Source organism: Ambystoma mexicanum, chromosome 1q (assembly GCF_040938575.1).
Source record: "Ambystoma mexicanum isolate Mex_15411 chromosome 1q, UKY_AmexF1_1, whole genome shotgun sequence".
Taxonomy (NCBI): domain Eukaryota; kingdom Metazoa; phylum Chordata; class Amphibia; order Caudata; family Ambystomatidae; genus Ambystoma; species Ambystoma mexicanum.
The window spans coordinates 314,255,319-314,543,676 of record NC_090922.1 but is presented as its reverse complement, the minus strand read 5'-3'; positions in this window follow the sequence as shown (position 1 = coordinate 314,543,676).

Genomic DNA, 288,358 nt, shown 5'->3' with positions numbered 1-288,358 from the left:
GGCGAGCTCCCTCGTCTTGGCGCGGATGAGCCAGTCGTCTAGGTAGGGGTAGACGTGGATCCCCTCGCGGCGCAGCTGCGCCGCCACCGGTGCGAGGCACTTGGTGAATACCCTGGGTGCCGACCGTAGTCCGAAGGGGAGGGCTTTGAACTGGTAGTGACGCCCTTGGACCACGAACCTGAGGAATTTTCGGTGCCCCTTTAGGATGGGAATGTGGAAGTAGGCATCCTCCAAGTCCAACGACGATAGGAAGTCTCCTTCCTCCAGCTGACCCAGGACGTGCTGGAGGGTGACCATCCGGAACTTCTGCGCCTTGATGAACTTGTTCAGACGTCGCAGGTCTAGGATGGGGCGCCATCCTCCCGTCTTCTTCCTCACAAGGAAGTATCTCGAGTAAACTCCGGAGCACCGAAGCCTCTTTGGGACGAGTTCGATGGCGCCCTTCCTGAGCATCGCCTTTACCTCCAGAAGAAGTTGAGGGACGTGAAGTTCTTTCCTGGCCACGGGGGGGACGCGCGGGCATCTTCTCTGAAACTCGAGTGCGTGTCCCCGGGCCAGAGCGTCCAGCACCCAACGGTCGGTGGAGATGGACTCCCACACGCTGACGAAGCTCGCCAGCCGGCCTCCCACCGGGGTGCTTCGGTGGGGGCCCGACCCTACGGCCGGTTCAATCCTGCTTGGACGCGGCCTTGCCGCCTTGACCTCCTTGGCGACGACGGCGGGGTCCGCTAGACTTGCCTCGTCCTCTGTAGGCCTCTTGCGACGACGAGCGGGCCGCTTGACGGTAGGAAGCGAAACCGCCGCCGGAACTTTTGGAGGCGCCCTTGCCTCCGCTGCTCCGAAAGGGCGTCCGTCGTTGCTGCAGAACTCCAAGGGCCCGGGCCGTCTCAGTATCCGCCTTAATGGCCTGAAGGGAATCGTCCACTGTCTTCCCAAACAGGTTGTTCCCATCGAAGGGCATGTCCAGGACTCTGGTCTGGACGTCTTGCCGGAAGTCCGTAGCCTTGAGCCATCCACGACGTCGAAGGCAAACGCCGTTGCCCAACTGCCGGAACCCAGTGTCGGCGATGTCCGTCGCCACGGTGATGGCGTGGTCCGAGGCCACCTCACCTTCCTGCAGGATCTCCAAGGCCTCCGCCCTCTTGTCGTCCGGCAGAAAATCCAGCAGGGGAGCTATTTTGAACCAGAGCTCCCTGTCGTAGCGGGCCACGATAGCCAAGGCGTTGGCCGCTTTAATCGTCGTCGCCGCCGACGAGATGACTCTACGTCCCATTGCATCCAATTTCTTTCCCTCGCCGTCCGGCGGGGAAGTCGATGTGGAGGCCGCACCCCCCCCGCTTTCTTCCTGGCCGCCGCGGAGACGACGGAATCCGGGGTAGGCTGCGCCCGGAGGCACAGGGGGGCCGTGTCCGGGACCCAGTACTTTTTCTCGTACCGGTCTCTTCTAGCTGGTGTCGTGGAAGGGTTCTTGAGGAGGGTAAGGCCCTCATCCCAAATGTCGTCCAACAGGGGCACTGCGAGGACCGTCTTCCTCTTGGCCTCGCACCGCTGATAAAGGAAGCCTTCCTTTTTCTTCTCCTCAGGGCAGAGTTGGAAAAGCTCGGAAGCCCTGGAGATCATGGAGTGGAAAGATCCGATCTCGTCGGGCGGAGAAGCCCTGGCGGGAGGCGACGACGGAATATCCTCGTCGTATGCCTCGTCGTCCGTACCCGTCGCTGCCGTGTCAGTCCCCGTATCATCCCCTCGGGTGGACGGGGAGGAGGGCTGGACGGGGCGCGACGGCTGAAAAGGAGGTGGTGGGTGGATCCTTCTTTTCTTGGTAGGGGGAACACCAGAAGGCCCCGGTTCTGGATCCCCCGACGGGAGAGGTTCCTCCGTCGGCAACGGTAGCCTCGTCCTTATCTCGGAGCATAAGGACTGTATGGCCAACAAAATGGCCGCCGAGTTGTCTTGCGGCGCTGGCAGAGGGGAATCCGACGGGCGAGCAGGGGCCCCGTCGGTATCCTCGACGATGTCGTCCTCACCTGCGTCGGGGTCCATTCCGACGGGCTGGCCTTCTTCCACGCCTAGGCCGTGGCTTAAGACCTCGATCAGCTCCTCTTCTGAGGTTGAGGCCGAATCTACGACGACGCCCTGCCCCCCCTTCTTCTTCCCCACGGGGGGTTTCACGGGGGTCCCATCGATGGGCACAAAAGAAGACTCCCTCCGAGGAGGCAGGGAGATTCTGGGCCCCGAGGTCGCCACCACTGGTGTAGCCTCCACAGGCTGAGCCAGGGCCGCCGCGACCGTTTCAATAGAGGGCTTGGCCGGATGGATCAAGGCCTTCACCATATCAGGTGCGCTCGCCGCCTTATCCTTGAGGGAGGGGGCACTGCCACGCTCCTCCTCTGCCTTAGAGCTCGACCGGGGCCTCTCCAGGAGCTTCGCCGGGTGCTCAGCCTTCCTCTTACCCGACCCAGAGCGTTGGCTCGTGGTTGATGGTGCCGGGGAGGGTGCGCCCTGCCTGACGCCCGTAGAGCCCGGCCGTTCGGCGCTCCCGGTGCCAGCAGACTCGCGGTGCTTGGCCTTATGTTGGGCCCCCGTTGCCGGGGCGCCCTCAAAGGTCTTAGAAGACCGCTCGGATTTCCTCTTCTTCTCGCCGGACGGGCTCTTACCCTCCAGCCAGTTGGCGAGACGTTGATGGCGGTCCTTCATGGTCCGTTCCGACATGTTGCCGCAAAACGCACAGTCCTTCTCCACGTGCGTCTTGTCCTCATGAAGGCAGTAAAGGCAGAAAGAGTGTTCGTCCTCCTTAAAGACGTTCTGCAGCTGGTATCCAGGGCAGACCCTGAACAGCTTTCCGGGCGTCGAGCTTCCCTTCTCCTGGGCCATCTCCGAGACCGGGCCTGAGAAGCTTCTGGAGTCCTCCCAAGTGTAGCTCGACAAAATCTTCACCCTTGAGGGGCGCAGACGAATCCGACACGGGTCCCCGTTGATCGGATGTAGGATCGGTGGAGCTTGAGGCTCTTTTGACCGAAAAAAATCGAAGTTTTCTGTGAAAAAGCGCGAAAAAATAGCACTAACACCCGAGAGCAATAGCACGAGGATCCCAACACATGAACGTGCGGTAAAAATCTGAAGATGGCTGCCAGAGGCGGGGCTTAGGTAGAGGGCAGTCATTGGCTGTGGTCAGTATGACGCAGAGACCAGTGATTGGTTACTACTACGAAAGACAGATCAGAAACGAAACTGATACTGGTTTTTTCTTTACCGAGGATTCCCAGCCTGACGACGGGGAATATTCATGAGCATGTGAATCCATGCCAGACCCCATGCTGGAGAACAAGAGAAACTACAGTGATTGCATCAGGTAGAAAAGGCTTCGGGCCAAAGTCAATGGGTCAAAAGGTATTTTGCTCAAGATCACACAGTTCAGGGTAGTTCGCGGTAAATTCGTGCCATGGGTGCTGGACGAGGTTGGTTGGTAGAAAAGTTAGTTCGAAGAGAAGGACAAGCCCTCAGATTGGAGAAAGAATTCACACACTTTCACCACGGCTGAACGAAACGAACAACCGGATTTGCACAGTACCTTAAAACGGAGAGGGAGCTCTCACTGCAGCGGACGTTCCTGGTAGTTCCTGCAGGCTCATGGTTCCTGAAGCGACTGTCGGACTGACACGAAGTAGGAAGCTGGAGGGTCCTGCGCTACCCAGGGTAGAAACCAGCAGGGGAGTAAAACAACAAATAAAAGGTGCGCTCCTTAAAACCCAAGCAGGGTCCGACCTTCCTGGCTATCCGGCCCACTGTAGCTCTGTACAGCGAATTCGACCAGAGGAGGGATCCTGGCTTGAAGTTTGGGCAAACTGGTTGGTTCCACTAGCTCAAGGGAAGAAGTTTGCTGGAGGATCTCTGTCGTTAGAGTTCGAGGATTGGGACTTGCAACAGGGCTTCACCGGGCGGTTCAGTCGTGGTAGGGGTCCTCTTCCATCAGCTCCTTGTTGGTTCTTTCGTTCCAGTGGCGACTCTGCTCTTCCAGTCCCAGAGACCTGCTTTTTATGCAGTTTTCCCCCATTCACATAGCCAGGCTGTCAATCACACAGCAGGGGTGACTGTCCTGGCCAGACAGTCCCCTGACCAATCAAACAGGAGTGCGACTTGGGTTACCAAGGGAACCCATGGCAGGGGTCCGAAGACCCCTCCCTCACATCCTGCCTACCCAGACTTTCAGGCGCCCAAAGGAGGGCTTCTGTGCACAAGCCTGCAAAAAGACGGTGAACAAAGGGACCAAACCTGGTTTGGTACTACACAAGAAAGACTTTACCAAAAAGAAATGGGGACTAAACCCAGCCGGAACAATATTACAATCAATATGGTCAAGCGGGTTTAAGTTTGAGGCTAATATAATAGCCTAAAACAATACCATGGTTATATAACATACCCGCGGTAGAAAAAATAGGGTAGTTACCACTGCCACCAGCCAAGTCTTAATGGAAAGGGAGCGAAACAGTGCTCCAAGAGGGACAGACAAAAAGGGGTAAGAATTAACCATTTGCAATACTCCATGGAAGATGGGGTGTACTGGGTCTGTGGTTTAATGAGACTAAGTAAAGTTAATGGCAACTTTACCCGTTTCTGGGAGACAGTAGTCAGTCCCAGAAACTGGAGTCCGGGGGAAGTCTGAAAGTGTCACTACACTGAGGGTGCTGTGTAATACACACAAGAAAGTGGTGTCTATGGAGTAGGTGAGGCTCCATAGCCCAAGATCAAACAAAATGTCAAAACACACATAGCAAAACACATGTAAGAGTGGGGAAAAAGGCTCACACTCTCACCAGGTGAAAAAATAAACCCTAGAAATCCAGCAAAGCTGCTGAGGGACTAATTAGGTAAGGGAAATCAGCCATTTATGAGAATGCTCCCTAACAGCGCCGGTGGGCGAAGTCAGGGTAGCGCATGCTCCCAGGGCCTCACCCCAGCGTGCCACTAAATTTAAAGGGGAAGGTTCCGTCTCTCGTTCCCTGGAAGGGACACCCATGCAGTATGGAGGAAAGGGGACGGGACGCAAGAGTACTGGTTTCCTTGAGCATCCCATCCTGTAAGTGAGGCATCCAGGATTAGGGCTACCTGGAATGGGGGATCCCTGAACTGGACTCCTTTTGGTGATGTAGGCTGGTGTGAGCCACCACTGCAAGCTGTCTGTGACTGACCTTGTTATTGTTATCTTGTCGCTCCACGTTCCCGTTAGTTGGGACCACCGATCCGCTAGGAATTCTTATAGCGGTCTCATTTGCAATCTGCAGTGCTGGATTAGGGGAATGCAGGAAGACATGGTGCCTAAGAGTTGCATGACAGTTTTGACCGTTAACCTGGCTCCCGGGATTAATTTCATGACTAGACAGGGTATGGATGCTGCCCTTGCCACGGAGGGGTGCACACGGCCCTTGGTAGTGTTGAACCGTGCCCCTAGGAACACTAGCTTTTTTCGATGGCCTGAAGCAGGATTCGCTGGAATTTATTACGAAGCCGAGGCGCACAAGGATGTCGGACACCTGCTGGATCTCTGTTTCTGCTGCTAACGTGATGGAGCTCAGGCTAACCAATCGTCGTGATATGGATACACGATATCCTTTTCTTCTGAACCCGCCATTATTGTGGCTAGGCATTTTGTGAATGTTCTTGGGGCTAAGCAAAGACCAAACGGGAGGACTTTGAATTGATAGTGATTTGTGCCCACGACAAATCTTAGACATTTTCTGTAGCTTTTGTGAATTCGAATGTGAAAATATGAGTCTGAGGTCCAGTGACGCCCGGAAGCTGCCCTCCTTTATTTACTTTATGACCTCTGCCAGGGTGATCATTTTGAATTTTTGCTTCTTGACAGATTTGTTCAGACTTCTGAGGTCCAGAATTGGTCTCCCTGAGTCGTCTGTTTTTTTTACTACAAAGAATCTTGAGTAGGTACCCTTGCCCCTCTGATGCTTCGGAACCTTTTCAATTGCATTTTATGTGAAATGTTTTTCTACTTCGCACTTTAAGATGTTTAAGTGCCGTTGGTATTGTTATATTGGGGGCGCCTGAGGAGGAGTTAATTGACGTGCCCACTTTGTATGATGTCCAACACCCATTTGTCTGTGGTTACTAGTTGCCAATGTAGATGATATTGTACGTTGCCCCCACTTGCTGCAGTTCGGCCGTGGGAACAACTGGTTGATGGAAGTCAGGCTTGCTTGTGTTGCCTGCCCTAAAGGCGGATGTGGTCTGTCGGCCCCTTGGACCTTGCTTGTAGTCTTTTTTTTTTTTTAATGGGTACGCCCGACGATACCCCTGTTAGTATGTTTGCGAATGAGGTTCTCCTCTGGCCCTTTGCCGCCCTGTTTGTTGCCGTGGAATGACCTGAGACTTCGCTGAAGGAGCGAAAACAGTGCATCTCACTGTTAACGTGGTAAGCAATCTTGCTGTTTTCATATTCGCTTTTATGGCTTCATGAGCATCGTCAAAAGGGAGGAAAGGAGGCGGAGGGTGAACTCTGCTCTTCTTGGGTGGTGGTTCCTCCGATGGTCCCGGTGCCGTGGGCGGGGCTGCCGGCGCAAGAGGCATCCTTCCTCGTCTGAATCTCCAAGCATAGGGTATGCAGAGCAGTGAGAATGTCCACCGAGATGTCACCAGGTGGTTGCTGAGGTGGCAGCAGCAAGGGAGGCGAGGGCATTTGCGGCTTAGGCTGGCTCTCAACGCCCTGTTGCTCCTCGTCGGTCTGGTCGTTGTCATCCTCGTCGGGATCCTTCCCGTAGGGCCTTCTCTCGACGCACCGTTCCTCCTGGAGGGTACGGAGGTTGGTAAACTCCTCTTAAGAGGAGATATCCGAGCCCTGAAGGGCCACCATGCCCCCCCCCCTTCTCTGCGACCAATGGAGACTGTTTCGGGGGAAATGATGGGCATCATCTTCTCCGGTGTCTTCTCGATGGGTTAAAAAGAGTACTCCCTCCTGGCAGGCAGGGATACTCTTACCTTCGGGCCGTGCCCTGCGGATCCGCCTTGTCGGCCTTCGTGAGGGACGCTGCCACTCCTTCGATGGAAGGGGCCTTCGTCAGATGAACCTGGGCCTTCACGACCTTGGTCGAGCCTGAGGCCTTCACCTTAGGGCGAGGGTCTGCACCCAGCTCCCCCATGGCCTTCTCGGTTGGGCCTGTCCGTGTCTTCTCCAAGAGCTTGCCCGGGTGATCAGATTTCCTCTTCTTGTAAGAACTTGAGCTTTGGCTCGTGGTCGAAGCTGCTGGAGACGCTGTGCTCGCCCTAGCTGCCATGGAGCCCGTCGCAACAGCGCTCCCGGTGGTAGCAGACTCGCAGTGCTTAGCCTTATGTTGGGCCCCTGCTTGAGGAGCGCCCTCAAAGGTCTTAGAAGACGGCTCAACTTTTTTCTTCTGGGCAGGGGAGGCATGCTGCCGGGAATCTCCCAGAGCAGGGGCCTTGGCCTGCAGACACTCGTTGAGACGCCTACATCAGTCGTTCAGCGTGCTGGGCACCATCTCCTGACAAGACGTACAGTCCTCCTCCACGTGCGTCAGGTCCGAGTCCAGGCAGTAAAGGCACAGGGAATGTCCGTCATCCGAAAAGACATTCCGTAGGTTGCAGCCGGGGCAAACCTTGAAGAGAGGTGCCGAGTGCTTATCCACCATGTCCACGCAGTGTAGGCCTTGAAGCTTCTGAAATCCTCCAAGAAGAAACTTGACGAATTTCACCCTTGAGGGGTGCTGAAGTATCCGAAAACGGGTCCCCGTTAGTCGGAAGTTGGATCGATGGAGCTTGAGGCTCGATGGACTGCAAAAATAGAGCATAACTCTTTAGAAAAATAGCAAAACGCAGTAAAAGCTGGAGAGCTATAGCACGAGGACTCCCAACACTTGAACGTGTGGTAAAAATCTGAAGATAGCTGCCAGAGGAGGGTTTTAGATAGAGGGCAGTCATTGCCTGGGGGCAGTATGACCCAGAGACCAGTGATTGGTAGTTAGGAGAAAGACAGTTCAGAAGTGAAACTGAAACTGATTTGTTCTTTACCGAGGATTCCCAGCCTGACGACAGGGAATATTCATGAGCATGTGAATCCATGCCAGACCCCATGCTGGAGAATAACACCCAATATAATTGAATCAAACAGTACTAAATAGAAGGGCAAAATGGACAAAATCATGGCCTCCTCACGTTGTCCAGGATTGGAAGACAAGGCCTATTCATAAAGTTCCAGGTGAAGATGCAATGTACCTTCACTCCCTTTAAAGTTCAGAGGAAGAGAACAGTCAGCAAGGTCAACTACAAAGAAGATGCCTTGGCTTAGTGAGTAACTGATGAGAGATGGTAGGCTAATTAGCTAAGAAAGGCAGTTGTAGGAGGTTGTTCTCTTGCACCTGGTTTCATTGCTTACATGCTGCTAACGAGCCGAATGTTCAAGGTTGGTAAGAGAGTGGCAACGAATCCTGAGAGCCTATGAAATGGTGGACGATACTTTGTGGCAGAAGCCTATCCTGCTGCTGCTGTTATGCTACTGTCAGTATTTTACGTAGCTGGAGGTTCAAAATGCCTACCAGATAAGGGGCATCCAACGATGATACTAACACTCAAACTATAGGTATATACGTCTCCCTTTACCAATCCGTCCACCCAGTAGATTGTTACTGTTAGCCACGTAGAATGTATTTTTTATTGGGCATTAATTAGGCACTTATACAACAAATAAATTGCGTTTCAAAGCGCCCACAGGGCAACAGGGAGGGAACATGGGATAGAAAACAATGAATACACTAGAAGATAAAGACGAACCTACTAGGCCTTGAGAGCATTCAGGTGTGCAAGTGGAGAGAGAGTGCCTGCTAGGGAGAATTCTCATTCTATGGCTAATTTCCTTTACCTATAGAGTCCCCCAGCAGCTTTGCTGGATTTGAAGGGTTTGTTTCTTTTTACTCACTAAGAGTGAGACTCTTTTTCCCACTCTTAGGCATTTTTGCTATGTGTGTTCTAGGCTATTTTTGTGGTTAATGCCTATGGGATCTTTCTCAACCCCATAGGAACCATCTTTACTCACATGTGTTACACAGCACCCTCAGTGCAGTGACACAGGGGTGTCGTAAAAACCCCCAAAGATAGACTCCATACCCTGAGACTGACTACTGTCTCCCAGGGCATGTAAAGTCCCCATTGACTTTACTAGTCAAATCCTATGAACTAAACCAGTACAACCCATCTTACTATGGAGGTACTGGAAGGGGTTAACAGTTTTTCCCCTATGTTCATTTTCGAGAAGGGTACCCTACAGTCCCTCTCTCAAATGTTTCTGGCTGGTGGCAGTGGTTACTACCATAAATATTCGACCGCAAATATTTCCCTATGGGATTTTCCCATTGTTCGACGCTACCACTTTTTCTGACAGCCTCTAACATACCGCCAGTGCATTTTAATATTAACTTTGCTCCGGTAGGTTTTATTTGCCAGAACTTTAATGTAACTTCTTTCTCATGTCATTCTCTATAATCCTAACCCAGGTCGGGGATCCTTTGTTTGTCCGTTTGACGGGCTTCTGCCCAGAAGCCCTCCTTCCGGCGCCACTGAGTCTGGGGTGGGTCCATTGTGTGGCAGGGGGAGTAGGACACCTGGACAGGGTTGCCCCAGCAACCCATGTCGCACTCTATCCTGATAGGCTGGAGGGTCTCCTGCCAAGATGACCACTCCACTGTGTGAGCGACAGCTAGGCTGTATGAATGGGGATCTTTTTGCATAAAAGCAGGGTCCTGAGGACTGGAAGAGCAAGACGTCGCCACTGGAACTAAGAAGCCGAAGAGGAGAGAAGCCAAAGACATCTGCAACGACTGAACCACCGGTGAAGCCCTGCTGCAGCGTCTCACCACTTTTCTCCACACGACGAGAGAAGATCTTCATCTGCAAGAGCCTTCTTCCCTTGAGCTGGTGGGGTCAACCAGTTTGCCAATCGCATTGCCGGACTTGCCTTGGTCGAATCTCCCGTACCCTGTTCACGGAGGCCGGATAGCCAGGCACCAGTCCATCCGGACCGCGATTTAAAGGAGCGTACCTTGTATTCGTCGGGCACCACCGTGGCTGGTTTCATCCATGGGTAGTGCAGTGACTCGAACCTTCCTCCACAACGAGAGCCTCTCTTCCTCTGCTGGATCACCCGAACTGCAGGAACTACCATGAACAACCGCCACCGCAGGAGCCACTTCTTCATTTAAAGGTACATTGTTCCGCCAGGCCACTCTTTCTTCGCGGTAGCACTAAAGGTGTTTTAAACCCTTTACCTACCTGTTGGGTCGGCCACCCCTCTCTCTTAACATTGTCTTTCACCCTCTGCATCCACCTTTTCAATATCGTTAACCAAAGACTTGACTGCAGCTACAAGAACATTTTGCTCCTGGGCCCTTGCCCTGTACCACTAACTTCTGCACAGGCCTACTGAATCTGGTCACATTTGTTAGATATGCTTTCTCAAGATTGATTCTCCATTCCAACTGTGTGGTGCAACCCTTTCTTATAACTACTCTTCCTTCCCACTGCATAATCATTGTGAAATTCCATTTTAAGTATTGCCTGCCTGCATCTCTTGACTCTTAACTCTCCAGCTGTCCTCATTATACTCGATCTCTGGTCTGCCTTTGACACGGTCAACCACTTCATCCTCATAAAACGGGTCCATGATACTCAGGGTATCTCAGAGCGGGCACTGGATTGGCTGACGACCTTCCTTACTGACTGTTCGTCCCAGGTTATTCTGGGCACCTTCTCACCCACCTCTTTCTCCACCTGTGGGATCCCCAGGGCTCCAACATCTCCCCCTGGCTCTTGAACACTTACCTTGCTCAGCTTGCACTCCTCATTTTCACCTTCTCCCCCAACTTCCCGTGTTACGCAAACTTCCTGCAGACCCTCTCGCATCTTCCATCGTCCCGGACTGCCTATCTGCCATTCAGTTCTGGTGCACTTCCAGCAATCTCTGCCTCAATGCCAGCAAGACTGATATCCTTCTAATTGGGTGCCCTGTTCCCGCTTTCTTCCCCTCGCTCTGGCCATCCTCTATGGGAACTCCCCATTCTCCTTCATCTGAAGCCAGAAACATTGGAGTCCTCTGCGACTCCTCTCTTTTCTTCCTCCCTCACATTCAGGACATTGCCAAGAAGTCCAACTTTCAACTCTTCCTTCTCCAAGGAATTCTCCCTTTTCTCACTTTCACCCAGAAGCTCAATGTTATCAGAGCTCGGGTTCTCTCTAGGCTAGACTACTGCAATAACCTTCTCTTGAATCTGCCTTCTTCCTCTCTTTGACCCCTCCAGCTAATCCAAAATAGAGAAGCAAGACTTATCCTTGGCCTCAAGCCCCGGGACTGCATCTCTACTGCCCTAAAATCTCTCCACTGGCTCGCAGTTGCTGCAAGGATCAAGTTCAAATCCCTCTGCATCATCCACACGGCTGTCTTGGGCCAGGGAACACCCTATCTGCAACTTGATCTTACTTACTAAATGCTCTTCCTCTAGACCGCTACATTCCTCTGGTACCAGCTCTCTGTGTGTCAAGCGTTTCTCTAAACTGAGGGCCGAAGGCCGATCTCTTTCCTCAGCTGGCTCCCTCCTATTGAACAGCCTCCCCCTTCCTCTTCGTCTTGAACCGGACCTCCTCAAATTCCAGAAGCTCCTCAAGACTTTACTTTTCACCCCCTTCTTCACTCCCATGTTAATCTCACAGTCACAGTGATTGGTGACCAGGGCCCTTATGTGTCCTTCGGGTCCCTGGCTTCCCACACCCAATCGCCTCCAGCTGCTGGCTACACACAGCACTTGCCTTGGCACTGACCGGCCTTCGTCACTGTAGGCCTGCACTTAACCATTTATTTATTTTTATTTTACAGATGATAGTTCCCTTGCACTTCCTACTCTGGGCACTGTTAGGCAGAATCCTGGGCGGTTCCGTTAGGGAGCACTACACAAGATTAGGACTACAAGTGAGAGCAATAAATCCCGTTTTGGTATCAGTCTGTACCACAAAGATTTTGTTGGTAGCTGTGGCTGAGCAGTCAGACTTATCTCAAGCGGGAGATGAGCAGTATTCAGGGTTTACACAATAGGCCCATAGTACTATGGTACCAGAAAACACTGACCAAAGCTTTGTAGTTAAAAAGTAGATATATATTTATGTTATACACTTCTAAGCAAACACATGTATCACAAGTATCTAGCAAGTTAAATTAAGCCAATAGAAAAAATATACACCCCCCCTATATAAATTGTAGACCAAGTGAACCAGAGTGAAAACTGAGCAAAACGGCACAGTGACAACTGCACACAAGTGATCCTCTAGCAATTTCTCACAAGGGAGGGAAAACACAAGTTATCTAGAAATAGAACCTTATACACCCTAGCAACCCTTCCCATCAGTTGTGAACCAGTTCAGCAAGACAGTACATCAGTATAGGCAATACTTTAAATGAAAACTGAGCAAAATGCCATTTCACAATGATAATGCAGTGGGAAGGAAAGGGTAGTTATAAGAAAGGGTTGCACCACACAGTTCGAATGGAGAATCAATCTCGAGAAAGCAGGTCTAACAAATGTGACCAGAGTCAGTAGGCTTGTGCCAGAGTTAGTGGCACAAGGCAAGGGCCCGGGAGAAAAAATGTTCTTGTAGCTGCAGTCAAGACTTTGGTTAACAATGTTGAAAAGGTAAATGCAGAAGCGAAAGACAATGTTAAGAGAGAGGCGCGGCCAACCCAACAGGCAGAAAAAGGATTTAAAACACCTTTAGCATTACCGCGAAGAAAGGGCGGCCTGGCGGAACAATGTACCTTTAAAAGTGAAGAAGTGGCTCCTGCGGTGGCGGTTGTTCCTGGTAGTTCCTGCAGTTCGGGTGATCCAGCAGAGGAAGAGAGGCTCTCGTCGTGGAGGAAGGTTTGAGGTACTGCACTACCTAGGGATGAAACCAGCCACGGTGCTGCCAAACGAAGTTTAAAAGGTACGCTCCTTTTAATCGCGGTCCAGGTCGATAGCTGCTTGGCTATCCGGTTCCCAAGTGCAGGGCACTGGCAATTCCACCACAGCAGGTTTGGGAAGACGATTGGCAAACAGATTGGCCCCACCAGCTCAAGGGAAGAAGGCTCTTTCAGATGAAGATCTCCTCTCGTCGGGTGGAGAAAAGTGGTGATACGCTGCAGCAGGGCTTCACCGGTGGTGGTAGTCGTTGCAGGTGTCTTTGGCTTCTCTCATCTTCGGTTCCGTAGTTCCAGTGGCGACGTCTTGCTCTTCCAGTCCTCAGGACCCTGCTTCTATGCAGAAAGAGATCCATTCATACAGCCTAGCTGGTTCCATGTGATAATATCGCCGCAAAAATGTCGCCATACAAAAGTTTCGCAATATTTTTGCGGCAATATTACCCCATGGAACCTGCGGGGGACACCCCCGCAACCCCAATATATTTTAAAAGGGAGCGGGCGACACCCCTGCAACCCCCCCATCCATTTACCCCATAAATTATCCCCACCAAAAATATCGCCTATGACTGTTCCCGACGACCATATGTACGGCGATATTTTTGGTGGCGATATTACCTGATACTGCCTAGCTGTCACTCACACAGTGGAGTGGTCTTCTTGGCGGGAGACCCTCCAGCCTATCAGGTTAGAGTGCGACCTGAGTTGCTGCGGCAACTCTGTCCAGGGGTCCTACTCCCCCTCCCACACAATGGACCCACACCAGACTCAGTGGCGCCAGAAGGAGGGCTTCTGGGCAGAAGCCTGCCAAACGGATGAACAAAGGATCCCCGACCTGGGTTAGGATCGTAGAGAAAGACACGAAAAAGAAGTTATATTAAAGTTCTCGCAAATAAAACCTAGCGGAGCAAACTTAATATTAAAATGCACCGGCGGTATGTTAGAGGCCGTCAGAAAAAGTGGTAGCGTCGAACAATGGGAAAATCCCATGGGGAAATATTTGCGGTCGAATATTTACAGTAGTAACCACTGCCACCAGCCAGAAACTTTAGAGAGGGACTTTAAGGTACCCCCTCGAAAATTAACATAGTTTTTCCCCTATTAACCCCTTCCAGTACCTCCATAGTAAGATGGGTTGTACTGGTTAAGTTCATAGAAATTGACTAGTAAAGTCATTGGGGACTTTACATGCCCTGGGAGACAGTAGTCAGTTCCAGGGTATGGAGTCCATCTTTGGGGGTCGCTACGACACCACTGTGTCACTGCACTGAAGGTGCTGTGTAACACATGTGAATAGAGATGGTTCCTATGGGGGAGAGAAAATCCCATAGGCATTAAACACAAAAATAGCCTAGAACACACATAGCAGAAATGCCTAAGAGTGGGAAAAAGAGTCTCACTCTTAGCAGGTAAAAAGAAACAAACCCTTCAAATCCAGTAAAGCTGCTGGGGGACTCTATAGGTAAGGGAAATTAGCCATAGTATGAGAATTCTCCCTAACAAGGGGGAACTACGTGGGGCGGGCGGGAGCCGGAGCCCCCGTCCACCTGGCTGCCGTGCTCGAGGACCTAACCGATGTGACCACCGGGCCGGTCGGCAACGCCGCCCAGGATAACAAGACGACCAGCATCACCACCAGGGTCCTGCAGCCTGGTGGGCGGACTAGGCGGAGCAGGAGCCCCTGTCCATCTGGCTGCCGCGCTCGAGTACCTGCCTGCTGAGACCCTCGGGCCGGTCGGCAATGCCAACCGGGACAACAAGAAGATCAGCATCATCCCCAGTCACGGGCCAGCACAACTCGGCCTAAGACATCCCTGGGGCCCGAAGGCCCCCTTTGTCGTCACATGGAGCCCCCCCCGGCCCACCAAGCGGTCCTGTTGGTACACCCCAACGACTCCGGGGAGTGGAACCTGCCCCAGATTGGTTCCTCACATCGTGCCCCAGACTAGATCCTATGGACAGAGCTTAAAGCCTGCTTATTCTCACCAGATTCCTGGGGCGCCCCCTGCCCAACCCATGGAGCTCGGCGGACGACAAGACTTACAGGAACTGCATCAGCTATATGGGAACATCTCGCCGAAAGGTAGGCTAGCTCCACTTGTCCACCGACGCCCCTATTACAAGGCCTGCCTTGACATACAACCAGCAGCACAGCCCTAAATAGGAGTTCCCACTCCCCTTTTCTCTTCCTGGGTCACACCGGCCCACCTAACTATCCACTCCCCCGCTCCCCACGGCTAACGGACTCCTGGTGGGCTCTGGCTACCTTCGCAGCACTGGGCCATCCGCTCCCGGAAAGAAAACCTCCCGCAGCTGCACTCTTCCCAACAAGAGCAACAAACGAAGACACAAAGCATTCACCAACCTGAGGAACTGCTGGGGGCAACCCCAGTGACACCCACCTGGCTACTCCTGTTAGCCAAAAATAAACTCCTTCACACCTGCCCTCCCCTTTGTCAACAGGAACCCACCATGACTAAACAATCAAAAGCCAATAAAAATGCAGACATCTCCACAATGCTACTGGCAACCGACAAGGCCAAAAAAGCTGGTACTCCCCTTAAAATGGCTCCACAAAAGTCGGCAGATGACAAAGAATCCCTAGCAACCAAGGATGACATCCAGGCTTTCATGGCAGACATCAATACAGAATTCAGATCATGCATGACGAAACTCACCACAAAGCTTGAACATACCATCCAAAGAGTTACGGAAGTGGAACAGCGTATAGGGGACATTGAAGATCGTTCTCAGGACCAGTTAACAACAATGGGGAAGATCCATGGCGCGATCCGGTCCCTAGAAGATAGGTGTGAGATCCTAGAGTTCAAGCAGGAGGACTTGGAAAATAGGGCCCACCGCAACAATCTCCGAATTCGGGGCATTCCAGCCGCTATCCTGGACAAAGATCTCCCAGAATACGTGGGGAACTTTTCAGGCCCTTCTCTCCCACTTAGACAAACTGCTGCTCTTACTAGACCGCCACCACAGACTGCGCCCCAACGGGGGGTACCAACAGATTCCCCTCCGGATGTGATAACCAGAGTGCACTTCTTTACAACTAAGGAAGCCATCTCAGAGATAAGCCGCACCCGAGATGAACTATCCTTCCAAGGGTCCCCTCTTCAAATCTACCAGGACCTCTCACCACTCACCTTACAGTAAAGGAAAGCCCCCCGCCCTCTCACCCTTGTCCTTCAAATCCGCCAGATTCGATACAGGTGGCTCTTCCCCACGGCTCTTCAGTTCACCCTCAATGGATCACTCCGTAGAATCACCCATCGGGGAGACGCTGAGAATATCCTACACTCAAGACTCCCCGGAGGGGGCCACAGCACGCACAACAACCGACAACAATGGTGAAGCTCCAGCCTCCCCAGGCAAATCCAAGGGGACTTCCTGGTCCAGAGTCCTGTGATACGGTAAAAGGAAATGACCACCTGCATGCGCCCCACATACGTATGGGGAACTTGCGCCATCCTCGGGCCCTCAGGAACCCCCGGATTCCCCTCCCAAATATGCCAATTCCTCACCATTTTAAGATAAGCCTATCAGCGGGCACCACACGGCTCATGCCCATTTCCAAGGCACAGACCATTAATGAGTCCTTGGAATGACCTTTTCAGGCAGTTGCCAGACCCCGCCACTTTGGCGGAGTGCATGGCCATGGCCACATTGGCCAAGGGGGTGGGGGGGGTCTGTTCCTAAAACCCCAGGCCCCCCACGTTGTATAAATTGGGGCTCTCCCGCTGGAGGCCCCGGTTATAAATTCAGAGACAGAGTGATCAGCAGTCGCAATTCCTCTATAAGGGCGGCTAGCTCTCCTCCCTCGCCAGTGAGGGACCCCCGGGCTCTCATACGCTCTGATTTATCTCCCTCAACCTCAAGGGCCTGAACTCCCCAGATAAACGTAAATCAATCATCCAGCGACTCCTAGACGAAGACACAGGTGTGGCCTTGCTACAGGAGACTCATCTGCTCCTGGGAGATTTCGGCGGCCTCAGATCTAAAGACTTCCCACTGCAGTTCCTGGCCTTGGATGGCAAGGAGGGACGGCGATCTTCTTTAGAAAGGGCCTGGACCCGCAGATCCTAAGTACCAAAAGAGATCCAGGGGGCCACTATGTGGCAATCAAATGCCTCCTATTGGGCCAACTTTACACGCTGGTCTCAGCCTACGCACCTAACGTGGGCCAGACGGCCTTCTACGACTCCTTGGGTGCAACCCTCTCAGCCTTCTCAGAAGGGTTGAAGGTAATTGATGGTGACTTTAACAGAGTCCCGGACCCTACGAAAGATAAGTCAAACTCCCCCTCCTCCAAAGATCTTAACACAGCCCTGGGAATCCTAAGCCTCTTCAGGACCCTGGAGGTGGTGGGCGCCTGGAGGGTGCTCCATCGTACAGAAAGAGACTTTTCATTTTACTAATACGTCCACAGGACCTTCTCGAGAATTGACCTCTTCCTGACCTCGCAAATTCTGGCTTACACCAATGAAATCTCAATCGGAACACGCACCGTCAAAGACCATGCACCAGTAACCCTGGAACTCCGAGCCCACCAGGCTACACCCCCTCTGCCGCACCATTGGGCTCTATTCAGCCCAATCCTCAACGATATGCCCCTGAGAGATGTAATCGCCTCCACGATCCGTAACTTCAAGGAAAACCGCAATGAAGACACCTCTCCGGCAAACACATGGGATGCTATGAAAGCGGTGGTCGGGGGAAACTCATCTCCCAAGGAGCGGCATACCACAAAGCTAGGCGCCAAACCCGCCTCTCCCTGGAGAAGGAACTCAAGAAGCAGAAAAAACCCATAAACTGAAGGGATGGTCCCCGAAGACACAACGGGCGTGTTAGGGAGAATTCTCTTATAAGGCTAATTTCCCAAAACTAGTGAGTCCCCCAGCAGCTTTGCTGGATTTTTGGGGTTTGTTTTTTTCTCCTGCTAAGAGTGAGACTCTTTTTCTCCCACTCTTAGGCATGATTTGAGGTATTTCTTTGACATGTTATGTGCTTGTGGGCTATGGGTTTTTTTTTTACTCCATAGGGTATCATCTGTTTTTCTGTATGTGTGGTACACAGCACCCTCAGTGCAGTACCACAGGGGTGTCACAGTGACCCCCAAACAGACTCCACACACCATTGGCTTTACTAGTCCAAAATTGTGAACATAACCAGTACAAACCATCATATTATGGAAGTACTGGTAAGCGGTAATTCGATTGCCCCTGGGTCTGTTTTCGAGGGGGCACTGTCCCGTGCCCCCTCGTCGAGTTTCTGGCTGGTGGCAGTGGTTACCACGCGAAATATTCCACCGGAATATTCTCTATGGAATTTTCCCATTCATTTTAAACGCACCACTTTTTGGTGCAATGTTAAAGATACCGCTAGTTTATTTATTTATTATATCATATCACCGGTTGGGTCTTTTTGCCAGAACTCGATTCTAAAATGGCGTTTATGTCTGTCTCAGTAACTCTGACCAAGGTCGAGCCCTTTGTTCCACTATTTTGGCGGGCTTCTCCACAGAAGCCCTCACAGTGGTGCCACTCTGTCTGGGTTCCACAGGAAGGGTGGAGGGGGGAATTGGCACCCTGGACTGCGTTGCCTTAGCAACCCAAGTCGCACTCTACTCTGATTGGCCCAGTGGTGAGCCGCCCGGCTCACCACTTAGCATGTGTGATTGACAGCTAGGCTGATGAATGGGGGTTTTTCTGCATAAAAGCAGGGCCTTTGGGACTGGAACTTCAGAAGTCGCCACAGGACCTAAGAATCCGAAGAGGGACAAAGCTAAGCCATCTGCAACGACGACACCACCGGTGAAGCCCTGCTGCAGCTACCTCACCACTTTCCCGACGGCAAGAGAAGATCTTCTGCTGGACGAGTCTTCTTCCTCTGAGCTGGTGGGACCAACCAGTTCACCCTTTTTGCCTTCCAAAGACCACCCTTGGTCGAATCGGCCGTGCCAAGCAGCCCGGCGGCCGGATAGCCAAGCTCACCACTTTTGACCGGGAATAAAAGGACTGCACCTTTTAAATCGGGAAATCCGCGGCTGGTTTCATCCCTGTGCAGTGCAACGGCTCCAAGTTTCCTCCTCAACGAGATCCTCTCTTCCCCTGGTCGGAACAACGAACTGCAATCACTGCCAGGAACAACTGCCCCCGCTGGAGCTTCCTTTCTCTTTAAGGTACTGTGTCCTGCCTGGCCTCCCTTTCTACAGATTGCTAAAGGTGACCCTTAAATCCTTGGCTTCGAAACTGGGTTGGCCTCAGGCCTTCTAACTATATCTTTTGAATCAACCCAACCTCTTTTGAGCACTCTGCAAAGACTTTAAGTGCACTTTAAACCGTGTGATCCTGGGCACATTTCGCTTTGCTCCATTTAAAGTGGGCCTGGCCTATGAACTTTGGCTATACAGTATAACCTGCCTTTCTCCCCTTGCTCTGAACTCTTAAGTGTTGGGAACTGTTTTATTTTATGCTCTGCCTTTTCTCTCCCTTTTTAACCTAAACTATTGGAGTGCCATCTAGGTTAAGCGCTCACTTCTGTCTTAACAAATAGTTGTGCTTTAACCCTGACTTGTCTGATAGTTATCAAGGGAGGTGTATGTACTTACCTGACTGTGTTTTAGATTATTTTTTCATTGAGAGTGCTAGTGTATTACCTAAAGTGTGTTTTAAATAAATAACTATATACTTTTTATACAAAGCTCTGGTCAGTGTTTGTTTGCTCTACTGTGTTTTGACCCTATTGTGTATACTCTGCATACTCTGCATACTGCCCTACTCTTCTTGAGAGAAGTCTGAATGCTCAGCCACAGCTACCAGGTAAATCTGGGTGGTGCAGACTGCTACCAATTGGGTTTACTGCTCTTTTTGCAGTGTTCCCCAAGGGAACTGCACAGGATTCTGCCTAACAGGGCAATCCGCATGGCCCGAAACAAAACCGAAGCACTTTACAACGAACACGCAGCCCATCTCCTGGCTAAGGTAAAGCAATTTTATTATGCCAAAGACAACAAAGCGAATAAACTGTTGGTGAGCAAACTAGCCAAGGCAAGACAGACCAACACTATCACCGGACTACGGATTTGGGGAGAATTCTCATTCTATGGCTAATTTCTCTCACCTAGTGAGTCCCCCAGCAGCTTTGCTGGATTTCTGGAGTTATTTTTCCACTTGGTAAGAGCGTGAGCCTTTTTTTCCCACTCTTACATGTGTTTTGCCATGTGCATTTCTACTGTTTGTGTGATTGTGGGCTCTGGAGTACACCACTTCAACAGCCCCACTTTGTATGTGTGTTACACAGCACCTTCACTGCAGTGACACAGGGTTGTCTTTTAGACTTCCCACCGATTCCATTTTCTGGGGCTGACTACTGTCCCCCTGAAAAGGTAAAGTTGCCATTAACTTTATAGTCACTTTAACCACAGATCCAGTACACCCCATCTTACTTGGAGTATTGGAAAGGGTTAATTCCAAGCCCTTTTTTTCTGTGCCTCCTGGAGCTTTGTTTCGCTCCCTTAACATTAAGACTTGGCTGGTTGCAGTAGTATCTACCCTAACATTTCTACCACGTTTATGTTATATAACGTGGCAATGTTTAGGCTATTTTAGTAGCCTTTAACGTTAAACCCGCTTGACCAAATACTTTTTATTTCGGCTCTGGTTGGGTTTAATGGGTTTTTAGTTAAGATCCTTCTTGTGTATTCCTTTGCACTGCAAACCAGGTTTGCCTTCTTTGTTCACCGTCTTTTGGCGGGCTTCTCTCAAGAAGCCCCCCTCTTTGCGCCTGGGTTTCTAGGTGGGCTAAATGTGAGGGAGGGGTGTAGTCACCCCCTGCACACGGTATACTTGGAAACCCAAGTCGCACTTTGTCATCATTGGCTAAGGTGGTTGTCCAGGCCGGACAACCCCCCTGCGGGGTGATTGACAGCCAGGCTGTGTGAATGGGGGATTTTCGCATAAAAGGCAGGACTCATGGGCTGGAAGTCAGAGTCGCCACTGGAACTGCAAGGAACCGAAGAGAAGAGGAGAAGAAGATGGCTGCTGCAACTACCAAGTCCTGGTGGAGCCCTGCTGCAGTCCTGAGCTATCTACCCTTCATCGACGGAAGAAGATCCAGTCCGAAGTCTTCTTCCTTTGAGCTTGGTGGGATTAACCAGCTCGTCTTCCACAGGCAGAGGATCCTCTTCTTGGTCGAAGTCGCTGCACACAGCTGTAGTGGTCCCGATAGCCATCTGAAGAGCCTCTCCTGTTTTAAAGGAGCACACCTTTTATTCACTGTTGCTTTTGCTGCTGCTGGCCTCATCCCTGGGTAGCGCAGATCGCTCCAGACGTCCCCCTTCTTGTCCCCATGACTGAAGGCACCGGAACCGTGAGTCTGCAGGAACTACCAGGAACAACTGCTGTGGCACCAGCTCTTCGTCACTTGAAGAAAGGTACTGTTTCCGACCTCAAGGAACTAGGTTGAACCCTTTTCTCCTCACCAAAGGCTTGTCCTTATCTTCCTTCCCTCTTATAACGTTTGCTTCCTCTGGTGACAATATCCAAGTACTCCTGGCAACCTTGAATCTTTAACTATCTGACTGTGTGATCCTCGACAAATTAACAAGGGGGTCCTGGGAGTCCCTCTGCCAGACATTAGTCCTGGTTACGAGAGACTTACCCAGAGTCTTTAGCTCACTATCTTTCACAGAGAAGAAATATCCCAAACATATCAGTCTTTGTCCTGCCCTGGGGCAGTCCAGCACCGAAATGCTAGGCAATTCTCCTCTGAACAAGAGTACCAACAGAAACCCCAGACACGTGTTTCGGTCTGGTTGAACCTCATCAGTAGGGTGGATCTGTGCCTCTCTAAGAATAGTGAGCAAGGGGTCCACGTCTGGATTCCCCTAGTAACTTAGGGTGAGACCCAAAGTTACTTAAATATGCAAATTAACAAGGGGGTCCTGGGAGTCCCGCTGCCAGACATTAGTCCTGGTTACGAGAGACTTACCCAGAGACTTTAGCTCACTATCTTTCACGGAGAAGAAATATCCCAAACATATCAGTCTTTGTCCTGCCCTGGGGCAGTCCAGCACCGAAATGCTAGGCAATTCTCCTCTGAACAAGAGTACTAACAGAAACCCCAGACACGTGTTTCGGTCTGGTTGGACCTCATCAGTAGGGTGGATTTGTGCCTCTCTAAGAATAGTGAGCAAGGGGTCCACGTCTGGATTCCCCTAGTAACTTAGGGTGACACCCAAAGTTATTTAAATATGCAAATTAACAAGGGGGTCCTAGGAGTCCTCGACAACAGGAACCCGGTTCCACTTGACACTGGCGCAGACCTATTGACTTTTATCTTCTTGTCAGAAAGTGTTCTCTGATTTGACAAAAGTATTGGCTATGATTTTTGCCCCCAACTCTCTTCTGTTAACTCAGTTGCTAAGTGTGTTTTAACTCCGGTAACATTTATTCCCGCGGGTAGGCGTATCTTTAGTAAGACCGAACTGTCATTATTGTCAAAAAGTGATCGCATATGTATTCCCAGTAACGCTGTTTGTTTCAGAACACTGGTACGTCAAATCATAAGGTACTTACCTTGAGTTGTTCTGCACAAAGAGAATTGGTTGTGTGTAGTGTATTTTACGTGTGGTTTTAATAGAAGTGAACAGATGGTTTAAAATAAATGTACTTTTACTTTTTAACCAAAAACCTTGAGACAAAAACCTTGAGACAGTGTTTGATTGAGTCACAGTAATTGTGGTCCTTTGTGTAATCTCTACTACTGTTCATTTGCTCTTGAGATAAGTATGGCTAATCTGCTACTGCTAGCACTTTAACAGTGTAGTACAGGCTTGTACCAAAGGTGAACTTGTATTACCACTTGTAGTCTTAATTGTGTGTAGTGGTCCCTAAGGGGACTGCACATGATTCTGCCTAACATGCGGGATGCTCAGGGTAGCGTCCACTACGCAGAATGGGAAAAACAACAACTGGCGGCGAACCACCTGACTCAGGTGATGTCCCCCACTCCCATAGACCAAAGCAAACAAAGGGAGTACCTACAAAAAGCGACGCTACCCCACCTGAAGGAGTCAGCTCAAATAAACCTTGACGCTCCAATTACGAACAAGGAAGTTGAGGAAGTTATTAAAACCCTCAGAGCAAAGGCCCCGGGGCCCAACGGGTTCTCCGCAAAATTCTATAAAATCATCCGACTGCAAATGGTGGTCCCTATGGTAGCCCTCTAACTCCTTCAGGGACTCGGGCGCGGTTACTCCCTCAATGGCAGAGTCCATCACAATCCTGTTGCCCAAGCCGGGAAAGACCCGGCCTCATACAGACCAATTGCCTTGATGAACATTGATGCCAACATTTATTCTAAAATCATGGCTAACCGCCTTGCAGCCATCCTGCCCGAAATAATCCACCCAGATCAATCGTGCTTCATCGTCAACAGATCCACAGGAGATAACATCCGCAGAGCCTTGAACTTGATTGATCTGGCAACCTGGAAATCGCAGAAACTAGTCCTGGTGGCCCTGGATGCGGTCAAAGCATTTGACAGGGTTGGCTGGTGTTCATGAGCCGAACCATGGAAGCCTTTCACATCGGACCCATGTTCCGGAAGATGGTCCTAGAGAACTATCAAGCTACGACAACCCTCCTCCGAGTCAATGGTGCGCTTTCTACCCCGATATCGCTAAGCTGCGCGACCAGGGATGGATGCCCGCTATCCCCATTACTCTTTGCTACGGTAATTGAGCCATTCACCAGGAGTATCAGAGCCAACCCCAACATCAAAGGCCCTCAGACTGGCCTCACCCAACACAAAATAACCCTCTACGCGGATGACGTCTTGCTCACCGTCACGGAACCTGCTCACTCTCTACACCACGCCTTGACAGAAATAGACAATTATGGGAAAGTCACAGACTTCTCTATCAACTACCGTAAGTCAGAAGCCTTGGGGTCTGGCTTGTCACCGAACAACCGAGAGGCCCTCTCCTCGCTAACCCCCGCACAATGGAGTGAAAACATCATCCCCTACCTGGGAGTCCAAATCCCAGCGGACCCCAAAGCAGTTTATCAAGCTAACTTCCCACCACTCTTCCGCGAACTAGAAAAAGACCTGAAGAGATGGGAGAAGCAGGAAAGCAAGATGAATCTTCTTCCTAGATTTCTATATGCATGCTCCGCTCTCCCTGTGACAATTCCGCCAGCCGCCCTCCAGGGACTCCAGAGAAAACTGCTCCAATTCATCTGGAACGGCAGAAAGGCCTGGATCCCCCTAAGAACTATGCTGGGAAACGCTCGCCTGGGAGGACTGGGAGTCTTCGACCTTCAGAACTATCAAATAGCGTCCCAATTGGCCCACATTCAGGCTTGGACACTGTCCTCGGGGCGCCCCCGATGGGCGGAAATAGAACAATCCCGACTGCCTCTTCCTTTACGTTTCCTTCCACACACGCCATCCCATCTCCGACAAAACAGAGACGAACTTCTACTTTCCAAACACACGCTAAAAGCATGGGACTGGGCGCGGCAGCGACAAAAGATGCCGAAGGTCTTCAGCCCCTACTCCCTGGTCTTTATGAACCCCTCTTTTGCCCCCGGAACCAATCCCCAGAGCTTTAAAAACTGGCTAAGGGGAGGTTTAGAGTCACTGGGCCAACTTTATTTGGAAGGTCACCCGCGAACATTCGAATAATGTAAAGAGACATTTCGATTGAAAGAAACAGACAGATTTACCTACATTCAGCTGCGACACTGGTGCTCCCACCCACAAACCCGCGAAGCGGCAACACGCACGCCAATGCCACTTGAATTACCGTTGCAAGACCTCCCGACCCATGGAAGAATCTCTGCCATACATAAACGCTTTTCAGGGGACTTTCTCAGCTCCAAAACACGAGCAATGGCCTAATGGGAGGCAGACCTAGGGCACCCGTTAACTGACCAGAACTGGGTGGATATTTGGACACGAACCCACTTAGCGTCCTCCTGCATCACAAACCGAGAATGTGCGTACAAACTCCTATTACGGTGGTATTACCCCCCCTAAGATTTCACCACATAAATCAGGCCCCAAGTCCCGCCTGCTGGAGACAATGTGGCCACCCAGGTTCCTTTTATCACATGTGGTGGTCGTGCCCAAAGGTGCAACTTTACTGGTCCCAATGTGTAACCACGTTCGCAGACATCACCCAGAAACCAATCCCACTGGAAACTGAAACCATCCTCCTGGGGGCCCCAGTCCCGGGATGCTACCCAAGATCGGGTAGAAAGTCCACACTCTTGACTCAATGCCTCCTGGCAGCGCGGATTGTGGTGGCTCTACTTGGAAGACTGTTGAAGGACCACTGATGGCGTTGTGGTGGGGAAAGATGTGGGACATTCTAATCGCAGAAAAGATAACTGCGGCTAGGGCCGGGACTCTGCACCGCTACCGGGACACCTGGGCCCCGTTTTAAGACTATAACCAAAAGTTCCCAGCCATAACTTGCCTACCCCGGAACACCGCGAGAGTACTGAAGCGAAGAGGGCTGAGGGAGAAGAAGAATAGGGGGGCCGGGCGGGGGACGGAGCGGGAGGGGTTGGGGGCCGTCTGCCATGTGCTCATTTTGCCTGTAATGTTTTCACTCTGCTCTGTTGCAAAAATAAACACAGTTTAAAATGCAATGCAGCAGTGGGGTGCCAAACACACCCGCAAGTTCGGAATTCAAAAAGAGGGCATACAATGCAATGCAGCAGTGGGGTGCAAGATGGTACAAACACACACTCCCACAAGCGAAATTCAAAAAGAGGGCACAGAATGAAATGCAGCAGTAGGGTGCAGGATCGTACAAACACAGACACCTACATTCGAAATTCAAAAGGAGGGCCCTGAAGCAATGCAGCAGTGGGGTGCAAGATGGTACAAAAACACATTCCCAAATTCGAAATTCAAAAGGAGGGCACAGAACGCAATGCAGCAGTGGGGTGCAAGATGGTACAAACACAGCCACGTTTCCGATGACCCAAAAGAGACCCAGAATGTGATGAAGACGGAAGTCAGGTTATTTAGGCATGCAAGGTAGGAAGGTGTCGGCACACAAATAGTTAAAAGATAGAGTTAGTGGAGAGGCAGTGATAATGTCCAGGCATCACTCAACGGTGTTAAGCAGATTGCAAAGAGAATGCTAAGGTCCGACTTTGTGAGAAAGCAGGATGCCAGCACAGGGACTGCTCCATGGTATGCTGATAAGTGAGAACGAGGCGGGGGGACCCTCTGAGCCTTCCTAGGCCTGGACAGGCTCAGACAGGGCCTTAGGGGTGGGCCTTAGGGGTGGGGGAGGTTTAGCCTGCCGGCTAATCGGATTGGGCCTATGAAGGGAGCAGGGCCCAATCAGTGCTGAAAGCTGCAATCGGTCGGTCACTCCAATGCCTGCACATCAGACGGCAACCAAGTATTCAGACCAAGTTGAGAACAAACACCCCCCACATGGCTGTGCAAAGCTGCTAGTGAGCGGATTACCACTTGGCATATACTTTCTTTTTATTTAGGTTTCAAATTTTCAGAAAAAAACACTCAGCGCTTCACTCGCAACCAGGTCTTGTAAATCCCCCAAAAAAGCCCTTTAGGGCTTACCTGGTGGTCTTCTGATGGTGACTCTTCCTGATACTTGTTGCAGAAGGAGTTTCATAGATGACGTATGTCATGGTATAAAACATTTTGAGTAACCGAAACGTATTGAGTGTGTGAGTTGCAATTTGTTTGTTCACCAGGGTTCCCTACTTTATTGAATTGATAATGAAGTAGTATTTTGCCATATTCCTGGAGACTGTCCAGTTATTTGGGCCTGAGATAATTTATTATGGTAATCCCATTCGGCACTTGGAACGGTCCAGGAGCTACTGCACATTATTTGGTAGCAGTGCGGATCATTTAAGATCCAGACTCTCGGATTCTTGACGTCTTCCACCATCAGCCATGAGACCACAGTTTCCTGTGAAGAGAGGAAGAATCACGGATGTAAATCGAGACGGTCGGCAGGTGCCTCTTTGAAGAAATGTGTGTTCGAACCGCAGGGATGCCCTCGGACTAAAGGCGAAGTATTCGATTGGGCATAAGTCGATACCAAAGGGCTCAAACTGAGCAACAGACATAAGTAGAACATCAAAAGTGGCACATAAAAGGGGAGGAATTGCATTGCATCTGTAAATATAGATAGTGGGAAAACGTAACAGGATTGATTTAAGAGGAGCTACCTCGATACCTAATCTCAAGGAGATAGGAGAAAACACATCACACTCTGGAACAGACTATTAAGATTAGAGATTCCAGTGGCAAGGCCTATGAAGGATGTGTTTTAAACTCCAAAACAGGGTAAAGTGTAGATGTGATACTTTTTACTAGGCACATAAGGAAAGATGATCATAGAATGTGTTGTGCACATTTGTTTGGGGTCATGAATATGTTCGTGTTAGAAATGGATTGGTTTTGAAAATAGACACATGGTTTTTATTAATTGTTATAATTTAGGATGTAAACTTGAAAACATAGAACAATAATAATAACTCTGCTGATTTGCAGACCCTAAAAAACAAGCGATTGGCACCAATCATAGGAGGGTAACAGTTGAGAAAAAATATAGCAAGATAAGATTCTTAGATTGTCAATAATAAAACAACATGACAGTGAGAATCGATAGAGTTGTAATGAAGAAGAAAAGAGAATATTATTGTGTAGGTTTGAAAAGGTTTTTGGAAAATATTTTGAATAAATGGGCGGCGATAGATGGTGCTTGCCCAAATTGATTATTGTGATATAAATAATTAAGGTAATAACAAAATAAAAGATCCGGTAAGTATTGACAGTTAAAAACAACTTAACATTATGGGGGACAATCCCCTTCTACACTTGTGCAAAACATTACCAAGGTATACACCTAAGATTAGGAACTATCATGCTGAATGGGTAAATGGCACGGTTGACAAAATGTTTATGCCTTGGCCTTAAGAGGGATCCCTATCAAGAACAGTATTACAACACCTGACAATATACGTACATGCTGGGCACACAGGGAATAAGTTACAAAGAAGGTTAGCAATTTAGAAAATGTATCAGAGCAAGAATGAAGACCCGCCCAAGAAGGAATGGATGCTTAATCAGCATGTAGGGGAGAGCCCAACGCCTCCTTCTTTCGACACTAGTATGAGCAATGAGAAACCAGAATTTTATTCCCTAAAGGATTTAAAATCAGCAGTGGGGTATAGTAATCCGACATATCCACCCGCAGCTTATAGTATTGAAGATAGTACAGAAGAACGTAAAATTAAAGAACGCAAACATATGTCTGTACGTTAAGAACATAAGGAGCTTAACGAAAGAGGGCACAGATTGATAGAGCTAGAAGGAGACCAGGAGACAAAAAGGAGAGAAAGATAAAGCCAGCGAAGTGACAATTGTACAGAATTAGTGGATGGGGGGACAGATATTACTCAAATTAGATGATAATGGCATTGATGAGGTTAGGTTAAAGAAAGAAGAAAGAGGAGTGGGAAAGAAAGGAAAAAGAATGAGAAAGATCAAACAAAGATAAGAAGGAAAGAGGAAACAAAAGGAAGAACAAAGAAAGTATGAAGAACAGAAAAGAGAAAATATGGTGAGAATAAACGTGAGGAAATAGAAGCACAAAGATTGAAAGAAAGAAGGTTGCAGAGAAGGCGAGAAAAGGGATGAGAAGACAGGAAGAGCAAGAGCAAAAGGAAATGAGAAGGAGCAGAGACGAAATAGATAATTTTGTTAATAAATATGTAATACCAGTTGAAGACCGAGAACAGTGGGAAGGAGAGAGAAGGTCACAACTGGCCGCAGGGAGCTGCACAAGACATGGGCTGATGCGGCAGAAGGCATAGGGAAAAGGATTGGGGAATTACATAGGCAACTGAGGGGAAAAAGCTGGTTATGTGAGTCTAGAAATTACCCTCCCATAACATAGGCGGTATATTTTGTTGGCTGAAAACCAACCGCATCATATGTTCAGCATTATTGGTACAGACTCATGAGCATTACCAGAGAGCGTCCATTTTGTAGGAATAGAATTCGCCATTTTAGTATTTTTTGCTTTCTTGCTTTTCTGTTCAAACTGCTTTGCTGTAACTGAATTCTATTTCGTTCCTGCTCGTGCATAGAGCAAGGCCACCAGTTACAAGTTGAAACGCAGCCCAGACAACCCAGACAGCAATGCCCCAGTCTCCTCCCTCACAAGTCTTTGGAACTAAGCAACAAGGCATTTAATCACTACGCAGATGCAAGCTAGTCTCACTGGTGTGGCAGAAACGGTAGAGAGGAACAGTTAATGGCTTGAATTATGCTCTCTTTTGCGGCCCCCCTTCACTGAGCCCCTGTAGATTGAGCTGACCTCTAGCTAACGAATAGAAACTAGAAGATAGTGAGGCCTGGAATGTGTCTCTCCCCTGCATGCAGCTTGCTTGTAAGAACAAGAGCATTATGTTCCCTAAAACAAAGAATGGTGTCTGCACCTTCGCAAATTGCAAACTGTTGCTGAATAAATGTCTGAAGGGTGTCATATTCGTCATAATTGTCAATCATCGAAACCATTGCAAAGAAAGATACATGATGGGCGGTTTTCAATGTGTCACAACTGATAATAAGATGATCATATTTTATATATGTGACTGATGTAGAATGCTCGTTCTCTTGCGTCCCACGAGGTCTGGGTGACACACGTTACGGGACGTGAGACCCAGTTGGCCGACTGAGACTATTTGCTTTGCAATAAACCCTAGATTTTGGGAATTGAACCTCGTATCTGGCGTATCAGTTCGTGTGTGGTTATTGTGCCTTGTTTCCATACGTGAGGGACACCTATGTGCCCCATCAAAATGGCGCCCGAATAGGGACCCTCTCCCACTTGCTCCATCGTATACGTTGTAATTTAAGGCAGGCGAGAGGAAAAAAAAAAACAAAGCGAGAACGAGACGGTCGAGACAGGATCGAGAGGTGTTCGGGGCGCCCATGTCAAAGTGATGAGGCTCCTTCGCAGATCTGTACACAACTGATCCCTGATAGACGTGTCCGGCCAGCGAGCAAGAAGGCGAGGGTCCCGAAACGAGGCAGAGTGAGCCAAAATACGCAGACACAACGATTCTTGGTTGCGTCAGTATACGGACGAATTGCGTCTTAAATGACGACTTGGTTGATCAGGTGAGTCATGCCCCGATTCTAAATAACCCTGATATTGTTTGAGTGTTGCTTTTGCAAGATTAAACGCCCAGGGTAAGGTTAAAACATGCCTGAGATATTGTCTTCCTGTTTAGTGTGATTTTTCCACTGCGGTAGACAATCTTTGAAACTGGCCAGGCTGCGCCACACGTAGGGTCGCCAGCATATGAGATGTATGTGAAGTATGGTATAGGGGCAATAATGTTTTGTGAAATTTGGCATAGGCAAACCAGACACGAAGAAGATTTACAATGGCCGAAACATGGGAGTTATGAGATTACACGGATAGATTATTTGGAATCGGTACTGCTGAAGAAGAAAGCGCGCCCAGCGGCATTTGACATCATTAGAGACTGGAAGAAGGAAGCTATGCTCCGCCTGAGAAGCAGAGAGAAAAAGCGTGCAGGCACAAGTCTAGAATAGAGAGTGAAGGAACAGGACGAAAAGGAGTGGGATGAGAATATAAGAAAGACAGATAGATGTGTCCAGATGGGGGTAGACAAAATATATCAACAAGAATTGCATTCATCAGATGAGCTAATCAATAAAATATTAACTGAGAAGAGACAAGAGCGCCCCAAAAGGAAGGCTGATAAAATTGCATTAGCGCCCATTGCTCAACCTATCCCTGTTGCCCAGTCTCCATTACAGGTGCAGATTGTACAGCCGCAGCAACCGCTCCCGCTTCCAGTTGTTCCATCTGCACCGGCCCCTGCCCTCCAAAACATCCCCCTTCCCCCACCGCCTATTGAACTTGAATTCACTGTAACAAGAGAAGACGGTATAGGAAGAGAGGGGACGGCACAACGTGAGTGTACTAGAATAACCCGTAGTGCAGTCAGCAAGGAGAGAAAAAAAGGAGTTAAAAGAACAGGCAGAAATGTACATAGATGGAAACGATGAGACATCGATGCTGGATTCGATGTAGGATTTCAGGAAGACCAGTGAAAAGCAGGTATTGTTGGAATGCATGGGAGAATATTTAATGGAGAGATGGAAGCAGTTGATTGGAATGGTACCGCCGCAGAAGTTGCGGGATCTGAATGCATTTGCACGGTTGAGAGAAAGATGTAGAAATAAAGCAACATGTGGACAGGCTTTTGGAGTTTAAAAATGAACTTGATGAAGCATATGCTGAAATGTTCTCTATGCCAGGATATAGGAACAAAGACATAATAAAGGAAAGGCAAGAGGCGGTACCATATGTGCAGCAGCGATTTCTTCACCATCACGACAGGCTAGTGAGAAAATGAAAATATGTACACAAGAGGCGCTTAAATGGATTACAGATGCTAGTATTCCCATGACGGAAGTGCAGGAAATATTTGATCAATATACATTACCTATGAATAAAAAAACACTGCAGGTGATGGTTGAATATTTGCAGGATAAAGATATAGAAAATAAGCAACTTAGCCCCCCCGAATTAATGGCAGTGTATAAGAAAGCTTTTGTACGCGATACAGGAGAAACAGCTTTATCCATTGATTTAGCAATATTGTTGCATTTTAGGGAGGGAGGAAGAAAAGCAAGTGCGATATTTCCCATGAGGGAAGTTCCACCCACTTTTGTGCCCAAAGTAGAAAGCCCTGCAACAGGTGATCAACCAGCACAGGTGACAGAAGCGCATTATACAGCACAATACGTACATGTTCCTTTCTCCAGACAAGCGGTGAATAATATAAAACAGACGATCCCTGATTTGAGAAAAAATCAGGCGGGATTCTATAAAGAAATAGAGTCCTATTTGAAATCGGCCATTTTCACTACGAACGATATTGATCTAATATTCCCAATAATTTTACCAGCAGGTATATGGAAGCAGATAAGAAAAGTAGATGATCAGGATAGTTTCGGTGATACATGGGAGCATCTAGCAAAAGAAGATGCGGATAGGAAAGCAGGTGAGAAACCATCGCCAAATATGGCAGCATTACCAGGACGAATAATACAAAAATTGAAGGAGATTGTCCCATACAATTCTTCTGGGACAAACTAACTGCATGTGTTCAAGGCAAAGATGAGCTTGCAACAGATTATTTCAATACATCTGAGGAAGTATTTACAGATTTCAGTGGGCAAGATGTAAGCACTGAGGCGGGGAAAAGACTATTTGTTGATAAATATGTGAGGGGATTAATAACTCCAATTCAAAACTTAATAATGACATCCGAAAGTGCATGGCAAGCAAAATCATTGAGTGCGGTATTACACATGGCACAGTATTATGAGAATAGAGTGAATACTGAGAAAGAGGTGAAAGAAAGAGTAAATATGAAAAAAGGGTATTACTCCAGCAGGTAGCGGGTCACAATAGAGGAAGAGGAAATGCGCAAGGGAGAGGAAGTAATTCCAACATGCATGGAGGTCCTCTGGGACTAAATCAGTGTGCATATTGTAAGGGAGAGGGTGATTGGTGAGCACAATGTCCACACTTGCAAAATAGAAATGGGTATGGTCAGAGAAGACAGCACAGAGGTCGCCCGGGAACAAATGGGCAGAATAGAAATAATAATATGCAGCAAAACCAGAATAATCAAGGAAATCAGAATCAGAAGCAAGATCAGAGTCAGACTCCTTACTACCAAAATCAAAGTGAGCGCAATAGAGGTGGGGGCGGAAATATTTTTGATACTCCACCAAATACATACTATTCTGGTGACTATCCATCGGATGATCTATTGTTTCCCCAATAAGACAGCCCAAGACAGGGGTTGGAACCAGTGTCTATTCACGTAAATCAAAAAGGACCCTACGTAGAAATGAAAGTCGGGAATAGAGAGCACAGATTTCTCGTAGACACAGATGCGCAAAAGTGCTCAATAGACCACCACTTGGTTCTGGAAATACTGCTGTCAGGGCAAAAGAATGTTTCAGTAGGGTTTGCAGGCACTCCAGTAATTAATCCCGTGGCCCAATCTGTACCAGTAACATTAGGGCCATTTACCGAATATTGTCCATTTTTGTTGACACAGAATTGTGGGGAAAACTTATTAGGATTGAACTTATTGAAGAAGTTAAGTGCAATTATCCATTGTACTCCTGATGGAGTGTTTTTGACAATATCACCACAGAATATACCAGTGTCCAAGTTCCTGTCCAAACCTCTGCCAGGGGAGTTAAGTGAAGTACCAGCTTGTGTGCGGGCAATGAATGACAATGATGTGGGATGTTTGAAGATAGAACCAGTGAAAATTGTTTTAAAAGAAGGAGTAACATTACCATGTATATCTCAGTATAAGATTTCTATGGAGGGCGAGAAAGCATTGTCTCAGATTTGGTAAAAAGGAATGTAATTGAAGAGATTACAGGTAGCACTTGTAACAGCCCCATTCTCACGGTGTATAAGAGAGGTGGTAATGAGATACCGTATTGTTTCATAATTGATTTACGCACGTTGAACAAAGTGGTTGATCCTCAATTCCTCTTAGTCTCAGACGTAACCACAATCCTGACAATGATACCTGCCTCGGCAGCATATTTTAGTGTGATTGACCTTAAGAATGCATTTTTTAGCATTCCAATACACCAGGATAGCAGATATGTATTTGCTTTCACGCTAGGGGGGCGGTCATATACATTCACACGTATTCCACAAGGCTATACAGAGAGTCCAAATATTTACAGCAGAGCATTGAAAGAACTTTTGGATATGCTAGAACTACCGGCGGGTTGTGTATTATTGCATTACATAGACGACTTGTTGATTGATGCTGATACAGAGGAGATTTGTAAAAAGAGTACAGTTTTGTTATTGTCACACTTAGCAGCACATGGCCATAAAGCTGGTTTGAAAAAATTCCAATATTGTTGAAAGGAGGTGGCTTATTTGGGCTACCTACTTTCGAGAGAGGGCAGAAGACTGACACCAGAAAGGATAGAAAGTATCTCTGGTATGCCTATTCCAAAACGTAGAAAGGAGTAAGAGCCATAATAGGCATGGCTTCCTATTGCCGTCAATGGATAGCAAACTTCGGGATGATTTTGAAACCGATGGTGGCATTGACGAAAAAGGATGTTGGGATTCCTTTGCAATGGAATGAAGAATGCCAGAGAGCATTTGATCTGATAAAAACTGCGTTGTGCTCCGCCCCAGTTTTGGGCACACCAAATTATGAAACATTTTTCAGATTGTTTGTGCATGAGAAGGAGGGCTGCGCGTTGGCTGTTTTAACGCAGGAACAAGGTGGAAGAAATGGACCATGCAGTTCCTTTTCTTCCGCGCTGGACCCTGTAGCATGCGCTTTACAACGTTGTTTGCGAGCTGTCATAGCGGCTGCTGCGTCAGTGAAACAAACTGAAGGAATGGTGTTGGGGCACACCTTAATTTTGATGGTGCCACATGCCATAGACGTTCTATTATATAGAACGCAGACGCAACATCTCACATCTGCAGGATTGGCTAGATATGAAATTGTCCTATTTGCACCAAACATTCAAATTTTGAGGTGTAGCGCTTTGAATCCTGCAGAATTAATGCCACTGCGCACGGGAGAAATAGGGGAGAATGAATCACCTCCCCATGATTGTTTAATGGTTACTGAAGAGGAAACGAAAGGAAGAGTTGATTTAACAGACACCCCACAGAAAGAGGCAGATGGAGAACTGTTTTGTGACGGCTCCTGTTTTAAATTACCCGATGGCACATCAACTGCTGCCTATGGTATTACAACAAAAAAAATATTGTAGAAAGCAAAAGAATCCCCTACAACTTCGCACAAGCCGCAGAGATAATACCGTTAACCAGAGCATGTGAAATTTCTGAAAACCTGAATGTGAACATATATACTGACAGTCAGTATGCCTTTGGGGTGGTACATCATTTTGGACGACTCTGGGATGAGGGGGGTTTCTTGACATCACATGTAACAAGGATTTAACATGGCCCTTTGATAGTACGATTGCTGTCTGCACTTACGTGTCCGAAGCGCCTAACAATAATAAAATGCGAGGCGCATAAAAAAGTAACATGTAAAGTGGGAGAGGGGAACGCATTTGCAGACAGGATTGCGAAACAAACTGCCCCTGATTTGAGCACCAGAATGTTAACAGTACAGTCAGAGGAAGTGCCCTGCATGATAGAGAATGGGATTGCTACAGTCAAAGAGATGCAGGTGGAAGCAACTGCTGTGATGAAATACAAGAATGAGCTAAGGGCTCTGCAGAATTAGATCTGGAAGGTTGCTGGGTGGACAAGAAGAGTAGAAATTGGATGTTGCCCAACTCCTATGTAACTACAATGGTCACTATGGCCCACAGCCCCACGCACATTTGTGCAAGGAAGATGATTCAGCATTTGGCTACAGTGTGGCAGAACACGCAGATAAGAAAAAATGCGGAAAGGCTTGTACAAAATTGCTAACGTGTTTGCAACACAATGTTGGAAAAGGAACAGCTACTCCAACGGGTAGTTTTGCCCCCACCCCTCCTGTATGCCATTTGAGGTGATCCATTTTGATTTTATAGAAATGGAAAGGTGTCAGAACTTAAAATATGTACTGGTGGTAGTGTGTGCATTCAGTAAATGGGTTGAAGCATATCCACTGAAGGATTGCACCGCCATGAGCACTGCTAAAGTGATGTTAAAAGAGTACTTTTTGCGGTTTGGTTTACCCCGAGTCATATGGTCAGACAACGGCCCGCACTTTGTTGGCGCAGTAATATTACAGATTTGCGCAGGTCTTCAGATTGATAAAAGATTTAATTGTGCCAGACATCTGATGAGCGCCGGGATTGTTGAGCGCCAGAACGGTATACTAAAGAGCAAGATCAGTAAAATTTGTGCAGGAAACAAGTTAAGATGGACGGATGCATTGCCCCTAGTTTTGTTGTGCATGCGCACATCTGTGCAAGCTAGGACTGGGCTCTCCCCCTATGAAATAGTGATGGGGAGGCCTGCTAATGTCTGGTATGCACTGCAGCCAAGGCGGTTAAATGAAGTAGAATATCCTGTGCTTAGTACATATTGTAACCTTTTAATGCAGAAATTGTGTTTGATTCATCAGCAGGTGCAGGAGGCTCTTCCCATCAGATATACTGGTACAGGGCATTCTCTGCAACCAGGCAACTAGATCCTGGTGAAGAATTTCGAGAGAAAGTCATTGCTTGCACCTAGATGGCGTGGACCCTACCAAGCCCTTCTGGCAACACAGACAGCAGTCCGTGTGGACGGTAGGAAGGCATGGATACATGCCACGCACACAAAAAGAATTCCATCGCCATTGAAAGACCTGCCTGATCCAGACGATAAGGAAGGGACAGCTGCCTCTGAATTGAAGTAAAGTGTTGCCAGCTCTCTGCCACAAAATTTGTCTGATCCTGAAACAAAGCCTGGAAAGATTGCTACAAAGGAGAAAGGGCTAAAAGTGCTCCAACGTTGCCCAGCAGGATCTGCATCGCTGCTGGTTGACACGAAACCTGCATCATCATTTTGGCGCCCATCACCTCTCGTTGCGCCGCAGGCTGACTCTAAGCCTGAATCTGGAAGTGCAACTGCACTATTCATCCATCCATCACTCAGTACCTGGAGCAATACGGTACAATCTACGTTCTCGAGATAAGAAGTGATCAGATCTTCGTTACATTTTCTTTGTTGCCTCTATTTGCCATTACGGATGAAGTGGGAACCGGAGGCCTAGGGGAGAGACGCGTGGGAGTTGTGAAATCCGACAGCTCAGGAACGCGGCTCCCCGGTGCTATTTTTGAAAAAAATAAAAAATAATCCATGTGTTGATCACCCCACACAGACAAGTGGGGCTCATATGGTACAAAGGCAATTGATGACTGCTCCGGAGTTCTTTGAGCAATGTGCAGAAGCAGGATAATCTTGCCTAACGTTTAGCAAACCAGGCTGCTGAGAACTGGCTAAAACACTATCAACTCTTGTTGACACTTCAGAACTTACTGATATTCGGACGAATGCAGCGGTAAGAGGTATTCACGGCGAACATTGTGGGTGAAGAAGAATCAAGAAAAAAAAAATGCCTGCACCAGCTTCTGCCACCTCCTGCACCAATGCTGACAATGTAGTGAACATAGAGACTGTAAGATTGAGAAAAAAAAACTGCCGGAAAAATTGTATGCTGATTTTAACAATAGTCATGTGTGTTATGAGTAAACTAGCACCGATAATGACAGTAGTGGTATTATGGTATCTAGAAGAGATACATCCATTAGAAGTGTTCTTGCCCATTAGAAATATTTCCACCACTGAAAGCCCGGTCCATGTAATTTCCTATACTTTGTCCCCAATGGAAGAAAGACATAGAGAAGGTTATGGAAACAATACATTACTCTTGATAATGAATATGACACACTCAATTCTGAGAAAAAACAATTGTTGGTTGTGTACCCATATACCACAACATGTGGAAAGGGAATAGGTTGGTATGTGCAGCCATTGCCATTGAGTTCTGCATGTTACGCGTCCGTAAGTGCATTATATTATGGGAAATGGAATAAGAGTGAAACGGATCAACTAGATAAAACAAACATGGACGAATTTGGTAATAATGAAACCTGTAGGTTGATCTATATTTCGCAAAGCAAGACCAATAACACCAGTAGTAATGCCACAAGATAGATTATATGTGCCATATATATCATCTGTAATCACGTTTCACATGACCCTAGAAGGGAATAAAGATACAGTGCCCCCCTCCTATACAATAAATTACAGTCCTCGCTCTGTTGCATTTTGCTTGAGAAAGAAAGGTTACTGTTCAGTAGGAACATTCACTAGATTTATGAACATAGCGTTCCGAGAGAGAGAGAGAGAGAGAGAGAGAGAGAGAGAGAGAGAGAGAGAGAGAGAGAGAGAGAGAGAGAGAGAGGAAGAACCAGTATATATAGGTGATCCTGTCCATTTCATATGTGGAGAAAAAGCTTATCCCTGGTTGCCAAGAAACTGGGGAGGCACTTGTTATTTAGGAATTCTGTTCCTAGGGGTATTTCTTTCAAAAACATCCGATATAGCTGTAAAGACGCTGTCTCCAGACTGATCAGGATTACTTCAAGCAGGTTTATTACAGCTTCTTTAGTTACAGTTACAGTTCCTCACATAAGACATACTGGATAGTTACAAGGACATCAGCTAAAACAAACACCGGCTCCCATCACCCAGGCAGGCCAAGCTGTAACTGCCTTCACCTAAAACTCTCACACCACAACACTCCACTACTCAATCATCAACATTCCACGTGACATCACTAGCTGCACATCATCAGATGGGCACAACACAACACATCTCCCTCCTTTATCCAAACACACCACACAGAGCATATTACATACAAGCACGACACAACACACCTTCCTCCTTTACCGAACAACAGTATACACACACCACACGCAGACACCACCTCCACGAGGGCTAACCACCTTCAAAACAGCCAACCAAACAACCTACAGTCCGATGCCACCTAAACACATCTGCACCACCTTCCACCCGCCCCCACCTCCAACAACTGCGGGGTCCAGGCTGCCACCCTGGAATTCCAACGGGCCTGTAGACTGCCACTCTAGAGCACAATGGGCCTCAAAGCCCTCCAAATGCCAACCACATCTTAACACCCGAAGATCACACACGGCGAACAAAAACATCACTGCCACTCACAGAAAATGGAACCTTGACTCATCACTGAGCACCCACAACCCGACCCTGCTGTGAAAACCTACCGAACCTACCGAGAAAGCTGGCCACACCCTCCCGGTCCTATCAACTAAAACTGGTAGACCAAACACGCCAGTAGCTCTGGTGACCACCTCACGGGAGTCAACATTGAACCCATAGTAACCAAAACGTAAACTATATAAGGGTCCACAAACAACACCACAAGAAACATAGAAACATAGAAAACAATTCTCTCATCATCACAGGACACAGCACCTCCATTCCAACGGTTCATAACCAGGCGTCCTCAGCTACCCCTTTGCCACCAGCTACCCACTGTCCTCCGTGATGAGAAGGTTAACAAACCTTAGAGAAGGCGCTACCTCCCCTTAAAACAACCACAGCGTTGTTCAACCTTTACCCAAACTGAGGTAAACTCCATAAACCAAACCCATCTCCAAACTTAAAAGAAAAACAATCTCATGTACTGAAAGAGCATGGGCGCTACCCAGCTCTAGAACTAACATCATGCCAGTTCAACTTTTAACAAATAAGGTAGACTCCATACCAGACCAATAACCTAACATGAGTACACACAACTTCATCCCACATACAACATTGTCCAAACCACACCAAGCATGCATTACCCATGGATTAAATCACATGTCTAAGAAAGAAACAACACGCAAAATCCACGCTAACTGTGAGTTCAATCCGTTACCAAGCTCTCACTGACTCTCTCCCCATCCAGATAAAGGAATTGCATATTATATACAATATTATCCGAGTCAGATTGATAACATGCATTCCAAAACAATGAAATGCATTAACCATATTTTGCTATAAATAAAGCAAAACACCAAACCCAAAACTTGAATGAACCTAAAGGTGCATAGCCATTACTAGGCTCCATCACAACCTAAATGTCCATAGCCATTTGGGCTCTAAAGAAACCCCTACCAGTCCATGTTGCTTCATGCAACTCTTAAATGCTGCAAATCCTAAAAGAAAACGTTAGTTTTAGCCATCACATACAAACATATTCATATGTGCATGCTTTGCACCAACAGAGTAACACATTGCGCGAGCGGAAGTCCATGTGCCATGAGCAAGACACACCAAACCTGAAAATCCTCAAAACGAATTATATTTTTTTTCTTTACTTTGGGCTCTAAAATATGCAAAGTGACATGCAGTAAAATCCATCCATGCAATTAATTCTATCACAAGCATACACTAATGCAATGCTCTTAAATGTCACAGTATCCGCGTGCCAGGGTGCCTGACACTCCAAACCTGCAATTCCTCAAGAGGTTATTCTAAGTATCACATATTATGCAATTAACATACGGCGTAAATCGCAGTACACCATACCTATACCTTTATCCTTCCCCCACTAGGTCCATAAATAACCCACTATTACTAAATAACCAAAGCCCTTGCCTACGCCAATGTAGGTCAAATTCAATCTTGCAAAGTGCCTATGGGTAACGACAAAAGTTATTGGGTAACAGCAAACCCAAAAGAAAGATTCAGTTTCCAACCCATAGTCCACTAAACACAATTGTACCCTATAAAAAACACCTCAAACGTTGGCCGCTTACCAAACGCTTCACTATTTGAAGCGGAGCGGCTTCGTTACATGCGACATCCTCCAAATGTCACCATCCACCTTGGCATCACTGCGGGTACCTCACCATCTGTGGAAGCCGCTGCTTCCCCTTACAGTGTGATGCAGACAGCCTTCCTTGTATGCACGTGACGTAGTTACGCTGCGTGGATAGAACTAGGTCCTTTACTCTATGCACCTTGCGCCATCGCACTTCATAATTGTTCGTCCGACGATTCTCCGAACACTGTAAAGACAGAGTTCCAGAGCTTCGCCAACACCCTCACTTGGCGAAGTGACGTCATCATTAGATCTCAGGCCACAGCAGCGCTCACATCCAACGGCCGCTCGCGTGCCACTCGAGCCAGACATCTCCTAAGTACCCCATACTGAAAACAGCTTGTGCACCTTCCATTACAGTCTTGGGAGCCTTCCCTTCAATAGGATACCGCTCCATCTCCAGTGCAGGGGGGGCACAGCTCTTATTCCGACTCATTAGGATGCCGATTCCACCAGCTACAGGGCCTCTTCCCAACATGTGCTGTATTCCGCTCTTCCCTTAAGCCCTAGAACCGAGCATTATTACTGCTGTGGGCTACTATTAAAGGGCACTCTTGGTTTTACACTGCAGGGTCTGACTTCCCTTCAGAACCCCTGGGACACAGCCCTCCTTCCTGCTGCTGGTGCTGATATCTCTGCAATGGGACCCAATTCCTGTGCCTGCCCCTGCGCCCTGGGTGATGGGACTTACTTGATCTGGGGGGTGGTGTTGTCCTCCTTCTTGCTGACTGACTCTGTCCTCCTGTACCCCCCCCGCAGCAGTTGCTTTCCAGTTTAGTTTTGCTTTTCCAGTAGGTTCACCTTCTAAAGACCGCCTCGTCGCCAATTTAACGACGCTGTCTCCAGACTTATCAAGATTACTTCAAGCAGGTTTATTACAGCTTCTTTAGTTACAGTTCCTCACATAAGACATACTGGATAGTTACAAGGACAGGACATGAGCTATGACAAACACCGGCTCCCATCACCCAGGCAGGCCAAGCTGTAACTGCCTTCACCTAGAACTCTCACACCACAACACTCCACCACTCAATCATCAACATTCCACGTGACATCACTAGCTGCACATCATCAGACAGGCACAACACAACAATAGCCAAACTAACTAGATCACGACTGCAACGAAATGAGGAAGTAGGATTAATAGCAAAGACATAGCAAAATCATTTATACCATTTTGGGGTCAAGCAATAAACTCCTATAATATAAGACAAATGTCCAGAATATTAGAAAAAACAATAAATTGGACAACGGATATATTATATAAAACATGACTTTCGAGGAAAAAGCGATTGGATTAATGACACTTCAAAATAGGATGGCTCTTGACATAGTTTTGGCTGATCGTGGGGGAGTTTGCAAGATCGTGGGGTCATCGTGTTGCGTATTTGTAAGTGACTCCTCCCCTACGATATTTGAAGCGATAAAAAAGTTGCACATTCTGAGCTCCGATCTCCATAACCCAGAGGGTAGTTGGGAATTAGACATAAGCTCCTGGTTCTGGGAAGTATTACGGTCATGGGGATGGAAATTAGTTGTAATTCTAGTGACAGTGCTCGGAATATTCATAACATGTTGTTGTTGCATACACCGTTTACCAATAATTTGCACCAAGATAAGTGATGAATGCTTACACATGGTAACACAGAAAAGAACCCCCAGATTGGATACAAAAATGAATCATGAAATGAAGACAGTAAAAGAAATCATGTCTATTAATATCGATGACAATGATGACGATTATAGTAGTATACAAAGTTCGGAATCAGATACATGGTCAGAGGAAGATGTTTTGTGCCTGTCTGATGTGAGGTAGCTTGTGATGTCATGTGGAATGTTTATGAGTGGATGATAGAATGTTCTGAGTGAGTGCTCTGTGTACTGGCAGTTACAGCTGGCCTACCCTGGGTGATGGGAGCCAGTGTTGTCACAGCTAATGTCCTTTATGTCTTCATGTGGATTTGTAACTAAGAACCTGGAAATAAACTTACTTGAAGTGAACTTAATGTGCCTGGAACCTACTTCATAACAGAAGACGCAATGTTTGGATGATGCGTTTGGCTTAAGGCCAAGATGAGGGTTTGTGAGTTTAGAAATTACCCTCCCATAACATAGGCGATATATTTTGTTGGCCGAAAACCAACCTCCTCATATGTTCAGCATTACTGGTACAGACAGCATAACCAGAGAGCGTCCATTTTGTAGGAATAGAATTCGCCATTTTAGTATTTTTTGCTTTCTTGCTTTTCTGTTCAAACTGCTTTGCTGTAAGTGAATTCTATTTCGTTCCTGCTCGTGCATAGAGCAAGGCCACCAGTTACATGTTGAAACGCCGCCCAGACAACCCAGACAGCAATGCCCCAGTCTCCTCCCTCACAAGTCCTTGGAACTAAGCAACAAGGCATTTAATCACTACGCAGATGCAAGCTAGTCTCACTGGTGCGGCATAAACGGTAGAGAGGAACAGTTAATGGCTTGGATTATGCTCTCTTTTGCGGCCCCCCTTCACTGAGCCCCTGTAGATTGAGCTGACCTCTAGCTAACGAATAGAAACTAGAAGATAGTGAGGCCTGGAATGCGTCTCTCCCCTGCATGCAGCTTGCTTGTAAGAACAAGAGCATTATGTTTCCTAAAACAAAGAATGGTGTCTGCACCTTTGCAAATTGCAAACTGTTGCTGAATAAATGTCTGAAGGGTGTCATATTCGTCATAATTGTCAATCATCGAAACCATTGCAAAGAAAGATACATGATGGGCGGTTTTCAATGTATCACAACTGATAATAAAATGATCATTTTGTATATATGTGACTGATGTAGAATGCTCATTCTCTTGCGTCCCACGAGGTCTGGGTGACACACGTTACGGGACGTGAGACCCAGTTGGCCGACTGAGACTACCAGCACATGAGTAAGATGGGGAGAGGAACGCCACATGAGAGCTGCTATGTACACTCTCTCATGCCTTATGCCATAAGCACAGCTAGAATATTTCTAGCAAGAAATATTTAGACACAATGCAAAGTGCCTCAGCCATGTATCAGCATTTATGACAAGAGGACAATTTGAATAAAAGTGGACCTATGATGGATGTCAAAAAGAACATTCCAAATAGGAAGATGCTTACATAAAAACACAGACGATGATAAAAGACCCAAGCTCAAAGAGCAACATGATCCTGTACTATGGTCTAAGTAGAGGAGAGATCAAGATTGTTGAACAACAGAGACTGGATTGTGCAGATACACGGGAAACATCAGGATTGCCAGAATGCTGGGAGAGACCTCAGCTATTGGTACATGGCCACCAGTATAGTATGGTAGAAACAATGTTAGAATGCAGTGCACACTTATTGATGACAGCACCAGTACAGATAGTGCAAGTAGTGAATGATGGATGCCTTAAGGAATGGGCCAAGTATTCAAAGTTATTAACATGGGTTGAAGACGAAGCAGGACCCGTATCTATATTGCCAATGAAGAATGCAACAATGTTTCAGAAACAGTGGTCAGTACAAAGTTGGAGAAAATAAAGGATGCTGACACATAATATATGTGCCAGGAATGTAAGGAGGAACTGCCATGCTTATGGACCACTATTGGACATGTGGAGCCAAAGCTTATATGAAGCTACCTGTACATTGGGGAGGAATATGTTCTATGGTGGTAATACATAGTCCTGCGATGGTGATCCATAAAAGTACCCACCACATAGACAGCTTTCCGGAAATGGATGTACATCAAAGGAAGAACAGGTTGCTTAACCTCATCAGGCAGAAGTGAGAGAAGTATTTTTCGGCTACCTCAACAGAGGCTTATGACCACATTGCAGATGAGCATAAATTGTTCACAAGGACAGCAGTAATATTTGCAGCCATATTCATGCCAGGAATTCACGCTGCAGCAAACGCCAAATGTTTACAAACAATAAGGTGGGAGCTGCCATTGACAATTAACACAACAATAAAAGGATTGTGCAATTTCCGTGAGGAGAGGACACTTTCTTGCTGCTTGCTGCATTTTGATAACGTGCGCTGGGAGTTCTAAGAACTCGCGCATTTCGCATTTCCCAACTCGCCAGCTCGCTCGCTTCCAGGAGGAGGCGGAGCTCTGTGCCTGTCACGTGACTGCTCACGTGACCTACCCAGGCCCACAAAACAGAGCTCAGCACAGCCGAGCGGCGTGTGCAATTTCCGTGAGGAGAGGACACTTTCTTGCTGCTTGCTGCATTTTGATAACGTGCGCTGGGAGTTCTAAGAACTCGCGCATTTCGCATTTCCCAACTCGCCAGCTCGCTCGCTTCCAGGAGGAGGCGTAGCTCTGTGCCTGTCACGTGACTGCTCACGTGACCTACCCAGGCCCACAAAACAGAGCTCAGCACACCCTTGCGGCGTTAAGCCCGGCCGCGTAAAGGGCGTCTGCTGTGATTCCTGCTGTTTGCTGCTTTACTGCTGTCTGCAACTGTGAGATAAACAATGACCTTGCTATCAGACAGCCCCCAAACCCAGAAAAAATCATCACAGCAACGTCGCGTGACTAACCCTTGGGCCAGGATGAAAGCCATTGCTGGGGCTAAGGTAAGCAAAACCACTGGCCGTGCGCTAATGGCTGCAAATAATTCATCAACACTAAAAAGCCCAATAATTACTGGGGAAATTAAACCTTTAACATGTCCCCCATCATCGACTCTTGATGAACGATGCACCCCCGATGACGGCTCCAACGTATTGCTTCAGCCTTGCGTTCTTTTAGAAGCGCCAGCATTCCAACCTGACAACCAATATTCATCAGGCACTTGTGTTACCAATCTCGAATGCAATCCAACTCCCAATGGCGATCCCTGTGCAAGAGCGTTAGCCAGCGAATCTGACTCAGCTGCATTTCAAGCAGCTAGCGCCGACCGGCCGAATTTACCTAGCCTCTCTGTTGCCCTTCGGGTGTCTCAGCCTGATGCGAGAGCTCCTCCAACTGAGCGATCAATGAATTCAGTCTTGTTGGCTCCTGTGCCTTTCAGGACTGATAACTTCACAAATGGTGTTGACCTCTGGAAAGAAAAAGGTCTTCTTTCAAATGTAGTGACTGACGAAGAACTGCTTAAAATTTCTAATTTAGACTTGGGAAATCCTCTGTTGAATAATTTGAATACCAAACATACTTTGCACATTAATCGACCACTAATGCCCACAAAGGTGCCGACTTTACTTCTTAATGCCAGAAACACTCTGTCACAGGAGAATTTCTCTAGTTACTCTCTGGCCAAGTCAAGTGGCTTACAGACTGGCACGATCAACGCCAAACACGTCTTGAAGCCCCCTGTTTATATTCCATGTCCATCATCTACAACAAATTTAAGTGGCTCTCTAATCGACCCTATTACACTAAAACCAGCAGGTCGAGCTACTTCAGAAGTCGTACTTGAATGCACCGAACCTGAGAACGACAGTGCCTTAGCTTGCCAAGCACCTGATGTTAGGCATCCTTCCATGTCAAGCATAAACGATAAATCCATCGATCTTAATATTCCAAGTATTTCCCAACTCCCAGTACAAAATGGAACAAGTTACTTACCTGTAACTGTTGTTCTCCAGCATGGGTCTGGCATGGATTCACATGCTCATGAATATTCCCCGTTGTCAGGCTGGGAATCCTCGGTAAAGAAAAAACCAGTATCAGTTTCGTTTCTGATCTGTCTTTCGTAGTAGTAACCAATCACTGATCTCTGCGTCATACTGACCACAGCCAATGACTGCCCTCTACCTAAGCCCCGCCTCTGGCAGCCATCTTCAGATTTGGAAGCACGTGAAGTGGCAGTATGACCAAGTGAAGAGCCGCAGAGGGGTAGGCGGGAGGGTTCGCATGTGAATCCATGCCAGACCCATGCTGGAGAACAACAGTTACAGGTAAGTAACTTGTTCCTTCTCCAGCATGGGGTCTGGCATGGATTCACATGCTCATGAATAAAGAATACATAGCAGTACACACATGCACAACCACGGGAGGTGGCAAAGGCTCAACATTAAGCATTCCATCAAACTCAACATTAAGCATCTTACCTCCTCACCAGGCTCACCTCAGGCGAACAGGTTGCGCAGCACTGCTTGGCCGACCCTGGACTCCTCCCTGGAATCCCGATCGACGCAGTAGAATTTTGTGAAGGTGTGCGTCGACCTCCACGTAGCAGCCCTGCATATGTCCAGCAGGGGCACACCAGATAGGAACGCCGTGGTAGCTGCGATCGCTCTGGAGGAATGTGCTCTCGGACGGCCAGACAGCGGTCGGTTTGCCAACCGGTGACAGTACATGATACAGCCGGAGAGCCATCTGGAAATGGAAGCCTTCGAGAGAGCCTTCCCCTGATTGACAGGTCCAAAATTCACAAAAAGTTGTGACGTCTTCCGAAAACACTTCGTGCGGTCCCCGTAGAACTTCAGCGCTCTAGCCACATCCAGCGAGTGCAAAGTCCTCTCAGCCGGCGACGAAGGTGACGGGAAGAACACAGGCAACACCAAGGGTTCGTTGAGGTGGAAGTCCGACGGCACCTTGGGCATGAAGGAGGGGTGCGTCCTGAGCACTACCCTTGTGTCGTGAAAAGTCAAGTACGGGGCCTTTCAGGAAAGGGCCTGGATCTCTCCCACCCGTCGTGCGGAGGTGATGGCCACAAGAAACGCTGTTTTCCACGACAGAAACTTCAACGGGGCCGAGTGCAGAGGCTCGAACGGAGGTCCCATGAGCTTGGTCAGCACCACGTTGAGCTCCCACGCCGGGGCCGGAGCCTTCACCGGCGGGAACGATCTGAACAGTCCCTTCATGAACTCTTTCACCAGACGATGAGACCACAAGGACGTCCGCCCCGTGGTTCTGGTGTATCGGGAGATCGCAGCAAGATGAATCTTGATGGACGCGTGTGCCAGTCCAGCTTTGGCCAGCGTCAGCAGGTACGGCAGTACTTGGGGAGCCGTAATCCGTAGAGGGTTAATCTTCTGTGCGTGGCACCAGACAGAGAACCTCTTCCATTTGTGTCCGTAGCATTTAAGAGTCGTGGACGCCCTGGCCTTTGCAAGAACCTCTCTGCAGTCGGCCGGTATGTCGTATCCTCCAAACTCTAGCGCTGCAGGAGCCAGGCCTGCAAGTTCAGCGATTTCGGGTCGTGGTGGAGGATGGCGCCTCCTTCCCTGGAGAGTAGATCCGCGTCCACCGGCAGCTTGATTGACGGGGACGCTGACAAGTCCAGAAGGTCCGGGAACCATATCTGCCTCGGCCACACAGATGCGACGAGGATCATCCTGCACCGTGACCTCTTGAGCTGGTTGATGAGCCGGATTAGCAGTGGCAATGGAGGAAACGCGTAAAGGAACAGGCCCTCCCAGGGGAACGAGAAAGCATCGCCCACGCTCCTCGCCTGGGGAAACCTGCTGGCGAACCTCCGGCACTTGGAGTTCGTCGCCGTCGCGAACAGGTCGATCTGGGGTGTGCCCCACCGTTGGAAGAGGCGATCCACTAGATCCTGCCCTAGTTCCCACTCGTGGCACGAGCGCAGCTCCCTGCTGAGTGAGTCGGCGATGGTGTTTTTTATCCCTGCCAGATGAAACGGCACCAGAAATATCCTTTGGGCGACGGCCCAATGCCACAGGTCCTGCGCCTCCTTGGACAGTGCTGGGGACCTGGTTCCGCCCTGTTTTCTGATGTAGAACATGGTGGTGGTGTTGTCGGTGAAGATCCTCACCACCTTGCCCTTGAGGGACAGAAGGAAGGACCCGAGGGCCCAAAACACTGCACGGAGCTCCAGGACGTTGATATGTAGGGATTTCTCCGTCGGGAGCCAAAGGCCTCTTGCGTGCAGATTTTCGGTGTGCGCTCCCCACCCTTCCAGGGAGGCATCCGTGGTCACTGTCTCCTGGTGGGCTGGGGTCTGGAAGTCCATGCCCGCCGTCAGATGCGCGCGGGTGCCCCACCACCGGATCGCTCGTCGGAAACTCTCGTCGAGTGTGATCCTTTCCTCGAAGCTGCCCGTCGTTTGGATCCAGCGCGCGTCCAGGAACTCCTGCAACGGGCGCATCCGGAGCCTGCACAGGGGAATGAGGTAGATGCAGGAAAACATCATTCCGAGGAGGGACTTGATGGACCTCACCTTGGCCGCGTCGGCCACCAACATCCGCTGCACCTTGCTCAGGATGGCCCTGGCCCTTTCCTCCGACGGGGAGGCCAGAAGGGACACTGTGTCGAGCCTCGCTCCCAGAAACAGTGCGTCTTGCGCGGGTACCATGTGGGATTTGGCGTAGTTCACGGAGAATCCCAGGTCCGTGAGAAGTTGGACAGTCCTTGCCGTGTGCTCTACGGCGAGCTCCCTCGTCTTGGCTCGGATGAGCCAGTCGTCCAGGTAGGGGTAGACGTGGATCCCCTCTCGGCGCAGCTGCGCCGCCACTGGTGCAAGGCACTTGGTGAATACCCTGGGTGCCGACCGTAGTCCGAAGTGGAGGGCTTTGAACTGATAGTGACGCCCTTGGACCACGAACCTGAGAAATTTTCGGTGCCCCTTTAGGATGGGAATATGGAAGTAGGCATCCTCCAAATCCAACGACGACAGGAAGTCGCCTTCCTCCAGCTGACCCAGGACGTGCTGGAGGGTGACCATCCGGAACTTCTGTGCCTTGATGAACTTGTTCAGTCGTCGTAGGTCTAGGATGGGGCGCCATCCTCCCGTCTTCTTCTTCACGAGGAAGTATCTTGAGTAAACTCCGGAGCCCCGAAGCCTCTTTGGGACGAGTTCGATGGCGCCCTTCCTGAGCATCGCCTTTACCTCCAGGAGAAGCTGAGGGACGTGAAGCTCTTTCCTGGCCACAGGGGGGACGCGCGGGTACCTTCTTTGAAACTCGAGCGCGTGGCCCCGGGCTAAGGCGTCCAGCACCCAACGGTCGGTGGAGATGGACTCCCACACGCTGACAAAGCCTGCCAGCCGGCCTCCCACCGGGGTGCTTCGGTGGGGGCCCGACCCCACGGCCGGTTCAATCCTGTTTCGACGAGGCTTTGCCGCCTTGACCTCCTTGGCGACGACGGCGGGGTCCGCCTGACTTTCCTCGTCCCCTGTAGGCCTCTTGAGACGACGAGCGGGCCGCTTGATGGTAGGTGGAGAAACCGCCGCCGGAACCTTTGGAGGCGCCCTTGCCTCCGCTGCTCCGAAAGGGTGGCCGCCGTTGCTGCAGAACCCCGAGGGCCCGGGCCGTCTCTGTGTCCGCTTTAATGGCCTGAAGGGAATCGTCCACTGTTTTCCCAAACAGGTTGTTCCCATCGAACGGCATGTCCAGGACTCTGGTCTGTACGTCTTGACGGAAGTCCGTAGTCTTGAGCCATCCACGCCGCCTAAGGCACACGCCGTTGCCCAACTGGCGAAATCCAGTGTCGGCGATGTCCGTCGCAATAGTGATGGCGTGGTCCGACGCCACCTCACCTTCCTGCAGGATCTCCAGGGCCTCCGCCCTCTTGTCGTCCGGTAGGAAGTCCAGCAGGGGAGCCAGTTTGTACCATAGCTCCCTGTCGTAGCGGGCCACGATAGCCAAGGCGTTGGCCGCCTTAATCGTCGTCGCTGCAGACGAGATGACCCTGCGTCCCATAGTGTCCAATTTCTTTCCCTCGCCGTCCGGCGGGGAAGTCGACGTGGAGGCCGCACCCCCCCCCGCTTTCTTCCTGGCCGCCGCGGAGACGACGGAGTCCGGGGTAGGCTGTGCCCGGAGGCACAGGGGGGCCGCGTCCGGGACCCGGTACTTCTTTTCGTACCGTCTCTTCTAGCTGGCGTCGTGGAAGGGTTCTTGAAGAGGGTGAGGCCCTCATCCCAAATGTCGTCCAGTAGAGGCACCGCGAGGACCGTCTTCATCTTGGCCTTGCGCCGTTGATAAAGGAATCCTTCCTTTTTCTTCTCCTCAGGGCAGAGTTGGAAAAGCTCGGATGCCCTGGCGATCATGGAGTGGAACGATCCAATCTCGTCGGGCGGGGAAGCCCTGGTGGGAGGTGACGACGGCAGATCCTCGTCGTAGACCTCGTCGTCCGTACCCGTCGCGGCCGTGTCAGTCCCCGTATCATCCCCTCGGGTCGTGGACGGGGAGGAGGGCTGGACGGGGCGCGACGGCTGAAAAGGAGGTGGAGGGTGGATCCTTCTTTTCTTGGGGGGAGGAACACCAGAAGGTCCCGGTTCTGGGTCCCCCGACGGGAGTGGTTCCTCCGCTGGCAACGGTAGTCTCGTCCTTATCTCCGAGCATAAGGACTGTATAGTCAACAAAATGGCCGCCGAGTTGTCTTGCGGCGCTGGCAGAGGGGAATCCGACGGGCGATCAGGGGCCCCGTCGGCACCCTCGACGATGTCGTCGTCACCTGCGTCGGGATCCATCCCGACGGGCTGGTCTTCTTCCACGCCGAGGCCGTGGCTTAAGACCTCGATCAGCTCCTCCTCCGAGGTTGAAGCCGAATCTACGACGACCTCCTGCCCCCCCTCTTTCTTCTCCGCCGGAGGTTTCACGGGGGTCCTGTCGATGGGCATAAAAGAGGACTCCCTCCGAGGTGGCAGGGAGACTGAGCCCCGAGGTCGCCACCACTGGCGTAGCCTCCACAGGCTGAGCCAGGGCCGCCGCGACAGTCTCGATAGAGGCCTTGGCCGGATGGAGTAAGGCCTTCACCACCTTAGGTGCGCTCACCGCCTTATCCTTGAGGGGGGGGGACACTGCCTCGCTCCCCCTTCGATGGGGCCTCAGAGCTCGACCAGGGCCTCTCCAGGAGCTTCGCCGGGTGCTCGGCCTTCCTCTTACCCGACCCAGAGCGTTGGCTCGTGGTTGATGGCGCCGGGGAGGGTGCGCCCTGCCTGGCGCCCGTAGAGCCCGACCGTTCGGCGCTCCCGGTGCCAGCGGACTCGCGGTGCTTGGCCTTGTGTTGGACCCCCGTCGCCGGGTCGTCCTCAAAGGTCTTAGAAGACCGCTCGGATTTCTTCCTCTTCTTCTCGCCGGACGGGTTCTTGCCTTCCAGCCAGTTGGCGAGACGTTGATGGCGGTCCTTCATGGTCCGCTCCGACATGTTGCCGCAAAACGCACAGTCCTTCTCCACGTGCGTCTTGTCCTCATGTAGGCAGTAAAGACAAAAGGAGTGTTCGTCTTCCTTAAAGACATTCTGTAGCTGGCATCCAGGGCAGACCCTGAACAGCTTTCCGGGCGTCGAGCTTCCCTTCTCCTGGGCCATGTCCAAGATGGGCCTGAGAAACTTCTGGAGCCCTCCAAAAGCGTAGCTCGACGAAATCTTCACCCTTGAGGGGCGTAGACGAATCCGACACGGGTCCCCGTTGGTCGGATGGAGAGTCAGTGGAGCTTGAGGCTCTTTTGACCGAAAAAACGAAGTTTTTGAGAAAAAACGTGAAAAAATAGCACTAACGCTCGAGTGCAATTGCACGAGGATCCCAACACATGAACGTGCAGTAAAAATCTGAAGATGGCTGCCAGAGGCGGGGCTTAGGTAGAGGGCAGTCATTGGCTGTGGTCAGTATGACGCAGAGATCAGTGATTGGTTACTACTACGAAAGACAGATCAGAAACGAAACTGATACTGGTTTTTTCTTTACCGAGGATTCCCAGCCTGACGACGGGGAATATTCATGAGCATGTGAATCCATGCCAGACCCCATGCTGGAGAACTTAATCTATTGCCTATACTTCTTGATCGGAGCGCGATCGCTCGTGCTAGTCGCCTGCAAAGAGTCACTGAGCTTAAAAGAAAAAGCATATCCACCATACCTCCTCGACATGGAAATCCAACACTGAATGCGAGTACTCCGCATCATATGCAATCTCAATCAAGCGACGAGGTTCATTCAACGAACTTTGTAAAGAAATGTTCCACATTTAATCCGCAGTACAATCTGGATAATTCAACTTGCTCCTTATCACTTCAGGAACTTGAGCCACAACTGCTCGGTATTTAATCTGAAGCACTTTCGCAGATCCATAACAATGTGTTGGCCGCCTCGGCGGTTGCTCTAGCACCATTTACAAAAATCTTGAGTCTCTGATTGGCACGATAAGTGATCAAGGTGCTGCAATATCCAATCTAACGACAAAAATTGACAAGTTAGAACATTTCTCGAGCTTTCTACAGGATCAAATGACAACTAATGCAGAAATTGCAACGAGATGGCAGGACAGGCTGAGTGATCTAGCCGCTCGGCATCATTGCCAAAATGATGCTTTAATGGAAGGCCTCTTGGACTCTGTAAAATGGATGCGAAAGAATACATCCATTCAAGTATGTGGAGCCCCGGTGTCTCGAGACACATCTTCTGGTTCTAGTCATTCTCCATCGAGAAGCGATTTGGTGACAGTTCCTAATGAATCTTCACAGTCTGGTTTACCAACAAGCTATTTGGCTTTCATGCAGGACGCTCAAGATCCAACTCAGACTGCACAAGGCTCTGTTCCGCAAGTGAGCACCCTTGTACCACACATGATTCCGCTAAAAGGAACTGTATCATTGCAAATCTTAACGACAGTAAATTCTTTCAATATTTTTAAAGGCTCTGCAAAAACAATTGCTACAACGACAGAAAGCAATCAAAAAAAGATATCTGCGAAACAAGCCCAGCAATCCAAAAAAAAAAGTATTCCACCAAAACAAATACAACAAAAGGTCAAAAAATTCATAAGAAATATAACAACTCCGAAGAAGACAAGTCTGTTCACCAGACCAGCTCACACAATAACTACTAAGAGAACTGTTGGAAATCCTCCAACAAGTTCAATAGGCACTGTCTTGAGCTTTTCAAAGATTTCGGCAAAACGGCGGCGCTTAGCATCTAGCGCTTCTTCTTCTGAACACGGCTCCTCAGACTCTTCAACTGATTTATGCAATTTATCAACCTATTCAGCTGATCCTGAGAATTCCACCATTGTCTCTGTCGAAGACCAAGTCGTTAGAACTATCGAACCCCCTTTGATGAAAATCCAAGAGGCAAACAATCTTTCGAGGTTACCGCAGGCTAGACCAATCAGTAGTCAACTCTCCTTTGTGACAAAAAAGGCTCCACAGAAAGCACTAAGTTCGAGGTTAAATCCAAAAGAAACATTGAATCAGCTGAAAACGCGTTTGCCTCCAACTCAGCGAGCCCCCGGATTCGGAAATTCGGAAACACAAAAATACAAGTGGAAACTTCGCCTCCAAAATATTCACTCAGATGGCAACGAAGTTAATTTAAACAGAGGAAATATTCTAAAATTGCTTGCTTGCATTCCACCTTTGCGAGCTATCACATCAGACGACATCAAAATTGTGGAATATGTCTCTGAAATGTCCTCTGATCATGTTCTTCTTCATATAGCTTCTGCAGCAGTAAAAAATATGCTACTTCAAGCAAACGAAGATCTTTTGGTATATGGCTTTGACCTCACCCTCGAGCCATTGGCCTCGAATTCCATTTCATCGACTAAAACAAATTTTGATCACGAGGCAAACCTTGGAGCTGCCAAGCGATCAGCCCTGCGTCAGTCTATGGTCTCATCCCCTGACATCTTAGATGCTGCCACGCATCAGTCTTTCGAAAGAAGAGCTAATAACCTGAAAAGATTTCCACATGGGCCACGCAAATAACAACGATCACAAACTAAACAACAAGAGCTAATTCTATTGTCATGGAATACAGGGGGTTTCACACATTTATTCAACACATTCCAGGAATCTCTGGAGAATGTATTCATCATATGTTTACAAGAAACGTGGCTACGAGATCCTCCCACACATGATGGTTTTTCCATATTAATAAATCCAGCTGGAAAGAACCCCAAAGACCGGCCTTTTGCAGGATTAATAACTCTCTTGAAAATCTGGAATTGGTGGACGTTGGTAACGTCTACGAACCCTAATCCATTCGTGCAAAGCACTTTGATTAGACTATCATTGAGAGCTACGGTTTCTAATCTCTTAATTATCAATGGATATTGGAATCCCGCCATGATTTCATCCTCATCTTTCATTCAGTCAGTATTGAATGGAATTGATCTTACCTTTCTAAAATACGAAAACGTCTCTGTACTCATCTGTGGAGACTTAAACTGCAGCTGGTTTAAGTTTGATCTACTCTCTAAATCAAATGTTCGGCTGGCGGATTCTAAGGTTACTCCGAGAGGCCAACTTTGGGCCAAAGATCTTCTAGATCGCAACTGTCACATGCTGAATGGAGCAATTCAGGGCGACTCTCCCGCAAATCCAACATGGCATAGCATGACTCGGATGAATACACTTGATTATATTTGGGCCTCGTCTGACTTTTTTGAAAAATCCATCTTTCTAAACGTGCAGCCGATGACATCTAGTGATCATGACTTATTGCGATTCGTTTGGTGCGAAGAGCATTGTGGCATGCCAGAAAAACACTTAGATCGACTTCAAATAAATGCTCCAGGAAATCGACTGAGAACCAACGGCTCTACGATCGCCCATTTAAGTCATAGCTTAAATGTACTTCAGACAGTAGAGTACACACCGCTTCTGACAGACCAAACTCAGATAACCCTTAATTCAAGAGCCCTTGGGACAATCCCGAAACACTTATATAGTTTAGAAATAGCAGAGGAAAAAAAATCATTAAGGAGGGACCTCATACAAATCAAAAGAACACAGTGTGATCAGAATTGTAAGGCTTTGGAAGTGAAGAAGCGGCGGCAATCATATAGAAACTGGTTAAGATCACATCTTGTCATAATCTATCAAGGACGAGCAGAATCCATGTTAAAACTTCTGGTACAGAAAAACACACGTGAAATCTGGGCCATTTAAATGGAGGTCGCTCGAAATCCAATCCTTCAATTTCTAATTAAATTCCGAGCGAGAAATGGCGTGAATATTTCACTTTATTATACGAAAACTCTGCATTGGAAGTTTCTCTCCCGCCGAGTGTGTCAAATTCCAGTTGGGACCTTATACCTTTGTGCGAAGAGATTGAATTTGCAATCGCTAAGCTAAAAAATTCAAGAGCTGCCGGCCCCGATCAAATATCAAATCTGATGCTTAAAAAGCACAAATCACATTGGGCCAAATTCATCCACGAACTATTTCTTCAGATTGCTACTAGCAAGAAGCTGCCCTCTTCCTAGTCCAAGGCAATAGTGGTCCCGATATATAAGAAGGGTTGTCGGGCTGATCCTGCGAACTATCGCCCGATCACCCTTCTCGACACTATTGGCAAGATTTTTGGATCCTTCTTGCGCCAACAGCTGGTTAATTGGGCCCTCTCATCTGGTAAATTTGACTCCAGACAATCAGGCTTCACAAAAAATGTTGGCACCGATACGAACCTTATACTCTTGTCATTTCTAAAATTGTCAGCACTGGAAGCGAAAAAAAAAATCTTTTTTGCATTTGTCGACCTTCGACAAGCTTTTGACGCCATCAATCGGACCAAATTATGGGCAAAATTACGCTTGTGGGAGTGCCCAGATCATCTGTTAGATCCCATCATCGCCCTGCACTCTGACACCTCGATCCAAATCAGAGTCAATTCACAAGGCGACCTCAAAGATCCAATAAGAACGTTCAAAGGCGTCAAACAAGGCTGTCCACTCGCAGCAGACCTCTTTAAACTCTTTATAGCTGACCTACCAGAGTGGCTAAAGTCTGTCCATTGCTTTCCTCCCAAGCTTAATGGTCACACTGTAAATCATCTGTTCTATGCTGACGACATTGCTGGTCGACCAGACTCAAATCGGCCTCCAACATCTTCTCTCCCGCTTGCAAGAGTTTCTATCCGCCAATGAACTCTGTTTGAATGCAGAGAAAACAAAAATTATCTGCATTGGACGATCCATGTCAAAGAAAGATAAATCTTTCCGTTGGCATATAGAGCAAAAAGCCCTAGATGTCGTTAAGTCGATCCGCTATCTAGGTGCAATGGTCAATGACTCGCTATGTGAAGCTGCCTGGATAGATGACTTGATAGCTAAAACAAAGATCTTGAGTCTTCAAGCGGCCAAAATCAACTTTGACTATGGGAAATTTTCCATCACGCCCGTTATCATGTTCTACCTCCAAAAAGTAATACCAACAATAACCTTTGGCGGTGAAGCTGCCTTGAACATCGATCATAATGTCTGGAGCCGTCTGGAAGGAAAATTTTGGAGACGTGTCTTGAATCTTCGGAATTACATCTCAATATCAGCACTGAGATATGAGTTAGCTCTGAACTCAATCTACATGACAATCGTCTGGAAATCTTTATCAACTCTACGTAAGATACTACTTGGTTCCTCTATTCCCGCATATAACATTCTCAAGCCAAGTAAAGATTCCACGGATAGCGTACTGATTCATGCATGGAAGCTTAAACTAAACTTGATTATGGCTGAAGCAGGCATACTTGAAGAAGAGTTAATCCAGCTCCCACAACACGCGAAGAAGAAGCTAGCAACATGGGATTGGATTACAACGTACAACAGCCGCTCAGCCTTCAAGTCCACCCTTCCTTCCTCCAGAAGTATGGTTAAATTACACTCTCAACCAAAATTTCTCACAGACTGCCCTTTCCGCCATCATAGGGCACAATTTTCGAGGTTACGATTGAATGCTCTAAACACTAATGAGATGCTCTGGATGCGTAAGAACAAAGATACAGTCAACAACAAATGCCGCTTCTGCAAAACATCAGCAGTCGAGTCTCTAAAACATCTGGCAGCAGCATGTCCCATGTTGACTAAACTACGTGAAGTACATTTAAAGGAATTCAAACCACTATCCAATGAGTCAGACGATTGGTGGGACTATGCTGTGGCAGGGCATAACATCAAGCTGTCCTGTCACTTAATTAACTTTTTTGATGAAGCTTTAAAGTCAGTTCCTATCTGAATGGCATAACTGCGTAATCGGAAACAACCCATTTATATCGGATAGTACTGCGTGAGACCGACTCTCCCAATAGTCTAGCTTGAACTGTTAAATAAGATCTGAGTAATACGAAGGAAGAGTTGGAAAGAAGGAAAGGAAGAAATACTTAACTTTTTTTCTCTCTTTTAGATGAAATGTAACAAAAACGTGATATAATTTTATCAAGTTGAAGTTTTACAATAAAATTTTTAAAAAAAAAAGGATTTGATGCAATTAAAGAAGAATTTAGGGCCATCACACTCATGACCCTGCAAAACAGTTGTGTCCTGGACTTAATTACATCAATGGAAGGAGGAGTGTGTGCCAAGATCGGACCTTCTTGCTGTACATACATGCCTGCCCACGAAGGAGAAAATGGAACCCTGACAGAAACTATAACTCTGTTGTCAACTTTGCACATGAAAATGGTAGAAGAAGTAGATAAAACCAAAGACTGTTTTTTTTCTCTGTCATCATGGGTTCCAACATGGCTGGCGAATGCCTTCAAAATGTGAGGAGCAATACTAGTGTTAATGTTGCTAGGAAAGAAATTAGGATAAAGATAATGTTCGATGTAAATGCTGTAAATGACGAACACACCAGGCGGAGAACACCACCTGTGAGCAACTGAAAGAAATCCCTATGGCACCCCCAGGAATAAAGTTTTATTATCCCAAGGATCATAAGAACTTGTCATGTCTCCTTATTTCCGGACTCGCCGGTGCTCTGTGTGGCACCTGGCAACAGTACAGTGGACTCCTCTCAAGATGGCCGCCCTTTCTGACAGCAACGTTGCAGATGTTGTCTAGGGCCTTAGGGGTCGGACTCCGCCCACAATCGTGGACTGTGTTAATCAGGAGAGAGCAACGGAGCAGCTTCGCTGTGCTACTCCATTTGTAGCTTTGTTTTGAAAGTTCAAAATCTTTCTATCTAGTTAATACTTCCTGGCATCTACATTCAGACTCACACTTTCATTTCCCTTCTATTCTACCTCAAAATCCCTGCTATGCTAGTCGCAAACTGTTCATTCCATGCTCTGGTCCTACACGGGTTACTTCCCTTCCAAGAATCCCTTGACTCCTGGTACGTTTCATTCCCATTCCACAAAAATTCCACGATCGGATAGAGTTCCATTTTGTTATTTCTGTTTTTCCCCCGACTCAGACACACTCCTACTGCAGACCGCAGCAGGGATCAGTTGCAATGAACATGCTTCAAGGCTTGCAGCCTCCCTCTCTCTTGTTCACCGCAGCGTACCTCTCCACACAGCACGGTGCTTTACCCACTGTAGGACCAAGCTCTCATTCAGTTGTCTCTCTTCTTCCTCTCTGTGGAAATTGCGCATTCACCATCTAACATTTCTATACTCCAGCCTTCTCTACAAGTACGGACCCTCTGGCCCTCGTGAAACCCATTTGCAGCAGACATCAGCCTCTTTCCACAACCGCCATTCAGAGAGTAAATCTAGTTCCATTACATTGGGGGAATAGAAGTCTCCTGAGCAATCTCTGACATATCCATTTACATTACAGGGTCGCCCTTAGAACATGTCACAGCACTGCAGCGTAAGGTTGATACCAAAACCAGCACATCGCAAACCGTCTCCTCTGAAATAGGGTTTTCTTTCCCTCAAGGGTTTCCCTGGAAACTCTGTTCTTCCCTGCTTATCGTAAGGGAGGAGAGCAGGGTGATTAAGTAGATTCTCCTATCATCTAGACTGATGTGCCTGCTACAGGTCGGTGCCAGTGTGTTATGGTTATTGATACAGTCTTGGTTGCATAGTCTATCACACTTATCAACGCCCGTAATTACGCCAAAATGGATTAGGTACAGCAGTTGGTAGCCGAGGTCCAGTCATTAATGGCTGAGGTCCAACACCTTAAACAGGAGAATGCTATCCTGCGCCAGCAAATGGTGCGGTCCCCCCAAAGCTCAGAGTTACCTCGGGGTCCATTGCCTGGTGGCAGTTTTGATGGGAACCTGCATAAACTTAACGAGTTTCTGGAAGCTTGCACTGTGCAGTTTACATTTAAGGCAGCATTCTTCCCGACAAATAGGGATAGGATTGGGCACATGATTTCTCACATGACGGGAGCAGCATTGGCATGGGTTACTCCTTTCATTACCACGAATAACCCTATACTGGATTCTTATCCAGCTTTTTGTAATAGACTCAAAAGCATGTCCGGCAGTCAAGAGATCACCATTGCTTCGCAGGAGCATCTCTTAGACTTCAAGCAAGTTAGTCAAGATATCGTAACCTAAATCACCTGCTTTAAACAACTGGCGGCTGATACCACATGGCCTGACAATGCCCTAATAACCATCTTTCGTAGAGGGTTGTCAGAGGAACTCAAGGGCGAGGTTTTTTGCATTCCCAGACCACCCACCCTTGCTGAATTGATAGCCATTGTGATGCAACTAGACCATAGTCTCCAGTACAGACACTCTGAAAAGAGAAGTGGAAGGCCTTCACAGAACCTTTGTGACTTTACTCAATCCCCTAATAAGAGTCAACCCCCAGAGGAATCTATGCAATTAGGGGTCGCCCGTGGCCCTTTGTCCGCTGAAGAAAGAAATCGCTGACGCAGTCAAGGTCTTTGCATGTATTGCAGGGCAAATGATCACTTGGTAAATAAGTTTACGGTTGCTCCTCCCGTAGACAGGGAAACGCAACCTCCCAACCGTAGGGGGAACCATGGTTTGGGATGTCTGCAATGGTTCCCCAGTTATATCTCAGCCCTTACCTCACACAAACACTTCAGATTCTCCCATGTTGGTTCTACTTGTTTCTTTCACGTGGGGTAACACTCCGGTGAAGAACATCCCGGCCTTGATTGACAGTGGAGCAGCGGGAAACTTTATTGATGACCAATGGTATTCCGAACATGGCATCCTGTGCTCCACCAAAGATATCTCCATCCCTGTAGAAAGTGTGGACGGCAGCCCTCTCGTTTCAGGGCCCATTAAAGAACAGACCAGCCCTCTCCTGATGGAAATTTCTACACATAAAGAGGTAATTGTCCTAGATATCATCAATGCCGCCCATTATCAGGTGATTCTTGGACTGCCATGGCTCTGGGTTCACAATCCTTATGTAAACTGATCCACTGGAACCCTTGTTCTAGGCTCAGAACATGGTTTACCTCCAGGAATGGGAGGATCACTATCCTCCGAGTCTCCTCATTCTAGTCCGGCGGAAACCGCAATGTTAAACCATGTTCAAGGTATTCCGGAGCCGTATCGCTAGTATCACGAGGTGTTCTCTACCTCAGGCTATTCTGATTTACCAGCGCATAGAAGAGATGATTGGGCGATTAATCTTATTCCGGACAGCACTTTGCCAGTCAGAAGGATGTATATTCTGTCATCGAAAAAGAAAAAGAGATGCTCAAGAAGTATCTACAGACTAACCTGAAGAATGGCTTGATCACGGAATCCACTTCTCCCGCTGCAGCTTCTCTCTTCTTCATCCTGAAGAAGATTACTTCCGAACTCTGTCCCTGCATTGACTTTCGGGGTCTGAACAAGATCACCATACCCAACCACAATTAGATGCCTCTCATTCCCGATATCCTTGAGGCAGTGAAAGGAGCATGCCTTTATACTAAGCTGGATCTCAGGGGTGCATACCATCTTATTCGGATTAGACAAGGGGATGAATGGAAGACAGCCTTCCGTACACCCTTTGGCACTTTCAATATCAGGTTATGCCGTTTGGTTTATCCAATGCCCCAGCCGTCTTTCAGTGGTTTATGGACCATCTTTTTGCGGATATGCGGTTACACTACGTCATCGTCTATTTGGACGACATATTGGTTTTCTCGTCATCAGCCTCAGAACATTTGTTACATGTCCAAGAAGTACTACGCCGATTGCAACAAAACAATCTGTTTTGCAAACCAGAGAAATGCAAGTTTGAACAAAGTTAGTAGTGTATCTAGGGTATATCCTCTCTGCAGAAGGAATCGCCAGGGACCCAGAGAAGGTATCCACTGTCCTGAATTGGCCACCTCCCACCTTGGTAAAGGAGATTCAACGCTTTCTCGGGTTTGCAAAATTTTATAGGTGCTCCATTCCCAGCTTTTTGGCCAGGATTCGTCCTCTTACCAATATCTGTTGGTCGGTGGAAGCTCAAGAGGCCTTCGATAGGCTGAAGGAATGTTTCACAACTGCCCCCATTTTAGTCATGCCAGACCAAATGAAAAAGTTGTGGTAGAGTTGGACGCTTCCCATCATGCATTGGGCGCAGCCCTCCCTCAGGAAAATTCACAGGGCCAAGAATGTCTGGAGGCAAATATCGGTCTAAAACTCTGTCTCCTACTGAACTCAATTACACTGTTCTGGAAAAAGAACTTCTGTCCATTCAGAGAGCCTTTGAAGAATGGTGACATCTGTTACTTGGTACTCTCTTCCCTGTGGAGATACGGACAGACCATCACAACCTCTGAGCTCTACAGTATGCACAAATCCGTAACAGTCATCAGGCCCGGTGGGCCCATTTCTTCTCTCCCTATAGTATTGTTTTCACATTCAATCCAGATAAAACCAATCTACAGGCTGCCGCCTTGTCACAAGGAGCCAGTCCAGTACTCTGTTTCACTCCAAACCCATCTTCCATAGGGCCATGTTTATTCACGTGGTATCAGACTTTCTACGAAAGGTGGCACTGCAGTCCTCTCATCTTGAAAAGCAATGTCCGCATCTCTTAGCCAAGTATCAGCTAACAAAGGGTAAAGGATGTTTCTTTTACGATCAAAAGGTATTCATCCCCACAAGCGCCCTTTCAGGTGGAGGTGCTTTGAATTTGTCATGGCACACACGCAGCCGGCCATCGCAGAGTTGCCAATACTTTGTATCTGGTCCTCAGTCATTTCTGGTGGCCCTCGGTTCGGAAGAACGTTCAAGACTATGTATCTTCTTCCGTAGTCTGTTTCCAAGCCAAAGTCCTTTGGAATCCACCACTAGGTCAGCTGGAGCGGATGCCTCTACCAGTCCATCTGTGGCAAACCATCTCCACAGACTTTATAGTGGATCTCCCATCCTGTGAAGGTTTCACAGCCGTCGTGGTAACCATTGACTCTTCCACCAAACTGGCACATTTTGTCTCGATTCCAGGTTTGCCGACTGCCACTCAGATGGCAAGGATCTTTATTGATCGGATCTTCGGACCTTCTCCTCCATGGTCTCCCAGAATCTATCATCTCAGATAGGGGCTAGCTGTATACTTCTCGGTACTGGAAACAAGTATGTTTTGCTTTGGGCATTGACCATGCTTTGACTTCTGGATTTCATCCACAGACGAATGGGCAGATGGAACGGCTTAATCAGACCCTGGAAGGGTACTTGAGGTGTTATATCTCTGCTTCTCAGGATAACTGGAAAGAGTTTCTCCCGTTTGCTGAATTCGCTTACAATAAAGCTAATCATGCAGCCCTTAAAGTTAGTCCGTTCTATTGCACCTATGGATATCACGCAGCGGTCTTTCCTTCGTTGGTACCTCCAGCTACCTCGTTTCCAGACATTGATGGTTTGATAGGGGACATTCATCAAGGCCATACACTGGCAAGCACTGCTTTACAGAAAGCGCAGGACATGGTCAATCTATTTGCAGATCGTCGTAGGACCCCGGCGCCCCCGACTGCTGTGGGTGAAAACTTGGGGTTGGCTTCCAGGTTCCGCCCACGACATTTGGTTCCATCTAAGTTGTCGCCTTGGTACTTTGGCCCTGTTGTGGTCTCAGGTCTTCAGGAATCTGCTGCCTATCATCTGCAATTGCCCCTTCCCGGCCTCGAATCCACCCTGTCTTTCATGTGTCACAACTAAAGCTGGACGTTCGTAACCGGTTTCACCGGACAGAGTCTGCCAGGCCCCCACCAGTTGCTATGGCTTCGGGTCCAGAGTTTGAGGTGGCTGGTATTTTTTATTCCTGTTATCGTCGGGGGCGTTGCAGTATCTGGTGGATTGGAAGGGGTACTCCCCTGCTGAGCGTACCTGGGAGCCTGCTTCTGCTGTGCATTCCCCCAGGTTGGTGCAGAATTTCCACCATCGGAACCCGGGTAAGCCGAGTACCTCTACCCTTCGGAGTGGGCATACTGTGATTTCTCCTTATTTCCGGACTCGCCGGTGCTCTGTGTGGCGCCTTGCAACAGTACAGTGGACTCCTCTCAAGATGGCCAGCCCTTCTGATAGCAACATTGCAGACGTTGTCCAGGGCCCTAGGGGTTGGACTCGGCCCACAATCGTGGATTGTGTTCATCAGGAGAAAGCAACGGAGCAGCTTCGCATTGCTACTCCATTCGTAGCTTTGTTTCGTAAGATCGAAATCTTTCTATCTAGTTAATACTTATCTACATTCAGACTAACGCTTTCATTTTCCTTCTATTGTAAGTCATAATCCTCGCTATGCTACTCGCAAACAGTTCATTCCATGCTCCGGTCCTACACGGGTTACTTCCCCTCCAAGAATCTCTTGACTCCTGGTACGTTTCATTCCCAATCCTCAAAAATTACACGATCGGATAGAGTTCCATTTTGTTATTTCTGTTTTTCCCCGACTCAGACACACTCCTACTGCAGACCGCAGCAGGGATCAGTTGCAATGAACATGCTTCAAGGCTTGCAGCCTCCCTCTCTCTTGTTCTCTGCAGTGTGCCTCTCCACACAGCATGGCGCTTTACCCACGGTAGGACCGAGCTCCGATTGTTGTCTCGCTTCTTCCTCTCTGTGGAAATTGCACAATCACCATCTAGCATTTCTGTACTCTAGCCTTCTCTACAAGTACGGACCCTCTGGCCCTTGTGAAATCCATTTGCAGCAGACATCAGCCTATTTCCATAACCGCCATTCAGAGAGTAAATCTAGTTACATTACTTTGGGGGAACAGAAGTCTCCTGAGCAATCTGACATCCATTTATATTACAGGGTCCCCCTTAGAACATGTTGCAGCACTGCAGCAGAGGGTTGATAACAAATCCAGCAAATCGCAAACCGTCTCATCTGGAACAGGGTTTTCTTCCCCTCGAGGGTTTCCCTGGAAACTCTGCTCTTCTCTGCTTATCACAGGGGGGAGAGCAGAGTGACTAGGTGCATTCTCCTATCATCTAGACTACTGTGGCTGCTACAGGTTGGTGCCAGTGTGTTATGGTTATTGATACAGTGTCGGTTGCATAGTCTATCATAGAACAATAAAGGATATATGCCGACTGCGGAGTACTGCTATATGACCTAGACTGTGGATGAACACTGTTAGGCAGAAACCTGTGCAGTTCCCTTAGGGACCACTGCAAAAAGTTTAAGACTACAGGTGTTAGCAGTAAACCCAATTGGTAGCAGTCTGTACTACCCAGATTTTCCCGGTAGCTGTGGCTGAGCAGTCAGACTTCTCTCAAGAAGAGTTAGGCAGTATATAGAGTATACACAATAGGGCTCAAAATACAGTAGCACAAGCAAACACTAACCAGAGCTTTGGTACAGAAGTATATAATTATTTATTTAAAAAACACACTTGTAAAAATACACTGGCACTAATATGTCAAGCAAGTTCAAACACAGTCACTAGAAATATATACACCTCCCTAATTAATTATTTGACAAGTCTAGGTTAAGACACCACTTATTTAGCAAAACAGAGGTGAGCGCGTAACCCTAGATGGCACTCCAATAGTTTGTTTAAAAAGGAAGAGAAAAGGCAGAATAGGAAAATCACACAGTACCAACACTTTTTAAAGAACCACAGCAAGTCAAGAAAGGCAGGGTCTACTGTAGAGCAAAAAGTTAATAGGCCAGGCCCACTCTTGGAGAAAGCAAGGCGGAATGTGCCCAAGATCACACAGTGGAGATGCACTCAAAGTCTTTGCAGTAAAGTCAAAAAGAGGTTGGATCAAGTTAGAAAGGTAATGTTAACGGGTCCGAATTCACCCAGGATAGAGAGACAAGGATTTACGGAACACCTTAGACAGTCTGGTGCAAGTGAGACCAGGTGCTACACAGTACCTGAAATGGTGAGAAAGCTCCAGCGGGGGCAGTTGTTCCTGGCAGCGGATGCAAGTCGGGGCTTCATCCAGGGGAAGAGAAGATCTCGACGTGGAGGAAAGCTGGAGGTCGTTGCACTGCCAGGGAAGAAACCAGCCGCAGAGTTTCCCAGTTAAAAGGTACTACCTGTCATGATGCCTGCCCCCGGGAAACCAGACCAGGCCCAGCAGCCCCGGAAGCAGGCATCACGCCATTTGGAGCATGCCCAAAAGCCCCAGTTAGGGGCTGTTTGGGTGCAGTCCTGGCGCCTTTGGCGCCAGGCTCATAACAACAAAGTCAGTCCTGGCGCCATAGGTGCCAGGCTCATTAATGATAACTTACCTAAAGCAGACCATGCTGCTTACTCACCTGATGCAGACCATGCTGCATGAAGACCTAAGCCAAATGAGGCTTAGGAGGGACTATTTTAATGCAGGGACTATTTTCTTACCTGGGTGGGGCAGTGGAAGAATACTTACCTGGGACTTCTTCTAAAGCCATTTAAGCCACGCCCGGACTGCCACACGTGCTTCGCGTTATTCTGCAGTAGCAGCGTAACGCTCACCGTGCCTGCAGCAGCTTCCAGTCTTCAGCCACGCCCCTCTACACTCCGGAGATCCTGAACCCTGCAAGGAAAGCAGAAGGAAAGGTTAGAGCAAGAGTTTTATTCATACTCACCTGAATCCTGCATCTTCCCGACTTGGACCTGGAAGAAAGAATCCATTAGACGCTCTTGCCGCGCCTCCTGCAACGCCGCGCTGAACTCACCTGTTGCCATTTTTTAGCATTGCATCACGCGCATCTTCAGTTCGCGGCCGCTCTTCATCACCTATGGACATAATAACAATAAGGTGAGCAACAGAGAGTTATCTAAGACAACAAAGGCAAATATTAAGACTTTCTTGAGATCACCGGGGATACTCACCTAATCTCGGGTCGGCGCGACCTCCTCCGCATCTCCGCCGCACCCCGGCCCCTATGGGGAAACATTCCGCTACAGACTTACCCGGTTGCGGTAAACGCTTCAATCCACGGATCTTGCTCCGTATGGATGCCTGAAAAGGAAAAGACTACAGGTTAGAGCAAGCGTCCCTATTTATTCCGAAACAGCTTTTATAAACACTTACCTGCGCATCTCTGGTTGCCACGTGAACTCTTTCCAGATCCATAAGGGTAACCTAGGGGAATTGGACAGAGTGAATTCCAGACGTTTTGAACTCTTTATAACTATTACCTCTACGGAGTCAACACCGTCTGCAACTCGCCAACTTCCCACACCAGTGAGGCAACTGGTCATCTACGCGCCCCTGCACTTGAGGCAGGATGGAGAGTTCATCTTTCCAGATTATCAGGTGAGAATCTAAAGGAGTCCCAAAGTAATTCATGGGGAGAAGGTGGGGTTAAGCTTAAACCTCACAGGTGGTTAATTCCCCCTTTCTGCATTACAGAAGAGTATTCATACGAGCCACACACACCAAGCTGGGTGGCCCGGTCCACTCCGTCATCTCGGCGCTCCGTGTATCACTGGAAGAAGTAACATCAGGCCGGTTCAGATCAATGCCCCCGTGGACACCAGGTGAGCGTAACACTACCCTTTTATTCGCGGTAGTGGTGAAGCGTGGCTATCCGGGCCGCCGGGGTGCTTGGCACGGGCGATTCGACCACGAGACGATCCAGGAAGGCGAAAAAGGCGAACTGGTTGGTCCCATCAGCTCAAAGGGAAGAAGACTCTCCTGGAAGAAGATCTTCTCTGTCGTCGGGAAAGTGGCGAGTTTCGTACAGCAGGGGTCCACCGGTGGGGTCGTCGTTGTAGATGGCTCAGCTTCTCCCCTATTCGGATTCTTTAGGTCCTGTGGCGACTTCTGCTGTTCCAGTCCCCAAAGCCCTGCTTTTATGCAGAAAACCCCCATTCATCAGCCTAGCTGTCAATCAAACATACCAAGTGGTGAGGCCAATCACACAAGCGTGCGACTTGAGTTGCCAAGGCAACTTAGTCCAGGGTGCCTATTCCCCCCTCCCACACATCCTGTAAACCCAGACAGAGTGGCACCACGTTTGGAGGCTTCTGTGCAGAAGCCCGCCAAAAGTGGACCAAAGGGCTCGACTTGGGTTAGGGTTTCAGAGGCGAAACACAAACGCCATTTTAAAACCGAGTCCTGGCAAAAAGACCCAACCGGGGAATAAATATTAAATAAATAACCCGGCGGTATCTTTAACATTGCACCAAAAAGTGGTGCGTTTAAAATGAAAGGGAAAATCCCATAGGAAATATTCCGGTAGAATATTTTGCGTGGTATCCACTGCCACCAGCCAGAAACTCGACAAGGGGGGACTGGACAGTGCCCCCTTGGAAAACAGACCCAGGGGCAATCAAATTACCCCTACCAGTACTTCTACAATATGATGGTTTGTACTGGTTCTGTTCACAATTTAAGACTAGTAAAGCCAATGGTGACTTTACATGCCCTGGGAGACAGTAGTCAGTCTCAGGGTATGGTGTCTATGTTTGGGTGTCACTATGACACCCCTGTGTTACTGCACTGAGGGTGCTGTAACACATATACCAAAAACACATGAAGCCCTATGGAGTAAAAGACCCCATAGCCCATAAAACAAATTACATAGTCAAAGGACATTCTCAAATCATGCCTAAGAGTTGGAGAAAAAGAGTTTCACTCTTAGCAGGAGAACAAAAATAAACCCCAAAAAATCCAGCAAAGTTGCTAGGGGACTCACTAGGTTTGGGAAATTAGCCTTTACAGGGAATTCTCCCCAACACTCACAAAGAATTCAGGTGACCTGAGGGGGAAGGTGAAAAAGATATGGATCCTGAGGAAACCACAGAGTGAAGAAAAGGTGAAGAAAATTGAGCAGATGGTCGAGGTCTCCACCAGAGGGGGGAATGTAGAGAGGCAGATGTCTATGTCATTTAATGGGCCTAACCCCCTCACCTCCGTCATACTGGATGAACAGCAAGAAATTATATGTTACTCACCGTAGTGACTAACATACTCCTAGTCCATAGTCCCCTTTCCTCCATACTGTATGGATGTCCCTCGCTAGGGACGGGAAACAAACTTATTCACCAGAAAAATGGTGTTGTCCTTTACATTTAGATGCGCCGGGGTGTGGCCCCAGAAGCATGCGCTCCCCTGACTCTGCCCACCGGCGCCACTCCTCAGTCCCCTTTGATGCGTCAGCTATATTACAATTGCCTAATGACACAGGTTTATTAAGGGGGAGGATGGTGAGACGTATGGAGGAAAGGGGACTATGGACTAGGAGTACTTTAGTCACTATGGTGAGCAACATATAATTACTCCTATGTCAGTCCCCTTTCCTCCGTACTGTATGGCTGATTACAACTGAATGCAGCCCTGGGGAAGAGAGTTTCCCCTCCATGAAAACAAGTTCCTCACGACCGCCTGGCCAAATGGTGCATCAGATCTGGTGCTGGCATCCAAGCAGTAGTGTTTGCAAAAGGCTGATGGTGAAGTCCAAGTAGCTGCCTTGCTGTTTGTCTGCCATTGAATGTGTCTTTGTATGGCCACAGTCGTGGCCTTGTGTAAACGCTGACCTTGTCTCTACAGGAGCGTAAGTTGCCTGAAAACTCTTTGGGCTTCTATTGCTGGTCAAAGGTTCCCCCTGTTTAAAATGAGAGATAAAAGAAATAAGAATGATTCTAATGTGGACTCTAACTCTAAGGGTGGCTCCCATTACCCCTGCTGTTAGCTCTTACAATTTGTTTGGAGTGCCTGCTTCCCTTCTCACCTGTGATTTGGATTTGGGGGGGCTCTCCGTCCTGCCATCATGCCGGGGTGCTTTAGTATAGAGGCAAGACTTCTCCAGAATGAAGATTTTCTGAGGAGCTTCTGAAGTGTTAAGTATCTTGACAATTCTGGATTTGCTGTCATTTTGCTTGTGTGGTAGTCTCTGGGGACAACTGTGTTCAGAGGGGGGTTTTCTTTTAACAAAGTCTAATCTTTTTCTGTCTCTCTTATTTTTGCAGGTTTTGTAGAGAAATAATTCTCACGCGAGGATTTGCAGACTTTTTGAATGAACACCACGAAGTTCAGCAGTGCCGAGGTAATGTTGCGCGCGTAGTGAGCGAAGGCGCGAGGTAATGATGGGCATTGCGGCCTGCTGCAGGACTTCGCTGTGTGGCTGAGTCTCTGAGAACTTGGAAGCTGCTTTCTTCAGGAATGCGGTAAGTGAGCGCGTGATTTGTATCTGCGTGCGTTCTGGGATTAATGTCTCTTATAACCAAAAATACCTTTCATTGCAGGTTACGGCAAGTCAGAGGTCGAAGAAGAAACGTAGTTGTCTGCGACACAGAGTTCGGAGAAAAGCTCCTCTTACTTGGAGAACTGCTGTGGTGAAAACCTCTAGTTAGGTACGTAGGGTCTTTGGAACTTCCTGGTACTTCGATAAGTTAATAACATGCCTTTTCTTTTGTTTTGATAGGACTGGGAACAGAGCGCCGGTAAGCGTTGCACCGCTGTCAGCGGAACCAACGCGAAGCGTGAGCCAAGCACAGGCGGGACTTATGTAGTCCTCCAATCCCAGCTACTAGTTCCTTCAAGCTATTGTGTCCGAAACACACTAGGCGTCCATATTGGGGGAAACCCTCTATCATTAAGCTCTATGGGGCCCACTGTGGATTCTAACAAGAATGAGAGGAATGTCTGATTCGTCATGCTGCTAACCATCTGGTCCCTGCATGTCTGCACAATGAACCCTTGATTCTCGAGGTGATCATGACAGTTCACCCCCTCCCCCAAAGGCCCCTCCTAAGGATGGGCCATCTAAGCCCTGGCTTAGTCGGATGGTTTTGATGAAACATTTTAAGTAGTTGGGGAGCATGAACATTTTTGCTGGGTTCCCACGTTCTGTCTTGCGGGCCAAACCCCTTCCAATCTACTAGGTAAAACAACTTCCTCCTGACTATCTTTGAATCTAAAATATCTTTTACTTCAAACTCAGGCTCCCCCTCTACAATCACTGGGTCTGGGGATTCTTGCACTCTGGTCCCAGGGCACAGAGGTTTCAATAGGGAGACATGGAACACAGGATGTATCCTCATATGAGGTGGGAGAGTCAACTTCATCGCTGAAGGGTTGATGATTGCTTCCAATGGAAACGGGCCCAAACATCTAGGTTGGAACTTTCGCGGCCCCTTGAGAGCGATATTCCTGGAGGCTAACCACACCATATCCCCCACCTGATAACTTGGAGTATCTCTCCTGTGTTTGTCATCAAATTTCTTCTGACTCTCTTCTGCTGCCAGATGTGCCATTGCTTCCTCTTTTGCTCGAGTGATGTTTTCATGTAGATTCTGTACCGCTGGCATCTCTAAAGGCTCTGGTGGATCGGAAGCTGAGGTTCTTGGATGGCAACCATTCAGGAGGTAAAAGGGGGTACAACCGGTAGAGGCGTGCTCAGAATGGTTATAAACGTACTCAGCAATCCAAAGCAGATCCACCCAAGTGTTGTCCGTTTGATGGAGGAGACATCGGAGATATTGCTTTGGGGTCTGATTTGTCCGTTCCCTCTGACCATCGGTTTGTGGATGATGACTGGTGGACAAGCGCACCTCCATCTTTGCCATCTCACAGCATTGCTTCCAAAACTGGGGTACAAATTGGCTGCCTCTATCAGAAACCACTAGTGACGGAAAAGCATGTAAACGTACAATGAGTTCGAAAAAAACTTTAGCCAAAACCGATGCTGACGGAATTACCTTCAGGGGTACAAAGTGGGCTATTATGGAAAACATATCTACTACCACGAAAATCGGGTTGTAACCAGAACAAGGTGGCAACTCTGTAATGAAATCCATTGAGATGGTGGCCATGGAGCAGGCGGAAAAGCTAAAGGTTGAAGAAGTCCTGCAGGTTTTTGCTTAGAACCTTTATTCTGAGCGCATGTCACACATTTGAACAAACGCGATGATATCCTTACGCCACGTAGGCCACCAGAACAACCTCTTAATCTTGGCTGCAGCCTTGGCAATGCCTGGATGAACTTCCAACATGGCACCATGGTAGTCTGCTAAGACCTGTTCTTGCAGGGCATGCGTCGGCAGATAGAGACGCCCCTGAAAATACAGTAGGTTCTCCTGGGTTGAACATCGAGGCACTTTGGACCACCAAGCCTCCAACTCCGTGGCTGTCATACAGAGCCAGATCTTTGTCTTCAAGTCTTCGAAGGAGCAATCGGTAACACTCACTGCTCCCAACATTTTATCTTCAGGAATGATATTCATCGGACGTGGAGCAACAAAAACATTTTCACCTTCCCCTATGCGTGATAAGGCAACCGCCTTGCCGTTGCGCACCTCGGTGCGGTACGTGATGACAAAGTCATATTCTGCAAAAAACAGAGCCCAACGGAGTTGCCACGATGACTGGGCCTTGGCTTATCACAGATACTGCAGATTTCGATGATCTGTAAGGACAGTGATAGTATGCCAGGCTCCTAACAAGTGATGCCTCCATTCTTTGAATGCATTCTTAATAGCCAGTAATTCTTTGTCTGCGATTGTCATGAGGGACCATTTTCGCTGGTCATTATGGCATAGATGGCGTCTCATTTCTGCTGTATCTTATTCTAGTCCCAAGATGATGCCCGTTCTCTCCTGTGTGATTCCAGACTCTCTGGAGCCTCCGGGCTGGTGACTCAGCCACCTGCATCGCAGACACCTCTTGTATCGGTGTGTCAGGAACCACTCTGCGTAGCTACTCTCTACAGCCAACGCCGGTACGTTCGCATCCTTACTGTCTCTGTGTTATTCTATCCCTTGCCTCCTCCTTTCATAGTTAATCTCTTCTTGTCGTTTCGTAGGCATAGAGACCCATTCCAGTTACAGACACAGACTCTCGGCTATGATCGGCATGGCCGTAAAAGTACTTCCACGTATCACATGCTAGGCTTCCATATATAGACAAGAACAATTCCTTCCCGGTCAGACTCTCTGTCACCGGCATTGCTTACTATCATTCTTTACAGTCTTCATGCAGACTTCAAAGAAATCGCCAAACAGTACCCGAATGCCAGGGTCTAATACGGATTTCTGCGTCCTTCCGGTTAAGGACGCATTAGGTTCCCATAGCAACCTGCATTCGGCTCGTACGAATTACAGAATAGTAAACGTTCTGTTTGTGGTTTTCCAGAATTTAAACAGAAACCCTGACCCCTCCAACTACAGAATACATCCTGGCATAGTTGCAAAGGTACTTAAACAATTTCTGTGTACATGTATTATATGATTGACTCTTCCGCGTCTCTGAGTGTTTCTACAGTAACAGGGAACGCCACGGAGCTGCTTACCTACGGTTCCTTCTCTGTCTATTCTCAATCATTCTCCCTGTTTTCCAGCGTTCTCTTGCAGCGGTGCTCTCTCTGCAAATTGCTGACAGTCAAACCTCGAAACCTGTAGCTTGTACGATTTAGGTATCACTCTCTTGAATATTCATAGGACCAGTACTCAGTCCGTTTTTCACAACTTGAACTTGGTCCTTTTTGTACCTCACCACAGCTACGGACGAAGGGGTCACAGCCAGCTTCATGTAGCTACCCAAAGTAAACCATCCAAGTCCAGATTGGTAACCGAAGATAGTCAACCTGAGAAGACATCCCAGGTTTTCTTCCCCACAGGGTTTCCTGGGAAATTCTGCCCCCCTCTGCTCATTTACTGAGTCGGGGGAGGGTAACTCGGGGAGCTTTCACTACCTCAGATCGATGCCTGGGAAACAAGGTTAGTGGAATTATTTTTTGGAAAATATTGAATGGTGTTAACCATTTGGCGCATGACAGATAGCAACGCCCATAGACATTAGACATTCCACTAACCAAGGAACCTATGCAACAATTGATGACTGCAGTGCAGAACCTTAAACAGGAGAATGCTGCCTTACGGCAGATGTGTTCCCCTCAAAGCTCAGAGATACTCCCTGGTCCATTACCAGGTGGTAGATTCGATGGAAATCCTCACAAACTAAAGGAATTTTTAGATGCATGTACGGTACAATTCTCCTTTAAAGCTGCTTTTTTCCCACAGAACGTGACAGAGTTGGGCATATGATATAACGGGTCCGGCTTTGGCATGTGCAACTCCCTTAGTGGTAGCCAATAATCAGATTTTGGACTCATTTTCCGCTTTCAGCAATAGTTTAGAATCAATGTTTGGTAGGAAAGAGATTACAGTTGCTTCACAAGAAAGGTTAATTGACTACAAACAGGATAGACAAGATATTCTCACATACATCACAAAATGTAAACAGATGGCTAGTGACACCTAATGGCCAGGCAACACTCCGTTTACTCTGTTTTACAGGGGATTAAACGAGGAACTCAAGGATGAGGTTTCACCAGTACCTCGTCCTCCCAACCTTGCAGAAATGATAGTATTGGTAATGCAGCTTGATTACCGACTTCAGGAATGCTCCAAGAAAAGAAAGAAGCATAGATATAGCTGCACACCCATAGAGCCCTCCTATAGCTTGGACAAGACGGTTTTGTCAAACCAAGCACCGGCCTCAGAGGAACCCATGCAGCTGGGTGATGCTAGGGGTCCATTGTCATCCAAGGAGCGAGCACGTCGGCGGTCACAAGGCCTATGCATGTATTGTGGAGATAACACCCACCTACTTCGGGACTGTTCAGTTGCACCTCCCCGGTGAAACGCCATGACCCACCCGTGAAGGGAACCACGGAAGGAAGTCTTTCTACAAGTTTCCTGGTCACTAAGATTACCCCTTCCACCTTTGGTGGTACTGACCTTGTGATGATGGTAGTCATGGTCTCTCTTTCCTGGGATGACAAACATTACCCAAGTACCTGCGTTAATTGATAGCGGAGCAGCTGGTTGTTTCATGGATAATCAATGGGCACCTAGATCAACTAAACAAGTAGCCGTACCCGTAGTAAGCGTGGATGGGGGTCCTTTAACCTCCGGACCCAATCGGGAACAGACACAAACAATTTGCATGTCTATGTCGTCCCATCAGGAAGAGAATGTGCTAGATTTAATAAAGATGGCTCATTAACAGTGATTTTAGGTTTACCCTGGTTGAGGGTACATAATCCCTATATGAATTGGTCTGCAGGAACCTTTTTTTCTGGGATCAGAACGCTGTGTCTCACATTATCTGTCTGGAGCCGCTACAGGATTCCATATCCCCTCTAAAAACATTACAGAACCAACCAAAGCTTCTATCCTCAACCATGTTCAAGAAATTCCAGAACCTTATCTACTATTTCAGGAAGTGTTCTCCACTGCTGAATTCTCTGAACTCCCACCACATAGAAGGGATGAATGTGCCATAGTCTTGATTCCTGACCTACCCTTGCCATTCAGTCGAATGTATATATTGTCAGCCAAGGAGAGAAAGGTGCTTCTAGAGTACCTACAAACCAATTTGCGGAATGGATTGATTGCCGAATCGACATCACCAGCAGCAGCCTTGTTATTCTTCATTCCAAAAAAGAATACTACAGAGCTCTGCCCATGTATTGATTACAGGTGTCTTAATAAAATTACGGTTCCATACAAATCCCATGCCATTAATACCCGACACTTTGGAAGCAGTCAAGAATCCTACCATTTACACTAAACTTGATTTATGTGGAGCTTATCATCTTATTCGAATACGGTCTGGGGATGAATGGAAGACTGCATTTCGTACTCCCTTTGGACATTTTGAATATCGAGTGATGGCTTTTGGTTTATCTAATGCCGCGGCCGTATTCCAACGATTTATGCATCATATTTTCACGGATATCCTGGTTCATTATGTCATTGTATACCTAGATGACATTTTAAATTTCTCATCTTCCTCATCAGATCATGTTCGACACGTACAATAGGTTCTCTCTAGGCTACAGAATAATCATCTTCTCTGCAAGTTGGAAAAATGTGAATTTGATCATTTGGGATATATATTATCTACAGATGGGATTTCCATGGATCCAGCAAAGGTGCAAGCAGTATTAGAATGGCATGCCCCCAAAACCGTGAAAGACATGCAACGGTTTTTGGAATTGACTAATTTTTACAGACGCTTTTTTCTGGGTTTTTCATTTATCATTCGACCTCTCACACAACTATTGAAAAAGAGTGTGCCCTTTCAGTGGTCTGAAGCTCAAGCCGCTTTTGAGACCCTCCAGGTCACCTTCACTATAGCCCCCACCTTGATTTCACCTGATCAAATGAGACAATTTATAGTGAAATCTGATGCATCACAATATGCTCTCTGAGCGGTCTTGTTACAAAACAACAACCAAGGCATTGAATGCCCAGTGGCATATTTATCCAAAACTTTATCTCCAGCAGAACTAAACTACACAGTTTTAGAGAAAGAACTATTAGCCATGAAGCGTGCATTCGAAGAATGGATACATCTATTACTAGGAGCCAAGAATCACATCAAAGTCCAGACGGATCACCATAATCTTAGGGCTCTTCAGTATGCTCAAACTTGCAACAGCAGACAAGCACAGTGGGCTCACTTCTTTACTCCTTATCAAATTGAATATGCATTTATCCCTGGGAAAACTAGTCTACGGGCTGATGCTCTGTCCAGGAAGGATTTGGCTACTCTTGTAGTTTCCACTCTGAACCAATATTCCCGAAAGCCCATTTTGTGAACCTGCTACAGACATTTTTTATAGATGTAGCCACGAAGACGGTACCGTTTGAGATCCAACACCCCCAAATCAGAATGGAACATTCGATCGTCCATGATCAAGGGTGTTTGTTCCATGAGAGTGCCGTCTTTTTGCCCTCTCCTGGTCTTCGAAAGGATGCTTTACGATTGTGTCATGATTCCCCCAAAGCAGGACATGATTGTGGTGTGTCCAACACTACTGAATTACTTCTTAGGTATTTCTAGTGCCCTACTTTGTTCTCCGATACCAAGAACCATGTTAATTCATGTTCCATCTACCAACAGTCCAAACCTCCAGGAGACCCCCCTTGGGCGATTTGGTTCGAATGCCCCTGCCTGATAAACCCTGGGGGCAGATAATCTCCACAGATTTTATAGTGGACATACCTGTGTCCAGTCGTTACACAGTGTTAGGGAGAATTCTCATAAATTGCTAATTTCCCTTAACTAATGAGTCCCTCAGCAGCTTTGCTGGATTTCTAAGATTTATTTTTTCACCCTGGTAAGAGTGTGAGCTTTTTTTCCCACTCTTACATGCGTTTTGCTGTGTGTGTTTTCACTTTTTGTGTGATCTTGAGCACTGGAGCCTCACCTACTCCATGGCCTCATATTTTCATGTGTGTTACACAGCACCTTCAGTGCAGTGACACAGGGTTGTCTTTGAGACTTCCCACTGACTCAATTTTCTGGGGCGGACTACTGTCCCTCAGAAAAGGTAAAGTTACCATTAACTTTACTTTAGTCACTTTAAACCACAGACCCAGTACACCCCATCTTACATGGAGTATTGGAAAGGGTTAACTCTTATCCCTTTTCGTCTGTGCCTCTTGGAGCATTGTTTCGTTCCCTTTACATCAAAACTGCTGGTGGCAGTGGTATCTACCGTAACTTTTCTATCGCGAATATCTTATATAAATGTGGTAATGTTTTAGGCTATTATATTAGCTTCGAATATAATCCCGCTTGACCAAATACATTTTATTTTGGCTCCAGCTGGGTTTATTCGCCATTTCTTTTTGTTAAAGTCTTTCTCATGTTTTTCTCTGCGCGCCAAACTGGGGATGATTCCTTTGTTCGCTGTCTTTTCGCGGGCTTCTGCATAAAAGCCCTCCTTAAGGCGCCTGAAAGTCTAGGTAGGCAGGATGTGAGGGAGGGATCTTCAGTCCCCTTCCATGGGTTCCCTTGGTAGCCCAAGTCACACTCCGGTTTGATTGACTAAGGGGACTGCCCTTGCCAGGACAGCCACCCTGTTGTGTGATTGACAGCCAAGTTGTATCAATGTCTCTGGGACTGGAAAGGAAGAGTTGCCACTGGAACGAAAGAACCAACGAGGAACTGGCAGAAGAGGACCCCTACAATGACTGAACCGCCCAGTGAAGCCCTGCTGCCAGTCCAAAAATCCAGAATCCGCCGACAGAGAAGATCCTCCAGGAAACGTCTTCCCTTGAGCTGGTGGGACCAACCAGTTCGCCCAAACTGCAAGCCAGGACCCCTCCTCTGGTTGAATTCGCTGTGCAGAGCTACAGTGGGCCGGATAGCCAGGAAGGTCGAACCCTGCTTGGCCTTTAAGGAGCACACCTTTTATTTGTTGCTTTGCTTGGCTGCTGGTTTCTTCCCTGGGTAGTGCAGGACCCTCCAGTCTTCCTGCTTCTCGTCAGTCCGACAGTCGCTTCAGGAACCCTGAGCCTGCAGGAACTACCAGGAAAGTCCGCCTCAGCTATAGCTCCCTCACCGTTTTAAAGAACTGTGCAAATCCGGTTGTCCGTTTCGTTCAACCGCGGTGAAAGTGTTTGAAATCTTTCTCCAATCCGAGGGCTTGTCCTTCTCTTCTCTTTGAACTCACTTTTGATTCAACCAACCTCGTCCAGAAACCGTGCCACAAATTTTACCGCAAACTACCCTGAACTGTGTGATCTTGAGCAAAAGACTTTTGACCCATTGACTTTGGCCCTAAGCCTTTTCTATCTGATCTCCTCACTGACGTTCCTCTTGTTCAACTGCCCTGAGTACTTACCTGTTGGTTTCATCTATTTCTAATAACTTTTGTTTTTCCCTCCCTTTTAAATTACTGGAGTGCCATTTTGCTCCCACTTCATTTTGTGAGCTTAACTTGTCTGGAACTTAAGGGAAGTGGTGTGGTGTATTAAGATTGTGATTTTTGACTTGCTTATAATATTGTAATGTTATACAACTGAAGAGTGAAATAAATGTATATGTTTTTACTTGAAAACCTTGAGTCAGTGTTTGCCTGAATCATATTAATTGCTGTCCTTTGTGCAACTATCTTGTACTGCTCACTTACTCTTGAGATAAGTCTGGCTGCTCCGCTACTGCTACCACTTTAACAATGTAATACAGGCTTGTACCAAAGGTGAATTTGTACTGTCATTTGCAGTCTTAATTGTGTGTGGTGTTCCCAAAGGGTACTGCATATAATTCTGCCTAACACACTACCATTATGGTTACGATCGACACCCTTACTGAGTTTGCCGTTTTGGCTCCTTTGCCTGAAGTACCCACTGCCGCTCAGATGGCTCGGGTTTTCATTGAGCACATCTTTTCTAGACATGGACTTCCTGATACCATCACTTCAGATCGCACGGAGAGGTGAGGCAGCATTTTTATTGAAATGACCTTCGTCTTGGTCCCGTATTCATCCGGTCTTTCATGTTTTGCAATTTAAGCTGGTGGTACCAGGCAGGTTTGGTCGTGGGTCTGCCTGCAATCCTCCCCCAGTCTCTACTGATGATGGCCCTGAATACAAAGTGGCTAGTATCTGCGATTCCAGGTATCATTGTGGCAAGTTACAGTATCTAATCGATTATAAGGGGTATACTCCGGCTGATCGGTCTTGGGAACCAGCTGAAGTGGTTCATGCCCCCCCCCCGGTTGGTCCGTCGCTTTCATTTGTTTTACCCTGGCAAGCCTGGTGGTACTTCCCATCGGAGGGGGCATACTGTCACGATGGACCATTTTCGCTGGTCGTAGGGCATCACATTTCTGCTGTGTCTTATTCTACTCCCAAGATGGCACCCCTTCTCTCCTGTGAGATTCCAGACTCTCTGGAGCCTCTGGGTCTGATGACTCCGCCCCCTGCACCACAGACACCTCTTCTATCAGTGTGTCAGGAACCACTCTGCGTTGCTACCAGGGGTCGAAGTGTATGAAAAGAAGTAGTGGAACTATGTTCCCTTCTGGCCTGCACCTACTCCCGGCAAACACCATCACCACGTCCCCTCCCACACACAATACACACCCCAAAACACTTGCATCTGCTGTTTAAGGGACTGTTCAGTGCATTGCACTGAAAGTGCACGTTTCAACTTCTTCCTACACATTTATTTTAAAACTAAAGCACTCCGGAAAGGTTTCTTTTTAAAATAAAAGTATAGGAGCTATGAGCACAGCTCCTGACCGCTCCCGCTCACTTCGACCACTGGTTGCTACTCTCTACAGCCAACGCTCGTAAGTTTGCATCCTTACTGTCTGTTATTCTATCCCTTGCCTCCTCCTTTCATAGTTAATCTCTCCTTGTCGTTTCGTAGGCCTAGATACCCGTTCCAGTTACAGACACATACTCTCGGCTATGATCGGCATTGCTGTAAAAGTACTTCCGTGTATCACGGGGTAGGCGTCCATTTATAGACGAGAACAATTCCTTCCCGATCGGACTCTCCGTCACCTGCATTGCTTAATATTTTTTACAGTCTTCACGCAGACTTCAAAGAAATCGACAAACAGTACCTTAACGCCACGGTCTAATACGGATTTCCACATCCTTCTGGGTAAGGACGCATTAGGTTCCCATAGCAAACTGCATTCGTAAACGTTCTGTTTGTGGTTTTCCAGAATTTAAACACAAACCCCGACACTTCCAACTACAGAATACATCCTGGCATAGTTGCAAAGGTACTTAAATGATGTCTGTACACACGTATTATATGATTGACTCTTGCGCATCTCTTGGTGTTTCCACAGTAACAGGGAACGCCACAGAGCTGCTTACCTAAGGTTCCTTCTCCGTCTATTCTCAATCATTCTCCCTGTTTTCCAGCGTTCTCTCGCAGCGGTGCTCTCTCCGCAAACTGCTGACAGTCAAACCTTGAAATCAACACTCTCTTGAATATTCATAGGACCAGTACTCCGTCCTTTTTTCACGACTTAAATCAGTCCTTTTTATAGATCACCACAGCTACGGACAAAGGGGTCACAGCCAGCTTCAGGCATCTACCCAAAGGAAACCATCCAAGTTCAGATTGGTAACCGAAGATCGCCAACCTGAGAAGACATCCCGGGTTTTCTTCCCCAGAGGGTTTCCGAGGATATTCTGCCACCATCTGCTCATTTACTGAGTCGGGGGAGCAGGGTAACTCGGCGAGCTTTCACTACCGCACATCGTTGCCTGGGAAACAAGGTTAGTGGAATTATTTTTCGGAATATATCGAGTGGTGTTAAACATTTGACGCATGACAGTGATAGCATAATTTAATTCAGCTTCAGAAATTTATTTAGACCCGAAAGCTACTGGGTGCAACTGTCCAGTTTCGGAATCCTTTTGGGACAGTACTGCTCCCATAGCAGCACCTGAAGCATCGGTCTCCACCACAAACGGCAGATCTGGTTGAGGATGCCGTAACACTCGGGTTGTAGTGAACTTATTTTTTAATGCCTGGAACGTTTCTTCTGCCTCGACTGTCCAATCGGATTTTTTGTGTTTCCGAAGCAATGACTTAATAGGATGGACCAGTTGAGAAAAACCTGGTACAAAACGCATTTAAAAGTTGGCGAATACCAGGAAACTTTGAACTCCTTTTACTTTTGTGGGAGATGGCCAGGTTAAAATTGCTTCCACCTTCCGGTTATCCATTTGAATGCCCTGTGGTGATAAAACAAATCCCAGGAATTCCACAGTGGTCACATGAAAAGAGCACTTCTCAAGTTTAACGTACAGTTGATGTTGCTGCAACTTGGTAAGTACAGCTCGAACTTGGGCAATGTGTTCCTGAACTGAGACTGAGTAGATCCATATATCTTCAATGTACAAGACAGCACACACATCTAGCAACTCCCAGAACACGTTGTTCATGAAATTTTGGAAGGCTGCAGGGGCATTTCACAGGCCAAAGAGCATCACTTGATACTCGTACAATCCATAACGTGTGCGGAAGGCGGTTTTCCATTTGTCACCTTTCTTAACCAGCACCAGATGGTAAGCTCCTTGAAGTTCTAACTTGGTGAAATTCTTAGCATGCTTAACATGGTCCAACAACACCGGAATGAGTGGCAGAGGGTATCTGTTCTTGCTGAGATCTGATTGTGCGCACGATAATTGATGCAGGTGCCAAGGTCCCCTTCCTTCTTCGGTACGAAGTATAGGGGAGAGCATGTAGGTGATTTCGAAAGTCGAATGAATCCATTAACGAGATACTTATCGAGGTATGCCTTCAAATGTGTGTTTTCTGGTTCAGTCAGGGCATAGATCCGACTGCATGGGGCTTGGGATCCAGGTAGCAGATCAATCTGGCAATCATATGGTCGATGAGGTAGCAAAACGTTGGCTTGTTCTTTTTCAAAAATGTCCAGGAAATCTTGATAATCCGGGGGTAGGACGCCCAACAATCCCAATATTGGGCCTTCTCCTCATATAGCCTGCGCCTGGTTTCTTGAGTCTTCCTCTTTTCTATAGAAGAACAAATTACTCTCTTACCTGGTAACGTTCTTTCGATGGGAGGGTCCGACAACGTATTCCATATCTATGACAATAATCACCACAGCTGTGCTGCTTCGGAAAATCTTTCGGCGTCTGTGTCCTGTGTCGATGACGTCGATACTCTGTCCTCGAGGGCCTCAGTCGAGCCGACGTCACCGGATGTTATAAGTAGGACGCCCGTAGCTTCAGTTGTAGTTTTTTCCCAGAACGTGTGGCACCAATCTTCTGCCAGTATGACCACAGAAAGCCCTGCGGAAACGTAAGCTGCAATCGCATCAGAAATTCTGTAGTGGGGAAGGCAGGGAGGGAGCGATATGGAATATGTCGTCGGACCATCCCATCGAAAGAACGTTAACAGGTAAGAGTAACTTATTCTTCAAGGGGATTGGGTCCTCCGACGTATTCCAAATCTATGACAGACTCCCAAAGCAGTACCAACGTAAGGAGGTGGGAAAAGAATTTAGAATATACAAATTTAGAATGCCCAATCAAATTGCAGAGTAGAGGACCGCCTTGCCAAAGGCCTGATGCTGCCCATGGATAGAATCAAGGGAGTAGTGACGTACAAAAGTATAGACCGAAGCCCAAGTGGCTGCATCACAGATGTTGCGAATAGGAACACCCCTCTGCAGGGCAGTAGAGGCAGCGATACCCCTAGTCGAATGGGCCCGTAAGCCTACCAGAGGGTCCTTACCCGTCAAGCGGTAACATTCAGAGATTGCCAAGATAATCCATCTAGATAAAGTCTGCTTAGTAACAGCTTGTCCCAAACGCCTTCAAACATAACCAATAAAGAGCTGATCGTCCACTCTGACCCGGGACATGCGAGAAATGTAGAAGCTCAAAGCTCTCCTAGGATCCAGCCTATGGGGCCTTTCCTCTTCCTTACCAGGATGTGGAGGATAAAATGCCGGAAGAATAACCTTCTGGCTTAAATGAAATTCCGACACCACCTTCGGAAGAAAGGAAGGACGAACTCTAAGGACAACCCTGTCCTTATGAAACACAGTGAAGGGTGGCTTAACTGAAAGTGCCTGTAACTCACTCACTCTGCGAGCGGAAGTGACCGCAACTAAAAATACAGTTTTAAGGGTTAACAGTCTCAAAGGACAAGAATGTAAAGGCTCAAATGGAGCACCCATTGGAAACTGGAGAATAAGGTTCAAATCCCAACCGGGCACCTGGAAAGGTGACAGAGGGAACACATTAGTGAGCCCTTTCAGAAACTGAGAAATTAAAGGATTTTTAAAATAAGAACACTCCTCCTGTGGGCTAAAGAAAGCAAAAAAGACAGAACCACATGAATGTCACATGAAAAAGGATTCACATTCTTAACCCTGCACAAGTCGCAGAACTTTCTCCAACGGCAACGGTACAGGCACTTTGTTGCGGGCCTTCTGGCCGAAAGCAACACCTCCATCATGTCTTCAGGGAGGTCCCAATCCTTATACCTCAACCTTTCAGAAGCCAAGCGTGAGAAGCCAAGCGTGAAGGTTGAGGGATCTGACCTCTGGATGGAGAACCTGACCCCACCCTCCCGTGAGAGCAGATCGTCTCGGTAGGGAAGACGACGTGGAGGGCAGATGGACAAGTCGAGAAGGTCCGGGTACCACGCCCTCTGGGCCCATGCCGGAGCAATCAGGATCATCTGGGTACCGAACGTCTGTAACCTCTGCAGCACTTGCGGGATGACAGGGACTGGAGGAAACGCGTACAGCAGTGGGAAGGACCACTCCTCCATGAATGCATCTCCTAAGGCTCCTCTTGGAGGAAATTCCCAAGAGCAGAACCTTTCGCATTTCCGGTTGACACTGGAGGCGAAGAGATCCACTTGAGGGGTCCCCCAAAGGGCGAAGATCTCCAGGAGAACCTCCTAAGCCAACTCCCACTTGTGAGAGATTGCACTCTGCCTGCTCAGAGTGTCCGCTGTCTCGTTTTCTTCTCCGGCCAGATGAACTGCTAAGATCGAAACTTCCTGCTGGATGGCCTAGAACTAGAGCTGCATCGCCTCCCGGCACAGAGGAAGTGACCCTGCCCCCCCCTTTTTGTAGAGGTAGTGCATGGCCACTATGTTGTCCGGCAGAATCAGGACATTCCTTCCTCGCACAGTCGGCAGAAAAGCCTTAGAGCAAGCCTGACGGCCCCCAGCTCCAACAGATTGATATGGAGTCCGGACTCCGACAGAGACCAACGACCGCTGACTGTCAGCTCGTTGGCATGAGCTCCCCATCCCGTGAGGAACGCGTCCGTCACGATCGTCACCTCTGGCCAGGGCAGCCAAAACAGAGCCCCCCTCATCAGATTGCCTTCGACGGCCCACCACAGAAGGTCCTGGGCGACCGAGGGTGGCACCTGAACGGGGTCCGACATCTTGCCGGAGGACTGTGATCACTGGAGCTTGAGAGCCCATTGCAAAGATCTCATCCGCAACCTGGCCTCTGGCACCAGAAGAATGCAGGATGCCATGAGGCCGAGCAACCTCAAGAACTTGAATGCTGGGAGACTCCGGGCCTGTTGAAATTTGTGCACCATCTGCTGAATGTTGTGAGCCCTCACTTGGGGAGGAAAACACTGCCCCAGGGACGTGTCGAGCACCGCTCCAATGTACTGGAGCCCCTGTGTTGGCGTCAAGTGGGACTTCTTTAAGTTGAGGGAGAAGCCCAGCTTGTGGAGGGAGAGGCAGGTGACGGACAGATGATGCAGGATTTGCCCTTTGGTATCAGTCTGTACCACAAAGATTTAGTTGGTAGCTGTAGCTAAGCAGTCAGACTTCTCTCAAGAGGGAAATGAGCAGTTTTCAGGGTTTACACAATAGGACTACAATACTATGGAACAAGGAAACACTAACCAAAGCTTTGTATCAAAAAGAATATATATATTTATTTTACACACTCTGATGTTCACACACAAATCACTATTACTAAAGTAAGTTAAATCAGTAAGGAAAAGTATACACAACTCCCTATTTAAATTGTAGACCAGTTTGAGCGACAAACTGAGCAAAACGGAACAGTGTAAAGTAAGCAGAAGAACAAGTTACTTACCAACTGTAATGTTCTTTCGACTGGATGTTCCTCCCATGTATTCTTCATCTTGTGATAAATCGTTATCTCCAGCTTCGTAAAAAAATTTCGGCAGAGGGCGCTGTGCTCGAGGTCGTGGCGTCGATTGTCCCTCGACGTACTCCGTACTCGGTCGACGTCACCGATGGTATAAGTAGCTCGAGCCGCGCCCGTTGCTTCAGTTCTGTTTTTTCGATGAAATATATATAGGAGGAACACCCAGGCGTGTTCTATGACCGATACATTCTTCGTGAGAGGAGAGTGTAAGAAAACGTAAACTGTACTGTGGGGTAGGATGGGAGGGTCGATGAGGAATACGTGGGAGGAACATCCAGTCGAAAGAACGTTACAGTTGGTAAGTAACTTGTTCTTCGAATGGATTGTGTCCTCCCACGTATTCCTCATCTTGTGATAGGCTCCCATAGCAGTATACATTTTTTGAAGGTGGGAGTACCATTTCAGTTTTCGTAGACAGAATGCAGAACTGCCTTTGCAAATAAACCCTCGTTAGAGGAGGCAGTGTCCAAACAATAATGTTTAACAAAGGTATGTATTGTTTTCCAGGTTGCAGATGCACAAATGTCTGCTGCCGGGACTCCCCTCTTTAGAGCCGCAGAAGTAGCCATTCCCCTTGTAGAATGGGCACGAAGCCCATCTGCTGGTTCTTTTCCCGCTAATCTGTAGCATTCAACTATGGCTAATATGATCCAGCGGGAAATGGTCTGTTTTGTTACAGGTAAGCCTAATTTTTGACCAGTGTAACCCACAAACAGTTGGTCATCTTGTCTCAATTTAGCCATCCTAGAGATGTAAAAACTAAGAGCCCTCTTGGGATCTAATCTATGTAATCTCTCCTCTTCTTTGCCCAGTTGAGGAGGAGGATAAAACGTTGGAAGTACTATTTTTTGTGACAAATGGAAGTCCGAGACTACTTTTGGCAAAAATGAAGGTTTAACCTTAAGGACTACCTTATCTTTATAAAAAATAGTATATGGTGGTTTGCATGAGAGAGCCTGAAGTTCGCTAACCCTGCGGGCTGATGATAGGGCCACAAGGAGGACAGTTTTTAGAGTTAAAAGCCTCAATGGACATGAGTGCTGAGGCTCAAAAGGTATGCAAGTCAAGAATTTTAATACTAAATTTAAGTCCCAGGCTGGTACAGGAAAAGGTACTGGAGGGTATACATTAGTGAGCCCCTTTAAGAATTGAAATATTAACGGTATTTTGAAGTATGAAACCTCTTCCGAGGAGCGCTTGAAAATGGACAGCGCAGCAAGGTATCCTTTTATTGTTCCTATCTGGAGCCCCAGATTAGCTAGATGTAGCAGAAAGGAAAGCACCATTGGGGTGCCACACTGAAAAGGGTCCACATCCTTGTCTTTGCACCAGTTACTAAACCTATTCCAGCGACATCGGTACAAAGACTTTGTTGCTGGTCTTCTGGCCGAAAGCAAGATTTCCATTTCGTCATCCGGAAGATCCCAATCCTTGTATCTCAACCTCTCAGAAACCATGCGTGAAGGTTGAGTGTCTTGAGCTCTGGCTCTGGATGGAGAACCCGACCTTCCTCTTGCGAGAGAAGATCCTCTCTTTGTCGGAAGACGTATTGGAGGGCAGATGGACATGTCTAGAAGGTCCGGGTACCACGTCCTCCTGGCCCAATCCGGGGCAATTAGGATCATGGTTTTCCTGAACTTTCTCAACCTCCTGATTACTTGAGGAATCACGGGGACTGGGGGAAACGCGTACAGCAGTGGAAACTTCCACTCCACTACGAATGCGTATCCCAGAGCTCCTCTTTGAGGAAATTCCCTTGAGCAGTACTGATCGCACTTCCGGTTGGTCGCGGTGGTGAACAGATCCACTTGAGGGGTTCCCCAAAGGGCGAAGATGTCCAGAAGGACCTCCTGAGCCAGTTCCCATCGTGAGAGACCGTGCTCTGCCTGCTCAGAGCGTCTGCCGCCGTGTTCTTCTCTCCGGCTAGGTGAATTGCCGACAGAGAGATTCCTTCTCGTATTGCCCAGACCCAGAGCTGCATTGCCTCTCTGCACAGTGGCAGTGACCCTACACCTCCTCTCTTGTTGAGATAGTACATGGCCACTGTGTTGTCCGTCATTATCAGAACATTCTTTCCCTGTACAGAGGGCAGAAAGGCCTTCAGAGCTAGTCTGATTGCCCTCAGCTCTAATAGGTTGATGTGTAGCTTGGACTCCGATGGAGACCAACGACCGCTGATTGTCAGATCGTTGGTGTGTGCTCCCCACCCCGTGAGTGAGGCGTCCGTCACTACCGTTATCTCTGGCCATGGTTGCCAAAAAGACTCTCCCTTGAGAATGTTGTCGTTGCAAGCCCACCATAGAAGATCCTGAGCAACTGCGCTCGGGACTTGCAGAAGATCCGACATATTCCCTGAGAACTGGGACCACTGAGTTCTGAGTGCCCACTGAAGGGATCTCATTCTCAACCTGGCCTCTGGTACTAGGAAAATGCAGGATGCCATGAGGTTGAGCAACCTGAGAAAATCGAAGGCCGGTAGACGTTGGGCATTCTGGAATGTTGTTACCATCTGCTGGATGTGGAGAGCTCTCACTTCGGGAGGCGAGGCTTTTCCCGATGAAGTGTCCAAGATTGCTCCGATAAACTGGAGTTTCTGGGCTGTTATCATGTGGGACCTCTTGAAATTGAGGGAGAAGCCCAGTTTGTGGAGGAAGTGGCAGGTGATTGAAAGATGTTCCTGAGCTTGTTCTGGAGAACTTGCTCTGATCAACCAGTCGTCCAGGTAGGGATATATGTGAATACCTCCTTTCCTGAGACTTGCTGCCACAACCGCCAACAGTTTGGTGAAAACCCTCGGGCGGAGGTCAACCCGAATGGCAGAACTCGAAACTGATAATGAGAATTGCCAATCGCGAACCTCAGGTACTTTCTGTGCTTTGGATGGATTGGCACATGAAAGTAAGCATCCTGAAGGTCCAATGATACCAATCTTGGAGTTGGAGAGCCTGAAGGATCTGAGAAAGAGTCACCATCTTGAACTCGTCCTTCCTGAGGAACTTGTTCAAGTTTCTCAAGTCCAAGATGGGTCTCAGTCCTCCGTCCTTTTTTGGGATGAGAAAATATGGGGAGTACCAACCCCTGTTCCTCTCCGCTACAGGTACCAGTTCTATGGTATCTTTCTCTAGCAGGGTTAAAATTTCCTGCAACAGGAGCGGATCCGGAATTTTGACAGAGTTGACTCCCGGTGGATGATTCTGAGGCCTTTTTAGAAAGGGGAGACAGTAACCTTGTGCTACTGTTTCCAGTGCCCAAGCATCTGAGGTAATGCCCCGCCATTCCTTCAGATGTTGAGAGATCCTGCCTCCCACTGGTGTTTTGTGTAACAAGGTCTCAGAGGGATTTGGAGGCGGCTGCAGGAGTGGCTGAGGGTACAGATGCCACTCCTGAGGCTGATTTTGCACCTCTTCCCAGTGTTCCACGAGGGAAGTTCCTTTTGCCCCTTTGAGAGGCCTGCCCTCTTCCTCTACCAAAAGAGGAGTAGTATCGAAAAGAACAACCCCTCCAGGAAGATGAGCCGGAATAGGGTTTTAGAGGCTGGCGCAAAGAGGCGCTAAGTGATTTAGCTGCCGCTTTCGAGGTCTGAAGTTTTTCAAGGCTTTCATCAGCCTTTCTGCCAAAGAGCCTCGAGCCATCAAAGGGCATGTTGAGGAGTCTAGCTTGCACGTCCGGTGCAAATCCCGACTTCCTCAACCACGCAATTCTGCGTAGCACAACGCTTGCAGCCATGGATCTGCTGATACTATCAGCCGTATCCAGTCCAGACTGGAGGCATTCCCCCATTGCCTCCTTCCCGTCTTTGACTATATTCAGGAAGCCTTCCCTTTCCTCGCCTTCCGGAATATGATCAGCCGCTGCCGAAATACAGTCCCACAGGATATGGGTAAACCTGGCTAGGGTAAAGGTGACATTTGCCGACTTAAGTGCCATACTGCCTGACGTGAAAACTTTACGTGCCCAGGCGTGAATTTTTTTATCCTCTCTATCTGGAGGGATAGTGCGATAAGCAGTTTGTTTTGAAGTGGATGCTGCTTGAATGACTAAACTCTCTGGAGTCGGATGTTTATTCAAATATTCAGGATCCGATCCAGCTGGTCTATATTTTCTTGGAAAAGTGCTATCTGCAGCAGCAATGGTTTCTGGTTTCTCCCAGTTTTTCTCCACAGTCCTTTGAAGGGCCCTGTGAAAAGGGAGAACAGGATCCTTCTGAGGTCCCTTGACGATAATATCCGTCATGTCATCTTGTTCAAAAATGGGTGAAGTATTACCCCAACCCATGTATTCAACTACCCTGGGGATAAGACCCCTGTACCCAGCATCTGCATGCTCTGCAGGATCAGGTTTGGCAAACTCTAATTCTGGGGATGTGTCAACTCCACTGGCAGAATGTAGAGCATCACTCAGGTCTCTCATTCTAGATTCCTGGTCAATAAGTTCTTCAGGAACTTGTCTTGTACCATAATAACTCCCAAAGGAGTAACTTCGTCTTCTTCTGGAGCAGACTCTTCAAAGATTGCAGACAATGTAGAGTATCACTCAGGTCTCTCATTCTAGATTTCTGGTCAATAAGTTCTTCAGGAACTTGTCTTGTACCATAAGTAACTCCAAAAGGAGTAACTTCGTCTTCTTCTGAAGCAGACTCTTCATAGATTGCAGACATAGATTTGAAAAAGTCTGATCTGGGCAAAGGAGTGAATCTCCTTTCTTCCTCTTCCATCTGCTTCGAAGGAAATGGCAAATCCCTCGAATTTTTCGAGGGTGTCTTCGAAGTTTTCGAAGATGACTTCGATAATGGCGTCAATGACGCATTTGGCTTTGGTGTCGAAATTATCGACGTCGAGGGCATTGACGAAGTTGTCGAAGTCTTCGACAATTTGTGTTTCTTGGCCGGCACTGGAGAGGTGCTCGACTCTCGAAGATTCTTCGACGGTTTTACGTCGACTCGAGGTTTTTTGTATTCCTCAACGCTACTGGTCTTAGCCATAGTAGCCTTGGACTTCCCTTTGTCGTCCAATGGAGCGACCTTAGGGGTATGGCTTTTTCGAGGTTCTTTCGAGGGGGCCGAGACCGCATTCTCGAAAACCTCCATCATCTTTTTGCGGAATTCTCCCCACTTACTGGGAGAATCCGATTTAGTCGGACAACGAATTTCTTCGGTCGACTCTGAAGAAGAAGATGACGAGGGAGATCTATGTCTCCTCTTCATTTTTTTCGATGACCACGAAGAATGTCTCGATCTACTTCTAGATCGAGATCTCTTCGAGTGCCTATGGCGATCCGATCCCTTAGAATCAGTCGCTTTCTTATGTTTTTTTGACGAAACCTTTTTTGAGGCCTCCCTCCCCTCTCACGAAGAGCTTTTTCGGTCATCGATTGGCAGGAGCCGCAGTCGTCGGTTCGGTGACTGGAACCGAGACACCAGAGACAAATCAGGTGGGGATCGGCAATCGACATCTTAGACCCACAATCTGCACACTTTTTAAACCCAGTTCTGGGTGTCGAAGGTGTCGAAGATGATGACATTTTCTTCACAGAAAATAGAAGCGCACCGTTCTCGATAGCGAAGCGATCGGAAAAACGGAACTGAAGCAACGGACGCGGCTCGAGCTACTTATACCATCGGTGACGTCGACAGAGTACGGAGTACGTCGAGGGACAATCGACGCCACGACCTCGAGCACAGCGCCCTCTGCCGAAATTTTTTTTCCGAAGCAGCGAAGCTGGAGATAACGATTTATCACAAGATGAGGAATACGTGGGAGGACACAATCCATTCGAAATGGCACTCTAACAATTTCTTCAGAGGGAGGGAAAGAACCAGTTATACAGGCTTAGCCTCTTAAACACACCAGCAACATTTCCCAATTGGATTGTGAACAAGTTAAGCGAGGCAGCACTTTAGCATCAACAGTACTTTGGTGAAAACCAAGCAAAATGGCACTTCAGCAATATATAAAGGGGAAGGGTGGTTATAAGAGTTTTAGGTGCACCAACACATTTCTTGATGAGAAACCATCTAGAGAAGGTAGTTTTAATAGATTTAGCCAGAGTCAAAAGGCCTGTCCCAGAGTCAGTGGTACAAGTAAATGTACCTAGTTTCAAAATGTTCTAGTAGCTGCAGTCAAGTCTTTGTTAAGCGATTGAAAAGGCGGTTGCAGGACGTAGAAAGATAATGTTAGACGAAAAGGCGGCCAGCCCAGAAGGTAAGTAAAGGATTTAAAACACCTTTAGCAATACTCAACGAAACAGGAGGCCTGGCGGAACAATGTGCCTTGAAAGTGGAAGAGGCTCCTGCGGTGGCGGCAGTTCCTGGCAGTTCCTGCAGTTCGGGAGATCCAGCAGAGGAAGAGAGGCTCTCGTCATGAAGGAAGGTTCGAGCTACTGCACTGCCCAGGGACGAAACCAGCCACGGTGCTGCCAAAACGGAATGAAAGGTACGCTCCTTTAAAATCGCGGTCGTGGTGGACGGGTGCCTGGCTATCCGGTCTCCTAGTGCGTGGCACTGGCTATTCGACCAAGGCAGGTCCAGGAAGGCGATTGGCGAACTGGTTGACCCGACCAGCTCAGGGGAAGAAGACTCTTGCAGGTGAAGATCTTCTCAAGTCGTTGGAGAAAAGTGGTGAGGATCTGCAGCAGGGCTTCACTGGTGGATTAGTCGTTGCAGATGTCTTTAGCTTCTCTCCTCTTCAGCTTCTTAGTTCCAATGTCGATGTCTTGTCCTCCAGTCCTCAGGACCCTGCTTTTATGCAAAAAGACCCCATTCATACAGCCTAGCTGTCACTCACACAGTGGGGTGGCTATCCTGGCGGGATAACCCCCCAGCCTATCAGGGCAGAGTGCGACTTGGGTTGCCTAGGTAACCCTGTCCAGAGTGCCTATTCCCCCTCCCACACATCCTGTCTACCCCAGACTCAGTGGCGCCGAAAGGAGGGCTTCTGTGCAGAAGCCCGCCAAAAAGACGAACAAAGGATCCCCGACCTGGGTTAGGATTTCAGAGAAAGACACGAGAAAGAAATATTATTAAAGTTCTGGCAATAAAAACCTACCAGAGTAAAGTTAATATTAAAATAAACCAGCGGTATGTTAGAGGCTGTCAGTAAAAGTGGTAGCCTCGAACAATGGGAAAATCCCATAGGGAAATATTTGCGGTAGTAACCACTGCCACCAGCCAGAAACCTTTGCGAGTGTGACTGTACGGTACCCCCCGAAAATGAACACCAGGGGAAAAACGATTAACCCTTCCCAGTACTTCCATAGTAAGTTGGGTTGTACTGGTTTTGTTCATAGCTATTGACTAGTAAAGTCAATGGTAACTTTACATGCCCTGGGAGACAGTAGTCAGTCCCAGGGTATGGAGTCTATGTTTAGGGGTCGCTACGACACCCCTGGGTTACTGCACTGAGGGTGCTGTGTAACACACATGTAAAAAGATGATACCTATGAGGGTGAGAAAAACCCCATAGCCCATAAGCACAAAAATAGGCTGTAACATACATCAAAATACAGTTAAGAGTGGGAAAAAGAGTCTCATTCTTAGTCGGAGTAAAAAAATAAAAATAATCCAGCAAAGCTGCTGGGGGACTCTATAAGTAAGGGAAATTAGCCCTAGAAGAGAATTCTCCCTAACAGTCTGTGAACAAAGCGCTGGTAAGCGTTGCACTGCCGTCAACGGAACCAACGCGAAGCGCGAGCCAAGGCGCAGGCGGGGCTTATGTAGTCGTCCAATTCCAGCTACTAGTTCCTTCAAGCTATTCTGTCTGTAACCCACTAGGCGGCCATCTTGGTGGAAACCCTCTATCATTAAGCTCTATGGGGGCCCACTGTGGATTCTAACACTGATGAATGAAAGGAATGTCTGATTCGCCATGCTGCTAACCATCTGGTCCCTGCATGTCTGCACAATGAACCCTTGATTCTCAAGGTGATCATGACACCTTGGCTCTGATGGTGTGGGCGTGCATGTTTGCTGGCAAAGATCTGTGCAGGCCCTCATATGCCTCCTTGATGGCATCACCATCCACCTAGAAATTGAAGCCTTGGAGGCTTCACAGTCTGGTTTTGACCTGCCAAAAGTGATGAACAATGAATCCGATTAACGGAAGCTCCTTGTCCTCTCCAGGTAAAATCTTAGAGCACTTCTGACAACCAAACAGTACAATACCTTCTGAGACTCGTCCTTTGGATCTGCAAAGAATGTCGACATCCAAACAGTACAATACCTTCTGAGCCTCATCCTTTGGATCTGCAAAGAATGTCGACATCCAAACAGTACAATACCTTCTGAGCCTCATCCTTTGGATCTGAAAAGAATGTCAGAAGTACAATCTCCTCATTAAGGTGAAACGATGACACAACCTTAGGGAGAAATGCAGGGTGTGTCCTGAGCACGACCTTGTCCTGGTGAAATGTGGTATATGGCTCTGAAGCCATCAGCGCCTGCTTTTTACTGATCCTGTGCGCTTATGTAAGCCCAACTAGTAGAGCAGTCTTTATATTAGCCAGCCCGATATTTGCTGATGCCATGGGCTCGAAAGGCGTGTGGGCCAGGGAGTCCAGAACCACATTACGCTCCCAGACCTGATAAGGTCGCTTGACCAGGGAGCGGGGATTACAATATGGTCAAATCCGCCAAGTGCTTTTTGACCGCCGGGTTGGAAGAGGAGAAGATGTTATCTCTGGAGATCTTGTAGGCCCCTTTGGCCACCAAATAAGTAAGACAGGTGTCTACCTGCACACGAGAGTGAGCCAGATGCGCAGAGAAGGATACCATCGACCAGTGAGCATGCAAGAGGATCTATCTTGTTTGCCTTGGCCCAGTGACAGAACCTGGTAAATTCACCTTTGTACTGACTCCTGTGGCGTTGCTTCCTGCCCCCTGAATGATAGTCCGGTTGTCCTGTGGCAGGTGAAGATGTTCAGGGTGACTTGTTCAGGAACCACGCTGTCAGGGCTAATTTCTGCAGTGGGGTGAACCACTGTAGCCCCCTGCTGGGGGATTAGGGGGTCTGGACCCAACGGAAGTGAGACCGAAGGCTGATCCGACAGTCAGAGGAGTTCTGAGAACCAAGGTCTGGCTGGCCATCACGGCACTATCAGGATGAGCCGAAGCCTCTGTGACTCCTTCACCTTGCAGATGACCCTGTGAATCAGGTTGGTGTCTGCCCTCCACCACAAAAGGTCCTGGTGAAGATGTGGTACGTTGACTGGAGCCGCTTGGGAACCCGTCTCCTGAAATGCCGCTGCAGCCTCCTCATCTTGGGGCTTGTGCTTGGCACCGCCAAGAGGCAAGCCACCTTATCTAGTCAATCCATCGAAAACCATTAAATCTAATGCTTCAATTTTTTTTTTATTAACACTAGGGTTAGATTAAGGGTTAGGGTTGGGGCTAGCGTTAGGGTTGGGGCTAGAGTTAGATTAAGGGTTGGGGTTAGGGTTGGGGTTGGGGCTAGGGTTGGGGCTGGGGTTAGATTTAGGTTAGGGTTAAGGGGGGTGGGCATGGGGGTTGGGGGGGAACCCCCCAATATACAAAAAAACATTAAAATGTTACAAGGAGCTGGCCAGTGCCAAAATGTCAGCACTGGTCAGCTCCATGTAACATTTTAATGTAGAAAATAAACACATCAAAATGCTATTTTTTACATTTAAAAGTACATATCCATTCGATGGAAATGTACTTTTAATGTAAAACATAGAATTTCGATACTTTTATTTTCGATGCATTTTTTTTCAATGCATCTTTTTTCGATGCAATGACCATAAACCGCAAGGCACCATTATTCCAAGCAGGTGCTGGTAGCACCATGCTGATGTTACTAGTCTGCTGAGAAAATGCACTGTGGCCTTCTTGATGGCCATGATCTTTTCCCCCGAGAGCAAGATCTTTTCCACCCTCATATCCCAAATTAGCCCCAGAAATGTTAAGGACTGCGTGGGAAGTAGTGGAGAATTCCTGAGGTTGGTGGAGAACTTCAAATAGTATAGAATGTGCATAAGTGTGGCAGCTGTGCGATGGACTGGGGTGACTCCGCTCGGATAAGCCAGTCGTCGAGGTATAGATAAATGTGGTGGCCATCCGCCCTGAGAAGGGCTGCTACAGCATTCATTAACCTTGTAAAGACCCTCAGAGCCGAATTGAGGCCAAAAGGCAGAACCTTGTATTGGAAATGAAAGCCCATGATCCTGAACCTGAGGAAGAAACAATGGGGCTCCCAAATCGAGACGCGCAGGTACGTATCTTTCAGATCCAGGGAGCACATCCAGTCTCCCCCGAACAGTGTCTCCGCAATGAATGCTGGAGTAACCATCTTGAACTTTTGGAGGGTTAGGGAAAAGTTCAAGGATGAAAGTTCTATTACAGCTCTCAGGCCAGCCTGGTTCTTTTCTGTTTGGCGAAGATACGGGAATAACAGTCCACGCCTCGCTGTGGGGCTGGAACCTCCTCCACTGCCTGACTCGCCATGAGCGAGCTGATCTCTGCCAGAAGAGCTGCCGTTCCAATCTGCGGGAGGGGCGGTGGTGGGGTGGGGGAAATGGGGGTATCGGCAGGCGGAAGCCCGAGGAAACCACTGAGAGGATCCATGGGTCCGCGAACCTTGCACGCCAGAAGTGAATGTGAAGGGCAAGCCTGACCCCCCCGCCCCCCACGTAGAACTGTGGATCTGGATGGCACCGTCACTGTTTTCCTTCTGAAGCTGGTGCCTGGGACGGGGACTGGAAGAACCCCTTGTTTGAGGACTTGTGCTGCTTGCACCAGGGCTGGCTGGGTGACCAGATGCCTGAAACGGCGCTCCTGAAATCCCCTTAAGTCGCTGAAAATACAACCTCTGTCAGAGCGTCGGTGACTCTGGCTATAGGACTTGGTGGCAGACTTAGAATTGATAGGGAGTTGTTTGGGAGTGTTTTTTTTTATTTTTGTCCAGCTCCTCGTCGGTTGTTGAATGAAACAAGTCCCCCCGCTCCCTGAAGGGCAGTTCAAGGATGCGCTCCTGCACATGGGGGTTAAACTTAGTCGCTTTAAGCCAAGCTGTCCTCCTCATGTCGGTGGCAACACAAAAAGCCCTGCCTGCGGTGTCTATGTGTGCCACCGTCGACTCTATGATATCCTGCGCCCCTATCTTCGCCTCAGGGAGGAAGCCCGCTATCTACCGCCAAGGGTTTTGATTACCAGCAGCAACCATGGCATCCGCATTGGCCTGTCGGAGGTGGAGCGTAGCACTGGAATAGATCTAATTCCCAAATGCCTCCAGGAGCTTTTCTTCCTTTCCTAGGAGGGCTGATGTAGGGGCACATCTGAAAGCTTGAGGCTTAGAATACATAGAGGCCGAAGCAATAACTGAGGAAAGCGGCTGAAGATGCACCAACAGAACGAGAGCATCCATCTCCGCCTGCCTATACTTGGCGTCCAAGCACTTATTGGTAGGTTCTGTGCAATGTGGCTTCATCCAGCCTTTCTTGGCTAAAGCTTTGACATCCTTCCGCAAAGGTATGCCGGTTCATGTGGTTGAGCGGAAGGTTAGAACCTCTACCAATACCCCCGCCTCTGGTTGGTCAACCTGTGACTGTGGGATACCCAGATACTCAGCGACACCTGCCAGCCTCTCATGGAAGACCCTAGCTGATGAGGAATTGTCCTGGTCCTCATCGTGCTCCGTGTCCCCCGCTGTGTCCTGCTGGTCAGGTGCTGCCGGTGGAGTGTTGGGGAGGGGGGGGGGTGCACAGGCAGGTGTGGGGAGCAGACAGGGAGAGCCGGTGGTTGCGGTAGGGGCTGTGGTGGGGGCAGAGCCAGTGTGACGATATGCAACCGGGGTGGTGCTGGAGCCTGGACTTGCACCGGTACTGGGGCCATGACAGGAGGTTGAGGTGGTAAAGGCGGGCGCATTTCTTGAATGACCCCCCTGGGTATGGGACCCATTTGTGGCGATCTCATGAGGGCGAGGAACATTTCTAAGAACCTGTCCTCGCTCACTGGAGAGGAGCCTACTGACGTGGGAGCGGGTCATTGCACCTGTCCATGGTGCTGTGCTCTCGCCTCACCTTGCCTGGCATAGCTACGGTCTGTGAATCGCCCCTGTTTGGATGCCTTTGCCTACGTGGTGGACCATGTACCTGATTTTGACCAATCCCACCTTGACGTGCGCTCCGATGCCTGCGTGATGGAATGGGAAGGCCTGGAAGTGCCATCATTTTGTCTGGCCGGCAGCCATTTGATCCTGTACTGCGCCACATGCCTGCTGGGTGACGACTGCTGTACAGGGACCAGTCTCCGCATGCACGCTGGAATGCGAAGGCTTGGACCTTCCCTGCACATCAGATAAGGCAGACTGCCCTCGGCCATGTCACCGGTAGTGCTGGTAATGCGTATAGTTTCCCCCTAGGGATCAGGCGCTGTATGAGAGCAGACACTCTTAGGGAGGTCCCCGGTATAAGCCCCTCAGCGGTGGGACCACGATGGTCCGTGGACCCCTCAGATGGTTGGCCGGAAGCTCCTCGAGCCTCGGTCCCCTTGCTGGTCTTAAAACATGGAAGGCCCCTCCCGCTTGGATGCTTCCCATGGAAGGTGTTGCTCTTGCGGAGTGTAGAGGAGAACAGGGCACTTACCATTGGCCTGGTCTTCCTCCTGACATACTCCTCGAGGGTCTCCAGTGGTGATCGCGCGAACAGCTTCCTCGACCTGGCCAAGCACCAGGCACTTTGGGCAGAGAGCATGTGGATCCGACAGTGGGAAGGAACCCTCACAGGCTGGACACCTGCTTAATCCCGCTGCCGTCGACATTTGCCCGGGGTAGCAGCATGGCACCATAGGACAGAGTATGTTACACTCTGAAGAATTGCCTATGGACAAAAAAAGGAACAAATGTCCTGGGGAAGTGCGCATGGAATTACAAAGCTTGAGGCCTTACCTAGGTGAGCTGGTGAAAATCGGTCTGCTCCTGTCGATGTGGAAAAGAGGACTGGTGAGCGGAGCCAGGGGAGCGCATGCTCCCAAGGCCGTGCCCCGCATGCATATAAATTTAAAGAGGACAATTTTTATGGTGTAAAAGTTCTGTTTCCCCATCCTTAGCAAGGGATGCCCATAAAGTATGGAGGAAAGGGGACGGGACGTAGGAGTAAGCACTGTGCATGACACCTGGTATCATCCCAATAGCACATCAGAGATACAAGAGACGTTATGAGCTCAGACAACCGCACCAAATGCATCGCCGAACTGATTCTGTAGACATGAGCCTGCAGACATCACTGGACATAGAAGGACTATAAGTAAAGTATGATAGATGTGAAATGACATCATAAAAAAGAGAAGATACGAGGACGCACTGAAACCAAAACATGGATATCTAAAGAGTGAAGATATGGTTGAAGTGACAAAGTAAACACATATCCGAATATGAAGAAAATCATAAACACTAAGAAGATAAGTAACAAGAGAATTAGTAAATGTACATATGCAGAAACGCAAGGTATAAAGTAGATAAGACAATGTAAACGCTTGCTAAAGTCGGAAATAGAATGCGGGTAAAGCAGGCTTTTTAAGAAAATGGCTGTCTGCATTGTGTAATAATAAGCGAGAAGCCTCGAGAGGAGAAAGGCTAAGGCTGCAGAGCTGATGGCATTCGTGCAAGAACAAAGGGTATTTGCTTGGCTCAAGATCAATGATGCCACAGCAAGAAGCAACTGCAAGGCTTGAAAGGAATTGAGAAGGTTAAGCTACATACGTAGGACATATTTCTCTTAGATTAAGTACAGGAGTGAACAATTGTGAATGCCAACAAGTATAGTTCAATTAAAGATGAAGAAGGTCCATGCAGAATGGATTAGCCAAGACGAGTAATAACACCCAATATAATTAAATCGAATACTACTAAATAGAAGGGCAGAATGGACAAAATCATGGCCTCCTCACACGTGGTCCAGGATTGCAAGACAAGGCCTATTCATACAGCTCCAGACGAAGATAGCAATGTACCTTCACTCCTTTTAAAGTTCTGAGGAAGAGAACAGTCAGCAAGGTCAACTACAAAGAAGATGCCTTGGCTTTGTGCCCAACTGATGAGAGATGGTAGGCTAATTAGCTAAGAAAGGCAGTTGTCTGACATTGTTCTCTTGCACCTGGTTTTGTTGCGTAGGTGCTGCTAACAAGCCGAATGTTCAAGGTTGGTAAGTGAGTGCCAACTAATCATGAGGGCCTATGTAACAGCGGACCATACATTGTTGCAGAAGCCTATCTGCTGCTGCTGTTATGCTATTATCAGTATTTTACATAGTTGGGGGTAATTCAAGGCGTACCTACCAGATAAGGAGCCTCCAATGATACCAACACTCATTTAAACTATAGGTATATATACACATTTCCCTTAACCAATCCCTCCACCCAGTTCGTTTTTACTGTTAGCCACGTAGAATGAGGACACACTTGACGTAAGTCAAGGTATAAAACCTTTTGTGTAACCGAAATGCATTGAGAGTGTGTTAGCTGCAATTTGTTTGTTCACCATGTTTCCATACTTTCATTAACTGATAATAAAGTAGTATGTTGCTATATTCCTCGAGTCAGTCTGGTTATTTGGGCCTGAGATTATTGATTGTGGTAATCCCATTCGGCACTTGGAACGCTCCAGGTGCTACTGCACTACTCTCATGCACAACTGAGTATCATCTACGTATTGGGGGATGCCTATATTGTGATCTTTGATGAGTGTCCAGAGGCTCCATGTAAAGGTTAAAAAAAACTGGTGAGAGGGTGGAGCCTTGGGAGACACCACAGGGGACCTGTAGTCGGTTAGAATGCACCAAGTTCATCAGGACAGCCTGGTGTCAGCCTAAGAGGTAGGAGGTAAACCAACTCAGGATAATAGGATATCAGCGTGGTTAGACCAGTGAAGTGGGATAGGGTCTGCACAGGTGATGCAGATGGATGATGTGAAGACTAAGTCATTGGTGTTGTCTTTGTTGTGTGTGAGGAAGAGCAGAATGTGCTTTAGGTCCATGGAAGCTGTCTGTGCGAAAAGCGTGCTTTAAGTGTGGTTGTTCGCCTGTGACTGAGGGACCTTAAAAATCACAGAGAAAGACATTATTTGAATGTGCTAATTTGGCAGAAGATAGTAAGTTGATGATGTCTGCAATTAAAGTCACTCCTGTGAAGTGGTCTGTAGATGAGGTGGAAGGTGATGGATTCCTTGTGCGATAGAGGGATCCGACAGGCGAGTGATTTAAATGAACTTGTTCTGGGAGAGAGGATGATGGAGCATGGCTAATCGCTCCCGTGGATGATTGCCACCCCACCTCCTGCCCTTCCTGGCCTGTTGGCATGTTGGATGCAGTAGCCTTGGCATAGGACGACATCAAAAACATGTGGGGAGGATGGAAAAAAACAGGTTTCAGTGATGAACAGAGCATTAAGGTTGTTATAAGAGACGAGGTCCGCCATCTCTGCAGCGTGAGCGATTGCTGAGTGAGCATTGATCAACATGAGAGGGCATGTGGTCTGTGTGCGCTGGATGGGGGCAAGGGCAATATTGACGAGGTTCGGTAGTGTAGCTTACCGGGGCTGCCCTAGGCACTTGACAATTCAAACCCTAGTGAGAGTGGGGATGGAGTACACATATGGTAATGTCTTTTGGTGAGTAGCAGTATAGCAATTAGTTTGTAGGTAAAATTCAGGATAGCGAGGCAAGCCCTTGACCCCATCACGCCGGAACAGGCACATATAGGTGAGGTCCTTGTCTTCGCACACCCATGCTTAGGACGCCTGTGGTGAGGAAGCCTAAGGATAACTGATTAAATAGGTGGTGGTCGTAGAGACTGAGTGTCAGGGCCTGGTCACGTGACCAGCAGCCTACTCAATGCTGTATGCATGGAGCTGGCCTACAGTCCTTGAGTAGAGGTTTGGAAGGCGCGAAAATTGAAGGTGGGCGGAGCAACTGAGTGCAAGGGCATGGTCATGTGACAGTAGCCTTCTCAATGCTGTCTGCCTGGAGCTGGCCTGCAGTCGTTAAGTAGAGGCTTGGAAAATGCAAAAATCGTAAGTGGGCGGAGCAACTCTTTACTCTCTAAATTTTGACATACAATAGTTCCTTGGTGCCTTTCATGGACCACAACACTATTGATGTACAAGCTTGTCTGACTTTGCAATATTCTCTTTTACTGAATTCCTGGTATGCTTTTCTGACAGGGTTTTACTTCTCTCCTGGTTACACAATTCCTTCTCTAGTCCTGATGTTTCCTCTCAGGATCTCTTAGTTCACACAGTTCTACTTGCTTCGTATACTCTCCTGCCAGGGCTTCTTGTATTCAACCTGGGCCTCTGCCCTTCCCCAAATTGCACACATACTTCATTTGTCAATCAGTCCTCTGGATATATTCTATGGTCCGAGTTTCTCCTATATATGCACAACATATATTAATTTGCTTATAAGGGTTTTTTTGTAGCTTAATTCCCATTTCTACATTATGTTAATTCGCTCTTTCTCTCTCTGTTGCTTGTGGTTTAATTACTTGCATTTGGCATTGCCGCCGAAACGCCCCAGGGTCCCCACTACCTCTAGGTGGACTCACCAGCTCTTGTTGGAGTCTCTGGATTCTCCTGCGATTAAGTGAGAAGCGTTTCCATCTTTTTCCTTTGGGCGACCACTTCCTCTTGGTTTGTTTGTCTATCATAGTTTCCACTATACACTTCTGCTTCATTCCAGCAATGGTAAGTAAAGGCGGCGTTTTCGGTTACCTGCAAACACCCAGGAGTCTCTCGCCGGCTCCTCGCGTTCCCGCAGTGCATCCTTCTCGCACAGCATGTTCCTTCTTTGTTGGTTAGCAGTCGGTAATTGCCTTTCGGTTGCTTCAACTTCACAGAGACACACAGATCTCCCACAAGGAGCAGACCTCAACTCCCTGCTTCACTTGCCTTTAAAACTTCCTGGGCACAGGTCTAGGGCTAGCAATGACCAGAGGGATCGCTGGGCTTATGGCCTCTCTGGCTCTGCACTACTCGATTCCTCTTACTCGTCCCAGTATTTTGGTCATTCTGGGAAAGGAAGCCCAGTTTTGAGAATTGATTTGGAAAACTTGAATAAACATTTCCAGTGGTCTTAAAAGGTGAATGAGTCTTGGTTGAGTGATAGGTGGAACTTGAGAGGGTGCCTTCCTTATTCTTCGTGGGAGAAGGAGTGGATGCATAACAGGCTATGAGGGTATTAGATATGGAGGGTTGTTTTCAAGGTAAAATAAATAGGGGATACCATGTCTCACCCGATGAAGCCATGACATCTCTCCGGAGGATGTCTCCACCTATGTGATCCTCCCTCATATAGCCGCCCCCAGGGCCAGGATCAGGTAGCGGCTGCCATCCCCTGCCACATGGGAGGTGGTCACCGCCAGGAAATCAGTGATGACTCCATCGGATTCATCACAATTACTTGCTGTGCCCACTGGACAGAAACTCTACAAGTATAAATGAAAGGGGACAGAAAGTAGGAGTATGGTTAAGTGGGTACATCCAAATACATTACTTTCACACCTCGGAGCTGGGAGCCGAGGTGAGAGCAGTCTGCAGCAGTCCTGTAGTCCGACCACATCCGTTGTGCCAGGAAGTGGTTAATTAGCCCAGTACACCGCGGAGCGGTGAGCGGAGCTGCGAGCCGAGGTGAGAGCAGTCTGCAGCAGTCCTGTAGTCTGACCACATCGTTGTGCCAGAAAGTGGTTAATTAGCCTAGTACACCGCGGAGCGGTGAGCGGAGCTGCGAGCCGAGGTGAGAGCAGTCTGCAGCAGTCCGCTGCAGACGTGGAGTAAAAGCGCGATGGAGCCTGAAGTGCGTCCTCCCACACCCCCAGTAGGAAAGGCCAAGACGACCTACCGGGAGTCGGAGGAACGCGGAGAATCATCGTCTAAACCAACACAGAAAATGAGAGCACCAGAGGCCGACGCCGTGGATGCGGGGGCTGAGCCAAGAGAGCGGAAAAAGCAAGAACCCCCAGAGGTAAGCTTATAATGAAAACGCATCAGAGGCAAGCACAAACAAGCTTACCAGCTTTGTGGGCTGCGGCCTCGACGCCGGCGAGCGCAAACGCGCCTGAAACTGTGAGTCCGAGTCCTCCCGTCAGATCCGCCCCTGCCCCCGCCGACGCAGCACCCGCAGAGTGCGGAGTGCTAGGAAACCAGCCGGTGGAGACGGAGACGGAGGTGGAAGAAGTAGAGAGCCCCTGCCACGCCGGGCTGGGCGGGAGAGAGAAAAAGAGCATACCTGACCCAGTTGGCGTCCCAATCGTCCGCGACGCAGCGGGGGTCCTATCAACCGTCCTAGAGACGAGTGGTGGTGGCGTCAGGGTTGTCGGAGGACGACCGGCGTCACCACCTTTACAAGGCTCCTGCTGTGGGGCGGGCGGAGAAGGGCGGAGTGAGGAGGTGGACGACGTCTGGAAGACCCCGAGTTTGGAGGTGCCAGTGGGTAACCTGATCCACAACAACGTCGATGTAGCAGCCAGCGGGTGGACTCCCCTTACATGTAACACCCGCTGTGAGAAATGCTTCAACCCCCCCCCGGCAGCCAAGCCCCAGTGGATGCAAATGTGCAGATCCAAAATAACGTGGAGAAAGGAACAAAAAAAACATTGCCTTCCCCCGTGGGAACAGCAAAAAATATGGACTGCCCTAAGAAAAAGTTGAACATCAAGGCAATGATCCACTCAGACCATAAGAGCAAAGACACAGACCAGAGAAACACAACAGTTGTGTACAAAAATCAGGTAAAGGCGCACAAGGAACCAGTTGAAATCGGTTCCGGTGAATCGTCCTCAGATATAGTGACGAAGTCTTTGAAGAAGATAACAAACGAGGGGACGCACACAGAGTAAGCGACCAGGGGGACTCAACCAAGGAAACAGAGGACGAGAGTGCAAAAACCGGTGTAAATCAACAAAAAAAGAAAAAACAAAAATCTAAAAGAAACCAAACACCTCGGAAGGCACCTCAACTCAAGAAAAAAAAACGGGTACAAAAGACTTGACCACAAAAAGTAGAGAAGAAGGAAAGTGGTCTAAAAGAAAAAGACCATCAAAACTTCCGGCACCGCTACTATCCTCTTTACCCAAAAGTACAAACGCAAACTAACAGTGGACTCAGAGGTATCAGATGCAGAGATGCTCGAAATGGCGAAAGAAATCATGCCAGGATCAAAACTAAGAAAAACAGACGATACCCAAACCAAAATCGCCACACAGATGGGAAAAAAAACCAAACGGTGCAGCCTGCACAGAAAACAGCAATGAAAGAGAAACCAAAGCCCAGTCCAAGAGCGGGGAAGAGGATCAGCCTCGGGAAAGACAAATGGAATCCTCCAATCCCAAGATCTCGTTGGACACTGAAACTTCAAACTCAGAGCCCAAAAAGAAGCAAAAAACCCCAATGACAAACAAGGACGAAAGGACAAAGGCAACCGTAGAAGATCATATAGCAAGCCTGTCCTCGGAGGAAACCCAAAGACCCGTGGACCTAACAGATGACAGTGAACAACGGCCTGTATGGACGAAGCCGCACTTGGTCACGGAACTACAAACAGCGGCCTTACCATCCACAAGGAACTGGGAACTCCAACGGTCACCTCGGAAGCTACAGGCAGGGAGAACGTCAACAAGCTAGGACCCTACTTCACAAACAGAACACCGGGGCCCACACAGTATAGGTATGTCAAAAAGAGCTCAGAAAACCCAAATCTCTCCTAAAAATCGCCAGCTAAGCGATATTGCCGCAGCCATTCACAAAGACACCTCAAACCAGAAACCGGACATGATAGCAACCATGTCGGCAATGTCAATTGTACTAGCGCCTTTCTGCAAACTATATGAAGCACTAAAAAATGAAATACAGGACAATACAGCAATCCTCGGAAATATGAGCGCAAAAATGGCCCATGTAGAAAGCTATATAACGGCCATAGAAACACAGAAAAATATCCAGGAAATAAACTGGGAAAGAAAAATCGAGGCGCTTGTGCGAAAAATTGATCGTCTAGAACAACAAACTAGAAACCCTACACTACCTCAGGGTTCAAACCTGGGAAATCCTCTAGAACTCCAAACACAGAAGCTGCACAGTGGAACAACAGGCCCGGAAGCCCGAATCCAGAAAGTGCTCAGTGGGATAAAAGGCCCGGAAGACAGAACAGAAAAGATCCAGACAAACCTCTGTATAAACAAACAAAAAAGAAATAAGAGTGAGCACATCCGGCAAACTCCCTGGAGTCACTAAACTACTACCAGGACAATTGGTCATAACTCTAAAAAAAGGAGAGGGGAAAGCAGATGAGATCGTAACCCTGGATGATCCCTGCTCCCCGAAGAACACCACCCAAAGATCTCCATGAACAGTGGAAGAATTTATGACCGACTTGCCGCTAATGAATGTATCACAGCACCGGGAATCTACTGACCCAGATAACAGAAAACAAGACGTAACTTCCAACGTAACAGCCAAAAAAACGAGGGAAGTAGAAATCATTAGTGAAGAAAAAGGAGCCTCGAGTGAGGAAAAGGCCAAATGGGAAGAAACGAAACAAAAGGACAAATCCGGAAAGAAAGGCGACGCAATCATGTCCACCGGCACGTATTTGAAAGCAAACATACCATCGAGACGGAAAGAGTGCGAGAGATAGAAGTAATCCGAGACTCCAATCTCACGTGGGAGAAAAGAGGAAAAAGGAAACGACAAACAAGAGTTACACCCGCTTATTTAAACTCGAACAAAAAGTTATCACAAAGGAGTATTTAATCTTAAACCGACCAACCATCCTTCAGATCATGAAAAAATCAAAAACCCTTAGGGACGTGAGGTCAAGAGACATCGAGTTGGTAGAGCCTCATCACAAGGGCAGGACGGCGAAAGCCTATTTACATGTAAAGGCTGAGAGCATCATCCACATGGACAAAGCAGTTTTTGAGGAAATGGCATCAATGGGACTCCAGCTGACTGAAATGACAAAGACCAAACGAGAGGAGCAAGACTGGAAAATTAAACTCAAAAATTACAAAGCGCACTATCACTCAAAAACAGAAGATCTATACGCGCACAACCGATGGAACAAGACGAAGGACAAAGAAAATGCGCATGAAGAAATCAAACAATACCGTAGAGACGATTCACGAGACCAGAGAGGGTCCTTGAACCACGCAGACCCAAACTCGCGCAAAAGAAGTAACGTGGACGACAATCGTCATCAACACGAAATTTGACCAAACGGAAGGAGTGGAAAAGAAAATCGAACACCACAGCCAACTAGACATTCCATCGCAAAAGTGAACGACCAGAAGAGCCCCCAAAAAACACGGAACTTCAGACCTTCAGACCTTCAAGAGGCCCGTGGGACTGGTTTACATCTACCTGGTCTAAGAAAACTATGAAATAGCAGCGAGCAGGGCCGGGCCTCGAAATAGTGGGAACAACGTCGACCATCGAGAAACGGCCCGACAAGGATCTTTTCATCCTCGGATCCTGGAACACCAGAGGACACAATCACCTAACTACGCCGGGAGATGTGAACTTGGGTTTCTTCGACATTCTATGTCTACAAGAGACATGGCTGCTTGAGAAACCCACCTTGGATGGATTCTGCTTGGAAATCGCAGCAGCAACGAGGGGACCCCTAGGAAGACCATCATCTGGGCTTCTAACGGTGATAAAAAACGGCCTGGGTCTCGAAGTGCTGAAGAAATGGAGAGAATCATATGAAATGTTAGTGACCCCTACCACATGGTCCCCATCCACCCAGAACGCCAAGAGGATAAAACGCAACATTTTGGCAATTATAAATTGCTACTGGAATCCCCAACGAACAACCGTAAAAGAGTTCTGCTCAACGATGAGTTCGACCATCGATCAACTATATGAAGAGTTTGACGAAATAGAGATAATGGTATGTGGGGACCTCAACGCAAAATGCAACAAAGAAAATCAGGGAACGTGGACAGACGCAGCTTTGGAACGTGGGAAAGCCTGGATGGAAATAATCAGCTCGAGAAACCTACAAAATACAGCCGCCCTATTCCCCAGCCAATTGAACATTCCAACTTGGGAACGAGGTGCCTCTAAAGCGACGTTAGATTACATCTTCATCTCCGCGGCCATAGCAACAAACATAACAAGATTTGAAGTCATAAAAACGGCTAATAGCGACCACAACCTACTCACATGCATTTGGCATGGGTGGAAACCAAGGAAACCGGTCTACTCGGCCACGGTGGGAACGAACGCCCAGCAAACATGGCTATGTCTAACGGAAGCAAACCTCAAACAAATAAAATCGGTCTGGGAGGAAAAAACATCAGCTAACCAACGAAGCAAGAATAAAGAGAGACCAAATTATCTCGCTCTGCTGCTGCCATACAAGAAACCGGCAGGAGCCAGAAGGACGCCCCAACCACACACTGCCCACGCATATAACAAAGAGCTTGTAGAACAAAGAAAACTAGGGCGCAAACTAAAAAGAAGGGCAAAAAACTCAAAAAAAGAACAAGACTGGCGGGAGTGGAAAACTGAAGTAAAAAGATACGTAAATTGGCGGAAAGAAACTAGAGTAGCGCAATACCAACTAGACGCTGAAGAAATGCTGAGAACACTGGCAACAAACAAATCTAGCAACTTCTGGTCATTAATCAAAAAAAGCAGCCTTACATCGAACTCAGCTCCGATAAATGCTGTCCCAGAAGCGAAATGGATCGAGTACCTATCAAGGGAGTTTGAAGAGCCCAAGGAATCAGTAGAACAGACTAAAACAACTGCAATCACGACCTGGGTATCCACCTCAAACCCGGAAGTTATCGAATTAAAAATCAGAAAATTGAAATCATCTAGAGCTCCAGGTCCAGATGGATTAACAAACACCACCCTCAAGCAATTTCCAAAAGAATGGGCAGAACTGATTGGAAGGATCTTCGAGGAATGCGAAAGAACGCAACAAATCCCAGAGTCCTGGCTAAAAGCAGTTATCGTCCCGATTCATAAGAAGGGTTGTCGGGAAGATCCAGTAAACTATAGACCAATCGCATTACTAGACATTATGGGAAAGATCTTCTCTTCGATCATTCTGGACCAGTGGAGGATTTGGGAAAAATCAGCAAAGTGTAAAGACACTCTGCAAACCGGCTTCCAAAAAAATGGATCAACAGCTATTAACACCTTGATAATTAACATCTTAAAAGCCAAAGTAAAATAAGGAGCACCCAAGATCTATCTGGCGTTTGTTGACCTGTCAAAAGCTTTTTACAAAATAGATAGAAACCTGTTATGGAAAAAATTGGAAGCCTGGGATTGTCCCAAATCAGTGCTCGACCCTCTAATCGCACTACACTCGCACACAACTGTAAGAGTGAAGCTTAATCTAGAGGGCACCTTATCGGACGAAATCCAGGTAAAAAGAGGAGTAAAACAGGGCTGCCCGTTTGCGCCAGCGCTCTTTATCGCCTTTCTTGGTGACCTGCAATATGCTGAAGAAAACATCAGAACATTTCCGCCAAAAATAGGGAAAACCACCATCCCCCGCCTACTATACGCTGATGACGTAATTTTGATCGACCAGACTAATGTGGGACTGCAAAGGAAACTAACAAATCTTACAGAATGCATTGCGATAAATCATCTAGAGATTAACAAAAATAAAACAAAAATCATGACACTTGAGAAAAAATTGAAAAAACCAACAAGAGCAGAGTCATGGCACTTAGATGACATCAAAATTGAAAAAGTCAAAGAGATCAGATATCTAGGGTTCGAACTAGACAACTCAAAAACTGATCAGGCAATGCAAGCAGCAATCTGGGACAAAGCAAAGAGACTGGCAGCGCAAATGAGAACACTGGATAGGAAATTTGGCAAATTTTCGCTAAGCTCAGCAATTAATTTTTACAAATCGAAAGTTGTGCCGACGCTAATCTTTGGAACAGAGGCCTCACTTAGCATGCCTCAGACGATATGGAACAAAATAGAAGGTATGATCTGGAAAGCCGCTTTAGTGCTACCTAAATCAACGGCAATTGCGGCTATCAGAAGAGAGCTGGGACTGCTATCATTGGCATCGATAGCTGAGTTCAGTGCAATGAGACTATTCAGAAAAATCATCTTAGCCGACTACCTGCCAATATATACGCTTCGATCAAAGAAGATCTGGAGTACGGTAACTGCGCCGCCTTCAAAAAATGGGCCAAAATCAGAGAAGAAAGTCTATTGGATATATCATGTACAGAAACAGATCTAAAAGAAAATCCGGATAAAATCAAACGCAAACTCGAAGAAAGGGACTGGATCATGACGTTGCAGGCAGCAGCTGACAACAAACTATTACAACACCTTCCGCCCACGTTCAACAAACTGAAAGTGCCAATCAAGTATGTCAGCAAATTTCCAGAAAAGAAAAAAAAGACTGCTGTTCATGAAAGCGAGACTCAACATACTGCAGGCAAAAGAAATACTCGCCATTCGAGGCATGGCGGAAAACCAAACCTTCCGACTATGTAAACACACGGAGAGCGTGGAAACGCTCAGGCACCTGGTGCTAACGTGTCCCTGCACCAAACAAAACAGAATCATTTATCTGCTACCACTGATTATGAACCTCCTGTTGGCCCAGGAAGACGATATGTGGAAAAGATTAATCTCCGGAGAATCCACACGGTGGACGGTGGCCATGGCGACCCTTGTCGAACTGGCTTTCACACAGATCAACGACACCATCCTTTAAATGAGGCAACTTTCATGCAGCAAGCTTATTGGCCAAATCGCGCGACGACCTCTTTTGTGGCTGTCGCATCCCGCACTACTCACCTAGTTTTTGATCTGTGGAAAGCCTTTTTAGAAAGAACCTGGAAAACCTTTTTAGAAGAACCTGAAAAGAAAAACTATTCAAAAACAAATTCTCAAGACTTCCTTTGATAAAATTACAGGTTCACCTGAAATATAAATCAAATAAATAAAAATAAAAAAATTACTTTCACAATAAAATCACTTCCTATTTCTGCAAATCATAAATGCATTATACAAAAAACCTTGAGTAGAAAGCCACAGACACTTTGCAGACACTTTGACAGACTGCAACAAAAAAAAAAAAAACAATAAACATGCATGGCTGAAAAATAGAAATGTGTTACCTTTTTCACCTCTGTCGATAGCGGTGCAACTTCCAGTGTTGAGAATGGTTGAATTGGTTTTCTCAAAACAATGGGCTGTGAAAGAGGCTTCTGCAACTGTTAAAACCAAAAAGACGTAAAGGTTACTTCGAAGATTCACACTCTCGGAAAATCATCTTGTCACAAGGAGAAAGGTTGGGGTATTAAAAGATATTTGTAAGATGGTGGAAACAGAACTGCAACTAATTTGTGTTTAGATAAATACAACATGGTAGAAGAACAAAATGCGTGCCAAACTGTACTGGAATTGCTACAAATTGCGTGTTTATTTACAGAAGTTCACTACAGCTTTATTTCAGATGTAAAATCAATCAAATCAGACAAAGCACAGTGTACACTAAATATATTAGCACACCTTATCAAATGTTCCATTTCTCGCCCCCCCCCCGCCCCTTCCTGCTCCCACCTGTGAGGCTAAAAACCTCTGGGCCCACCCTGCAGAACTATTTCCGGGATAATAAGGCCCCGGGGATGGATTGGTCAACTATTTGGGACGCCAGCAAAGCGGTAGTAAGGGGGGAATTCATGGCGCAAACCTCAAATTATATCAAAAGTCGGGAGAGGGTAAGACACAACATGGAGATCAAGATACACGAGGCAGAAGTGGCCTACAAGGATAAGGGTTCACGGAAAGCTTGGCAGGATTTGAAAAAAGCCAGAGCAACCCTAGAAACACATCTAGCAGATGACGCAGCACGTCTTCTGGTACAAACTAAACAATTTTATTACATACACGGAGGCAAAGCTAATCGATTCCTTGCTGCGAAATTGAGACACCAGACCCTTAGAAATCGAATAACCCAACTTCGTAATGGCAATGGGGAGGTAGTGAGGGGAGAAAGAGAAATAGAGGAAGTTCTGAACTCATACTACACCAATCACTTACAAAAGGAAAACCTGAAGGAGGAGGAGCAGATTGCGTTCCTAGACTACATAGACTTACCACAGATTGGTGAGATGGATAGGCAGCAATTGGAAGGCCCCATAACGGAAGAAGAGGTAGGGGACGCTATAAAGGCACTGAAAGGGAATAAAACACCAGGCCCAGATGGCCTTAGCAATGCATATTATAAAACTTTTAGGACCACGCCGATAGGCCCCCTGACCTGCCTATTTAATTCTATTAGAGATAAGGGATGTACATCTGGAGATATGAGTCCAGCAACCACAATATTATTGCTGAAACCAGACAGGGACCCATTGGACTGTGCTAGCTACCGTCCGATCTCCTTATTAAATGGAGACACAAAGCTATATTCCATGATACTGGCCCGGAGACTGGCAATGATACTACCCGACATAATTCACTCAGATCAAGCTGGCTTTGTGAGGGGGCAGCACACCTACGATAATATCCGCAGGGCCATTGATGTAATCGACTGGGGACGGAGGATGGGCCAGAGATTCTCAGTGGCGGCTCTGGACGCCTCCAGAGCTTTTGATAGCTTACACCGGGGCTTCCTACGCCTGACCCTTGAAAGATTTGGATGTGGGCCACTCTTTATCCGCATGGTAATGGCCAATTTCACAGACCCATTCACTAGACTATTGATTAATGGGAAGCTCACAGGGAACATCCCCATCCAGAGAGGCACGAGACAGGGGTGCCCATTGTCGCCCCTGATCTTTGCCATGGCTATGGAGCCATTTGCATGCCGAGTTCGTAATCATCCAGATATCCAAGTGGTTGAAGTGGGCAATATAGGTCTGCAGAAGATAGCACTTTATGCGGACGACATTATCTTATTCCTGAAAGATACTGCAAACTCCCTACCAGCAGCCATACAATTATTGAGGGATTTTGCTAATGTCTCGGGGTTCCACATTAACTACCCCAAATCCAAAGCTCTTAATATCACAGAAAGGCCGCAGCAAATTCCGATTTGGGAAAACTTATACCCCCTGAAGTGGGAACACAAGGCAGTTAATTATCTTGGAATTCAACTAACCCCCAAATATGATAGGTTCTATGGAGCTAATATCCCAGACCTCCTGAAAACATTGGCAAAAGAATTAAAACATTGGCAATTACAGGAACTGTCCTGGCTGGCACGCATCACAGCGGTTAAAATGACTCTACTTTCTAAATTCTTATATGTAGTCGGCGCTCTTCCAGTGCGAATCCCAAACCCAGCCATTCAAACACTACAAAAAGAGGTGATGAATTTCATCTGGGGGGGAGGAGACCGAGGGTTCCCAGGAAAGTATTATTTAGGCCGCAGGTCCTGAGGGGATTGGGAGTCCCGGATTTCCGTAGGTACTTGTGGGCGGCACAGGTGGCCCCTATGCTGCAATGGTCTACGATGGAGACACCGAACCAATGGGTCTTACTTGAACGTGTAGCAACCAAGATAGCCCTGGGGGGGTCTCGGCTTCCTCGCCACACGACATAGGGAGAAAGGGGGTCAGCTGTTGGAATCAACCAGAACTACTTTGTGGTACTGGGACAGGGTCCTGAGAAACAAGAAGATTAAAGGAGGGTGAGGGCCTCTTATGCCAATAGCTTATAACCCGGAATTTACCCCTGGAACACATGTTAACCTTTGGACTAACTGGGGTGGTAGGGAAAGCAGCACGGCCCTAAAAGATCTTTATGCAAATGAGATACCCCTGACGTTTGAAGAATACAAAACTAGGTTCAACATCCCGGAACAAGAACAATTCCACTATGTTCAACTCAGGCACTGGGTCTCAAATGCGAGGGTGAAGGAAGGGGCAATCAGGAACCCTACGGGAGTGGAGTTAACCATACAGGAAGGTCATCCAGATAAGGGAATAACTAGATTATACCGCCTGTTGGGGGAGGGGGACCCAGAAGAAAGTCTCGCTTATATACAGAAATGGGAGGCTGATCTGGGAAGATCAATTGATTGGGACACATGGGGCCGCATTTGGCATAGAGCCGCGAAGAGTTCTAAATGCACCTTGATTAAGGAAGCAGCATATAAACTTTGTCTTCGTTGGTACATGACGCCCACACGTATGCATGCCATTGATCCAGAATACCCGCACGAGTGCTAGAGGAATTGTAGACAACCTGGGGACCTTATCTATATGTGGTGGTCCTGCCCACTAATGGAAACCTACTCGAAAGAGATTCTAAGTCACATTAAAGACATAACCGGCGTAGAGCTCCCTTTGACCCGCTGGTGGTGCTCTTGGGAGAAGCAGTCGAGGGTTGCTATGCAAACTCAGGGCCGACAGCCATCCCAATTACGCATATGTTGAGTGCAGCCAGAATTACAATCGCCCAGGCTTGGAAATCTAAAGATGGACCAGTGGTGGCCATGTCGTGGATGCGGCTATGGGGGGTGATGGCCATGGAGAAGGTGACTGCTTTGGCTCACAGCTCTTATTCTAAATACCTTAACACTTGGCTACCATTGCATGAATTCACTGATGACAGAGAGCAGATGTACTTTAAACCCAGATTGCTCTGTGCAATACCTGTTATCTGATAAAATCGAACACTAAACTTGAAGGGATTCATTTGACTGGCAAAATAATAAGACAGGATCAAATCACTTCTTCACCTTAAGTTGGGGAGATAACATTTGGGGGCGAGGGGGGGAAGTTTAACATTTATATTTTCTTTATTCTTTTCTTCTATATTGTTAATTATAAATGAGCACTGGCATTGAAATATACTGAAACCCCAGTTAGGGGTAACCGAAAAGCGACATGTAAGAAGTATTACATATATGCTATTGATCTGTTTATTAATGTATGCATGTCTATGATGCTCCAAAACTTAAATAAAGTTGAAAAAAAAAATAAAATAAACCTCGGGGCCATCTTCGACTCCACACTCTCCTTCTCTCCTCAAATCTCAGATGTCTTTAAGAAGTCACACTACCAGCTACACCTCCTCAGAGGTTTTCTTCCTTTCCTCTCCTTCCCCCAGAAGCTCAGTCTCCAGAGCTCTGGTTCTCTCTAGGTTGGACTACTGCAACAGCCTCTTTCTAAATATGCCTGCTTCTACTCTCCGCCCTTGCAGCTCATCCACAACAGGACTGCAAGACTTGTCCTTGGCATCAAGCCCACAGATCGTATCTCTCCAGGACTGAAATGTCTGCACTGGCTCCCAGCGGCTGCAAGGATTAAGTTCAAAACCCTCTGCATTGGCCACAAGGCCTTCTGGGGCCTACGGCCTCAATACCTTCAACTCTCTTGTCCTAAATATCTTCCTTCTCAAGCTCTTCGCTCATCCACCTCCAACTCCATTAGGGTCAGTCGCTTCTCCAAGCAACGAGTTGGTGGTAGATCTCTTTCTTCGGCTGGGGCCTCCCTCTGGAACAGCCTACCTGCCTCCCTGAAACTTGAAGAGAACCATCTCCGGTTCTGGAAGCACCTCAAAACTTTCCTCTTCGCTTCTGCTTCCCCCCTCCTCTCCCCTGCTTAACTCCTGGCTGAAACTGCACTGGTTACCTGGCCACCCTCTGATCTCGGGCCCAGGTCCCGTCCCCAGCCAGTTGCACACCTGCACTGCCTCCCTGGTAACCGCCGCACTTGGGGACTGTTTTCTGTATCCCTTACAGTCCCCAACCAGCACTTGACACTGGATGTCTGCACTTATCCTTGTACTTGGCACCAGCTGTCCATTCTTCTCTTATTGTTTTTATTTACTCTATTTATCCCATGTACTGCACTGTCCCCAGCCCGCACTTTTCCCCTTTCCCCCTTCCCCTGCGCAATCTGAATGACACTTGGCCTAGTAGGATCGTTGTCTGTCTTCCCTCTGCCCCCCCTTGCTGTGTCACGCCTTGAAACACTTATGTATACGCGCGTTATAAATGCCATATCATATCATGCCTTAAATTGAAGGGTGTTGGAAGAAGGTGACGGATGATCGAGGCCCAACAATATTAAAATTCTCGGCCTGCCTGAAAAAAACAAAGGACAGTGCATGGAACTATTCCTTGAACAATGGCTAGCCGACCTGTTTGAGCTTAAGACTTTCTCGAAATTCGTCTCCATCGAACGGGCACATCAAGTACCGACTGGCAGACCTATACCTGGAACACCACCACGCACTGTAATAGCAAAAATCCTAAATTTCACAGATCGAGACACAGTGCTGCAGATGGCTAGGAAAAAAGGCTCCATAACATACAATGGCTCCAAAATCGCATTCTTCCCCTGCTTCACTCGGGAAGTACAAAAGGCACGACAATCCGTCGACCCGCTCAAAAAACATTTGCAAACACTGAACATTAAATATGGGCTACTATTCCCTGCACAACTTAAAATATACCACAAAGGCATGACCGTGCACTTCACGGACCCCAGGGAGGCATGGAACTGGGCGGAACGACATTTGGACGGAGACTGTAGATCACAAGGGAGGCAAGAAAACAGGCGGAACAGACGACGTCTGTACAGGTCACCACGTGCCAGACCAGAGCAACAACTGGAAGCAATGCCACAGAACGATAATGAATAATAGGAGCTGTCGACCTATAAACTGATATATCCTCTTTCAGGGACGTGGGGAATAGATGCAACCTCCAAATCCGCACTGGAATGCTGAACCGCTGGTGACCACGACAGCTGGCTGCCCACCATGAGCCACCCCTGCCGATTACCAGAGAGATAAGAGAACAATTGAATCTCGGTCCCTCCCGACTGAAATACGTCAAGTGACTGGGGTAATTAGTATTCATTAATGTTTGTTTGACAACTGTCTGTTTTGAAGCCTGTCCTTTGTTGTTTGGGCGATAGATCCTTCAGGTTGGGTGGAGTATAGGGTACAAAGTTTTCATGTTTGGGTGCACACCGGGTCTAAGAGTTGCAATAGACAAACCTCCTTGACAACACAACAGCAAGTGGGCATGGTCCTCCCGCAGGTCACACTGCCTGTAAATGTAGCATGCCTCCTGACAATATGGCAGAATGCAATATAGCATCACGCAAACCAACACGCTATGACACACTCCGCTCCTACCCCACATGGCGGTAATCTCCAATAGGAATGATACCAGAACTATTAGAATCATGACCTGGAACGTAAACGGGCTCGGTAGTGGCATTAAAAGGCGCCTCGAATTACAGTTGTTAAACCGTCACTCCCCGGACGCTGTATTCGTAACCGAAACCCACTTGGTGGGTACAGACTGCACCTCATTTAAACACACTAATTTCCGCATAGCGATACATGCTGGGTTCACCATTGGCTCCTGTGGGGTACTAATCTTAATACATAAGAGGCTTCCCTTTAATCATTCTACTGTCACCCAAGACACAGGGGGTAGATTCGTATGCATAACAGGGACTCTCCGGGAGCGTACCATCGCTATGCTGGCGGTCTATGCACCCCCGAATCTACTGGCTTCCCTAACCAAGGACATTATGCCCATAATCACCAGAGACTGCTCAGAACTTATGCTAACGGGAGGAGACTTTAATGAAGTTATGAATGCAGAACTTGACCGTACACACCTCTGCAAAAGAAACCCTTCACACGCACCAAACTTGCTACGTTCACTGATGCTTCGGGACTGCGGGATGTATGGAGGAGTGTACATCTTGATAAAAGGGAATACTCCTACCACTCTGGAGCTCACGCCTCGCTCTCGAGGCTAGACTATTCATTTCTCCCTTCAGTGGGTTTGCACTTAGTAAGCGAAGCACAATTGCTTCCCAGGGGTATCTCGGACCACTCCCCCCTAATAATAGGGCTTAGAAGCAACAGAACAATCCCCCCGCCAATCTGACGATTGAATAACTACTACCTAGGCTTTCCAGACCTTGTGGAACAAATCCAGAACGCCACAAAAACAAATTTTGAATTAAACACAGGCTCTGTAGACAATCCGGAGACGCTGTGGGAGGCTTTCAGAACAGTGCTTAGAGGCGAAATTATCTCCTGGACCACGGCCCACAGGAAGAAACACCTAAAAGCACTTCACAACGCGTAAACACGTGTACAACGTGTGGAGGCAGCACATCTAACCCTTGACCAACCAGAAACACACTGCGTGCTACAGTTAACGCAGAAACTACAAAACATAGCTCTAGATAATGCTAAGCAAGCTCATAAAGCAATGCGAGCCACGGTGTATGAAACAGGGGACAAGCGGGTAAGATGCTAGCGTGGCTTAAACGCAGGGATGAGGGTCTTAGCCGGGTAAGGATGCTCACACCCAAAGATGCAGAACCACTAGTGACAGATCGAGACATTGCAGAAGGCTTTGTAGTCTATTACACTGAGCTGTATAAAGCACCATCCGCTCCAACTGACACCTCCATCTTGGAAGACATCACCCGTCCAACCCTCAAGTCTGATGAGTTAAAATTGCTAGAAAAAGACATCACTGAGGATGAGCTAACCACAGCTATGTCGGAGCTTCAGTCCGGCAAAACCCCGGGACGAAACAGCTTTCCGATCGAAGTGTGGAAAAAGATAGGTGCGAATGAGATAACCCTGCACCTGTTGTGAATGTACGAGAAGTCACGCGCACAGGATTGCCTCCCCTGAGACCTTAGGAAAGCTACTATAATAGTGATACCGAAACCAGACAAACCACCAGATAAGTGCAGCTCATACAGGTCCATCTCTCTGATAAATAGCGAAGCCAAACTGCTTGCAAAGGTGCTGGCCAACTGATTACAACAGGTCATATCTACGTTGATCCACCCCGATCATGGCGGATTCATGCCGCAGAGATCCACCCGGATGAATATACATAGATTACACTCAGCGCTAGAGAGGGTATCTGATCTCCAAGGCCCCTTAGCCTTGCTTGCAATAGACTTTGAAAAGGCCTTTGATTCGTTTTATTGGGAGGCGATTTGGGATATAATGCATCGCACAGGCTTTGGCCTGCAGTTCATGAGTTGGGTTAAGCTCCTTTACAAATCCCCGGAGGCAGTAACGAGAGTAAACAGATAGGTAAGGAAAGGGACAAGACGGGGCTGTCCCCTATCGGCCATGATCTTTGCACTGGCGATAGAATCTCAAGCTGAATTATTGAGATCCACAGAGACATGGAACAGCTTCTGCTGGGCGGACGGATGGGAGGGCAAAGTGTCCTTGTATGCAGATGACCTGCTGATATACTTAAAAGACCCGATCAGATCCTGCAACACTGTGACGCGCCTGTTAGAGAGGTATGGTACTTTCATTGGTCTGCGTGTCAATTGGTCCAAGTCCACAATGTTTCTATTGGGAGACAGGGTGGATATAGTGCCAACTGACTGCCCCTACCGAGTGGAAAGGGAATAATTTAGATATCTGGGAATACAAGTCACGAATAACCTCAACGATTATGTGCCTAAAAACGTACACCCTGTGACTTGACAAAGAATCACAAAGGATGGCCGGCATTGGACATCCCTGCCACTGACACTGCTAGGCACTGCAGCCCTTTTTAAAATAATAGCCCTGCCCCGCTTCCTGTATATACTACACAATGCTACTCTATATATTACACAAGTGAGCTTCACAAAATTGACCAAACACTTAGGAAACCGTTGTGGTGTGGGGGCCACCCACGCTTGGCACTTGCAACCCTTCAAAGATCCATATGGGAGGACGGGATTGGACTTCCCCCATCTACAGACATACTACTGGGACAGTCAAATGGCAGTTGTAAATGACAAACTCCACAGGGATACTTCACTACCGCATAATAGACTACCTGAACCCGACGCAATGGAAAGATCCATTATGAGATACCTCTATCGGGAAAAAATAGAACGGCCGCCCCAACTATATCACATCACACATTACGCAAATATGGGACGATACACAAATGCGTCAAATGGAACAAAAAACGGACTGCCATACAACCATTATGGAACAATAGGAATCTCCGGGGGGTGAACCAACTCCATAAATGGCCCAAATGGTCAAACCATGGGATACTAAAAGTTGGGGACGTTGTGAAGTAAGGTAACGTAATACCATTTGCAGATCTCGCCTCCCGTTTCAATCTCCACCCGATCGAACAATACCATTACACGCAGTTGAAGCATGCATTGCTGGCCCACTTCCCTGTCCTGATCGACATGCCAGATTATACGCCAATGGAACTTAATTTATTCCCTGAGTTGATCAAACACAAGGTAACATCAGTGTTAAACAACGCCATAACCTCCTTTGCCACGAACAAACTGTCAAGCTTAAAGCTTAAAAGAGAACCCCAGTGGCATGTCTGTTGTGACCTGTTTGGTGGCGGGCCCTACATAGAAATCCAGGGAGAAATGACCCTCCTTTACAGTTTGGGTTGGAGGAGTTGTCTCGGCCCATCAAGCAACAGGCCCGTAATCGAGCTCTGGGACCTGATGCTATCCCTTCAGATCTCTTTCAGGATCATTTGGAACTTTGGGCTCCTTTGCTAACTGTTAGGCAGAATCCTGTGCAGTTCCCTTAGGGAGCACTACAGAAGATTAAGACTACAGGTATATGCAAGAAAATCCCCTTTGGTATCAGTCTGTACCACAAAGATTTAGTTGGTAGCTGTGGCTAAGCAGTCAGACTTATCTCAAGGGGGTGATGAGCAGTATTCAGGGTTTACACATTAGGACCTCAGTACTATGGAACACACTGACCAAAGCTTTGTATCAAAAATAATATATTATATTTATTTTACACACTCCGATGTTCACACACAAATCATTATCATTAAAGCAAGTTAAAATCAGTCCAGAAAAGTATACATAACTCCCTATTTAAATTGTAGACAAGTTTGAGCAAGAGTGAAAACTGAGCAAAACGGCACAGTGAAAACCAAGCAGAAATGGCACTCTAACAATTTCTCAAAAGGGAGGGGAAGGACAAGTTATACAGGTTTATACTCTTTAACACACCAGCAACACTGCCCAAGTAGACTGTGAACAAGTTAGGCAAGGCAGTACTTTAGCATATGCAATACTGAGGTGAAAACCGAGCAAGATGGCACTTCACAAGTTTAAAAAAGGGGAAGGAAAGGAACAAGTTACTTACCTGTAACTGTTGTTCTCGAGCATGGGTCTGGCATGGATTCACATGCTCATATTCCCCGTCAGGCTGGGAATCCTCGGTAAAGAAAAAATCAGTTTCAGTTTCATTTCTGAACTGTCTTTCTAATAGTAATCAATCACTGGTCTCTGGGACATACTGCCCCCACCCAATGACTGCCCTCTACCTAAACTCCTCCTCTGGCAGCCATCTTCAGATTTGGTAGCACGTAAAGTGGCAGTAGGACCAAGAGAAGAGCCGCAGAGGGGTAAGAGGGAGGGTTTGCATGTGAATCCATGCCAGACCCATGCTGGAGAACAACAGTTACAGGTAAGTAACTTCTTCCTTCTCCAGCATGGAGTCTGGCATGGATTCACATACTCATGAATCCAATAATACATAGCAGTACACACATGCACAACCACGGGAGGTGGCAAGGCTCAACATTAAGCATTTCAAATTTCAACAACTCAACATTAAGCATCTCTTCCCTCCTCACCAGGCTCACCTTCATGCGAACAGGCTGCGCAGCACTGCCTGGCCGACTCTGGACTCCTCCCTGGAATCCCGGTCGACACAGTAGGATCTCGTGAAGGTGTGCGTCGACCTCCAGGTAGCAGCCCTGCAGATGTCCAGCAGGGGCACACCAGATAGGAACGCCGTGGTAGCAGCGATCGCTCTGGTCGAATGGGCTCTCGGACGACCGGGCAACGGTTGGTTTGCCAACCGGTGACAGTGCATGATGCAGCCGGAGAGCCATCTGAAAATGGAAGCCTTCGAGAGGGCCTTCCCTTGGTTCACAGGTCCAAAGTTCACAAACAGCTGTGATGTCTTCCGAAAACTCTTCGTGCGGTCCATGTAGAACTTCAGCGCTCTAGCTACATCCAGCGAGTGCAAAGTCATCTCAGCCAGCGACGAAGGCGACGGGAAGAAAACAGGTAACACCAAGGGCTCCTTGAGATGGAAGTCCGACGGCACCTTGGGCATGACGGAGGGGTGCGTCCTCAACACCATCCTCGTCTCATGGAAAGTCAGGTATGGAGGCTTGCAGGAGAGGACCTGGATCTCTCCCACTCGTCGCGCGGAGGTGATGGCGACAAGAAAAGCTGTTTTCCATTACAGGAACTTCAACTGTGCCGAATGCAGAGACTCGAATGGCGGCCCCATGAGTCTGGTCAGCACCACGTTGAGCTCCCATGCCGGTGCCGGAGCCTTCACCGGCGGGAACTATCGGAACAGTCCTTTCATGAATTCCTTCACCAGGCGATGGGACCACAGGGATGAGCGTGCCAGAGTTCTGGTGTAGAGGGAGCTAGCCGCCAGATGTATCTTGATGGAGGCATGGGCCAGCCCCACCTTGGCCAGCGATAGCAAGTACGGCAGCACTCGAGGGGCCGTAATCCGCAGAGGGTTAATCTTCTGTGCCCAGCACCAGACAGAAAACCTCTTCCATTTGTGTCCATAGCGCTTGAGAGTTGAGGACGCCCTGGCCTTTGCAAGCACCTCCTTGCAGTCCGCCGGGATATGGTACCCTCCAAACTCTAGTGCTGCAGGAACCAGGCCTCCAAGTTCAGCGACCCCGGGTCATTGTGGAGGATGGCGCTCCTTATCTGGCGAGGAGATCCGCGTCCGTCGGCAGTTGACTGGGGGGGGACGCTGATATGTCCAGAAGGTCCGGAACCAGATCTGTCTCGGCCACGCCGGTGCGACGAGGATCATCCTGCACCGGGACCGTCTGAGTTGGTTGATGAGTTGCAGCAGCAACGGCAATGGTGGGAATGCATACAGGAACAGGCCGTCCCAGGGGAATGAGAAGGCATCGCCCATGCTCTCCGGCTGGGGAAACCTGCTGGCGAACCTCCGGCACTTCGTGTTCATCGCCGCCGCAAATATGTCGATGTGGGGATTGCCCCATCCTTGGAAGAGTAGATACACTTGATCCTGGTGGAGTTCCCACTGGTAGCACGAGCGCAGCTCCCTGCTGAGTGAGTCGGCGATGGTGTTCTTTATTCCTGCCAGATGGAAGGGTACCAGAAACACCCCCTGGGCGACGGCCCAGTGCCACAGATCCTGGGCTTCCATGGATAGGGCTGGGGATCTGGTGCCTCCCTGCTTCCAGATGTAGAACATCGTGGTGGTGGTGTCGGTGAAAATCCTTACCACTTTGCCTTTGAGGGACGGGAGGAACGACCTGAGGGCCCAGAACACGGCTCGGAGCTCCAGGACATTGATGTGCAGTGAACTCTCCTCCGGGAGCCAAAGGCCTCTTGCATGGAGATCTGCGGTGTGTGCTACCCCATCCCTCCAGGGAGGAGTCCACCGCCACCGTCTCCTGATGTGCCGGGTGTTAGGGAGAATTCTCATTATATGGCTGATTTCCCTAACCTAGTGAGTCACCCTGCTGGGAGTTTATTTTTCACTTGGTAAGAGTGTAAGCTTTTTCCCCCACTCTTATCCATGTTTTGCCATGTGTATTTCCTCTGTTTTTGTGATTGTGGACTCTGGAGTACACCACTTCAGTAGCCCCCTTCTTTTGTGTATTACACAGCACTTTCAGTGCAGTGACACAGGGTTGTCATTTAGACTTCCCACCGACTCCATTTCTGAGGCTGACTACTGTCCCCCAGAAAAGGGTAAAGTTGCCATTTAACTTTACCTAGTCATTTAACCACAGGTCCAGTACACCCCATCTTACATGGAGTATTGGAAAGGGTTAATTCTTAGCCCTTTGTATCTGTACCTCCTAGAGCATTGTTTCACTCTTAACATTTAGACTTGGCTGGTGGCAGTGGTATCTACCCTAACTTTTCTACCGCGATTATACTATATAAACGTGGTATTGTTTTAGGCTATTATATTAGCCTCAAACTTAAACCCGCTTGACCAAATACTTTTTCCTTTTGGCTCCGGTCAGGTTTATTCGCCATTTCTTTTTGTTAAAGTCCTTTTTGTGTTTTACTTTGCGCAGCAAACCAGGTTTGCCTTCTTTGTTCACTGTCTTTTGGCGGGCATCTGCCAAGAAGCCCTCCTCTAGGCGCCTGGGTGTTTAGGTGGGCTGAATGTGAGGGAGGGGGTAGTCACCCCCTGCTCAGTGTTTCCTAGGAAACCCAAGTCGCACTTTGCCATGATTGGCTGAGGTGTTTGTCCGGGCCGGACAACCCCCCTGCTGCGTGATCGACAGCCAGGCTGTGTGAATGGGGGATTTTCGCATAAAAGGCAGGACTCTTGGGCTGGAAGTCAGAGGAACTGAAGAGAAGCAGAGAAGAAGTCGGCTGCTGCAACTATCCCGTCCGGGTGAAGCCCTGCTGCAGTCCTGAGCTATCTACCCTTCGACAACCAGAGAAGATCCAGTCCGGAGTCTGCTTCCCTTGAGCCTGGTGGGGATAACCAGCTCATCTTCTACAGCCAGAGGATCCTCTTCGTGGTCGAAATCGCTGCACACTGCTGTAGTGGTCCGTATAGCCATCTGAAGAACCTCTCCTGTTTTTAAGGAGCGCACCTTTTATTCACCGCCGCTGCTGCCAGCTTCAGCCCTGTGTGGTGCAGACCCCTCCAGACGTCGTCCTCTTTGCCGAAGCACCAGGAACCGTGGGTGTACAGGAAACTACCAGGAACAACTGCCGTGGCACCAGCTTCTTCATTGAATAAGGTACTGTGTTCTGCTTGAGGAATTCGGGTGAATCCCTTTTCTCCTCCTACAAAGCTTGCCCTTTTCTTCCCTCCTTCTTATAACTTTTGCTTCCTCCATTGACAATATCTAAGTACTCCTGGCTACGTTGAATCTTGAACTGTCCGACTGTGTGATCCTCGACAACAGGAACCCGGTTCCAATTGACATTGGCTCCGGCCTATTGACTCTTGAATTTCTGTCCATGAGTGTTCTCTGATTCTGTCTGCCTTGACAAAAGTATTGCCTATGATTTTTGCCCCCAACTCTCTCTGGTTAACCCAGGTGCTAAGTGTGTTTTTGCCCCGGTAACATTTCTTGCCGCGAATACGCATTTCTTTAGTAAGACCGAACTGTCATTACTGTCAAAAAGTGATCGTATATGTATTCCAGGTAACGTCTTTTGTTTCACAACACCGGTCCGCTAAAACATAGGGTACTTACCTTGAAGTTATCCAGTACAAAGTGAATTGGTTGGTTGTAGTGTATTTTATGTGTGGTTTCGAATTAATAGAAGTGTTGTGTTTATAACAAACGGTTTAAAAATAAATGTACTTATATTTTTTACCTGAAACCTTGAGTCAGTGTTTGCTTAAGTCACAGTAATTGTGGTCCCTTTGTGTAATCTCTGCTACTGCTCATATACTCTTGAGATCAGCATGGCTGCCCCGCTACTGCTACCACTTTAACATAGTAGTACAGGCTTGTACCAAAGGTAAAACTTGTATTACCACCTGTAGTCTTAATTGTGTGTAGTGGTCCCTCAGGGCACTGCACAGGATTCTGCCTAACACCGGGGTCTGGAAGTCCATACCCGCGCCAAATGCGCGCGGTTGCCCCACCACCGGATCGCTTGGCGAAAGGTCTCGTTGAGCGGGATTCTGTCTTCGAAGTTGGCCACCGCCTGCATCCAACAGGCGTCGAGGAAATCTTGCAGTGGACACATTTGCAGCCTGCACAGGCACACGAGGTAGATGCACGAAGACATCATGCCGAGTAGGGACTTGATGGACCTCACCCTGGCCACGTCCATGGCCGACAGCCGTCACACCTTGCCCAGGATGGCCTTCGTCCTTTCCTCCGACAGAGAAGCCAATCGCGCCACCGTGTCGAGCCTGGCTCTTAGGAACAGGGATACTTGCGACGGCACCAAGAGGGATTTCGCGAAGTTGATCGAGAATCCCAGATCCGTAAGCAGCTGGACGGTCTTTGCTGTGTGCACGACAGCGAGTTCTCTTGTCTTTCCTCGGATAAGCCAATCGTCCATGTAGGGGTAGACGTGGATCCCCTGCAGGCACAGCCGCGCGGTCAACGGTGCTAGGCACTTGGTGAAAACCCTGGGCGCCGACTTGAATCCGAAGGGAAGGGCCTTTTACTGGTAGTGTCGCCCTTGGACTACGAATCTGAGGATTTTTCGATGTACTTTTAGAATGGGGATGTGAAAGTAGGCATCCTCCAAGTCCAGCGACGATAGGAAGTCGCCTTCCTCCAGCTGTCCCAACAACGTGCTGGAGGGTGACCATCCAGAACTTCTGGGACTTGATGTATTTGTTTAAACGACAAAGGTCCAGGATGGGTCGCCAGCCGCCGGTCTTCTTTCTTACGAGGAAGTATCGTGAGTACACTCCGGAGCCCCGGAGCCTCTTTGGGACGAGCATGAGGGCGCCTTTCTTCATCATTGCCTTTATTTCCAGCAGCAGTTGAGGGATGTGGTTTTCCTTCCTGGCCACGGGTGGAATGTGGGGGTACTTCTTTAGAAACTCCAGAGTGTGCCCGTGGGCCAGGGCATCCAGCGCCCATCGGTCGGTGGAGATGGACTCACACACGCTGACGAAATTCGCCAGCTGGCAACCCACCGGGGTGCTCAGGTGGGGGCCCGACGCTACAGCCAGTTCAGTCCTGCTTGGCAGCGGCCTTGCCGCCTTGGCCTCCTTGGCAACGACGAGATCCTCCTGACTTGCCGCGTCCTCTGTATGCCTCCTGTGACGAGGAGCGGGCCGCCTGGCGGTACGTCGAAGAGCAGCCGCCGAATCCTTTGGAGGCAACTTGCTTGCTTCCGGAGTTCCCAAAGGGCGGCCGTCGTTGCTGCAAAACCCGCAAGGCCCGAGCCTTCTCTGTGTCAGCCTTGATAGCCTGCAGTGACTCGTCCACTGTCTTGCCAAACAGGTTGTTCCTGTCGAAAGGCATGTCCAGAACTCTGGTCTGCACGTCCTGGAGGAAAACCACGCTGGCGAAGGCAAACGCCGTTGCCCATCTGGCAGAAACCGGTGTCAGCAATGTCTGTGGCCACCATTATGGCGTGGTCCGACGCCACCTCCCGTTCCTGAAGGATCTCCAGGGCCTCAGCCCTCTTTTTGTCCGGGAGGAAGTCCAGCAGGGGAGCAATTTTAAACCACAGGTCTCTGTCATAGCGGGCCACAATAGCGAGGGCGTTGTCCGATTTAATCGTCACCGCAGACGAGATGACCCGCCGTCCCATGGCGTCCAGTTTCTTCCCCTCGCTGCCTGGCGGGGATGTCGAAGTTGAAGCCGTCGCCCCTGCCGCTTTCTTCTTGGCCGCCGCGGATACGACCAAATCTGGGATTGGTTGCGGCCTAATGCACATGGGGGCGGAATCCGAGACCCGGTACTTCTTCTCGTACCGGTCTCCCTTGGCAGGAGTCGTGGACGGGTTCTTCAGGAGCGACAGCCTCTCGTCCCAGATGTTGTCAAGCAACAGAACCGAGAGGACCGTCTTCCTCTTGGCCTCCCGCCGTTGATAGAGGAAACCTTCCTTCTTCTGTTCTTCGGGGTAGAGCTGGAAGAGCTTGGATGCCCTGGCGATCATGGTGTGGAAGGAGCCAATTTCGTCGGGCGGGGAGGCCCGAGGAGGTGGTGATGGAGGGTCCATCCCGTCGTCACCACCGTTGTTGTCTGTCCCCGTCGTGGCCGTCTCCGTTCTCGTGTTCCCTTGGGTCAGGAGAAGGAGATGAAAGCTGCGGAGGCCGTGAAGGCTGGAAGGGCGGGGGTGGATGAATTCTCCTCTGCTTGCTTGGAGGGCTTCCCGACAGTCCAGACAACCTTGTCCTTATCTCCGTACACAAGGCCTGGATCGCCATCAACATTGCTCCAGAGTTGTCCTGTGGCCCATGTACTGGATGCGACGGGTGCGACAGTTGGGGAGTGGAATCCTCCACCTCCACGGGCTCCTCATCAGCACCGCTGTCGCTTTCTTCGTCCGCCTCGTCGGGATACCTCCCGTGGGACGGGACCTCCTCGAACTTCTTGTTTAGGATCTTCGCGACTCCTGCCAGCTCCTCCTCAGAGGCTGTATCTGTGTCCGTGATGGCCACCACCCCCCCTCTTTTTCCACTGGGGTTTTCACGGGGGTCTTATTGATGGGCTGAAAAGAGGATTCCCTTCGTGGTGGCAGGGAAACTCTGGGCCCCGAGGTAGCCTCCACTGGGATAGCCTCCACAGGCTTCGCCAGGGCAGCCACGACTCCCTCGATAGAGGCCTTTGCCAGGTGAATCAAGGCCATCACGACTTGGCCTTCACCTTGGGAGGAGGGTCACCGCCTCGCTCCCCCTCGGCTGTCTCCGTCGGGATCGACCGGGACTTCTCCCGAAGCTTACCCGGGTTCTCCGATTTCCTCATCCCCGAGCGAGAGCGTTGGCTCATGGTTGATGGCGTCGGTGAAAGTTTGCCCTGCCTGGCAACCGAGGAGCCCGACCGATTAGCGCTCCCGGTGCCCGCAGACTCGCAGTGCTTTGCCTTTTGTTTGGCCCCCGTCGCCAGAGCGCCCTCAAAGTCTTAGAAGACCGCTCGGACCTCTTCTTCTCACCTACTGCTGGGCTCTTCCCTTCCAGCCAGTTGGTGAGGCGGATAGTCCTTCTCCACATGCGTTTTGTCTTCGTGAAGGCAGTAGAGGCATCTAGAATGCTCGTCCTCCTTGAAGACATTCTGAAATCTGCATCCAGGGCAGCTCCTGAATAGCTTGGATCCGGGCGTTGTGTTCCCTTTGTCCTGGGCCATGTTCACGCGGGGTAGGCCTCAAAGATCTTCTGGAATCCTCCAAGAAGTGAAACTTGACGAAAACCTGGCCCTTGAGGGGTGTAGGAAATTCCGAAACGGGTCCCCGTTGATCGGAAGTAGAAATGGTGGAGCTTGAGGCTCGATTGACTGAAAAAATGAGAATCAACTCTTCGAAAAATCGCAAAACGCAGTAAAAGCTCGAGAGCTATAGCACGAGGACTCCCAACACTAGAACGTGCGCTAAAATGCTGAAGATGGCTGCCAGAGGAGGGGCTTAGGCAGAGGGCAGTCATTGGCTGGGGGCAGTATAACCCAGAGACCAGTGATAGGTTACTAGTAGAAAGACAGTTCAGAAACTAAACTGAAACTGATTTTTTCTTTACCGAGGATTCCCAGTCTGACGACGGGGAATATGAGCAGGTGAACCCATGCCAGACCCCATGCTGGAGAAAAGGTGGTTATAAGAGTTAGGTGCACAAACACATTTCTAGGTGAGAAGCAATCTAGAGTAGGCAGTTGTAACAGATTTAGCCAGAGTCAATAGGCCTGTGCCAGTGTCAATGGTACAAGGCAATGTGCCCAGGATCAAACTGTTATAGTAGCTACAGTCAAGTCTTTGTTTAACGATTCGAAAAGGCGGTTGCAGAAGGTGAAAGACAATGTTAGATGATGGGGCGGCCAACCCAGTAGGTAAGTAAAGGATTTAAAACACCTTTAGCGATACACAACAAAACAGGAGGCCTGGCGGAACAATGTACCTTTAAAGTAGAAGAGGCTCCTGCGGTGGCGGTAGTTCCCGACAGTTCCTGTAGTTCGGGAGATCCAGCAGAGAAAGAGAGGCTCTCGTCGTGGAGGAAGGTTTGAGTTACTGCACTGCCTAGGGATGAAACCAGCCGCGGTGCTGCCAAAACGAATAGAAGTTATGCTCCTTTAAATCACAGTCCTGGTGGACGGGTGCCTGGCTATCCAGTCTCCGAGTGCAGGGCACTGGCGATTCGACCAAGGCAGGTCCAGGAAGGAGATTGGCGAACTGGTTGGCCCCACCAGCTCAAAGGAAGAAGACTCTTGCAGAGGAAGATCTTCTCAAGTCGTTGGAGAAAGGTGGTGAGGATCTGCAGCAGGGCTTCACCGGTGGTTCAGTCGTTGCAGATGTCATAAGCTTCTCTCTTCTTCAGTTTCTTAGTTCCAGTGGCGACGTCTTGTCCTCCAGTCCTTAGGACCCTGCTTTTATGAAGCAAGACCACCATTCATACAGCCTAGCTGTCACTCACACAGTGGGGTGGGTCTCCTGGCAGGAGAACCCCCCAGCCTATCAGGGCAGAGTGCGACTTGGGTTGCGTAGGCAACCCTGTCCAGGGTGCCTATTCCCCCTCCCACACATCCTGTCTACCCCAGACTCAGTGGCGCAGAGAGGAGGGCTTCTGTGCAGAAGCCCGCCAAAAGGACGAACAAAGGATCCCCGACCTGGGTTAAGATTATAGAGAAAGACACGAGAAAGAAATCTTATTAAAGTTCTGGCAATAAAAACCTACCGGAGTAAAGTTAATATTAAAATAAACCGGTGGTATGTTAGAGGCTGTCAGAAAATGTGGTAGCCTCGAACAATGGGAAAATCCCATAGGAAAATATTTGCGGTATTAACCACTGCCACCAGCCAGAAACTTTTGAGAGAGGGACTGTACGGTACCCCCTCGAAAATGAATGTGAGGGAAAAATTATTAACCCTTTCCAGAACTTCCATAGTAAGATGGGTTGTACTGGTTTAGTTCATAAGTATTGACTAGTAAAGTCAATGGGGACTTTACATGCCTTGGGAGACAGTAGTCAGTCCCAGGGTATGGAGTCTATGTTTGGGGGTCGCAACGACACCCCTGTGGTACGGCAGGGAGGGGCTGTGTACCACACATGTTAAAAAGATGATTCCTATGAGGGTGAGAAAAACCCCATAGACCATAAACACAAGATAGCCTAAAACACACACTAGCAATCTCATTAAGAGTGGGAAAAAAAGAGTCTCACTCTTAGCAGGAGAAAAAAATAAACCCTTCAAATCCAGCAAAGCTGCTGGGGAACTCTATAGGTAAGGGAAATTAGCCTTAGAAGAGAATTCTCCTTAACACTAACTAGGGTATTCAACGCTTGCATGGACACAAGCTTATACCCACCCTTGTGGAAGTCTGCTATTATTTTCCCCATTTTCAAGGAGGAGGATCCTTCAAGCCTTATGTCCTATAGACTGATCTCACTATTGGAAACCTCGAAATCTTCGGAAGGGTTCGCTATGGGGCATTTTGAGTCCTGGCTGATGGAGAGGCCAGTACTCGAGAAAATCCAGTTTGGATTTCGCCCTCGGGTGGGTACCATGGAACAGAGCATCAACCTTTACTTACTTGTTTCTAATTCAGTGTTCTGCAGGGGAGAGGAAGTGTATCTGGACTTCATGGACTTGAGCAAGGCCTTGATAGATCACGATTGTGGATCATGCTTGGCTCCATGGGCTGCCCAGAGAATATCTTGGTGGTATTGCAGGCACTGCATAGCGAGTATGAAGCGTGTGCGCGCTGTGGGATGGGGGGGTCAGTGTCATGACCCTTGCCCTCACTGGCAAGTAAGCCTTCCAGTTAGGGCCAGGTCAAAGGCCTTAAAACCTCATTCAAGACTCTCTTGGAGTCAGTCCTGGCGCCTTTGGCGCCAGGCTCATAAGCAGCATGAAGACCAACATTAGAATGGGACTATTTAACTTGGGGGGGGTGGGGGGGGTACCGCCAACATGGAGGCACACACATAGCTCAGTTACAAGGAACTGAGCTATGCGGTATAGTCTTTTGGGTGTGGCAGGCCTGGGACTACTTGACCTGGACTACTTTGGGTGTGGCAGTCCTGGGACTATTTTACCTGGAATACTTTACCTTAGACTATTTAAACCACACCCAAACAGCAGAACATGCTTTGCGTTATTCTGCTGTGGGCAGCGTAACGCTCACCGTGTCCAGTTCTTTGATGCCAGTTTACCTGAAACCAAGGACCTGCAGAGAGAGAAAGAACACTACGAAACTTACCTGGAACAGTATCCTGTCTTCAATCCACCGCTGACTTCAGTTCCACTCACCTGAATGTACGAAGTCCATCATCCGGCACCGCATGTATCCTGAAATACCATAACCTGGAAAGAGGAGAAAGAAAGACAGCATTAGTAAGCGTTTACTCACGTTTCCGCCCGAATGAAGAAAGCCACACAATTCTTATCAGGGTAGTCATCTCCTAGTCAGTATCATTGCTGGAACATTACAGCGCTCGACGAGGAACATCGCAACCTGCAAGGAGAGAAAAGACACAGGTTAGCAATATAAAAGGCGAAACAGCGCCGCGCATTACTCACCGGACAGCATCGCGCACACCGTGCTTTCGCCTACCGGCCCATGCTCATCTTCAAACTGCATGACAACACCAAAATACCTTTCCATACCTAAAAGGAAAGAAGCAAGACATTATTATTCAAACTAAGAGGAACCTAAGAACTGCATATAAAGAATGTAAAGCAGCAAACCTACTGAGTCGCAGCAGGCCTGGATTCGCACAAGGGGGCTTGCACCAGTGAAGTAATTTAGTCGCTGCTCGCCCCCCCACATCTACGCGCCCCTGCCATGAGGAGCAGGACGGAGAATCCACCTCTTACAATATTAAGGTGAGGAGACGGCCCAAGGGGGAGGAAGGAGCGGAGGCCAAGGGAGGTGGGAAAAAATAAAGACAATCTGGTATTGAATCCAGCTCTCCTATATTGCAGACCCATCTTTAACCAGAGGCCTTACCAAGGGACCGGGAGATGGTTCGAGAGTGCAAATCATCCAACCAGGGCTGATTGGCATCCCCATGGATACCAGGTGAGTGTAACAGTCACTGCACTGCATGTTTCTCTGTGAGATGTGGTGTCCGCCAAGGTGTTCTAGCTCAGATTCTTTTCACCCGTTATATAAATGGCCTTTTAAAGTCTTTGATGGACACAAGGGCAGAATTTCCATATCTGGGGGATAGGGCATTTCCCGTTCTGGGGTATGTAGATGACACTGTGCTAATTGCCAGAACCCCAAGGGCCCTCCAGGTGCTGATCTCTGCTTATGCAGCCTTCATGGAAGATCTAGGGCTTAAAATAACACCAAGAAATCTGCAGTAATGGGATATACAGGGCGTAGGAAGTCGGCGAAGATGCATCCAATGTGCTGTAGTGAAGAAATTATTCCCAGAGTGAAGGAATTCAATTATCTGGGGGTTAGATTTTCAGAGACAATCACGGGCACAGCTCATATTAAGAGACAATCCGCCAAGTTTAGTCAACAAGTGGGAGGGATTTCTCGATTTTTGTCCCGCTGTGTTAGGGAGAATTCTCTGTTTAGGCTGAATTTCCTAACCTAGTGAGTCCCCCAGCAGCTTTGCTGGATTTTTGGGGTTTATTTTTTTCTCCTGCCAAGACGGAGACTCTTTTACCCTCACTCTTGGGCATGATTTGAGTGCATTCCTTTGACTCTAGATGTGTTTAATGGGCTATGGGGTCTTTTACTCCATAGGGCTTCATGTGTTTTTGTGATGTGTGTTACACAGCACCCTCAGTGCAGTAACACAGGGGTTACCCTGTATAGGGTACCCTATAGTGACCCACCAGTATACACTCCATACCCTGGGACTGACTACTGTCTCCCAGGGCATGTAAAGTCACCATTGACTTTACTAGTCTTGAATTCTGAACAGAACTAGTACAAACCATCATATTGTGAACGTACTGGCTGGGGCAATTCGATTGCCCCGGGGTCTGTTAGTCGAGGGGGCACGTCTCCGTCCCCCCTGATCGAGTTTTGGCTGGTGGCAGTGGATACTACTTGTTCCATTCAACCGCAAATATTTCTCTATGGGATTTTCCCATTGTTCGAGGCTACTATCTTTATTTATTTAATTACGATAGCCTCGAACATAACCCCGGTTTATTTAATGATTATTAATTCTCCGGTTGGTATTTTTTTGCCAAAACTCGGTTCTAAAATGGCATTTGTGTTCTCTTCTGTGACTCCAACCCAAGTCGAGCCCTTTGTTCCACTTTTTGGCGGGCTTCTCCACAGAAGCCCTCCAAAGTGGTGCCACTCTGTCTGGGGTACTTAGGAGGGGTGGAAGGGGATTTAGGCACCCTGGACTGAGTTGCCTAGGCAACTCAAGTCGCACTCCGTCCTGATTGGCCCAAGTTAGCATGTTTGAGTGATAGCTAGGCTGAGTGAATGGGGGTTTTCTGCATAAAAGCAGGGCTTTGGGGACTGGAACTTCAGAAGTCGCCACAGGACCTAAGAATCCGACGAGGGAGAAACTGAGCCGACCTGCCACGACGACACCACCGGTGGAGCCCTGCTGGACCGTCTCACCACCTTTCCCAATGACAGAGGAGATCTCCCGCTGGAGAGTCGTCTTCCTTTGCTGGTGGGGATAACCAGTTTCACCGCCTTTTCGCCTTCCCGGCGCATCTCGTGGCCGCCTTGCCTGTGCCAAGCACCCCGGCAACCGGAATACCACGTTTTACCACGACCACGAAATAAAGGGTAATACCTTTAACCGGAAAACTCTGCGGCTGGTTTCTTCCCTGGCAGTGCAACGACCCTCATCTTTCCTCCAAGTCGAGATCTTCTCTTCCTCTGGACGACGCCGAGACTTGCACCCGCTGCCAGGAACAACTGCCACCGCTGGAGGATCCTTCCCACTTAAGGTACCGTGTTCCGCCTGGCTTCCCTTGCCACCGACTGTACGGGGTAGATTTAGCCCCCGGCTTTCGAACCTGGGTTAGCCTGGGACACCCTGGCTAAACCTTTCTGAGCCTCTCAACACTTTTCGAACTCTCTGCAAGACTTTCAAAGCCAGTGTAACTGTGTGATCTTGGGCGCATTTGTGCTCTGCTCTCTCTAAGAGTGGACCTAGCCTATGGACTTTGGCTCACCAGTGACTTTTGCTCTTCTGCCTTGATAAAAGTGTTCCTAAATCTTAGAGTGGTGTATCTTCACATATTCTGTCTTTTTCCCTCCCTTTTTCATGAACTTATTGGAGTGCCATCTATAGTTAAGCGCTCACCTCTGTCTGGAAATAAGTGGTGTTAACTAAGACTTATCTGATAAGGAATAAGGGTTGTATATATTATAATAGTAACCGTGTTTAGAGTGTTTTACAATAAGAGTGCTGGAGTGTTTCAAACAGTGTGTTTTTAAATAAATAATCATATACTTTGATACCAAAGCTCTGGTCAGTGTTTGCTTGTATTATTGTATCGGAGTACCTATTGTGTATACTTTGCATACTGCCTAACTCTTCTTGAGGGAAGTTTGACTGCTCAGCCACAGCTACCAGGTAAATCTGGGTGGTACAGACGGCTACCAAGTAGGTTTACTGCTAACACCTGTAGTCCTAAATCGTTTGCAGTGTTCCCAAAGGGAACTGCACAGGTTTCTGCCTAACACGCTGCAAGGGATACCTTTGGATGCTGTTCTAAAAATGTACTCTGCCCAGTCGAAAGCAGTCACTTTGTATGGAGCACCGCTCCGGGGCTTCCAGAAAGCCCTTGAGATTCAGGTGAAAGAGAATGCTTCTTTGAGAAGGCTATTGGGTCTTCCAGGTTCAGCTCCAAGTGTCTCTATTGATAGTGAACTGGGGGTGGAATTTTGGGAGGACCAGTCGTATCTGGCCCCTATAACATTTTGGATTAGGCTTTGGGCGAATGAGTATGCATCAGTAAGCCATTTTATTATCAAGTTCATGGTGGCTAGGGACAGTTGGAGAAAATACTGTGGCTCTCCTATATTGATGGTGCATTGTCCAGCAGCAATATCTGGGCACTTTCACCACCAGTGACTCTGTTGTCTAAAAGCCAAATGAGATTCTATAAAAGCAATATGCGAGAAGTGATCAAAAGGAAAAGGGATGTTATGGAGTTTGCTACCGATTCAGACAGAGCGCATGCAGTGATCAGCCGAGTGGAAGAGATTCAGCCCTATTTAATCTGGGGCTCTATTATGAGAGACCAGTGGCTGCTCGCTCGTACGAGATTTGACTGTTTGCAGTTTTAGGGGAACCACAGCAAAATGGAGCGGGCATTTCATTGAGGCGAACTGCCCATTATTGGTGTTATTAGAGAGGATCTGGTACATCTTTTGTTTTGCCCTGCTTATACCAACATCAGACGGTCTACTATACTGCCAGTGCTTAGGTTTGCCAATATCCGTACCTACAGGCCAGCAGTGATTCATCTCCCAACAACATATTCTGTTCTGACTGTGTGGGCACTTCTTGCTTTTCTGAAAAGAGCCATGCACCGGAGAAAGGGGCTGCTCATGCAATTGTACGGGAAAACAGGGCACTTGTTGTCCCAAATGCATTGGCCCCTTGTTTGTGGGTTCCACTCTCCCCTTTTATAAACTATTTCTCGATGTCAAATGTGACAATTTGTTAAGTATTCATTTTATTGAATTGAATTTGCTTTGGTTTTTATGCCTTTTTTGCATGTATGTGATTTTATCAATTTTTACAGTGCGCTATGTGTCTGATTGGCCTCCTTTTCTGGAAAGCAGGTTTTTTTTTTTTCATAACAACACTATTTGGTTTTACAAATAAGCAATACATAGATTATAACAGCAATCGCAGAAAAATGTTCAATAGGTGTGATCAGATGATAGGGTCTCTCGGTAAGGCCGGGTGAGGGGGTTCAGATCATCGTATTGGACATTATTGACCGTGGTTTGTCCTTTCCTTGGTCGCCAGCAGGGGTGCGGAGTTATGAGTAGTTATGATGTATGGCTAAGGTTTAATAAAGCGGGCTGCTTTGGAGCCATCTGGTTAATGGGGGTCTCCTGGTGAGGGCCGGGAATTTGGCGGCATAGTCCATAAATGGGTCCCATATATTTAGGGCTCTATTCCAGGAGCCTGTTCGGATCGCAGTGATTTTTTCGTCGACGACTATGTCCCAACATTTCGCCCACCAGAGTGCCACGGCCGGGCCATCTTTATTTTTCCACACTCGGGCCATTGCTATTTTTGCAGCTAAAAGTAGGTGTGTGCCTAGCTTGGGGATTTGTCCCGATATAGGGAATGCTCTGTCACCTGTGCTGCCTAGAAGAATGATTCCGGGGTCCCATGGGATGGTGAGGCCAGTGATTTCCTTGATGTGCTTGATTACTTCCTTCCAGTATGTTTCCGCCTTCGGACATGTCCATACCATGTGGAATAGTGTGCCGGCGGTCTGGCATCCACGCCAGCAGTTTCCGGGGAGGTTTGGATTAGCCTTATTGATTTGAGCTGGAGTTGCGTAGTATCTGTAGCAGAGTTTGTAGCCCCCTTCTCTATGTGTAATGCATTGTTAGCTTTTGTGCAACCTGGACCAAATCTTTCCCCATTCTTCGGGTTCCATTTCTTTTCCTAGGTCCCTTTCCCATTCGAGCATGTATCTCTCCTTCTTCGCAGGGTCTGATCTGTCTAGGAGTCGGTAAAGGGTCGAGATTCTGCCTTTGCATGTAGGTGTCGTTAAGGATAATTCCATTGCTGTTAATTCTCTGGAGCATTTCTCCTTAGTTTTTCTGTGGGACATCCAATGGTGGATTTGGGCGTAGTGGAATCTTTCCCGTTCATTTATCCCGAATTTTTCTTTGCATCTTTCGAAGGTGATGGGTGCTCCTGCTTCCAGGAAATCGCCGGTCTTCTGTAGACCACCCTCCATCCATGCTTGGAAGATGTGTGCTGAGAGGCCTGGGGAGAATTCGGGGTTATGCCAGATTGGGGTTAGGGGGCCTAGCGATCCGTGGATGTTCCATTTCCGGGCTGCTTCCTTCCAGCAGCGGGCTGTTGTTGTTGTTGCCGATAAGGGTCCGCTGTTTGCTTGTGGCTTTATAGGTGGGAGGTGTGGGAGGGCTGATGGTACCACCGGGCACCAAGCTTCTTCGAGTTGTGCCCACTTCGGTTTGTCTGACTCTTGGGACCATGTGAAGGCATGAGACAGTTGTGCTGCCAGGGTGTATCTGGCAAGATCTGGTACTCCCAGACCACCCTGTGGTATCCCCCTCATCATTATTCGTTTTGGCAATTCGAGGTCCCCCAACCCCCATATAAATGCTTGAATCTGCTTCTGCAGGGCTGCCAGGGCAGGACCCGGTATTTGGGTTGGGAGTGCTGTGCAGTTGTACAACCATCTAGGGATCAGGTTCATCTTGATGGCTGTGATCCTGCCAAACCAGGAGATTTTCTGGGGTTTCCATCTTTTTAGATCATCTTGCAGCTCTCTGATGAGTTGTGGGAAGTTGCTTGAGTACAAGCGTGATGGGTCATTGGGGATGTGAACTCCGAGATAGTCGATTGGGCCTTTTGACCATGGGATCGGCATTAGAGGGCTGAGATCCGCTTTTTCCTGCTTAGAGAGGTTGATCGCCAGGGCTGCGCATTTAGATAGGTTTACTCTGAACCCCAACAGGGACCCAAATTCCGAAATCTCCTCCCAGATGGCCCTCAGTGATATTGTTAGGTTTGTTGCAGTTATTAGGATATCATCCGCGTATAGCGCTATCTTATATTCGTGGTCTCCCACGGCTAACCCACTGATATTACGATTTTGCCTAATTCTTGCCACAAAGGGTTCCATAGATAGGGCAAAGATTAGGGGTGAGAGTGGGCAACCCTGCTTGGTACCTCTGGATATATGTATTTTGCTGGATCTTGTGCCATTGACTCGCAGTTGTGTGGTGGAAGACTGATAATTGGCCATGACCCATGTGATGAAGTTGGGGCCAAAGCCCAAGTGTGCCGGAAAGCAGGTTCTTATATGTACTGTGAGCCGCAATTTTAAGTTACTATTTATTGTGTTTTTGTACTTTGCATTTGTTTGATGGATCATTTTTGATTCGAATAAACATTCTTCATCAAATACTGAGTGTTCTATGCACAATGTCTCTGAGCACCCATTACAATTGTGGAGCTTTTCTCGATGGTAAATGCAGCTTGTTAGCATGCAAACCGTCCTTGCATTACTGAGTTTAGTGTACCGCTGTAGTAGGCCAGTGGCTTATGGGCCATTGTGCTCTTGTGTGTCAGTAGCGCCGTCATAGGTGTGCCGTTCGAGTGTGAAAATATGTAAAATTACTGCGTGTAGTCTATGGTGGCGGGAACTGGAGCGGTGGAAAACAATTATTTTAGGTCATTGAAACATTACACCATGTCTGCTGTCCATTCTAGCTTATGGCTGCCTTTTTGTGCTTCCTTGATACCCTGTAAAAGTGGCATTGTGTATGCTGTGTAGTGCAAAATCCAAGCTCTGCAGTAGTTACAGAATCTCAGGGATTTCTGCATGTCTTTTACTGTAACTGGTTTACATGGCGCGCACTGTCGCCGCTCTGTCAGGTATAATTCTCTTGCCGTCCGCTGAAATGAGCTGCCCTAGATAGAGTACTTCAAGCTGGTAGTATTGGAGCTTGGGCTTATCAACATTATAACCCTTTGCGGACTAGCAGTTGCAGCAGGGTGATGAGTCTCTACGGCAATCATGCTTCCTTTTACTGCACAACAATAAGTCGTCTGCGTATTGGATGACTGTGATATGCACATGGATGTTACCTAGCTCTTTGTGTAATATCCTGTTTAATATGCTAGGAATCTCGCAATATCCTTGAGTCAAACGAGTGAGCTAGTAGCGCTTTCCGTTATGTGTAAATGCTGTGAGATACTGTGAGTCTGGGTGCAACAGTATTGAGAAGGAACACCTGTAACTATTGGTCTCCAGCATGGGCCTGGCATGGATTCACATGCTGATGAATAAAGAATACATAGCAGTACATCATTACACAACCACGGAAGGTGGCAATTTTCAAAACAAGCAATTACTCTTACCTCCGGAACAGGCTCACCTTCAAGCGAACAGGTTGCGTAGCACTGCTTGGACGACCCTGGGCTCCTCTCTGGAATCCCTGTCGGCGCAGTAAAATCTCGTAAAGGTGTGCGTGGACCTCCACGTAGCAGCCCTGCAGATGTCCAGCAGGGGCACACCAGACAGGACTGCCTATGTCGCAGCGATTGCTCTGGTGGAATGGGCTCTTGGACGGCCGGGCAGTGGTCGGTTCAAACAATGACAGTGCGTGAATCAGCCAGAGAGCCACCTTGAGATGGAAGCCTTGGACAAGTCCTTCCCTTGGTTCACAGGACCGAAATTCACGAACAGTTGTGATGTCTTCAGAAAACTCTGAGTGTGCCACATAGAACTTCAGAGCACGAACAACGTCAAGCAAGTGCAAAGTTCTTTCAGCCGGTGACGAAGGTTTCGGAAAGAACACAGGCAACACCAAAGGCTTGTTGAGGTGGAATTCCGATGGGACCTTTGGCATGAAGGAGGGGTGCGTACGTAACACCACCCTCGATTCGTGAAAAGTCCAGGATAGGGCCTGGATCTCACCCACCCTCCTGGCAGAGGTAATGGCCAAGAGGAAAGCTGTTTTCCATGGGAGGAACTTGAGAGGGGCATGATGCATAGGCTCGAAGGGGGCCCCCCATGAGCCTTGTCAGCACCACGTTGAATTCCCACGCTGGGCCAAGAGCCTTCACCGGTGAGAAAGATCGAAACAGTCCTTTGAAGAGACAATGGGACCAAAGAGAAGATCGTCCTGGAGACCTGGTGTAGTGGGAGATAGCCACCAGATGCACCTTGACAGAGGCGTGCACCAGCCCCACCTTGGCCAAGGACAACAAGTATGGAAGAATCTGTGGGGCTGTGACCCTCAGAGGGTCGATCTTCTGCGATCGGCACCACCTAGCTAAACGCTTCCACTATTGCCCGTAACACTTAGAGTCAACAACGGTCTGGCCTTGGCAAGGATCTCCCTGCAGTCCGCTGGCAACTCATATCCTCCAAACTCTAGGGCTGCAGGAACCAAGCCCTCCGGTTCAGCGATCATGTGGTCGTGTTGCAGGATTGCGCCTCCTTCTCTGGTGAGCAGATCCGCAACCACTGGCAGTTTGACCAGAGGCGACGTTGACAGGCTGAGAAGGTCCAGGGTACAAAATCTGCCTCGGCCAAGCTGGGGGGGGCGAGTATCATCCTGCATCGGCACTGTTCGAGTTCATTGATGACTTGCAGCAGGGGAGGCAACGGAGGGAACACGTACAGAAAACGGCCTTCCTACAGGAAGGAGAATGCGTCCCCCATGCTCCTGGGCTGGTAGAACCTGCTGGTGAATTTCTGGCATTTGGAGTTGGCCGCTGTCGCAAACAGATCGATACAGGGTCTGCCCCAGAGGTGGAAAATGCAGTCCACCTGGTCCTGCAGAAGTTCCCACTCGTGGTAGGAGCTCAACTCTTGGTTGACGACCCAGTTGACGACCCAGTGCCACAAGTCCTGTGCCTCTTTGTAGAGCGCTGGGGATCGAGTGCCCCCTGCTCCCTGATGTAAAACATTGTGATGGTGTTGTTCGTGAAGATCCTCACCACTTTGCCCTTCAGGGACAGAAGGAATGACTTGAGGGCCCAGAACACTGCCCGCAGCTTCAGGATATTGATGTGGAGATCCTTCTCCTCCGGCAGGCACAGGCCTCTGGCGTGCAGACATCCTGTGTGGGCTCCCCAGCCCTCCAGTGAAGCGTCCGTGGGAACTGTCTCCTGGTATGGGGGGTTTTGGAACCCCTTGCCTCTGGCGATGTTGGAGTGTACGCCCCTACACCTTATCGCCCGATGGAACTCCTCGTAAAGAAGGATCTTGTCTGCAAAGCTTCCGGTCACCTGGTTCCACGAGCGTCCATGAACTCTTGAAGAGGTTGCATCCGTAACTTGCAGAGCCGGATCAGGTAGATGCACTATGACATCATGACAAGCAGCGACTCGAAGGTCTGCACCGTGGCAGTCTCCAGTGACAACAGCCGTTGCACCTTCCCCAGCAAGGCCGCTACCCTCTCTTCTGAGGGTGACGCTACGCAGGAGACCCGGTTTAGCCTGACCCCCAGCAACAGAGCGTACTGCCAAGGTGTCAAGCAGGACTTTGGATAATTGACAGAGAACCCCATATCCGTCAGCAGCTGAACAGTCCTCTCTGTATGGTCGATGGCTACTTCTCTTGACTTGGCTCGGATGAGCCAGTCGTCGAGGTACGGGTACACGTGTATCCCTTGGAGACATAGATGGGCCGCAACTAGCGTCAGGCACTTCGTAAACACCCAGGGTGCCGACTTCAGTCCGAAGGGGAGGGCCTTGAATTGGTAGTGTTCTCCCTGAACTACGAAGCGCAAGAACTTCTGATGCTTCTTGTGGATGGGGACGTGGAAGTAAGTGTCTTCCAGGTCAGCAACATCAAGAGTCTCCTTCCTCCAGTTGGCCGAGCACATGCTGAAACGTGATCATCCTGAATATTTGGGACTTGAGGTACTTGTTGCTAGGCCGCAGGTCTAGAATGGGGCTCCAGCACCCTGTCTTTTTTACCAAGAAGAATCTGGAGTAGACTCTGGGGACCCAGAGTCATCTTGGAACCAGCTCTATCGCCCATTGTCTTAGCATGGGCCGTTGGTCCTGCAGGAGCTGAGGGAGGTGCTGTTCCTGGCGGGTCACTGAAGGGATCCGCGGCTACTTCTGCTGAAACCCACGGTATGTCCGTGGGCGAGAGCGTTCAGCACCCATCGGTCGGTGGAGATAATCTTCCACTCGCTGACGAAGCCCGCCAGCCGGCCTCCCAGCGAGGTGTATGGGTAGGGGCCGGACGCACTGGCCGGTTCAGTCCTGCTTCGGTGGCTACGTTCCACCAAGGGGGCGACGACGGCGCTGGCAAATTCCACCAAAAGACGTGGAACGTCCTCTGTAGGCTTCCTGGGTCATGAAACGGGAGGGTTGAAGGTACGATGAGGACCCTCCGCCGAAACCCTTTGACGATCTGTCGGGCTTTCCGCCAGCGGCGCGAAAGGAAGAGTGATGTTGCTGAAGAGTGCCATGGGTACGAGCCTTCTCTGTGTCAGTCTTAATGGCCTGCAAAGACTTGTCGACGGTCTTCCCAAAGAGGTTTTCCCCATCAAAGGGCATGTCCAGCACCCTCATTTGGACCTCCTTGCGTAAATTGGTGGCTTTCAGCCAGCCACGATGAAGGAGGCAGACACTGTTCCCCATCTGCCGGAGACCCGTGTCGGCAATGTCTAGGGCCACTGTGATGACATGGTCTGATGCCACCTCTCCTTCCTGGATTAGGGAGATCGCCTCCATCCACTTGTCGTCAGGCAGGAAATACAGAATCAGGGCCATTTTATACCACAGTTCCCTGTCATACATGACCAGAATAGCAAGTGCGTTGGCCACCTTCACCGTCAATGCTGCAGAGTAGATGGCCTTTCTCCCCATGTCATCCAACTTCTTCCCCTCACTGTCCGGAGGGATGGAGGTTGAAGACTAAGGGTTAGACGGCCTCTTCCTCGCGGCCGACGAAACCACAGAGTCCAACGACGGCTGCAATCGTAGACACCTGGGTGCGGACTCCAGCACTCAGTACTTTTTCTGCAACCTGTCTCTCTTGGACGGGACCGTGGCCGGTTTCTTCAACAAATCTAGGACCTCCTCCCAAACGTCGCCCAGTAAGGACACTGCCATGATGGTATTCCATTTGGCCTTGCACCTTGGTAGAGGAAACCTTCCTTCTTGGTCTCTTCTGGCGTCAGCTGGAAGAGTTTGGATGCTCTGGCGAGCATGGCATGAAACAACCCAACCTCGTCCGGTGGACAAGCCCTTTGCTGCGGCGAGACGCCTGCTGTGGCAATGTTGTCCACGTCCGCAGTCGCCGTGTCCATTCCTGTGTCCGGGTGCGTCGGTGGCGAAGGCACGTGGCGCTTGTGTGGATGTTGATGCGACAGCGTAGGGTGCTGCCTCCTCTTTTTCGCCATAGGTTGATCCGGGGACACCGGGGCCAGAGACCGGGTTGTCGGCATCCTTTTCTGAATTTCCGACACCAGCGTGTGCAAGGTCAAAAGGATGTCCAGCAATACATTTCTCAGCAGAGTGGGAGCAGTGGGCCTACTAGGCCCAGCGCCATTGTCACAGTCGGCACGTCCACCGTCGTCCCACACGTCCTCCTAGATCGTGTGCATGGATATTTCTTCCTCGAACGAGGAGGACCAGGAGTTCCTCCTCGTTCAAGGAAGAAATATCCATGCCCTGGAGTACGGCCTGTCCTGAGGCCTCCACGCCACCCCCCTTTTTTTTGCATCTTGAGGGTTTAGGCTTAGTGACCGCATCCTCTTTTCCAGTGTCTTCTCCACCACCCCAGCTGAGGCCTTGCGCCTCGAGGGTAGGGATGCTCTGGGCACAGACGGGGCTACCTTGACTGGGTAAGTCCCTTTGGCCTTCGTGAGAGCGGCCACCACCATCTTGATTACTGTCAACTTCTCTTGGGCCGCCTGGGCCGTCTTGGGCAGGTCGGTCACCTTTTCTTGCACCCTCGGCTTCCAGGATCATCCTGCAGCTTAGCCGGGTTGGCCGATTTCCTCTTTGAGGAGGAGCTGGATCGATGGCTGGAGATGGAGGCAGATGGTGAAGTTGAGCGTGTCCTTATTAAGTAATGGAACTACGACAAAAAGTCAATACTGTTTCCCACAATAAGTAGCAAAATGTGATTCATCTCACCTTGACAGATCGAGTAGATCACCAGGAAACAACCAAATGCAGTTGTGAAAGCTACCCTAGGACAGCCCTGTCCTCTCCGAACCGGAGTGAGATTAACCAGGGGAGAGAACAGGGTAGCCAGGGAAACCCTCGATGGGGAAGAAAACCCTGGTAGAATCTGGAAGTGTTGTGGATCCGGATGGTTGATGAATGTCTTCTACGAGTGGCTGAGTGCAGGGAGGCTTCGTCTGGGGGAATGAGAGGACAATAATCAGAGCAGTAGAGGAAAGGAGGGAAATGGGAAGTGGAAATTAAATGACTCAGTAAGAAGAGGTCTCACCAGCGGAGGGAAGGAGAGGATGAATGATTTAGGACTTCGAAGGAGAAGAGATCGGGAGATGAGAGTTCTAAAAGAAATAGGACTTGAGTTAGAATCTAAATCGGGAGATGCGGAACGGGATTCTGAATATATGTAACTTACAGCAATTGGGAGTTTCAGCAAAGATGGAAGCAGAATTGGCGTAACCGTGACGCCGATGGATAACTGGGCGTGATGAAAAATCCCGGGAGATAGCGAGACCGGAATGGGAGCGAAAGTCTGGAGATGAGAGCTAGAGAGAAAAAAGTTACAGGGTAAGTCAACAGTCAAATGGTAGAAGTAGAGATTGAGATCCCTAGAGGCGAACTCACGGAGCGTCTGTAGAAACAGAAGCGACGCGAGGAGTTGCCGGCTTCCGTGTTTGATAAAGGATCACGTGAGCAGGCCGGAACGTCTCGGAGAAACGTGAAGAGTCTAGACCGCTTCTTTCAGAACGGGAGTCATCTTGAGAAGGATTTTCGGGAGTAGCGTAAAGAAGGATACTACACAACCGATTGCCACACAACCGATTGCGAGCCCATAGTGACCTCCTCCCACAATGTGTAACAGTCCTACCCATAGCGGGACCCGCAATGCGCAGCGACCACGACGGAAACCGACTCTGTACTTGGCCTTGTCTTGGGCCCCTACGGATGGGGTTGTTGAGATGGATTTCTGAACTCTGACCTGGTGGGCAGAGGTTCAGAAGGCCAGCCTAGTTTCTTGGAAGATGGTAACCTTTTGGACAAGCCAGACCAATCAAGGTAGCTTGGCGGCGGTCAAGAATAGGTCTCAGGAGGGGTGAGGGTGACTGAAAGACCTCAATGAGCACACAGAGTAAAGAACACTTACAAATCACTCCCAGTCAGGTGTAGATCTATTAAAAATACAAATACATTTATTTCAAGGCCTTTGAGTTGTAAAGGATTCCAACTGGGCGTCACACACCGGATCAGGACTATTGCCCTTAGCCTAAGATGTAGCGCTCAATTAGAATACTTTCTCTTTATTTTCTATAAATTCGAATTGAGCCGTTCCCCAACCCTTCTTACACCCCCTTTTACATATAACCCGGGTCACAATGGACCATGAACCATGCCGGTTGGTAGGAATACAATATTTAGTTTAATTTCAAAGGAAATCACACAATTTTGATATTGGGCAGCAATCACCAATGAGGTGATAATTACAATGAAAACTACTGAAACACACTTGGGTAACCTTCTACAAGAACATATCCAAAGCACAAATGAATAGGAACACTTTTTCAATTAGGATAGGAGCCGAGTTAAGATTTTCCCCTGCAATGTTCCCTCAAACCCCAATTAATTGAATTCGGAGTGGATAGAAAGAAGCAGCAGGGAATCCGGGATATGTGGCAGCAAACAGAATCAAAATCTGACCTTCCCTCACAAAATAGGATTTTAAAAACCTTGTACAAATGTTTATCACAGTATCAGGGATGTTATATCACTAGCAACTATAAGGTAAGGTATCACAAAAGGCATACAGTTCAAAAAAAAACTTGAAATGAAAACAAGGTGCAGCCAAATTCACACAAAGAAAAGTTGCAATTTACACATTTGCAGTTTTAAATGTTAAAATGGTTTTTAAAAAGAAACAGGTGAAATACATAGAATTAGAAGGCGGTTTGTAGGCTGGGTGATAGATGCACATCACAGGTTCAATATAGAAGCGAAAGAGTGACTGTAGCTGGATAATATGAGATTTTAAAGGTGAAATGAGGTTCTGTTTTGGTAAAATAAGGCAATTAAGGAGAAAAAAATTGGGTTTAAAGAAAAGACAAATTTCACTTACACTAGATTTATTGGCTAGAAAAGAGGAACGCCACCCGTGAAAATGAAAGTTACGCTGCAGTTGTACCCCTTCACGCACTGTACCCCTTTTCTTTATGGAAGCAACAAGTTACTTACCTGTAACTGTTGTTCTCCAACATGGGTCTGGCATGGATTCACATGCTCATGAATATTCCCCGTCGTCAGGCTGGGAATCCTCGGTAAAGAAAAAATCAGTTTCAGTTTTGTTTCTGAACTGTCTTTCTACTAATAACCAATCACTGGTCACTGGGTCATACTGCCCCCAGCCAATGACTGCCCTCTACCTAAGCCCCTCCTCTGTTAGCCATCTTCAGATATGGTAGCATGTAAAGTGGCAGTAGGACCAAGAGAAGAGCCGCAGAGGGGTTGGAGGGAGGGTTCGCATGTGAATCCATGCCAGACCCATGCTGGAGAACAACAGTTACAGGTAAGTAACTTCTTCCTTCTCCAGCATGGGATCTGGCATGGATTCACATGCTCATGAATACAAGAATACATAGCAGTACACACATGCACAACCACGGGAGGTGGCAAGTCTCAACATTAAGCATTTCAACAACTCAACATTAAGCATCTCTTATCTCCTCACCAGGCTCACCTTCAAGCGAACAGGTTGCGCAGCACTGCTTGGCCTACTCTGGACTCCTCCCTGGAATCCCGGTCAACGCAGTAGAATCTTGTGAAGGTGCGCGCCGACCTCCACGTATCAGCCCTGCAGATGCCGGCAGGGGCACACCAGACAGGAACGCTGTGGTAGTAGCGATCGCTCTGGTTGAATGGGCTCTCGGACGGCAGGGCAACGGTCAATTTGCCAACCGGTGCCAGTGCATGATGCAGCCGGAAGCCATCTGGAAATGGAAGCCTTCGAGAGGGCCTTCCCTTGGTTCACAGGTCCAAAGTTCATAAACAGCTGTGATTTTTATTTTATTTTTTATTTTTACATTTATAAAGCGCTCACACAGCCCGCAGGCATCGAGGCGCTGTTACAGGAATTGTTTGTTTTTCTTAATTGCGTAATTGTGTTTTTTTGTTTTTTGTCTTAGTTACATATTTATAACGCGCTTAAACACCCAGAGGTGTCTAAGCGCGGACCCGGGGATTGAACCTGTTGTTGCTTCGTGTCGTCTTGCTTCCAAGACGCGCACGCTGCCACTGAGCTATCCTCCCGGCTCCCGGTGATGTCTACCGAAAACACTTTGTGCGGTCCACGTAGAACTTCAGCGCTCTAACCACATCCAGCGAGTGCAAAGTCCTCTCAGCCAGAGATGAAGGCGACGGGAAGAATACAGGTAACACCAAGGGCTCATTGAGATGGAAGTCCGGCAGCACCTTGGGCACGAACGAGGGGTGCGTCCTCAGCACTACCCACTTCTCGTGGAATGTCAGGTATGGAGGTTTACAGGAGAGGGCCTGGATCTCTCCCACTCGTCGTGCGCAGGTGATGGTCACAAGAATCACTGTTTTCCACGACAGCAATTTCAACGGTGCCGAATGCAGAGGCTCGAATGGCGGGCCCATGAGTCTGGTCGGCACCACGTTGAACTCCCACGCCGGGGCCTTCACCGGCGGGAATGAGCAGAACAGTCCTTTTATGAACTCAAGGCGGTGAGACAACAGCGACGACCGCCCCGGAGTTCTGGTGTAGCGGGAGATAGTCGCCATATGGATCTTGATGGAAGCATGCGCCAGCCCCGCCTTGGCCAGCGATAGCAAGTACGGCAGCACTTGAGGGGCCGTAATCCGTAGAGGGTTGATCTTCTATGCACGGCACCAGACAGAGAACCTCTTCCATTTATGCACATGCCACTTAAGAGTCGAGGACGCCCTGGCCTTTGCAAGGACCTTGTGCAGTCCACTGGGATATCATAGCCTCCGAACTCTAGTGCTGCAGGAGCCAGGCCTCCAGGTTCAGAGATCTCGGGTCGTGATGCAGGATGGCGCCTCCTTCCCTGGCGAGAAGATCCGTGTCTGTCGGCAGTTTGACTGGGGGGGGGGGCGCTGACAAGTCCAGAAGGTCCGGGAACCATATCTGTCTTGGCAACACCGGTGTGACGAGGATCATCCTGCACCGGGACCATCTGAGTTGACTGATGAGTCGCAGAAGCAATGGCAACGGTGGAAACGCATACAGGAATAGGCCGTCCCAGGGGAAGGAGAATGCATCGCACATGCTCCCCAGCTGGGGAAACCTGCTGGCGAACCTCCGGCACTTGGTGTTCGTCGCCGTCGCGAATAGATCGATCTGGGGATTGCCCCATCACCGGAATAGCAGATTCACTTGATCCTGCCAGAGTTCCCACTCATGGCACGAGCACAGCTCCCTGCTGAGCGAGTCTGCAACGGTGTTCTTTACTCCTGCCAGGTGGAAGGGTACCAGGAACATCCCGTCGGCAACGGCCCAGTGCCACAGAACCTGCACTTCCTCAGATAGGGCTGGGGATCTGGTGCCCCCTTGCTTCCAGATGTAGAACATTGTGGTGGTGTTGTCGGTGAAGACCCTCACCACCTTGCGATTGAGGGACGGGAGGAACGACCTGAGGGCCCAGAACACGGCTCGGAGATCCAGGACGTTGATGTGTAGTGACTTCCCCTCCGGGAGCCAAAGGCCTCTTGCGTGGAGATCTCCGGTGTGCGCTCCCCATCCTTCCAGGGAGGCATCCGTTGTCACTGTCTCCTGATGTGTCGGGGTCAAGAAGTCCATACCCGCCGCTAGATGCGTGCGGTTTCCCCACCACCAGATTGCTTGGCAGAACGTCTCGTTGAGGGATATCTGGTCTTCGAAACTGCCCGCTGCTTGATTCCAACGGGCGTTGAACTCCTGCAGTGGTCCCATCCGCAACCTGCATAGGTGCACAAGGTAGATGCACGATGACACCATGCCGAGTAGGGTCTTGATGGACCTCACCCTGGCCGTGTCCATGGTCAACAGCAGTTGTACCTTGCCCAGGATGGCCTTCGTCCTTTCCTACGACGGCAAAGCCAATCGCGCCACTGTGTCGAGTAGCGGAGCAGCCAGGCTCATCTCAAGAGTATATGAGCAGTAGCAGAGATTACACAAAGGGACCACAATTACTGTGACTCAAGCAAACACTGACTCAAGGTTTCAGGTAAAAAATATAAGTACATTTATTTTTAAACCGTTTGTTATAAGCACAACAATTCTATTAATTCAAAACCACACGTAAAATACACTACAACCAACCAATTCACTTTGTACTGGATAACTTCAAGGTAAGTACCCTATGTTTTAGCGGACCAGTGTTGTGAAACAAAAGACGTTACCGGGAATACATATGTGATCACTTTTTGACAGTAATGAAAGTCCGGTCTTACTAAAGAAACGCGTATCCGCGGCAAGAAATGTTACCGGGGCAAAAACACACTTCGCACCTGGGTTAACCAGAAAGAGTTGGGGGCAAAAAATCATAGGCAACACTTTTGTCAAGGCAGACAGAATGAGAGAACACTCATGAACAGAAATTCAAGCGTCAATAGGCCGGAGCCAGTGTCAAGTGGAACCGGGTTCCTGTTGTCGAGGATCACACAGTCGGACAGTTCAAGATTCAACGTAGCCAGGAGTACTTAGATATTGTCAAGGGAGGAAGCAAAAGTTATAAGAAGGAGGGAAGATAAGGGCAAGCCTTGTAGGAGGAGAAAAGGGATTCAGCCGAATTCCTCAAGCAGAACACAGTACCTTATTCAATGAAGAAGCTGGTGCCACGGCAGTTGTTCCTGGTAGTTTCCTGCAGACCCACAGTTCCTGGTGCTCCGGCAAGAAGGACGACGTCTGGAGGGGTCTGCACCACACAGGGCTGAAACCGGCAGCAGCGACGGTGAATAAAAGGTGCGCTCCTTAAAAACAGGAGAGGTTTATCAGATGGCTATCCGGACCACTACAGCAGTGTGCAGCGATTTCGACCACGAAGAGGATCCTCTGGCTGTAGAAGATGAGCTGGTTATCCCCACCAGGCTCAAGGGAAGAAGACTCCGGACTGGATCTTCTCTGGTTGTCGAAGGGTAGAGAGTTTAGGACTGCAGCAGGGCTTCACCGGGACGGGATAGGGGCAGCAGCAGTCTTCGTCTCTGCTTCTCTTTGTTTCCTTGTAGTTCCAGTGGCGACTCTGACTTCCAGCCCAAGAGTCCTGCCTTTTATGCAAAAATCCCCCATTCACACAGCCTGGCTGTCAATCACTCAGCAGGGGGGTTGTCTGGCCCGGACAACCACCTCAGCCAATCATGGCAAAGTGTGACTTGTGTTTCCTAGGATACCCTGTGCAGGGGGTGACTACACCCCTCCCTCACATTCAGCCCACCTAGACACACAGGCACCTAGAGGAGGGCTTCTTGGCAGAAGCCCGCCAAAAGACAGTGAACAAAGAAGGCAAACCTGGTTTGCCGCGGAAAGTAAAACACAAGAACTTTAACAAAAAGAAATGGCGAATAAACCTGACCGGAGCCAAAAGAAAAATTATTTGGTCAAGCGGGTTTAAGTTCGAGGCTAATATACTAGCTTAAAACAATACCACGTTTATATAGTATAATCAGGGTAGAAAGTTAGGGTAGATACCACTGCCATCAGCCAAGTCTAAATGTTAAAAGAGCGAAACAATGCTCTAGGAGGTACAGATACAAAGGGCTAAGTATTAACCCTTTCCAATACTCCATGTAAGATGGGGTGTACTAGATATGTGGTTAAACGACTATGTAAAGTTAAATGGCAACTTTACCCTTTTTCAAAAGAAGGGGGCTACTGAAATGGTGTACTCCAGAGTCCACAATCACAAAAACAGAAGAAATACACATGGCAAAACATGGGTAAGAGTGGGGGAAAAGCTCACACTCTTACCAAGTGAAAAAAATAAACTCCAGAAATCCAGCAAAGCTGCTGGGGGACTCACTAGGTGAGGGAAATTAGCCATATAATGAGAATTCTCCCAAACACAGACTTCAATCTGAAAGGCAGGGCCTTGAACTGGGAGTGTCGCCCTTGGACCACGAACCGTAGGAACTTCCGATGTCCTTTGAATATTGGGATGTGGAAGTAGGCGTCCTCCACGTCCAGCTGCAGGGTGACCATCCAGAATTTCTGGGACTTGATGCATTTGTTTAGATGATGAAGGTCCAGAATGGGTCGCCAACCGCCGGTCTTCTTTCGGACGAGGAAGTAACACGAGTATGCTCCGGATCCCCAGAGCCTCTTCGGGACAAGTTCTATCGCGCCCTTTTTCAGCATTGCTCGTACCTCCAGAAGTAGCTGTGGCACGTGGTTTTCCTTCCTGTGGACACAGGTGGTAGACGGGGACACTTTCCTTGGAATTCCAGAGTGTGCCCATGGGCCACCGCATCCAGCACCCAACGGTCGGTGGAGATGGACTCCCACGCGCTGACGAATTTCGACAGTCGGCTTCCCACCGGGGTGCTAGGCAGAATCGTGTGCAGTGCCCTTAGGGACCACTACACACAATTAAGACTACAAGTGGTAATACAAATTCACCTTTGCTACAAGCCTGTACTACACTGTTAAAATGGTAGCAGTAGCGGAGCAGCCAGACTTATCTCAAGAGCAAATGAGCAGTAGTAGAGATTACACAAAGGACCACAATTACTGTGACTCAAGCAAACACTGACTCAAGGTTTCAGGTAAAAAAAATATAAGTACATTTATTCTTAAACCATCTGTTGGAAAACACTTCACTTCTACTAATTCAAAACCACACAAAAAATACACTACACACAACCAATTCCACTTGTTCCAATGAATTCAAGGTAAGTACATTAGGATTTAACAGACCGGTGTTGCGACACTAACGCGTACCCGCGGATAGAAATGCTCACAAAGTTAAAACACACTTGGTACTTGCAATACTTTTGTCAAGGCAATAGGATCGGATGACTCGTTCAAAGATACACATAAAAGTCAATAGGCTGGCGCCAGTGTCAATGGAGCAGATGCTCTGTTGCAGAGGATCACACGTTGAACAGTTCGAGGTGCCAAGAGTACTTAGATTTTTTTTTTTTAATTATTTTTATTGATTTTATTCAACCAAACAAAAATACAAACCAAACACGCAGTGAATATATCAACAGTTCAATTGTTCATTGCTTAATTTCGGTCACTGCTCCCCCCCATCCCACCTCCCTTTATGAGCCTATTTATTCCAGACACTATGCATCTGCCGCACTTGGTGGGGTCTCACTTTCCGTGGATTCTGTCAGGTCTTGTATTGTTCCAAACAATTCCGCTATTAATTATTTCCATGCCATCAGGGTTCCTGCCGCCTCCTCTCCCCCTACATTGCTTGCCTCTTGCCATATCATGGTTTCTGCCTCTGCCCATTTCTGCAACTCTTTCCACCACACCTCCACCCGTTGCCTGTGACATGTCTTCCATCCCATGGCAATCCTCCTTTTTGCGAGCACATATGCTAGATCTTTCAATTTACCAACATGCTTAAGTTTCTGCGACTTGGGGAACACCCCCAGCAAGCAGGCCCAGGCAGTATTTATGATTATCGTGATCCCCTTTTCCGCTAGTTTCTGTGCCACTTCATCCCAGAAACGCTCAATTAATGGGCATGACCAAAACATGTGTACCATGTCAGCCTTTTCTTCGTCACATTTGGGAAATGCTTGTCGACCAGCATTTTCAAACCTGGATATCCTCTGAGGTGTCATATGTCCTGTGCGTAATATACAGTTTTATCTGTTTTAGCCTCGCATTCCTTGATACCTTCTTGTGGTACCCCAGGGCACGTTCCCACATCCCATCCTCTATCGGGGCTCCTACTTCCGCTTCCCAATCCAGTCTCAATTGTGTTAAATCCTTCCCGACTTTAGACATCACCATCTCGTACAGTCTAGAAATCTCATGCCCCCCCTCCGATATATCATATATTGCATCTATGATAGCATCTGGTTCTTCTTCCAATACTGTTTTGGGCCATGTTTTCCTGATTCTCTGCACCATTCTGTGATATGTGATATACTGGCCCGTGTTTAACCCCGTTTCATCCCCCAGCACTTCAAAATCTGTAATAGTCCCCTCTCGCCAGATCTCCTAACGTTACCAGCCCCACCAATTCCCAGTGGTTCCGGATTATCATCCTCAGCTGCTTAGCTCCCCCTGCCAACTAGTGGTATCTGCGGGGAGCATGGGAATGGGTTCTCCATCATCCGGCATGCCCGGCGCCACATCTTCCACCCAAACATCATCATCCTAGGGCGCTTCTGTCTTGGGCAGCCAGATCATCTCTTTTAAATAAAATGGGGCGCAATCATGTCCAAACAACCTGGATTCTGGGGTCGCTTCATCTGAGAGCCATTTGGCAATATATTGCAGCTGGCTCGCTACATAATAAATCTCATAATTAGGCAGTTTTATCCCCCCTTTTTCATAAACGTTCTGCAGCTTCCATAGCACCATTCTATTCCGGGTTCCATGCCACAGGAAATCCCTACACATGCTGTTCAGTTTAGCAAAAAACTTCTTGGGTATCATGTATGGAATATTCCCAAAATAATGCAGGAGCCAAGGTAGGACCCCCATCTTCAGCATTGCACCTCGTTCCATCATTGCTAGGGGCAACTTCACCCAGAATTTCAAACACTTCTCAATTTTCACAATAGCTACCTCGGTATTGTGCCTATGTTCCTCTTCAACCGTATGGTACACGTCTATCCCAAGGTACCGGAAAGTACTAACCGCCCACGGTATTTGTAACACCGGTAACGGTTTCACAGGGGTTCCCTTATAACTGCCTAACGGGAAAATACCAGATTTTTGAGGATTCACCGCTATCCCAGACAGCCCTGCATATCTCTCCATCACCTCCAGGATGTACTGGAGATTTTCCTCCGGGTGCCTCAAGAACAGCAACAAATCATCTGCATATAAGGAGATCAAGTGTCGTTCCCCTCCCACCTCGATACCTATAGTATTGTGTTGTTGTCTAAGGTATATTGCTAGGGGCTCCAGGGCTAGTATATAAAGCATTGGGGACCATGGGCACCCCTGCCTGGTGCCTCTACTGAGTTGCCATCTCTCGGATATCACTGATCCTGTTCCAACTCTAGCCAGCGGTTCACTATATAGCATCTTCGCCCACCTTATGTATCCAGGCCCCATTCCATACCCCGCCAGGGCCGCCAGCAGCCACGGCCACTTGACCGAATCCGAAGCCTTTACCGCGTCCAAGGACACAATCGCCCTTTCTCCCTCATTCTTACTTCCCCATTCAACAACCCGTTGGAGTGGTCTATGATTATGAGTTATATTTCTATTCGGGACATAGCCCGTCTGGTCGGGGTGTATAAGTTTGCCAATAACTCTTCGCAATCTGTTTGCCAAGACAGCCGTCAATATCTTGCTGTCTTGGTTCAACATCGACAAAGGTCTATAAGAACCATAACTATGCCCAGGCTTGTTGGGTTTGGGAAGCGGTATTATGATCGCTTCTCTAAGTGACTCCGGCAACCATCCCACCTCGAACGCTTCATTTAACATTTCTAACATTGGGGGGAGCACTTCCTCCCTATATACTTTATAAAATTCATTTGAGAACCCGTCCGCCCCGGGAGGCTTACTAGTAGGCAGCTGCCTCACCACTTCTTCTAACTCCTCCAGAGTAATCGGCGCATCCAGCTCCTCTCTTTCCTCAACACTTATCATAGGCAGTCCTATGACTTACAATGTTTCCGTTATCTTCCTATGGCTACTTCCCTCCTCATCCCCATATAGCAACTTATAATAATCCACAAACTCCTGGTTAACTCGATCTTGGGTGTCCACTACACTACCATCTTCTCTCATTATCGTTCTGATCGTGGGTCTGGGTGTTTCGCTCTTGTATAACCATGCCAAAAGCCGTCCTGTTTTATCCCCACCCGCATGCTGTCTCTAAATATTTTTTGTAGTTGAGGTTGCACAGTCTTTCCCATTGTTCCGCACATTTCTGCTGTAGTTTAAGTACCAGCTCCATGTCTTCACTTCCTCCCTTTAATGCCTTTTCTAGTTCCCTTTCTGTTCCTTGTAGGTCAGCCAAAACCCCACCTTGCAGGCCTTTCGATTTTGCTATGGTTACCCCTTGCATCACTACTTGAAGGCTTCCCATAATGTACTTGCCGAGTCAATGCTACCCGTATTCGTCTCGAAGTAGTTTGTAATCTCCTCCCTTATGTCCTCCCTAAAAACAAGGTCCTTAAGCGCCTCTGCTCGGAGTCGCCATGTCGGAATCCGTGCTCTAGGGGGGCAGTATTGCCACCCGAGAACCAGGGGCGAGTGGTCCGAGAGGACCCTCGCTTTATATTCTGCCTGAGTTATCTGTTATTACCTCCGACGTAGCAAAGACATAGTCCAGCCTTGTATGTAGCTGCTGCGGGGCAGAGTAGTGCGAATACTGCCTTTCTTGGGGGTATTTCGTTCTCCACACATCTGCCAGACCAAAGCCGTCTAGCAGTGTCTGCAGTGCTTTTGCCGCTGGGGCGGGTCTATCAATCTTGCCATCTGATCTATCTACCCTGGGGTTTAATACACAGTTAAAATCCCCACCCCAGATCACCGCACTACCCATACACGTACTAAGGTTGGTGCACAGAGTTCTGAAATACGCTGCCGTGTTCTGGTTGGGGGCATATGTATTTACAATGCTTATTTCCTTATTCTCCACTAATCCCCTCAATATGACCATCCTCCCATCCGTTTCCGCCACTTCCTGTATTAGTTGAAACGGGACATGCAGCGCCACCCAGATGAGTACTCCTCTAGCATAAGCAGAGTATGTCGAGCCCACCACAACCCCTTTCCATTTCTTCACAACCATCTCCATATTTGCCCGTGTCAGATGTGTCTCCTGCAACAGTGCAATGTCTATCTTTTGCCTGCGCAGGTACAACATGACCTTATTCCTTTTTAGATAACTGTTCAGTCCCCTGACATTCCACGTGATTATTTTAAGATCCCCCATGGCCCATTAGAGTTCCCCTTCCCCTCCCACCGGGTTGTCCAGATCCCACTTCCGTCTCAATCTATCTAGGCTCATTCCCCAATTCAAACTTCCTACAACTACAAACACTCCAAACACCCCTTCCTCTCTCCCTCCCATCTCCCTTCCCTTCCCCAACAACACCCTCCCCAACTGTTGCCTAGCTCCATCGCTGGATCTCAGGCACCCCGCATCTAGCCCTTTCTGGTGAAACCTGTACTCGCGGCTCAGCAGGGTGAGGCCGCCCTATTGGCTGCCTTGTTACTAGTTCTCGGGGGTAGGTAACCGCGATCCTGCTGCTCCTATTTGTTTGAAATTGCAGCGCCTAATGGTCTCATTTTCATGTGCGCTATTATACACCATATTATAGTCCACCACAGTCAAAGTTTGAGGGCTACACCTCATATATCGAGTACATCAAGGCGCTACAGTAGATTCCCACCCTCCCATCCTTGTAATGTACATGATACAGTATCTTCACTTATCAGGCTCTTGGCCATCCTGTACCCCATCTTGCCCGGGCAGCCTTGTAAGTCCAACCACGACGCCGTTTCCTCTGGAGTATAGTCTTCTCTTGACCGCCACATAACTATATCTCTGTATTTGCACCAGCATAGTGTAGTTAGGGTATGCTGTAATCTTAGAGGAAGCTCTTTCTATCGTTCCGCCCTTACGAAACTACTCCAGGATCTTTTCCCTGTCTTTGTAATTCAAAATTTTCGCAATTATCGGCCGCTGAGGAGCTCCAGGCCATGGTTTCCTCATCAGGGCTCAGTGTGCCCGCTATACCGTGAACCCCTGTGAGAGTTTGTCCGCTTCCACTTCTTGCAGGATCACGTTCTCCACGTAGTCCGTGGGGCCTTGGCCCTCTTCTCCTTCTGGCAGGCCAACCACCCGGATGTTGTTCCGTCTCGCCCGTCCTTCTGCTTCCTCCACTCTGTTTTCAAGGTTGGCGACCTGTTGTTTGAGCACATGGACCTCCTTCGCATTGTTCGTGCTTACGTCAGTGTTAGTCTTCACTGCGCTTTCCAGGCCACTAGTTCTTTCTGCCAACGCTCTGACGTCCTGTCGCAGCAGGATAACTTCAATTCCTACGGCATCTATTTTGTTCTCCAGGGCTGTCCCCAGTTCTGCCATTGCCGTGCCCCACTTAGCACTTAGGTCCGTTATGGCCGCTAGGACTTGTTGGTTTTCTCCCTCAGGGGCGTCATCTCCCGATGCTTATCCCGTTTTTTATATTGGGGTCAGAGGGGTCCGCTGCGCCATTGCAAAGGTGTTCATAGTGGGTTGCTTACTCCTGGCTTTCAGCCCTTTCACCAACATCTTGCAGTCTCACTTTGTGTCCTATATCAGCTCTCCTGTATTTCAATATACTTCAGTTCAGTGTCTGGGAGTCCTCAGTAGGCCATACTGCAAGGCGGCCCGCAAGATCAAGCTTAGAGTGGGCTGTGTCCTGCCACGTCTCTCCTCCGGGCATTATTTCAATTGCGTGTTTCCGGGGCCCGTGCTCACACTCCACTTTTTCCCTTTTCCTGGCAACGTGTCAACTTGGGCTCCATGTACATTCTGCAGGTCCCAACCTCTGGTAAAGCTTACAGTGTTGCGTCAGTTCATAAATGACAGGCCATCTGCTCACCTCGTGTGCTTATTCCACACTGTGTTTCGCGTGGCCTTACTCCACCGTCGGGGTGCCACTGTACAGCCCAGCGACTTTGCATTTACCAAATGTCTCAGCAGTGGAAGGGGTTAGTTCTCAGGCGCTTGATGCGGCAGGGCAGGCTTACAGTGCGCCCCAATCCATTGTTGCTTCCGTGCTAGGTGGCACTAATTTTGGCTGTATTTCAATTCAGTCAGCGAGCCACTTCGTGCTCACAGTGCACTGCCGCCATGCAAAGGAACTCAATCTGGCATCTTGCTCTGTTCGTTTCAGCATCGGGACACCGTTTTGTGTGTTCCGTGCATAGATCAACCACTGCTGTCATCAGCGCTCAGGGCTTTGCTGCCTACAAGCACATGCAGCTCTCTGTCAGTGTCTTCCTCCTCTCCCTCACCTCTGCCCGCTCTTCATGCCGCAGATCTCAGCGTTCAAGCTCAGCTGCCTTTGTGGGCGGCTTGGAGCTGCGCTAGCACGCAGAGTTTCTCTGTTATTGTAGCAATCTCCGGTCGCTACATTTATTCGTGCCCAGGAGTTCCGACTTGTTATTACAGTAACAAGCAAGGTTGCAATGCGTTGCTGCTGGCAGCCGTCTTCCTCGCGCTCCGTATAATTCAGGAGGATTCGATTTTAATCAGGGCTGCGATTACGCTCCCTTTGTTGTCCGCCAGCTTGGCAACAATTTATCCACACGGGCGCTTCTTATAAAGTCTGTTATCTTCCGATCCTCAGACAAGAATGACTTGAACTTGTGTTCCAACGCCCGTCCCTTCAGTTTCTAGGCGCGTGCAGCATTTTTTAAGCATAATTTCTCGGATGAATGTCGGATCGACAGGAGCTCAGCACAAAAGCACGTCCTAGTCCATGGCTAGTTAACCACGCCCCCCCAAGAGTACTTAGATATTGTCAGGTGGAAGGAAAAGTTGTAAGAGGGAAGGAAGAAAGGACAAGCCTTCATGGAGGAAAAGGGTTTACCCCGATTTGTTAAGGTCGGACAGAGAGAACGACCAAATGTGCACAGTACCTTATAAAGTTTGAAGAAAGCTGGTGCCACGGCAGTTGTTCCTGGTAGTTCCTGCAGACTCACGGTTCCTGCGGCTTCAGTCGTGGGGACAAGAAGGACGACGTCTGGAGCAATCTGCACTACCCAGAGATGAGGCCAGCAGCAGCGAAAAAAAAACGAATCAAAGGTGTGCTCCATTAAATCTGGAGAGGGCTCTTCTGATGGCTATCTGGACAACTACAGCACAGCAGTGATTTCGACCCAGGAGAGGATTCTCTGACTGAAGAAAGGGTGAGCTGGTTGATCCCACCAGGCTCAAGGGAAGAAGACTCCGGACTGGATCTTCTCTTGTCGTTGAAGGGTAGATAGCTCAGGACTGCAGCAGGGCTTCACCGGGACTCGGGGTTGCAGCAGCCGTCTTCTTCTCCGCTTCTCTTTGGTTCTTTGCAGTTCCAGTGGTGACTCTGACTTCGAGCCCAAGAGTCCTGGCTATATGCGAAAATCCCCCATTCACACAGCCTGGCTGTCAATCACCCAGCAGGGGGGTTGCCCGGCCTGGACATCCACCAAAGCCAATCATGACAAAGTACAACTTGGGTTTCCAAGGGTACCCTAGCAGGGGTGACTACAACCCTCCCTCACATTCAGCCCACCTAGACACCCAGGCGCCAAGAGGGGGGCTTCTTGAGAGAAGCCCGCCAAAAGACGGTGAACAAAGAAGGCAAACCTGGTTTGCCACGCAAAGGAAAACTCAGGAAGGATTCCAACAAAAAGAAACTGTGATTAAACCCAACTGGAGCCGAAATAAAAAGTATTTGGTCAAGCGGGTTTAACATTCGAGGCAACTTTACCTTTTCTGGGGGACAGTAGTCAGCCCCATAAAATGGAGTCGGTGGGAAGTCTAAAAGACAACCCTTTGTCACTGTTCCGCTCACCTGGATTCAATAGGGGCGTCGAACGAAGCTGGACTGCTGTGTGACTCGTAGCGAAGTGATGATCGACTGCACTTGCCCCCTCAGTTTCGTCTGCCTGGCCCGCAAGAATATTTTCCTAAAAGCAGTAAAGGGGATTAGCCACCCGTGGTAGAGAGGTTACACTAACACTATTTTCCCTGAAAACTTGCAGTATTCCCCTTCATAAAGTCTCACCTTATTGTTTGGAAGGAAGAACTCTCCATCCTGCGTGGAGTGCAGGGGCGTGTAGAAGTTCAGTTACTTCACTGATCCGAAGGTATTTGGCAGAGTTCCAGACAACAATGACTCCGAGGTAAGTAGTGTGTAAACCGAATGTATAGTTCTGTTAGAGTTCAAATGTCTGTTAATTCACTCTTGCTCCTTTCCTACCTTTTCCCTTGCAGCGTGATCCAAGGAGTGAGTTCGCCTCGATGGATGAAGGTAGTGCTTAGGTAAGAGTCAGTTTGTACCAAGCACTGTCTAGCAAGTAATATTGTTCCAAATGTAATTAACCAATAGTTCTCTATCTTCTTTGCAGGTGCGGCGCCTTGCCGAAAATGTCTAACGTAGGATGGTGACCATCGCTGACTCGAGCGGTAAAATTCTGAGTAAGTATCTTGCGGTAAGTGAAAGAATGTCTTTGGCGGAACCCCGCTCACCTTTTGTTTGTTCTCGTCTTTTCAGATGTTGATGTTTCGGGCGGCGATTCAACGAGTGCTGCGGCGGGTTGTGGAGATGCTCTGAAGACAGGTGAGTATGGCGCGGCGCTGTAGCTGGCAATGCGACGCGGTTTATTTTAATGTCTTTTTCCTTTATCGACAGGTGCGGCTGCTCCAGGAAAAGATGATGACCAAATGGAAATCTCCTTGTTCTAACCTTCTCTTCTTCTTTCCTTTTCTCTAGGATCAGCTCCAGACACAAGACGGGTGTGGCTGTAGACTAGATGCTGGACTGCAGACACGGTGAGCATTACGCTGCTAAGATGCAGAATAACGCGAAGCGTGTACTGCTTTTCGGGCGTGGTTTAAATAGCATCAAAAAAGTAGTTCCCAGGTAAGAAGTTCCAGTACCACACCAAAGCACAAAAATAGTTCCTAAAGGAGAGTAGTCCCTTCATGGCCTGTACATGAGTTATTTGCTGGATGAGCTGCATAATTTAAAGTTGGCAATATGAGCCTGGCACCCACGGGGCCAGGACGCAACCCATAAAGCCCCTAGGCGGGGTTTTAGGAATTCCTGTGTCTTCTTGGGTGCCTGTTCCCTGGACAGATGCACCTGTTCCGGATGTCTGGGGGCAGGCATCGTGACAATCACTGCACTGAAGGTGCTGTGTAACACACATAAAACGTGGGGCTCGTGAAGTGGTGTACTCCAGAGCCCACCATCACACAAAACAGTAGAAATACACGTGACAAAACACATAAAAGTGGGACATAAGGCTCACACTCTTACCAAGTGGAAAAATAAACTCCAGAAATCCAGCAAAGCTGCTGGGGGACTCACTAGGTGAGAGAAATTAGCCATAGAATGAGAACTCTCCCCAAAACGGGGTGCTTGGGTGGGGGCCCGACGTCACGGCTGGTTCAATCTTTGCCGCCTTGGCCTCCCCGGCGACGACATCGACCTCCGGCCTTGCTGCGGCCTCTGTACGCCTCCTGCGACGATGAGCGGGCCGCTTGGCGGTAAGACGAGGAACCGCAACCAAATCCTTTGGAAGCACCTTGAGAACCCAAGGCCCGTGCCGTCTCGGTGTCCACATTGATGGCCTGCAGTGACACGTCCACTGCCTTGCAGAACAGGTTGTTCCAGTCGAAGGGCATGTCCAGTACCTTGGTCTGAACGTCCTGACGGAAGTCGGTTGCCTTGAGCCAACCGTGTCAGCGAAGGCAAACGCTGTTGCCCATCTGTCGAAACCCAGTGTCAGCGATGTCCGTAACCACCTGGATGGCGTGGTTGGACGCCAACTCGTCTTCCTGTAGGATTTCAAGGGCCTCCGCCCTCTTGTCTTCTGGCAGGAAATCCAGGAGGGGAGCGATCTAGAACCACAGCTCCCTGTCGTAGCACGCCACGATCGCGAGGGCATTGGCAGCTTTTCTGGTCGTCACCGCCGACGAGATGACTCGTTGTCCCATGGTGTCTAGCTTCTTCCCCTCGCCGCTACGGAGACCACTGAATCCGCAGACGGCTGAGCTCTAAGGCAAATCGGGGTGTATCTGGGACCCGGTGCTTCTTCTCATACCGGTCCCTCTTCGCAGGAGCCGTGGACGAGTTCTTGAGCAGCGACAGTCCTTCCCAGATGTTGTCCAGTAACGGCACTGAGAGGACGGTCTTCCTCTTGGCCTCCCGTCGTTGGTCGAGGAAACCCTCCTTCTGCACTTCGGAAACAAAGCTGGAAAAGCTCATATGCCCTGGCGATCAAAGTGTGAAAGGAGCCGATTTCGTCAGGAGGGGAGGCCCGGGCAGGGGGTGATGGGAGATCCGTCCCATCGTCACCACTGTTGTCATCCCCGTTCGAGCCTCATCCCTCGGTGGAGTGAAGGAGGTGAAGTCTGGAAAGGAGTGGGTGGATGGATTTGCCTCCGCTTGTTCGTTGGGCTTCCCGACGGTCCAGGTACCGCTAGATCGTCCGCTGGTGGTAAGGGCAACCTTGTCCTTATCTCCATACACAGGGTCTGGATAGCCATCAAGATTGCTCCTGAGTTGTCCTGTGGCATAGGCATCAGTTGCGACGGGAGTGACGGCTGGGGAGTGGGGTCCTCCGTCTCCTCCATGGCCCGCGTCTCCTCGTCGGCTCCACCGTTGCTCTCTACGTCCGCCTCGTCGGGATCCCTCCCATAGGACCGGACTACCTCGAACCTCTTGTCCAGGATCTTTGCGACGCCAGCCAGCTCATCTTCGGAGGTGGTATCTGTGTCCGTTATGGCTACCGTGCCATCCCTCTCTTTCTCCTCCCGGAGTTTCACCAGGGTCTTCTCGATCGGGTGAAAAGATGATTCGCTCCGGGGTGGCAGGGAAACTCTAGGCCTGGCAGTCTCCACTGGGGTAGCCTCCACAGGCTTCGCCAGGGCCACCACAACTCCTTCGATCGAGGCCTTACCTGGGTGAATCAGGGCCTTCGCGACCTTGGGCGCGTTTGAGGCCTTCACCTTGGGGGAGGGTCGCTGCCTCGCTCCCCCTCGGCTGTCACAGTCGGGATCGACCGGGGCTTCTCCCGAATCTTACCCGGGTTCTCTGACTTCCTCTTCACGAAGCCAGAGCGTTGGCTCGTGGCTGATGGCGTCGGTGACATGGCGCCCTGCCTGGAAGCCGGGGAGCCCGAACCATCGGCACTCCTGGTGCCCGTGGACTTGCGGTGCTTTGCCTTATGTTGTGCCCCCGTCGCCGGAGCGCCCTCAAAGGTCTTAGAAGACTGCTCGGATTTCTTCCTCTTTTCACCTGCTGCTGGGCTCTTCTCCTCCAGCCAGTTGGTGAGTCGAACGCGACGATCCTTCATTGTCCGTTCGGATATGTTCTTACAAAACACACAGTCCTTCTCCACGTGCGATTTGTCGTCGTGAAGGCAGTAGAGGCACCGGGAGTGCTCATTTTCCTTGAAGACATTCTGTAATCCGCATCCCGGTAGCTCCTGAACAGCTTGGATCCAACAGGTGTCGTGTTTCCTTTGTCCTGGGCTATGACCACACGGGGTAGGCCTCAAAGATCTTCCGGAATCCTCCAAGAAGTGAAAACTCAACGAAAATTTGCCCTTGAGGGGCGTAGAAAAATTCCGAAACGAGTCCCTGTTGATCGGAAGTAGAATCGGTGGAGCTTGAGGCTCGAATGACCAAAAATATAAGAGTAAACTCTTCGAAAAAACACAAAACGCAGTAAAAGCTCGAGAGCTATAGCACGAGGACTCCCAACACTTGAACGTGCGGTAAAAATCTGAAGGTGGCTGCCAGAAGAGGGGCTTAGGTAGAGGGCAGTCATTTGCTAGGGACAGTATGACCCATAGACCAGTGATTGGTTATTAGTAGAAAGGCAGTGCAGAAACGAAACAAACTTATTTTATCTTTACCGAGGATTCCCAGCCTGACGTAGTAAATTCAGTTTAGCCGCTTCACCAAAAATCCCACAATTTTGGGTGTGTGTACATATTATCATAGGGCATACGTCCATTAATTTTTAACATTCCATCATATGAGCTTTCCCCCATGATTCACATTCTCCTGGCATTTGTGTCCCATACATGCTATGGACAGCCACAATATCTTGTTTGAAAGCCACAAAAATCATATTTAAACTGTACAACTTTTACATTACTGCGCTGTCCAGTTATAGAATTAACAGTCTTAAAAGTTTATTCTTCTGAGCCAAATGGGGCTGGCCTTTGTTTTTAACTGGGACCATTTTTTTCAGGCTACCAGCAAATGTCAGTTTAGCAGAGGTTTGTCATGGAGTTTTTCTTTGGAGCTCCTTGGTTTGACAAGATGATTGTTGTCACTTCCAGAAGTCACACGTAGGTGTCCCAGTATCTATTGTCTCAAGTTGGAGCACAGACACAAGTCTGACGAGCGTGTGATATTTCTTTACACACCCTGGCAGCCTTTCTCTGGGTGCTTCCTGTTCCCACTTGCCCAATGGTGCTTGGCAAAACAGTGCAGCCATCCTTTTGTAGCTGCAAAACGCAGTTTTGATGCCAGGCAGTGGTGCTCAAAGGAGCCAGCGTAGCCATTTTGCTGTTAACTGCTGAAGTGCAGTTTGGTTATGGATGGGAATTCTGCTGAGTGGGTCAATGTATCCCACAGAATTTCAACACACAAATCAAATCACAGTAATACTATTAAGCCAACACAATCCTATCTAAATACATATATACAAGACCAATGGGGTCTAAAGGGAGAATGCACAAAATGGGTCCACAACCTAAAGGGGGAGGTAACAGGCAGTGGAAAATAGTCTTTAGCCCCTTCTACATCCAACACACTCCTATCTAAGAGGCAGTCCAATCCTAAGAAGAGTGGAGCCTCTTGCTCAAATGTACTTACACTGCTGGCGCACCCAGTAGTTCAAATGGGCAAAACGGGATCTCTTCAGTTGTCTGCAGCAGTTCAGGAAGGTGGGTGAGGCGATGAAGAATAGGTTCCCACAATTCGAGGAGGGCCGCCACTTGAGGGCAGAGTCGATTCCAAGAGTTGGGGAATAGTTCGCTAGTTCGCACTAGCAGTGGAAAGAAGAGGGGCCCCCAGGGGCCACGTGTGCATAAAAATGGATGGAGGCACTAGGGGCCACTGGTTAGGGTTGCGATTACTCACCGACCCCCGGTGCACTCCAGACCAAACTTCGGCAGTCGAGTCCACTTCGGTTGCAGGTTCAAGTGCAGCAATTTGACGGCTCTGCACCTTTCAGCGGCGAAGATACAGTGATGATTCCCAAATGGGACAGTGTTAAATTCTCCGCACCTGGTGGATGGAGGCCAGTTTCACTGCAGCAGGCTTCAGGGGCAAGAGGGGAAAAAATGCAGCGAAACTGCACAGTTCGTCACCACGGCTGGGCGACGCAGTAAGGAACAAGTTACTTACCTGTAACTGTTGTTCTCCAGCATGGGTCTGGCATGGATTCACATGCTCATGAATATTCCCCGTCGTCAGGCTCGGAATCCTCGGTAAAGAAAAAACCAGTATCAGTTTCGTTTCTGATCTGTCTTTCGTAGTAATAACCAATCACTGGTCTCTGCGTCATACTGACCACAGCCAATGACTGCCCTCTACCTAAGCACCGCCTCTGGCAGCCATCTTCAGATTTGGAAGCACGTGAAGTGGCAGTATGACCAAGTGAAGAGCCGCAGAGGGGTAGGCGGGAGGGTTCGCATGTGAATCCATGCCAGACCCATGCTGGAGAACAACAGTTACAGGTAAGTAACTTGTTCCTTCTCCAGCATGGGGTCTGGCATGGATTCACATGCTCATGAATAAAGAATACATAGCAGTACACACATGCACAACCACGGGAGGTGGCAAAGGCTCAACATTAAGCATCACATCAACTCAACATCAAGCATCTTACCTCCTCACCAGGCTCACCTCAGGCGAACAGGTTGCGCAGCACTGCTTGGCCGACCCTGGACTCCTCCCTGGAATCCCGGTCGACGCAGTAGAATTTCGTGAAGGTGTGCGTCGACCTCCACGTAGCAGCCCTGCATATGTCCAGCAGGGGCACACCAGATAGGAACGCCGTGGTAGCTGCGATCGCTCTGGTGGAATGGGCTCTCGGACGGCCAGGCAGCGGTCGGTTTGCCAACCGGTGACAGTACATGATACAGCCGGAGAGCCATCTGGAGATGGAAGCCTTCGAGAGAGCCTTCCCCTGATTGACAGGTCCAAAGTTCACAAAGAGTTGTGACGTCTTCCGAAACCCCTTCGTGCGGTCCACGTAGAACTTCAGCGCTCTAGCTACATCCAGCGAAGTCCTTTCAGCCGGCGACGAAGGCGACGGGAAGAACACAGGTAACACCAAGGGTTCGTTGAGATGGAAGTCCGACGGTACCTTGGGCATGAAGGAGGGGTGCGTCCTGAGCACTACCCTCGTGTCGTGGAAAGTCAAGTACGGGGCCTTGCAGGAAAGGGCCTGGATCTCTCCCACTCGTCGTGCGGAGGTGATGGCCACAAGAAAAGCTGTTTTCCACGATAGAAACTTCAACGGGGCCGAGTGCAGAGGCTCGAACGGAGGTCCCATGAGCTTGGTCAGCACCACGTTGAGCTCCCACGCCGGGGCCGGAGCCTTCACCGGCGGGAACGATCTGAACAGTCCCTTCATGAACTCTTTCACCAGACGATGAGACCACAAAGACGTCCGCCCCGTGGTTCTGGTGTATCGGGAGATCGCAGCAAGATGAATCTTGATGGACGCGTGTGCCAAACCAGCTTTGGCCAGCGTCAGCAGGTACGGCAGTACTTGGGGAGCCGTAATCCGTAGAGGGTTAATCTTCTGTGCGTGGCACCAGACAGAGAACCTCTTCCATTTGTGTCCGTAGCATTTAAGAGTCGAGGACGCCCTGGCCTTTGCAAGAACCTCTCTGCAATCGGCCGGTATGTCGTATCCTCCAAACTCTAGCGCTGCAGGAGCCAGGCCTGCAAGTTCAGCGACTTCGGGTCGTGGTGGAGGATGGCGCCTCCTTCCCTGGAGAGTAGATCCGCGTCCGCCGGCAGCTTGATCGGCGGGGACGCTGACAAGTCCAGAAGGTCCGGGAACCATATCTGCCTCGGCCACGCAGGTGCGACGAGGATCATCCTGCACCGTGACCTCTTGAGCTGGTTGACGAGCCGGATTAGCAGAGGCAAGGGAGGGAACGCGTAGAGGAACAGGCCCTCCCAGGGGAACGAGAAAGCATCGCCCATGCTCCTCGTCTGGGGAAACCTGCTGGCGAACCTCCGGCACTTGGTGTTCGTCGCCGTCGCGAACAGGTCGATCTGGGGTGTGCCCCACCGTCGGAAGAGGCGATCCACCAGATCCTGCCGTAGTTCCCACTCGTGGCACGAGCGCAGCTCCCTGCTGAGTGAGTCGGCGATGGTGTTTTTTATCCCTGCCAGATGAAACGGCACCAGAAAAATCCCTTGGGCGACGGCCCAATGCCACAGGTCCTGCGCCTCCTTGGACAGCGCTGGGGACCTGGTTCCGCCCTGTTTCCTGATGTAAAACATGGTGGTGGTGTTGTCGGTGAAGATCCTCACCACCTTGCCCTTGAGGGACGGAAGGAAGGACCTGAGGGCCCAAAACACTGCACGGAGCTCCAGGACGTTGATATGCAGGGACTTCTCCGTCGGGAGCCAGAGTCCCCTCGCGTGCAGATTTTCGGTGTGCGCTCCCCACCCTTCCAGGGAGGCATCCGTGGTCACAGTCTCCTGGTGGGCTGGGGTCTGGAAGTCCATGCCCGCCGTCAGATGCGCGCGGGTGCCCCACCACCGTATCGCTCGTCGGAAACTCTCGTCGAGCTTGATCCTTTCCTCGAAGCTGCCCGTCGTCTGGATCCAGCGCGCATCCAGGAATTCTTGCAACGGGCGCATCCGGAGCCTGCACATGGGAATGAGGTAGATGCAGGAAGACATCATCCCGAGGAGGGACTTGATGGATCTCACTTTGGCCGCGTCGGCCACCAACATCCGTTGCACCTTGCCCAAGATGGTCCTGGTCCTCTCCTCCGACGGGGAGGCCAGAAGGGACACTGTGTCGAGCCTCGCTCCCAGAAACAGTGCGACTTGCGCGGGCACCAGGTGGGATTTGGCGTAGTTCACGGAGAATCCCAGGTCCGTGAGGAGTTGGACGGTCCTTGCCGTGTGGACCACGGCGAGCTCCTTCGTCTTGGCGCGGATGAGCCAGTCGTCCAGGTAGGGGTAGACGTGAATCCCCTCGCGGCGCAGCTGCGCCGCCACCGGTGCGAGGCACTTGGTGAATACCCTGGGTGCCGACCGTAGTCCGAAGGGAAGGGCTTTGAACTGGTAATGACGCCCTTGGACCACGAACCTGAGGAATTTTCGGTGCCCCTTTAGGATGGGAATGTGGAAGTAGGCATCCTCCAAATCCAACGACGATAGGAAGTCTCCTTCCTCCAGTTGACCCAGGACGTGCTGGAGGGTGACCATCCGGAACTTCTGCGCCTTGATGAACTTGTTCAGCCGTCGCAGGTCCAGGATGGGGCGCCATCCTCCCGTCTTCTTCTTCACGAGGAAGTATCGCGAGTAGACTCCGGAGCCCCGAAGCCTCTTTGGGACGAGTTCGATGGCGCCCTTTCTGAGCATCGCCTTTACCTCCAGGAGAAGTTGAGGGACGTGAAGTTCTTTCCTGGCCACGGGGGGGACGCGCGGGCACCTTCTTTGAAACTCGAGCGCGTGGATCCGAGCCAGGGCGTCCAGCACCCAACGGTCGGTGGAGATGGACTCCCACACGCTGACGAAGCCCGCCAGCCGGCCTCCCACCGGGGTGCTTCGGTGGGGGCCCGACCCCACGGCCGGTTCAATCCTGCTTGGACGCGGCCTTGCCGCCTTGACCTCCTTGGCGACGACGGCGGGGTCCGCTAGACTTGCCTCGTCCTCTGTAGGCCTCTTGCGACGACGAGCGGGCCGCTTGACGGTAGGAAGCGAAACCGCCGCCGGAACCTTTGGAGGCGCCCTTGCCTCCGCCGCTCCGAAAGGGCGTCCGTCGTTGCTGCAGGACTCCAAGGGCCCGGGCCGTCTCAGTATCCGCCTTGATGGCCTGAAGGGAATCGTCCACTGTCTTCCCAAACAGGTTGTTCCCGTCGAAGGGCATGTCCAGGACTCTGGTCTGGACGTCCTGCCGAAAGTCCGTAGCTTTGAGCCATCCACGACGTCGAAGGCAAACGCCGTTGCCCAGCTGGCGGAACCCAGTGTAGGCGATGTCCGTCGCCACGGTGATGGCGTGGTCCGAAGCCACTTCACCTTCCTGGAGGATCTCAAGGGCCTCCGCCCTCTTGTCGTCCGGCAGAAAATCCAGCAGGGGAGCTATCTTGTACCAGAGCTCCCTGTCGTAGCGGGCCACGATAGCCAAGGCGTTGGCCGCTTTAATCGTCGTCGCTGCCGACGAGATGACTCTACGTCCCATAGCATCCAATTTCTTTCCCTCGCCGTCCGGCGGGGAAGTCGATGTGGAGGCCGCACCCCCCCCGCTTTCTTCCTGGCTGCCGCGGAGACGACGGAGTCCGGGGTAGGCTGCGCCCGGAGGCATAGGGGGGCCGTGTCCGGGACCCGGTACTTTTTCTCGTACCGGTCTCTTCTAGCTGGCGTAGTGGAAGGGTTCTTGAGGAGGGAAAGGCCCTCATCCCAAATGTCGTCCAACAGAGGCACTGCGAGGACCATCTTCCTCTTGGCCTCGCGCCGCTGATAAAGGAAGCCTTCCTTTTTCTTCTCCTCAGGGCAGAGTTGGAAAAGCTCGGAAGCCCTGGAGATCATGGAGTGGAAAGATCCGATCTCGTCGGGCGGAGAAGCCCTGGTGGGGGGCGACGACGGAAAATCCTCGTCGTATGCCTCGTCGTCCGTACCCGTCGCTGCCGTGTCAGTCCCCGTATCATCCCCTCGGGTGGACGGGGAGGAGGGCTGGACGGGGCGCGACGGTTGAAAAGGAGGTGATCCTTCTTTTCTTGGTAGGGGGAACACCAGAAGGTCCCGGTTCTGGATCCCCCGACGGGAGAGGTTCCTCCGTCGGTAACGGTAGCCTCGTCCTTATCTCGGTGCATAAGGACTGTATGGCCAACAAAATGGCCGCCGAGTTGTCTCGCGGCGCTGGCAGAGGGGAATCCGACGGGCGAGCAGGGGCCCCGTCGGTATCCTCGACGATGTCGTCGTCGTCACCCGCGTCGGGGTCCATTCCGACGGGCTGGCCTTGTTCATTCCGCCTAGGCCGTGGCTTAAGACCTCGATCAGCTCCTCTTCTGAGGTAGAGGCCGAATCTACGACGACGCCCTGCCCCCCCTTCTTCTTCCCCACGGAGGGTTTCACGGGGGTCCTATCGATGGGCACAAAAGAAGACTCCCTCCGAGGAGGCAGGGAGATTCTGGGCCCTGAGGTCGCCACCACTGGCGCAGCCTCCACAGGCTGAGCCAGGGCCGCCGCGACCGTTTCGATAGAGGGCTTGGTCGGATGGATCAAGGCCTTCACCACCTTAGGTGCGCTCACCGCCTTATCCTTGAGGGAGGGGGCACTGCCACGCTCCTCCTCTGCCTTAGAGCTCGACCGGGGCCTCTCCAGGAGCTTCGCCGGGTGCTCGGCCTTCCTCTTACCCGACCCAGAGCGTTGGCTCGTGGTTGATGGTGCCGGGGAGGGTGCGCCCTGCCTGGCGCCCGTAGAGCCCGACCGTTCGGCGCTCCCGGTGCCAGCGGACTCGCGGTGCTTGGCCTTATGTTGGGCCCCCGTCGCCGGGGCGCCCTCAAAGGTCTTAGAAGACAGCTCGGATTTCTTCTTCTTCTCGCCAGACGGGCTCTTACCCTCCAGCCAGTTGGCGAGACGTTGATGACGGTCCTTCATGGTCCGTTCCGACATGTTGCCGCAAAACGCACAGTCCTTCTCCACGTGCGTTTTGTCCTCATGAAGGCAGTAAAGGCAGAAAGAGTGTTCGTCTTCCTTAAAGACGTTCTGCAGCTGGCATCCAGGGCAGACCCTGAACAGCTTTCCGGGCGTCGAGCTTCCCTTCTCCTGGGCCATCTCCGAGACCGGGCCTGAGAAGCTTCTGGAGTCCTCCGAAGTGTAGCTCGACGAAATCTTCACCCTTGAGGGGCACAGACGAATCCGACACGGGTCCCCGTTGATCGGATGTAGGATCGGTGGAGCTTGAGGCTCTTTTTGACCGAAAGAATTGAAGTTTTTTGTGAAAAAGCGCGAAAAATAGCACTAACGCTCGAGAGCAATAGCACGAGGATCCCAACACATGAACGTGCGGTAAAAATCTGAAGATGGCTGCCAGAGGCGGTGCTTAGGTAGAGGGCAGTCATTGGCTGTGGTCAGTATGACGCAGAGACCAGTGATTGGTTATTACTACGAAAGACAGATCAGAAACGAAACTGATACTGGTTTTTTCTTTACCGAGGATTCCCAGCCTGACGACGGGGAATATTCATGAGCATGTGAATCCATGCCAGACCCCATGCTGGAGAACCGTGTATACTCCGGTTCTGGCGCACTCGTCTCACTTCAGACCTGGGAACGCCAAGTGTACGAAATTTCATGTGAGGTTGCCGTGAACAGAGAGCTAGCGATATGCCACGTTTCGAGGGCCTCCTTGAAACGGCGGCGGTATCATGGCAAAGAGTCTGCGTAAGCTGGTCAGCCCACTGGTTGGCCCAGGGTCACTTCGGAGAAGGCTTACTTGCAGGTTTTGATGAAGATGCCGAGAATAGTGGGTCCCACTATTCCAATGGGTCGAAGCGTCTTCGCAGACCTTCTAGGACAACCAGATGCAGAGGGGTCCGATGGAACGACAGCAGCCTCTGGGTGCCAAACCTTCCAGTGGGTCACCAGCGGTTCCTCGACTCAGCTTCTTAGTTTCAGGATACTTGGATCCTATCCTTCGTTCAGTGAGAACTCCAGAGATCGACATGGTATGGGTGTTTGGGGCCTTTTCTTATTATCCAGAATCTCCTTTGCGCCAAAACGAAGATGACCCAATGGGAGATCTGCTCACATACAGGCATACCATACGTGGACCAATCATGCACCACAGTGGTTCCAGGCATTCACAACACTCCAGACTCTCTGGCACCCATGATGTGTATTGGGAACAGACAACCCAGCCCACATCCTGGAAGCACATACACAAGGCATGCAGAAACCTGTGAAAGCTTGGCGTTTTGCGGGAGAATGCATGCCCAAATAAAGACTGACCCGGGTCGGCTCGACCTGGGGAAGGTGAAGGGGCAAGATGGACAAAGGACAGGACAAAGAACCTTGTGGCATGGCCATTTTCGAGCCAGGCCACCTATTCATGCCAAAAGCGGTAATCGTGGTTTACCTGGCAGGAAAGGGTTAAAAATGTGCGAAATGATAAGCTGCCACCAGCCCTGTCCACGGCACATCTGCAGTTCTCCCAACAAATCCTTCAAGAGTATCTAGGGCCTTCGGAAACGACCATTAGACCTAAGTGCACTGTACTGGAAAGTACATTGTACACTTGTTACATGTTGCAGAAAAGTTGTAACATTGGTAAGGACTAAAGGAAACAAAGTCTCCCAGTACTGACCGTCTTAAGGGCATGTCAGTTTCCCCATAAAAAGTGAGCGAAAAGCCCAGAGGAGTGCAGCAGAAGGCTGGGCTCCTCTGGTAAAGTCAGACTATGGTGTTTAACATCAGCAAAAAGTTGGGGGGTACACAAATGGATAGAAAATTACACATGAAATGGAAATCATTCCTAACACTCGCCCCTCCCAGACCAAGGACTGAATGAGTCTCATGTTCAGGTCAGTTAAACATTCTGGACAACCCATCAGCATTGATATGGTGGACACCTGGCCTATGCTCAATAGTGAAGTCAAAGCCTTGTAGACTATGGACCACCTGAGCAACTATCGATTCTCTCCCTTCATGTTCATTAGCCACTTTAAGGGTGTATGGTCTGTTTGCACAGTGAAGTGGGCCCCATAGAGGTAGGGCATCAGCTTCCTTAGGGCCACACAACAGAGAAACATTTTTTCTCTACTGTGGACCATCCAAGCTCTCTGTCCTTAAGCTGGTGACTAATGAAGCCAATAGGGTGTTCCTTACCCTTCTCATCTACTTTTGATAGTAGAGCTCCTATCCCAGTGTCAGAGCCATCTGTCTGCACAATAAAAAGTATTTGGTAATCAGGGGCCATAAGAACAGGGGCCTGGCACAAGGAGTCTTTTAAGCCATTGAAGGCCTTCCCACACTCTTCATGCCAAGTTACCTTCTTGGGTTTCTTAGGAGTGGTGAGAGCAGTCAGAGGGGCAGCTATTGTGCCATAGTCTGCCATGAAATTCCTGTAGTGCCCAGTTAGTTCTAAAAAAGGCTCTCACTTGGGTCCAAGTAGTGGGGGTAGGCCAGTCTTGTACTGCTTGTACTTTACTGGGTAGAGGCTGTATCCTTCCTCCACCTACTTCATGTCCAAGGTAGACCACTGATCCTTGTCCAATCTGGCACTTACTGGCCTTTATGGTCACGCGGCCTTCTGAAGAGCCTGCAACACAACCCTAAGGTGTTTCACATGGTCTTCCCAGGTGGCACTGAAAACTGCTATATCATCCAGATTTGCAAGACAGAATTCATCCAGCCCATTAAGCACATGATTCACAAGCCTCTGGAAAGTGGCAGGGGCATTCTTCAACCCAAAAGGCATTACTCTGAACTGGTAAAGACCATCTGGTGTTGAGAAAGAGGTATTTTCCTTGGCATGTTCTGCAAGAGCTATTTGCCAATAGCCTGCAGTGAGGTCAAATGTGCGGAGGTATTTGGAAGCACCCAAAGTATCCACCAGCTCATCTGTTCTAGGTGTTGGGGAGAATTCTCTGTAAAGGCTAATTTTCCAAACCTAGTGAGTCCCCCAGCAGCTTTGCTGGATTTTTGGGGTTTATTTTTTTCTCCTGCTAAGAGTGAGACTCTTTTCCTCCCACTCTTAGACATGATTTGAGGTTTACCTTTGACTTTGTATGTGTTTATTGGGCTATGGGGTCCTTTACCCCATAGGGCATCATGTGTTTTTGGTATGTGGGTTACACAGCACCCTCCGTGCCGTAACCCAGGGGTGTCGTAGCGACCCCCAAACATAGACTCCATACCCTGGGACTGACTACTGTCTCCCAGGGCATGTAAAGTCACCATTGGCTTTACTAGTCTCAAATTGTGAACAGAACCAGTACAAACCATCCATTTGTGGACGTAGTGGTCGGGGCAATTCGATTGCCCCGGGGTCTGTTGTTCGAGGGGGCACTGTCCAGTCCCCCCCGACCGAGTTTTGGCTGGTGGCAGTGGATACTACTTTTTATATTCGACCGCAAATATATTCCTATGGGATTTTCCCATTGTTCGAGGCTACCACTTTTTAATATAGCCTCGAACATACCGCCGGTTTATTAAATTAATATAAATTCACGGTTGGTAATTTTTGCCGAAACTTGGTTCCAAAATGGCGTTTGTGTTCGCTTCTGTGACTCCAACCCAAGTCGAGCCCTTTGTTCCACTTTTTGGCGGTCTTCTCCACAGAAGCCTCCAAAAGTGGTGCCACTCTGTCTGGGTACCACAGGGGGTGTGGGAGGGGGTTTAGGCACCCTGGACTGAGTTGCTTCGGCAACTCAAGTCGCACTCCTGTGTGATTGGCCCAAGTGGTGAGCCGCCCGGCTCACCACTTAGCATGTTTGAGTGACAGCTAGGCTGAATGAATGGGGGTTTTCTGCATAAAAGCAGGGCTTTGGCGACTGGAACTTCAGAAGTCGCCACAGGACCTAAAGAATCCGAGGAGGGAGAAGCCGAGCCGACCTGCAACGACGACACCACCGGCGGAGCCCTGCTGAACCGTCTCACCACTTTTCCCGACGACAGAGGAGATCTCCAGTCCGGAGAGTCTTCTTCCTTTGACTGGTGGGGATAACCAGTTTGCCCGTCTTTTCGCCTCCCTGGAACATCTCGTGGCCGCCTTGCCCATGCCAAGCACCCCGGCAACCGAAATACCACGGGTTACCACTACCGCGAAGAAAAGGGTGGTACCTTGTAACCGGGAAACTCCGCGGCTGGTTTCTTCCCTGGCAGCGCAACCTTCAGCTTTTCTCCATGTCGAGACCTCCTCTTCCGCTGGACGAAACACCGACTTGCAACCGCTGCCAGGAACAACTGCCCCCGCTGGAGCGTCCTTCCCACTTTCAGGTACTGTGTCCCGCCTGGCTTCCCATGCGACAGATCATTCGGGGTGACAGTAAATCCTCGACTTTCTAACCTGGGCTAGCCTGGGACCTGTTAACTAACTTTTCCTGACTTGATCTCAATCTTTTGTGAACTTTCTACAAAGACTCTTTGGGCATAACCCCACTGTGTGAGCCTGGACACATTTTGCTTGCTCTCTCTAAGAGTGGGCCTGGCATTTGAACTTCCTTGCTCTCCAGTAGACTTTGCCTAACCTGCCTCCCTGTGGTTCTTTGAAAAGTATTGAAATTTGTGTGCTTTCATAACCCTGCCTTTTTTCCTCCCTTTTTAATAACTTATTAGAGTGCCATCTTATGTTAAGCGCTCACCTCTGTCTGAAAATAAGTGGCGTTTCTCATTAAGACTTGTCTAATAAGTAATTAGGGTTGTGTATATATAATAGTGACTGTGTGGAATTTATTTACCTCTTGGTGCTAGTGTAATTTACAAGTGTGTCTTTAAATAAATAATTATATACTTTTACACCAAAGCTCTGGTCAGTGTTTGCATGTGCTACTGTATCTCTGTACCTATTTGGAATACTCTATATACTGCCTAACTCAGCTTGAGAGAAGTCTGACTGCTCAGCCACAGCTACCAGGTAAATCTGGGTGGTACAGACTGCTACCAATTGGGTTTACTGCCAACCACCTGTAGTCCTAAATCGTTTGCAGTGGTCCCTAAGGGAACTGCACAGGTTTCTGCCTAACACTGGTGTACAGCGGTGGGATTTGTATTGAGTATACATTTTAGTGTGCTTATAGATACCTTAGTGCAACTAACCACAAAGCTTAGCACTAAAGAAGTATTTTCTAAAACATGTCAACTATGGAAAGTTATAGTCAAGAATCCCTTGCTACAAAAACTGCCGATTGTTTAAGAGTTCTCTGTAAGCATAAGAATCTCCTGACTAAAGGCAAGAAAATTGAGCTAATAGAAAGGTTGTTAGCAAAGTCTGGATGGTGGTTCAGAGGAACCTACCACTCCAGCAACTGTAGATAACAGCAAAACCATCCATCCTTCTTTCCCCAATTCCCTGAGCCCAGACAACCTAATCCGGCAGAGGGGGGGCCAAGGGTGGAGGGGTACCCAAATCTTCCCAACCCAGGGTATTACGAGAGAAGGGATAGCTACCCTTCCCGGGATCAGCCCAGGGGAGAAAACAGAACCCTGTATCAGCCTGAGCGGGTTTCCCCAACTTGAGCGCCAGGTCCAAAACATGGCACGGGATCTGGGTCACATGCTGAGGGCGCAACAGAACCCTGAGATGAGCATGCCAACGCAGAATGCCCCAAACTCTGGGCCTGGTGCTCCAGAACAATGACGGGGGCAGCACCCCGATAACCCACCGGTTCCCAGGGAGGAGGCACAAGGGGAAGGGGGGTGTAAAGCCTTGGAGGAAGCTTCCTTCCCAACTTGTAAACAGCCCCCGGAAAACCAGGAACCGGAAACAAAATCTCCTACCCCTGAAAGTCTGCCACCCAAGGAGCAGTGAAGAGGTAGGAGAAACAAAGGACCCAAACAGACCCACTTTGCGGAGGAGGTACAGGTCTTCCAATTTGAGGGAGAGGGATCCTCAGGAGGATCCTGGGAAAAGGATCTTCTCATTCAGCGATGGGGGAACTCCTCCCAAGGAAAAATGGGTCCGAAGGGATTCCAACCTAGACTGGGTAGATGTGGGGATTGAGCTGTCGCCGCCCATCATTCTATCCCAGAACCAACAATACCAAAATCCCATGGGTCAAACCCATCCTGATGACTGCCTCCAAAAAGGAGGGGCGGCCCAGAACCCGAAACCATTTCCAGTTGCCAACTTTTTCTTTCAGATTCCCCAGGCTCTCCAAAGAATTCTGCCCAAATCTCTTCTCTCGCCATGTCCAAAACCAGAAAGTTAGCCCACCAGTTGTCCAAAAATGTGCATTATCTGTGCCCCCTTGAGGAGAAGGAGGGAAGGTGCTATGCCCCGGTACAAGTACAGGGGCAGGGTACAATTTTGGCACTGGTGGACACTGGATCCCAAGCTACCCTTCTGTCCAAAAGGGCCTTTGATGAACTGAATTCAGGTAGGGGGGAGAAGTACCAAATTCCCCTCACCTCTCTTCCTGGACAACTCCAGAACTTTGACGGGAAGGAAATTCCTGTCGAGGGGACTGCAGATTTGGACATCAAAATTGGGCGACACAAGGTGAAACACCCGGTCATAGTAGTGACTCCAGAGGGCACTCCTTGTTTACTAGGGAATGACCTCCTGAGAAGGTTGTCACCCCTAATAGATTGCGTAAACAAGGTCCTCTGGACCCAGACTAGCAGACCAATAAAATTAAAACAAGAGTGTCAACCATGTTAGTTTAAACGGCACCTGCCACATAGTTGAACAAAAATCTGACCAAGTCAAATTTCACTTCCAGAACAACCAAATTCCAGATGTGACAGTAATAGCAGTAGGACAACAGACTGGTGATGGGGGGTCCTCTCTATTTCTGAAAATCAACCTTCCTTCCAGTTTAAGGTGGTATTCCACACTGTAAGGAAATACTCTGAAATTCTTTACCAATCCACAATCAGACACTCCCACTCCTATAGTCCAGAAAGATGTGAAATCAGCTCAGAGCCTGGCTGATATTCAGCAAATTGGAGAGCAGTTGTTCATCCCTGTTCAGTTAAATGATGGGAAGGACTCTGTTCTCGCTCGAGTGTGTGTGAACAACGGTAAGAGCTTCATCAGCGAAGCCATGTTCCGCCAACTCCCAAAAGATCCAGCCATTCCCACATTCAAAATGATAGACAAATGGGAAATGGATCTGCAAACACCCAATTCGAAACCTCCTGCCAAGCAGGTGTATGCTCAAAATCTCCATAGGCAACAAGAGAATAGTCCATAATTGTTGGGTCGTGCGAGACATCACTGCCGCCTTTTACTTAGGCAGTGACATTCTCAATCGCTTTGCCATTAGTTTGGACCTAATAAACTTCAAAGCTTGGTCCCGATTAGCGGATAATCCCATGGGCTTTGATGATCCAGAAAAAGCATTTAGGTCAGCTCAATTGCTACCATATGCAGTTGAAATTCAGGTTAAAGAGGAAGTCACCATCCCAGAAAGGACCCGACAATTCTCCCTGGAAGTGAAAGTAAAAAGAGGACAAAAATTGAAAAACCCTGATGCTTATATTCATCTAAATGCTTTCCTCCAACAGCAAGGGTTAGGGGTAAACCCAACACCAGTAGTCAACATAGAACATGACACCATTCCAATAGAGGTGGATATCAGCGATTTACAGAGTATTACTCTAGCCGCAAGCACCATTATTGGAATGGCGGTTGATGACCGACATTTCTCCATTGATTTAGGAAATGAACTGTTGGGACCAGTCCCCAAGGACTGTTTTGACAGTGACAGTGATGACAATACAACACCAGACAGGATCTTTACCCGGCAGGGGGGGAACTTCCTGGTGTACACTTCTTGCCCTTATGGTAAGGAAGACGTGACTTGTGACTTCAGAAGGGATGAGGTGATTTTCCAGGTCCATGAGGGCTGCCTTTCCCACCTGAAGCCTCCAGTCCAAATCAGCACTCTGACCAGGGACTTCTCCACCCAGCTGGAGGAGGCCGCTGAGATAGCAAAACCAGAAGTCTTTCCAGGCTTCAGGCAGATGGTGGAAGAGAGAGTCAACCTAGCTGATGCCTGTGTGACTCTGGAACAGGAGCAAAAGTTGAAACAAGTTTTCTTGGATTTCCAAGATCTCTTTGCGGTAGACTCATATGACTGTGGTCGCACCGACATCCACACAACAACAATTCCCACGGACCCTGGCATGACTCCAGTGTTTGTGAAGCAATATCGCTTGTGCATGGAGTCCCTTACTGAAATAATTAAGAACCTTGAGTCCCGGGGAATAATCCGTCCAGTACACAGCACCTTCAATAATCCGGTGCTGGGAAAATGGAAGCCAAACGGCCAGTGGAGACTCTGTGCCGACCTTAGGGAGCTCAACAAACGGGTCCATACTTCCCGATGGCCTCTGCCCTACATTGACCAAGGGCTGGCCTAGATTCAGGGGTCGCAGGTATTCACTGCAATAGACCTGACCAATGGATACTGGACCGTGCCTGTCAGTAGGGAGGACCAATACAAACTGGCTTTGACCTTTGGGGGCCAGCAGTACACATGGACCCGGACTCCCTTCGGATACCTCAACTCCGGCAATGAATTCAAAATGTTCCTACATAAGGCCATGCCCGACCTGGGTGCAAGGGGTAACCTGGCTTATGTAGATGATGTCCTCATCAAAAGTTCATCTGTGGAAGAACACATAGCGGAGATCCGTTATGTTCTGACACAGTTGAGGGCCGCCAGAGCAAAACTTTCCTTTCAGAAAGCACAGTGGTGTAGAACACGTGTTAATTTCTTGGGGCATGAGATTACTCCTCAGGGTCTCTGTCCCCAGGAAAAGAAAGTGGAAGCACTTCAGAAACTGAAAGACCCCACCACTCTGCGGGAACTAAGGAGCCTCCTGGGACTGACTAATTACAGCAGAAAGTTCATTGAGGGCTATGCAGAAATCACCAGACCGCTGATTCATCTCTTGAAGGGGGGGGTGTCAAGTGGGAATGGGGTCCAGAACAATCCGAGGCAGTAAGACAACTCAAAAGAAGCCTCTCACAAGCGCCTTGCCTAGCTTACCCTGTCAGAAACAAGGAGTTCTTCCTGGAGACAGGGTTTTCTAATACGTGCTTGACGGCAGTATTATACCAAAAGCATGACAAGGTCAATAAAGTAATCTCCTATGCGAGGAAAACCTTATCCTCTGTGGAGGAAAAATTCAACGATTGTGAAAAGGCACTGCTGGCAACGGTGTGGGCATTGAAGAATTACCGCCCGTTCATCCAGGGGGAACATATCATAGTGGAGACTCCACACCAGCCTCTGCAATATCTGCAAAGTGACAGAATCCGGGCCGGAAATGTGAGTAATTCCCGAATTACTTCCTGGATTCTGTCAATGCAAGGCTTTCCTGTGGAGGTCAGATATGGCCAAAACAAGAAAAGTCCCCTCGCGCAAGGTCTGGCTGACTTAAAACTGTCTCGAGGACAAAAGTCTAAAAATCAAGGACAACATGGAGGCATACCTTAATTCCCCCCACAAAGTCTTTGAAGAAGACAAGTGTGAGGGAATGCCCACTGTCTATGTGGATGGATGCTCTTACCATGTTGACAACAACGGGGAAAAAGAACTGGTGGCCGGCGTAGGGAATGCATGGGTGAATGAGTCCCCAGAACCCTCCGCTGGGTACAAAATTGATCCCCGAAGTAGTCAGGTAGCAGAGTTGATGGCTGTGCATCAAGCCATCCTCACTGCTGTCCAACATCAACTCCACAAACTGGTCATAATCACAGATTTGGATTATGTACGGAACGGGTTTGTGGAGCACCTGGTTAATTGGAAAATCAGAGGCATGTTATGTGCTAATAACAAACCCTTGAAACATGGGAAGTTAATCCAAAACATTGATGACCTGGTCACCTCGAATGGGATGACCATCTACTGGAAGAAGATCAAGAGTCATTCCAAAGTAGAGGGACCAGACAAAACTGGAAATGACTTAGCTGATCAGCTGGCCAAAACCAGGCCATCCAAGGGGATCTAATAGAAATAGATTACCTGTTGCGGGAAATCCAGGTCACTGCTATCACTAGGTCCCAGACAAATGCTCACAATGATCTTTCAACTGCACAATGGAGTAGGGAGACCCCTGATGCTGATTTAATTACGGCTCAAAAGGGGGATCCAATAATTGGTAAGTTTTACCAACACATTCAGGACCCTGAGAACTTTCCCCTGACGGATACCGATTACATTGGGAAGGAGGACCTTAGAGTGTTGATGAAATGTCCAAAGATGTTCCGAATCCAAGACGGTTTGTTGGTAAGGAAATCCCAAGCTGGCCATGATCAGGGGGTGGTTCCTACCTCATTCCGAAGCCTGATGTTAAGTCACGCCCATGATGCGGCCACAGCCGGTCATAGGGGGTTTCACACAACACTGGAAATCTTAAGAGAGGTTGCATACTGGCCACACATGGGGCAGGATCTCGACCAATACTTGAAGGGGTGTCTTGTGTGTGCACAATTTTTAGCCGACGTCCCTCACACACCGTGCGCCTCTCCAAAAGAGGGGGATGACACTGCCATTGTCAGATTTGCAAATCAACTTCATAGGCCCTGTGATTCGCTCCTCTCGGGGAAATAAGTACATGTTGACGGTCACATACTTGTTTACCAAGTGGGTGGAATGTCTCCCAGCCCCAAACTGCAAGGCAGAAACAGCAGCTGCCCTGATGATTAACCACTTCTTTTCCCGTTTTGGTCTACCTCAAAGGATTGAGTCAGACAGAGGTAGCCATTTCACCAGCGAGGTAATGACAAAGATGTGGGAGATACTGGGGGTCAAAAGGAAGCTACATATTGCTTACCGGCCAGCTTCTTCTGGAGCAGTAGAGAGATACAACCGAACCATTGTGAGCATATTAAAAAAGTTTGTGGCAGATTCTGGGCCAAGTTGGGATATCCGATTACCTCTGGTCCTAATGGCCATCAGATCTACCCCTTCATCTGCAACTAAAATGTCACCATTTGAGTTGATGACTGGACGCAAGATGGTGCTTCCCCAGCATTTGCTCTACAGGACCCAAGAGCAGACATTGATAAACGCCTCCACAACTCATGAGTATGTGGAGAATTTAAGGAAACACCTCCAACATGCTTTTGCCTATGCTCAGCGGAATCTAGAAAGATCAGCTGATAGCATGAAGACCCACTACGACCCGAAGACCACCAGGAAGGATTATAATGTGGGAGACCGGGTTTATCTATACAATTTCCAAAGAAACCAGGCCAAACAACGGAAATGTTTGCCTACATGGAAGGGACCATTTGAAATTATAGACAAGGTCTCCCCAGTAGCGTATAAGATCCGCATCCCCAAAGGTAGGTTGGCGGAAGGGGAAGACAAGTGGGTACATATAAATCAGCTAAAGTGTTGCCATCCCAGGCACACTCTGCAGCAACTGGAGGAGTCCTCTGCAATACCAGAGGGGACTGCTCCAGATTAATTCAGTTCCACCCTAAAATATTCCACATATAGCCTATAAAATTCTATGATTCTTGAACATGTTCTGGCCTCCTGATTTAAAAAAAATGTATATGTTAATGTTTTTGACTATAAAATGTATATGCCACCCCACTATATCAATAGTGGGGGAGAAATGTCTACGAATAGGTATTGCCGCTTTTGCTTTATCATCCTAGGAGAGATGAAACCATGGAGACTGACCAAGGAGAACGACCCAGGGACCGGGAGCAAAGATCCGAGGGGCCCAGGGTACCGCCCAATATTCCCATCAGGACCGGCGAGGAGAACCGATCGATCCAACCGGATGGAGGAAAAGATGCTGAACTGTGCCATCTGCAGAATTGGAAGAAGAGGATGCGGACATACCAATGCGTGGATCAAAACATCCTTCGCACCTGACTCCCCCTCGACTTGAAATCAAAGCGCAGTCGGGCGGGGGGGGCTTGTTGGGTGTCTTGGCCCACGTTCAAGTTATTATGCTCCAACACTTGGTGCTGTGGGCTTAGGAAATCCAAGAGGGCAGAAAAGCCAACATTTGCGCCAGAATCCTGGAGAACCGTGCAGTTTTGCGCACAGCAAAATGGTCCCCTGACCTGCCACCCACCAGTGCGAGCGTGAGGGGCCAGGAGTGCCATGAGTGAAATGTGTGCCAAAGCAAAAATAGCAGTGCCGGTGGCTTAAAAAAAAAAAAAGCACTTTGAAATCACCTTTGTTTCTCTGAAATGGAAGCTAAAAATGCCCATTTTAAACACTGCAAGATATTCAAAAATCTCAATGAACACCAGCAGACATTTGGCAGAAGGTAGACTTGTGTGCATACAAAATCTGGAAAGAGAAAGAGCTCAAAACAATGTTTATAACAAAACTGGCTGAGCTGTGGATGTCAGCAGCTGAAGTGAAATTGGACTGAAAGACACTAAAATCTAAATGTTTAAAATAAGTGAGTGACCTACTGTTGAGTGGCACATAGTTTGCAACTGTTAAATGTCATAGTTTTTGAACTTAGAATCAGCGTTCTAGCTGCATATGTAAAAATTGCAAGTTTGGTTGGAATGTAGAAAACTGGGAACTAAAGTGACATTTAGCTGAAGCCTGGCTTGAAGAGAGTGAATTCTGCCCGGCAACTACCCCCGACAGGACTGAAACTTGCTCAGCCACTCTTCCCAGGCCTGGCTGCATTCTGCTGCCCCTGCCAAAAGGAGATGACACCTCTCTGATTGAATTAGGGGAGGAGCACCTGGGGACTGCAGGAAACTAAACAAAGCACTGTCCTTGGCCAAGGCAAATGTTAAATTAGGGGGGTCGTAAATGGCGTCCTCTTGGAAGGAATCGGGGAGGGGCACTGCATCTGTGAGCCAGCTGAGCTTGGGGGAGGTGGATAAACCAGAAATTCCACCATGTGCTTTGGAAAACCACACCCCCTTTGGGGCCAGAGCATAATTTTAAAAAGATGGATAATTCATAGTGCGGACTTGTAAAAATTATATAAATAACAATCATTCTTGTGATTTTTCTGTGCACATTTTAAGAGGTGTTAGGACCCTGTGGTATGCTCTTGGGGATATTAGCGGAAAAAGGGTTGTTACTCCAAATGTATGCATGTTAAAAATCTGACACTATCATCTGAAACCCATATTCCTGGTGCACATTTGTGTAAAATCTGGAAAGGTTTAGAGGTCGTTATCTGGATGAAAAGGGCAGAATTCTGTCATAAGTGGACACGACATCTTACAAAGACAGGGATCGGATGTTTAGGTGCTACAGAAAATATGTTAACTGGACATATAATATTAGAAAAATGGTACATAGATAAATATGTATTTGGATCACAAATAGATTTGTGTGCAATTTGACAAGGGGAGGATCCTCTGACCATAAACCTACCTCATCACTCTGACTCACAACCCAGTTCCCCCAATCAAGGGAGAGAGGAGGAACTGGCCAATGATAAGCTGAGAGGGTTGGGCATAGAAGATGAGCCGACCCTCCCAGTTTCTAAACACATAAAAGGAGACTGTGCAGGACAGGTAGGGACATTCACTTCCCACTTGAAGCTGATTTCTTGCAGAGCGTTTTGCCAGAAGACACCAGATCCAGCACTTAAATCCAGACAGAGACCAGAACTTTAAATTCAGACTTCAGAATTTGTCAGCAGGCCTCAAAATCTTTTGCAAACTGATTCACCCCAAGCTTCCAAGGGGCACATCAGAGTTAAACAGCCAGGCTAAGCCGTTTGATTCTGGCCTAAAACCCTGTGCCAGAAACACCCAGAAAGCAGAGCTGTACCCGGAACCAGAGACCAGACCGCCGTGCAGTGCCAAGAACTTTTGCCAGAACCAGAGATCCAGACCGCTGTGCAGTGCCGCTAGCAGAGCTGACCCAGATCGCTGTGAGCAGAACCAGGCAGAGACCGTCCGTGGCGGGGAAACCGCAGTCCAATCCTGACCCGATCCGTGGCGAAGTCGCATTCCTGTCCAAAATATAGTGCGAGTACCGCCAGAACTGTGCAAAACCCAATCTCTTAGTTTAAAATAATCTAATTCAAACTATTTTAACCTATTGAGAACTGCATCCTAGAAATCTTGAGTTCCTTCTGTGATCTCAAACCTTAAAACTGTCATCTGTCATTCTGAGCTTGACTTTTCTTTTGAGAATCTACCTTCACGAAATCGTCCGTATCTCTTGAACCGTTGGTGCTAGGAGCGAGTTTTAACTGTCATTTTAAAGCTAAGATTCTAAGCTTTCCAATGAACCTATACGTTTTCCGTAATCGCGCTTGACGCACTCGGAATAATTGCCGCGATTTGACTTTTTGCTTCATTTCAGCCACGTGTAAAAATATGTCTTTTGTTTCCTTTGCTGAAATTCGTTTGCAACCTGACAATCATTCATAGAGCATTGCTAAAGTGATGCTGAACTAATTTAAAGTAGCTATCACCCACCCTGAATCTCTTATAGGGAATTAAAATCATCTTTAGCATATTTTTCCCTTCTTTGCATACCACCTTTAAAGTACTTTGCCTGTGTTTAAAATCATCCCAGTTGACCTAAGCTCGCTGAGGGGAACTGGAACTTTGTATTGCATTTGTGTGTATTCATGAGAATTGTGCGTGTTACTTCCATCTCCTTACATTGCATAGGGGGGGGAGTGAATTGTCAAAGAAAAAGTGATTATATTATGTTTTGCTGAAATCATATCAAGTTTATTCCTGTGTTGCTTCTTTTCCACTTTGCATTTCCTTGTACCATATAAAGCATTCTCTGATACCTTATTCCCCTGTTCCTAGTCATAAGTCACCAGAACTGTGCTATTGTAGGATTACCTATTGCTGATTACTGCTCATATTCACAAGTGTGATATCAATTATTAATTTATTATAAAAGTGCGATATATATATTGTTTAATTCTCAAATAAACCTTTTAAATTTGCAAAACAAACTTACTTCTTGGCTCAGTGGGGTCAGGGGGATTCTAAGAGAGGGGTGTTATATAAGGGTGGTCATCCAGACTACACGAACTGGACATAAAAATATATAAATAAGGGCTTCCCTTGAGCAATCCCAGACAAGGCACTGACTTAGTGGGACTGCTTGATTGGAGTCATTTAACAATATTAGAGTCGTCTCCCCTGGGCCTCTACTTGCCCTGCCAGCTGTACCTACTGGACCTTTACCAGGTCCCACACTTAATCCTCAATATATGGAACTAGAACAAATGAAGCTTGAATTAGAATTCAAAAGAATTAGTGCTCAAACAGAACAACGGCACCAAGAACTAAGGCTCAGAGAAATGGAGCTCAACCATGAGCTAGAAATGAAAAAAATGTCTGCGGAAAGTGCTTCTCTCTCCGAATCCTCTAGGAGTTCCAGTCCCAAAAGACCCCAGATGCCTAAGGAGTTGGTGGGTATGTATGAGCCTAAGTTGGATGTGTTGGATTGGTTGAGTTTGTTTGAATATAATCATGGGCTCCAGAACATTACAGGAAATTAGTTCCTTTCCTGGTTGTTCTCTAGGCTCCCCCCTGTTGCAACTGATGTGGTAATGGAGTTGGGGGAGGAGGATAAGAAGGATTATGAATGTGTGAAACTAGCTTTGATAGCTAGATTTGGGAAGACCCCTTCCCAGTACCTTAAGAGGTTTAGGACCGTCAAAAAGCATGATGGTACCCCTTGGGCTACCTGGGTGAGTGAAAGTTTGAAGAACTTAGAGGGATGGATTAAGGGTTACAAAGTAAACACTTATAGGGGATGAAGAATCTTGTGATGTTGGAGTCAATTTATGATGCCTGCTCTCCTGAGCTCAGACAGCACGTGGCTGATTCAAAGGAATTAGATTCCAGGAAACTAGCTAAGGCTGCTGACTTGTGGGTTGCCAACAGGGTAACTCACAAGGACTCTGGGGTAACTCAGAAAAAGGATGAGGGGAAACAGCCAAAAAAGGACTCCAAAGAGAATTCTAATAATTCCCATCCCAAAGAGGGCCCCAAACAGAACAATAAGGGTAAGCCACAAGGGAAACCAAATCAGAGTAGTATACCTTCTGGTGGTAAACCAGAAGGAGGTCAGAGCAAGCCACCATTCCAGAACGCATTTGTTAAATGCTATGTTTGTGGTTCGCCTGACCATGTGAAAGGAGATCCCAGATGTAAGGGTAAACCTTCAGGGGTCCAGCTTGTCTCCTTAGCCTTCGCTCCAGAGGAGGAAGTACAAATGGCAAGTGGAAACTTTCTACTGCTGGCTGATGAACTCATTGGAGTCTCAGCCAGAGTTTCTTTAGTGTCTCTGGGTCTGTGGGAACAACAGAATTTAGATGTCTATAACTCTATCCCAGATAATACTAAAGAGTATTAGAAGGACAGTGTCCAGGTGAATGGTCAGGAGACTCCTGCCATTAGGGACACTGGAGCCAGCATAACTGTGGTGGATAAATCTTTTTTTCAGGCTGAGGATGTTGCTAAGGCACCCAAACGCCTCAACAAGTTAGCTGGAGGGCCTGTGCAGATGCTTCCCCAATTACCAGTTCTCCTCCAGTGTAATGACATGACTGTGAAGATACCTGTCAGCATACAAAGTGAGGTACCAGGAAGGTTTCTGTTGGGTAATGACCTGAAAACTCTTGGAGTAGTGTCACATACCCCCAGACCTCCTAGTAAAAGGTTATAAGAGCTCACCAGACCTGCAAGGGAGAGAACCATGAGAGGTAATCCCAAAGAGATGATGAAGAAAGATTTCACTCCTACTCCACTGGAGTTACAACTTGCTATCACTGAACAAAAAGAAGCAAAGGGGAAACCCAAGACTTCCAAGAAACAGCCAACAGCAAGCACTCCAGTGCTTCCAACAAGGACTTCCCCTAGGTTGTCCAAAGTTACACCTGTAACTCCACCTCCAGCTGAGGCTGAGAGGGAGGTAAAGCCCTGTATGGTGGAGCTAGACTCTGAAGAAGAGCTAGTGGAAAGCCAAGAACTCATTGGAGATCTGAATCCTGTTGACCATCCTGAGCTGCAGTCTTTACTGGCAGAAGATGGACCCAACAGGGCAGACTTCAGTAAGGGACAGAGAGAATGTCCAACTCTGGAAGGTCTTCGCCAACAGGCAGCTTCTCAGGCTGAAGGGCAAGAGCCTGGAAAGTATAGGTTGCGCTGGGAAGATGGTCTCTTCTACAGTGAACCAACTGAGTCTGCACCTGGAGACTACAAGCGGCTTGTAGTACCTCAAGAAAACAGACAACAGTTCTTGCAGCTGGCCCATGAGATTCCTTTGACTGGTCACTTGAGCTTCAAGAAAACCAAGGAAAGGATCTCACTCTACTTTTATTGGCCAAAGATGGGGGCTGAGGTAGACATGTTTTGCAAGAGCTGCCATACCTGCCAGACTTCTGGTAAGGTTGGGTCCAAGAATGTGGTACCTTTAGTGCCCCTCCCAGTTGTGGGAGTCCCATTTGAGAGGGTAGGGATTGACATTGTTGGTCCCCTTGATCCCCCAACCTCCTAAGGCAACAGGTTTATCCTTGTTGTAGTAGACCATGCTACTAGGTACCCTGAGGCAATTCCTATGAGGACTGTTACAGCTTAGGCTGTGGCTAAGGCCCTCCTTGGTATTTTTACCAGGGTTGGGTTTCCTAAGGAAGTAACCTCTGACAGGGGGTCAAATTTTATGTCCCACTACATGTTAGCCATGTGGAAAACCTGTGGAGTTACTTACAAGTTCTCTACCGCCTACCACTCTCAGACAAATGGGTTGGTAGAAAGGTTCAACAGAACCATGAAGAGCATGATAGGTGCTTTAGAGGATCCCCTTAAAAGAAAGTGGGACCTTCTATTGCCATGCCTTCTCTTTGCTTATAGAGAAGTCCCTCAGGAAGTAGTAGGTTATTCTCCCTTTGAACTTCTTTATGGCCATCCGGTCAGAGGTCCATTGGCCCGGATTAAGGAGGGGTTGGAGAGTGCTCCTTCCCCCAAGCCAGTCAGAGTGACTGACTATGTGATAGGTCTCCGGAGGAGAATGTCACAAATGATGGCAGAAGCAAGTGATAACCTGAAAGCTGGTCAAGCTTTGGTCAAACATTGGCATGACCAAAAGGCTAACATGGTTGAGTTCACTCAAGACCAGCTAGTTCTAGTTATGATCCCCACAAGGCAGAGGGCCTTGCAAGATAAATGGATGGGGCCCTTCAAGGTTGTGGGTAAACTTGGAGAGGTAAACTATCTGGTGGACTTGGGCAATCCCAAGGAGGCTCCAAGAGTCTTCCACACCAACCGACTAAAGGCGTATGTCTCCAGGCCTGAAGTAGGAGCCTTGCTTCTAGCTTCAACAGAAGAGGAAGAAGAGAGTGAAGCTCTCCCTGATCTCCTCACAGACTTACCCTTGGACGAAAAGATTGAAGGAGTAAATCTCTCTTGAAACCTAACACCTGAGCAACAGGAAGAGTGCAAAGCAATGTTAAATCAGTTTGCCTCTCTGTTCTCACTTTCACCAGGCTTGACCCCTTGGGGACAGCATGATATACTCACTGGTGACTGTCTGCCAGTCAAAAGCAGAGGATATAGAATGTCAGAAAATGTAAGGACCCACATCAAAGGGGAGGTCAAGAAGATGCTTGATCTCGGGGTAATAGAGCCCTCTACTAGCCCATGGTCTAGCCCAGTTGTGTTAGTACCAAAGGCAGGATCCAAAGAACTGAGATTCTGTGTGGACTATAGAGCTCTTAATGCAGTCACCAAGACTGATGCCCACCCTTTGCCAAGGACAGATGAGTTGGTGGATAGACTTGGTTCAGCCAAGTTCCTCAGCACATTCGACCTTCCGTCAGGCTATTGGCAAGTAGCCCTGACAGACCATGCCAAGGAGAAGACTACATTTTCTACCCCAGTTGGCTTATACCAATTTAAGGTTATGCCTTTTGGATTGAAAAATGCACCTGCAACATTCCAAAGGATGGTAAATCAGGTTCTGGCTGGGATGGAGGATTTCTGCATGGCATACTTGGATGACATTGCAGTATTCAGCCAATCCTGGGAAGAGCATGTTAGCCACCTAGGACATGTTTTGCAGGCTCTTGGACAGGCCAATCTGACCATAAAGGCAAGCAAATGCCCAATTGGTCAGAGTAAGGTGGTCTACCTTGGGCATGAGGTAGGAGGTGGAGAAGAACAAGTTACTTTCTTACCTGGTAACGTTCTTTCGATGGGATGGTCCGACGACGTATTCCGTATCTATGACATGTAATTACCACAGCTGTGCTGCTTCGGAAACTTTTTTCGGCGTCTGCGTCCTGCGTCGATGACGTCGATGCGCTGTCGTCGAGGACCTCCTCCGACGTCATCCGATGTGATAAGTAGGACGCACGACGCCCGTAGCCTCAGTTGTAGTTTGTTCCCCCAGATCGTTTGACATTAGTGAACTGCCAGTCAGACACAAAGCCTTGCGGAACTTAAGCTGCAATCGCAAAAGAAATTCTGCAGAGGGGAAGGCAGGGCGGGAGCGATATGGAATACGTCGTCGGACCATCCCATCGAAAGAACGTTACCAGGTAAGAAAGTAACTTGTTCTTCGAGGGGATTGGGTCCTCTGACGTATTCCATATCTATGACAGACTCCCAAAGCAGTACCAGAGCAAGGAGGAGGGAAAGAATTTAGAATCAAAATTTAGAATAGCCAATCAAATAGCAGAGCAAAGGACCGCCTTGCCAAAGGCCAGATCCTGTCCTCGGATGGAATCGAGGGGATAGTGACGTACAAATGTATGTACTGAAGCCCAGGTGGCTGCATCACAGATGTTGCGAATAGGAACCCCCCCTCTGCAGGGCAGTAGATGCAGCCATACCCCTGGCAGAATGGGCCCGCAAGCCAGCCGGTGGGTCCTTACCCGCCAAGCGGTAACACTCCGAGATGGCCAAAATAATCCAGCGAGACAAAGTCTGTTTCGTCACAGCTTGCCCCAAACGCTTTCCAGCGTAACCAATAAAGAGCTGATCGTCCACTCTGACCCGGGACATGCGTGAAACATAAAAGCTTAAAGCTCTCCTAGGATCAAGCCTATGGAGCCCCTCCTCTTCCTTACCAGGATGCGGAGGAGGATAGAATGCCGGAAGAACAACCTTCTGGGCCAAACGAAATTCTGTTACTACCTTCGGAAGAAAAGAAGGACGAACTCGAAGGACAACCCTGTCCTTGTGAAATACAGTGAAGGGTGGCTTAACTGAAAGTGCCTGTAACTCACTCACTCTGCGAGCGTAAGTAACCGCAACTAAAAACACAGTTTTCAGAGTTAACAGCCTCAAAGGCCAAGAATGTAAAGGCTCAAACGGAGCACCCATAAGAAACTTAAGAACAAGGTTTAAATCCCAACCAGGCACCAGGAAAGGTGACGGAGGGAACACATTAGTGAGCCCTTTCAGAAACTGAAATTAAAGGGATTTAAAAGTAAGAACACTCTTCAGACGAGCGCTTAAAGATGGACAGAGCCGCCAGGTAACCTTTAATGGTACCCACTTGCAAGCCCCTGTGGGCCAAAGAAAGTAAAAAGGACAGAACCATGGGGATGTCACATGCAAAAGGATCCACATTCTGAACTCTGCACCAGTCGCAGAACTTACGCCAACGGCAACGGTACAGAGACTTTGTTGCTGGCCTTCGGGCCGAAAGCAACACCTCCATCACGTCTTCAGGGAGGTCCCAATCCTTATACCTCAACCTTTCAGAAGCCAAGTGTGAAGGTTGAGGGCTCTGACCTCTGGATGGAGAACCTGACCCCCCTCCCGTGAGAGCAGATCGTCTCGGTAGGGAAGACGACGTGGAGGGCAGATGGACAAGTCGAGAAGGTCCGGGTACCACGTCCTCCGAGCCCACGCCAGAGCAATGAGGATCATCCGGGAACCGAACTTCCGTAACCTCCGCAGCACTTGCAGGATGACGGGGACTGGAGGAAACGCGTACAGCAGCGGGAATGACCACTCCACCACAAACACGTCTCCTAAGGCTCCGTTTGGAGGAAATTCCCGCGAGCAAAACCTTTCGCACTTCCGGTTGACACTGGAGGCGAAGAGATCCACTTTAGGGGTCCCCCAAAGGGCAAAGATCTCCAGGAGAATCTCCTGAGCCAACTCCCACTCGTGAGAGATTGCGCTCTGCCTGCTCAGAGCGTCCGCCGTCACGTTTTCGTCTCTGGCCAGATGAACTGCCGAGATCGAAACTTCCTGCTGGATGGCCCAGAACTCGAGCTGCATCGCCTCCCTGCACAGAGGAAGTGACCCTGCCCCCCCATTTTTGTTGAGGTAGTGCATGGCCACTGTGTTGTCCGTCAGGATCAGGACTCGCTTTCCTCGCAGTCGGCAGACAAGCCTTCAGGGCTAGCCTGACGGCCCTCAGCTCCAACAGATTGATATGGAGTCTGGACTCCGACGGAGACCAACGACCGCTGTCAGCCCGTTGGCATGAGCTCCCCATCCCGTGAGGGATGCATCCGTCACGATCGTCACCTCCAGCCAGGGAAGCCAAAATGGAGCCCCCTTCATCAAGTTGCCTTTGACAGCCCACCACAGAAGGTCCCGGGCGACCGAGGGCGGCACCTGAACCGGGTCCGACAATCCTGCCGGAGGACTGCGACCATTGCGTCTTGAGTGCCCACTGCAAAGATCTCATCCGCAGGCGAGCCTCTGGCACCAGAAGAATGCAGGATGCCATGAGGCTGAGCAACCTCAAAAACTGGAACGCTGGGAGCGTCTGGGCATGCTGAAACTTGTGCACTATCTGCTGAATGTGAAGAGCCCTTACCTGGGGAGGAAAACACTGCCCCAGGGAAGTGTCAAGCACTGCTCCGATGTACTGGAGCCGCTGTGTTGGCGTCAAATGGGACTTCTTTAAATTGAGGGAGAAGCCCAGCCTTTGAAGGGAGTGGCAGGTGACGGACAGATGATCCAGGACTTGCTCGTGAGAGCTCCCCCTGATCAACCAATCGTCCAGGTAGGGGTAGACGTGAATCCCCCCTTGCCTGAGATGCGCTGCCACCACCACCATGAGCTTGGTGAAGACCCTCGGGGCGGAGGTCAATCCGAACGGCAGGACCCGAAACTGAAAGTGCGAGTCGCCAACCGCGAACCTCAGGTACTTCTTGTGCTTGGGATGGATCGGCACATGGAAGTAAGCATCCTTGAGGTCGGGTGACACCAACCAGTCCTGAAGCTGAAGGGCCTGGAGGACTTGAGAGAGAGTAACCATCTTGAACTTGTCCTTCCTGAGGAGTCTGTTCAAACCGCGCAAGTCCATGATGGGTCTCAATCCCCCGTCTTTCTTCGAAATCAAAAAATAAGGGGAATACCATCCCTTGTTCCTCTCCGCTACAGGCACCAGTTCTATGGCGCCTTTCTCCAGCAGGGTTTGAAGTTCCTGCGCAAGGAGCGGATCCGGACTCTGCAAAGAGAGGTTCCCCGGCGGATTGTCGCGAGGCCTGTGCCGAAAGGGAACACAGTAGCCCTGGGTTATGATCTCCAGAACCCACACATCTGAAGTAATGGCTTGCCACTCTACAAGATGCTGCGCCAGCCTTCCCCCAACCGGCGAACCATGGGACATGGCCTCATGACTGAGTGGGAGCGGCTGCGGCGCTACCTGAGGGCAAATAGGCAACTGCCCGAGAGGCCTTGGCACCACCGGTACCCTGTCGTCCACCTCTGGTACCCCTGCGTTGGGCTCTTTGACTGCCAGCTTCTCTCGCTTTACTGAAGGACAAGTAATAGCGAAAGGAACCACCCCTCCACTGCTGTCCCCTAGGACGAAAAGGCGGAGGTTGGCGAACTGCAGCGCCCAACGACTTTGCTGCAGCTTTTGAGGTCTGCAAGCTCTCAAGGCTCTCGTCAGCCTTGCTGCCAAAAAGGTGTTCACCGTCAAAGGGCATGTTGAGGAGCCGGGACTGCACATCAGGAGCAAACCCCGACTTCCGCAACCACGCAAACCTGCGTATCATGGTGCTCGCTGCCATGGACCTACTGACGCATTCAGCTAAGTCCAAACCCGACTGAACGGACTCACACATGGCATCCTTACCATCCTGGACCATAGCAAGGAAACCATCCCGTTCGTCCCCTTCGGGAATATGTTCAGCCGCTAACGCAACACAGTTCCACAGAGTGTGTGTGAAACGAGACAAGGCACAAATGGTGTTGGCCGCCTGAAGCGCCATACCACCAGAAGAAAACACTTTCTTCGCCCAGCCATCAAAACGTTTGTCGTCCCTATCAGGAGGGATGGTAGGGTACGACGCCTGCTTTGCCGTGGCCGTGGCTGCCTGCACCACCAAACTCTCCGGAGTGGGGTGCCTGGTCAAGTAGCCGGGGTCGCTACTGGCTGGACGGTGTTTATGCGACAAGGATCTGCCCACCGCCGGGAGACTCTCCGGAGCAGTCCAAGCCGCCGCCACCCTTCTCTGTAAAGCCATATGGAACGGCAGTACCGGGTCAGTTGGGGGACCAACATCAAGGATGTCCGTTAGATCATCCTGCACAAACTCCCCTGAGGGAGCAGACCATCCCAAGTACTCAAACCCTAGCCATAAGGCGCCGGTTCGAGGAATCGGCATGAGAGCCAGGCTCAGGCCTACAAAACTCCACCTCCGGAGAGGTGTCCAGTCCACTGGCATCATGCAGTGACTGCCTCAAATAGTCAAACTGACAATGGCCCGAGACAATTTCATCTGGAACCTGACTAGGAACCAGGCCATCAGAATCCTCATCCGCCTCTGAAATATATTCCAGGTGGAGAAAAGAAGGCACCCGAGAGTGCTTGCTCTTAACCAGAGCCTTCCTAGGGGGTTCCCCCGTGCCACGGGGTACGTCCGACACGAAAGGCGTCAATGGCGTTGAGCGAATCTGCGCCGGCGTCGAGAGAACAGGCATCGGCGCCGAGAGGATCGGCGTCGAGGAAATCGGCGTCGACGTCAGATGCAGCGCTGCCAGCATCGGCGGCGTCGACACAGCCCTCGAAGCTGGAGCCCCGAGCGTGTCTTTCGGCGACCTGAGCGTTGACGGCTTCGACGACTTCCTCTGAGCCGTAGCCTCGAGAAAGTCTGTCGACGCCCTCAACGCCTCAGACGTCGATGTCTTCCTCAAGACCTCACAGGTGCACACGGTCTCGAACGCGTCGAGGACCGGGACCTGGAACGGGTACGTCGAGAACGAGTCTCCTTGTCCGAACAGGACCTCTCCCGTGACTCGTGCCGACCACTCTTGCGAGCGGTGTCTCTCGACCTCTCTCGACCGACCCCTCTCGGGGGCACGGACGGCTTAGTGCCCTGCGACTCGAGAATCGCCAGCATCTTCTTCCCGAAGGAAGCCCATTCCTCCGGCGTCGCACGGCTGGTGGGGTAAGCGACGTGCCGGGCAGAGTCCTCCGAAGAGGACCTGGAAGACGACCGGTGTCGGCGCTTCCGAGAATGCCTCGAAGAGGCTGAGGAGTGGCGAGACCGACTCCTAGAAGCAGACCCACGAGACTTCTGACGATGACGCGGAGAGTCACCTCTCGAATCATCCATCGAAAGCCCTGCAGACTTCGACTTCCGGGGCTTGGACACCCAACCTACCGACAACTTCTTCTTACGTTCGTGTAAGGCTTTGGACGTGAGCGACTGGCAGTCGATACCGTCATCCGTGTCGTGGGCCTCCCCGAGGCACCAGAGGCAGGCGGCGTGCGAGTCCGTCACCGACATCTTGGACCCACACTCCCCGCACTTCTTGAAGCCCGGACGCGGGGTCAAAGACGAAGTAGAAGACATCTTCACACAAACGGACAGGTTCGAAGAACCGAGAAGAACAGAACTCCAAAGAGTCGAGGCGTTAACCGAGATTCACGAAGCAACACGTTCGCGGAAAAAACGGAACTGAGGCTACGGGCGTCGTGCGTCCTACTCATCACATCGGATGACGTCGGAGGAGGTCCTCGACGACGGCGCATCGACGTCATCGACGCAGGCCGCAGACGCCGAAAAATGTTTCCGAAGCAGCACAGCTGTGGTGATTACATGTCATAGATATGGAATACGTCGGAGGACCCAATCCCCTCGAAATAAGGCCTTTGCTCAGTAAGATTGAAGCTGTGCAAAATTGGACAACACCTACTACTCAAACCCAGGTGAGAGCCTTCCTAGGCCTCACTGGGTATTACAGGAATTTCATAGAGAACTATGGTACCATAGCTTCTCCACTGAATGTAATCTCCTCTCCAAAATTCCCTAAGAAGGTCAAATGGAATGAGGAATGCAATCAGGCCTTTGAAAACCTGAAGAAAGCTCTTTGCCAAGCACCAGTAATGAGAGCTCCTGACTACCACCAAACTTTCATTGTGCAGACAGTTGCTTCTAATGTAGGTATAGGTGCAGTCCTTAGCCAACTGGATGAGAAAGGTAGGGAGCACCCCATTTGCTTCATCAGCAGAAAGCTGAAGGATCCTGAGACAAGGTGGGCAACTATAAGAGAATGTTTTGCTATTGTGTGGGCACTGAAGAAGTTTAGGCCATACTTGTATGGTTCTACTTTTGTCATTCAGACTGACCACCAACCCTTGAGATGGTTGATGCAAATGAAAGGGGAAAATCCAAAACTATTGAGATGGTCAATCTGCCTGCAAGGGTTTGATTTCACCATTGAGCACAGGTCAGGGTGTCACCACCAAAATGCTGCTGTTCTCTCTAGTATGTATGTCATCGACTAGAGGTATGAGATTCCTCCAGGAGTGGATTAAATCCTCCTGTCCCTTAGTCTGGGGGGGCGAGTGTTAGGGAAAATTCTCTGTAAAGGCTAGTTTCCCAAACCTGGTGAGTCCCCCAGCAGCTTTGCTGGATTTGTGGGGTTTATTTTCTTCTCCTGCTAAGAGTGAGACTCTTTTCCTCCCACTCTTAGACATGATTTGAGGTGTACCTTTGACTTTGTATGTGTTTTTTGGGCTATGGGGTCCTTTACCCCATAGGGCATCATGTGTTTTCGGTATGTGGGTTACACAGCACCCTCCGTGCCGTAACCCAGGGGTGTCGTAGCGACCCCCAAACATAGACTCCATACCCTGGGACTGACTACTGTCTCCCAGGGCATGTAAAGTCGCCATTGGCTTTACTAGTCTCAAATTGTGAACAGAACCAGTACAAACCATCCTATTGTGGACGTACTGGTCGGGGCAATTCGATTGCCCCGGTGTCTGTTGTTCGAGGGGGCACTGCCCAGTCCCCACCGACCGAGTTTTGGCTGGTGGCAGTGGATACTACTTTTTATATTCGACCGCAAATATATTCCTATGGGATTTTCCCATTGTTCGAGGCTACCACTTTTTAATATAGCCTCGAACATACCGCCAGTTTATTAAATTAATATAAATTCACCGGTTGGTAATTTTTGCCGAAACTTGGTTCCAAAATGGCGTTTGTGTTCGATTCAGTGACTCCAACCCAAGTGGAGCCCTTTGTTCCACTTTTTGGCGGGCTTCTCCACTGAAGCCTCCAAACGTGGTGCCACTCTGTGTACCACAGGGGGTGTGGGAGGGGGTTTCGGCACCCTGGACTGAGTTGCCTCGGCAACTCCAGTCGCACTCCTGTGTGATCAGCCCAAGTGGTGAGCCGCCCGGCTCACCACTTAGCATGTTTGAGTGACAGCTAGGCTGAATGAATGGGGGTTTTCTGCATAAAAGCAGGGCTTTGGGGACTGGAACTTCAGAAGTCGCCACAGGACCTAAAGAATCCGAGGAGGGAGAAGCTGAGCCGACCTGCAACGACGACACCACCGGTGGAGCCCTGCTGAACCGTCTCACCACTTTTCCCGACGACAGAGGAGATCTCCAGTCCAGAGAGTCTTCTTCCTTTGACTAGTGGGGATAACCAGTTTGCCCGTCTTTTCGCTTTCCGGGACCATCTTGTGGCTGCCTTGCCTGTGCCAAGCACCCCGGCAACCAGAATACCACGGGTTACCACTACCGCGAAGAAAAGGGTGGTACCTTGTAACCGGGAAACTCCGCGGCTGGTTTCTTCCCTGGCAGCGCAACGACCTTTAGCTTTCCTCCACGTCGAGAACTCCTCTTCCTCTGGACGAAACACTGACTTGCAACCGCTGCCAGGAACAACTGCCCCCGCTGATCTCAATCTCAATCTTTTGTGAACTTTCTACAAAGACTCTTTGGGCATAACCCCACTGTGTGATCCTGGACACATTTCGCTTGCTCTCTCTAAGAGTGGGCCTGGCATTTGAACTTCCTTGCTCTCCAGTAGACTTTGCCTAACCTGCCTCCCTGTGGTTCTTTGAAAAGTATTGAAATTTGTGTGCTTTCATAACCCTGCCTTTTTCCCTCCCTTTTTAATAACTTATTAGAGTGCCATCTTATGTTAAGCGCTCACCTCTGTCTGAAAATAAGTGGCGTTTCTCATTAAGACTTGTCTAATAAGTAATTAGGGTTGTATATGTATAATAGTGACTGTGTGTTGAATTTATTTACCTCTTGGTGCTAGTGTAATTTACAAGTGTGTCTTTAAATAAATAATGATATACTTTTACACCAAAGCTCTGGTCAGTGTTTGCTTGTGCTACTGTATCTCTGTACCTATTTGGAATACTTTATATACTGCCTAACTCAGCTTGAGAGAAGTCCGACTGCTCAGCCACAGCTACCAGGTAAATCTGCGTGGTACAGACTGCTACCAATTGGGTTTACTGCCAACCACCTGTAGTCCTAAATCTTTTGCAGTGGTCCCTAAGGGAACTGCACAGGTTTCTGCCTAATACTAGGAAAGGGGTGTGCATCTGTCTTGGTGACAGCATTAGGAGCCCTGTAAGCCACACAGAATCTCAACGCAGAGGTACCTGCCTTTGGAGCCAACACCACAGGGCTGGACCAATAACTACTAGAGGGTTCAATCACCCCAAGATCCAACATTTTGTTGACCTCCGTCTTAGGTACACTGTCTCCTGTGTCAATTTCATGTTTGCACCAAGGTGTCAAACCAGGACACTGAGAACAAGGGGGAAAATTGCCTCAGCGAACTTTTCAACTCTGCTTGTTGATCAGCAGTCAGGTGAGGGGCCACTTGGACACGCTCAATGGAGCTGTCTGAAGGACTGCCCTGGAACAGGTCAGGAAGAGGTTCTGAATCCTCTTCCTCAACATCTGAAGCCAGCAGCAGTGCAGCAATTTCAACTCTTGGGATGAAAGCCTTCAGCCTATTTACGTGGAACACTTTTGGAGCTTGTCCAGCCCTTCCAAGGGCCACTAAATAGTTGACCTCCCCAATGACTCCACCACTATGCAAGGGCCTGACCATTTGTCCTGTAACACTCTAGGCCTTATAGGATTCATGATCAGGACTTGCTGACCAGGTGTGAAACGTATGAGCGAAGCCTTCTGGTCATACCAATGTTTCACTAGTGTTTGCCCTGCCTTCAGTTTCTCACTAGCCAGACCCATCAGGAGTACCATTATTTTTCTGAGCCCTAGCACATAGTCTACTACATTGGTAGTAATGGGGGGAGTGGGCATTTCCCATCCCTCCTTGACTATGGCCAAGGGTCCTCTCACAGGGTGACCAAACAGAAGCTACAAGGGGCTGAAGCCATCACCCACCTGTGGTACTTGTCTGTAGGCAAACAGTAAGCATGGTAACCGAAGATCCAATTTTCTTCTTTTGGGTTCTTCCAGAGCCCCAATCATGCTTTTCAAGGTCCTGTTAAACCTTTCAACTAGACCATTGTTTTGTGGGTGATATGCGGATGAAAACTTATAGGTGACACTACATTCCTTTCACATGGCCGGCATATACTTTGACATAAGGTTGCTACCCCTATCAGACACAACTACTTTAGGGAAGCCAACCCTAGTAAATATGCCAAGTAAAGCTTTTGCAACGGACTTGGCAGTCACAGTCTTTAATGGGATGGCATCAGGATACCTGGTAGCATGGTCGACCAGCACCAGGATAAAACTATTGCCTGAGGATGTTTCGGGGGCAAGGGGACCAACAATGTCGAACCCTACCCTCTCAAATGGTACCCCCACAACTGGAAGTGGTACCAATGGAGCTTGGATTGTTGTGCCACTCTTACCAGATAACTGGCAGGTGGCACAGCTCCTGCAGTGACTTTCTACTTGCACCCCCATCTTGGGGCAGTAGAAGTGCATGGATAACCTTTGCTTGGTTCTCTTGATACCAAGGTGACCAGCAAGGGGCACTTCATGCGCCAGCTGCAGGAGGAAGGGTCTGACAGCAAGGGGAACCACCAACCTCCTATGTTCTCCCTCTGTAGACTCACTGTAGAGGAGGACACCTTCCCAATTAATTCCATGCTTCCCAGGAGGTTAACCTTCAAGCTGGGAGCAGGCCTGTCTCCTTGGGCCTTCCAGAGATGGGCACTCACGTTGGACGTTACTGAATTCATCCCTGTCAGGACCACCTTCTACTAAGAAGTATTTTAGTTCAGGATGGTCATTTGGATCAAATACTTCAGGTAACACCTACCTCGTCAGGTCCAGGTGTTTGACCAACTACCTCCACCTCAGTGGTTGGTGAGTTAGGAGGAAGGTTTTCTTTCCCTCATTTTTCTTTCTTGACTCCTTTAGCCTTGGGATTCCCCTTTGGCTTGGGCATGGCAGTGGTCTTGGCCAGGGCTGCCCTTGGGCGCCCTCAAAGGACATAGAAGCCCGGTGCTTGGACTGGCGGGTCCTGGGTGAGGCATGCCCCTTGCTTGGGGCATGGGGTAGAGGCTGTAGCGCTTGCCACACCGTCAGCCTACTGTGACGATCCTTCATGGTTCGCTTGGAGAACCTGAGGCAGATTTCACAATCTGCTTCCCTGTGGTCCGGATGTGGACGGTAGAGGCACTGAAGGGGTTTGTCCTCTACAAAAACATTTTGCAGTCCGCAGCTGGAGCAGAGATTGAAAAGGGAGCTTCCCTCTTTCTTCTCTTCCGACATGGTCCGGAGTGTGGAGTAGGCCTGAAGGCCTCGTGGAATCTTCAATGAAACTTCGACAATTCTTCCCCTTGAGGGGTGCCGAAATTCACCGACAAACGGATCCCCGCTTGTCAGCCAATGGAGAGAAAGAGCACACAGGCTCTATTTGACAAAAATAGGACTTTTTAATCGAAAAAGCATGAAAAATGTAAAATAGCTCACAGAGCAAAACACAGACTCCCAACACTTGAAAGTGCAGGAAAAATATGGAGATGGCTGCCGGAGGAGGGGCTTAGGGAGAGGGCAGTCATTGGCTGGGGGCAGTATGACCCAGAGTACAGTGATTGGTTTAGTGGAGAAATACAGTTTGTAAGTGCAAGTGAAATCGTTTTTTCTTTTACTGAGGATTCCCGGCCTGACGACATGGAATATTCATGAGCATGTCAATCCATGCCGGACCCCATGCTGGAGAAAAAGGTGTTCTTTAAAGGTGACCACTGTGAAGTGCGTCACATCCTTGGGGATGCTGCACAAGATGGAGGCCAGGTTTGGAGCAAGAGGAAATTCCTTCTGTACTACGTCATTGAGGAGGCAGAGGTCCTGGACCATTCTCCAACTGCCCCCATTGCCTTTTTAACAGGGTATATGGCCGTGTTACATGGTAAGGTAGACGGCACTATGATCCCTTGGTGTAGCAAAGCCTGTATTGTGTTCTTTATCTCCTCTTCTGCCTCCCTCGAGAGTGGGTACTGTTTCACAAGGGGTAATACTGCTCCATTTTATAATGTGATTCTTAATCGGTCACTTTCTTTAGGAGTCCCAGGTCGTGTGAGTTAGTTGTCCACAACTGTATTGTGGACAACTAACATGATGTAAGTCGCCCTGTGTGAATGGGGGTTGGGTGACAACTGCCATGAGGGGGCTCTGCACTCTCCTATTCTGCCCCATGATATCGCAAGGGAATGCAAATCTCCAGTATTATTTCCCTGTTACAGTGCCTTCAATCCACAGGACGGTGTGCAAATCTCCAGGATTGTTTTCCCGGTACAGTGCCTTCAATCCACAGGACGGTGTGCCACTGGCATCCGTGAGTGTCCATACCTAGAAAAACAATTCTCTTTGCTGGTACTAACAAACCCTGCTCATCTAGAGACAGTATGGTGCCTGCCACTAGCTCTGGGGACACTACAGGGTGGAAAATGAAATCAGTTGGCACTCTCCAGCCTCCAGCAGGTCTTGGTGATTTGCAGCACTGCTTGGGCAAGCACTGTTATGCCATAGGCGAACAAGTCTAGGTCTACGGGGACGCCTGCACCACCACATCACGTGTCATGGCTTGTATTATGAGCATCGCTCTTATCGAGCACACGCCTGGTGTGGAGCACACGATGCCAATCTCTGTGAATGAGATGAACAAGTTACTTCTTACCTAGTAACGTTCTTTCAATGGGATGTTCCTCCGACATATTCCTTATCTATGATATTTGTATCTCCAGCTTGCTGGCCTCGGAAACATTTTTTCCCAGTAGAGGGCGCTGTGCGTCGACGTCCGTCGAGTAGGTGTTCCTCGACAGCCACAGTATCGACGCCGACGTCATCATGCCTATAAATGGCCACGCGCAGCGTCCGTTGCTCAGTTCCGTTTTGTAGAGTAAAGTAGTTATTGCATGAATGGTTACTACCCTTGAAGGAGCGTAAGCTGCAACCACAAGGGAAATGTTACTGCGGGGATGGATGGGAGGGGCGATAAGGAATACGTCGGAGGAACATCCCATCGAAAGAACGTTACAGGGTAAGAAGTAACTTGTTCTACGAAGGGATTGTGTCCTCCGACGTATTCCTTATCTATGATAGACTCCCATAGCAGTGGTATGTGATTGGAGGCGGGAGTAAGAGATGCCATATTACTCTTTAAGAATGAACAGAGTGTAACACAGCTTTGCCAAATCTAGTCTCTTGACTAGAGGAGGAATCCGGGCTATAAAATCTGGTAAAGGTATGTGCAGACGACCATGTGGCAGCCGCACATATGTCTCTAATTGGTACCCCTCTTTGAAGAGCTGAGGATGCTGCGATACCCCTGGTCGAATGAGCCCTTAAATTTTGAGGGGGCTCCTTCCCTGCCAGTTTGTAGCATTCCAGAATGGCTAAAATAATCCATCTGGAGATGGTTTGTTTGGTTATTGGTAATCCCAATTTATGTCCTGCGTAACCTACAAAGAGTTGGTCTGCTTGTATAATTTTAGCAAGTCTACTGATATAAAAAACTCAAGGCTCGCTTAGGGTCCAGCCTTTGTAGTCTCTAGATAGAATGAAGGTAAAGTAATCTTCTGAGTAATGTGAAATTCAGAAACTACCTTTGGGAGGAAGTTAGGCTTCACCTGTAGAACGACTTTGTCCTTGTGAAAAATTGTATGAGGAGGTTTACAAGATAGGGCTTGTATCTCGCTAACCCTTCTAGCAGATGTTAATGCTACCAATAAAACAGTTTTGAGGGTGAGAAACTTCAATGAGCAAGAGTGGAGTGGTTCAAAAGGGGCACCCTTTAGGCAGTTTAAAACTAGATTTAAGTCCCATAAGGGAACGGAACTTGGAATGGTCTTGGAGGGTAAACATTAGTTAGACTTTTCAGGTATTGTATTACCAATGGAATTTTGAAATACAATGGCTCCTCTGCAGTGCGCTTAAAGATCGATAGCGCTGCGAGATAGCCCTTAATAGTGCCAACTTGAAGGCCTGAATTTGCCAAATAAAGTAAGAAGGATAACACCGCAGGTGTACCACATGAAAAGGGTTTGATTTTCTTTTCTCTGCACCAGCTGCAAAATGTATTCCAACGGCAGCGGTATAGAGTTTTAGTTGCTGGCCTTCTGGCCGAAAGCAACACCTCCATGACGTCATCTGGAAGGTCCCAATCCTTGTACCTCAACCTTTCAGATACCAAGCGTGAAGGTTGAGGGTCTTGATGGCTGGATGGAGAACCTGACCTCCCTTCTGCGAGAGAAGATCCTCTCTGTACGGTAGATGAATTGGAGGATGGATGGACATGTCCAGAAGGTCCGGGTACCACGTTCTCCTGGCCCAATCCGGGGCAATTAGGATCATGGTCTCCCGAAACCTTCTCAACCTCCTGATCATTTGAGGAATGACAGGGACCGGAGGAAACGCGTACAGAAGTGGGAACTCCCAGTCCACTACGAACGCGTCTCCTAGAGCTCCTCTCGGGGGGAAATTCCCTTGAGCAAAATCTGTCGCACTTCCTGTTGATACTGGTGGCGAACAGATCCACTTGAGGGGTTCCCCAAAGGGCGAAGATCTCTTGAAGGACTTCCTGAGCTATCTCCCATTCGTGGGAGACTGTTCTGCCTGCTCAGAGCGTCCGGTGTCAGGTTCTTCTCTCCGGCTAGGTGAATTGCTGATAGAGAGATTCCTTCCTGAATTGCCCAAAACCAGAACTGCATCGCCTCTCTGCACAGTGGCAGTGATCCTACGCCTCCTCTTTTGTTGAGGTAGTGCATGGCCACTGTATTGTCCGTCATTATCAGGACGTTTCTCCCCTCGACAGACGGCAGAAAAGCCTTCAGTGCCAGTCTGATGGCTCTCAGCTCCAACAGGTTGATGTGTAGTCTGGACTCCGATTGAGACCAATGACCGCTGATGGTCAAGTCGTTGGCATGGGCTCCCCACCCCGTGAGTGAGGCGTCTGTGACTACTGTTATCTCCGGCCATGGTTGCCAAAACAGTTCTCCTTTCAAGATGTTCTCTGGAGAGGCCCACCATTGAAGGTCGTGGGCTACCTTGTCCGGAATCCGGAGGAGATCTGTCATCCTCCCTGAGAATTGTGACCACTGAGTCCTCAGTGCCCACTGAAGGGATCTCATTCGCAGGCGAGCCTCTGGCACAAGGGATATGCAGGATGCCATGAGGCCTAGCAACCTCAAAAAGTCGTAGGCTGGGAGACGTTGGGCATTTTGAAACCTGGTGATCATCTGCAGAATATCTTGAGCCCTCACCTCTGGGGGCGAGGCTTTTCCCAGGACTGCTCCAATGAACTGGAGTCTCTGTGATGGTATCATCTGTGACTTCTTTAAATTGAGGGAGAAGCCCAGCTTGTGAAGGGAGTGGCAGACATGATCAAGTTGGATCCGAGATTGTTCCGAAGAAACTGCTCTGATCAACCAGTCGTCCAGGTAGGGGTAGACGTGAATCCATTCCCTCCTTAGACTTGCAGCCACAACCGACATTAGCTTGGTGAAGACCCTCGGGGCGGAGGTCAGCCCAAACAGCAGAACTCGAAATTGATAATGAGAGTTGCCAATTGCGAACCTCAGGTACTTCCTGTGCTTGGGATGGATTGGCACATGGAAATAAGCATCCTGAAGATCCAGAGATACCAACCAGTCCTGAAGCTGGAGGGCCTGAAGGATCTGAGAGAGAGTTACCATCTTGAACTTGTCCTTCCTGAGGAACTTGTTCAATTCTCGTAAGTCCAGGATGGGTCTCAGTCCTCCGTCTTTCTGTGGTATGAGAAAGTAGGGGGAGTACCAGCCCTTGTTCCTGTCCGCTACAGGTACCGGTTCTATGGCACCTTTCTCTAGCAGGTCTACAATTTCCTGCAAGAGGAGCGGATCCGGCACTTTCAGAGAGCTGTTCCCCGGTGGATGGCTCTGAGGGATGCGTAGAAAAGAAAGGCAGTAACCTTGGGCAACTGTCTCCAATGCCCAAGCATCTGACGTAATAGCCTGCCATTCCGTCAGATGGTGAGTTAACCTGCCTCCTACAGGTGTCTTGTAATGGGAGACCTCAGAGTGGTTTGGGAGCGGCTGATGCAGTTGCCGAAGGTAAATCGGCTCCTGCTCCTGCTGATGCGGCTTTCTTTCCTTTACCCCGTCCACCACGGGTAAATTTTCCTTGGCCTCTTTGAGCCGGCCGTCCTCTGCCTCTTCCATATGAGGAATAATAGCGAAAGGACCTTCCTTTCCAAGAGGATCCTGAGGGAAAAATTGCAGCTCCTAGTGACTTGGCTGCTGCTTTAGATGTTTGTCGTTTTTCCAAACTGTCATCCGCCTTTTTACCAAACAGGGAAGAGCCGTCAAAGGGCATATTTAAAAGTCTGGCCTGTACGTCAGAAGCAAAGCCGGACTTTCTCAACCATGCATGCCTGCGGATTGTGGTACTAGTCGCCATGGCCCTGCTGATACTGTCAGCAGAATCAATGCCAGTTTGAAGGGACTCACACATTGCATCTTTACCATCTCTGATGATATTTAAAAATGCGTCCCTTTCTTCTCCTTACTGGAGGCAGTCAGCCGCTGATAAAGCACACTCCCAAAGAGTGTGGCTGAACCTAGCGAGCGTACAAGTCGCATTAATAGATTTTAAAGCCATGCTACAGGCCGAGAAGACTTTCTTAGCCATGGCATCATATTTTGTATCATCCCTATCCTGTGGAGCAGTGGGGTATGCAGATGTACTGCCTGATGAAGTTGCAGCCTGGACCACCAGACTAGGTATTCAGGGTCAGCAGCAGATACCCTATATTTCGCTGACAACTTCTTGTTAACCGCAGGGACAACTTCAGGAGTTTCCCAGTTAGTCAAAATCTTTCTTTGTAAAGCAGAATGAAAGGGAAGCACAGGATCCTCCTGTGGACCTTTATCCAGAATATCTGTGAGGTCATCCTGTTGAAAAACAGGTGAAGGCGCAGACCAACCCATGAACTCCATATTTCTAGACATTAGGGTTCTATAAGGGGTTTCAGCATGTTCCCCTGGGTCTGGTTTGACAATTCCACTTCTGGGGAATTGTCTAGGCCACTTGCTTCCTGTAATGCATCCTGAAGGTCTTTCAACCTTCTTTCCTGAGAGGCAAAAGTCTCTGGTTCAGGTGATGTGGTCCTCTGCAGCCCAAAAGGCCTTTCTTGATCAGAATCTTCCCTTTCTTCATAGATTGAAGTTAAGGGGGGATGCTCTGGCCTGTGAAATGGTATAAAACCCATCTTTAAGGCAGAAGGAGCCATCATCAGTGGCCTTGAAAAGGTCGATGTAGTCGACGCTGATGTAAAAATCTTCGAAGGCGCTGACAAAGCCGTCGAGAAAACTGGAAGAGGCCTCGAAGAACTCGAGAGGATCGGAATCCTGCTCGAGGATGTCGACGACGTTCTCGACGTCGTGTCGGAGGCTCTCGGTGTAACCGTTGGCTGTGGAGTAGCCATGGGTTTTTCTTTCATCGGCGTCGATGTCGGCGTCGATCGACGGATGCGTCGAAGAACCCTTCGATAACGGCTTGATGGCGCCGATCTATGCTTCGAAGGGGCTTTCGACGATGGCGTCGAAGATGCTTTACTTCCCGATGGCTCATGGCGCTTTCGGGTCGACTCTTTCGCCGGGTGCTTCGACTCGCGGTGTTTAGATTTTTTGGGCTTTTCACCCGGGTATCACCCTCAGCTGACTTCGAGGGGGTCGAGGCCGCTTTCTCGAAGATGCTTGGCATCTTTTTTCTGAATTCCTCCCACTCAGCCTGAGAGCTGTGTTTTGTGGGGCAATTTATTCTTTCAGGGGAACTAGAAGACGACAAAGGAACAAGTTACTTACCTGTAACTGTTGTTCTCCAGCATGGGTCTGGCATGGATTCACATGCTCATGAATATTCCCCGTCGTCAGGCTGGGAATCCTCGGTAAAGAAAAAATCAGTATCAGTTTCGTTTCTGATCTGTCTTTCGTAGTAATAACCAATCACTGGTCTCTGCGTCATACTGACCACAGCCAATGACTGCCCTCTACCTAAGCCCCGCCTCTGGCAGCCATCTTCAGATTTGGAAGCACGTGAAGTGGCAGTATGACCAAGTGAAGAGCCGCAGAGGGGTAGGCGGGAGGGTTCGCATGTGAATCCATGCCAGACCCATGCTGGACAACAACAGTTACAGGTAAGTAACTTGTTCCTTCTCCAGCATGGGGTCTGGCATGGATTCACATGCTCATGAATAAAGAATACATAGCAGTACACACATGCACAACCACGGGAGGTGGCAAAGGCTCAACATTAAGCATTACATAAAACTCAACATTAAGCATCTTACCTCCTCACCAGGCTCACCTCAGGCGAACAGGTTGCGCAGCACTGCTTGGCCGACCCTGGACTCCTCCCTGGAATCCCGATCGACGCAGTAGAATTTGGTGAAGGTGTGCGTCGAACTCCACGTAGCAGCCCTGCATATGTCCAGCAGGGGCACACCAGATAGGAACGCCGTGGTAGCTGCGATCGCTCTGGTGGAATGGGCTCTCGGACGGCCCGGCAGCGGTCGGTTTGCCAACCGGTGACAGTACATGATACAGCCGGAGAGCCATCTGGAAATGGAAGCCTTCGAGAGAGCCTTCCCCTGACTGACAGGTCCAAAGTTTACAAAGAGTTGTGACGTCTTCCGAAAACACTTCGTGCGGTCCACGTAGAACTTCAGCGCTCTAGCCACATCCAGCGAGTGCAAAGTCCTCTCAGCCGGCGACGAAGGCGACGGGAAGAACACAGGCAACACCAAGGGTTAGTTGAGATGGAAGTCCGACGGTACCTTGGGCATGAAGGAGGGGTGCGTCCTGAGCACTACCCTCGTGTCGTGAAAAGTCAAGTACGGGGCCTTGCAGGAAAGGGCCTGGATCTCTCCCACCCGTCGTGCGGAGGTGATGGCCACAAGAAACGCTGTTTTCCACGACAGAAACTTCAACGGGGCCGAGTGCAGAGGCTTGAACGGCGGTCCCATGAGCTTGGTCAGCACCACGTTGAGCTCCCACGCCGGGACCGGAGCCTTCACCGGAGGGAACGATCTGAATAGTCCCTTCATGAACTCTTTCACCAGACGATGAGACCACAAGGACGTCCGCCCCGTGGTTCTGGTGTAACGGGAGATCGCAGCAAGATGAATCTTGATGGACGCGCGTGCCAGTCCAGCCTTGGCCAGCGTCAGCAGGTACGGCAGTACTTGGGGAGCCGTAATCCGTAGAGGGTTAATCTTCTGTGCGTGGCACCAGACAGAGAACCTCTTCCATTTGTGTCCGTAGCACTTAAGAGTCGAGGACGCCCTGGTCTTTGCAAGAACCTCTCTGCAGTCGGCCGGTATGTCGTATCCTCCAAACTCTAGCGCTGCAGGAGCCAGGCCTGCAAGTTCAGCGACTTCGGGTCGTGGTGGAGGATGGCGCCTCCTTCCCTGGAGAGTAGATCCGCGTCCACCGGCAGCTTGATTGGCGGGGACGCTGACAAGTCCAGAAGGTCCGGGAACCATATCTGCCTCGGCCACACAGGTACGACGAGGATCATCCTGCACCGTGACCTCTTGAGCTGGTTGACGAGCCGGATTAGCAGAGGCAAAGGAGGGAACGCGTAGAGGAACAGGCCCTCCCAGGGGAACGAGAAAGCATCGCCCATGCTCCTCGCCTGGGGAAACCTGCTGGCGAACCTCCTGCACTTGGAGTTCGTCGCCGTCACGAACAGGTCGATCCGGGGTGTGCCCCACCGTCGGAAGAGGCGATCCACTAGATCCTGCCGTAGTTCCCACTCGTGGCACGAGCGCAGCTCCCTGCTGAGTGAGTCGGCGATGGTGTTTTTTATCCCTGCCAGATGAAACGGCACCAGAAATATCCCTTGGGCGACGGCCCAATGCCACAGGTCCTGCGCCTCCTTGGACAGTGCTGGGGACCTGGTTCCGCCCGGTTTCCTGATGTAAAACATGGTGGTGGTGTTGTCGGTGAAGATCCTCACCACCTTGCCCTTGAGGGACGGAAGGAAGGACCTGAGGGCCCAAAACACTGCACGGAGCTCCAGGACGTTGATATGTAGGGACTTCTCCGTCGGGAGCCAAAGTCCTCTTGCGTGCAGATTTTCGATGTGCGCTCCCCACCCTTCCAGGGAGGCATCCGTGGTCACTGTCTCCTGGTGGGCTGGGGTCTGGAAGTCCATGCCCGCCGTCAGATGCGCGCGGGTGCCCCACCACCGTATCGCTCGTCGGAAACTCTCGTCGAGTGCGATCCTTTCCTCGAAGCTGCCAGACGTCTGGATCCAGCGCGCATCCAGGAACTCCTGCAACGGGCGCATCCGGAGCCTGCACATGGGAATGAGGTAGATGCAGGAAGACATCCTCCCGAGGAGGGACTTGATGGACCTCACTTTGGCCGCGTCGGCCACCAACATCCGCTGCACCTTGCCCAAGATGGTCCTGGTCCTCTCCTCCGACGGGAAGGCCAGAAGGGACACTGTGTTGAGCCTCGCTCCCAGAAACAGTGCGTCTTGCACGGGCACCAGGTGGGATTTGGCATAGTTCACGGAGAATCCCAGGTCCGTGAGAGGTTGGACGGTCCTTGCCGTGTGGTCCACGGCGAGCTCCCTCGTCTTGGCGCGGATGAGCCAGTCGTCCAGGTAGGGGTAGACGTGGATCCCCTCGCGGCGCAGCTGCGCCGCCACCGGTGCGAGGCACTTGGTGAATACCCTGGGTGCCGACCGTAGTCCGAAGGGGAGGGCTTTGAACTGGTAATGACGCCCTTGGACCACAAACCTGAGGAATTTTCGGTGACCCAGGACGTGCTGGAGGGTGACCATCCGGAACTTCTGCGCCTTGATGAACTTGTTCAGACGTCGCAGGTCTAGGATGGGGCGCCATCCTCCCGTCTTCTTCTTCACGAGGAAGTATCTCGAGTAAACTCCGGAGCCCCGAAGCCTCTTTGGGACGAGTTCGATGGCGCCCTTCCTGAGCATCGCCTTCACCTCCAGGAGAAGTTGAGGGACATGAAGTTCTTTCCTGGCCACGGGGGGGACGCGCGGACATCTTCTCTGAAACTCGAGCGCGTGGCCCCGGGCCAAGGCGTCCAGCACCCAACTGTCGGTGGAGATGGACTCCCACACGCTGACGAAGCTCGCCAGCCGGCCTCCCACCGGGGTGCTTCGGTGGGGGCCCGACCGCACGGCCGGTTCAATCCTGCTTCGACGAGGCCTTGCCACCTTGACCTCCTTGGCGACGACGGCGGGGTCCGCCAGACTTGCCTCGTCCTCTGTATGCCTCCTGAGACGACGAGCGGGCCGCTTGATGGTAGGTGGAGAAACCGCCGCCGGAACCTTTGGAGGCGCCCTTGCCTCCGCTGCTCCGAAAGGGCGTCCGTCGTTGTTGCCGAACTCCAAGGGCCCGGGCCGTCTCAGTATCCGCCTTAATGGCCTGAAGGGAATCGTCCACTGTTTTCCCAAACAGGTTGTTCCCATCGAAGGGCATGTCCAGGACTCTGGTCTGAACGTCTTGACGGAAGTCCGTAGCCTTGAGCCATCCACGCCGCCTAAGGCAAACGCCGTTGCCCAACTGGAGGAACCCAGTGTCGGCGATGTCCGTCGCAACGGTGATGGCGTGGTCCGAAGCCACCTCACCTTCCTGCAGGATCTCCAGGGCCTCCACCCTCTTGTCGTCCGGCAGAAAGTCCAGCAGGGGAGCCAATTTGTACCAGAGCTCCCTGTCGTAGCGAGCCACGATAGCCAAGGCGTTGGCCGCTTTAATCGTCGTCGCTGCCGACGAGATGACTCTGCGTCCCATCGCATCCAATTTCTTTCCCTCGCCTTCCGGTGGGGAAGTCGATGTGGAAGCCGCACGCCCCCCGCTTTCTTCCTGGCCGCCGCGGAGACGACGGAGTCCGGGGTAGGCTGCGCCCGGAGGTACAGGGGGGCCGTGTCCGGGACCCGGTACTTCTTCTCGTACCGGTCTCTTCTAGCTGGCGTCGTGGAAGGGTTCTTGAGGAGGGTAAGGCCCTCATCCCAAATGTCGTCCAACAGAGGCACTGCGAGGACCGTCTTCCTCTTGGCCTCGCGCCGCTGATAAAGGAAGCCTTCCTTTTTCTTCTCCTCAGGGCAGAGTTGGAAAAGCTCGGAAGCCCTGGAGATCATGGAGTGGAACGATACAATCTCGTCGGGCGGAGAAGCCCTGGTGGGAGGCGACGACGGTATATCCTTGTCGTATGCCTCGTCGTCCGTACCCGTCGCTGCCGTGTCAGTCCCCGTATCATCCCCTCGGGTGGACGGGGAGGAGGGCTGGACGGGGCGCGACGGCTGAAAAGGAGGTGGAGGGTGGATCCTTCTTTTCTTGGTAGGGGGAGCACTAGAAGGTCCCGGTTCTGGATCCCCCGACGGGAGAGGTTCCTCCGTCGGCAACGGTAGCCTCGTCCTTATCTCTGAGCATAAGGACTGTATAGCCAACAAAATGGCCGCCGAGTTGTCTTGCGGCGCTGGCAGAGGGGAATCCGACGGGCGATCAGGGGCCCCGTCGGTATCCTCGACGATGTCGTCGTCACCTGCGTCGGGATCCATCCCGACGGGCCGGTCTTCTTCCACGCCGAGGCCGTGGCTTAAGACCTCGATCAGTTCCTCTTCTGAGGTTGAAGCCGAATCTACGACGACGCCCTGCCCCCCCTTCTTCTTCCCCACGGGGGATTTCACGGGGGTCCTATCGATGGGCACAAAAGAGGACTCCCTCCGAGGTGGCAGGGAGACTCTGAGCCCCGAGGTCGCCACCACTGGTGTAGCCTCCACAGGCTGAGCCAGGGCCGCCGCGACAGTTTCGATAGAAGGCTTGGCCGGATGGATTAAGGCCTTCACCACCTTAGGTGCGCTCACCGCCTTATCCTTGAGGGGGGGGGACACTGCCACGCTCCTCCTCCGCCTTAGAGCTCGACCGGGGCCTCTCCAGGAGCTTCGCCGGGTGCTCGGCCTTCCTCTTACCCGACCCAGAGCGTTGGCTCGTGGTAGATGGTGCCGGGGAGGGTGCGCCCTGCCTGGCGCCCATAGAGCCCGACCGTTCGGCGCTCCCGGTGCCAGCGGACTCGCGGTGCTTGGCCTTATGTTGGGCCCCCGTCGCCGGGGCGCCCTCAAAGGTCTTAGAAGACCGCTCGGATTTCTTCCTCTTCTTCTCGCCGGACGGGCTCTTCCCTTCTAGCCAGTTGGCGAGACGCTGATGGCGGTCCTTCATGGTCCGCTCCGACATGTTGCCGCAAAACGCACAGTCCTTCTCCACGTGCGTCTTGTCCTCATGAAGGCAGAAAAGACAAAAAGAGTGTTCGTCCTCCTTAAAGACGTTCTGTAGCTGGCATCCAGGGCAGACCCTGAACAGCTTTCCGGACGTCGAGCTTCCCTTCTCCTGGGCCATGTCCGGGCCTGAGAAACTTCTGGAGTCCTCCAAAAGCGTAGCTCGACGAAATCTTCACCCTTGAGGGGCGTAGACGAATCCGACACGGGTCCCCGTTGATCGGATGTAGAGTCGGTGGAGCTTGAGGCTCTTTTGACCGAAAAAAACCGAGGTTTTTGAGAAAAAATGTGAAAAAATAGCTCTAACGCTCGAGAGCAATAGCACGAGGATCCCAACACATGAACGTGCGGTAAAAATCTGAAGATGGCTGCCAGAGGCAGGGCTTAGGTAGAGGGCAGTCATTGGCTGTGGTCAGTATGACGCAGAGACCAGTGATTGGTTATTACTACGAAAGACAGATCAGAAACGAAACTGATACTGATTTTTTCTTTACCGAGGATTCCCAGCCTGACGACGGGGAATATTCATGAGCATGTGAATCCATGCCAGACCCCATGCTGGAGAAGGAGATGATCTTCGTCTCTCTTTCGAGTGTCTAGACCTCGACGAGTGGTGGGAGCCACTTCGAGACCTAGACCGAGAATGCTTTCGATGCTGAGGAGACGAATGTCTCGACTCTACCGTGGAAACTTTCGAGGAAGTTAAAACTGACTTACCTCTCTCGAGCTTCCCCTTACGCTCCTTCAAGGCTTTCACCGTCATGGATAGGCATACCTCACACTCCGAACACTGGTGTTCGATTCCCAGACACCACAAACAGATCCTGCGAGGATCCGTCAATGACATTTTCTTCCCACAGTCTCGGCATTTTTTGAAACCGGACCGAGGAGTCGTCGGGTCGGAGGAGGAAGCCATCGAGTACGAGTCGGTTTTCTCGAGGAAATATGAATATATATGGACTGACTAACTGAGCAACGGTATTCCGAGGCACACGAAGCGCAGAAAAACGGAACTGAGAAACGGACGCTGCACGTGGCCATTTATAGGCATGATGACGTCGGCGTCGATACGGTGGCTGTCGAGGAACACCTACTCGACGGACGTCGACGCACAGCGCCCTCTACTGGGAAAAAAAAATTCCGAGGCCAGCAAGCTGGAGATACAAATATCATAGATAAGGAATACGTTGGAGGACACAATCCCTTCGAACATCATGTTTAACTTGCTAAGCAGATCCCTGCCAAGCAAATTAACCCGAAGAGCTCTCAGAATACAATAGGGGGGGCTCGTACTATTCTTCCTCCCACCTTTAAATCTAGATCTTTCATATATGGAACCGTCAAAACAGCCCCAGAGAATCCCTGCGTGTTGAGAGTTTTGCCAGGTAGCGGGAAGTCACCTTCACGGATAAATGATTTCTCATGCGCCTGAATCTACCATAAAGATGAATTGTTTGTTTCCTATCTCTGCCCCCCAAAAGGGTTCCTCTTCTGGGTTTAGGGTCATCGACAGGACTAGACACGCAAGTGCTCTCTGTGGGCTGTCCTAGTCAGGGTAGGTATCTGTTCCTGGGAACGAGAAAGTATTTCCCCCCACCACTGTAGTGCTTTGAAACAGGGCCACTGTACCATTGACGTGCTTCTGAAGACCTTCGCCTTTCCTGCCTGCTGGATGTTGGGCCCGGGCTGGTACTCTTGCACTACCTGTTTGGGTTGTTGCAGCTGGGGAGGGCCTGGGATCTGTTGGGGCAGCTGAGTGCACGCTTGGTGTGTCCCATATGGAATTCTGGGGGGCGGTCCTTGAAGGGTGCTGTGGGATGGTGGGCCATAGTTCTGCTGGCCATAACCCTCCCATAACTTGTCTGCTCCGGCACTCCCTCTAGAAATGCTCCCACTTCCCACAGGTCTAACACTGTCCTGACCCCCCCCCTCCTCTGGGTCCCATTCCTCCAAACCCCACTCCCCTTGATTCCCCTGAATCCACCTCGTCCCCGCTGCTGCCCTCCTTGTCACTGTGGTCCCGAAAAAGTGTGCGTTTCCACCCCACTGCCCTGTCCTCCGTCAGCCCACACTGCGGCTATTCTGGCATTCATAAGGCTAGGGGTGTATCCTCCCTCCTCCATCTGAGTGGGTGTCAGCCCTGATGCCACTATGACCACTTTGGCTAATTTGTTCGGTACAAGTTTCGCTTCATCCGCCTGCTGCCTCTGAAGCGTTTCCTTCTTGCGCTATTTTATTTTCCTACAATGATGTACTATAAGGCTTGGGATTTCAGGCCACCCCTTTGCCTTGACCCCACAATGTTGTTGGGTGCCTTTTGTACCTCCTTGGGCAGACCTTGCTTTACTATTAAGTAGAAAAAGGGTATTGACTGGCACCAGGCTTTCCCCGTTTCTGCCATCCACATCTATTGGGTCTAAAGAATGAATTGTGCAGCGTCCTCATCGTCACCCATGGTGCATTGCATAATGGACTATAAATCTGACGTGTCTGGAAATGCTTGCCGCAGCGCATCCCCAAACCTTTGCTCTGATCTTATTAAATGATACTCCACTGTGAGCATCGTTGCTCAGTGTTATTCCTGGTTACCCTGCCTTCATCCACACATCAACCACCTGAATCCCAACTATAGCTACCAATAGGCTTTTAAAGTCTCCTATTGCCAAGGGTACTTCCACAGTGTGCTTCTCAAAAGAGTATATCCACTTCCCTGCCGTGAGTGCTGGACGAGTTTTAATTAGGTTATTCTTTTCCATATGTGCCCACGGTACATACTGTGGCCTCCCTGGGACCTTGTGTATTAGGGGCATTTGCATTTTCAGTATGTTCTTTCCGCCCTTGGTTACACTTCCCTTTTTCCTTGCTACTGCCGTCCCTTAAGCTCTCGACCGTCGGGGTGTGTTGAGGCGGCTGTTCAGCCTCTCCATCCTCATCTTCATCGAACTCGCTCCACTCTTCTTCATTGCCCTCACAGGACTCGGAATTCTCATACCCCAAGCTGTGTCGCTGTCACGCTGTACATGTACATGTACGGCTTTCATGGGTGTTTTGTGCATTCTGACAAAAAAAGTCTCCCGACTTCCACTGCTCTGTTGCCGGTGGTGCAGGTGGATCTACCTTTGTTGCGTCACACTCTGCTTGAAATCTGGCTAATTTTGTGCGTGTAGATGCCAACTCTTTATCTAGGTCTCTCGAGCTCACCTCGGCGTGTGCTGTGAGTGTGGGAGGGGAGACATAGGGAAGAGCGTGCCATCGCTGGTGTCGATACATTTGACCCTGTTGACAGATACGTTGGGTTTGTATATACCACCGCAAGATGGGCTGCTAAAGGGTATATTGCCATGGGTCCCGTACATGCCTTCCCATCTTCATCTCGGCCTGCGCTTGTACTATCGCTGTGCACCACGCTCCTCTGTATCCGCAAACATCTTGCAGAGGTTCAATATTTCCCTCCTGTTTTGTAATTGTTTCCCTCTGTATTTTGCAGTCAGAAAGATGGACATGTGTTATAGCATACTTCTGTTGAAGGAGCCCTGCCTGGCCATGAGCGGGCCATTTCCCCTTTACTGGTCTCAGTCACCCACTGGTTGTGATACTTATTAATCCGGTCACAGTACAACGGCAGGGCCGTGCACATGTACTCTATGGGCGTGTCTCCTCCCCATGGTTGCGTCTCCACTGTGCTTGCTTAATCAATATACACCTGGGCTAATGCGTCACAGTTATGCAGATGTCAAAAACACAATTAAATTCTCCCAACCCCTCTTTAGCAACCTCAATTTTCTTTTGTCATTTCTCTTCCCAGTCCCCTTTTGGGGATTTCTTGTTCACACAAACCACACAGCCCTCTCCCTATACGCACACACATACACCTGGGCCTTCTCCCTACACAATAAAAACACAAGAACAAAACAAGCTAAAATAACAACTACTATTATTCAGAGCTCTCCAACTATACAGAGCTCCTATGTATTTCCTTTTCCCTCCTTTGTTGAACAATAGTTGTGGCGCCACCTACCCCCCTCACTCGGGGAGGCTCCCTATTCTCCCGTTTCCTTTTCCTGCTTATTCTCCTTAATAAAAAAAATTCATAAACCCAAAAAATGATATAAAGCACACACATGCCACACTCTCACTCGCCACAGGTCCACACAGTTCACACTTCCCCATACATTTATCCCCAACTTGTTATCCCTTGCAGGGTTACACTCATGGTATGCATTCACCCAAACTCCTACATTCACAGGGTTCCAACACCGGCCTGCATGTCTCCTTGGGGCTGCACCTCGCTCCAAAGAGCAGGAAGGATTCTGCAAAGACGGCTCCTGCACGGCCACTCAGAAGTACAGGTTTTGGGGCTGGTCACTGTAGGTGGGCGCAGCCCTTCCAGAGAGGTTGCCTGGATACCTCTGCAGGTTGGGGGGCGGGGGGGCGCTGGGATTACATCGGTGTCACCAATTGTAGGCACGCCCCTGTACGCTCTCACAAGAAGGAATACAACCCGCTAGGGAAAAAGGCCAAGAGATTGCTTGCAAGGAGAACAAGTTTTAATTGCACAAAAAGTAAAGGACTCTGCTGCTCAAGAACGTTCTGCCAGAGTCTGCATGAACAACACATTATAAGCACACACAGCTGTTAGGCAGAATCCTGTGCAGTGTCCTTAGGGACCACTACACACAATTAAGACTACAGGTGGCAATACAAGTTTTACCTTTGGTACAAACCTGTGCCGCTATGTCAGAGTGGTAAAGTATATGGGCATTAGCAGAGATTACACAAAGGGACCACAATTACTGTGACTCAAGCAAACACTGACTCAAGGTTCCAGGTAGAAAATAAGTACATTTATTTTTAAACCATCTGTTATAAACACAACACTTCTATTAAACTTAAACAAAAACCACACGTTAAATATACTACAACTAACCAATTCACTTTGTCCCGTATGTCTCAAGGTAAGTACCCTTTGTTTGAATGAACCGGTGTTACGAACAAAACATGTTACCGCAAATACGATTGCGATCACTTTTTGACAGTTCGGTCTACTAAACAAACGCGTATTCATGACATGAAATGCTACCGGGGCAAAAACACACTTAGCACTTGAGATACCCAAAGGGAGTTGGAGGCAAAAATCACAGGCAATATTTTGGTTAGGCAAACAGAATCGAGAAGCACTCAGAGACAGGGGTTCAAAAGTCAAAGGGCCGGAGCCAGGGTCGAGGGACACCGGAGGCCTGTTGCCGAAGTTCACACAGTCAGACAGTTCACGATTCAACGTAGCCAAAAGTACTTCGATATTGTCAATGTTTGGAAGCAAAAGTTATAAGAAGGAGGGAAGACAAGGGCAAGCCTTGGAGATGAAGAAAAGGGATTCACCCAATTTCCTCAAGCAGAACACAGTATCTTATTGCACTGGTGCAGCTGGTGCCCTGGCAGTTGTTCCTGTTGGTTTCCCACAGACCCACGAATCCTGGAGCTTTGTTGTGAAGGACGACGTCTGAAGGGGGTCTGCACCATACAGGGATGAAGCCGGCAGCAGCGACAACAAATAAAAGGTGCGCTCCTTAAAAACAGGAGAGGCTCTTCAAATGGCTATCCGGACCACTACAGCAGTGTGCAGCGATTTTGACCAAGGAAGAGGATCCTCTGGCTATGGAAGACGAGCTGGTTATTCCCACCAGGCTCAAGGGAAGGAGACTCCGGACTGGATCTTCTCTTAGTCGTTGAAGGGTAGTGTAAAGACTGGTAGGGGGTGGCTGTACTTCTGCTCCCTATATGGTGGAAGAGAGGCACAGAAGACCCCAGCCAAGATTCTCTAATACGGTAGCAATGGACGAGCAATCAAGGCCTAGCTTCTCAGGAGGTGATGCAGGCTGGTTCTTAAGTACAGTGTAGTCCCCAAGCCCCCACAAAGGAATGTCCACACACTGTATTGGTTAGAACACAGTCTTTATATAATTAATATTCAAGGTTATGTACACTTATCATAATAACTCACTTTGTACTTAGGAAAATCAACAATGGCAAATATATACAGTTCTAAAGTGGTACCACCCTTTGTATTAGATCTCATGAAAAGTGCATCAACAATACTGTAATCATGTCACACAGATCAATAGAGTGAAACCAGCAATAGAGAGAGGAGAGAAAATAAGATGGCTGAGCAATAGGCAGAATACTGGCCCTTAACACTAGACACAGTTCTGTGTGGAGATCCCCCCACCTGGGCAACCTGTAAAATAAAGATATAGCACAAGCCCAGTCCATATATTGTTCTGCAAGTCTTATTCCCTCCTATAATGTTTTTACCCCCCCAATGTACCTGGTAGAGTCGAGTTCTTCGAAGAGGCGTCGACAGATCCTTCTTGAGCGACCCCCTTTCAAGCGGGAGTCACGGATCGTCGAGAGGCGTCGAGAAGCGTCGAGGAACTCGGCGTTCGGCGTCGGGGAATCGACGGCCCTTCTTGAATGCCTTCCCTTTCAAGCGGGAGACACGGGGCGTCGAACGTCCGACAACAAACAGGGTAGAACGGCGTCGATGAGGCGGCAGCTTCGATCCAAGCGGCGCTCGTCGACGACGGAGCGTTGGCGTCCTGCAAGGCGGAGGCGTGCGGGGCACCTCGATGACAATTGTTCTGGACCGCAAAGATTGTGGAGACGGAGGCCCAGCAAGGGCGTCGAGTCGTTCGAGTCTTTGTGGTCTTCGGGTGGCGGGAAACCCACCGGCAGGTTTCTCCTCGGCGCGTTGGTCGTCCTCGACTTTCTCCGGCAGGATAGAGCGGTCGACGATGCGGACGAGGGAGTCCTTCGATTCAAATGTTCTTAGGCAAGGAGTGGACGGCTCCGGTCGTCGTCGGCACGGCGTCAAGTGGTTCCCACGGCTGGGCAACACAACTTCGACGGGCCTCCAGCGGTTACACAGACCTGCGAACCCTGGTCGACGGCAATGGACTTCGACGGCGGCGATGTCCGGGTGCTACACTTCGATCTCCTCGGCGGTCCCGTCTCGGGTCGGCAGCCTTTCGAGGGTCTGACTTCCAGGGCGCTTCGGCGAAGATGTAGCGGTGCTCGATGATCCCTCGGAGCACGGGAAGAGGGCGCCTTACCAGGTCCTCTCTCGGGTCAGTCTTCGACGAATTCGGCAACCTTCAGATCTGTCGAAGCAAATGCAACAGCAAGTCTTCTTCTTCCAGCTGGACGTCGAGGATCAGCAATTCCAGTTACTCTTGAGTGGAGACTCAGCTTCTGAACGCTTCTGAACAATTTCCAGTAGTGAGAGGTCCCCAGATATACTATTCTGTCTCTCATCCACACTGCTGGCACACACACAGCAGCCAATCACACAGAAGGGCATTCATGCAGTCAGTCAGCCAATCAGGCACACAGTGCATTCAGGCCACACTCCTCCCTTTCAGACACTCACAACAAGGAATGTGGATTGGGACAAGTACCCAGCCATTCAACACTACACACTGCATTCAGGCCAGTTTCGGGCAGGGCTGTCTCAGTCTTTGTCTCACATGCCAGAAACCAGACAACCACAACAAGGAGTGTATATTGGTCACACACTCCATTCACCCAGGTCCCACCCACAGGAGGTAACCACAACATACAGTCACTGGGAAGGCTCCAGTCAGTCTAGCTGGGCCTTCACAACAACACCATATATGGAACTTCCACCCAACAGCCAGTCAGGGGGAAGGGACAGAGTCAGGGCTTCCCAGGACTTTGGGAAAACAAGGTAATAGGCAATAGAAAGCAAGAGGCCACAGGGGCCATCTTGTTTCCTATCAGGAATCAACTGATCCCAATGGCAGGGCCTGGGTATCCCAAAATGGAGGACACCCAGAGCACCTGTCAAATTCAGCATGGAGCTGCCACCAGCCCATACCCTGCTCTGTGGGCCACCCACAGGTGCCCAAAAACATACACTAGGGGCACAGGGTTGTACCCCTACCCATGGGGGCCATAAGGGTATCCCATGGGTCTGTTCACCAAACCAAAAGAGAGAGCTGCACTGCCAGGAGTCCCACATGGACTCCTGGGCAGAAAACACGACAGAACACACGATAAAAAGCAGTAAAGGACAAGGATTCAGAGGCCCTGTCCCTCTGATGCATTTCCAGCATCACAGGTAGATAGCTCACGACTGCAGCAGGGCTTCACCGGAATGGGGTAGTTGCAGCAGTCGTCGTTCTCTCCGCTTCTCTTCGGTTCCTTGTAGTTCCAGTGGCGACTCTCTGACTTCTAGCCCAAGAGACCTGCCTTTTATGTGCAAAATACCCATTCACACAGCCTGGCTGTCAATCACCCAGCAGGGGGGGGGGTTGTCCAGCCTGGACAACCACCTCAGCCAATCATGGCAAAGTGCGACTTGGGTTTCCTAGGATACCCTGTGCAGGGGGTGACTACACCCCTCCCTCACATTCAGCCCACCTGGACACCCAGGTGCCTGGAGGAGGGCTTCTGAGCAGAAGCCCGCCAAAAGTCGGTGAACAAAGAAGGTGAACCTAGTTTTCCGCGCAAAGAAAAACACAAGAAGGACTTTAACAAAAAGAAATGTCGAATAAACTCAACCAGAGCCAAAAGAAAGACGATTTGGTCAAGTGGGTTTATGTTCAAGGCGAATATAATAGCCAAGAATAATACCACGTTTATCTAATATAATCGCAGTAGAAAAGTTAGGGTATATACCACTGCCACCAGCCAAGTCTAAATGTTAAAAGGGATACGAATTAACCCTTTCCAGTACTCCATGGAAGATTGGAAGATGGGGTCTACTGGATCTGTGGTAGATTGACTAAGTAAAGTTAATGGCAACTTTACCCTTTTCTGGGGGACTGTAGTCAGCCTCAGAAATGGAGTCGGGAGAAGTCTCAAAGACAACCCTGTGCCACGGCACTGAAGGTGCTGTGTGACACACACAAGAAGGGGGCTACTGAAGTGGTGCACTTCAGAGTCCACAATCCCAAAAACAGAGAAATACACATGTTAAAAAACAGATAAGAATGGGGGAAAAGCTCACACTCTTACCAAGTGAAAAATATAAACTCCAGAAGTCCAGCAAAGCTGCTGGGGGACTCACTAGGTGAGGGAAATTAGCCATAAATGAGAATTCTCCCTAACAACAGCGTCATCAATGACATCATTACATACAGTCGAAATTGGCAAGACTGGTTGGTGAGGCCCTATGCATGGGCCTGTTCCATAGGGGATGCCAGGCTATGATTGGCTCCCGTCTCGTCTGCTTGTCTCTCCTCATGTGGGGTCAACCGGGCTCATCTCTCCAGGGACTGAAAGTCAGGCTTTTCACATGTTGCCATTTCAGGGTTACTGTTGTGCAACAATACTACAACATCATTATGGCATGCACCTGGGAAATTTGGGGACTGGCACATGGGGAGGAGCAGGGTCATGCTGACCTACACATTCTCTGTTCGGCTCATATCGCACTCTATGCACCCAAGGCTCCCACCCTGTTTTGAGCTATAATGTGTTCCTCCCTGTACCTTCTACTACAAAGGGTGTATTTGTCGAGTAGAGTGAAATGGTCATGTTCATTTAGATCTTTTATGGCCATTGGTTTTATTGCTGGTGATCAGAGGTCACCCACTATCGTGGAATGAAGGGGTTCTCGGACTGGGTCAGTGGTGGGTGCCATTTCTCCCAGTGGGCTGGGTGGGGGTTGGAGCTCTGCTGTTGGCCTGGCTGTGATGAACGCGTACCGCAAGGAGTCTGGTGCTGTCTCATGGCCTTGCAGGGTGCATTCCTTTCTGAGATAAGTAATTGCAACAGTTAAAGAACAAAGGGGCGTTTCTGTGAGAATTAGCAGCACAGGGTCATCTGCCCTCAGCGTTTGGGCCTGTTCAGGTTTCTCCGCCAGACCTACGTTTGCTGGGCAGCCATGCAGAACTGAGTGTGTCTACCATAACTAGAAAATGGTGTCTCTTTATATGCGCACACTAAGCCTATGTATCAATAATTCCTGCAATATTGTATTTGTGCCGAGTTTCTTGGAACACCTCTTTCCCCCGTAGTACATCGCACATCTATCTATGCAACTCGTCTCACTCTAAAGTGCCTAGGGGGTTGGGAAAGGCTCATTTCCTTTCCAACCTTATCGGTATACATTTTGTTTTTAATCAATATTTTCTTTAAAAAGACTTCCTAACACATTTTATCGGAGAGTGAGGGCAAGCATAGGTTTAGATCCAGACGGATTTTGGACTTTCAGCCATCGACGGCCCTTAGAAACATCAGTTGAGGGAACCATCGCTTTAGAGTTAGGGCTAGTTAGGTAATACTCCAACCCCAGCAAGATTGTAAATAAAGATTTTGAAACTGTACCACTAGAGCCTGTGTCTCTGTTGATACCATGCCTATCTCACATAGTACATCAGAATTGAAACTAGTACATTTTAGTCACGATTGCCTCCTCGAGATATGGCCATTTATATACCAGAAGCCTGTGCCATAACATCCAGAGCCACTTTCATTGTGTGTTTTGATGCACTGCAGCAAGATGTGTTTGGCTTCTTTTTGCTTGTCCTCCAGGAGATGGGCAATACAATTGTAAAGGTTCTACCACTGCTCTCCATCCAAAATGAGAATCAATGCAGCAGTGGAGGTTTGAATTGTTAAAGAGGGCGCTGCAGAAATCGTACTGCCCATATTACTCAATTTGTTTGATTCCTTGCCGGATGACATAGAAGTAATAGATGCTGGATGTTCAAACTTTCTTCTAGCTAAAGCTGCCACAACGAATATGTGGAATTGCATACCCTCAATGCATCATCCACTACCGTGAAATATGTCCTCTAGCCTCAAAGGTACTGGCAGCATTGAGGGAGGTGTCTTAACATCTCCAGACCCATTTTCCCAAACATGGGGAACAATGGGAGTTGTGAATACTAATACTATTAGTACTCATCCTCATCCTAAAAATACCCTCCTCAGTACTCCTTCAGGACCAAAACTTTTAATGTTTGCTTGGCCCTTTCCATTGGTGTTACAGCTCCAGAATCATGAAAAGAAGAACCACCTATGTGATATAGGAAAAGGCACTTTTTTAGGGGCCACATATTCCTCCAAAGCATTATGTTTTGAGGCACAGGGGCTTTGCTACAGAGATCTGTTATTCCCAGTGTTTGAACAGCTGTGCGAAACCAGTCCATCTTTTAAGAAGCGCATTCATGCCATAACAGATATCGATATATTTACATTTGTTGATCATCTTCTTCCAGAACATGTGACCGCTCACAAAACCTCTATCTCACAAGCAGAAATGTTTCCTCTTATCACAGAATCTGGTTAACTGAGTGCCTTAGGAGTTTTAGGTTTCTCCTTTTTGCATTCTTTTTTTCGCTGTTTAATTCCCTAAGCTTCCTTTCTTTCTCCTATTTGCCCCATTTACTGCCCTCTGAAGCTGCATCGTTTCGCTAGTGCTTTCTGTGGCCCCAAAGTCTCCCTTTCTTCTCCGACAGCCCAACAACCAGTGACTCAATCACTGAAAGCTGCACCAGCAAGGCACAGATCACATTATTCCACCACAGCGCAATGAATATTTCACTGCATTTGATGAATGACATTTTACAGTGCCGTTTTTGGGGCAAGTAGACGCACAGGGTGGTAAAATAGGAAGTAGGGGAGGGAGTAAGGTACGGGAATAACATGGGGCTAAACCCCCATAAAAACGCTGCAGTATAATGTCCCATGCAGTGTTTTGTTACAGATCCCAAAGCATGCCCCCCTTCTTCCGGTCAGCAAGCAGGGCCCCATCACAAACCCCACTGGCAAGCTCATCCCTGGGTCTACTCTGGGGCTTCTTGTTGGTCTACACTACCTCACATCAAAAGCTGGCTCAGAAAGGTGTTGCAGTTACAAAATGACAGGGCAGTGTAGCCAAGTATCGGATGTAAAGCTCCAAGCTCTGCTCCGGCGACCCTTTGATATCCTGTAGTTGCTTTGGGACCACCACATTGGAACCCCCCCCCTCCCCTGCCGTCAGATATAGGAGGCAGCAGCGGGCTGCCGAGGAGTATTTTCCAGCCTCGGGAGAACACCAGAGACATGAGTACGGGACTCTGTCCCTTCTTCCTATAGTTGCCATCTTGGGAGCTCGGAGGACAGGCAGCTTGGCCCAGGCTCCGGGACCGGACGCCATGAAGGGGTGCTGGGGAATGACCACCCTCCCAATTGATACTTCTGTGGCCACAGGGTGCTGATCCTTGGCTGCAGCACAACTATAAGGACACGCCAAGATAGCAGCAGCTGAAGTTTCTGTGCACCTGAAGTCTGGATGCAGCGACGACCGACGGTGCTTCGTGGTGGGAGCCCAACCCTGGTGATCAAGGACTGGTGATTGCACAGATGTGAGCAGTCAAGCTCCCCCTGCCCCCTAGTGGGGCAAAACATTGGGGTCACTGGAGGTTGTTCTGCGGGCTCACCCCCACCACCATCCCACTCTCCTCCCATATTGGACTGTGTATGTGGAGGTGGCTGTGCTGAGAAGTGGTGACGCAAAGGATTCTACACCTCACTGTGGTGCGATTGTACTGCCCTGCAAAGCCGCAGCTTGAAAGGTGTCGACTGCCCAGCCTTCAGGGGCAATTAAGTGGACAGAGTAGTCACAGGCAATAAGGATCAACTGTGCAGTAGCAACTGATGAAGGGTGCAACACAGGTGGGGTGAGGTTTGTGGTGTGACGGTACCCACCCCCTCCCCTGCACTGGTAAATACTGAGGCGATACCCGACGGAGAAGGGCGAAACGCATGAAGTGCAAGCACAACATGGTGAAAGGGCAACATCAAAGTCTGGGCCGCTTTATGGGGGACAAGAAAAAAAAAGCTGCAACACCCATTAAGGAACTCATGGTGGCCACAATAAACACAGACACAAGTGATCACAGTTCACAGGTGTTTATAAAACTGTAAATGCAGGTTGGAAAAACGCCTACTCTAAACCTGAATCTATGATGGCAGCTACAACCATCAAATAAGATGCCACTAGGACTGCCTTATTGTCAAAATAAAAGGGCCTGTACTAAGAAAAACCTATTGCCAATGCTTACGCTAAATACAAACAAAGGGCCTCATTACGAGGCTGACGGTCCCGTAATGAAGGGTGCCGGAACGGGACCGGCACCCTTAATTACGGGACGCCCTATTACGAGGTTCCCTTGCGGGACCCGGTAAGGACGCCTGGTAAAACCAGGCGTCCTTAGCGAGTCCCGCGAGGGGACCAGGGAGCTAAAAACGGGCCCGTTATTAACGGGCCCGTTATTAGCTCCATCCCCATTCCCATCCCCATTCCCATTGAGCCTCGTAATGAGGCCCAAAGAGTGTGGGATGAGGTTCATAAGAAAGAAAGAAGTGTTCACAAATGATAAATTCAGGATGTGGTAGTCGGGGTCTCACTCCCCCACATTTTGAGCATGGAACAAGGCAGGACACTGGAGCACAACACGCTCGAGCTTTCCCAGCGCGAGCCAACAGTTCGCTCTCAGAGCCTTCGGTGGTTAAGTCTATTTTCTACAAAAAGTCTCTTGCCTCTGAGGACCTGACGTATTCCTAAAAATAACAAACAAAAGTTCCTTTATGCTTGTACATTGGGTGATACCTTCTCACCCTTGAATCCCCAGCTTCTGGGCCCAGATCCTTCTCGAATATTAGCTTCCCTCTGTCGGATTTACTACAGCTTTCAACCCAATCTCATCTGTGACATTCACGACTCTGAATGTCTTTTTAAACAGTTCACTGTGGACATCCCTCTGCCGGGTACACTCTTGTCAACACACTATTCATTGGGACGTTTGGCTTTGCCCCCTCTCTATCAGCATCCCTCTGTTGGGTTCACTCGAGACCCCTGTATGACCACTTTGACCCCTTTCACGCCTTTCCCAAAACCTTATGGTAACGGTAGTTTCAACAATAGGGATGTCACCCAGATCTTCCCGAGTGAGCACCCACGTGGTGCCTGACTCATCTGTAACTGGTTTTCCCCTTTCATATCAACAGTTCTTTGTACTTTCTCCAATTAGCCACTTGCTACTTTCGTTCAACACAGTCCAGTTTCTTATCGGCTCTCCCCTCGAATAACCGGCTGTGATGAACAGCTTGGCCTTTCTTGTCTCTGGAGTCAAGCATCTCTCCCCAGCTTGGTTATCAGCAGAGAAGGGCCCTGTGTACAGTTGCCATCTGCTGCAACACATGCTGGCTATTGATTGCAGTCTTATGATTCCTTCCGTGTAGGTTTCACGGGCCTGGCTTGGAAAAGGCAAGGCTGCTTCTCTCCTTGTCATCCTCTCGATTTGCGCTGTCTTTCTCCTCCTCTTAAACTGCTGTGCTGAGTTAGCTCTCTCCTTGTGCGGTCTGCTTTGCTCGTATTGGGCTCTCCTGCTCAACGTTGTATCCCTGTGGGAAAGGGAAATGGCCGTCAGGTGTGTGTGATTCAGGTCAATTGCCTGACTTTGCCTGACCCTTGTGGTGGGACATGTCAGGTAAACGGCTCTGGTGTTTTTCCGTCATCTTTCGTGGTGTGCGAAACTGTTTGTGTTGGAAAAGGGGTCTAGAGTGTCTGAGTATCCTACAGGGTAGGATGGGGAAAAGGTGTTGTAAGAAGGGGGATACCGCGTCTCACCAATCAGTGTCCCACTTCCACTCCCTCAGGACCCCCACTCGAGGTGATCCTCCCACACTGGTCTACCCACACTGGTCTACCTCCAGGAACTGGATCCAATAGTGATGGCCGTGTCCTGGCCACCTGGATGGCAGATCACCGGGGACTAGTCAGGGAGACACCTTCAGGTTTCTCACACACCCCCCACAACGTCAGGGACATCCAGTGACAGAGGCACGGGATGCCACATCCTTGACACTGGACAAATCATGGCAGCCATACAGGACTCGCGCTCCTCGCTGGAGTCCAAGGTACAATCCGTTGGGTTGGATGTTTGCCTAGTGCTTGCTGACCTTCAAAATGTCAATGAAAGGGAGGTGGACGTTGAAGATTGGGTCAGTGATGCTGAGGATGCCACGACTGTCCTTCAAGCACGAGTAAACGCACTGGTGGCAGCGACAAAACCCTGGAGGTAAAGGCAGAAGACGCAAAGGGAAGCTCCAGAAGGTACAACATTTGAATCTTGGGCGTCACTGAAGGGACACAGCATTCAACTCTACCCGGAAAAGACTCAGAATGGATTCATTGGGTGTTAAGGGCCTACGTGGTTTTGGATTGAGAGGTGTGAGGGGTCAGAAATGCGAGACAGAAAAGTAGATAGTTGTCTCACAAGTAGCCATTTTATTAAATAATAAGAGTGAGAAAAACGTCTTGATTTCCCTAACTTAACAAGAATTTCCCTGCCTGTTGAACTAAGACTAAAGGAAAACGCTCTAATTTCAAAAGGTATCTGTCGCCGACACATATACATACAACAAAATCATACAGGTATGACAGTTGAAACTCAATAAAACAATAGTTGTATTTAAACATCCACTTTGGAAACATTTATCTTGTAACCAGGGTCGGATCCCCTTCCCCAGGAGGAACAGGATTTTTCAAAACCAAGGTTCAAATCAAAACAGTTATTTTCAACAAGTTCTGCTCCAAATGCAACACAAAGGTCTCTTCACTACACAAATCTTACACTTGCCACTTGGATTGTCTTTTTGCTAAACAAGGTTGATCCCTCTTCAAAATAGTTGTCAAAGTTCCACAGTTCTTGCTTGATAAATCAAAAGACTTGTCTTCACACTGCCAGTCAGAATTCAATATAATTTCCCTTCTTTAGAGAACAACCAATTTCACATTTCTTCTTCATAAATAATAAAGGTTTTGTATGGATGATTTTTCCACAGTTCATCACAACACGTTAATGGACTTGCCACTTTCTTGCCTCCACAACCATCTACCTCATTGCAGTACTTTAATTGTCTTCTTCCCGGCCCACTAACCTACCACTCGTAGTCCCTTTCCTGGTATACTCGGGTGCCATGATAAAACTCCTACCACTACTACAAGTACCCTGTGGTGAGGCTGCTTCAAACTTTGCACACCTCAATCTTCAATGGGAAAAGTTAGATCAACAACTGTTTCATCGATAAGTCAATGTCCCCCCACACCCCTGATTCATTTGCCCCAGGCAATGGAGATTATATTCCTCTCCTCCTTGATAATTGTTACAAGGAGGACTTCTACTCTTCCATCTTTGTCGTCCCTTAATATCCTTTCTTTGGCTTTGGAAATATTGATTTTCCTCAATTGGATTTCTTGGACTTTGGCAATGGTGTTTATAATTTCCTTTCACAAGTGATCTTTCTTTTAAACCAAATTCACTTCATTTGAATATTCTTCCCTTTTGGCTTTCGCAAAGGTGGTTACAATATTCTTTTATACTATGGACAAATGTCCTCCCATTTTGGCTTTGACAATGGTGCTAACTCTTCTCTCTTAATACAGGAGTTACGCCCACTTTAACAATGGTCAATACAATGTTCCTCAATTCCGTCGGTCGCTCAATATAAAAGAGTTGTGCGCCCATTTGGCTTCCATTCAATAGTTCGGTATTCAAAAGCTTTATCTGGAGTCAGCAGTCTGTTTTAGAACGCCCCGGGGCTACCTGATGAAAGGCAACTCACTGGTCTTTCTGTGCGCCTCCAACCGACCCGCTGTTCCTTTTTCAGGTTCGCACAGGTGTCTGACAGCTCTGGCAAAAATTCCTGGTCACTGGACCTTTCTCTGCTCCGCTCGCACTGCAGTGAACACCACACACCGGAGTCACACGCAGGATCAGGAGAGCTCCTCTCTCCCTCGGGACAGTCCGTCTTCGTACCATTTCCCGCTGCACGTCCTCTGCATTCTACAGGGCTTCCGACCTCTACTTCCACGACACAGCCTCTCACTTCCACAACAGCGGCGACTCTGTATCATCCCTCCTGCCTCTGCTGCTTCCACTGCTTCTCTCAAATGGCCCGCACCTGAGGGGATTTTATATATTTAAACATTCAGCTCAGCTTTGGGTAATTAGAACCACTAGACTGCGTACCATAGTTCTGTACCTCTGAGTCCCTCTTCCTCCTCCCAGTACTTAAGAGCATTGACGCACTTGAAATCCCTAATGTTCTTGTTCCTTTTAACATAAAAGGTTTACATTTTACAATAAGCCATTTAGACCGCAGGATCATTAGGGAAGTTAAGCAGAGGGTTCTCCCAATTCTCGCCTCCCATGTGATCCTCCCGCAGAACACAACCCTGAGGGTCAGGAAGTGTCTACCTGTGCCTGGCCACATAAGAAGGGTCCCAGACGTGGGTCTTTGGGATGATCACTCCCCAGAATTCATCACAGAGGGCACATTGAGTTCCGGGCAGGCCTCTGCCAGTAGGGATCCTCTCCACAGGCAGTAATAACAAAGTTCCTCAATTTTCATGATCACAATGCAATACTGCAAGACGCCAGGTGGAAAGGGGCTTAAGAGATCGAATACAACAGACACTTAGTCTTTCTGGACTTTAATCAGAAAGTACAGAAGCAGAGGAAATCCTAAGATGTGGCGAAAAGAAGACAGACACGAATCTCAGATACAACTTTCATTACTCACCGTAATCGTATTTATGATGGACTATATGCACAGCAAATACAATCAACATCCAGTGGTAATCGCAGAGTATTGAATCTTTCTTTTTGAAAATCAAAAGGGATGGGACTGTAAAATTATCGCTAACGTGATGAGTAATGTACCCAAAATCCCTCGCGCGTCGACGTCTCACCAGCTATATTTTTCTGCCGTGAGGGAGCCTTAAAGTCTGCGTAAGCGAGTACCGAAGGTGTTAGATGTCTATGTTCCTTCTACTCTAAGAGGGGAGAAGGGTGGGCACATGTGAATCTAAGCATGCTTGTGGAACTGCTTAGAATCACATGCGGTGCATAGACTAGCGCGCAGTACCCAGAGATGGTGGTGGGATGTGTGAAGGAACAGCAGCAAAGGGATGTCTTAGCACCGCTTGTCCCACATGAGAATCAGACCTAGAGTGTCTATCTAGGCAGTAGTGTTGTGTAAAGGTGTGTACCCAACTTCAGGTTGCTGCTTTGCAATTGGAATCTAGAGGAACATTTGCAATGAATGTTGTGGTAGCCCCTGTGCCCAGGGACGAGTGAGCTCTAGGCGTGAAGGGTAGATCTCGCTTGGCAAGATTGTAACACAGTGTGATGCAGTTTACAATCCACTTGGAAATAGCTGACTTAGAGACAGGGTTCCCTTCTCTACCAGCTGACACTGATCAGAAGAAATGGTTTGTTTTTCTTAGTGGCTTTGTCTTTTCCAGATAGTAAATTACCGCTCTCCTCACATTTAGTGCTTGGAGGCTCCTTTCTGCCACGTTAGTGGGGTTCTGGAAAAAGGTGGGTAGTTGTATGCACTGGTTTACATGGAACTTTGAGATAAATTTGGGCACAAATCGTGGGTGTGGGCGCAAAACTACCATGTCCTTGTGAATCGTGACGAGGGGGCCCTGAACTGAAAGGGCCTGCAGTTCACCAACTCTCCTTATAGAGGTGATTGCCACTAGTAAGGAGGTCTTGTAGGCGAGTGCCTTAAGGCTAGCCTTGTGCAATGGTTCAAAGGGAGGTACCATTAGTCTGGTAAAAACAACATTCAGGTCCCTTCCGGGAGCTGGGTTTGGCACTAAGGGAATGAAGTCTCTTTACCCCCTCCATAAAGGCTTTAATCACAGGAATCTTCCACCACAAAACCGTGCTCTGGGACCTTTAGGGAATTGTAAACCATTCCTGAATCTAACAGATGAATTAGGTACAGGACAATATCTTTAGGGGAGCAATTAATAGGATTGATACGCTTGGTACTACACAAGGTAACAAAGCGCTTCCACTTACTGGAGTAGCAATGTCTGGTGGTAGGTTTTCGAGCCTCTCTGAGTATTTCCATGCATGTCTGAGGCAGTTGAAGGTGCCCAAACTCTATGACTTCAGGAGCCAGGCTGCTGCATGGATGTAATGACTCTCCCTGATCTTGAGACAGCATGTTGAATGGGCATGGCAGCTTCTTGGGAGGGGAGACTGACATTGCCATGAGATGGGAGAACCAAGGCTGGCGGGCCCACCAGGATCATTGTGACTGGTTCCTGATGCATCTTGTGCACTATTCTCTTGAGAAGGGGAACCAGGGAAAATGCGTAGGCAAATCTCCCAGACCATGTTTATCCAGAGACGTTGCCCTTGGAGCGGTTCTGTGGGTAGGTATCTGGAGGCGTTTGGGCATTCGGCGTTTTCAAGGGTGGCGAATAAGTCGATCTCTGGGAAGCCCCATTCTACAAAGGGGTTGAATAAAATGTCCTCTTGTAGCCTCCACTCATGCTCTATGGTTAGGGGGAAGTCTCTGCTGAGTACATCAGCCAGAGGATTGAGTTTCCCTGAGCATGTTGTGAGAGGAGGAACATATTGTGTTCGAGTTCCCACTTCCAGATGTCTTGGGACAGTCTGGATAGCCCTAGAGAGTGAGTGCCCCCTTGTTTATTCAAGTAGTAAATGGCTGTGGTACTGTCCATGAGGACTAGAACTGTCTTCCCCTGGAGGTGTGTCTGCAAAGGTAGACGCAGGAAGCAATCATCCCCATTAGTTCCATGGATTTGAGTACGGTCACCAGGTGACTGCTACATAGTGAGGGATCTGGAACAGCATGTTTTTAACCCTCTCGTTGGAGGGGAAGACAAGCTCGTCTTCTGTCCGAATTAGAGCCCTGAGAAACTTTGACCTGGCTAGGGGTTACACTGGATTTCTTCTTGTTGATAGATCCTACAGTCTGCTGGGTATTTGTCTGGCATGTTGTGTACGAATCCCGTGTTATGATCGAGTCGCCACGGTAGGGGTAGACTGGGATGTACTGCCTGCACAGGTGAGGCGCCGCTACCAGTACTTTAGTGAAGGCTGAGGCTGAGGTGATGCCGAAGGGGGAACCTTGAACAGAGTGGGTGTCCTCTATCATGAACCTGAGGTACTTTCTGTGCGCTGGCAAAACTGAAATATGAAAGTATGCATCTTTCATGTCCAATGTGGCCATGTAATCCCCCTGCTGTAGCTGTGGTATTACCTCCTGAAGTGTTGTCATCCTGAATTTTTTAGGTTTAACACACTTGTTCGCAGGGCGCAGGCCTAAAACAGGGCACATGGTGAGATCCTTTTTGGGTACAAGGAAGTACCCTGAATAAATACCCTGTTTACCTGGAGAAGGGGGACGACTTTGATGGCACCCTTTTCCAGCAGGACCTGAACCTCTTCCCGCAGGATGCGCAGGGTTCTGGCGACAGGCGTCTGCTTCTTGGTGGGTGGTAGCAAGGTGGTCGGAGAAACTCGATACAATACCCGCGGGCGACGGTCTATAGTACCCACTGATCTGAAGTGATCCCCCTCCAAGGCATGGATGAATGAAGCCAGGCAACCCCCCGACCAGGGAAGCGTGGGAAGGGACCCGTACCAGCGAGTCACTTGGAGGTGGATGCTGGGGAGCCTCTGGGAATAGAGCTTCTGCCTCTACCCTTGCCCCTAAAACAGCCTCTTTGCTGGTACTGGAAGTTGCCAGAGGAGCGCAGACCGGAGGACCAGGGGATACCCCCTGAGTTGCATTGAACTTGGGGCGGGCGGGAGAAGGATTGGCCACTAAAGGACCGGCAGGCGTTAGGGCCGCCGTGCTGGTGAAAAGGTTTAGCCGTAATCTGGCTGAGTGACTTCAAAGTCTTGTGCTCCTTTTTCGCCGTTTCCAGGGCGTCGTCAATCCCCTTTCCAAATAGGTTGGATTCTTCCACAGTCTTGTTAATTAAGGAGGCTTGTGTCTCAGGTTTGAACCCGTAGTTCTTTAAGCAGACATGCCTCTTGAGTAGGGTTCCCTGAGCAAGGGTGTGTCCAGCGGTTTCAGCTGAGTTCAGTGTGTTCTTCAGGATATTCTGGGTTACTCGTCTGCCTTCTGCCATGCCCGGCAGCAGGCGTGATCGCGTAGGCTCTGGAACCTCCTGAAGACCATCCTGTACTAGGCCCCACTGAACATCAATGTAGCTCGCACGGAGCATGGTGTTGTTGGCAATCCTTGTGGAGTAGACAGCAGAGGCAGTGACCGCTTGCCAAGGGCGTAATGTTTTTTGCAGTCCTTGCCTGGAGGGGATTCTGCTGAGGACAGTGGTACCCCTGCCCTTTTGCGAGTGGTAGTTACAACCAAGGAGTCCGTGTGGCTTGACCCCCTAATGTAGAGAGCGTCAGAAGGGGTGGGCGAAAAAATATTCCACCCGGGGATTGACTGCCTGTGTAAGAAACGAGGACAGCAAAGGGGCCAGGCACCTTTTAATAGCATTTAATAAGGTGATGGCGTAGCTAACCAGAGCCTTCTCATTGTGGATATCCTCCATTCCTCCATGAAGTTCGAGTCAGGGGTGGCTTTGTGCTTAGCAATCTTGAAATGGTCAGCTGCTCTCTTTAAGAGGGAGTTGAACATCATTTGGTCAACTGGTGACTCATCTCTCTGGGGAGGAGTAGTAGAGGGAACCAGACAGATGATGTTTGGGTCAGTGGAATGTGCTGGTGTGTGCCACTAGCTCTGGTCCTCTGCCCGATCCCAGTCTGGGTCTTGATAGACCGGGTTTTGATCATACAGGTCAAGCCCTTCATAAGAAACCTCCTGGGTCGGGTCATCGGGTACATCACCAAAGATGATGATATGGTGTCCCTGTGGTACCTCCAAAGATGAAAACTGGGCAACAGGGGAGCGAAGTTACTGAAATTTAGAGGGAATGGGGCAAGAGTCCACTTCCTTAGGTATCTTCAAGGCTCTGTCATACTGATCTGAAAAGTCGAATTCAGCCATTTTAGCCATAATCTGTTCAAACTTTTCCCTAGTCCATTCTGAGGAAGCTGAAGTGTCAGGAGGCGGGATGGGCTGCCTAGAAAGGGATGTACCCTTCTGTAAGGCTTTAGAAAGAGGCTTGGGAGCCTCAGAATAATCCTCTCGAGGAGAGGGGCTGCCTTTGTAGTCCCTGGCCACTATAAGGGTGTCTCGAAGCTTCTGGCGAAGCTTCGAAAGCTGTATTGACAGCGTAAAGGGTTTCGGAGCGCCTGACGGCGCTGCCGCAGTCGGCGACACCACGAGTCCTTCGGCGTTCAAGCGCTCTTGAACAGCAGGTCGACGGCAGTGGACTTTCTAAGAGGACCGCCCATTCCAGAAGGAGTCTTATGCCCATACGCATGCTGCGGGTGCGAGTAGGGCACCGAACTGCGAGGTTCGGAAGGTGCCGTCGACATTTTTTGCAGCCCTACAGGCCTCGACTTCTTCAATGACCCCGTTGAAGAGGCCTTATGGGCTGTGTGCTTATGGACACGTGGTGCGTAGGTGCCCTTGTCACGGGGGGGTGACTTCCCACATAACAGTGTCGATGGTCTGCCTATCGGGGTCGGGCACTGTGATGCTGGAAATGCATCGGAAGGACAGGGCCTCCGTATTCTTGTCCTTTTCTGCTTTTTATCGTGTGTTCTGTCGTGTTTCCGCACAGGAGTTCATGTGGGACTCCTGGCTATGCAGCTCTCCCTTTTGGTTTTGGTGAACAGACCCATGGGATACCCTTATGGCACCCATGAGTGGGGGTGCAACCCTGTGCCCCTAGTGTATGTTTTTGGGCACCTGTGTGTGGCCTACGGAGCAGGGTACGGGCTGGTGGCAGCTCTGTGCTGAAATGACTGGTACCCTGAGCGTCCTCCATTTTGGGATGCCCAGGCCCTGTCATTGGAATCAGTAGCTTCCTGATGGAAACAAGATGGCCCCCGTGGCCTCTTGCCTTCCATCACCTGTTACCTTGATCTTCCCGGAGTCCTGGGAAGCCCCGACTCTGTCCCTTCCCCCTGACTGGCTCTTGGGTGGAAGTTCCATACATGGTAGTGTGGTCAAGTGCCGACCAGACTGGATGGAGCCTTCCCAAAGACCGCATGTGGTGGGTACACCTGTGGGTGGGACCTGGGTGAATGGAGTGTGTGACAAATATGCACTTCTTGTTGTGGATGTCTAGTTTCTGGTGTTTGACACAATGACTGAGACAGCCCTGCCCGAAACTGGTATGAATGCAGTGTTTAGTGTTGAACGGCGTGGTACTTGTCCGAATCCACATTCTGTGTTGTGAGTGTCTGGATGGAGAAGAATGGCCTAAATGCACCGTGCGCCTGATTGGCTGACAGACTGATGAATGCCCTTCATAGTGATTGGATGCTCGAGTGTGAGCCAGCGGAATGAATGGGAGATCAACAGTATATCTGGGGACCTCTCACTGCTAGGAATCGTGTTCAGAAGTGTTCAGAGCTGAAGTCCAAACTACAAAGAGTAACTGGAGTGACACTTGACCTTGAAGCCCTGCTGGAAGAGAAGAATTGCTGTTGCCCTCCATCAATCTGAAATCTGCTGAGTCTTTAAGGACTGACCCAGAGAGGACCTGGTATGGCGCCCTCTTCCCGAGCTGCGAGGGACCATCGTGCACCAGCTGACCTTTGCCAAAGCTCCTTGGTAGACAGACCTACGACAGGGTGCCGACCGGAGACGGGGACCGCCGCGGAATCCCAAAGTGAAGCGCCCGGACTGTTGTCCGCCAGTGTCGACGACCCTTGTCGCTGACCGGAGCCTCCGTTCTCCTGTTGCCTAAGAACTTCATTTGATCCAAGGACACTCTCGTCTGCATCATCGCCCGTCTGATCCCACTGGAGAAGGCCAGGCCATCGACGCGCCGAGGAGCATCTGCCGGTGGGTTTCCCGCCACACAAAGACCACAGATACGCCGACGACTCAATGCCCTTGCTGGGCCATAGTTCTTCTAACTCTTTGCGGTCCAGAACTATCGGCATCGAGGTGCCCCGGACGCCTCTTCCTTGCAGGACGTTTACGCTTCCCCGTCGATGAGCACCGCTGGAAAGAAGCTGCCACTTCACAGCCGTAGTTCACCCTGTTCTCCGTCGGACGTTCGGCAACCTGTGACTCCTGCTGAAAGGGAGGGCACTCAAGAAGGGCCGTCGATTCCCCGGACGAGGAACGCTACAACGCCAGGTACTGTGGGGTTGAAGAACTATAGGGAAGTCTCTTGTGAACAATATATGGACTGGGCTTGTGCTATATCTTTATTCTACAGGTTGCCCAGGTGGGGGGATCGCAACGCCTCCTGAGAAGCTAGGCCTTGATTGCTCGACCACGCACCAATAATAGAGAATCTTGGCAGGGGTCCTATGTGCCTCTCCTCTACCATATAGAGAGCGGAAGTACAGACCCCCCCCCCCTCCGGTCCTTCACAGGCACTCGGGAGAGCGTAGGCTCCACGGAAAGGTTGATGGCTTCCGAAACGGAGCCATGGCTGTCAACAGATTCCTTGTCCAAAGCGACTGTGCCGGCAAGGAAAAGGCTTTCGGCCTGCATAGGGTAGGCTGCCCACTGCTTAGTCCGCCTGTCTTTCAGCGTCTTAGCCTGAAATAGTTTACAGGTCTTACACGGGCGCTCGTCGTGGTCACGAGGAAGACACTTAATGCATCAGAGATGCGTGTCTTTCCAGGGAAATGTGCGTTTACAAGACTGGCTGAATTTAAAAGGAGTCCTCTCCATAGCAGAGGTTAGCGGCAGCAAGACCGAGAAAGGAAAGAGGGGTTAAGGAAATGCATTCTCAGAGAGAAGAAAGAAACAGGCCCCCACTCTCCCTACTGTAAAGGCCAGGTTGGAGGGTCGAGGTAACGCAGTCAACAGTCGCCGAGCAGTTGTAGATGTAGATGGCGGTCGCAGGAAAGGCAGTATACAGTCATCAAGAAGGTTGTCGAAGCTGACTAACGGCCGTAGGAATAAATATAGCAACATAAACTCTTACGAGCTACACATAAGCGACCAACTAGGAGTGCGGAATAAAACTATCTGGTGGGACCTCGACAGGGGAGGGATTTTGGGTACACTATAGGTGAAGTTCGGGATAGTGTTACAGTCACACCCATGTCGACGTCTCTTTCAATCTTCGAAATAAATATGCAATACGCTGCGATTACCAATAGATGTTGGACTATATGCACAGCATGTGATTCTAAGCAGACCCACAAGCATCAGAAATTATGTTTTACCCAGCCAGACTCCAGTTTCTTGTTAAGATGGATTTCTGAACTCTGACCTGTTGGGCAGAGGTTTAGAAGGCCAGCCTAGTTTCTTGTAACAGGGTAACCTTCTGGACAAGCCAGACCAATCAAGGTAGCATTGGTGGCGTTCAAGACTAGGTCTCAGGAGGGGTGAGGGTGACTGAAAGCCCTCAATGAGCACACAGAGTAAAGGACACTTACAAATCACTCCCAGTTAGGTGTGTGTGTATATATATATATATATATATATATATATATATATATATATATATATATATATATATATATATATATATATATATACATATACACAATTCTACTAAAATACATAGATACAAGACCAACAGGGCCTAAAGGGTTAATGCATGAAATGGGTCCACAACCTAAAAAAGGGGAGGAAGCAGGTAGTGCAGAGTCTTTACACTGTTCTGCAGAAATCACAATCCTAACTGAAAGGCAGTCCAGTCCCTAAAATGAGAGGAGCCTATTGCTCAAATGTACATGCAATGCTGCTGCACGTGTTAGTGCAGATGTGCGAAACAGGGTCTTTTGTAGGGTCTGAAGCAGCTCAGGAAGGCAGGTGAGGTGATGCAGAATGAGTTCCCACTATTCGAGGAGGGACTCCACAACAGGGCAGAGCCAAGAGTTGGGAATAGTTTGCTAGTTCGCACTAGCAGTGGAAAGGAGAGGGGCCCTCAGAGGCCGCTCATGCGTAAAAAATGGATGGATGTGCTAGGAGCCACGGTAAGGGTTGCAATTTCTCACCGACCCCAGGTGCACTTCAGACCAAACTTTTGCAGTCGAGTCCACTTCGGTTGCAGGTTCAAATGCAGCAATTTTCGCGGCTCTTCGGCTTTCAACAACGAAGTTACCGCATTGATTCCCAAACGGTACAGTGGCGATTTCTCCACTCCTGGTGGATAGATCAAGCCAGTTTCTCTGTAGCAGGTTTCAGGGCACAGAGGGGCACAGTTGCAATGCACTTGCAAAGTTTGGTACCACGGCTGGGCGACACAGTAACCACGTGTATGCCGGTTCGGGCGCTCTCTCTTTACTCCAGACCTGGGAATGCCAAGAGTACGAAATTCAGTGCGTGAGTGCTGTGAACACAGAGCTTGCGGTGTACCAAGTTTCAAGGGCCTCCTCGAAACGGCAGCGGTATCAGAGCAAAGGTCCTGCGCAAGCTGGTCAGCCCACTGGTTGGCCCAGGGACACTTCCGAGAAGGCTTACTTGCAGAGTTGGGTGAAGGTGCAGAGAATAGTTGGGCCCACTATTCAAATGGGTCGAAGCGCCCTCACAGACCTTCTAGGACGATCAGATGCATAGGGGTCCAGCAGGAACACAGCGGGCTCTGGGTGCCAAACCTTCCAGCGGGTCACCAGCCGTTCCTCGACTCGGCTTCTTAGTTTCAGGATACTTGGATCCTATCTTTCGTTCAGTGAGAACTCCAGAGATCGACCTGTTATGGGTGTTTTGAGCCTTCTCTTATCCAAAATCTCCTTCGCGCCATTAACAAAGAGGACCCAATGGGAGATCTGCTCACATACAGGCATACCATACGTGGACCAATCATGGACCACGGTGGTCCCGGGCATTCACAGCACACCAGACTCTCTGGCACCCAGGATGTGTATTGGAACCAGACAGTCCAGTCCATATCCTGGAAGCACACACACAAGGCATGCAGAAGCCCGCAAAAGCTTGGTGTTTCGAAGGAGAATGCATGCCCAAATAAGGACTGACTCGGGTCGGCTCAACCTGGGGATGGTACAGGGGCAAGATGGCCAAAGGACAGGACAAAGCACCTCGTGGCAAGGCCATTTTGGAGCCAGGCCACCTATTCGTGCCAAACGCGGTAAACGCAGTTTACATGGCAGGAAAGGGTTAAAAATATATTAAAAGATAAGCTGCCACCAGCCCTGTCCAACGGCAACCTGCACTTCTCCTAATAAATCCTTCGAGGGTATCTAGGGCCTTTAGAAATGACAGGAAGACCCAAGTGCACTATACTGGAAGGTACATTGTGCACTTGCAACATGTTGCAGAAAAGTTGCAATACTGACAAGGACTAAGGGAAACAAAGTCTCCCAGTACTGACTGACTATCTTTAAGGGCATGTCAGTTTCCCCATAATAAAGTGAGCGAATAGCCCAGGGGAGTGCAGCAGAAGGCTGTGCTCCTCTGGCAATGTCAGACTATGGTGTTTAAAATCAGCAAAAAGTTGGGGGTTAAACAACTGGAGCGAAAATTACACATGAAATGGAAATCTTTCCTAACAGTTCTGATGGATGACAAATCTTTCTTTTTCAATAATCCTAAGGAAGTATGGGAATGGGTGGCCAACGTGGTGAAGACAGCGGGCGGAGAGAATGGGGATGGCCTGCTAGGAGCCCAGTGGACTATGGTCAGTGGCCTAGGGTCCCGAGAAAGGAGAGAACTGGCAAGGTCCTCATGCAAATGGATGGATCACTGGTGCTCCAGCAGGTAGTGACAGGTGGTCAAGATAATACAGACATGACATGCAGCAGGCCAGCGGGCTGGAGCCAAGTGATAGTTCCGGAGGCTCCTGGGCAAACTGGAACGGTGCAATTGGTTTGAACTGCCGGAGCAGGCCCTGGTGCCTGTAGTGGTGAGGTACTCCTCACAGGGGTTTGATATGGGGCCTCGCGCCAGGCGAATAGTGTGCTGGCAATATAAAGTAGAATAGATGGTGGGGTTCCGGGGTGTTGGGTGCCAGGGAGGGGAATGGGGTGGTTTTGTGGGGGCGTTGGCTGTCAGTGGATTAGTGCTACAGGAACGGACCCGGACTTCAAACTGGTGTTTTAATGTTTTAGGATGGACGACAGATACTCCTATTTAAAGGGTTGTATGGGTTGGGGAGTATTTTATGGGTTGACTAGGGTTTGGGTGGAAAAGGTAGTGTGTTGCATGGGGGTGTTAATTGGTTTGGGGGGAGGTTAGTGGTACCACAGGACAGAGCAGTGTTCAGGGGCAGAGTCACAGGTTTCTCATCTACACATCCCTTCGATGGGTGTATTCTGAGGGGGCAAGGGGGGGGTGGTTACCACAGGTACGACAATGACTGAAAAAACAGGATCGAGAAGTGACGGTGAAGTCATGGAATGTCAATGGCTTGGGTGATAAAATAAAAAGAGGGATTGTCCTGCAACTGCTGCATAGATATAAACCCACATTTGTTTTTTACAGGAAACACAATGATCAGGTACGGACTGCATATTTTTTTAGGAGATCCAACTATCCTCTGTGAATCCATGCTGGGTTTAACAGGGGGGCGCAAGGACTGAGGCTGCTAGTAGGTAAGCGTGTACCGTGTGAGGTTCTAATGACAGTTTGTGATGCCTGGGGTCGGTACGTGCTGGTGATAGGGTCACTTAAAGGTGGAACCTAGGGGTTACTGAATGTTTATGCCCCACCACCCCAACAAAGAGAGCTTTTAAATGACATCAGGGTCTATTTGTTCAGTATCAGGTTAACAGACCTAATGGAGGGTGGCAAAGATAGATTTCCAGGCCCGCAAAAGATACGCACAAAGCAATCACCACAGTGCGAATATGCCAATTCAAATGGACTCGAGTTCGGCTTCTCCTTCCACTACGGGGCTCATCTCTCCCTTTCACAGATAGACTGCCTATCCGTACCCTACTGTAATGTTCGTGAGGACGAATCATTCCTCTTCTACCTATTCCAAGATGGCCGCACCGGGTTATGACCGCGGCAGCCCCAGCAACGGTCTAGTTGTTTCCCTGCTTCGAGCCACGCAGGATGCGGAAGTCGATCTCTCTTCGGCATATCAGCCGGGAAGTCCTGGATACCGGCGCGTTGCTACTCTCTTAGGAGTATACGGACGCTCAGTGAGTATAGCTAATTCAGCCTTTAATCTCATTGCTTCTCTTTCTTCTTTCTCTCCGTACCTGGTTTCCTTCTTATTCGTGCATCTGTTTGTTCTTAGAATCCGGAACACGATCGGTTCGAGGGTATCGCATTTGTAACGACTAAGCCACGCCCCCACAGTACGCGGCTCATCTCGACATTTTTCCGAATTCCTCTTGAAGGTAGATTTCTTTTTCGTACACTCCAGTCCTTACCATCCGTCCTTCTTTGGTCCTTGAATTCTTTAAATTTTGCTTCCCAGAACATTCGGTTTCATACGAAGGAATAGTTCTTGAACGGGTTCGGTTCCCCTGGTTCCTCAGCTACTAAACTCCTTGTCTAGATGTTTGAATGGTAATTTCTGTTCTTCCAATCTCACCACCATTCCTTATTGTGTTGTTTTCTCATCTTTCAACTGAATCTCATGTCTTTACCCTTATACCTCTCCAGCTTCTAACCAACATATAACGTTATCATCGGAACCCGAGGTCCTTCAGTTCCCTCCTGTCCGCCTCGCCTATACCAACGCTCCCCAGCAGCTCTTCACAGGGTTTTTTTCCCCCATGAGGGTTTCCCTGGTTTTCCCACGGTCGCCAAGTATCTAACTGGGCTCCGAAGGGGTTGCCAGGGGGATTCCTATGTTCTACTGGGATACAGCTTTCCATCCTTTCTATTTGAAACCTGGTACACCACTGGAGATACGATCTGGTCGTTCATCCATTTACAGGTAGGAGATTCTACGTTTCCTGTGTTGCAATGCATGAAGACTGATTTATTGCCGGAAACGGTTTGTAGTGATCATTACAGATAGCAACGCCTAGAAACAAACTATTGTCTTTTAGTCATTGCAACTAGGAGCCTAGGAAATCCTCATAATGGATCCCCAACAACAACAGCAGATCCAACAGCTGATCGCTGCAGTGCAATCCTTAACCACTGAGGTTCAACAACTCCAGCAGGAGAATGCTGCCTTAAGGCAGAATCAACAACAGGCAGCTCAGCAAATAGCTCAACAAGTAGCACAACATACTGCTGCCTCACGGGTTCCTCACTGTTCAGAGGTCCCTCCAGGGCCTCTTCCTGGAGGCCAATTCGATGGGAATCCCCATAAGGTGAAAGAATTCTTAGATTCCTGTTACGTTCAGTTTGCTTTTAAAAATGCCTTTTTTCATACTGATCGGGATCGTGTGGGTTACATGGTGTCCCAAATGACTGGTTCAGCTTTAGCCTGGGCCACACCCTTAATCACCAGCAATAACCCTATATTAGACTCCCATACGGCTTTTTGTAATAGTATTCGTACTATGTTTGGCCGGCAGGAGATTAGAGTAGCTTCCCAAGAACACTTACTAGATTTAAAACAGGGAAATTCAGACATTTTGGCTTATATAACCAGATTTAAGCAAATGGCCAGCGAAACCACTTGGTCCGATGACGCACAGATAACCATCTTTAGGAGAGGACTGACAGAAGAATTGAAAGATGAAATATCCAGGGTTCCTCGTTCTTCTTCTTTAACTGAGCTTATCGCACTAGTCCTTCAGATTGATTATCGAATGAAGGAACGCATCAGTGAAAAAAGGAAAGGACGGTTGCCTCGTTTTTCTGCTAATCTTCCTGCTGCTCCACGGGTTCCATCCACCGAGGAACCCATGCAACTAGGTGCAACAGGCAGGGGACTTCTTTCCCCTGAAGAACGGAGTCGAAGGCGATCCCTTGGTTTGTGTATGTATTGTGGTTCCAATACCCACACTGTACAGGAGTGTCCAATCGCACCACCAAGGAGATCGGGAAACGCAAACGCCCGACCGTAAGGGGAACCACGGTTCGGGATCCTATGACTGAACAAGGTTCCTCACAAGTTGTCCATACATCCACTTGTAACAATCCCTCGGATACTACCATGGTGGTTGTAAAGGTATCTCTAACCTTTGGGAAACAAGTCCTACAAGATATCCCGGTCCTTATTGATAGTGGTGCTGCCGGGAATTTTATCGATGATCACTGGGCCTCTTCTCATGGTATCCCACGGTCTTGTAAGATAGAATCCATTCCCGTGGAAAGTGTTGATGGCAGTCCTTTGACATCTGGACCCATTACGGATCACACTGGTCCTCTGCTTATGTCTATGTCTTCTCATCAAGAACTCATAATTCTAGACATCATCCGGGCAGCACACCATCCTATTATTTTGGGCCTACCAGGGCTCAGGAAGCATAACCCCTTTATTAACTGGACAGCTGGGTCCTTCTTTTTGGGTTCCGAATTTTGTCTCGGCCACTGCATAAAAGATCAACAAGAGGTTCTGTTGGACACTAACTCCTCCTCTCCTAAATTTCAGGGAATCACTACTCTCAATCAAATCACAGGTCTTCCCAACATGTACTATCAATATCAAGAAGTCTTTTCCATCTCTGAGTACTCGCAGTTACCACCCCATAGACAAGACGATTGTGCCATCGATCTAATACCTGACCAACCTTTACCCTTTGGTCGAATGTACATCCTATCTCATAACGAAAAAGAGGTGCTACGAGAATATCTTAGAGTAAATCTTATGAATGGGTTGATCACTGAATCTACTTCACCGGCAGCCGCTTCCCTATTTTTTGTATCTAAACGGAACACAACGGAACTTCGCCCTTGCATAGATTTCCGGGGTCTCAATAAAATCACTATACCAGACAAATATCCGATGCCCCCGATACCAGATATTCTGGAAGCAGTCAGGGGGGCAAATTTATACACTAAATTGGATCTCAAGGGAGCATACCATCTGATAAGGATCAAGGCCGGAGATGAATGGAAGACGGCATTCCGGACACCATTTGGCCATTACCAATACCGTGTTATGCCGTTCGGACTCTCTAATGCCCCGGCGATATTTCAACGCTTTATGGACCATCTCTTCGCTGATCTACTCTTACATAATGTAATAGTATATCTGGACAATATTTTGGTTTTCTCCTATACTCTACAGGACCATGTTAAACATGTGGAAGAGGTTCTTCGTCGTCTTCACCAAAATCACCTATTCTGCAAATTGGAGAAATGCTCCTTCCACCAACCTCAAGTCACTTACTTAGGTTATGTCCTATCGGCCAAAGGTGTAGCTATGGACCCGGAGAAGGTTTCCGCCGTATTGGATTGGCCTATCCCTACCTCAGGGAAAGACATTCAGCGGTTTATCGGCCTTGCCAATTTTTACTGGCGGTTTATCCCGGGATTCTCAAGCCTGACTAAACCACTGACGAATCTGTTAAAAAAGGGGGTATCCTTTTCTTGGCCTGAGATTACAGATCAAGCCTTTAAGAGACTTAAAGATCTGTTCACGTCTGCCCCTGTTCTGCAGACACCTGATCAGAATCGTCAGTTTATCGTGGAGACTGATGTTTCTCAATATGCTTTGGGAGCAGTTCTTCTTCAGTCTGATAATTCCGAACAGGAACATCCAGTGGCATTCCTATCTAAGACATTGGCACCTGCAGAACTAAATTACACGGTATTGGAGAAGGAGCTGTTAGCCATCAAAAGGGTTTTCGAAGAGTGGCGACACTTACTACTTGGAGCTAAGTACCCGGTGGAAGTTCGAACGGACCATCACAATCTTCGTATTCTACAGTACGCCCAGAGTTGCAATAGTCGCCAGGCCCGGTGGGCTCATTTTTTTTCTCCTTTTAGGATCACTTTCTCCTTCATACCTGGGAAAGATAACGTAATCGCTGATGCTTTATCACGTAAGGAACAGCTCCCTAATGATTCCTTTAGATCTGAACCGATTTTTCCTAGAATGGCGTTAGGGTTACATACCTCCCTTGACTTCCTGACACGTCTGAGGTATCAATCCGAATCAGTTGGAAAATCAGGAATATCACTAGGGACGCTACCTACATTGGTCAAGGAGGATGGATGCTATTTCCTTGGTCATCGGGCTTTCATCCCTACAACCTCCCTCCAGAAGGAGGTATTGGATATGTGTCATAAATCTAAGGTAGCGGGACATCGTGGAATCACCTCCACACGAGAAATGGTTTCACGCTGTTTCTGGTGGCCAACTCTACGGGAGGACATAAAAAAATACATTGGATCTTGTCCAGATTGTCTTCAGAACAAGTCTCCCCGAAGGTCTCCATTGGGACTACTGGTCAAGATGCCCATTCCATCTCGTCCATGGCAGATAATCTCAATGGATTTCATCGTTGATCTTCCCCCCTCAAAGGGGTGTTCGGCAATAATGGTGGTGATCGATTCTTTTACAAAGATGGCTCACTTTATACCTCTCGCCGGGATTCCTACAGCGGCCGTTATGGCCCGTATCTTTACCAATCACATTTTCGCGTTACATGGCCTACCAGATACAATCATGTCTGACCGTGGAACGCAATATACTTCACTCTACTGGAAGCACATCTGTCAACATCTCGGGATCTCCCGTGCCCTCAGTTCCGGTTATCACCCCCAATCCAATGGGCAGACGGAACGGCTCAACCAAACTCTAGAGGGATATCTAAGGAATTACATTTCGGCAGCTCAGGATAACTGGAAAGACCTACTTCCATTGGCAGAGTACGCTTACAATAACTCCTATCACTCCGTCATTCGCACTTCTCCTTTTTTCTGCTCCTATGGATTCAGTCCCTCAGCATTTCCGATACTAAAAAGATCGGAACACAGATTTCCTGATGTAGACCATTTAATGAATCAAATCAGACAAGGCCACAAGAGGGCTAAAGACACCCTATTGCAAACCCAGGATAGAATGAAGAAATTTGCTGATCGTTCCCGTTCTCCTGCACCTATCATCAAATCAGGAGACAGGGTGTGGTTGTCTTCACGGTTTCTCCCTAGACACCTGGTACCATCCAAACTGTCTCCAAGATACTTTGGCCCTTTTCGGGTGGACAAACCCATTGGCAGTGCTGCCTTTAGACGTATTCTTCCTGATACCTGGTCCCGTATTCACCCTGTTTTCCATGTTTCTCAATTGAAACCGGACAATCGAAATTCATTTCATCCCACGACAACGACTCGCCCTCCTCCCATTTTGGCCTCATCTGGTCCTGAGTTTGAGGTGAAGGAAATTTGTGATTCTCGTATTCATCGAGGACATTTACAATATTTGATTGATTGGAAGGGTTATTCCCCTTCAGATCGTACCTGGGAGCCGGAAGACGCTGTACGTGCGCCACGTCTCGTAAAACTATTTCACTCCAGACATCCTGACAAGCCGGGAGGGGCTGGACCTAAGAAGGGGCATACTGTAATGTTCGTGAGGACGAATCATTCCTCTTCTACCTATTCCAAGATGGCCGCACCGGGTTATGACCGCGGCAGCCCCAGCAACGGTCTAGTTGTTTCCCTGCTTCGAGCCACGCAGGATGCGGAAGTCGATCTCTCTTCGGCATATCAGCCGGGAAGTCCTGGATACCGGCGCGTTGCTACTCTCTTAGGAGTATACGGACGCTCAGTGAGTATAGCTAATTCAGCCTTTAATCTCATTGCTTCTCTTTCTTCTTTCTCTCCGTACCTGGTTTCCTTCTTATTCGTGCATCTGTTTGTTCTTAGAATCCGGAACACGATCGGATCGAGGGTATCGCATTTGTAACGACTAAGCCACGCCCCCACAGTACGCGGCTCATCTCGACATTTTTCCGTATTCCTCTTGAAGGTAGATTTCTTTTTCGTACACTCCAGTCCTTACCATCCGTCCTTCTTTGGTCCTTGAATTCTTTATATTTTGCTTCCCAGAACATCCCGTTTCATACGAAGGAATAGTTCTTGAACGGGTTCGGTTCCCCTGGTTCCTCAGCTACTAAACTCCTTGTCTAGATGTTTGAATGGTAATTTCTGTTCTTCCAATCTCACCACCATTCCTTATTGTGTTGTTTTCTCATCTTTCAACTGAATCTCATGTCTTTACCCTTATACCTCTCCAGCTTCTAACCAACATATAACGTTATCATCGGAACCCGAGGTCCTTCAGTTCCCTCCTGTCCGCCTCGCCTATACCAACGCTCCCCAGCAGCTCTTCACAGGGTTTTTCCCCCATGAGGGTTTCCCTGGTTTTCCCACGGTCGCCAAGTATCTAACTGGGCTCCGAAGGGGTTGCCAGGGGGATTCCTATGTTCTACTGGGATACAGCTTTCCATCCTTTCTATTTGAAACCTGGTACACTACTGGAGATACGATCTGGTCGTTCATCCATTTCCAGGTAGGAGATTCTACGTTTCCTGTGTTGCAATGCATGAAGACTGATTTACTGCCGGAAACGGTTTGTAGTGATCATTACACCTACTCTGACAAACACAGAGTGTCTGACGCCCAGCTCCTGCAAAGGGCATCTTGGATTTCAAAGGGGTTGAATGCAAAAATGTCTTGTTTGCATTTCATTTGGGGTTCCCGGACACGGTTGAGAAGCTCAGAGAGAATACCGAGGAATAATTTTAGATAAATACTCCATCCGTGGAGAGCCCTATATCACTCTGGGAGGTATATAAAGTGGTCATAAGTGGGAGGAGACAATCTCAGTTCCCTGCTGCTAAAGAGAAACAGAGACGAGCAAATGAAATCGAGGCAGAACTGCTGGTTGTGTGCTTAGAGCGTGCGTTCATAGAAGATTGCTCTAAGGACATGCAGCGCTCATTACTATGAGCAAGGAACTCTTACTGCACCGTCTTCACTAACACAGCGAAACATGTCTATGTGGCATCTCGGGTTGGACTATATGAGGTGGGGAAACAAGGCAGGGAAGTTGTTGCCGTGGCTTTGGGGTTTGCGGGGTGAACCCTCAAGATGTGTACAGGAAATCATTAATGCATCGGACAAAAGGGAAGAAGGGACTAGACAGATTTCGGAGGTCTTTGTGGCCTGCTACAAGAAGCTCTCTGCTTTTCCGGAGGACTGCACCCCCCCTATACGCCGATCTGCTGGAAGAGATCCTCTCGCACAAATCATGACTCTGCAAATAGAGGAGCTGGAGAACGAGTTCACACTGGAGGAAGTGTCAGCTGCAGTGTTGGCAGTCTAGTCCAGGAAGACACCGGGACACAATGGGCTTGCGCCAGAATTTTGGAAGCGCCTCGTTGATGCAGTGGTAGGACCCATGCTGGCAATGTTCCGGGACAGCCTGAGGCAGGGAGAATTGCCACCAGACCTGCGTCAGGCAACGGTCATGGTTATCGCCCAAAAAGGTAAACCCTGGAGGAATGCGCACCCATATTGCTCCACAACATGGAATCTAAGATACTGGCGAAAATCCTGGTGATCAGACTGCTTGAGGTACTGCTAGCGCCGATTCACCTAGGTCAGATTGGTTTCCTACCCAATGGGGTACGCACATGAATATTGGATGTCTACACACAGCCCTGGACATGGATGTCAAAAGCCCTTACCCGCTAGCCCTGGTGGCTATAGATTTTGAAAAGGCATTCAACTCGGTTTTTTGGGAGCTTCGTCTGGGAAACCATGGTACGCATGGGATTCAGACCAACCTTTCTTGCGTGGGTGAAGAGGTTATACGTTCACTGTGGCGGTTTTGGATAATTGGGTACTGCGTGAACACTTTCCACTGGAGAGGGGCACACGACAGGGCTGTTCCCTCTCCCTGGCTCTGTTCATCCTGGCCATGAAACCACTGGCGATCTGGCACAAAGGGATCCTCTTGTCAAAGGTTTGGTGTGGGCATTGGGTCGGGAAGAAGGACTATCATTATATGCAAATCTGCTGTGGTAAGTTGGGGTACCACAAAAGTCTGTCCAGAGGATCACTGAAGTCCTAGCGATTTAAGGGGCATTCAGCAGCCTTGGGGTTAATTGGTCTAAACTCAGTCCTGCTTCCGGTGAAGGGTCGCCCAGAGGCAATCCCGGATTGCGGTATCTTTCATGTAGTGTTGGGGGCCTTACAATACCTGGGAGTTTGGATGGGCTTGGAACCACCCGCCTTTCTTGAGCATATAACCTGAATCCGGTGACTGCAAGATTTGCAGCAGATGCCCGATTCTGGTCAGCCGTCCCCCTGTCTATGCAAGGGAGAACTGCAATGTTTAAGATGATACTGCCCAGATTTCTTTATATTTTGCATAGCACCCCAGTAAGAGTTCTGGACCGAGAATTTCGGATCATTGAACGGCTCTAGAGAATCCTATGGAGGGATTCCCAGCCAAGGATTGTCTTCCATAATTTGTGCAACTCAGTGTGGGATGGTGGGATAGGTCTCCCAAAACTTAGGAAATATTACTGGTCCTCACAACTGGCGGTGGCGAATAGGTGGCTGTACGGGGATAGACGCAGTCCGCATATTGGGCTGGAATGTGCTGTAATGACCCACAATGACCAGTTGCAAACGCTTCACTGGCGGGCAGATATGGTTGATCTGCTCCCAGTATTGCAACAAGTGGTGTGATAGGGCTAGGAGGGAAATGGGTTAGAAGGGGGTTGTAGCGCTGCAAGCCACATTAAGGGAAGAACCGTGATATGCTTAACTGCCGAAACTGCATTTTCCTTCTCAATGGTATGGTAAATGTGTACAGGTTATGGCGGGACGTGTTGGTAGACGGTTGCTTGCAAACATTTAAGGAGCTGAGGCAGAACTCTCAACGGACGCGATAGGATTTCTACCAATATGTCCAGTTTCGACATGCCGTATGGGCACAATTCCACAGGACTCTCGAATGTACAGTGCAGTGTTAGGCAGAATCCTGTGCAGTTCCTTTAGGGAGCACTACAGAAGATTAAGACTACAGGTGAGAGCAATAAATCCCCTTTGGTATCAGTCCGTACCACAAAGATTTAGTTGGTAGCCGTGGCTGAGCAGTCAGACTTATCTCAAGAGGGAGATGAGCAGTATTCAGGGTTTACACAATAGGCCTACAGTACTATGGCACAAGGAAACACGGACCAAAGCTTTGTATTAAAAAGTAGATATATATTTATTTTATACACTTCTAATAAAAAACATGTATCACAGTCATCAAGCAAGTTAAATTAAGTCAAAGGAAAAATATACACACTCCCAAGTTAAATTGTAGACCAAGTGAACCAGAGTGAAAACTGAGCAAAACGGCACAGTGAAAACCACACACAAGGGATGCTCTAGCAATTTCTCACAAGGGAGGGAAAGCACAAGTTATATAGAAATAGCTTCTTACACCCCCTAGAAACACTTCCCATAAGTTTGTGAACCAGTTTAAGCAAGACAGTGCATCAGTATAGAATATACTTAAATGAAAACTGAGCAAAATGGCATTTCACAAGGTTTAGAATTGGGAAGGAAAGGGTAGTTATCAGAAGCAGGTGCACCAACACAGTTCGAGTTGAGAATCATCAGTCTTAAGTAGGGAGGTCTAACAAATGTAGCCAGTCAGTAGGCCTGTGCCAGAGTCGCTGGTACAGGGCAAGGGCCCAGGAGCAAAATGTTCTTGTAGCTGCAGTCAAGTCTTTGGTAAACGATTTTGAAAAGGTGGATGCAGAAAGCGAAAGACAATGTTAAGAAAGAGGTGCGGCCAACCCAACAGGTAGGTAAAGGATTTAAAACACCTTTAGGGCTACCGTGAAGAAAGGGCGGCCTGGCGGAACAATGTACCTTTAAAATGAAGAAGTGGCTCCTGCGGTGGCGGTTGTTCCTGGTAGTTCCTGCAGTTTGGGGGATCCAGCAGAGGAAGAGAGACTCTCGTCGCGGAGGAAGGTTCGAGTTATTGCACTACCCAGGGATGAAACCAGCCGCGGTGCTGCACGACGAATAAAAGGTATGCTCCTTTAAATCGCAGTCCGGGTGGCCTGGTGCTTTGCTATCCGGCCTCCGAGTACTGGGTCCTGGCGATTCGACCAAGGCAGGTCCAGGAAGGCGATTGGCAAACTGGTTGGCCTCACCAGCTCAAGGGAAGAAGGCTCTTTCAGATGAAGATCTCATCTCGTTGTGTGGAGAAAAGTGGTGAGACGCTGCAGCAGGGCTTCACCGGTGGTTCAGTCATTGAAGATGTCTTTGGCTTCTCTCCTCTTCGGCTTCTTAGTTCCAGTGGCGACGTCTTGCTCTTCCAGTCCTCAGGACCCTGCTTTTATGCAAAAAGATCCCCATTCATACAGCCTAGCTGTCACTCACACAGTGGAGTGGTCATTTTGGCGGGAGACCCTCCAGCCTATCAGGATAGAGTGCGACATGGGTTGCTGAGGCAACCCTGTCCAGGGGTCCTACTCCCCCTCCCACACAATGGACCCGCCCCAGTCTCAGTGGCGCAGAAAGGAGGGCTTCTCGGTAGAAGCCCGCCAAAAGGACGAACAAAGGATCCCCGACCTGGGTAAGGAGTTTAGAGAAAGACACAAGAAAGAAGTTATATTAAAGTTCTAGCAAATAAAACCTACCGGAGTCAAGTTAATATTAAAATGCACCAGCGGTATATTAGAGGCTGTCAGAAAAAGTGGTAGCCTCGAACAATGGGAAAATCCCATAGGGAAATATTTGCGGTCGAATATTTACGGGGGTAACCACTGCCACCAGCCAGAAACTTTTGAGAGAGGGACTGTACGGTAGCCTCTCGAAAATGAACATAAGGGAAAAACTATTAACCCTTTCCAGTACCTCCATAGTAAGATGGGTTGTACTGGTTTAGTTCATGGGATTTGACTAGTAGAGTCAATTGGGACTTTACATGCCCTGGGAGCCAGTAGTCAGTCCCAGGGTATGGAGTCTATGTTTGGGGGTCGCTACAACACCCCTGTGTCACTACACTGAGGGTGCTGTGTAACACATGTGAATAGAGATGGTTCCTATGAGGTTGCGAAAATCCCATAGACATTAAACACAAAAAATAGACTAGAACACACATAGCAAAAATGCCTAAGAGTGGGAAAAAGAGTCTCACTCTTAGCAGGAAAAAGAAACAAACCCTTCAAATCCAGCAAAGCTGCTGGGGGACTCTATAGGTAAGGGAAATTAAGCATAGAATGAGAATTCTCCCTAACATGCAGTCCCCTCTAGAAGCCAATGTAACTGCTGAGCCTCTGACTGGAAAGGTGGTCTCCACCTTATAGCAGATGCTCTGCAGCTTTAGAAGACACCCCCTAACAAGTATTTTTTTAAAATCTTTCTTCATTGTCATTTTCTTATTCATAACAAACAAATAACATTAACATCAACTTCTTATCTTACCCAAGTTCCCGCTCCCTTCCCCCCCACCACACTCCTCTGACACAGATTGTTAAAGTCACTTTCTGATACACAGGGTCTGCAATAACATAACTGATTAGTACAGTGCATTTTGGTCACGGTCCATTTGGTCTCTGCCTGTAGGGTTGTATAGTTATTCGTTTACGGGTAGATCAACTTCATATATCAACATCTGGTTATATTACCATGGGCTTAATTCTAATGTTGGCTCGGGTCCCTCTCACAGCGAGCCTCCCCCCCCCCCGACATTGTGTTACATTCCCGCTCTGAGTAGAACTGGCGGAATGGCGGCCAGTAGTTTATCGGTCGGCTCTTGCCTAGTAATGTTTGTGCGTATTGGGTTTCCCTCAGTTCACACATGTGCATGTGCTCCACCCATCTGGCGAACACTGGTGCTGTGCTTTTCCCCCATGTGGAGGCTATAAGGTACCGGGCCGTTACTGATGCCATTCCCAGCAGCTTCCTCTCCCCTCGGGAGGCCCCCTCAATCAGCGCTAAAAGCCAAACTGCGGGTGTGTGTAATCCCACTTAGTTACCAGCATTTCTGACATTGCCTCCTCCACCCCCCACCCCCGGACCTCCAAAAGGGTCATATTCATGGGCAGGAGAAGGCTATGTGATAACAAATTGGCATATTCTGCTTTGCATCTCTTGCACTCAGACGGTTTGTCTGGATAGATTCTATGTAGTCAGTCTGGGGAGTAGTAAACCTTGTGGAGGAATTGGTGTATCAGCCTAAATCTATTATTCATAGACAGCTTACGCGTTTGCAAGCATATGAGTTGCCAATGTTTGTCGCTTATCACCTCCCCCAGATCACCCTGCCATGTGGTCCTGAACCTTGGGTCTGGGGCCATCGTCTTACTCCTAGCTAGTTTGTAAATAACAAAGTTACTCACCGTAGTGACTACCTTACTCCTAGTCCATAGTCCCCTTTCCTCAATACTTTTGGGAGATTACCAAGCACTCCTCACAGGAAAATGGGTGGATGGAACTCCTTTACTGAAAGAGGTTAAGAACCGCCTGCCCGAACTGAGCATCGGCTCTGGAGCTCAGGTCTAAGCAGTAATGCTTACAAAAAGCTGATGGGGAAGCCCACATAGCTGCTCTAGCAATGGTTTCCCATGGAACATATTTCTGGAAGGAAATGGCAGCTGCCTTGCCCCGCACAAGATGGGCATGTATTCCCTTTGGAGGTTGAAGGCCCAGAACGGTATACGCCTCCGAAATACAGGAAGCAATCCATCGCGAGATAGTTGCTTTCGAGGCCGGCTTTCCTTTCGGGTCTCCAAAGGTCACAAAAAGCTGGCAAGAGCTCCTCAGTTTAGATGTTCTGTCCAAATAAAACTTTAGAGCTCGTCTGACATCCAAATTATGCAATACCCTCTCGGCATCTGAGGCCGGGTCTGGAAAGAAAACGGGTAAGGAAATAGACTGGTTCAGATGAAAATCAGATACCACCTTTGGAAGGAAAGAAGGATTAGTCCGGAGGGCAACCTTATCCTTGTGAAAGGTGAGGAAAGGATGTTCTACAGACAAGGCCTGAAGCTTGCTTACACGCCTTGCCAAAGTCAATGCAATCAGAAAAGCCATTTTCCACGAAATGAACCTCAAGTCCACTGTAGCCATGGGCTCAAAAGGTTTATGGCAGAAGGCAGTGAGGACCACATTCAATTCCCACCTTGAATGCGGGTTGCGCACAGGTGGATAAAGATGCAATAGACCTGCAAAGTTTCTTTTAATGATAGGGTTTGTCAATGAAAAAGAGCAAGAGTCCGTGGACAGGTAAGCAGCAATAGCCGACAAATAAGTCCTACAAGACAAGACATGTATGCCTGAAGTTGCCAGATGAGAAACAAATGACAGGACCGTGTCGATGGTAGCTTCTCTGGGGTCAAGCTGCTTAGCTAAACACCAGTGACAGAAACTGAGCCATTTGATCCTATACTGAGACCTTGTTGAAGGTTTCCTAGCCGCTTGGATAATACGCATATTATCCGCAAACATGTTGAAACTTTCTAAGGATTTGAACTCAGGCACCAGGCCGCCAAGCTGAATGATTGTGGGGAGGGGTGCCACATCTGCTGATCGCTCTGGTGAAGCAGGTCGGGAATCAGCGGAAGCCTGATCGGTGAGCAGACTGACAGATGCTGAAGCTCCGAAAACCAGAATCTGGCTGGCCACCAAGGGGCTATGACCAGGAGAGTGCAATTTGTCGTGTTCCTGAGCTTGCATAGCGGCCAGTGAATCAGAGGAAGAGGCAGGAAGTCGTAGGCCCTATGTCGTGCCACGGAATCTCGAGAGCATCACCCAGGGAAGAAGCTCCGAGCCTGTTCCTGGAAGCATAAAGAGGAAGTTTCTCGTTTGATAACGCCGCAAAGAGGTCCACTTCTGGAGTGCCCCAATGGTTAAAAAGGTCGGAGAGGATCTCTGTGTTCAGTTCCCACTCGTAGTTGACCACCGCTCGTCGGCTGAGAGAGTCTGCAGTCACATTCAGCTGGCCCGGAATGTGCACTGCCAGCAGGCAAACACTGTGCTCAATGGCCCATTCCCAAATCTGAATGGCTAGATCTACAAGGGGTGGTGACCTGATACCCCCCTGCTTGTTGATGTAAAACATGGATACCGCATTGTCTGTGCGGATGCGGATTTGTTCACAATCACTGGCTTGAAAGCTTTTAGCGCCAAGAAACTCGCCAGTAGCTCCAGATAATTTATATGAAATTGTCTGTCATGTGGCGACCATAGGTCGAAAACCTGAAGATGATCCATCGTCGCGCCCCACCCAATAAGGGAGGAGTCCGTCGTAATGGTCGTTTGAGCGGAGGGCTCCTGAAAAGGAGCACCCACCGACAGATTGCTGGAAGATGACCACCATAGGAGATCTGTCATCATGCAGGGTGGAACCGGGATCATTTTGGTGTCCGGGTCCACTGCCTGAAGCCAGGAGCTCCGAAGAGCCATCTGCGTATGTCGCATCTTGAGACGAGCAAAGGGAAGAGCAAGCATGCACGAGGCCATGAGGCCTAGAAGCCTCTGGAACCACCAGGCCAACATGCTCTGGCTGAATGAAAACTTGACAAGTGGTTAACAGATCCACCATCCTGTCCACAGTCAGGTACACTCTGCAGTCGATCGTGTTCCAATGGAAACCCAGGAATATCAGGTCCTGAGAGATCGTCATGGAGGATTTCCACCAGTTCACAGACAGCCCAAGACCGAATAGGAGCTAAAGGAGAGACTGAAGATTGCTTGAGACTTTCACTGGACAAGGACTGCGCAGAAGCCAGTCATCCAAATATGGATAGACATGAATACCCTGTAGCCATAGAAAAGCTGCGATAACCGACATCATTTTCATCAAGGCACGCGGCGCTGAGCTGAGACCAAAAGGGAGCATTCGGAATTGGAAGATCTCCTCTCCCAAGGAAAAAAGGAGATACTTCCGATGCGGGCTCCAGATCAGGATATGCATATACACGCCCTGAAGGTCCACAACGCTGAGCCAGTCGCCCTTCTGAAGAGGACTTTATTTGGCAGGGCGTGATCATCTTGAATTTCTCTTGGGGAAGAGAAAGGTTGAACTGGGAAAGGTCTAGAATGGTGCGCAGGCCAGCCTGGTTGTGTTTGGGCACAGTAAACAGACGAGAGTAGAAGCCTTCCCCTTGTTCCAATAGGGGACCGTGTTCCACTGCCTTGGGGTCTAGAAGCTTCTGGATCTCGGCTCTGAGGGAGGGCGCCCACGACTGCTGAAAGGGAGGACTGAAGCAGGGGAAGGGGGAGGGGCAAGCGGAAGCCCGCCCGAGCGATGCACAAAACCCACCGGTCTTCGGTGATGGTTTGACACGCCTCCAGATGAGACGAAATTCGTCCTCCCATCGGAGTCTCGTGCGAGCACCAAAAAATATCATTATGCAGACTTTGCGGCAGAGAGAGTACCTGTCCCTGAAGAGGAGGCTGACGACCGAGAGAAAAACCAACCTCGTTGCGGACTCCGACGGTAGTTACCTCTCGACAGATCAGCCCTACAAGACCTGCGGTCCTGGAACCCTCTAAAGCCTGAGGGGGACCGAGACTGGGATCCAGATCTCGAGGCTTCACTAGCACCGACAGAGACTTGGCAGTTTGTGTGCTCACCTTAGTCTTTGTAAGCTCGTCATTCGTTGAAGAATGAAACAACTCTTTGCCATCAAAAGGCAGGACCAGAACTTGATCTTGGACCTCCTTCAAAAACTTTGTTGCATGAAGCCAAGCTTGACGAGAGGTGTCGACCCCCAACATGAGGTCTTGAGCGGAGGTGTTGACATGGTGCGCAGCAGCCTCCAGCATATCCTGCGCCAATACCCTGGCGTCTGACAAACCGCCCTTAAAGTCTTCGAGCCTGTCCCCAGGAATGAACTCCTGGAAGTCTGCCAAATCCCTCCAGAGTTTCATATTCGCCGCCGCCAAAATGAGCTCCGTGTTAGCCTGACGCAATTGCAGCGCTGAGTTGGCAAAAGCTTTCTTGGCCAAGGAGTCGAGCAACTTGTCTTCCTTGGCCAGAACTTGAGCTGCGGCAGCAGAGGTCGCAGAGGCCGGTTGGGATTGCAGAGTGACGGCCGCAACCACGGCTGAAGAAGGGAGCAGACATGACGCCAAGGCTACTTACTCTGAGGTTTGAAGCCTGTAACAGGCATCAATTTTCTTATTTATATGTAGCCCAGTGTGGGGTTTATCCCAGACCTTGCTGGCTGTTAGGCAGAATCATCTGCAGTACCCTCAGGGAACACTACAGACAATTAAGACTACAAGTGATAGCACAATTTCACCTTTGGTACAAGCCTGTACTACACAGTAAAGTGGTAGCGATGGCTGAGCAGCCAGCCTTATATCAAGAGCAAATGAGCAGTTGTAGGGATTACACAAAGGTCTACAATTACTGTGACTCAAGCAAACACTGACTCAAGGTTTCTGGTTAAAAAATATAAGTACATTTATTGTTAAACCATTTGTTCACAAAACACTTCACTTCTATTAGATAAAACCACACTCTAAATATACTACACATAACCAATTCCTCTTGTCTAGGTCAATTCAAGGTAAGTACATTAGGATTTAACAGACCAGTGTTTCGAAACAAAGACGTTACTGTGGGTTAATACGCAATCATTTTTTGACAGTAATGGCAGTTCGGTCTTACGAAAGAAAAACGTACCCGCGGAAGAAATGAAACCGTAGTCAAACACACTTAGCACATAGAATAAAACAAGGGAATAATGGATAAGATAAAAATCATAGGCAATACTTTTGTCAAGGCAATAGAATCAGAGGACGTGTTCTAAGAGGCAGATAAAAGTCAATAGGCCTGCGCCAGTGTCAAATGGAGCAGGGGCTCTGTTGTTGAGGATCACACAGTGAGAACAGCTCAAGATTAATGTTGCCAGGAGTACTGGATATTGTCAAAGGGAAGCCAAAGTTATAAGAGGGAAGGAAGACAGGACAAGCCTTTGGAAATGAAAAGGGTTCACCCCGATTCCTCAAGGTCGGACGGAGAGAACGACCAAATGGACACAGTACCTTATTCGGATGAAGATAGCTGGTGCTACGGCAGTTCTTCCTGGTAGTTCCTGCAGACTCACGGTTCCTGAAGCTTCAGTCGTGGGGACAAGAAGGACGACGTCTGGGACGATCTGCACTACTCAGGGATGAGGCCAGCACCAGCAAAGCAATGATGAATAAAAGGTGCGCTCCTTAAAAACAGGAGAGGGCTCTTCTGATGGCTATCCGGACCACTACAGCTCAGTGCAGTGATTTCGACCCAGAAGAGGATTCTCTGGCTGTAGAACGGGGGCTGGTGGATCCCACCAAGCTCAAGGGAAGAAGACTCCAGACTGGATCTTCTCTGTCGTTGAAGGGTAGATAGCCCAGGACTGCAGCAGGGCTTCACCTCGATCCAGGAGGTGCAGCAGCCGACTTCTTCTCCACTTCTCTTTGGTTCTTGTAGTTCCAGTGGCGACTCCGACTTCCAGCCCAAGAGTCCTGCCTTTTATGCCAAACTCCCCCATTCACACAGCCTGGCTGTCAACCACACAGCAGGGGGGTTATCCAGCCCAGACAACCACCTCAGCCAATCGACACAAAGTGCAACTTGGGTCTCTAAGGAAACCCTTTGCAGGGGGTGAATAAACCCCTCCCTCACATTCAGCCCACCCAGACGCCAAAGGAGGGTGAACAAGGAAACCAAACCTGGTTTGGCGGGAAAAGCAAACAACAAGAAAGACCTTTCTAACACGAAATGGCGACAAATCATGCTAGGACCCAAAATAAAAATGATAGGGGGTAGCAGGTTTTATGTTCATGTCTGTCACCACAGCCAGAACACTAACACAGGAATCCGTGTAAAAATTATAGTTATCACTATCACCAGCCATATCGAGTCGGGAAGGGGGACACAAAGTGCCCCTCGAGGTACAGAAGGACAGGGGAAAGATATTCCCCTCCAGTACTCCATTGTAAAATAGTTGGTACTGGATCTGTATTTAAAAGGACTAGTAAAGCCAATGGTGACTTTACATGTTTCTGGGGGACAGTAGTCATCCCCAGAAATGGAGTTCACAAGGGAACTCTAAAAAGACATCCCTGTGTCACTGCACTAAAGTTGATGTGTGACACACAAGTAAAAGGATGATGCCTAGGGAGTTGGTGACACTCCATAGCCCATGAGCACAAAAAGTACAACACATACAAACAAATACACTGTAAGAATGGGGAAAAGGCTCACACTCTCACCAGGTGGAAAAAATAAACCCAGAAATTCAGCAAAGCTGCTGAGGGACTCACTAGGTAAGGGAAATTAGCCATAAATGAGAATTCTCCCTAACATGGCCTCGTGTAGAACGTCCTTCTGAAGGAACAGCTCCTGCTGAGACAAGGTGAGCGCCCCCAAAAGCACCCCTTCCTGCGGAGCGTCTGCCTCAGGTACTGGTAGGTCAAGGAGTGAAATGTCCAGAACACAGTCATGGAATGCTCTGACAGAGCGGGGCTGGTCTTCACTATCCTCCGCCGGTTGCGAGGCGACCGGCGTCAAATTGACGTCTCGCTCTGCTGGAGTCTTGTCAACTGGAGACAACGGCAGAAGAGGTGGAGGCGGGCCAGGAGGTAGAGGTGGTGCCGCTGCGACAGGTGCCGTGACTGAACTGCCGGGGCAGATCTCCCTAAAAAGGCCTTTAAAGTACTCCCTCATGGGATCAGTGTTCATAAGACTTTGAAACTTCCCAAAAAAGGCATCCTCTGCCGAAACATTAGCTACTGGAATGGGCAGAGGCCGCTCATGAGGGGCATACCCTCACAACATAGTGAGCAAGGCTGCTTAGAGGGTCCGCCACCAACAGGGTCTACATAGACCAATGGGGGAGAAGTAGGAGGAAGCGAGACCGTATGCGGTAGTGGCATCCGAGCGCGCCAGTCATAGGAAGGGCAGAACAGATTCACACCGTACCGTGGACAAGGTTGTCCACTAAAATGAAGGCTCCCAGCACCCGCCATCGATAGCGTGGGTGTGAGAGAAGAATCCAAAATGGCCGCCATAGACCACGCGGTAAGCCCATCATTTTGTGAGCGTCTGAGGAGGACTGCGTCACATGTGTGGATGAGGCAAGTAACTCCACAGAATGGTCAGTGGACTTGATCGAAACTTTAGGTTTGACACAAGGATCCTCGGCAGAGCCGGTATTATGGGGCGTGGGATGTTTACTGGACATCCTGTCGTGACCCTTTGAGTTAGCCTCCAAGAGCGGAACCTCGGTCAAGCCGGTAACAGAGGAGAAACAGTCAATGACCTCTCCCTGTGCCCCCTCAACAGAACCGGTAACACCGCGAGCGCAGGAAAGTTGAGGAATCCACCTCACAGACAAGAACTTAACAGGTCTCTCAGTTCTGTCAGTACACACTTTAGCCTCGATAAGAGGAACCTCGGAACGGAGTCCGGTCTTTATAGCTCCTCCGAGAGGGGCCTCAAACCGTGGTTCAACAGAGGCCTCAGGGTGCACCCCGGTGTCTGTAAGGGAAGCTCCAGACAACAAGAACTCGGAGCGAACTCCGGTACCCAATGCCTCACCACGACTGGGCTGGCTATTAGCACCTGATTGGTGAACCTCGGACCATGATCCGGTGACGGCGGGCCCCTCGCGGGAACCCTCAGAGAAAACCCTGGTACGCCTATTAGACCTGTGAGGCACCTCAGGAGAAAACCTGGTAGCAGAGCTTTTGAAGCACCTCCCAGACCAATAGGACCCCGGTAAGAAGGCCCCCAGCTGGGGTGCCCTGAAAAGTAAGGAACTTACAGGGTGACTCGTCTTTCCGTCGATGAAGAGTTGAAAATGCGTTGAAGGAACTCTCTGGAAGATCTCCTCTCACCGATGAAGACGACGCTGAAGTGCCCGGACGGAAACGGAGTCGCAGAAGAAACTCGAGTCCCCCGTAAAAAGACAAGAAGGACACATTTTTCAATTTCATGCTTTTTTTACAAAAAGTGCTCCGGTCCCGTACCACAGGACAGAATGTCCTAAAAGTATGGAGGAAAGGGGACGGGACGTAGGAGTATTGAGGATACCAATTTCTGGGACGATAATGGTTTAATCGTATATTGCAGAACTGAATGGGCTTCTGGCGCTCTGGGAAATTCCGGCCATGTGGTCCAAAGTGTTTCCCTAATCCTGTGGTACATAAACAACATCACTGCTGTCCAGTACCCTCTGGTTTTTTGGGTCTCCCAAGGTATAAAGTTCCAGTCCAGTACTAGAACTCCCAGTGTTCGCACCCCGAGCTTCTGGAAAAGAACTCAGAATGAGCTCACATATGCGAGAGGTAAGCCATGTATATTGTACACTGGGAGGGTCTGGGGAGTAGGTTGTTGTTGCGGCAGTCAATCGCACTATTCGGTCCCAGGCTTTAGATTGGGCTGGACCTCTTTCCGTGGAATCTGCATTTGTGTGCCCCACAGTCTCCCCAGTATGTCATCGGGGACTGTTGTCTCTTTGGCCAATATTGAGTGCGGGTGGTCCCGAGTGAAGGGTCCCCATCCCGCTATTTATTGCAATTGTGCTGTTAAGTAGTATAGGTACATATCTGGATATTCTAAGCCGCCCAGCTCAAATGGCAGTACCAGGGTGTTATAGGATATCTTTGCGTGTTTCCCCACCCATGCCAACCTTATTAAGCTTTTTATCCATGCCCAGAAGCCATAAGGGGGCCCGATGGGTACATTGATAAAGATATATAATAATTTGGGGAGTATGACCATTTTAGCAAGTGAGATTCGTGCCGCTTGGGACATAGGTAGATGTATCCATGATTCTATTTCATGTTCCAGCAGATCTAATGTCTTAGTGTAGTTGCCGGAATAGAGACTCCCCAGATTGGTAGTCACCCTCACCCAAGTATCGTATTCCCTGAGGGCACCATCTGAATTCCTGGCCTACGTCTTCTTGTGATACGGATGGGGTCAGCGGTACTCCAATTAATTCTGAGCCCCGAGATTTCCACAAATTTACCTATTTCTAGCATCAAAGGGGGGAGATTCTGTCTCCCGTGTTTCACATACAGCAGAATAACATCCGCATATAAGGATATAACATTAAGTTGTTTCTGGAAACGCACCCCCAGATGAGCATGCATTTCCCTGATGTGGTAAGCCAGTGGCTCCATTACCAGGCCGAACAATATAGGGGAGAAGGGGCAGCCCTGGCGCTTCCCACATGTCGGGTAGATGTACTCTGAGGTTGTCCCGTTCGTGTATACTGCTGCCCTCGGGCTGTGTACAGCAGTTCAATCCACTGTATATATTTCAGTCCAAGGCCCAGCGCTGCAGCCCATCGAAGAGGAATGGCCACTCAACTGAGTCAAAAGCCTTCTCTGCGTCTAAGGCTATCGCTATGGGTATCTCCGGGTCCACATTATGCATAAGTTCGAACACTCTCCGTAGATTGTGTTGTGTAGATCGGTTAGGGATCCGGACTGATGATTGGGGACTAGTGCCTCTATATGTGGGAGCAGTCTCTCTGCTAATATTTTCACAAGAATGTTATTGTCAATGTTAATCAGTGACAGCTGTCTATATAATGTACATTTCTGTGGGTCTTTCTTGGGTTTAAGTAGTACCGTGATTAGCGCTGTTCTCGTGCACTCTGGGAGGATGCCGGTCACAAGTGCGTTTTCGTACATGTCCTGTAGGTTGGGAAGTAGGGTATCAACATATGCCTTCTAGAATTTGGCTGTTAAGCATTCATTTCCAGGCGCTTTACCATTTGGGAGGGGCAGTATCACCTCACGGATCTCCTCTTCCATTATTGGTCTATTCAGTTTCCCTCATAGCTCTGGGTCTAGCCACCCCAGGGCCACCTCATCTAGGTACCTCGTCAGGGCGTCATGCCCGGCCATGGTGTGGGAAGAGTATAGCTGCTCGTAGTACCCCCTAAATACTGTATTAATTCCGGCCAGGTCTCATACTCGTTGTCCCATGATGTCCTCTATTGCCATAATGGGTGTTAAAGGTCTTTCTTGTTTTATGGCCCATGCAAGTGTCCTACTTGGTCGGTCCCCCTCCCTGTACCTGACAGCTGCAATCGGGTCCCCCTTGAACTTATCTTCCCTATTCGTCGCTTACCGGAGTTGTTCTCTCTGTTTCCTTAGGGACTCTCTAGTGTCGTCTGAGTCTTGGATGCCTTATTGGTTCTCTAGGCTCCTTATGGACCCCTCTAGTTTACGCATTGGTCCCCCTCAAAGCTTTCAGCATCCCTCCCTCTTTAGAGATGCAGCAGCCTCTCACGTATACTTTGAAGGCCTCCCAGACAATGCCTGGGGGTCTGGGCCCAAGTCAATGTTAGCCTCGAAATATGTGTGAATGTCTTGTAGTATTACCTACCGAAATGCCCCATCTTCTAGGGCAGCGGCTCTAAACCTCCATCGAGCCCGTTTGGGGGGGGATCTGCAGGGACGGTCATTCGTACCAAGACGGGGGAGTGATGGGATAGAATACAGGGTAGTATTGTTGCCTCTGATACACTTCTCGCTAGGGTGGAGATGGCCATTATGTAATCTATTCGGGGCGAGCTCCCATGAACGCTGGAGTAAGTGTATTCTCTCTTATTTGTAAGCTCTTCTCTGCATATGTCGTGTAAGTCATTGTGTTGTGCTATGACTGACGATGCTTCTGCAGCGTGGGGTTTAGTAAGCTGCGTTGTAGAGGATCTGTCGTATTCCAATGTGAGGGCCATATTGAAATCCCTACCCAGATTGTATCGTGTCCCGGGAAGGACTGTATGTGATTACGCATTTGTGAAAGAAATCCGGAGAGTCCATATTTGGTGCATATATATTGATCAATATAAGTTTCAGCCCTCGGATCTCCCCTGCTAGGATTATGTATCCCCCTTCCTCGTCTTCTGTTTATGTAGCCTGAAGTCCATGGAGTTGTGCATGTAGATTGCGACCCCTCACAAGTGGGTAGTGTGTGAGGAGCCGTATCTATGAATACCACATCCCAGCATGCGGGGGATAGGCATGTCGCGGGCTAGGTGAGTTTCCTGTATGCATAGGATGCTTACGTTATGATTTTTGAAATAGTTTGCAATTAATCTGATCTTTTTCTGACCCGTAAAACCTATTACATTCCAGGACATTATTCATAATGGGCTATCCCCTCTCCCACCCACCCTAACAAATCTTAAAAGCAGACGGGAAACAGACACGGGTCCCTTGTAAGTAGAGGAATGGCAGGAAGCCCTCATGACACGCCGCAAGGCGGCCATACTATCCAGACTTAGATCGGCCCAATTAAAAATCCTGTCTGGAACATATTACACCACTGTTTAGTTGGGGCCAAATGGTCGACCCTAGCTGTGTGCACTGTCGCACGGCACAGGAAGCGTTTTACCACACTATATGGGCATGCTTGCCAATCCAGTCTTCCTGGTGGTGGATTGTTGAGAGGGTGTCAGCCGTGGTATCAGAACTGGTACCGATCGTTCCAAAATTGTTGATGCTTGTAATCTGGGGGAACACAGCTTGTATGAGATACGACAAACTGTTTATTTCAAACGTCTTCATAATTGCAAAATGGAACATTGCCATGAACTGGGGGGCGAAGGAGACCCCTAAACTCTCCAAATGGGTCCTGGATATGGATAGTTGTATGGCTATAGAGGAACATGTATAGGAAATGGGATTGCCCGATAAATTTGGGAAGATCTGGAATAAATGGGTGAAGGCCGTTCGATCACATCACGGCTGTGCTGGGCAATCTCAATGCCACCACAAGAAGAGAAGTGTGCCACCTCAGATGTTTAGCCTTGATAATATGGGGAAATTTGCTTCCCTCCTCCGCCCATTTGATAATGATACTATGTTGAGATGCGATTTTGACCTGATTTGCTTGTTTATTTTTGAAAAACCAATAACAAATAACAAAAATAAAAAAAAATGACTGGGCCCCATCAATGGTACCCGTCCAGAAAATGGTAGCCACCTTGCTAAACTCCTGTCTATGCCCTCCTTTATGAGGCAAGTAACTGTATGGTCCTTGTTAGGTAAGATTTCTACAGAGCTGGTAAATCTTCCTTTCCTGGTTCAACTCCAGAACTTTTTGCTTGTCTAGTAGGATATTTTTCATTAATACCTCAGTTAGTGGGAACCTTTTTCCACATTCACCTAATCTTTAACTCTTTTTATGGGTGTCATTTTTAAGGCTCTCCATAGTATCTTTTTAAAGTTATCATGTCTAACAACTTATTGGCAATAAGTGCCTGTTGTTGCTGGGTTACCCTAGAGGCTCCCCATTTAACTTTCTTGTGCTAACCTTGAGTGAACTACAGTTCCCAAGGGTAGAAAGGATCTTTGGATCCCTTTTACATTTTATTCTGTGAAACCAGCACACCCCACCTTATGTGGAGTGCTGGGGAGATACAATGTATCCCATTTCACATTAAAACTGTAACAATTCTGTTACAGTGACAAGCTTACCTTTAACGGCTGGTGGCAGTGATACCTTTTACTAATTTGGTGCACCTTTACCGCGGGCTGTAATCACAGCTGCAGTAAAGGCACCTAAGGGTGCTCATTTCACCAAAATGGCCCATGTCTTCTTTTTCTGCCATTTTAGTGTTTGTCGTTTCTTGTTCCTTCCCCTGACATCCTGGATCCAGGGGGGAAATTCCTTTGTTTGAGTTTTGTCTTGGGCGCGAGTCCCCTGGACACCCCGCCCAGGCCCCAGTCAGTCTGTAAATACAGGAAGTGGGGGAAGTGGGGGAGGAGTCCAAAACTCCATCATCCTTTGTTTTACGCCTTCCTTCAACTAGGACAAATCCCAGTGGGGGCTGGCTTTCCTGATTGGATGACCAGACGCCCCTTTCTTGAAATATGCAGGGAGAGAATGCAGAGGTGGTGCTGTAGTTCCTGATAAATACTGGAAACCTGGAAGCTGAAGTCATGTCGACCCCTGGAACAGAAAACCGAAGAGGATGACGAAGGAAAAGCGGCAGGAATTATTTCCAGCGACCGGAGAGCCTGCTGTGTAACCGAAGTCTGCTGCAGCCCATCCTTCCAATTGACCTGGGGTCTCAGAAAATGACGATCCGAACCCAGACCCTGGTGAGACTCACTAGATGCAAGAAGACCTGCATTTTGAGCCATCCTACGGGTTGCTGCGACCTTGCGTTCTTGCAATACCCCAATACCCTGGGACCTCCAGCCACTGGGCGGTGCACAGTCTTCCGAATTCCGAATCTCACTGTAACTTCGTGGGCATCCTGGTGTATCTCTAGAGACACAAATCGAGTCCGAAAAGTTCCCTCACAAGAGTGCTGGACCTTTTGAACAACGAGAATTCAACTGCGATTTTCTGTCTTCTTCTGTGCTCCTTGAAAAGGCGCCAAACCCGCAGAACCGCATTCAGCCGCAAGAGAAATCTTGCCTAGAACCTTCTTCATCGATCCCTGCTACAAAGTTCTTTCTGAGGTCTTGTGTTCAGTCGCCAGGACAAGGAATCCATTGACCGGGTATTTGGCTGCAGTCCCTGAAGTTCTCCTGCTGCAATCTCTTCTTCATTGCTGAGGTACTGTGTTGGCTTGGGTATATACTTAGCTTAAGCCTGTTGGGATTTCGGTGTAGCTTTGGGGTGTTTTCTGTGATTGGGAGGTCCCTCGTACAGTACACCAGTCCCACTGCTAGAATCCTGCTAGGGTGTCTTCTGTGAAGCCCCTGGACCCTCTTCTAACCCTAGAAGTAAAGTACTCACCTGTTTGCCCAGTTTTCCTAAGGAACTCTGACTTTTGCTACTAAAGAACCTATTCTAACACTGCCTGTTGGTCACTAGTCCTAGTCACCCCCTTCTGCCCCTGAGAGCCCTCATGCTCCAGGAATAAGGGAAAGACTTTGAAGTGATTGGGACTTCTGCCTAGAAAAGAAATCAAATGTTTCACTTACATGTAAAGAGTTGGTTGGTAACTGTAATTCTAAGAATGAACAGTTACAAAGGTTCTTACTGATCTTGAACGTGTGATGCACTATTCTTAAAAGTATGGTTAACATCTTTTCTTCCTTAGCCACTGTTTTGCCAGTTTAAAAGAAAGTAGATGTAAAGGTAGTTAACTCTCCTGTGATTAGGTTGTGCCTCTTTACAAAAGTAATGTGTTGGTTTCACCAGATTATTCCTGTAGGGTAATTGTATGAGTGTCCTCCAACTGTTGGCATCACCAGGTTAGTCCTGTTAGGATAACTGTGAGTGCCCCCCAACTGGGTCTTGCTTCCCCTGACTTGCTGCTAGCGTGTCCTTAATAAGTCTACATTAGGTTGTTGCCTACCTAGAATAACTATTCAGTAAAGTGTGACATTGGGTTTTACTTTCCCCTTCATTTTGAAGTTAAAGTATGTGGGTTTTACTTACCTTGTGTTAGCTGTGTGCCATCCAAAACAAGTTACCAGAGTTATTGCTTACCTCAATCTGGGGTCCCCTGATTTCCAAAGCATATGTAATTGTATATTACTTCATTAGGTTTCTACTGCACCTAGAATAAGTGTTTCACTATTCACCAAAAAGGTATATTGTCCAGTTGACTGTTAATGTGATTTGTTCCAAGAGTCACTGTACAACTGGAAGGCCCTACTGCTCTTGTATTACCAAAAGTAATCTGAAAGTAACGTTGGTCTTTTACTCCCAAAGAATAGGCTTGACCTATACTAAATGCGTATAACAAGGTTTTGACTTTCCTAGAACTACTGTTAGGTGTTCCAAATGAGGTTTATACTTGGGTCTGTGTACTTTCAAGTATAGTGCTGTGTTTTATATTATGATTTCATATAATGTGTTAGTACTTACTTAACCTCTACATTTATCTGGGCCTACCTGTATTTAAATAAATCCTTTATTTTTACAATACATTGGGCCTCATTACGACTTTGGCGGCATGGCTGTTGCCAAAATCGGGTCCGGGTCCCCTGAATGGGGAATTACCGGGCCATTCCGGGTTCGGAGGGCCCGGTAATTCCTCCCTCCAGGAGCCCGGGCCCAGACCTTCCCCATTCCCATCTGAACCCCCATAGGGCTCAATGGGAATGGGAGAGGGAGCTAACAACGGGCCGATTATGGCCGGCCCGTTGTTAGCTCCCTGGTCCCCTCGCGGGACCTGCTCTGCACGTCTGGTAAAGTAGGTCCTGCGAGGGGTCCTCGTAATCAGGCGGAACGGGTCCGCCTGCTTTAGCGGAGCCCGTTAACCCGTTCCGCCTCAGTTGTAATGAGGCCCATAGTGTTTCTTTGGATCATTTGTATTACAATTTCACTTGTACTGTATCTACTTCCCGCTCTCCCTCCTAAAATAAGCTTGGCTGCTCTGTCTACGCTACCATGTACTCAGGTGGTACAGTCTTACACTAAGAGTGGAGTCTTGTATTGCCTCAGTTGAATGGTTTTGAAGAAGTGGGTAGCACTTCAGACCTAACAGTCCTCTAAAAGTCTTTACAGTCCTGCTGAATACCAGAAGGAGTTGTAGAAGAAATCTTGACAAAAAAGTAAATTGCACACATGTTTTGAACGTGCTGTGGTGCAATTGCTAGAATAAAGTAAGGAACAAGTTACTTACCTGTAACTGTTGTTCTCCAGCATGGGTCTGGCATGGATTCACATGCTCATGAATATTCCCCGTCGTCAGGCTGGGAATCCTCGGTAAAGAGAAAATCAGTATCAGTTTTGTTTCTGATCTGTCTTTCGTAGTAGTAACCAATCACTGATCTCTGCGTCATACTGACCACAGCCAATTACTGCCCTCTACCTAAGCCCCACCTCTGCCAGCCATCTTCAGATTTGGTAGCACGTGAAGTGGCAGTATGACCAAGTGAAGAGCCGAGAGGGGTAGGCGGGAAGGTTTGCATGTGAATCCATGCCAGACCCATGCTGGAGAACAACAGTCATAGGTAAGTAACTTGTTCCTTCTCCAGCATGGGGTCTGGCATGGATTCACATGCTCATGAATAAAGAATACATAGCAGTACACACATGCACAACCACGGGAGGTGGCAAAGGCTCAACATTAAGCATTACATCAAACTCAACATTAAGCAATTCTTACCTCCTCACCAGGCTCACCTTAGGCGAACAGATTGCGCAGCACTGCTTGGCCGACCCTGGACTCCTCCCTGGAATCCCAATTGACGCAGTAGAATTTCGTGAAGGTGTGCGTCGACCTCCACGTAGCAGCCCTGCAGATGTCCAGCAAGGGCACACCAGATAGGAACGCCGTGGTAGCTGTGATTGCTCTGGTGGAATGGGCTCTCGGACGGCCAGGCAGTGGTCGGTTTGCCAACCAATGACAGTACATGATACAGCCGGAGAGCCATCTGGAAATGGAGGCCTTTAAGAGAGCCTTCCCCTGATTGACAGGTCCAAAGTTCACAAAAAGTTGTGACGTCTTCCGAAAACACTTCGTGCGGTCCACGTAAAACTTCAGCGCTCTGGCCACATCCAGCGAGTGCAAAGTCCTTTCGGCCGGCGACGAAGGCGACGGGAAGAAAACAGGCAACACCAAGGGTTTGTTGAGGTGGAAGTCCGACGGTACCTTGGGCATGAAGGAGGGGTGCGTCCTGAGCACTACCCTCGTGTCGTGAAAAGTCAAGTACAGGGGCTTGCAGGAAAGGGCCTGGATCTCTCCCACTCTTCGTGCGGAGGTGATGGCCACAAGAAACGCTGTTTTCCACGACAAGAACTTCAACGGAGCCGAGTGCAGAGGCTCGAACGGAGGTCCCATGAGCTTGGTCAGCACCACGTTGAGCTCCCACGCCGGGGCCGGAGCCTTCACCGGCGGGAACGATCTAAACAGTCCCTTCATGAATTCTTTCACCAGACGATGAGACCACAAAGACGTCCGCCCCGTGGTTCTGGTGTATCAGGAGATTGCAGCAAGATGAATCTTGATGGACGCGTGCACCAGTCCAGCCTTGGCCAGCGTCAGAAGGTACGGCAGTACCCGGGGAGCTGTAATCCGTAGAGGGTTAATCTTCTGTGCATGGCACCAGACAGAGAACCTCTTCCATTTGTGTCCATAGCATTTAAGAGTTGAGGACGCCCTGGCCTTTGCAAGAACCTCTCTGCAGTCGGCCGGTATGTCATATCCTCCGAACTCTAACGCTGCAGGAGCCAGGCCTGCAAGTTCAGCGACTTTGGGTCGTGATGGAGGATGAAGCCTCCTTCCCTGGAGAGAAGATCCACGTCCACTGGCAGCTTGATTGACGGGGACGCTGACAAGTCCAGAAGGTCCGGGAACCATATCTGCCTCGGCCACGCAGGTGCGACGAGGATCATCCTGCACCGTGACCTCTTGAGCTGGTTGATGAGCCGGATCAGTAATGGCAATGGAGGGAACGCGTATAGAAACAGGCCCTCCCAGGGGAACGAGAAAGCATCGCCCATGCTCCTCGGCTGGGGAAACCTGCTGGCGAACCTCCGGCACTTGGAGTTCGTCGCCGTCGCGAACAGATCGATCTGGGGTGTGCCCCACCGTCGGAAGAGGCGGTCCACTAGATCCTGCCGTAGTTCCCATTCGTGGCACGAGCGCAGCTCTCTGCTGAGCGAGTCGGCGATGGTGTTTTTTATCCCTGCCAGATGAAACGGCACCAGAAACATCCCTTGGGCGACGGCCCAATGCCACAGATCCTGCGCCTCCTTGGACAGGGCTGGGGACCTGGTTCCGCCCTGCTTCCTGATGTAGAACATGGTGGTGGTGTTGTCGGTGAAGATCCTCACCACCTTGCCCTTGAGGGACGGAAGAAAGGACCTGAGAGCCCAAAACACTGCACGGAGCTCCAGGACGTTGATATGGAGGGACTTCTCCGTCCGAAGCCAAAGGCCTCTCGCGTGGCGATTTTCGGTGTGCGCTCCCCACCCTTCCAGGGAGGCATCCGTGGTCACTGTCTCCTGGTGGCCGGGGGTCTGGAAGTCCATTCCCGCCGTCAGATGCGCGCGGGTGCCACACCACCGGATCGCTCATCGGAAACTCTCGTCGAGTGTGATCCTCTCCTCGAAGCTGCCCGTCGTCTGGATCCAGCGCGCGTCCAGGAACTCCTGCAACGGGCGCATCCGGAGCCTGCACAGGCGGATGAGATAAATGCAATTAGACATCATTCCGAGGAGGGACCTGATGGACCTCACCATGGCCGCGTCCGCAACCAGCATCCGCTGCACCTTGCCCAAGACGGCCCTCGTCCTTTCCTCCGACGGAGAGGCCAGAAGCGACACTGTGTCGAGCTTCGCTCCCAGAAACAGTGCGTCTTGCGCGGGCACCAGGTGGGACTTGGCGTAGTTTATGGAGAATCCCAGGTCCGTGAGTAGTTGGACGGTCCTCGCCGTGTGCTCCGCGGCGAGTCCCCTTGTCTTTGCTCGGATGAGCCAGTCATCCAGGGGGGGTAGACGTGGATCCCCTCTCGGCGCAGCTGCGCTGCCACCGGTGCGAGGCACTTGGTGAACACCCTGGGTGCCGACCTCAATCCGAAGGGAAGGGCTCTGAACTGGTAGTGACGCCCTTGGACCACGAACCTGAGAAACTTTCGGTGTCCCTTTAGGATGGGAATATGGAAGTAGGCATCCTCCAAATCCAACGACGACAGGAAATCGCCCTCCTCCAGTTGACCCAGGACGTGTTGGAGGGTGACCATCCGGAACTTCTGTGCCTTGATGAATTTGTTCAGTCGTCGTAGGTCCAGGATGGGACGCCATCCTCCCGTCTTCTTCTTCACGAGGAAGTATCTTGAGTAAACTCCGGAGTCCCGAAGCCTCTTTGGGACGAGCTCGATGGCGCACTTCTTGAGCATCGCCTTTACCTCCAAGAGAAGTTGAGGGACGTGATGTTCTTTCCTGGCCACAGGGGGGACGCGCAGGCACCTCTTTAGAAACTCGAGCGCGTGACCCTGAGCTAGGTCGTCCAGCACCCAACGGTCGGTGGAGATGGACTCCCACACGCTGACGAAGCTCGCCAGCCGGCCTCCCACCGGGGTGCTTCGGTGGGGGCCCGACCCCACGGCTGGTTCAGTCCCGCTTCGACGAGGCTTTGCCGCCTTGTCCTCCTTGGCGACGACGGCGGGGTCCGCCTGACTTGCCTCGTCCCCTGTAAGCTTCCTGTGACGACGAACGGGCCGCTTGACGGTAGGTGGAAAATCCGCCGCTGGAACCTTTGGAGGCACCCTGTTTGCCTCCGCCGCTCCGAAAGGGCGGCCGCCGTTGCTGGAGAACCCCAAGAGCCCGGGCCGTCTCCGTGTCCGCCTTGATGGCTTGAAGGGAATCGTCCACTGTTTTCCCAAACAGGTTGTTTCCGTCGAACGGCATGTCCAAGACTATGGTCTGCACGTCCTGACGGAAGTCAGTAGCCTTGAGCCATCCACGCCGCCTAAGGCACACGCCGTTGCCCAACTGGCGAAATCCAGTGTCAGCGATGTCCGTCGCAATCGTAATGGCGTGGTCCGACGCCACCTCTCCTTCCTGCAAGATCTCTAGGGCATCTGCCCTCTTGTCGTCTGGTAGGAAGTCCAGCAGGGGGGCCAGTTTGTACCACAACTCCCTGTCGTAGCGAGCTACGATAGCCAAGGCGTTGGCCGCCTTAATCGTCGTCGCTGCCGACGAGATGACTCTGCGTCCCATCGTGTCTAATTTCTTTCCCTCGCCGTCCGGCGGGGAGGTCGACGTAGAGGCCGCGCCCCCCCCCGCTTTCTTCCTGGCCGCCGCAGAGACGACCGAGTCCGGGGTCGGCTGTGCCCGAAGGCACATGGGGGCCGCGTCCGGGACCCGGTACTTCTCGTACCGATCCCTTCTAGCCGGCGTCGTGGATGGGTTCTTGAGGAGGGCGAGGCCCTCATCCCAAATATCATCCAGTAGAGGTACAGCGATGACCGTCTTCCTCTTGGCCTCGCGCCGTTGATAAAGGAAACCTTCCTTCTTCTTCTCTTCCGGGCAGAGCTGGAAAAGCTCGGATGCCCTGGCGATCATGGAGTGAAACGATCCAATCTCGTTGGGCGGGGAAGCCTGGGTGGGAGGTGACGACGGGAGATCCTCGTCGTAAACCTCGTCGTCTGTACCGTTTGCGGCCGTGTCAGTCCCCGTATCATCCCCACGTGTCGTGGACGGGGAGGAGGGCTGAACAGGGCGCGATGGCTGAAAAGGAGGTGGAGGATGAATCCTTCTTCTCTTAGGGGGAGGGCTCCTAGAAGGGCCTGGCTCTGGGTCCCCCGTCGGGAGCGGTTCCTCCGTTGGTGGTAACGGCAGTCTCGTCCTCATCTCCGAGCATAAGGACTGTATAGCCAACAAAATGGCCGCCGAGTTGTCTTGTGGCACTGGTTGAGGGGAGTCCAACGGGCGGTCAGGAGCCCCGTCGGCACCCTCGACGTTCTCGTCTCCTACGTCGGGGTCCCTCCCGACGGGCTGGTCTTCTTCCATGCCAACGCCGTGGCTTAAGACTTCGATCAGCTCTTCCTCAGAGGTTGAGGCCGAATCCACGACGACCTCCTGCCCCCCCTTTTTCTTCTCCGTCGGAGGTTTCACGGGGGTCCTGTCGATGGGCATGAAAGAGGACTCCCTCCGCGGTGGCAGGGAGACTCTGGGCCCCGAGGTCGCCACCACTGGTGTAGCCTCCACAGGCTGAGCCAGGGCCGCCGCGACTGTCTCGATAGAGGCCTTGGCCGGATGGATTAAGGCTTTCACCGCCTTAGGTGCACTCACCGCCTCGCTCCCCCTCCGATGGGGCCTTCGAGCTCGACCGGGGTCTCTCCAGGAGCTTCGCCGGGTGCTCGGCCTTCCTCTTACCCGAGCCAGAGCGTTGGCTCGTGGTTGATGGCGCCGGGGAGGATGCGCCCTGCCTGGCGCCCGCAGAGCCCGACCGTTCGGCGCTCCCGGTGCCAGCGGACTCGCGGTGCTTGGCCTTCTGTTGGACCCCCGTCGCCGGGGCGCCCTCAAAGGTCTTAGAAGACCGCTCGGACTTCTTCTTCTTCTTCTCGCTTGACGGGCTCTTTCCTTCCAGCCAGTTGGTGAGACGTTGATGGCGGTCCTTCATGGTCCGCTCCGACATATTGCCGCAAAACGCACGGTCCTTCTCCACGTGCGCCTTGTCCTCATGTAGGCAGTAAAGGCAAAGGGAGTGTTAGTCCTCCTTAAAGACATTCTGAAGCTGGCATCCAGGGCAGACCCTGAACAGCTTTCCGGGCGTCGAGCTTCCCTTCTCCTGGGCCATGTCCGAGATGGGCCTGAGAAACTTCTGGAGTCCTCCAAAAGCGTGGCTCAACAAAATCTTCACCCTTAAGGGGCGTAGACGAATCCGACACGGGTCCCCGTTGATCGGATTCAGAAACGGTGGAACTTGAGGCTCTTTTGACCAAAAAAAGAGACATTTTTCTGAGAAAAAACGTGAAAAATAGCACTAACGCTCAAGAGCAATAGCACGAGGATCCCAACACTTGAACGTGCGGTAAAAATCTGAAGATGGCTGCCAGAGGCGGGGCTTAGGTAGAGGGCAGACATTGGCTGTGGTCAGTATGACGCAGAGATCAGTGATTGGTTACTACTACGAAAGACAGATCAGAAACGAAACTGATACTGATTTTTTCTTTACCGAGGATTCCCAGCCTGACGACGGGGAATATTCATGAGCATGTGAATCCATGCCAGACCCCATGCTGGAGAATCCATGTTTGCTCACGATTTGTGTAGGGTGGCGTGTTATGTGTTAACTAATTACTGAAGATAGAGTCAGGTCAGGTTGCAGGAGTATTAAGTTATCTAGTCAGGAATTGTAGGGGTCTTTTGTCGTTTTATGTCTTGTTGTCTTCCCTTCCTTCCCTTTATTTGTCCATCCCCTTTCCCTAACTCCTTCTCCCCCCCCATTGGCTGCCACGTGGCTACCTGTAATTCGAACATCCAGGCGCCCGTGCCAACCACGGTGGGAGGGGTCGATCCATTCGGCTTCTGTGGTTCGGGAGAGGGGATTGAAATCCTCCTCCCTTAAATTCAGTTGTGACATTATTAGTAGAAGGACAGTTCAGAAACGAAAATGAAACTGATTTTTTCTTTAACGAGGATTCCCAGCCTGACGACGGGGAATATTCATGAGCATGTGAATCCATGCCAGACCCCATGCTGGAGAACCATGATTTCTATCAATCCTCCTCATGCTCCAACACATCGCTATAGCTCCTTACCGAGGGCATTCCCAGGATCGCTCCACAGGAGACTGAAGCATCACTCACCCCAGTAGACATTGGCCTCCCATTTTCGCAGCCGCCTAATACGTCTGCCAGACTTCACAGACTTAGAAGCCGTACACTACCTAGACTCTGCACTGGCTCCCCATTACCATCCACCATAAGAAACTTCAGACTAAGCAGCCGCACCGCTCCGAGACTTCCCACCCATTGTAGCCATGCCTGTTCACCCGCTATAATGCCACCCTTCATTAACGGTGCACTCGCACGCACCAAGCCATGTATCATCATACACACAAAACCAAACCAGCTAGCCAACAACCAAAAGCAGAGAAAAACACACCCCACCTGAACCTCCAATGTGCATAACTTAAAGTACTTTCACTTCCCGCACATGCCATGGAAATAAATGACCTCTTATCCAGCCAAAACTTGGACATACTAGGCATCACAGAAACCTGGTTACATGACGCATCCGGCCCTGCCGTTACACTAGCCCTACCTGTAGATTATACTATCCTTAGACAGGATCGACCTAACAAAATAGGGGGCGGAGTAGCCTTTATCCACAAAGATACCCTAACTATCAGACCCATTACCAGCACTTGGGAAGGTAATGCAGACTTCCTATCAGCCAAATTAACCCTCTCGCCCAATGACACCATCAACCTGCACATACTTTACAGACCTCCAGGCCTCCCCTCTGACTTCCAGATCACCTCACCCACCTACTTAGCAACAACATCACAAAATCCTCTAAAATTTTACTCCTCTGGGACTTGAACCTAGGCTTCAATGACCCCAAGGACAAACCCACCACAGCATTAGCTAAAGATATGGGTTACCTAGGCTTCACCCAAAGGGTTTTGAGCCTGACTCACTCCAAAGGCTGCACCCTAGATTGGGTAATGGATCACAACTGTACATCCTCCATCACCTTGAATACCGCTGCCGCTGGACGGACCACACATGCATTCAGTTCACTATACCCACAGCCCCCAACACCAAAACCCTCACACACGCCCCACCGGCACAAGCAAGAAGCTCCAAAAAACTTAATGCGCATAACCTCCGACCATACCTTGACACCCCATGTCTAGCACCCCCATTCTCAAAGGACCCTAACATACTAGCAGACATCAATAAAGATAAGCTCACCAATGCAATAAATTCCATAGCTCCACTCGAAAGTAAGAAAGAGAAAAATCTTTCCACTGCAACTCTTGGTTCACGGATGAGCTCCATGCCCTTCGCTCACATAAACGTGAAGTGCTTAAAAATTGGCAGGCCAACCCCAACGACTCAACCAAAAACTATTTCAAACAGATAGCTTCACAGTACAAAGAAGCGATCATCACAGCCAAAGCCAACTCGTGAAATTATTAAGGATAAAAACGTGGTGCACTAGCATCCAGACTGCCATGCTTAATAAAATAGTAGTAGTAAGGGATCCATCCAGCTGGGTATTGAATCAAGCTTGGGTTTGATCGAGTTTCCTGATTCCTACCCTTATTTGGGCCTGGAGTTTGATATAATCTCTAATTACAATAGGATAATTACATGTAAAAAAAGACGAGCCAAAATATTAACACTGCAGGCATGCAGATTTTCAAGAGGAAATGCAGGCTTTAGCCTGGCAGGCACTATAAAGTTATATCAGCAGTGCTTTGTTCCAGCTATTCTCTATGGCCTTGAAGCGTTAGCTATGCAGGGCTTAGACTGGCTCAATATCTTAGAAGGCCAATATTGGCGAGCAGTGTTAGGTCTGGGCCCATCATGCTCTGTGCAATACCTGAGACTTGAGCTAGGTCTAACTTCCTTGAGAGGTATGGCCTTGCGTGCCAGGGAAGTTTTCTATTTAAAATCTGTTTCTGCACCGAAATGCAAACTGCTTGCGATAGTGGGAAATAACTATGATGTTGAGAAGGTAAAGCGGGGAGATAACTTTAAAACATTGAATGAATCACTTTTCCTTGAGATTGGTTGGATTCACGCAAAAAAGAAAATGCGACTATTTATTCATTTGAAAAAATCTTTTATGCGTAAATTAAATCATTGGGATTGGTGTGAAAATTATTCTCACCTTGAAAGACTGAAAGGGCATGACGCAGTGGTTAATGTAATACACAGCTACAGGAGAACGCAGCCCTACTTATTATTATGCCCTGATCCGGCAGTAAGAGATTTCCTGCTAAGGCTTCGAACAAATCAACTTCAGGTCCTCGCTATTACGGGTGTCCAACAGGACCTAGTTTTAAATGATAGGACCTGTGGTATTTGTAAGAATCCAAGCACCTTGGAAACTGCCAGACATGTCCTTACCTCTTGCCCCAAATTGGGTCCGCTATATATGAATCTATTGGGAAAACTTGTTCATAGTTATGAGAGTATTGTTGGAGATTCCTTTGGGCCTACTGTCTTAACTCATATACAATATCTTCCCAACTTGCCCTATATAGAGTGTGGATTCAGGTTAGAAAACTATTGTTTCCAACTTAATTTAGTTTGCTGAATTGACTTGATCTGTTTTTATTGCTTAAATGATTTATATGGGATGCACTGATAATGGGCTTTTTAGATACGTGTACACCTGTGTAATTGTATTAGAGTTTCTTATTTTATATATGTTATCTTTTACATGTATTCTCATAGTGTGAAGAAATGTGAAGTTATATGAAGTTTTATGAAGTTTGTACTTTTGTAACTTTGCATAATTATGAAAGATGTGTTTTATTGTCTTAGTGTTGTTAGTACTTATTTGGAACATTGTTTTATGTTTTATGTGATAATTCTGTGTAAAGTTCTAATATTTGAACTAAATCACAATAAAAATATTATTATAAAATAGACCTCCTCCAAAAACGAATTCAAAGCCATTACACAGCCCTCCCAGCCAACAGCTGCCCCCTCCATCCCAAACCACTCACCATGACTCGCTCCACTCTTAATTTTCATTTAGGCACACCACAGAAGCAGAGGACATTGAGCTCATTAATCATCTCAATCCTTCCCTCTGCAAAGGGGACATTTGCCCTCCAAAAATCATCAAGGAATGTGCCAAGGACTTCGTCCCCATCCTAACAGCTTTCATAAATGCCTCCTTCAGATCAGGTATTGTTCCCAACAGCCTCAAAGAAGCTTGGGTACGCCCCCTCCTAAAAAAACCTTCACTAAACCCAGCACAGCCCAATAACTATAGGCCGATAACCACTGTCCCGTTTCTTCTCAAAATTCTCGACAAGGCGGCTCATAACCAGATCCAACTCTACCTTGAATCCAAATCCATATTAGGTAAGAGACAATCTGGGTTCCACAAAGGTCATGGAACTGAAACCGCCTTAATAGACCTAAAGAACCAGATCAATGGTAAGCCGGCCCTCCTCCTACTCCTCAATCTCTCTGCGGCCTTTGATTTGGTTGATCACAAGATCCTGACCACACACCTCACGCAAGCAGCCCATTTCTCTAAACAAGCAACCACCTGGATCACCTCCTTCCTTGAGGGCAGAGCAATGAAGGTATTCTCTAACATAGCGAATGCTGACCCCACCACCATCCACTGTAGAGTCCCTCAAGGCTCCTGCACAGCCCCTACTCTATACAACCTTTTTACAAAGCCTCTCTTTGACCTACTTGCTTCACTGGGTACATCATATACTAATTATGCTGACGATACCCAAGTACTCTTACCACTTTCTGGGTCCTACGACCAAGACTCCACCACATTTTACATAAAAATTATTCCACAATCCAAGCTTGGATGGTGGCCAACGGCCTATGCCTTAACGGAGATAAGACAAATTCTTATCCTCAGGCAAAAAGCCACCTTAGCCAAACTTGACATCCAATACTCCAACTTCAACATTGACAACTCCATCATCCCACTCTCGTCGTCGGTCAAGACGCTAGGCGTTTACATTGACAGTCCGCCAATCAACTCCAAATCCTGCACATCCGCAGAGCCAAAGCAGGAGGGATTAGCTTCTCCTACATAGCCCCGAAACTATGGAACTCGCTACCTACCACCCTCACAGCTGAAACCTCCCTCCCTGCTTTCTGTAAGAACCTCAAAACTTCACTAACTAACCTCTCCTTTCTATCCTTACACTTTCCTTTCTGCTTCTTATTACCGTCAACTGTAACTGTATATATATATTGTGTGTAAATATTACATAAACTGTAAAGTATAAATGTATAATCCTGTAACAAAGATTGCCACTCTCTGTAACAAGCGCCAGGATGCCTTAGGGTTGCTGCGTGCTATAAAGAAAGAAAGAAAGAAAGAAAGAAAGAAAGAAAGAAAGAAAGAAAGAAAGAAAGAAAGAAAGAAAGAAAGAAAGAAAGAAAGAAAGAAAGAAAGAAAGAAAGAAAGAAAGAAAGAAAGAAAGAAAGAAAAGGAGGACAGCTTTTCCAAAGCTTCCATCCTGACTTAGTGTAGAATCAAGGCAGTAATGCTTAGTGAAATTGTGTATTGTAGACCACGTAGCTGCCTCACAAATGTTTTTAATATAAACACCTCTTTGCAGCGCAGAAGTAGCCAGGCCCTAGTGGAATGGGCCCTCAAGATTTCTGGAGGATCCTTGCCTGCCAGCCTCTAGCATTCTGAAATAGCGAGAATAATCCATCTGGATAAGGTCTGCTTTGTTACAGCCTGACCTACTCTGTGACCCGAATAACCTATGAATAATTGGTCATCCAGACAAAGTTTTGACAACCTTGAAATGTAGAATGTCATGAGCCCTATGTGGATCGAGCCTGTGCAACCTCTCCTCCTCCTTGCCAGGATGAGGTGGAGGATAGAAAGTGGGTAACAATCATTTGTCCTAAATGAAAGTCTGAAATGACCTTAGGTAGAAATGAAGGCTTAATGCTCAGGACGTCCTTGTGAAATACTGTAAATGGTGGTTTAGAGAATTGTGCCTGCAACTAACTCACTCTACGGGCTGAAGTTAGTGCTACCAACAAGATGATCTTGAAAGTTAGTAACCTTAAGGGACATGAATGGAGTGGTTCAAATGGTGCAAGCATAAGAAATATTAACACCAGATTAAGGTCCCAAATGGGAACCTGAAAGGAAGATGGAGGGAACACATTAGTGAGTCCATTCAGAAATTGTATCACCAAAGGCATCTTAAAATATGAAGTTTCCTCAGACGAGCGCTTGAAGATGGATAGCTCTGCCAAATAACCTTTAATGGACCCAACCTGGAGCCCCAGATTGGATAAGTACAGTAGAAAGGATAACACCTCCAGTGTTTTGGGTGCAACTTCTTCTGTCAGCAACCTTGTTACTTATTGGTCTTTTGGCCGTGTCGCGTCCGTGCGGTGATTTTTTGAGGAGCCAAACCCCCTACCTCCTTGGTTAGTGGAATATGAGAGCAGTTCACCACACAATGAATGCGCCACACACAGATTAAAAGAAAGAATTGTTTATAATTTCAATTGGTAATCAAAGTGCCCTCAGGTTTACACGTGTTTCGGCTGCTCAAGAGCGTTTTTCAAAACAAATTGGGCAATTCACGCAATCATTCACATACATGTTCCTATGCATGTTCCAAAAATCCTTCTCACGGTGAAGTCATGGGTAGATCCCTTGTATCTGTTACAAAGTCATTTCACGCGTCGGCTCTGCAGAGTATTGGGCCGCCGCGTTGGGCAGCAGTGTTTTCATATCCCAATACTCTGCAGAGCCGACGCGTGTAATGACTTCGTAACAGATACAAGGGATCTACCCATGACTTCACTGTGAGAAGGATTTTTGGAAAATGCATAGGAACATGTATTTGAATGATTGCGTGAATTGCCCAATTTGTTTTGAAAAAGGCTCTTGAGCAGCCGAAACACGTGTAAACCTGAGGGCACTTTGATTACCAATTGAAATTATAAACAATTCTCTCTTTGAATCTGTGTGTGGAGCATTCATTGTGTGGTGAACCGCTCTCGACTTCCTGAGCTAGCTCCCACTCGTGGGAGACTGTGCTCTGCCTGCTCACAGCATCCGCCGCCATTTTCTTTTCCCCAGCTAGGAGAACTGCCGACAGAAAGATTCCTTCTCGAATTGCCCAGAACCAGAGCTGCATTGCCTCTCTGCACAGCGGTAGTCACCCTACACCTCCTCTATTGTTGAGGCAGTGCATGGCCACTGTGTTGTCTGTCATTATCAGGACATTCTTTACGCGAACAGAGGGCAGAAAAGCCTTCAGCGCAAGTCTGATTGCTCTCAGCTCCAAAAGATTGATGTGTAATTTAGATTCCGATGGAGACCAACGACCGCTGATTGTCAGATCGTTGGCGTGGGCTCCCCACCCGGTGAGTGAGGCGTCCGTCACTACTGTTATCTCCACCCATGGTTGCCAAAAAAGGTTCTCCCTTCTGAACGTTGTCCTTGCAGGCGCACCACAGGAGATCATGTGCGACCCTGCTTGGAACATGTAGTAGGTCTGACATGTTGCCCGAGAATTGAGACCATTGTGACCTGAAAGCCCACAGAAAGGATCTCATTCTCAGGCGAGACTCTGGCGCCAGAGAAATGCAGGATGCCATAAGGCTGAGCAACCTCAAAAAGTCAAAGGCTGGGAGACGCTGTGCACTCTGAAACTTAGAGACCATCTGTAGAATGTCTTGAGCCCTCACCTCGGGTGGCAAGCTCTCTCGCAAGGATGTATCTAGTACAGCCCCTATGAACTGGAGCTTTTGAGAAGTTGTCATTTGGGACTTCTTGTAATTGAGTGAGAAGCCCGGTCTGTGAAGAGAGTGGGCGGGCGACGTTGAGATGATCCAGGACTTGTTCAGGAGAGCACGCCCTCCTCCAGGTAGGGGTAGATGTGTATTCTCCCCTCTCATGAGACTCGATACCACCACCGCCATCAGTTTGGTGTAAACACTGGGGGCGGAGGTCAGCCGAATGGCAGAACTCGAAACTGATGAGAACCGCTAACGACGAAAGGTATTTTCTGTGCTTGAGATGGATTGGCACATTAAAATAAGCATCCTGAAAATCCAAGTCCACCATCCAGTCCTGGAGTTGAAGGGCCTGAAGGATCTGAGAAAGTGTGACCATCTTGAATCTGTCCTTCCTGAGGAACTTGTTCAAGTATCTCAAGTCCAAGATGGGTCTCACTCCTCTGTCATTCTTGGGGATTAGGAAATATGGAGAATATCATCCTTTGTTCCTCTCTGCTGCAGGTACCGGCTCGATAGCACCTTTCTCTAGCAGCGTTAACATTTTCTATACAAGGAACGGATCTAGAACCTTCAAAGAATGGCCCCCCGGGGGATGGTACTGAGGTCTCTAAATGAAGGGGAGGCAGTAACCTTGGGCTATAGCTTCTAATGACCAAGCATCTGAAAGTAATGCCTCGCCATTCTTTCAGAATTAGAAAGTCTGCCTCCCACAGGGGTGTTGTGACTGAAGACCTCAGAGAGGTTTTGATGCGGCTGAAGCAGTGGCTGTTGGTATAGATGCTGCTGCTTGAGCGGGCTTTGCACCTCTTCCTCGTCCACCACAAAGGAATCATCTTTGGCCTCTTTGACCAGCCATTCCTCTCGCTCTTCCAAATAAGGAGTAGTAGCGAAAGGATGTACCCTCACCAAGACGGACCATTGGGGCGAAAAGGCTGAAGCCACGTAATAGTGGCACCGAAAGATTTGGCTGCCGCCTTCGAGGTCTGCAGTTTCTCAAGGCTTTCATCAGCCTTGCTGCCAAAATGAGGAGACCCGTCAAAAGATATGTTAAGGAGTCTCGACTGCACGTCCATTGCAAATCCAGATTACCTTAACCACGCAAATCTGTGAATTACAGTGCTTGCCAGCAGAATCCAGACCTGACTGAATAGACTTGCACATGGCTTCCTTGCCATCCTTAACAATGGCCAAGAAACCGTCTCTTTTCTCCCCTTTGGGAATATGCTCAGCCGCCATAGAAATGCAGTCCCATTTTGTGTATGAAAAGTTTGCCAAGGCACATGTGGAGTTGGCTGACTTAAAAGCCATGCTCCCAGCAGAAAATACTTTTCTTGACCTGGCATCTACCCTTTTATCATCCCTATCCGGTGTGAAGGTGGATAAGCAGCCTGTTTCAAGGTAGCAGTTGCGGTCTACACCACCAGACTTTCTGGGGTAGGGTGTTTAAATAAGTAGCTGAGGTCACTACTTGATGGGCGGTATTCCCTTGTCAGGTTCCGATTTACTGCCGGATGTGACTCCGGTGCTTCTCAATTGGCACTTACTCTCTTCTAAAGAGCAATGTGAAAAGGTAAGATGGGATCCTTTTGATTACCTTTACCCGGTTCGAAAGGGAGTGCAGGTCTGCTCCATCCCAGGTAATCGACTACCTTGGTCCTCAACTGCCTGTAAGAGGCATCTGCATACTCATCTGACTCAGGCTTTAAAAATTCCAATTTCTGTGAAGTATCCACTCCACTGGCAGTCTGCAAATTTTCATATAGATCTTTCAGTCTGGATTCCTCAGATATGAAAATATCAGGGACAATTGATGTGCCATACTGCAAACCAAAGGGTGCATGATTATCTGGTGGCTCGTTGTCCTCATAAATAGACGTCAGAGAGTTAAAGTAATCCTTTCTTTGTAAAGGAGTGAAAGACTTCCCAGGTAAAGGCATCGAAGTCTTGGGAAATTCGAGCCCGATGCCCGAGGAGTCAATGTCTTCGATGAAGACGTTTTTTACTTCGATGGCACCACAGGCTTCAATGGCATCGATGGTGCTGCGGTCGTCAATGGAGCAGCTGGAGTCGATGGCTCAGCTGGTGTAAGTGATTTCAATCCGGCATAAACCCAAGTCACGCCCAGCGTGTAGTGCACAATTGAAACCTTTATTTATTTTGATCTATAAGTTCAATATTCTTAACGATATACCACTCGTATCACACCCTTCTCCTGGAACCCCCCGGTCACACTGAACCAGGAATCAGGCTAGTTTGTAAATGTAAATATTTATTTATGTATTTAAAATTTAATCACAATATCTTTTAATAGGTAAACCAAAATCACCAATGGGGTGACAGAAAACTGGATAGTATCTTTAAAACACTAGGAATCAAGGAATGAGCACAAAAACAAATGCACCACAGAAAATAATACTTTGAATTGGTGTAGAACAGATGGCACTATATTTAGGAGTTCCCCCTGCAACACCCCCCAACCCCCCAATAGGCAATGTAAAGAGATGGGAGGAGAAAGCAGGTATTCAGGAATAGCACAAATCAAACAGAATATCAGCCCCACCTTCCCCCTTCAAACACAAGAGAAAAACGGAATGGACTTTTCAGCTGTCAGAATGGCTTTGAAATTGTCTTTGGAATTGACTGAGCAAAAACACCAAATGTGGTCAAAATTACTTAATTTGTTATAAATTCCTATGGGAGCCGCTTAAAACAGCTGCAAACAGTCACAAGCAATGATTTAGTCAGAAGAAAACTTTCGAAATCTCAAAGTACAAGTGGGAAATACATTAAAGCTATTTCACATGTGTAAAATGTCTCAGAATGTAAAATCGCGGCAAACTTTTCCTTACGTGTTATTTGCTAGAACGGGAGAATCACACTGTTTTGCAATGCGGTCTTGGGTTCTATGGATAGCTAAGGATGTTAGGTACAAGTAGGAGTTTCTATCATAAAAACTGAGGGAGTTATAGCGGTTTTAGTAAAAGTCGTTTTTGTAAAATAGGCGCGAGAATGGACAACAGAAATGCACTTTGAACATGACAGATGGGTTGAGTACACTAGATTATGACTATGAAAAAGCGAATGGCACAGATGGATCTTACAGTCACATGATCAGCGTAACCTGCCTGTTGTGGATACTCTACATCTTCAGATGAGAAAAGAGTCAGTGCAAAGATAGTTCTAGCAACACTAGGGTTCTGAATTAAAAATGGGATGGGTTTGAGATAGGGATAAGACAAAGCAAATATACGATGGGTCACAGTTCTTCCTATTAATACTCACAGGATAAGTTATTAAATTGGACCGTCAGTTCTGATCATGGATTGGATCTGGTCTAGGAAGAACAGCACATCAGGCACGGGATCGGGTCTGCTAGGCCGGTCACCGGATTTGCACAGGATCAGCCCTCCTAGTCTGTGGATATTTCAATCAGCTGGATAGCGAGTTCCTCAGGCAAGCCTAGTGGTAGCAAGCCAGAGGATTTCAGGATACTGTTTCAAAAGTCCTTCTCACACCACAGAGCTTCACTGGGTTGTAAGAATAATTCTTAAGATTAGGGCTTGCAGAAAGTCAATAGTTCTCTACTGCTTGCAAGAGTCTTGGCATCTGGATCTAGAAGGATGTTAAAGCTGGATCAGAGTGCTTCCCCGGAATCAGGAAAGTGGGTGAATCAGTGAGTCCCTATGTGTTGTCAGCTGTCTCTATTTATCCTTTAAAATGACATCACAAAATGAGCGTTTGGGCCGGCTTAGCTAAGCTTGCCCCTGTGAGCTGGGATTGGATCAAAAATTCATCTCCGCCTTGCATTTGAATGATTGGATCAAGGCCGGATGATGTCACATTTTATGGTTTGCTTTTCAGATCTTAGAAACCTCCCATTAGCTACTGGTCTCAAAATCGGATTTTATACTAAATACACCTTTCCACATTGGTCACTTTTACACAAATCACACACAAAGATGCCATATTTTATGTAGTAGCTGTTGATCAAAATCTTGCAGCTGTAGGATCTTGTTTCAACTTTGTACAGAATTTTGTCCTTTTTGCTATGAACACAATTTCCAAACTTTATGCAAATGTCCACAAATGTGGGTGTTTAACATAAGGGTGTGTGTGTAAAGTTTCACAATTCTAGGATTCAGACATTTCACATAAAACCACATATATTGCCATTCCTGTCCAGATAATGCTACACGGTTCTGCCGCCTCTTAAAACGTGCAGCCAAAAATTAGACTAACAGATATGTCCTTGCTATATTTTTCACCATTTTGAATCACAAGTTATGAGTCTTTAACAATTGTTCTTTGTTCATGCTTAACAGCAAATGGTACACCCCTTTTTCTCTCTGTGCAGTCCAAGAGCATCCCCCCTCCTTGTTTGTTCCTTCCAGGAGCCATTTACGACCCTCTCACACCTCCGTTTCCTGGGCTGAAGGGCCTGCTATTGTTCATTCTCCTTCTGTAGACAAGAGTCTGGGTTAACCCACAATTAGCACCTCCCCGTGAGTTTCAGCTGAGAGCATATCCCTCCCCCTGGGAGAAACCTGTTTGTCCACTTCCTCTTCCAAAGAGTTGTAGCTCAGCCAAGCTAATTTATTCTTAATTAAAAATCCAGGAAAAACCAAACTTGTTGCATCAAACATAAATACATTACTTTCTTAGCTTTAACTCTGAGGGACAAAAAGCAACTGAGATCTGTATTCTTTTTAGCCACAATCCTTTTTATGTTTGCTGATCCGGCAGACTTTTTAGTTTAGATCACTTTAAAGTTTCATCAGTAACACATCTGACAGCCGTCATTCAGGTAGCCCAGGGTACTGCACCCAGATTCTGACAGGGGCTGTCAGTTTACAGACAATCCAGTTTGTCTGATGAAATGTTTTGCTCTTCACCCTAGGACTTTGTATGTTCGCAATGCTTCATTAGATTATATAAATTTTAGCATCAAGCAAGGTTTTGGATGTTGAGAAGTGTTGTGTTATAGGCATTTCGCAGTTTTTAGCAACATAGCAAATGTTATTTATAGGCACATTTTGGGAGTTTCATTTGTGAAGTGCTGCTTTTCTCTCTGCACTCTGTTTGCCGGTCATGGAGCCCACTGGTACATTTTCTGCAGGGTGTGCGCTATTCCACCACACATGCACCATGGGTGGCAGGTTGTGCACCCCTCTTTTTGTGTGCTGAAGGACACAGTTTTGTAGGTTTTTGGCACGCACAAGAGTTTTGCCGCCATTGCTGCAGTTCCTTGCACCATACTATCAGGGTGATGCCGCATAGCATAGTGGAGTGGGTCAATACATCCCACAGTGTCGATGGCGCAGCTGGCGTTGATGACCTCGACTTGTCTTTCAACTTATGACTCAAAGGATCCCTTAATGATTTGTCATCGTGTCGAGGCCTCAACGGCTCTCGATGGGGATCTGGCCTTCGTCCGGGGCTCGAGGGGGGGCAGGTTTTGGCTCCAGCCTTTTCCTTACCAGCTTCTGGCTCTCGAATATCTTAAGCATTTCTTGCCTGAATGCTTCCAATTCGGCAGGAGTGGAGGCCTTCGAGGGACAGCATATAGCTCTCTCAGGAGAGGAGTCGGGCGAGGACGTGGAAGTAGGTGATTTAGGGTGCTTCTTCGACTTCCTCGACGATGCCGAGGAGTGGTGGGAGCCACCTCTTAACTTGGACCTTTTTGCCTTCTCTCTCGCTTTGTCAGAAGAAGGTTTCTTCGACGGGGTAGTCGATGAGGATTTTTGATTTTTTAGGGAAAGTACCTATTGCCAATTTCCCTTTACGCGCCGCTCCTTCAGAGCTATTCCGGTCATCGACTGACACTTTGAACAGGCCGAGGTCTTGTCCTCCACACAGACACCACAAGCACACTCGATGCGGATCGGTCAGCAAGATCTTGGCATCGCAGTCTTGACACTTTTTTAAACCGGTCTTCAGGGTAGTCGGTGTCGAAGACAAAGACATTTTCAGATATTTCTCAAGGAAATGCTGAAGCGCGCTGTAGCTCTCAAAGCATAAGCTTACTCAGAAAAATGGAACTGAAGCCAACGGGCGTTGTACGTGCTATATATGCCTTCGATGACATCATCCTCGAGACAGAGGCCTTCGAGGGACATCGACGCACAGCGCCCTCTACCGAAAAAAAAAAAACGAAGCAGCTGAAGCTGGATATTGGAGATATCAAAGATGAGAAATACGTGGGAGGACACTATCCATTCAAGACCTAACTTTATTTCAAAGACTTTCGTACGGACACCCGTAATTTCTTACATTGCTGTCTTGAACACAAACAAAATGCCATAGGGGAACTTTCAACTTAGTGACTCAAAAAACAAGCTCAAATTTGTTAAGCTTTGACAGTGACTGGCATTTCAGACAAATACTACCATTAACATTTTTTTGTCAAGACTCTTCCAACATCAAACTCAAAAACCTTGGTTTCACTTGGATGACTAAAGGCACACCAATAAAAACATTTGGCATTTATTAACTTCAGAATCAAAAACAATTGATGAAGTTGCTTCAGAGTGGGTGCAGCCATCAACTTCAAGTTGGACTATACCAATGCTCTGAATGTTGGGCTTCTGCCACATTTTGACAACTCGTTACACAGAACCGAAACCTTTGCTGGAAACTTAATATGTGGCTACAGAGAAGATGAAATGTCTCTGGGCCTGGAGATCCATGCACTGCCTGGAAGTGTCAGAGTGAATGCAATTAAACATGGGTTTCTTTACCTTAAGTTGCCAACTAGGCATCATCAACTACCTCTTAGGCAAATGGGGCTGAACACCTCCCT